General features: G+C 44.9%; 1 protein-coding gene across 1 annotated transcript; it reads right to left on the bottom strand.

Annotated features, from left to right (window-relative positions):
- Window positions 1-2,277: 2,277 nt before the first annotated feature.
- On the bottom strand, window positions 2,278-222,042 carry CDAN1 (codanin 1). The gene is made up of 28 exons (XM_069208913.1): window positions 221,841-222,042; window positions 185,367-186,094; window positions 182,264-182,482; window positions 154,403-154,593; window positions 139,233-139,352; window positions 137,928-138,006; window positions 137,608-137,728; window positions 135,341-135,450; window positions 133,502-133,591; window positions 133,219-133,294; window positions 123,684-123,895; window positions 122,844-122,958; window positions 117,445-117,591; window positions 95,274-95,440; window positions 88,246-88,327; window positions 71,187-71,276; window positions 64,020-64,074; window positions 61,664-61,797; window positions 57,574-57,677; window positions 55,020-55,166; window positions 54,220-54,283; window positions 46,477-46,555; window positions 41,975-42,138; window positions 23,537-23,644; window positions 23,165-23,228; window positions 9,461-9,651; window positions 6,102-6,209; window positions 2,278-4,328 (listed from the first exon to the last, which is right to left on the bottom strand). The coding sequence occupies exons 1-28, from the start codon at window positions 221,937-221,939 to the stop codon at window positions 4,200-4,202; spliced, it is 3,993 nt and encodes a 1,330-aa protein (XP_069065014.1). The 5' UTR covers window positions 221,940-222,042; the 3' UTR covers window positions 2,278-4,199.
- Window positions 222,043-243,793: the final 21,751 nt, after the last annotated feature.

The following is a 243,793-nucleotide window of genomic DNA, read 5'->3' as shown; positions in this document are numbered from 1 at the left end:
CCTGTGTTCCTGCAGCCAATCTGTGCACTCCTCCTTCTCAATCAAGCAGGTTAGAAAACTGAAATGATTTGTGACCAGGAGGAATTTCTGCCATTGTCTAAATATTTCACACATAAGTTCCAGCAGGGAAACTTTTATAAAAAATTAAACTAATTTTTTTTTGGTCAGGCGGCATGAATTAAAGTTCAAGTACCATCCACAACATTTCTCAACCCAGTCACTTTTTCTCCACATTTATTTCATACATTACAATTATTTTCTCTGTACCTGTCCAATTTTCTCTTACACCGAATATATGCCATTTTGTAATGTTTAATTTAGTTTTTTTCTGAGATCTACTGTGACTGTTATATTGCTCCTTTTAGGCGGACACCATTTTTTAAAAATTGTGTTTAATTCATGCCACAAATGAAGACAATCAATAGATATTCTGTTTATTTCTATGGATTTTGCAATACTTTACATTATTTTCTCTTTAACATATATTTCACATAGGTCCCTAGGCTACAGGAGTAGATTTAAAAAATAGCAGCTACAGTTTCATATTTAGCTATGGCATTAGCCAAGATCTTTTGATTTTACTAAAATTATATATAGGGGCTTCCAGCCAGCCCTCTTCATTTATTGTTTTTTTGTGCCATTGATATTTTTATTCTGCCCACTACAGCATATTGCTTTGGGCAATGGGTCCGCCCTCTTCAGCCACTGACCAGCTTCACTGTGAGGGACGCCATCCCACTATCTAACAAGGAGCAAATCCCCAAACAATGTAGTTGTCGTCAGTGCCAGTGACTACTATGGAAATGCCAATTTTGTTTTATATTGTCACGGGCCAGGTAGGTATCCCAACAATAAAGTTTTCTAAAGAAAACTATGACAAAAACAAAACAAGTATTGACAAATCCAAAAGGTTTCCAGCTAATACAGACCTAGGCGCTTTGCCAATGCTTGTTCATACATGGAAGGAAAGATAGGTTATTTGAAATACCAAAAGGAAGACTAAGGTTATGTCAATATGTTGTGAATGAAGTACAACGATGATGCTAAAGCGATTGAGTATTCATTATTTACACTTCACTAAATGGGTCTTCACTCATGTTTCCGTTGCTGAAGGAATACCCTTCTAACTGCAGACTAATGGTAGGTCTGCTGTGTATTCTTGTTTTGTCCTTCAGCCACAAATGTGTGTAATGTGATGCATTTCAACTCAATCAGAACCTCTCATTTCCCAGTGTCATATGTGGGTCAGGTGTTATCATACATCAATCATAGGTGGGGTTTTCAGTTACCTAAGCTCCCTCACAAGAGGCCAAGTGATGGTTCTGCTTGCTTTCACGACAGATGTTTTAATTCCTATTCAGAACTACTTACAAGAAATCCTGGATTGCATTACAAATACCTCCAATAACTGAAAAATTGTAAATGTAAGAAACCAATTCTGAAAAATAAAGAATCCAGCTTTAAAAAGATAATCAACAATTTTCTTGTCGAACAATTACTCAAGTTCTGCTTTAGAAACTGACATGACGAAGTTGAGTCAATACAGGAGTAGGTTGGGTTTACGCATCACCAGCTACTTACAATGTCAGCAGAAGTTCCTTACTCTTGACTCCTTCCATAAAGGAGATGTTCAGCCCTCATTACAGGGCTCCATTTGGTTACCCAGCAAAGGTGCACTGTGGGGACTCGTCTACTCCCGGCAACATTGCTCAGTCTCAGTCTGATCTCCACAATCAGTGGTGCAAGACAGGATAATATTCTTCTCCCTAGGAGGCCTGTTTTTAAAGAAATAGGAGTGTCCCACATAGGAAAACGTTTGCCAGAAATCATTCTAACCAAAAGTTACAAAAATAAAACATCTGTATATTTGCAGTTGTCCATAACCGAAACATGTATATAAACACGTGGCACCAGCTGTTGCTAGCTACTTGGGTCAAATTTCTGTAAATGATAATGCTAAGATTTCTTAGTAACCTGAGGAATCCTGCAGAATTGATGGGATTTATCAAACATTCCTTATAGGATTAGTGAAATTTAAACTTCTGATATCTGGCTCCTGAGGCCACCGGCTTTTCCTTCCCAATTTTAGATCCCACCTGTAGCACAGCAGCCACCACGCCCTGGTGCCACGGAAGCCTTCATTATAATTATCTCTCAGGCGATCCACAAACAAATTCATTCACATGCAGCTTTTAAGTATTTTACAAGAGCAGTTTTATAAATGTTTAAAAAGTACCAAGAAATGTTCTCCGCCATAAAGATCACAGGACAAAACACTCATTTAAAAAATATATCTTTATTAGGGAAATTGAGTAAGCTTTATTTCGTGAACATATCCCTAAAGTCAGTGATAGAAGGGTGAGAAAATTGAATACTTTATTTTCTATTGTCCATAAAAGCATGTTTTCATGATATGTTATTTAAAAGTTTCAAGTGCAGTAAAGATGTATTTTTTTTTACTTAACTAAACAGGCGAAAGTGACACCAAATCTATCTTCGCCTTGTAATTAAATCCCAGAAAAGTGCAACTAGACTACTTTGTATGAGGAATGTTCATCTGCATTTGGTCTCAATATGTGCATTCCTCGCACAGAAAGGAAAGGAGATTATTCTTCGAGATTTGACTTTGTGGGGTTGGACTATTGCTAAACTTACAGCGGCCAATAGCATTGTGGGAAAAGCAGTGGTGGGCAACAGAAGAAGATCTGTGCAACTATTCATTTCACTCTGCCTGCCTAGCAAGTGACAGAACTGAGAAAGCTGCTCAGTGAAAGCATAGACGTCTGTGTCCTACAAGCGACAAAGGTTTTGAAAACAACTGGGGTGGTCTGGAAAACAATGTGAAATGAAGGAGGGAGGAGCAGTGAGTAGGAATAAGCAGGGACCCCTTTAGTAAAGTGCATACGTACTTTGTACATTTATAGACAATACAGCCAACATTACTACATTCTTGTAAGAGGGTGAGGACAAAAAATTGGGTAGGCGTGAAAAAAAATGTGAACTATATAAAATCGAATGTCTCAGTTATAGAAAGTTACTGAATGTAATTTAAAACATCAATGGGGCATTGACATGTATAAAGCTGAGTGATGTCTATTTTGAATTGCTCTTTTACCACTTTCTATTGGAAAGCCCTCAAACTCTGAATGATAAGGTGTTTGCGACAGTGATGAGATTCCTTTGGTGTACTCCGACAGATTCATGGGGCTTCCACCTTTGCATTAGTGCACACCTAAAACACTTTACTGTTTCATCTAAAAATGCACTGTTTTTACAACAGACAATCCTCAATGTGCTAATATAAAACATGAAAAAGAAGTGTAGATTTCAGAAGATGTTCTTTAAAAGAACACGGACCTGCATTGGAAACCCAACAGTGAATTCTATCTATAAGATGAGAAATTTACTCTTAAAACTCCAACCATGGTGATACCGGCTTACAAATGTCTCCCTGCTTAAACACCAACTCATGCCAACATATATGGAATCAATGGAACACAGCAAACACTGCATGATGAACTTGGAGAGAAAGAGATGGCCCAAGTAATGAAGCAGTGGTACCAATCATGTTCGACAGCTGTGAAGTCAGGCTAGGGGCTCTCCAATGAAATCTGTAATCAGTGGTGCATAAAGCACTTAGAATTTCACTGCAGGTATCTTTCCATTCTAACGGGCCCTAAAACGTCTTTCGAAGCCGGTTACGGCTGTAAACTCTTCATCAGCAAAGATAAGGACCTTCTCCGTCTTCCTCTGCACCACAGAGACATCCTGCCCACGTTTCTGCAACAATGTTCTGCATCAGGGCCTTCAGTCCTGAAAACTGTTTTTTTTTTGCACAATGCTAGAAAATTTGTGTCCAACTCCAGGTTTGGTCACATTTCTCAGCGAACGCGCATGTTGTGGGTCTTGTAGTGCCCTGCGTGACTGACAGCACTTTTTACTCCAAAAGCTCATTCCACATTCCGCTCTGAGCTTTGGGTCCATGGGCTATCTTTGTGCTATCAGTGTTCCATCAGGCGAAACACATTCCGCTCTGAGCTTTGGGTCCATGGTCTATCTTTGAGCTGTCAGTGTCCCATCAGGCGAAACTCATTCCACATTCCGCTCTGAGCTTTGGGTCCATGGTCTATCTTTGAGCTGTCAGTGTCCCATCAGGCGAAACTCATTCCACATTCTGCTCTGAGCTTTGGGTCCATGGTCTATCTTTGAGCTGTCAGTGTCCCATCAGGCGCCTGCATCGATTCCCTTGCTCTGATCTTGTCAACAGACTCTGCTCCGTGCTCAGGCTTAAAGGCACTTGATAAAATTTGAAGTTCTTCTAAAATGCCCTGCAAGTATGAACGCAAATGTTAAGGGAATTAGGAATTCTTTGTTTCCCCAAAGCAAAAAGGATAAGTATTACAGGACTAAATCAGCATACATTTGAGAAATTATTACAAACACGGTCATTTAGTCCCACAGTAAAAAAAAAAATAACTTTCATTGGTAGCTATTTTTGAATGTATAAAGGTCATTCCTACAAATTCAGTTTCTTTAGCCCTGCTCTGATGTCTATACAAACTCAAAAGACACAGAGAAGGTCCAGTGGACTAACATGCTTGTCAAGCTCACTGGGGAGGGAAGCAGGCCTGTCCAGGCAGTATTACATGAGCAGGGTGGGTGGCACACCTTTAGAAAGCCATGTGGAACACCTTTGTTTCAACAACATGCCCTTTTCCAGATCCGACTGTCCGAAAGGTTCTCCTGACTATGAAACTTGTAGTTATCTGGATAAGCAAACCTTCTAGACAGACTTTTTGTATTCCCTGTGCTGTGTGTTCCATAGTGAAGTATAGCACTTGGTTGGACATGGTCTTTCTATTTACTTCTCTGCCAAGTAAAGTCCTTTTTTTCACAATGTAAAGTACTGACTGGACAATGATGATATTGAGTACTATTTTAAGTGTGTCGCTGCATCTGAGTGTCTAACACACACCAACTCCTGGAGAAAGCCATGCATGCTCAACCGTGCTGCCCTGCGAGAAGTAGCTGCCTAAAGGGAGTAATGTGACTGCCCAAATAACATGCACCAGAATTCTAGGTCTGGGACACCAGTGGTAACCATCACAAACTACTAATAATACAGCCCAGTAACCACTGGTTGTTCCAGGACCCAAAGAATAATTGTCACATACAGCCTGGGCAGACACACACCTTTATGCTTCTACATAGCTTTCCTATTTAAGCTGAACCAAAGATGCTACAATTCTCTCCCAAACCAGGATGATGCTCCATTAATCTGAAGAAAAGGGTCTGTAGCTAAATTTCCAATGTGAGGGGAGGGCAATTGCGGGCACTTATTGTCATTTTAACTCTTCGTTAGGGGTCCTTTCCTGTGTGAGCTAGAAGTTTTAATACCATTACTCAGCAGACAGGGCGGGGCTATCAGAATAAGGATTGTTTGGAACAGCTCTGGCCAATCTGTGCATCTTTGGCTATAAGGACAACAGAAGAAAAAGTATATAGCAAATTGCCAAGACAGCTGGTCAGATAGGCATCCCTAAGGAAGATCAGATCCCTTCAGACGACAACTGGGATGAAATGCCATTCTTTAGCAGCAAGATGGAAACTTTCTATTGTTGTCATGTTTCACTGGTCATCTCTCTCAAATCAGCATCTATGCAGCAATGCTTCAATTAACCTCTCCTGGCCAGGTTCCCTGACATAACTTCGGTTCATGCTTTTTACAGTTTATGCTCTTGTGTACCAAACTTCTGTTCGAAAAGTCCGTGTGCTCACGTATAATGAATTAGGACCACAAGGCCTGTGGGACATTAATTTTCTAACGTAGGTTAACAAAGAATTTCAATAACACAACCAATTGTACACTAACACTAAACACTCAACATCCACACCAAGCAAACCCCAGTGAGCCACACCCCATCAAACAATGGCTCTCCGAGCAAGGACACTGCGACGAAGAAAGCATTCCAGCGACATGACGGCTGAAAGCGCGATGCAAATACCAATAACATAATGTAAGGAAACTTTACTTTTAGCAGCAAGTAAAGAAGAGAAGCAATTGCAAGTAATACACCTGATATTAAAATCTATGTACTTACAGGTGGCCATGAGAATCCTTGGAGGTTGTGCAGATAGCTCTCTGCCTCGGAGTCTCCCACGAGCCCGTGGTCAAGAAGTCCGTGAAACAGAAATAGGAAGGCCTGCCACTGTGGAGCAAAGAATAGCCCGAGTATTTACCATTTCTGCAGCAACGTGGCAGCAATAGTTATTTCAGACATTTTTCCACATTGCACCAGTGGCTAAGAGAGGCATGCCTAACATTTTCAGCTTTATTCCAGAGCAGACAGTGTGTTCACATCATGAGTAAAGATGCATAATAATAAAAAAATAATTATTGTGCTGCATCCGCATGTCTGCCTTTGCTAAGTGCTTGTACATAACAGATGTTACTATTACCCACAAGGCAGTGGGTCAGCCTAGTGAGCTACTATGAGTGCTGGACTGGTCAGCCTGCACCCAAAGGAGCATGTTTGAATAGGTCTGGCAAAAAAAATTAACAATCCACCTTCATTTCAACATCAACACAATTATCTTCAGGTCTGTTCACCAAAATTAGGGCTGAATAGTTGTGAAGCACCTGGACACCCCAGAGAGTGTAGCGTGTGAGAAGATTACATAGGATTATTGTGTATCACGATCTAAGCCCAGTTGCACCAAAAAAGTACTATCAACCAGGACCCCCAACCAAAACTACCCTACAATGCATCTGAATCTTACCTTATTTCATACTCACAGGCAGTATATACAGCCCAGCTTATGAACAATCAAGGCTTTAATTGGGCCGGGTCCTGCCGGTGCTCAGCACTGGCAGTTCTGAAAAGCAGGCACTGAGACGGGCCCCTATCAGGCTCTCCATTATTACCCTCACCGTCAGGATGAAAAAAAAATCTTAACTTAGCAGTACCATCTTCACTGCCTTTTATGTAACTTCAAAGAGACTCGTTATAGTTGTTTCACAGTCTCACCGTTTCAGAACTAACGCATTTTCAGTATTATATACAACAAAGTCAGTGTTGTACATGTTTATCTTATGCAACTTACAACCATTGCCAAAGCCAATAGTCCAGGCTTGTTTTAGGTTTAATGACAGTTTTTGTATTATATGTCAGAATGCTCTGACAGAAAGCAGCAGCAAAATACCATTTGAACGGCACACTATGCTAAGCACAGACTTTTAGCTTAAGTTTTTTTGCAACAACCTTAAATATAAAGGCCAAACACCTTTGAGAGACCCCCTCCTAGTTTGTTCATCCCACTTAAAGCCCTGTGAATAATCATACCCAGTGTACTTAACCAAGATTATTAAACTTCCTGGGCCTATACAAGCAGAAGAGCCCTATTTCGGTGGGCATTTTGGGACCACACCTGTCAGCCCTGCTCATGCTGTAGATCTACTTTGAAAAGGAGCAAACTATCAGATACCCTAATAGAGATGATGCGGTCTAACGGCCTGAGCTGCGGACATCGGAGCTGGGGGAACCAGATTGGAGTCTCAGCGTCAGCTCACAAATCCTGTGATTCTGGGCAAATCACTTAATCTCCTGTGACTACAATTCAGCGCCTTGAGACGGTCACAGGTGATTTGCTGCGCTTTACAAATCCTGGATATTTCTTCTTATTGGATTTTTAATGACAGGAACCATGCTGACACTTGTAAAGGACAAGGCAGAAGGCAGGGACTTCTTAGCACCAGAGGCAACAAAAGCAAACTAAAGCTGAAACAGAAAGAAGGGGAGGCTGCATCTACCACTGATTCCGTAATAGAAGCCTTGGGGAAAATTGTGGTATCAATCAAAAGTAAATCTCATACATTCAATGAAAGATCGATAAAGTTGAAATATACAGCTGCTGCTGGCCTTAAAAAAAAGGGCAGGGAGAAAGATGCCAATTTGAACAACTGATGGAGAAAGCGGAAGCAGCGGACAAGCAAATAGTAGACTTTATTAAAGAAGAAGGTTTTGCTGCTCCAACGAAAGAGCTTGAGGACTAGCCACGACCGAAATAAATCAGAATTCAGTGGGTTCCAAGAGAAGGGAGAAGAACTTGTGGGCTTTGCTGAATAGTGGAAAAAGGAAGTAATGGGCCATAGCAAAGCAGAGACCTCCATGTTTATTGAATGATGATACAGGAGAAAAGTACAGCTCGATGAGCAAGCACAAATTGAGATGATGAAACTGCTTATGCCGCGACTTCCGAGGCCTTATTGAGAAGGCTGGCAATCAAATAGTGGTGCAATACAATACTGACATGGCATCTTGTTAGGGAAGGCAATGCGTTTTCTCCAGAACTGAGATGATGAAGAAACACTGACTGAACCAACTTCGCTCTTCTTTTTTCTTTAAAAGACTGATGTCAAGCAGTTGGGGTTTTCCTACTACATGTCTAAAGATTTAATTACCCACTGCGATTTAGTCACTATTGTATTTCACACAGTCCACCTTAAAGTGCTCAAATACTCTTGTGCCGGTTTCGTGATGTACAAAACTGCAAGGAAATAAGAAAAGAGTCTTGCAAATAAGAAAAAGGTCTATGAGAGCTAGGCATACAATATTTGATACAAGAAATGACAGAGTAAAAGTTTGAGAAACACAGAATCCACACAGAAAATTGTTTCACAAGGAAAATGTAATAGGCTTCCCTGACCTAGCACCTAGGACACAAAGGAAGAGACAAAACTGAAGTATAATAAAGAATCACTTCATGCAGGGGGTTTGGTGTGGAGTGAAAGGTGCACTTGTCTATCCAGTTACCCTAGGTGATTTTGGAGTGGGAGGCTGTAGCACTTTGGACAACAATAAAGAGCGGAGACCACGCTGACATCTGTAATGACTCAGAAAAAGGCAGGTGAGGTAGGAATGAAGCAAGTAGACTACCCTCAACACCCTGATTGGCCAGATCCTATACAAACATAATTGGTATATTTGAGGAGGTGGGGGATTTCATCTGATTCTAATGATGTACGGGTTTTACAGAGTATAGCTTTCTCGTACAGGTTTTTTAATGTTAATCCTGTCAAAAATGGAAAAACTGTAAATAAAAACAAACACCACAAGAAATACCATCCATTTTTTGTTTTAATGCAAAATAAACAAATATTTAAATTCTGAAATCAAATGTTTCACAAATCTTTACAAATTAGATTGGCTTTGTTGCTATTATTATTATTATTAGTGTGTGTGTGTGAGGTTCTACAAGGGGACTGGCATGCTAGTCATATGCATGTTTTCTAAAATCTAAACACACAATAGCACTAGGCAATTAGCATTGTTGATGATTTTCACCAAAATAGCAAAATAGTGACATCTGGGACTTTTCAAAAATTGTTTTTACTAGGATGAGAAAAAACATGCTGTGTGTTACAACAAGCTAACATGTGTCAATTGTTTCAATGACTCACCTGATGCAGCTCTACGTGCGCCATGTAGTCAACATTCTTTGGACTAAACATTAGCTGTATGGGGACTGGTACCCGGAAATCATTCTTCCACAATGAAAGCAACAACTCAAGCAAACCAGCGACCTCAACATCCTTTTCCGATTCTTCTGCCTGAACATGTGACACCACTCGGATTGGAATTCGATTTGAAACTTTTGGAGAGAAACAGGTTTTAAATTAGATGACACAAATACAATGATTTTATTAAAAGAGTTTTGGTAGCAATAACACTTCAAACATCGCTGTCACAAGGGAAATGATTAAGATGAAAAAAAGTGTTTCTGTAGGGGAGGCAACTCATAATACATACATTTTTAAGCATTAAAAGTTACTTATCCAGAGTAGTGGTCTTTCTGGCGGGACACTGTGTCTGCTTGCAGGTTCCTCACCTTTAAATATTCCACAGGCATCAGGCCGGTTCAGAACTGTCTCCATGGCCCTGTGGTGCTGGTAGAGGGTGCAGGCTCTATTATATCGGCCACGGGGTCTTGAGAACTTCATCGCAGACATATTATGCCAGGATCTGCACCTCAACATCAGTTCAACTCTGCTTTTGCCGCGACTTCCGAGGCCACATTGAGAAGACTGACAATCAAGTAGTGATGCAACACATATGAACTGGCATCTTGTTAGGGAAGGCAATGCATTTTCTCCAGAAATGGGAGGTGAGAGAGTGGGTGAGGAATACAGAGGTTGATCATTGACAAAGGTAAGTAACTTCATCTTTTGATGGATACTTCTACCAGAGGGTTTTTCACCTTTGAATGGACTCCAAAGCAATACTCCTCTTGGGTGTTGGAACTGGAGAGCTAAACCAGAAAGTCATGAAGGACAGACCAGTAAAATCTCTCCATCTCTCCTCACTTCCGATGCCAATCAACAGCGTCTGACAAAAGTATGGAGAGAGTATGACATAGCTTCCTTGCAGATATCAGCCACTGGAACCCCTAAGACGGGGCCCTGATCCCTTCAGCTGGGTCTTTCTTGCCTACAGCAGATCTAGATGCCTAAAATGATCCAGTGAGATTCAGTTTGCTTTTGTACTGCCTTTCCTTTTTTTAGCCACTGTAGCTGGCAAACAGCTGGCTATCTGAAATAAGCTAGTTTGTGCTTATGCAGAAGCTTACTGTTTGCTTTGGAACGAGCCTGTGAAGCCTCTCCTCCTCCTTGGTGGAGGGAAAAAGGTAGGTGTGGGTGATTAATTCTGCTCCGTTGGCAGAGTTGGGGGAATTTTGGCCACTCTGCATTACGCTTGTAATAAAGAGTTCCGGCCAAATTCCACCAACCGTCGCGTGGCAGAGTGGTTTTCATACTGGGCTCACCAGTAGTACGTTTGCAACCGTGAACAAGATCTGGCGTCCCCAAAGGTGAATTTCGGTCGCTACAAGGGCACCCAACAAGATTTCTGCAACGCGATCTTTCGTAGTCAGAAAGCAGCTGGATCACCAGATCATCCAAATGCCTGCCCACATAGGGTTGGAGCGTCCATTACAGCATGGTCATTGCTGGAGGGGAGCAGAAAGGTCTTCCTTGCAACATGTTCTCCTTCCTTTCCAACCAGCTGAACTTACATGCAGCAACTCTGGAGATCACAATGGATGAACTTATTGTTGGAACCACTGCCTGCAAAGGGAACAGTGAAGAGCAGTCATGTACCAGCGTGCGTGAGTGACCCCGATGATCCAACAAACCAAGCAAATGAAGGACCTTCAGGATTGGCACTCGAGCGCCCACCTGAAACAGTAATCCTATCCAGTATCTTTTGTTGAAAAAGGGAAACATCTGAGACAGATGATATCCAGTCATTTCTCCTGAGGAACAGGAGCAAAAATAAGAGATGATGGACGGAATGCTGAACAATGCAAACATTCACCCCAAATCACAAAGATCAGGGTTTAACCCAGTGTTTTTCGCCCACAACTCCACTCCAGTTTGGACCCAGCCATATGCAAATCAGTCTTGGCCCTGTTCCCTATGGGAACAGTCCAGCCCGAACTGCCAAGCCAGGTTCTCCCTGGACCGGAAACAAGCGCCTGGGACTGGTTTCAAGGTATCACCCTTTATCAGCCAGGTTAGCTTGAATCCGGTGGCACAGTGAGCATGCGACCCACGTCTGGGCATACCCTTCTCACTTAGGGCGACAAAACCAAACAAGCATTTGCAATGCAATGGGTCTCGCATTTGCTCGAGTGAGAGCTATTAGCTCTGTAAATTCCTAACTGGACTTTTCCTACCACATAATTTGAAAATGAAAAGTAAAGGACCATTCCCACCATGAGCATCAGTGCGAAAGGAAAGAGACACAAAAAAAAAGTTTGAAGGAGAGATAAAAAAATAAAAAAGTTAGCTCGCAGTCAAACGTATCAGGAAACATGCAACTATCCATGTAACAGTCGATGGCCAAGGCGGTAACAAAACTGTCCCAAGGAGAGACACATGTAAAGCATTTACCAATGATAACAAAGGATTTTTGAAAGGCAAGCCCATGAATGAGTGATAGTGATGGGCGTGGATCAAAGCCCACAGATTGATTACAACACGTCAAAGGGCTTGCACGCTCAACCTAGAAAGGACAATTTAGGGAACTATTTCTATTACAAAATGTACTGCATTGTGCCGCATAATTTGTATTTTCTAACTTCATAAGTTATTCAACACTGCTGCATAATTTGGTCGTCCTCTGCAGCACAATTTCAGTGGCACTGCCTGTGCACGAGTGTAGAAAACATTAACACAGAGGCTCATATTACATTTCTTCAAATGGCCTTGCCCTTTACGGAAGTGAAATCGAAGACAGAAGCCATTTGAAACATCTGCAGTGAGGGATTTGGGTTTGCCTTCGAGGCCCTATTCCTCTGCAAAACACAACTGCTGCAAGGGAATTCTTGCATTGAAACCACTGTTTTCGATTTATATCTTTGCTGCAAATGCATTCTTACCCCAGGCAAAAACATGCAAGACTTTGCCAGTTTAGCATCAATATATACACTGCAGCCAACAAATTAAATCACTTTAAGTCCACAGTATAAGTATTCTTAAAAGTATACACAAGGTCGAGAACTTACGCTCGATCTAAAAAGACCAGATGATGGATGGAAAGCTGATCAATGCAAACATTCACCCCCAGTCACAAAGATCTGGGTTTAATCCATCATTTTCAGCCCACTTTGCCACCCCAGTTTGGACCCAGCCATATGCAAATCAGTCTTGACCATGCTCCCCATGGGAACAGTCCAGCCCGAACTGCCAAGCCAGGTCCTCACTGGACCGGAAACAAGCATCCTGAACAGGAGGCAGTGAGAGGACTCAAGATGAGATTTGGGGCAACTGACAGAAAACCCCAAGTAAAAAACAGGGAGGCTGTTGACTACAAATGATGAAGCAAACTCTCAGGCAACATGGCTTTGCTCAGTCAGTCATCCAGGTACATGAATACCATGACCCTATTCGTACTAAGTATTAGTAATGGGCAGTATCCACCACAAACCACAAGTGTTTCCTGTGGGACTGTAGGATCAGAATGGGAACATACATGAAATCCAAAATCACAAGGGAGTGGAGACCCAAAAAAACTAAAACTTTTTTTATACAAGGGAGTCAATTAAAGTTTTTTTAACAGCCCCTCCACCATTGGAATACACCTGTGGCATGCATCATCGTCAGGTCAGCACTCAGACACCTAATGTGACTGAGTGGGCTCAACCTCCTGCTGCCAGGAGCACTTCTAAATGACATTGTCAGTGGGATGTGTGAAGTGTATGTTAAAATTACCTCCCATATCCCAATCTAATTATATTATGTTTCTGGGAATCAGGGTAAGGTTAAAATATAAAAAGATGTAGCTAGGGGTGGCAATGGTCCCTGACATCATCTTGATAATCATGGTCTACATGTTTAAGTCACCACGACCCGAACCAGGTCTCATGTGTTTAGGTATTCGGACACTATCCAATACGAGGTATAACATTGTTTAGTTCTTGTGAATTTTAAGTGAAAAATAGAGAGTGAGATAAATCGGTTAATTCATGCAAGTCGCTGACTTATACAATTCCTGTGTACATTGGCCCATTACTTGCAAGATGAAGGAAGTACCAACAGCTAGCACACTGAGTTTTGACGAATGATTTATTAAGTGAGTTCAGATACCTCCAGACGTGGCTCACTGGGGCCCCATAGGGCAACTTCGAGGTGAGCGGACCCTGTAGTCACACTCTGTGGATATAGAAATTAAGAGAAATCACTAATCAGAGTTTCCATTGTTCTAGACAAATTAGAAAAAATAGGGCCCTCACCCCTGCAAACGAATGCCACTTTGTCAAAGGTGCTGGCCCGGCTGATATTCCAATTTCAATTTCTACGCTCTACATCGGCGGGGCAATAAGCTGCACTGGTAGTGAATCAGAAGGCCATAGTGGTTGTATCCCATATATAGTGGCAGGAGGACGCTAAATTGCTAAATCTTTGACCACTGAGAAAGCGAAAAAAGAAATGGAAAAATGAAATAGCGAAAGGAACCAGAAAAGGAGATAAATAGGAACAGAAAATAAAGTGTAACACACGACATGGGTGCCAAATTGGCCAATCTATGCTGTTGTGGTTTTATAACCAAAATATTCCCATAATTCTATCTACTACTCTTGATGGTGCTGGGGACGAGGAGAAGAAAGCTGTTTGGCAAGGTCCTTGTCTTTCCCTCTGTACTGTTGTACAAAATGATTACCCTGCTGCTGCTGATCTGACTTGGAGGCCTGGGATTTCTTTAAGAAACCCCTGGAGAAGGAGCTTGGCTTCTAGATGGGGAGAAAGGTCCCAAGAGCAGACTGCAATCCTAATGAACGTGCTCACTATACCTTCTTTGAAGCACTCTAGCATCGCATTCACATTTTGCCTCAAGAGTCTCTTTCCATCAAAGAGCATGTCTAACACTACCATAGCTGCCATGTCCAAGAAAGCATGGGTATAGCTCACTAATAGGCAGGTACTATTAAAGGAGCAAAGGGCTAAGGTGCCAGCTGAAAATCCCTTTTTTCCGATAGCTTCCAGGAGTTTAGAATCCTATTCAGAGGATGTATTGGAAAAGCCACAGGAATGTATTTGGATATGGAGGGGCTCTGCACTACCAAGCTTTCTGATGAGGAATGAATGGTTATGAGGGCTGGACCCAATGGTGCTGGTCTGTACCTCCGAACAATAATCTTGTTAATCGTTGGGCAAAAGGATTGTTTTTCCCATGGCTCCTTTAAGGAGTCCTCAAGAACCCTGTTGAATGGAAACGAATATGGTACTTATCCGGTAAGCACCTATACATAGCGTGTAGTGCCGTAGATTCATATGCTTAGCAAACATCTGCCATCTAGGGCCATATGTACGAACACATTTTCCCATAGACACAGAATGGGAAAAACCCTTTGCTACATCTGGCCCCTAGTGTTGATCTCAGACATTTGCCACATGTTTTTCTATGAAGAAGTCTTTTGAGTCACGAGGCACTGTGACTCCTCCAATAGTCTGTATTCCGCAATGTCATTGGCTTCTTTGTTAGATTGTTTTTGGCTCATCGGGTGAGCTTAGGGTAGGAGTAAAATAGTGACATAAAAAATTAGCATGCAAGTAAAGATACAGTAAGGTAAAATATTTTTAGTAAAGAAGTAAATATATCAGCCAGTAACGTCCGGGGAAGAGGGTGGCTGCATATGAATCTACAGTATTACATGCTATGAACAGATGCTTATAGGGTAAGTAACATATTTGATTCATAGCATGTGTTGACCGTAGTGACATATCGTTAGAATAGAATGTAAAGCAGTGTTAACCAAAAGCAATGATTTGCTAGTGGTTGATGTAGATGTTTGAAAAAAAGTGTCTGTAATACAGCTTGCCTCATTCTGGCTTGTTGATTAGCTAAAACATCAACACGGCGGTGCTTTCTGAATGCTATCAAAAAAGCTACCTTCCATGTAAGGAACTGTAAATGACTGGAATGTAGAGGTTCAAAGGGTGGTCCCATGAGTCTAGTGAGAAGAATATTGAGTTTCCTGACTGGTGCTGGGGGTATGGGGGTTTGAAGGTGGAATGATTATCTTAAGTCATTCCTTAAACACCTTGCTTCCTAGAACTTTAAAGAGCAACATATGTTGTCTGTTTTGCATGTAAGCAGCCAGCGCAGCCAAGTGTTATCTAACAGAGGTGTATACAAGGCCTGCTAGATGCACATGCAAAAGATATCACATGAGGTTTTGCACTGTAGACGAGAGTGGCAGATTTGTTTAGCTACACAGTAATGTACAAACCTTCTCCATTTAGCCGTAAAACAGACTTGAATAGTTGGCATGTGTGCTTGTTTTAGAATGTCCATGCATTCCTGTGGGAAATTAAGATGTCCAAATTCGAAGACCTCAGGAGCCAAATCGGCAGATTGAGCTGAGTGGGATTTGGATGTAGTATCTTTCCCTATTCCTGAGTTACATGTTCCCAGAGAGGCAGTTTCTCATGTGGCACTAACGATAGTTATAACAGGGTAGTGAACCAAGATTGTTGTGCTCATGTTTGGGCTATTGGGATTAGTGTGAGGAATGTTTGTGTTAGCCTTTGAACCACGTAAGGAATTAGGTGGAAGAGTGGAAAAGCATAAGCAAATATCCCTGAGCAGTTGATCCATAAGGCATTGCCCTTGGATTGTGGGTGAGGAAATCTGGGGGCGAAGCTTTGGGATTTTGCATTCAGCTGGATTGCTAAGAGGTCTATCTCTGGGGTTAGGAGTGGAGAAGTGATGTGTCGATTTCTCACTCGTACTTGCTAATGCATTCTGCTGAGCATATCTGAGTAGTCGTCGTCCACCCCTGGTAGGTATTTTGCTAGGAGGTGGATTCAGTAATGTATGGCCCAGTGCCATATCTGCTCTGCTATGATTGAGAGCTCTATGGGGTGTGTGCCTTGTTGTTGGATATAATACATTGTGGTCATGTTGTCGGTACGGATAAGAACTACCTTGTTATGAAAATGTTGCCAAGAAGCTTTCAGAGCTAGTTAAATAGCAAGAAGCTCTAGATGATTAATGTGAAAGTGTTTCTGAGTTGGTGACCAGAGGCCACATTCTGTGAGGTCCTGTATATGTGACCCCCAAACCTGTAGTGATGCATCTGGCATAATGGTGATTAGCGGAATTAGGGCTTTGAAGGGCCGACCCTGCAACAAGTTCTTGCTTTTCCACAACATCAGAGAGTGATGGGTCACTGGCCCCACCAACACTAGATCCTGTAGATGGCCCTCTTCTTGAGACCATTGTGATTGAAGGGGGGCCCAAATGTAGGCATGAGTGGGGCACCATGGAGGTACATAACACCATCATCCTGAGAAAACTCATGACTGTTTTCACTGTGATGTGGTGATGTTGAAAAAGAGGCAATGCTAACTGAAACTTTTGCTCCCATTGAGCTCTATCATACCGGGCTAACAAAGCTTGTGCATTTGCAATTCGCAAGTGATTGGCTGCTTGGGCTGCCACTCTTTTTCCTGCTGCATCTAATTTTTTACTTTCTTTATTAGGAGGAGGTGTGTCTCCTGTTGATTGGCTATTAGCCCCATTGCGTGCAGTAGGGGCAACAATAGAGTCTGGAGGAATCTGTGTTTTTATACATAAAGGATCAGTGGGTGCAGCCTTGTATTTTTTTATCCACTCAGGGAGTGATATCCCTTTAAATATTTCATCTGCGTGCCTGAGCATGCCTGGGAGCATTGGAAGGAATTAACTTTACTTATGTGTTGCACCAAGGGTGTCAAATAACAAATCCTCCTCTAATGGATCAGTGTACATATGTACATTGTGAAATGCTGCTGCCCTATCTATAACCTGTTGATATGAGGTGGAATCCTCAGGTGGTGAAGGTCTAGATGGGTAAAGATCTGGATCATTTGGCGTAATAAGATCCGGATCATACTCATCCCATGGGTCCCGGTCATCTAATGTATCCCCTAAATCTTGAGCCCTACCAGGTGGTGAACTAGGTGGTGTGAACCCTAAAGAAGGGGGAGGTGTTGGGAGGAGTATGTTGAGGAAAAGCAGGTGGAGGTAAAGAAGGTTGAGTAAGAAAAGGAGTCTTTTCCTAGGTAGTCTTTTTTGGAGGCGGATCGGAATCAAGACTCTCTTAGAAAGTTAATTTCCTCTTTAAAGGGGGCGGAGGTGATGTTATAATCCGCCCTGTTCTTTCTTGGATTTGAAGTCGGCGCTGACAAGTGTCCATAACTTCCAAAATTGCTTCCACTTGTAGTGGAGTGATAGTTAGAGTGTCTAGAATCACAGAAAGTCTTTTCTAGTATTTTTGGTTCCAAAGTTTTTGTGGATGGAAAAGTTTCGGTGCCGAAACTGTAGATGTAAGTTTTTTCTTTTTCGGTGTCGAAGTGGTCGATACTGAAGTAGTCCACACCGATGCACTATGTATCTTTGGTTTTGTCAGAGCCGAAGTGGAGCCACTGGAGGGTGATGCTGAGGGCTTCTCCTTGGCTTTTTTCGGTGCCGAGGTGGAAGGTGGGGCATCCGCATACGTTTCTCAGCTTCGATCATGGCTGAAAGGCAGTGGCAGACCAGTGACCTCTTTTGATTTTGTTTTGGTCGATGGAAAACGGGTCTTTTTACTCAAAGTTTGCGCTGCCTGTAACGGTTGACTCTTGATGTCTGACTGCATATCAGAATCTAAATCTTGAATGGAGAAGGTCCCCTCCCGCTCCATCTCTTCTTGCACATGCTTGCCACCGAAGATGTCAGGTGTGTCGTCTGGGTGTCTAGACACCATTTCCATCCGACAAGCTCTTCGATCTCTAAGTGTCTTCTTTGATTGAAAGGAAAGGCATGCTTCGCAGGTCTGCTTGTTGTGGTCAGGAGAAAGACACAAATTACACACCTGGTGGTGGTTGGTAAGTGGAAATTTTGAGTGTCAGAGGGCAAAACCGAAATAGGTTATGTTACATTAGGGCTGCATAGTTTGATGGCACATGGAAGAGGTGGGCCTGAGACGGCCTCTTTTCGCCCAAAGGGCTGAATATTTGATTTCGGGTGTAGAAATCTAACCGAAAGATAAAGTATTGAAGAATATGCATTCGAAAACAATACCGACGATGACAGAAAGTCGGAAAGAAAACCGTTTTAGTCTGTATGGAGCCGAGAACTCGGAGCGAGAGGAACACACATCCGAACCAGATGATGGAGAGAAACAACCTAATGAAGGACTCAATGCTCATACGCAGTATTATCGAGAGGCGGAGTCATTCGATACCATGACTCGCAAAACTTTCTTTGAAGAAAAACAAGTTGTTCTACTTCAAACCCAACACTAGATGGTGAGCTTATGCACAGCATATGTATGTACAGATATACACATGCCATCGAACATTATTGTTCTTTCCTCCACTAGCTGAGCCCCTCTCTGTCGGTATTGTTCTGAGAGAAGCTGCAGTAGCTCTTCAGTTTATTACAGCAGGAAAGTAAGTCCTTTTTCTAGCAGTGTGACCTACCAAGGAATCACTGGGAACCTGTGCTTAGGATCAAAGGGACAGGGCTTGCTTTTTTTGTCAACCCTTGTGGTTATCACTCTGGACTTGACTGGCTGTTTACATATTTCCCCTGTGTGGTTAAGCATCCCTTTTAGCATGGGCAAAAACTGTACTGTCCTATGAGACCTATTTAGTATTTCTACCAATAAATCATCCTGTAATGTTTGGAGATCACTACCATATGACAATGTGCAGCTCTACTAAGGATCTCCTGGTAGGTAGTTGCATCATCTGGTGGTAAGGGTATAGAGGGATATAGGTCAGGTCCTGTATCATCCACGGGGCCTATCTCATATTGATCCCGTGGGTCATCTGGGTCTCCCTGTGGATCTCAAATGTATGAAGCGTCATAGGGTTGAATATCATCCCCTGTGTCAATGTCACCAGTTGATGACGGTGCGGGTGATGCGTGCGACTGTGCTCAAGGAAAGTGTTTAGGTAATTGTGTATTGACTGGTGGTATTGTAGACGGCAATATAGGAAGGACAGGTGAAGGAGGAGAAGTTATAGGGTGTTGAAGCAGGTGGAGGTGGTGGAGTTGGAGGAAAAAGGAAATGGATATTGCCCCTGTCTTTACGCTTCTTCTTTGGATACTTGGGTGGATTTGGACCCATGATTTCTACCTCAAAAGTCTTCTTCCTTTTAGCAAGTGTGTCTGTTAGTAGGAGAGATCGTTTTGTCACTACCCTGCCAGTTTCTGGATTAATAAACAAGATATTTTGCTTATTATCAAGTCTTTCTTGGAGTTTCTCAAGAATCGGCTCCACAGGCTGCTGTTTGGGCTTCAACCACGTTTTCGATGCCAAGAGCTTTTTTCTCACAAACCGAATCTTCGATACCAATGATCCTTTCTGCATTCTGGTGGAGGGACTTGCTCCTTTGTCTGCTTTCAGATAACCCTGTGGCCCAACAGCAGTGAGGTTCAGTGAGCCATCTTGTTTGGGTTACTGGGAGGGGGGAGTTGGAGTTTATGCCTTTCCCCTGCATACTCATGTGGCCTTCTGATGTTGACGGATCAGGGTCAGAGTAAGAGCCATCACTGCTTCTCACAAGCAGTCTGGGGATGTCCATAGGGACAGCCTGTGCCTCAGTGTCCTCAAGATCTTCCTTCTGCTCTACTGACTGCTCTCCGAAGATATCATGCTCTTCGTCGGCTTTCTGTGCCTGCATGGTGGAGTGGGCCCAGCGACATTCTTTCCATTGCTAAAGTGTCATCTTGGATTAAAAGGCCAAGCACACCCCACACAACACCGCATCGTGCTCAGTGGATAGGCAGAGATTGCAGACTGAGGGGGTCATTCTGACCCTGGCGGCCACGGAGCACCGCCAACAGGCTGGCGGTGCTCCCACGAGCATTCCGACCGCGGCGGTTCAGCCGCGGTCAGAAGCGGCAAGTCGGCGGGCTCCCGCCGACTTACCGCTGCTCGGGGGAATCCTTCATGGCGGCGGAGCGCGCTCCGCCGCCATGAGGATTCTGACCCCCCCTACCGCCATCCTGTTCATGGCGGGAAAGCCGCCATGAACAGGATGGCGGTAGGGGGGGTCGCGGGCCCCTGGGGGCCCCTGCCGTGCCCATGCCAATGGCATGGGCACGGCAGGGGCCCCCGTAAGAGGGCCCCGCAAAGTATTTCAGTGTCTGCCTTGCAGACACTGAAATACGCGACGGGTGCCACTGCACCCGTCGCACCTTCCCACTCCGCCGGCTCGATTAAGAGCCGGCATCCTCGTGGGAAGGGAGTTTTTCCCTGGGCTGGCGGGCGGTCTTTTGGAGACCGCCCGCCAGCCCAGGGAAAAACTCATAATACCCTCCGCGATCTTCTGACCGCGGAGCGGTATAATGGGGGCGGAATTCTGGCGGGCGGCCTCCGCCGCCCGCCAGAATCAGAATCACCCCCTGAGTGCTGATCCTGCCTAGAGTACTTGGGATGAAAACTGAACAGCTTCTTTTCCATCTCTCTGAGTCGTGGAGTGGAAAAAGACAGGTAGGGAAAATGGAAAATAAAGTCGAACCAGGCCCGAATCCGGACGGGCAGATCGTAATCCTTGAAGAAAACCAGTAGGTGTGTGCCACTGTTGAGTCTTCTGTCGAAGGGTGATGAACTGGGGAGCTGATAAGACCTTGTGGCAGGAATGAAAGCGTAGATGACAGACCGCCAAAGATGGCATCGTATTCCGAGTCAGGTTGGGCTGCAGCACTGAGTCTGACGCCAGTATCTGACTTAGAGCTGACGTTTCCACTAATGCTGGTCTCGAAGCCGGTGAGTTTGGTAGGGCCTAAAAGACAGGTGCCATGAGCATCTTCAAAATGGGAACGTATGGACCTCTGACTGGTCTCTTGGGCCCCAATGGCCCTTCATAGGAGACCGTCACCCATCAAGGCCTGCATGGAAGCCAATAGACCTGTCCCCACCACTGGGTACTCTGGGAACATGGATGGGCATGAAGGCGGGTTGAGAAAGGGCTGGAGAAGGTGGGAGTGGAGATGGCACGTGGGCGACACCACTGGGGACTTACCTGCCAATTTAGACCATTAACGAGAAGAGGAGTACTTTTTCTTCTTCTTGCATCTCCTCTTGTACGAAGAGTTGGTGCACGAGTGTGACATTGATTGTGACCTGGACTTAAACCTTGACCGCGACTTCATTCTGCAGCACCCTTAACAGTCTTCTTCAGATTGAGCCACAAAAAGTTTGGTTGTATGCTCCTTGATGGTCTTTGGGTGCATCTGTCAGCAGAGGTCGCACAATGACATGTCGTTCCGCAACCCGAGGAGCCAGAGACAGTCATTGTCCTGTTCCACGATGGATATTTGGCCATCATACCAATGACAGGGCTTGAAAGCAGACCACTTTGGAGGTGACATGTCTGTGTCTTGTACTTATTTGAAACATTTTGTGAGACAAAATTCTCCACAGGGTGTGAGAAAACAAAGCTCTAGATGTGTTAAAATGCACAGAAAGAATCAGAACAAAGGGCAGGGAACTGGTCCTGGGGCTATATACCTCTGATGCCAATCACAACCCGTGTCCGACATCATAATGGAACCCGTGCTTTCTACCAGCACTGGAGAACTACAGAAGTTTCCAGTCCAGTCTTGTGCCTGAGGAATATTCAAAGATGAGGAATCTGCAGGTAGAATTATCCATTAGAATTCTAACACTCAGGTGATCCTCTCTTGTACAAATAAAGTAACCCAGTGCAATTCTTGTATAGCTTTAACTTCTATATTGTCTTGTTACACCTAGGCTCTTCAACTTACTTTCTCCACATTGAAAATATTTTAACACTTATGTTGCTGGAAGCAAAGGCCCACTGGTAGACAAGATTCTCAAATGTCATTGTTGTTCTCTCCTGTAAGTGTTAATACTTGTTTGACATGTAAGGAAATACACCTGTATCAGTAAAGAATTATTGCTATCACAGATGTCTGTGTATACACTTTGAGCTCATCTTGAGCAGTGTCCAGTAGCTTCCATGAAGGGAAGCTTGCAATTTGAGACCCTACACCTACTTCAACAGATGCCCCATTGATGTAATCCTTCTGCATTCCCAGGTATGCATCACCAAGATTTTCAAGCGTGCCCGACATCAGAGGTCAGCTGACCTTAAAATACTTGCCATGCACTCGGTCAGATATAGAAGATCGAGAGACCAATCCCTTCCATTCAAGTCCAAGGTCTTTCACGCTGAAAACTGAGGCTTGAGAAAGTGTTCCTATAAATGAGAAGAGCCTTGAAGAGCTATCGCTCCTATACCCAACTACCAGTCCCCACATTTGTAGCTCATATTCGAATCAGCATGTTATGTCACTTGCACTCCACCCCCCCCCAAAAAATACAATTTCTCATTTTTGCAAGCAAACCAACTGGTCATGCTCCTGATTCCTACATATCATCATAAGGATTATCAACTTAACCCACTTTTTACAAGGTGGTATCAATTGAACAATTGAATACGCCATACGCTGTCACTATGTCAAAATCATGGCTGGTACTGAAATCCTTTCGGGACTTTATTTGTACACGGCAAGATCTACTTAAAGCTGCTTGCTTCTAATGTAGGAGGACACCATTGGTTGCATGCATCACTTTACAAAATCAATACAATATGTGCACTTACTTAGCAAGGAGGCGAGCTCAGCAGTGCACTTGGCCAATTGCGTCTCTGTAATACGAGACAAGTACTGAAACAAAAAGAAGAATGTTTCAGTAATTATAACTTGAGGAGTCTAGTTATTGAAAGACCTTCAACTGTATTTGAAATTCCGGTGCCTAATTTAGTTCTAAACATCAAAAACAACCTTAAATACAACTAAGTGAGAACACTGCAACTGGATCCAAGACACTTCTTTTCTTCAACTGATGTCTTTACTTCAACACTTCGTAAATTACATTTTTACTCATTGAATATCTTTTCTGCATTTCAGTTGGCCGAAGAACTTGCCTGGCAGTCTCAAGTTTACAAAAACAAGACATAATGTGTGATCATTACCTTCCTGCACTGCAATGCTTGTCTTAAACTCTGTAGCAGGTTCTCGAGCTGGGAGTAAGTCAATAACTCATCGTCATTTCGAGGACCGATTGTAATACAGAGCACTTCCTTTTGGGGAAAAGAAAAAAGGAACAAGGAGTAGAACACTCAAAGCAAATCAGTAATTTAAAAAATAAAAATAAAACAGACATTAGTTGGAACCAACAATTTTAGTTGCCTAATGCTCTCTTGATAGGACCAGTCTCAAATGACCTTTGGCTGCTTGTGTCACCATAGCTACTGATGCCACTCGCTCAAGTTTCAGTGGGTCCCCAGCTAGTCTACTCTGAAGCATAATTTACCCATGAGGAAAAAATCTACTTGTGTGAGAGCTTCCAAATGTTCTGGAAGCACCACAATCATATAGACCACCCTGGCCCCAGTTCAAAAGTTTGTTTCATTCTCCAGAGAGAAAGAGAACTGCCAGGTTTCTCACATCTATCTGTGATGAGTTAGGGTATTTCATACTCAAAGTTTTACAAGCCAGACAACCCTGTGGGAGAAACTCTTATCTGGAAGGAAAATGTACATAACAAAATACATGTCTTTGGGCGGATCCACTTCCTGACCCCTGAAAACTGTAGACAGTTAGTCTAATGCAATACACGCTTATGTTTTTTTAACAAACAGGCCATAACGCTTCTGTATCAGAATGATATCAATTATAGTAATGTTTGCAGTCATAATAAAAACTCAAATGAACATTTAAAATACCCAAAGCATTTTACATCACACATCCCTACTCCTCATAATATATCAGTCTAGTTCCTCCCTAATATCTATAAATATATATATGCATACACTGTTTGCTCCATAACTGGTATGATATTGAAGCAGCCTGTAATCTCTCTAGTACAAATATGCCAAATCATGGAACCTTCCCTGCATGCCTGTCGGCCGTCAGTTGGATACTGGCACTCTGGAAAGTCTCCTTCTCAGCAGCCATAATGTGTGTGTCTCTCCTCCCAAATCTTCACTCCTCTTTATATGGTTCCCTCCAATGATTCTCTATTGAGAAGTGAGGAGCTACTCCTTGTGCGCCCTCTCACATCATCACTCCATAAGAGTAGACAATGACTCTGTAACTGGCTACAGGCAGAGGCTCACAGAAGACTAAGCATTCCAAAAAGTGATCATTTTTTGTATTGATTTCAGGTAGTCATTATAAAACTTCATCATATTAGCATACAAAGTTCATTTATATAAATAGGTATAATACAATGATTCTGGATTAAATGTACTAGTAAGAAATTGAAGTAATTCATTCAGGTGAAGATACAAACGTGTAGCTAAAAGGCAAATGAGACTAGCAAAGGATCTCTTCGTCAGTTTGCTCATCTCTTTTGCCAATGCTTATTGTGTTCTACGGATCATTAAAATCAAGGAAAAGCTATATTTTGATGAACTTTTTTAGTGTACTATTTTTCAAGACACATAAATACTCGAGTTTACAAATCATTATTTGCTTCCTATGCATGAACTCAGGGGGCAGGGGTTCGTATATAGAGGGCCCTCTCTTAACTTGACAATAAAAAATAATTATCAATTTGTTTTTCTAAACTGTTTACATGTAGTGTACTCCTCAACATTTTAGGTTCTGGATTAGGTGTACTTGTGTCTAACAATCCTAGACATACATACAAAGGCAGCCTTTATTTCTAAGCTTTGCCAAGCCACATAATACGTAACCAATTTCCCATGTTATCAGAGATTGTATTATTAAATGTATGCAACAGGGGTGGGTGTGTAATACACCATCCAATTTGAGTAAAATTGCATACGTTTTACATTGACGCCATGGAGACAAGAAAAAGTGAACTTGCACATTTCCACCTAAGTGCATAGTGAAAAAGACAGTCCGATTTTGCGCACCCTTTTCTGGTAAATGTTCTGGTCTCAAAAGGCTTTAACAGATTTGAAAAAGGAGTGCCACTGGCCAATCCCAGAAAATGTTCTACTGTTTGAAAATATTTTTGGAGTAAGTTCAGCAGATTCTGTTATATATTTTATATAAAACAAAAGAAAACAGACAATTTGATAATATGAAAAAATAGATTATGGTCATTGTTGAGTGCTTCTTTTAGATAGCACTAACCCATAATTTTAATTTGCAGTAGGTAAAGCGTTACCGAAGGTAAGTAACTTGTTCTTCTGATAGATACAACCACCTGTGGATTGCTCACCTTATGAATAGAGTACCAAAGCAGTACCGCACTCGGAGGAGGGTGCCTGCCCGATTACACTAATTAATCCTGTAATACAGAACGCGCAAAATGGCAGTCCCTCCTAACCTCCAAATCCAAACAGTAATGTTTTGCGAAAGTATGGAGGGACTCCCAAGTTGCCGCTTTACAAATGTCCACCACTGGAACACCCCTTGCCAGGGCCGAAGTGGTTGACTTAGCCCTGGTGGAATGGGCTCTGATGCCCTCTGGGGGAACTTTCTTTGCCAACGAGTAGCAAACCTTGATACAAAGAATGACCCACCTGTAGATTGTTCTTTTATGGACTGCTCTGCCCTTTCGCTGTCCAACATATCCCACGAACAGCTGATCCTCCAGGCGAAAGTCTTTCGTCCTCTCAATATAAAAACTGAGAGCCCTTCTGGGGTCCAATCAATGGAGTCTCTCTTCCTCCTTTGAGGGGTGAGGAGGAGGGTAGAAAGATGGAAGGGTAATCGTTTGCCCCATATGAAAAGGAGTGACAACTTTTGGCAGGAAAGCCGCCCTGGTTTTCAGTACCACTTTATCAGGGAACAACAAGGTAAAGGGGGGTTTCACAGAAAGAGCTTGAAGCTCTCCTACCCACCTAGCCGAGGTTATTGCAACTAGAAAAAGTCTTAAGAACTAAAAACCTTAACGAACAAGAGTGCATGGGCTCGAAAGGCGAACCCATCAAGTAAGTTAAAATGAGATTTAGATCCCACTGAGGCATATGAAAAGGCGTGGGTGGAAACATATTAAGCAAACCCTTTAGAAACCTAATTACAATAGGTGACTTAAACAGAGAGAGCTGATCCGGGAGGCAAAGAAAAGCTGATAGGGCAGCCAAATAACACCTTAACTGTAGCCACTGTACAACCATTCTTTGCTAGTTCTAAAGCAAATAATAAAATATCAGAAAGGTGGGCCTTCAAGGTATCAATTTGTCTCTCTCCACACCAAACCACAAATTTTGTCTTAGTAGAGTGTTGCCTGGCCGATAAAATAACATCCACTACGTCCGATGGGAGAGAAAAGGAACTCAGGTTGCCCGTTCAATCTCCAGGGATGAAGGTGCAGGCTCTGGAGGTGAGGGTGTAGAACCTGCCCCTGCGAGAGGAGGTCTGCCCTGTGAGGGAGACAGAGCAGTGGGCACAGTGAGAGTTGGAGAAGGTCTGTGTACCACACCCTTCTTTGCCAATCCGGAGCTATTAAGATGACTTGGGCCCAGTCTTGGCGAATCTTCCTCAGAACCCGAGGAATCAAGGGTATGGGGGAAAACGCGTAAAGCAACTGGCCGTACCAGGACATCTGAAACGCATCCCCCAACGCTCCTTGCACCGGATACTGGAGGCTGCAGAATGTCGGGCAGTGCGGGTTCTCCCAAGTGGTGAACAGATCTACCTGAGGAGATCCCCACATCTGAAAGATGTAAAGGAGCAGGTCTGGATGGAGACACCACTCGAGATCCTCCGAGAAGTGCCGACTGAGACTGTCCGCACGTACATTCAAAACTCCGGCCAAATGATTTGCCATCAAGCAAATCTGATGGTCCTGATCCCAGGACCAGAGCCGCAGAGCCTCTCTGCAGAGAATGTACGACCCTACTCCTTCCTGCTTGTTGATGTACCACATCGTGGTAGTGTTCTCCGTCAGGACTTGAACCGAGTGACCGCAAAGGGAAGGGAGGAAGGCCTTGAGAGCCAGACGTATCGCCCGCAATTCTAACAGATTGATGTGAAACATCTGTTTTCTGCTGGAGACCAATGACCTTTGATCTCCAGGTCCCCCAGATGAGCTCCCCACCCTTGAGTGGAAGCATCCGTTATAACCGTTGTCACCGGTGGTGGTAGCGAAAACGGCCTTCCTCGAGAAAGATTGCCGTCCACTGCCCACCATTGGAGACCCGCTGCAGCGTCCCTGGAGATCTTTACCGATTCCTCGAGATCTCCTCTGTGTTGAGACCACTGCCAGCGGAGGCACACTGAAGAGCCCTCACATACCAGCGTGCATGAGTGACCAACAGAATGCAAGAAGCAAACAGACCGAGCAGGCGTAAGACCTTGAGGACCGGAACAACCGCTCCATTTCGAAACATTGTCCTGAATCCGCTGAGGCGGAAGATAGGCTTGATTCAATGTTGTGTCCAGTACTGCCCCTATGAACAGGAGGCGTTGAGAGGGCTCCAGGTGAGATTTGGGCACGTTTACCGAAAAGCCCAGATCGAACAACAACTGGGTTGTTATCTGCAGGTGACGCAGCACGAGATCTGGAGACTTGGCTTTGATCAACCAATCGTCCAGGTAAGGGAATACCTCTATTCCCTCCGTCCTGAGACTTGCTGCAACCACCGCCATCACCTTCGTGAAGACTCGAGGTGCGGAAGTAAGCCCAAACGGAAGGACCGCAAATTGGTAGTGTTGCGATCCCACCACAAACCGGAGATACTTCCTGTGCGACTTGAGTATAGGGATATGAAAGTACGCATCCTGCAAGTCGACAGACACCATCTAATCCTCTTCGCCCAACGCCAGAAGTACCTGCACTAGAGCCAGCATTTTGAATTTCTCCTGCTTGAGGAACCAATTCAAAATCCTCAGGTTCAGGATTGGTCTCAAACGACCGGCCTTCTTGGGGATCAGGAAATATCTTGAATAACAGCCCTGACCCCTTTCTTGCTTTGGAACCAACTCCACTGCACCTTTTGACAACATGGTCTGAACCTCCTGTTGCAACAACAGGAGATGGTCTTCTGAACAAAACGAGGGACGGGGAGGGATGGGAGGAGGAAACTCCTGAAAAGGGAGAGCATATCCCTTTCTCACAATATCCAGTACCCATGAGTCCGATGTAATCGACTCCCCCGCATGAATATAAAGACGTAGCCTTCCCCCTACAGGAGAGGTATGGTCCATAAAGTGGGGAAAACTAGGACTGCTTCCCTTGAGGTTGTCCTCCAGAGGAAGAGGTTGATGAAGGGTGCTGCTGGGCGGCCCTTCGAGCTCTAGCCCTCCCCTGCTCTCTAAAGGATCGATATGGAGGATTGGCAGGCTGCTGGACTCAAGACTGAGGCCTTTGAAAAGCTGCCCCACGACCGAACCCCCTAAACCTGCGAAAGGATCTAAAAGGGGTAGCAGAAGTGGCTTGCAACCCTAAGGACTTCGCCGTGGCCCGGCTGTCCTTAAAACGTTCCAGGGCAGAATCGGCTTTCTCACCAAACAGCCTTTCTCCATCAAAGGGCAGGTCTAATAATGTGGTCTGCACATCAGCTGAGAAACCCAAAGACCTTAGCCAAGCGTGCCTTCTGGTAGCAATAGATGTTCTCATTGCCCTGGCCACCGAGTCTGTGGAGTCCAAGCCAGACTGAATAATCTGCTTTGCCGCAGCCCGTGCATCAGAAAGGAGCGCCCCAAATGGTCTTTGAACCTCCTGAGGTAGATCTACAACCATAGCCTTTGCCGAATCTATGAGGGCGTGGACATACCTGCCCACCACACAGGTAGCGTTCGCAGCCTTGAGAGCCATGCTGCAAGATGAAAAGGTCTTTTTTGCAGATTGCTCCATCCGCTTGGATTCCCTGTCAGATGGGTTCACAGGGAAAGAACCAAGAGCGGACTTTGTGGAGCAAGAGGCCTGAACAACCAGACTCTCCGGGGTTGGATGGCGTGACAAAAAACCCTGGATCACCAGGCGCTCCTCTATGCCTCCTAGCCACAGCTCTATTAACCGCTGGAGACAAAACCGGCTTTCTCCACAGGTCTAAGATGGGTTCCGTTAACGCTTCATTGAAAGACAGCAAAGGGTCAGCAGAAGTCGTAGAGGGATGCAGCACTTCAGTTAACAAGTTGGTCTTTATCTCCGCTGCAGACAAAGGCAGTTCCAAAAAGTCTGTAGCCTCTCTAATCACAGAGTGAAATGATGCCGCCTCTTTTGTGAACTCCCCTGGCGAAGATAAGTCCCATTCCGGGGAAGTTTCCAGCCCACTGGCCGACCCCAAGCCCTCATACTATCCCAAGGGCTCGACAAGTTCACCTTCCTCCAGCTGTCTCCGGTATTCCTCCTCTTCCAGGAGACGCAAGGCCTTCCTGCGTGATCTCAAACGCGACTCCAACCTCTGCGTCGACATTGAATTCGCTGACGTCGAAGACACCACCTTCAAATTCCGACAAGGCACTGGAGAGGAAGGTTGACTCCGAGACCCATCACTCGGACCAGGTTGTCGGCACGGACTCCAACGGCGCCTCCACCGGAGCCGGCTGGCAAGGAGATTTCATTGGCGCCGGCCGACGCGGCGATGGTAAAGGCCCAGTTGGCAAAGCACCCCGAGGTGAAATCATCGGCATCGGTCCAGTACCTTCAGCCGGGCAAAATGGCGCCATCTTGTACAGAGCCAGGCAGCCCAAACCAAACGCCAATGGCCCCGTGGGACCAGCCGGTGCACCACCACCAGGGGCCATTGTCTGAAAGACTGCATACATGGCATTTAAAAATGCTGCTGGATCAGCTCCCGGAGCCGGGAAGGCAGGATACCGCTGGTCTTGCTCCTGTTGCAGTCCATCTGACTCCTGTGGAGCCGGAGAGAATCGAGGACTATGAGGAGCCACCTCATAGATGGATGGCACCGAAGAAGCCTCCGGACTCTGGGGCTCCGGAGTCACCGTCGGGCTCACTTCCCAGTTGTCATGGCGCCAACGAGATGGGGATCTTGACCTCGAACGACTCCGAGCCGAAAGGCGCTGAGAGTCGTGATGGCGCCGCTTCTTATGCTTCTTCCAAGAAGCGTGGGAAGAGGATCTCTTATGGCCTCTATGAACCTTTTTAGCTTTTGCCAAAAAGAGCTTGGCCTCCCTCTCCTTCAATGCCTTAGGGTTCATGCTCTGGTACAACGCACACTCCTCAACGTCATGCTCAGAGCTAAGGCACCAAAGGCAATCTTCATGTGGGTCTGTGACCGACATCCGACCACGGCACTCTCTGCATGGCTTAAACCCAGATTTTCCTGGGGGAGACATTGCAACCACAAGAGCTACAGTAGATACACCAAACGAAGCTAGCCAGGAAAAAAACGTTAGCGTTGAAGGCACGGAAAAAAGGAAAACTGACGTCAGCACGCCGGCGAGGACCTCTTATTGGCACGGTGACGTCAGACGGAGTCACGTGGTGCCGTGCAATTGTGACGTCCTCGTTGACGTGGAGAGCTGGGAAGAAGACTTTCCGTCGGATGCTGGCACAAGGACGAATTCATAAGGTGAGGAATCCACAGGTGGTTGTATCCATCAGAACCTACTTTTTCTTAACCAGCTAGGAACCTCTCATCTACTGGGATGCCTTAATCACAACATCCTCTGGACGTGTCTCTGAGTGTATCAAAGGGATATTATATCATTTAAAGCAGGCCTTTGTTTATGTGAATCTATCAAATTCTTATTTCTGACATTTTTTAGATTGTGAGGGATCCTAAGAAAGCAAGGGAGCTGAGAATTGAAGTCACCCAGCATAAGAAGTAATTATGAATTATCTAGATGCTCCTGATCAGTTCCTAATAAGAATCTAGAAAAGCTGAAGCAGCTTCATGATAACATCTACTATAAGGAAGTGTGAGCTCACCTTCGTTTGTATCTATATATACATAGTTTATTACTGGACCAAACAAAGCTGTTGTTCATGCTTTGTACTTCATAAAGCATTTATCTTATAAAAGCACTGTAAAGTCAGGAATAAGAAAACAGAGCAGGATATTGGCCATTTTAACAGGATGGACAGTGGGATCCCCATGATGGACAGTGGGATATTCTTTCATCTGTCCATTAGTATATTCCATTTAATAAGTACTCAGAGAAAATTATGGTTACATAGTTCTGAAATACCTTCTGTAAACCAGACTCCTTGATACGTTTTAAGGCATCTGGTATAAACAGCCTACAGCATTTCTGGTGGAACTGTAACTGAAGTTGTAACTAACAGGGTTTCACTTTTATTTGCATTTATTCAATAATTCCCCCCCTCCACCAAATCAGTGATGGTGGCAATTTATGTGTGGTTAGATCCTTTGGTGATAGCGATTCTAACATCTCAGGTGATAATGTCACCAGTTAATGGAATGGCTAAATTAAAGTTACAAACATTATTGCTACAAGTGAAGCAATACAGTATGAAATGGGCGTTAACTCTAATTGTTACCAAAGCTTGTGCTGTACCCTTAGCTCCAATAATACTACATCCGCCTGAGTTTAGGCAGACTCTATGCATTGACCTGTTAGATATTCATGTAATGTACGCACATGAAGCTGTGCTGTTGGAACCAGAGCAGTGGATGAAGCCATCATGTCCACCACTTCAATTCATCAGCTTCCTCAGTGTTAGGAGACGACATTTGAGGATTATAAATTAACTTTTTAAACATCAACATTCTCTAGTGTTGCAGGGGGGAGTGGCCTGAGACTAATGGAGTAGCACGCAAATCGGGGCTCTCCTGGCGGACCTCCGCAGTTCACAACAAAATATACATTCCTGCCCAGCCCTATAGCTCCTGAAGGACTTGGGGGGTACTGCCTGGAGGAATTGCCAAGGTGGTGGCACAGCTCTGGTCCCGGATAGCTCATATTGCGTGCTGGGAGCCCAGACGCGCCCAGAGGACATTTGCACACAAGATGGCGGTGCGATCCAGAGCGAGCGTCGAATCGGGGAGACTCGGTGATGCTTGCCTGCCTTTGCTGAGGTCCCCCAAAGAACTGAGACTGAACATAGGGGGTAGACGGGTGACCTGGGGCTGGTGACTGGCGCTGAGGGTGACCACCTGGACTTCGCCCCCTGGAGGGACTAGCTAGAAGGAACCCCAAGGAGACTGCGTGCCCACTGGAGTAGCAAATTGACCAAGAACGAGTTGACGGAGAGCAATGAAGCCTCCCCCTACTTGGAACAGGGATTGTAGGAGCAGCCAAAATAATAGGCGGAGGGAGAGGTGCGAGACCCTACAAGTGTGGGAACTGGGGCCCACGAGCGGGGATGACTAGCCCCCAACACTGAGATAACCAGTCGTGGATGGCTGCGGGGTCCTCCGTGCCCTGGCTGCCTGCATCCCACTGGGCCTAAACCTTGTCTGGGGACGGAGGAGAAACAGCACAAAGAACGTGCAGTGCCACCGAACTACCACACAACTGTTGCCCAGCGGTCCCATTGTTCTTAAGGGCTTCTCCAATTCAGTCACGGCGGGTGTACTGATTATCACTGGCTGAAACGGGCACCTGAGCTGGAGCGAGACTGGGAAAATATAGCGCCCATTGGGGACCGACATCCATCGCACCTACATCCATCGCACCTAATTCAACTTGGTGCTGTAACACCCCACCCCGCTACATCATGGGCAAAGTATTGAAGAAGAAGGAGGGAATAGAGCAAGGGGGCCCAAAAGGACTGCGCTTGCCGTGCTCCACAGCTGCGACCCCCACATCACATACTTGCGCAGATCAAACTTCAGAAACGACATTGGACACCATACTGCAGGCCATAGCAGCCTACAGGGAGGCACTAGAACTCAAAATTGACACAATAGTGACAGACCTGGGGATACTACGGGATGACCACAGAAGGCTAGCAGACTGCGTCTCCTCCACAGAACGTACCCTGGATAGTGTACCAGCGGAGATCCACCAAATCAGAGACTGCGTGAATACACTTGAAGGCAAGATAAAATTGCTTGAAGCTCGAGCAGAAGACTCAGAAAATAGATCTAGGAGGAGCAATATTAGAATTATCGGCCTTCCGGAAAGAATTGAGGGAACGGGAGCAGACATGACTGATTTTCTGGGGCAGTGGATCCTTGACAATGTTGAACATGAGAGCCTACCCCCATACTATGCACTTGAATGGGCCTACAGAGTGCCTCTGTCGGGGGCACCTCCCCGGCCAGTCACAGCCAAACTCTTTTACTTTAAGAACCAAGATTATATTTTACCCCAAGCACGACAGCTGAAATCCTGGTAGAAAATAGTTGTGTAATGACAGACCCAGACTTTACTAAGGAAGTACAGAAGGCCTCATACATAGAGGCCAAAAAGAAGCTGAGATCAGTGGGACTACAATATGCCTTGTTATTTCAAGCAAAACTCCGAATTACACATGATGGCAAGACACTGGTTTTCACAACCCCCCAACAGCTGTGGCAATTCAACCCCTATGAAAACATCCGTAGATCCAGATAAACTGAACCTGAAGCGCAAAAAGATGGAACAAGGAGGGACAAAGGAAAAGAGTAATGCGACCTGACCCACAGCCAGGCACTGCAGAAGCGTAAAAGAGTGGTGATGGTGGTGGTGCCTAGCCAATCCCCTTCCCTGAGAATGAGCAATGCATCAGACAATGCCACGGACTCAGACCGCGCCTCAAGTTTTTCTAATGACTCCAAGGACCGGATGCCGGCGGTAACTCCGGGAACCTCCAATGAGATTGTCTGAGAAGACACTTCAATATTACTGACATTAATAGCAATCAGAAGCAAGTACAAACTGTGAATGAGATACCCTGTCATATTAACTTCCCATTTGCCACTGAAACTTACTAAAAGACATGGCAGGAAGCCTCGTCTTAGCTAGTGTAAAGATAACTCCAATTATGATGACCCTGGGGTTCGCTTAGAAAGAGTGGGCAGGAAAAACGAAGTCATAACACCTCTAATGTAACTGTCGTGATGGAATGCTGGGAGGGCCCGAACGAAGAGCTTCCCACCACCCCCCCACTAGTGTTCAATAGTGCGCCTATAAGAGCACTACTGTTATTGTTATGTATACTGGTTTGGATGGGGAGGTTACTCTCCCCCGTCCTGAGGAGGGGAAGTTATGTTAAAGTTGGGAAAAGTTTTCCACTTATGTCAATGCACTCACTGTTGCTTCTAAATGATTCAACCACATCTCGTCCGAGATGGCGGTATCCTTTAGGCCGCCCTGGGAATAACCGGCTCCACAGTCCTCATGGCATCCTCTCTAACTTCTATTTTTATCAGCTGGAATGTAAGGGGACTTAACAGAATGGCAAAAAGATATAAAGTACACTCAGAGGGATACACATAGCATTAATTCAGGAGACTCACATTACAGCCCAAGAGCGTGATGCACTCAAGAGGCGATGGCAGAGCCAACTACAGGGAGTGCAGAATTATTAGGCAAGTTGTATTTTTGAGGATTAATTTTATTATTGAACAACAACCATGTTCTCAATGAACCCAAAAAACTCATTAATATCAAAGCTGAATATTTTTGGAAGTAGTTTTTAGTTTGTTTTTAGTTTTAGCTATGTTAGGGGGATATCTGTGTGTGCAGGTGACTATTACTGTGCATAATTATTAGGCAACTTAACAAAAAAAATATATATACCCATTTCAATTATTTATTATTACCAGTGAAACCAATATAACATCTCAACATTCACAAATATACATTTCTGACATTCAAAAACAAAAACAAATCAGTGACCAATATAGCCACCTTTCTTTGCAAGGACACTCAAAAGCCTGCCATCCATGGATTCTGTCAGTGTTTTGATCTGTTCACCATCAACATTGTGTGCAGCAGCAACCACAGCCTCCCAGACACTGTTCAGAGAGGTGTACTGTTTTCCCTCCTTGTAAATCTCACATTTGATGATGGACCACAGGTTCTCAATGGGGTTCAGATCAGGTGAACAAGGAGGCCATGTCATTAGATTTCCTTCTTTTATACCCTTTCTTGCCAGCCACGCTGTGGAGTACTTGGACGCGTGTGATGGAGCATTGTCCTGCATGAAAATCATGTTTTTCTTGAAGGATGCAGACTTCTTCCTGTACCACTGCTTGAAGAAGGTGTCTTCCAGGAACTGGCAGTAGGACTGGGAGTTGAGCTTGACTCCATCCTCAACCCGAAAAGGCCCCACAAGCTCATTTTTGATGATACCAGCCCAAACCAGTACTCCACCTCCACCTTGCTGGCGTCTGAGTCGGACTGGAGCTCTCTGCCCTTTACCAATCCAGCCACGGGCCCATCCATCTGGCCCATCAAGACTCACTCTCATTTCATCAGTCCATAAAACCTTAGAAAAATCAGTCTTGAGATATTTATTGGCCCAGTCTTGACGTTTCAGCTTGTGTGTCTTGTTCAGTGGTGGTCGTCTTTCAGCCTTTCTTACCTTGGCCATGTCTCTGAGTATTGCACACCTTGTGCTTTTGGGCACTCCAGTGATGTTGCAGCTCTGAAATATGGCCAAACTGGTGGCAAGTGGCATCGTGGCAGCTGCACGCTTGACTTTTCTCAGTTCATGGGCAGTTATTTTGCGCCTTGGTTTTTCCACACGCTTCTTGCGACCCTGTTGACTATTTTGAATGAAACGCTTGATTGTTCGAGGATCACGCTTCAGAAGCTTTGCAATTTTAAGAGTGCTGCATCCCTCTGCAAGATATCTCACTATTTTTGACTTTTCGGAGCCTGTCAAGTCCTTCTTTTGACCCATTTTGCCAAAGGAAAGGAAGTTGCCTAATAATTATGCACACCTGATATAGGGTGTTGATGTCATTAGACCACACCCCTTCTCATTACAGAGATGCACATCACCTAATATGCTTAATTGGTAGTAGGCTTTCGAGCCTATACAGCTTGGAGTAAGACAACATGCATAAAGAGGATGATGTGGTCAAAATACTCATTTGCCTAATAATTCTGCACTCCCTGTATATGCCACAAACTATTCTGAATTTTCTAGGGGGGTTTTGATATGGGTATGTCTGGGAGTCTCCTTCAGAGCAACAACAGAACTGATTGACCCGGATGGGAGTTATGTCCTACTGTCCGGACAGCTGGCGGGGCAGGACCTCACAATAGCGGGAATATATGCATCCAACCATGATCAAGGTCCCTTCCTCAACAAACTATCAGAGATAATGGCCCCATTCCTGACACAAGCAGTACTACTAGGGGGAGACTACAATTGTGTATCAGACACCGTTCTCGACAGATCACACCCTCCTCCGAATAACTCCCCAGTAACACGGGCAGCCAAATCATTCTGAAACTGGCAAAAGAATTGGGGATTAGTCGACTCCTGGAGACAAATGGAAAACAAGGAAAAGACTCTTTGTACGCTGGAATGTGAGAGACCAGCTGACCCCACCCTAGCACCAAAACTATTCCAAACCAAAGAGGAGGTTGCAACAATAACAGAAAAACTGCGTTGTGTTGATTATAAATCTTACAGAGCATGAGCACACGCTGAATCTGACAAAGCTGGAACTTTCCTAGCATGGTTGGTGAACCTGACCCCGCAACTTCCTGATAGTAGAACTAGAGGCCGCGAATGGTGAACACCTTGTTCGCCAAACTGATATAAATGATTGATTTGATGAGTATTACACCTCCTTATATGTGCAGCCTCAAGCGGACCTTCCTCCCACCCACCAGCAGTTCCCTGAGATGGGAAACGTCCCACATCTCCACGGGGAAGAATTGCAGAAGCTGGGAGGACCGATCACCATTTCTGAGGTTAAGTCAGCTATCAAAGCGATGACCAGGGCAAGGTACCTCGTGCAGATGGCCTCCAAGTGGAATTCTATGCCACGTATTTCAAGGAGTTAGTTCCTTGCTTAGTGGAGCTCTACACTGAGGCACTAGAAAGAGGTTGTTTACCTCCTACGACGAGAGACCTTAGTGATACCGTTACTGAAACTGGGCAAACCAACTACTGCGGTACAGTCATAAAAATCCTAAGTGAGATCCTGGCTACACGTCTTCTCCCACATGTCACAATTGATCCATCTGGACCAAACAGGCTTTATCCCAAACTGTAGTATGGCCACCAACATTAGACGCCTTGCATCTTTCCTCCAACCCCAACGTCCAGAGACGGATGGAGCGGTGATAATAGCAATCGACATAGAAAAGGCATTTGATAGTCTGAGATGGGAATATTTATATGGAGCTATGGAAGAGTTGGGATTGGGACAAGGTTTCATCCGATGGACCATACTGCTATATGCCCAACCCACTGCCCGGTTCAAGACAAATAAAACAATTTCAAAGTCATACATGGTGGGCAGAGGCACATATATGGTGGGCAGTGGGTTGCCCTCTCTCCCCTCTCCAATTTGCAATAGCAGTGGAACCGTTAGCACATGCAGCCAGGGTGGGAAATCACTATGACGGGTTAGCAATACATGGGCAATCGCATAAAATAGCACTATATGCAGATGATATGATTCCTTTCCTCAGAAATACAGACTCGGACCTACGGAATGCTATCTCTCTACTCGAAGCCTTTGGGGAAATATCAGGCCTCCACATTAATTGGCAAAAATCTCTCATCTTCCCACTGCAACGTCATACACCCCGCCTCGAGAATTACAGGGTTTAAAGTGGAAGGAAAACACATTCTGATATCTTTGAGTCCAAACCTATCATGACCCAAGTGACCTCCAGTAGGGGAATACGGGCGCAGAGATCAGGAAACTCAGGGAGAGTGTGGCGTTCTGGGGGATGCTCCCGCTGTCAGTGGCAGGCTGGATTGCAGTAGCTAAAATGGTGGCTTTGCCGAGGCTGCTTTATTTACAACATTACCAATTTTTCTACCAAAATCCTTTTTCCGGGAACTGAACACAATGCTAATAGACCACATCTGGGAGAAGGGTAGACGTAGAGTAGCACTGAACAGGTTGCAATGCCTGTTGACAGGGGGGGCTAGCTGCCCAAGACATGGAACACTGGGCCAGATGTATCCAATGTTTTTACATTCGCAAACGGTGCGAATCGCAAAATTCGGCCGTTTCCGAATGCAAAAATGCATTTTACAATGTATGAAAGGCATTTGCAGTGCAATTTTAAGAAATCGCTAAAACAGCGATTCCTTAAAATTGCAACCCCATTTAAAGAATCGCAAATTGCGATTCTCTAAATAGGAAATCGCAAATAGAGAATTTCTATTTGCGATTTCCAAAGCACATGTATCAAGCATTTCCTAAATGCGAATTGGGCATTTAGCAAAAGCAAATACAACCAAATCCAATTTGGTGGTAAGCATGTGCAAATTTAAAAAATGCATTATAAATGCATTTTTTAAATTGATATATAGCACACACATGCCCCTAAGGCATGTGTGTGCTTCACATGTCCGCAAATATTTTGGGGTGCATCAGAGGGGGCCTTAGGCCCCCAGTACCCTGGGGTTTGCATTTCCTAATTTGCGAATTCCTAACTGGAATTCGCAAATTGGGAAATGCAAAACCATTCGCACCTATGGGCCTACATGCCCATAGGGTTGAATGGAGTCACATTCTCTATTTGCGATTCAACAGTAGCGTTTGCGAATTTTAATAAATTGCCATTACCGAATCACAAATTTCATACATACCATTTTGCATTTCTTAAATAGCGATTTCTTAAAATTCGTTATTTAAGAAATGCAAATCGGATTTTTGATACATCTGACCCTATATTTCCTAGCGGGTCAACTCCAATGTTTTGTACAGTGGCTGGACAGGTGGTGGCAGGCGGACGAGATGTTACACTGCAAGTCCCGTCCTTACCTCACTTTGCTGCGCATCCTGTTGGCACCCAAATTGGCTCACCCCGGCGACACAGCAGAAGTACAATTGGTACAACGCTGCCGGCTTCGTACCCTGCAGTGCACTCAAACGAAATCTCCGTATGCACCTGACCTCCACTTGAGATGCTTGGTAACTTTACCAGGTGGGCAGAATCTGAGGGGGTTGTTGAGATGGGATGAACAAGCTATCACCACATTGGGAGCTTTGTATACAGATGGACTGCTTCTGCCCTTCAAAGACCTAACAGAGAATTAAGGTGTTACAACAAGGTCAGTTTCTACTGCACAGATTGTTAGCCACTAAAATCACACAGCACTGGGGAACAGGACCGAGCCCAAAGCTCATGTAGGCTGCCAGACACTGTGTACTATAAACAGTAAGATCAAAGCAGTCACACAATTATACAATGCATTTCGAGCTGATGCAGTAATCCCACTGGATGCCCTGCACCTTAAATGGGAGGGGGACCTTGATATTGCAATAAACGAAGGGAAATGGGCCTCCATTTTATCACACACCAATAGAATATCTAGAAACACTTGTTTTAAATTGCTGAACTTCTATATACTGCACAGAGCTTACCTCACACCGGATAAAATAGCTTGCATGTTTAATATGGATAACACCAATGCTCTGACCCTAAAACATGATTTTTTTTTTATATGATGTGGGCCTGCTCGCAGATGAAGGAGTTCTGGGAGGAAGTCATCCACTGGATAAATGAAGTGACAGAAAGAAGGGTTAAGACTACTCCTATCAATGGCTGATGGGGGGGTTTTCAGCGCCCACGATCTTCTAAGTTAACTATAACATTTATAGACTTTGCCCTCATCTTAGCCAAAAGAGATATAACAATATATTGGAAGTCATCCAAGGGCCCAGATGTAGAACACTGGAGAAGAATCTGATCTGTTTAGCCTGGATCTAAATCATCTTGTTCTGAGTCAGTATGTGTGATCCTGCAAGTGGCCCAACACTAAGTGGTGTGTTGCACTGTCGTAATATGGGAAATACGTAACATTACATTTACAAAAGTGAGCTGGCTATGTTTATTTTGAGGTGGCTGATTTGGTGTTTGCCTCTCTGGCCATGGTTACAACTATATGTCTAGTTCCTGAGCAATGTGTATCATACGTTGTCTGACAAGTATGGGTGACTGTGCTCCCCGTTTGTGGTGCCTTGTACTGCTCTTAGGCAAATCGTTTTGTTTTTAGTGTCAATCGTGTTTAGAGATTGAAATGCCCCTAGATCTAGAAATGTCTTTGGAACACAAATCTCTTTGTAGGACATTCTTTGTTTATCTTTTGGTGTCAAAAGTCATCAATGCTTAGTTGAAAGTCAGGTTTGGGATCAATCATCATATCAGGTTTGGTCCTCTCGAAGCCTGTCCATTGTCATGGAGCTGGACTATTTTAAAGGCCAATCTTTTTGAGGCAAATTCCCTTTGTCAGCTGGCGTGAAGTGAGTCTTGGCCACTCTAAGTGCAGTGTCTGTCCTAAGTGGTGTATTTGTTTTGTGTGAGTGCACTGAAGACTAATAGTCACAAGAGTAGAATCCTTCTTCATGAGCAGGTGATTGGTTGCACTCCTCTTCATAAGCATCTATGATTATGATCAGTCCCTTTCACATCATTGCGGAATTTAGCAGAGCTTGATGTGTTTAATTAAGACACTGTTTTCCCACCATCTCTGTTCAGTGTCAAATAGCCCTTTTACACCAAAAACACTTACATGACAAACCCTTAAAGTATGGCTGTTCAACAAGTAGGTCTGACCGAGAGAATAGAGCTTATTAACTTAGACATAATTTAAAAGGAGTATTTTCCATGACCTGTCTCCGGACAAGTCATTGCTCTATGACCCACAATGTTCATTTCTTGGAAAATTGGACGTCAGAGGATGTTTGGCTGCATGAGTTACTTCAAATCAGTGTTTGAACCTTACTGGTGGCCTCTGGTACCTAATATCCTCTTGGTGCAATGTATTCCAGAAAACCAGTCTGAAACAACTGAACTACATGGCGGAAAAAACAGATATCTATGTGAGTTTGAGGGGAACTTGATCTTGAGTGATTTAATACTCGCTCAAAACCAAAAGAAAAGCCTTGATAAAAAACAAAGTGCAACAGCAACAGCACCCACCATACCATTCTGAACAGAGGCCCACTTTATGCAAATTATTCCTGAACCTGCTCCTCATGAGAACAGTCCATCTTAAGCTACCAGGTGAGGACACAATCAACACAGATACAGTGCCAACCCCAACACCAAGTCTCAGGAGACTGCACAGCATGTGACCCACATATAAATGCAATATATTGCAAGACAACAGTTTTTACCAGTTTGGAGACAACAGTACTGTAAGAAACATGGTGAGAGCAGCACATCTAGGAGCCAGAAGTTTAAAAAGCACTGGTAACAGTTGAAGACTTGTTAAAACAATGTTCATGTATACAAAGAGCTTGCAGTCCACCTGTCCTCTTAAGGATAAATGACAAGCACTCAAAAATCAGTAATCATGTACCGCAAAATTATATATTTTTTTACCAATCTTCACCTATTGGTGAACGTCAGCAGATAGCTGAGAGCCAACAATACTCTGAACCAATCAGAAGAAAAAAAAGAAACTAAAGTTTACTTACTTTGAATTCATTAATTATTGAAGAGGGCAGAGGAGGTGTGTGATCACATCCTGCAAAACAATTTTGTCTCCCGTACTTTGTCACCTCATTAGCTTCAGATGATGCTATTCCCTGCAATTTTACCATACGACTGAAGGTAGCCTTCACTTCTCTTTTAATCAACGCTGTGAACAAGAAGACCAAAACAAATGGGTTTGCACACTTGTTAATACTTTTAACCACCTGGCCGGCGACACATGGCAAGTGTCAAAAGAAAGACCACAAATACTACTAACACCAAATGTTGCTAAATGCCATTCGGTTAGTTATAATCACTCATAGCTCATATCAAATTCTGGTTCACACTCACATTCACTTACTCATATTCATTTTCCCACTCACACTCACTCTCATTCATTCATCCTTACTCACAATCCCTTATACCCCCACGCCCACTCAGATTCATTCTCGTTCACATGTATTCACTTTTAATCTCACTTATTTTTGCTCACTCATACTAAATGACACTCAGGGCAAGGTTTAAAAGTCCTTTGCTTCGGGCTTGGATCATTTTTGTGATGCAAATCCAGCACAAACAGTAAGGGCGGTGTACAAAAGTGCCACTTTTTAACATTGTCACCCCCACTTTTTGCCTGGTATATGTACCAATTTTGACTGAAAGTGCACTAGGTTTCTGCTATCCAGGTCCCCAGTGCCCGATCGCTTTCCCTAAAACCTGTACAACTGAACCCCAATTGGCAATACCTTTGGCACCCCTGTAAGCCCCTAGTAAATGGTACCCATGGTACCTAGGGCATGGGTACCAAAGAGAGTCCCCAAGGGCTGCACTGTGTATTGTACCACCCTTAGAGACCCCACACCTAGCACATGCAGGCTGCATGTCTTGGTACAGCTAAAAAGTGAAAACACAACATGGCACAATGCCTGTGTGCCATGTCCCCTAACACTGCGGGCAATATTTATTTGTAAGTCACCCCTACAGCAGGACATACAGCCCTAAGGCACGGTGCATTGTATTACATGTGTGGGGATAACTACAAGAGCAGATATGCCCCTGCTAGGTCTTTGCAGATTCTTAAACATAGTAAGTGATCAGGGACGCCATTTTAAGTGCATGTGCTGGATTACTGGTCATTAAGACTTTAGCTTTATGATGGCTTTACTAAAAGTAGGGATGTTTGGTATCAAACATCTCATATTAATAAACCTCACTGATTCGAGTGAAGGATTTATTAATACATGCACCCAGAGGGCACCTTAGAGGTGCTCCCTGAAAAAACTACCATCTGCTCGTGCGCTAGATGACTAGTTTTAACTAGTCTGCCACCAACAGACAGGTTTCTGACCCCTAAAGCCTCTGCTCACAGGTGGTCAGGAAAAAAGGTGTTCTCTGGCAGAGGTGTTAACACACCCCTCCCAATAGGATGACCTGCAAAGCTGCATTCCAAGGCAGGGGGCTTTAAAGAAGCCCACTGCCCTCGGGATGCAGATATGGCTTCCCTCAGGAGGGAGATACTAACATCCCTGCCCCAGAGCCTGTTCGGCACCTGGACAGGCAGATAAATTAGTAGTCAGGAAGGCATGCCCACACTCAGGTCAGTTCCGCTCCTAACACCCCTAAATTCAGTATTTAAGGGAGTCCCTGGCACCAGGAAATCAGATCCTGCTGATCTGAAGAAAGAAGGACACTCCAGAGACGTAAAAGGGAAGAAGTGAAGACCAGTGACTGACGCTGCGCCCACCCTGCCAGCGGACTTCGACAAATGTGATAAAGACGCATCGTACTACAGCTGCTTGTGCCTCCAAAAGCCCGGGAGGAATGCCAGCCTTCACCACAGCACCAGGAACTCCAGTGGAGTAGAAGAGCTGCTTCCCTGTATCTTGCAGGCACTAAAAGAGGAACAGAGAGGATTCTGAAAAGTGAAAACCTGACACCGAAAAGCACCACTGCACCCGTGCCCCGTAGCTCGAGTCGAAGTTGGCCAACAGTGCCAGCACGGTCCACAGATCGTCCAGGGACGTAGTACAACTTGGGTCTCCCCACTATGACCTTCCCAACGATGCCTGCAGTCTCTTTGTGCAGGCCCCCCCTCTACTGCGGGTGTCCTGAAGACAAATACTCAACACCTCAGGACACCCCTGCACCCATCTTCCCTGGGCCGAGGAGAAGAAAACCAAGGGTGTCCCTATGTCTCCCAGCCTCGTGAGATCCGAGCCCACATGTTGGGCTGGTGGGTCTGAACCCCCAGTCCACGCCTGCACTCCTTTCTGCAGGCCCCCTCTACCCCGACCGCTCCAGTGACAGAAACCAGACGCCTAAGGACATCCCTACACCCAACTGTCCTGGCCCAAGGAGAAGAGGACCGAAGGTGTCCCCCACGTCCCTGAGCATCGCAAGTCTTGAACCCCCTTGTTGGTCGACTCAGACTGGACCCTCCAGTCCCTGCCTGCAGTGCCTTTCTGACCGGGCCAATTCCCTCCATAGGTTAATAATGCATCTTCAGAAAATTGCACTGTCGACTTTTCAAAAAATAATTTCTCCCCAAAACATACTTACCTGATCGTACTGATTCTGGTGCCTAAACATTTATAAATATACTTGTTATATTTGCAAACTGGCATGGATCCGCGTCTTGAGTCGCATGTGTCAGTAATTGACTGTTTGCCTACTGCAAACGTCTAATACTCCTCTCTGATAAGCCTAGCCTACCTCAACCACCCTATGCTCTAAGAGAGCACCTAGGGATTGACAGAGCAAGCCCTGTCCACTTCTGAGGAAATAACTGGACTCTTTGTACAGAATACCTCATTTTGGTATACTATATGAAGAGCCAGCTTCCTATAGGAGGGTTTTACTATGCCATGCAAATCCGGACTTGCGTTGGACAGAATTTCATATAACAGAAAGCTGCTTTTTTGCACTGCTTTGCATTACTTTGCCTCACAGGGGAATTCCATGGGCGGAGCATGGGCGTTCCCATGCAACTACCCATGGGCTGTGATGCAAATTCCTATCTACGAACAACTGTAGACAGAAATGTGCCCCAAAATCTCACACCTCCTCTAGGCAGGCGTAACGAGAAACATTTTCATTTCTCTTTGTTTTTTTAACTTTGCATCTACACTTCATTGTATAGCACACAAACTAAGTGGGAAAAACCTTAAAACAGTTTTTGCACTGGAATTGAACGATTTCAGTACAAAACCCATGCTTAAGAGAATGTACACACATTTCCACTATGGCGAAAGAGTATGTGCATTGGCACATAGCTTGCAAAAGTGCACCAGTGCACTGGAGAAAAGAATACACCATATCTTAGTAGAGATGGCAAAGTTCTTTCTCTCCTTTTAACACAGGCCAATGCAGCAACTTTGGTGCAGTGTTGCCTTCCGTCAAAGAATAGTAAATCTCATACAACCTCACTCAAAACCTGTGAATGACACACACATGCTTACACATACAGACATGCTCACACATACACACTTTCTCTCACATAAACAATCCCTCACAAGCACACACACAACATACATTTAAAACCATTTGATGTGACATGGCTACCATCAAAGGTCCCATTCTAGGTATGTGTGCTCTACTTTTATTACACTAATAGTGAATAATAAGATATTATAATTTTTTAGTATAATGAAAAACAGGCAGAAAGTTAGGAATACAGAGCTGCCTATGAATTCTTGGCACCGATTTTCTCACCTCTGAGGCCAGGGGACACAAAGGCAGTGCTATACGTCGCAAGAGGTAAGCCAGGGGTCACTGTTGCAACTCCTGGCAACCCCTAAATGACACGCATGCCACTGCCGAAGGGGACTACCTAGCGTGTGGATGTGTTCACTGTGAGAGAGCAAAGTGCAGTCACTCAAAGTGAAGTTAGCTCGCTTATGTAGGCTTGCCCATTGCCTCACGTTGTAGTGGGTGGAAGAAAAAATATGAGGGACAAAAGCAGACCAATGGATGAAGAGAGGTGGCTGAAAGCCCCTTTGTGTAAGTTTATTATACTGATAATTTTAGTAATATCAAAAGGTCTTGGCTAATGCCAGACCTATAAATGGGGGCATTCCCCAAATAGTAAAGGCTACTGTTTTTTCTGATAGCTACATCCAAACCATTTTATACATTTTACCCAAGGAATATTTTTAAAAAATATACCTTAAGAAGATCAAGTCACCTTCTAGCTGTTCATCAACGGAATCATTAAGTTGCAATATGCAAGAATCATTTAGTTGCAATATGCAAGAATCATTTAGTTGCAATATGCAAGAATCATTTAGTTGCAATATGCAAGAATCATTTAGTTGCAATATGCAAGAATCATTTAGTTGCAATATGCATGATTCTGTAAATATCCTTAACGTAAAAAGAATGACAGTTTCAGATTTTAGGGAGTAGATTCAAAGCTCAGGTTCATTTAGTGTTGCAGCTGACTCTGATGATCATTAGCACATAATACAAAGATTAGCTCACACTGGCTTGGGAAGCCACCGCTCACCTGTGATGTTGGTAGAAAGCCAGCCACAGGCTTTTTCTATAGCAAGTCCAACTGCGATATCTTCTGCACTCCTCAAAACCTTATGGAGTCAGAAAACAAAACAGCCATAGTTAACATCCCATCTACCAGGATAGTGATATATTGCAACATCACAGAAATTGTGCATTTAATGCTCCTCCCTTTATAAAAGCAGAATGTAAATCATTCCCTCAATTTTCATAAATTGTACTTTCTTTTCTCAACTTTACACCTCCAAATAAAACTTGTAAACACATAATATGATTATATGAGTGCACCATTCCTCAACAGAATGATGTCTGGAAGGACACAGGAGGCAGGCCTGTATGCTGAATATGCCAGTGAGAGCCTCAGGTTATCAATGGTGCCTCCTTCAAATATCAGAAATTCAAATGTAAGGCAAAGGGTAGAGTACGTGGGATAATAGGGGGTCAAGTGACAAGTGCATCTGAAAAACCTTGGTATATTCAACAGCCAGATGTTCAGTCAGTGCTGTGTGAGTGCCCACAATTTAACAGCAGACGAGTCCACAATATTTATTTGTAGGCAAGGTGTGATGGCATCAGCCAGCATGCAAATCCGCTGTCAATAGCCGAGTTGGCGTCAGAAAAACGGTCTTAAAAATCAAGTTATTGATGGGCGCTCTGCGGTTGTTTCTCAAACCAGCTGTCTGGGTGGTGAGAGATACTGCTTGCGTCTGGGGGAGGTGGGACGGCCATGGTTGCAATAAAGAGGCAACTGTGCAAGCATTGGCATATTATTGGGGGACACAGGTATGTACAATTTCTAGGCTATATTTGTCTGGTCAGTCTGGACGGAGCAGATCAGCCCCGATGTTTTGTACTTTACAAGTTGGGGTGGTGGGCAGTTTTGAGCATGCACTACGGGGTAGCAGGGATAGGGAGTATATTGGTTGGGTAATGCAACTATGTAATTTTCTAGTTCTGCTAGAGAATTTTTGCTGTTCTAGCTCATTGACACTACTATGCAGGTACTTAGTTGGTTCAAGGATGCTAGGCATCCAATGTGGAGGGTTAGGGGCACACAGGGTATATGCATCATGGCTAGTCTTGCATCCAGGTTGGAGGGGGAGGCCACACTTGTTTCCTGACATAATATGGAGACGCACTCTCATCTGACCTTCAAAATTCTGACGTGGAACTTCAATGGCCTGGTCAGTAAAATCAAGCTAACTGTGCTACAATACCTCCATAGGCAAGCCCCAGACCGGGTACTCTTACAGGAGACACACCGTAAGAGGAACCGCTACAAAGCGCTGGATCGCTTTGGGTACACACTATTAGACTATGCAGGGTTTACCTCTAATTCTAGGGGGGCTGGTATCCTTACCAAAACCTCAGTCCCATTCATCTCACGCCGTCTATGTCACGATCCACTGGGGTGATTTGTGGCACACTCAGGTGCGAGGGGGCTTAACATCAACATTTGCTCTCTCTATGCACCACCACGTCTACATGCAGAAAGCCTCCCTGCACTCCGTGCTCTGCTGTTGGAGCTACCACCTGGTATTTTGATCCTCTGGGGGGATATGAATGGATCCAGAGTGGGACACGGAGCCTATCTCTTTCGGAGGTGGTGGACCCAGCCCCCTTCAGGTTTTTGTAGATGCTATGTGTTTGCTTGATCTATGGAGGGAACACAATCTGACCGCACTGGAATTCACTCATATTTCTGAGGCGCATGGGAGTCGCTCCTGATTAGATTATGGCGGTCATTCTGACCGCGGCGGGCGGCAGTCGCCGCCCGCCATGCGGTTACCGCCGAATGACCGCTCCGCAGTCAGGAGACCGCAGCGGCCATTCTGGCTTTCCCGCTGGGCCGGCGGGCGACCGCCAAAAGGCCGCCCACCAGCCCAGCGGGAAAGCCCCTGCAACGAGGAAGCCGGCTCCGAATGGAGCCGGCGGAGTTGCAGGGGTGCGACGGGTGCTGTGGCACCCGTCGTGATTTTCACTGTCTGCAAAGCAGACAGTGAAAATCTGTATGGGGCCCTGTTAGGGGGCCCCTGCACTGCCCATGCCAGTGGCATGGGCAGTGCAGGGGCCCCCAGGGGCCCCACGACACCCGTTCCCGCCATCCTGGTTCTGGCGTTTTGGCGGGAAGGGGGTCGGAATCCCCATGGCGGCGCTGCAAGCAGCGCCGCCATGGAGGATTCCCTGGGCCAGGGGAAAACCGGCGGGAAACCGCCGGTTCCCCTTTTCTGACCGCGGCTTTACCGCCGCGGTCAGAATAGCCTAGGAAGCACCGCCAGCCTGTTGGCGGTGCTTCCGCTGCCCTCCGCCCTGGCGGTCAGAGACCGCCAGGGTTGGAATGAGGGCCTATGTCTTCACATACCAAACCTATGCTGGTGAGTTCAGAAATGCTATCTTTAAATCGCGTGGCATCTCAAATCACTCCCCAGTAAAGGTGCTACCGTCGGGCCACACTGGGATGTCAGTAATGCCCCCAAAGATTGACCCCTGGTTTCTCAATGAAAGGCTTCAGGGACAAAGTTAGAGAAAGGATGAACCAGTATTTCCTAGAAAATAAAGGAACTGTAGACTACATCCTGCGGGAGGCCTTCAAGGCAGTGACCCACGGACACATACTGGCCCTGTTTGGGGTAAAAATGAGGAACACAAGTTAAATAGCGAAACATTAAAACATGCAATCATTGCCAATGATGCCTCTATACTGCAGGGGGAACTACTAACTCTAAACTCTGTCACAGACTCCAACTCAAGTAACATGAGCTGAGAGAAGCTGCAGAGAACAGGGCCCAGGCCCACGCGATGGCGACTCAATGCCACCTATACGATGGGGGGGGGATAGAACCTGGCTGGACAAAAGAGACAGGTGACGGAACTGGGTTATAGAAGTTCAGGACTCTGACGGGACATTGCACATGACTGCGGCTCACACAGCAGAAGAATTCCCAGTTTACCATGAAGGGCTGTACACATCCAAGACCTCTATTCAGGCGACGATTGTGCTGATCTCCTAAAAAACATCTCCCTCCCAACTCTTACGGACAAAGACAGGGGGACATTGGACCAGGACCTGACGATAGCTGAAATCCAGGGAGCCATGCATAATTTGCAAACGGGGAAGGCAGCTGGGCATAATGGCCTGCCAGGGGAACTGTATAAATGTATAGCTGACAAAATAGTGGGGCCAATGCTGGACATGGTCCGGGACGAGGCAGTCTCCCTGAGGGTCAAGAACGGGCAATATAGTGGTCATTTTGCTCCTAAATCTAGAGGCAATGGTATTAGCAAAAGCCCATGTTATCAGACTGCGTTAAGTAATCACCACAGTTATACACCCAGATCAATCAGGCTTTATGCCCCACAGGGGAACACCAATAAACTTTTGGCGCCTATATGGAGTGCCCCACCTCACTGTGACCCCCACCCTCCCCCAGGCTGAACGCTCTGTACTGCTCTCGTAGGATGCAAAAATGGCATTTAACAGTACGAATGGAATCATTTATTTGCAGCACTCACTAGATTGGGATTCGGTCCCAAATTTTGCGGATGGGTCAAACTACTTTTCCAGCCCCCATTGGCCAGGGTGCCAGTCAACAGTGCCTTGTCCTGGCCATTCACTCTTCATAGGGGCAGGAAGCAAGGTTGCCCATTGTCCCTGATGATTTTTGCACTTGCCCTCAAGCCATTGGCAGCATGGGTCCGTCAGGTGGGAATGGGGTTTGGGAAGAACGAATATCTATCTAAACAGACGATATCCTGTGGTACACCACGCAGCCTCACCTAACAGTGGAAAGGATACTGCATATTTTACACATCTTCAAAGGCTTATCTGGATACCAGATTAATTAGGTTAAGTCCCTAGTCTTCCCTTTTGAGGGGGTGGCCCACCATTGCCATTGAGTTGAGTGGCCCCAGTGGTACAAGGTGAATTTTGCTACTTGGCTGTCCATGTTACCCGGAATGCAGCAGAATTCCTCAACAAAAGTCTTCTTCTCCATTTAGATCACCTCCGGAGTGATGTTGCCCAATGTTTTGTAGAATAAGCCCTACAAAATAAATCCCCTTTGATTTTTTGAATAAGGTGGATCATGAACTCTGCCAGCTTCTGTGGGATGGGGGCAGCTCACGAATAGCGCTCGGCAAACTCCAGAGAGGGGTATATGAAGGAGGACTGGCGGTCCCGGACGGTCGCAAATACTATTGGGCAGCCCAGTTGATAGATGACAGTGGTGAATGACTGGATTTTCGCAGACCATGTAGGACCAGCTTATGAGGTCAACCGGGTGGCTATGGGGTGTCGGGGTTACCCTCCTGTGTTGTACAGGAAAGCACAAGAGAGCACCTTGCTGATCTATAACCAGGCAGTGGTACAAACTTGGAGGGAGGCCACTGGAATTTGTGATTTTTAGGATGGGAAGGCAAATTGAAGGCTAGGACTCCATTATCGGACAGTGATCTTCTGAAAGAAGTTGGAGCCCTCAAGGGGTTTTCTAAATAGGAACTGATTGGTATTGAACACCTGGGAGATGTCTGAAGGGATCAAGCATTAGTGACATTTGAAATGCTGCAGCAAGAATACAAGATGGCGGACAGTGAGCGGTTCTGATACCTTCAATTGGGACTTGCACTGAGGAGCCATATTCTGAACGGGGAACAATTGTCTGAAGCAGCACCGTTGTGGAATCATCTCCTCTTAGACCCCCATGCCAGACGAAGCTATCTCTCTGACATATAGGAACCCGATGAATAACTCTCCCGAGTCCCTTAGGGCGCTTCGGGAGGCATGGGATGGGAACATTGGCCTAATCAAGGACAAGGATTGGATGGAAGCAGTGCTGAGCCTTCTGGTGGCCATCTGGTCTCGTTTTCGCTTGGTCCAGTTGAGGATTCTGCATAGGTCATATTATTCAAGAACACTTATGCAGAGACTGGGTAGATAGGAGTCAGAACTGCGTGCCACAGGTTGTGGCCTAGTGGGACCTTGCTTTCACATACTATGGGACTGCCCAGAAATCTAACATTACCGAAGCAGAGTAGTACAAATTATGACTCAGGTTACTGGACTTACTGTCCCATTGGAGGCTCGATGGCATCTCCTGTACATAACCTGTCAAAAGTGTGGCCTAAATATCAGAAAATCTGGTTGGTATGGTGGCGGGGGTAGCGAACCATAGTATAGCGAGAGCGGGGGGGGGAGGTGGGGCTGACAGTCCGCCAAAGGTTGATGATTGGGAATAGGACCTGGAATGGTGCCACCACGCGAAAAGTGGTGTATCAGAGTAGGGGCTGCCCTAAGAAATGGGAGAGGGCCTGGAACAATTGGCAGGCCTGTAGGGGAGGAAGTTGAGGAATGAATGAGGTGCGCCACTTGGGGGGTATGACAAAGGAAAAAAGAACACATGATGGACAGAAGGCTGAACAATGCAAACACTAACCCCCAGTCACACAGATCTGGGTTTAATCCATCTTTTTTTGCCCACCATGCCACCCCAGTTTGGACCTAGCCATATGCAAATCGGTCTTGACCCTGCTCCCCATGGGAACAGTGCAGCCCAAACTGCTAGGCCAGGACCACGCTGGATCGGAAACAGGCATTCTGGGACCAGCTTGGGGTATCACCCCTCATCAGTCAGGCTATTTTGAATTCAGTAATGTAGTGAGCATGGGACCAACGTTTGGGAATACCCTTCCCTTTGGGGTAGCAAGGCAAAAAGAACAGATGATGGACGGAATGCTGAACAATGCAATCATTCACCCCCAGTCACAGAGATCTAGGTTTAGGTCATTTTTTGCCCACCGTACCACCCCAGTTTCGACCTAACCATATGCAAATAATTTTTGACCCTGCTCCTCATGGAAACAGTCCAACCTGAACTGCCAGGCCAGGTCCTCCCTGGACCATAAACAAGCATCCTGGGGCCAGTTTCAGGGTATCACCCCTAATCAGCAAGGCTAGCTCAAATCCCGTGATGCAGTAAGCATGGGACCAACGTCTGGGCATACCCATCCCACTTATGGCGACAAAGATAAAAAGAACAGATGATGAACAGAATGGTGAACTATGTAAACATTGACCCCCCAGTCACAGAGATCTGGGTTTAATCCATTGTTTTTATTGCCCACCACACCTCCCCAGTTTGGACCCAGCAGTATACAAAGCAGTATTGACCCTGCTCCCCATAGGAACAGTCCAGGCGGAACTGCCAGGCCCGGTCCTCCCTGGACTGGAAACAAGCATCCTGACACCAGTTGCTGGGTATCCCCCCTCATCAGCCAAGATAGCTTGAATCCAGTCAAGCAGTGAGCACGGGACCCACATCTGGGCATACCCATCCCACTTAGGTCAACAAAGGCAAAAAGAAGAGATGATGGATGGAATGCTGAACAATGCAAACATTTACCCCCCCAGTCAAAGAGATCTGGGTGTGGGTTTGGGCAGGGGACATTGTCTCCTTTTGATGCAGAAATGCAGTTCTATCAAGTCAATGTTGATAATTTTGTATACGATATGAACAATATCTGTGATTGTGCAGTGACCTCTTACCTTGTGAGTTCTATTCAATAATTGATTTGCCAACTGTGTATGTTGTGCACTGAGCAATTGTTCAATAAAAAGATTTATTTTAAATCAAGCTATTCCATTTGTGTTTTTAAAAGCACTGGCATTTACACTCTGAAAGCACAAAGGGCAAAAAGTACTTTTCTCTACATATGATAATTCACTGTGCTTGTCATCTCAAGACTGGAGTATTATAATTGTTTTGGGCTTCCAACTAAGTCTTGGCATGCCAATTTCAAGACCTCCGCAAACGATGTATCAGGTCAGTTTTTAGCACTTCCTAAATGCTTGCTTCGGGAAACAAATGCTCAGCCTGTTTCCTTTGTTCAAAATTACATCTTTAGAATGCCATGTACGGTCCACAAAGACTTTCTAAAATGGTCAACTACAGATGTTCTGAATCACAGGGACTGGCAGTGACAGATACTCAGAAAGCAGAATTTTGCACATCCTTGTATCTAGTTAATACCTTGACTGTTAATGCCTTGATTCAATAAATGAATGACTAGCACTTCTTACACTCAGTATATCAACCATGGTAAAAAAAGACTCAACAGACCTTCACTTACTTTCATATTGGAAGGATCGCTAGCCTTTCTGAAGGCTAGCTGATGCCCAGGCTGACACTGGAAGTGCAAGAACATCCACAATCTCAACATTAACAATCCAGCCCATTGGACTACTACATGATGCAATGATGAATCGTGGAACCAAAAGCGTTCGGTTGAACCAGTGAGACAGCCCTGCTTGTCATCCAAGTTAGGCTGTAGAATTACCATTAGTATTAGCTTGATAGCTTTACCCTTGTCAAAGAAAACAGCTTTTTGTAACATTTTGCCTCATACTAAGTTAAAAGCATAAAATCCCCTGCAGTTTTTTGGGGCGGAAGAGAGCCCCTCCAGAGGTTTGAAGGAATAGTCTTTATGGGAAGCATCAGAAATGGGAAAATACACAGGGCAAATCTCACCCATATAGCTTTCCACTCGACGATAAATTTTTTAAGTAACTCAACATGCATTTAATGATTTCTAGATATGTTGCAACCAAAGCGCCACAATTAGATTCTTGGTAAAGAGCCTGTAGATCCAAGTGAAAATGATGACCTCCTTTGACTCCTCCCCCCTCTCGTGGATTATCCTACATTCAGAAGATAAAAGATGAGAAACATGCTTCACATACCGCCACAGACGTCTCTTCTGGCAGAAGAACTCGAACTGCTTCTGGACCTTTTTTCTTGCAAAACCTGTGATAGGGTTGATGAAGAGTGTCACTCAACAGAGTTTAAAATCAGGCTTGTGGGTTCTTTACCAGTGCACATGGAGATCTGGTCCCTTGTGTGCGTACATAAAAATGTGGCCAATATGTAACCATTTTAGGTAAGCTTTTTGAGTTAGATGGGATCTCCTCGACCCACCCCTTAAAGCTTATGCCCCAGAGTGTCGACAAAAGCAAAGCAATTCAACCACTAGGTCAAGATGAAGCTAACCATCAACAATAACGTACAGCTACCACTAGCAGTGCTAATTATCTAGTTTATCCTGGATTCCAGTGCAGCATACCCTCCCCTTCCATGCAACTATTTTCTTATTATTTGTATTTATTTTTACTTGAAAGGTAGCAAATTGTGCATACGGACACCGAGGTAAACACCACTAGGCAAGGATACTGTTGGTGGCGGTTAGTGTTATGAACAACAAAATAATTTGATGCAATATAGGATTTCTAGTGTGCCAACAACGCATGTGGAAATGCACAAAGAAATACCACAAACACAAGCTGTGGGCATCTGTCATACTGTCACAGCAATGTGCATCTGTTAAGCTCTGTCCAAATTGTACAATATGCAGCACACACAGTCGCACGGACATGGGATAAACTTTGCCTGCCATTAGGTTGCAGGTTTAACAACACCAGAAAGGGATTGTGAGTGGTCCATATTTTCCAGATTCCGCTCATGTGCTCATTGCTTTACTCCTTACTCGCGTCCTTTGTCCAGAGCCTGTCGCCCATCTTCATACAGCTGGGAGCACACCATGTCCAGGAGCTTGTTGTTGCCGCTTTCATCCGTAATTTTATCCTTTAGCATGACCTCGGCCCTCTTTACTAATTCCGCCACCAGAGTTGCTCTGCAGATAAACATAAGTCAAAACTGCTTTAAACAAATCTATTCAAAACATGCTGCAACACTATACTGGTTAAGTTGAAAATACTGTTAGGATAGAATTCACACGACTAACAAAGTAATATGGAGTTATTGTGTGTGGAAGGGAGTGAATTATGCATTGCTCCATATCTCTCCACATAGTTAGGAATTCACTGAAGCAACTGGGTATTACTAGTGTATGCCAAACCCTTGGAGGTGGAAGGGAGGAATGTAATGTAACAAGTCAAAAGGAGAGATGGTCAGGATAGTCCCTAAAAGACCAGGTGGAAAAAAAGGTTGGTAATAGCTGATTCAAAGACAACTGCATGCAAGATTAACCTCTGTTGGAAAAGTAAGGGTGGGTGACCTCAGCTCAGAAAAGGCGAGAACAGCTGGAACGGATTGTGTCAAATGCCTGCTCAGTCAAATGCCAGCTAAGCAGAGTTTTTCACTTGCGAGGCTCCCCTCTGAAAATCGGACCACTCTCTCTTAAATGCCACTATGCCTGAGGCACCATCAGGTTGCATCTTAGGCCAGTACAACGGACACACACATATATATATATATATATACATATAATATAGGGGTGTGGAATTTAATGAACTATCTACTTGTCCAAGGGATAGGCTGCTTCATAAATAATCTTGTCCAGTAAAAAAAAAAATATACTTGTCCGTTTGGTGCCCTAACAAGGGCAGGCCTAAAACTTCTTCCAGGGTTGGGACAAAAAAAAAAAAAAAAGAAAAGGTTAGCAGGAAATTAAACTTGTAAACATTAAACAGATTTTCACGGGAGAAAATCTACACACACATACTCACTCTTGCTAAAATACAGTTCACAAATATTTTCCAGGACTACAATTTCCAGTCTACCTCTGAAAATTCTTGTGAGTTCATGAAATATAGAAAACTGCACTAAAGCAATGACATAACATTCGTGCACTTTTGTGACTTTCTTTTATAATTGGGCCCCTAATTAAGTCTGGCATTAACCAAGACCTTTTGCTTTTATTAAAATGTTATCTCTCTCTCTCTCTCTCTCTCTCTTTCTATCTCTCTCTCTGTGAGTGATAGCAAGCTACTCTTTCATAAGGAGTATATCAGCAAACAAAGTACTTTTGTTCAAGAATTACTGTGGCAATGTGTGCTTTTGTTTTGTGCCAATGTTTGTTACAAAGGTGAGGGCCCGGCAGCTTCCACAACAATAAAGTTAAGCCATGTCAAAACAAGACATGCATTGACAAAGCCATAAGCAGGGCCTCTGGAATTATGCGGCAGGAGAGAGTCAAATTATGTGGCAGGGTTGAGTAAATTATGCAGCAAGGCAAATTATGCTGCATAATGTGGCACATTTTGTAATCATATTACTTTATTATTTTGTCATTTGTAAAGCTGGTAATTCTGTCTGGGCATTGGTTGCACTTCATTAGTACCAGTTTAACGCCAAACACAATAAGCAATAGAAAAGGTATCAATCCAGCTTTGCAAAGAGCCTTCCACTGAGTGGCAACACATGTGTTCCAGTTACTTTTTTGTTATAGTAACTTTTTAACAGTTTGAGCTAGAAACAATTTTTTGTTAAAATTTGCAGATTATGCAGCAGGTGATGGATTATGTGGCAAAGGCGGCAAACACATAACTGTGCGAAAATCACTGCGGCTGCACAGTTGCATAATTCCAGTGGCCATGGCAATACGACTGACCACCAATTCAGACCTGCTGGCTTTGCCAATGCTTGTTTATTTTCATGTTTCCCGTAATCTTGTTGAAACTGGTTACAATGATTTTCCATTATGAATATTTTTTGAATTACTGCTATGCAGCAACACATTTTACTAAATGATGCTGCAAAGAAATGGTACCTAAAAACTCACAGTAATTTTGCAAAACATTTATTGTCTTAGTTGCATTGTTTTGAAACATTTTATTTTGATAGCATAGAATCATCAATCTTGCTTTCAAGCTTCTGCAAGTATTTGCATCTAATCAGAGAGCATTCTGGATGCATTATAAATAGCCTTATAATGTTAAACTTTTCAAATGTGTGTGTCCTCATTTTTTCACTGGAACCACTGTCAGTAGTGCAGTTCGAGCTACGCAATGTATTTACAAGACTCACAGTAATAATAAAGGCTTGCATTAATGAACCATAAATACATGTTCAAACAGCTTTAACACAGGAACATAAATATTAGCTTATCTGCAAACAATTCCTTCCCTGCTCCGTAATGTAAATTGGCAGCCACAGGGTGTGTGCTGCAGGGGTTTGGTCCTACTTGTCTCAGGGACAAAATAAACATGAAAACCTGTTGCCCTTGGTCCGGCTATAACAATTCCACACCCTTGCTGTATATTTTAGCAAAAGACTGCCTATTCCACTCAAGCACTTACTTTATATGTTTAACACAGTTGGAGCCCACCCTTTCTGCCACAAACTCCACTGTTCTGCGTAAAGATGGAGGCTGGTTGTGGAAGAAGGCTTGTTCCAAAGCGGCCTGAAAAAAGATGAAAAAAAACAAATAAAAGAAAAAGAAGCCAATTACCTTTTCATTATTATTTTTTAATATTTCAGAGATTACATTAAAAATACCAAAGAATGAAACCAAATATATTTATTGACACCTGCAACGCAACACTAAATATGCAGTGTAGAGTAACTTGCAGAACATTTGTAGTGGTTTCTGACGGCTCAGGTGGTTGGCTATTAGTTGATGTTGTGTGCTAATTTATATTGTTCTAAATTATTGGATTGAAAAAAAGGAAAAGATTGAGCTTAATTGAAAATGAAATTTGGTTAAACAAGAATTGCCCCTTCTCTATAAAGGATCAGCTGAATGAACTTCTGGGAGCATCAAATCTGTAAGGCGACTCAGTACACTCAACTCCAGGAGTTCAAAGTCAAGACCCCCATTCCCAGCACATGCTCGATTTGTGGCACATTCTGGAATACTTTAAGTATCTCCCTTTTCTACTGAACACAGGTCAAGAGCCAGCATGCCAATAGTGCCTACTCATGGGGTCAGATTGCATATACATGCAGTACTCTATCAGCAGCCACTTGCAGGGACTGGTAATACATGCATACTTTAATAATATCCATTCATGATTTGCGAACTTGTGTAAAGACATCACTTCGAAAACGTTTCAAGGATTATTTTTCACTGGTAATTGAATACACTTATAACGTTGAGTGCTAGTCCTGAAGAAGTCAGCTGCCATTTATGCAGCATTGACGAAACACATGTTGCCGTCATTTCCTACATTGGTTTGGTTTGGTTTGGATGATTCAAGAATGAGGAGAAATTATTTATGAAACACTGACAGATGTTGAAATCACATGGAGACTATCTAAACTTGTGGGATGAAATTAATAATGTTCGGAGCAATTATGTATGAAAATGATTAATGTTTTGACTTTCTTTGTGATGTGTGCTCGAAGCTATTACAACTTTCAAAAAACAAGAAGATTATCAACCAAAGTGTCATTCTCAAAATAAACACCAGGCCCGTTGGAAAGGCCACTGTGCCCTTTGAAAAAGAAAAAATTAAACATGAGAGATAAACTTGTTCAAGCACAAATTGAAACAACCCCCACAACTGGTAATACCACATCTTCATAGAACTCTTCACCTGTTCAAGAACATAAACAAAGTGTCTGATCTTGGTTTACAAAAAATACCTAAGGGGATGATCTTCTTTACAACAGTGTCAAGATTAAACATCTACAAGACTGAAATGTGTTCTATGGCATTATTTATTAACGTGGCCTCTTATTTTAGGATAACTAACCTGTAGGAAAAGAAAATCTCCAGATGCATCGAGAATCTAGAGCAAAATTATTACAGTACCCAGAGTATGTTCAAAATAGAGGCCACCTTGATTCTAAACTGAGGATTACAACGCAAGGCCTCAATGGAAGCACTGAAAAACATATTGAAGCAATTAAACAGAAGAGGAATGTCAAACATATGGCACTGTAGGCTTCATCATAAAAACGGTGTACCATGCATCATCTGCAGGCTAACATGTATATCAATAATTCGCTGACACATGTACACAACCATGATCTTCACACAAGATTGTTGAACAAATCTGAGTCCTCAGCACAAGAGCAATATTGCTGTATCATCCCACCAGCAGATTCAAACCCAAACAATGAAGCCATTTTGGGATCTCAAACTAACTTAGGATCTCGTAGTTAGGCAGGACTTAAAAGAATTCTGAATCTCACGGTTAACCTCTTAGAAGGAAAACATGAGATGGGTGCCATCCGCATACAACACCACCTTGAAGCCACAAAGGCTGAATGATGTCTGCCAGGAGCCAAATAAACACTGAACGAAGTTGGGCTTAGAACAGAGCCCTGGAAACCACACCTCAGAGGTTTGGTCCTGAAGGATGAATGTGGAAGTTGAAGTCTGGCGCCGAGCCGACAAGAACACTTTTATTCAAAGCAAAGCAGAATCAAATATTTCACCCTTGACCAGTCTTTGGAAGAGGACAGAATGAGAGACTGTTTCAAAAGCAGCTAAAAGAACTACTAGCACCACAGCTGCTGCATGACTCTGGTCTAGGCTCAGCTTGATAAATTCTGTAACCTCAAGCACAGTAGATTCAGTATTATGACCCAACCTAAAGCTGGACTGCGAACTATAGAGAGAATTGCTGGATTCTAGGTGATGATTAGGCTGTCCGTTTACTATTTTCTCCAACATCTTCCAAAAGGTTGGGAGTACGGAAACTGGCAATAACCTGGAGGTCATCTGTGGGCTTTTTATGTTTTTTTAGCAAGAGAACAACCTAATGGTGCTTCCCCATCTTCTGTACATTGGCCTGGTTCTGCGCTAAGTTGAAGAGAGCGCTAAGAACTGGATTTAGTATAGACACTGCTTGTATTAGAATTTGAGGGGGTTCATGGATCTTGTGGAGAGCCAGACTGGCAATTCAGGCAGGCCTAAGCGGATTCCTTCATAGAAACAGTCTTGAAGTGAAACGGGATTGGTCCTGCAGAGGAGCAAATGAAAGGGATTGGTCTGAACTAGGTAGACTATCAGCACCCGTGTAAACCCAGCACATATTGTTTTGATTTTACTCTGGAGAAATGAAGATAGATTTTCACAAAACTCAGCAGAAGCTATAACATGTTTACTACATGCCTTCAGAGCAAGGAAGAATTGGACAATTTAAAAACGTTCTCCAGACGCATAAGTGACAGATGATTTCTGATTGAAAAGGAATCAGCCTGGGTCTCACATATGGAAAGATGGTATTTGTTAAGGCTTATGTGGATCTCAGTGGGATCATATGTTTTCTCTTAAATCTCTCTAGCCACTCTAGTCTGAAAGGATTGAAAGTAATCCTGGCACTGACTAAAGTCATAAGCAAAACAGTGAATGTCAACTTCCTTAACCACACAGTAAATACAGCAATCAAAGTCTATAGACCATGTGGCCAAGTAAATATACATTGTAACCGCTGCACAGGTTTGATTGATAGTGGCTTCTGGGACAGTAAAGACACAAGGGTCATTTCAGCAGAATATCACATACTTAGGCATACAATAAACCTTCTCTTCTAGGTGCTCGTCTTAGTGGCAGGAAAAGTGGTCAGCTTCCTATAAATGGATTGTATTGACTTCTATGACGGCACGCCTTTGTAGTCATTAACCAACACTTGAATATGCTTGAGGGCGCAGAGCGCCAACAGTTAATTCCCAAGAGTACTAAATGTTAGTCTCTACGGTGAGGAAAGAGGAGACAAAAAACTCCTACTTTAATGAAGCCCATTTTAAGGAAACCAGTAAGTTTGATGCCTCGAGTATTTATTCTCTGACATATTTAGCTAGTCAACCCACAATGAGCAACCACACAAAGATGACAGAAAATGTTGATGGGGATCAAACAAGGTTTGGGATGAAATTCAGGAATGCATGTTTTACTCCAGCCTGTAAGCCTTTATCAGTTCCTGTTTAGGAGTGAACACCATCAAATACAGGGGCTTTAGTTCCCACAATCCAAGAAGCTACAAAACCTTTATCTAGTTTACTTGGAAGGAGAACGGTTTTCATGGTCAGGGGACTGAATGTGAATTATGAAGCCATCAACTTAAGAATCAGTTTGTGAGATAGAAGAAACAATGTCATTGCTGGGTTCAAGGTTACTGATGGTCAACCATGAAGGGGAAGTATCAACCATCCCACCTTGTACCTGCAGCATGCCTTAACTACAAACAGGTAATAACAAGCTTAATCACAAATAATGAGCCCAGAAAAACCAGAAAGGACCTCTATACATTTTTAAGGTGGTGCAGTGAGAGGGTCTTGAATAGCCTACGATAGAGTTCATTTAATGATGATTCTCCAGAACTAGAACATCAGGTGGGAGCGGTCTCTAGCTAGGTTGGGCACAACAAGGACACCAGAAGAAAGGAAAGTGGTGGTAACAATGGGAAACTAATAAGAGCAAGAAAGTGCTCCTGGTACCTGTAGCTTTTTGTGGGTCTCTGCTGGCTTGGGCACCAGAGGTTCTGCAGCGGTTGGTGTTATTTTGCGAATAAATCCTCCATTCTTGCTGCCACTCCCTGCCACAAAAGAAGCCAACAACTTGCGTAGTTCACCTGCAAAAGAAATCACATTTCCAATGGAATGCAAATAAATATTTCAAAACAAATTGAATTAAAACCACATTTGCTGTAACATTAATGAAAGGGTTAATAGAAGCATGAATGGGGTTGTGAATGGCATGTGCTGCCTGGGTTGGCTGCAGGGTCTGGACCAACAGTGTTCATGCACTATATGTGGACATCTACAGAAAGTGGAGGTGTCATCTGCTCCTGCCTCACCGCATTTACAGCAACTAAGTGCCAGTTTCATGTGTTTTATCAGTATTGCTGACAAATTCTGAAGAAACAGATTCTTTTAAGTGCAACCAACAATCAATCTTATGTAGTGTAGTAACTGACACATTTTAGTGGAGTGGCTCCCACCATTTTGACTTCTGTAGACCCCCACTTTATTATTACTGGATTCCAGGGACCCCCACTGAATCATTATTGGAATATGGGGACCCCCTCCCCCCAATGAGTCAATACTGAAAGCTGGGGACCTAAAAAGTCAATAATATTTAGGCGGCTTTGCGGACCCCCAGTGGTCCCCGAACCACAGGTTGGGAACCACTGGTTTAGTGGATCTTTCTATTGTCGACAAGCTATTCTCCATGTAACGTCAGATCATTCCAATCTCAAGTCCCAACTTCCTACAACCGCTGGTACCCTTTTGATACTTCTTTGTTCACTGGGATACATCTATTAAATTCCTGTTTGAGCTAGGTGAGCTGGGCTGATGTGTTTCCAATACGAATAGCTCTAAGATGCCAGAGAACTGAACTAAGTGAATCTGGAGAACTCTCTTTATGGATTCTGCTAACCCTTCCTGGTCTGCTGTTACCTCTAATTCTAGCAATTTTCAGTGAAGTATTTAGTAAAAAGCTCTTCTTGCTGATGATGCAATACACAGGGTCCCCAGAGGCAGAGCGCACTTTGCTATACCAACCTCCAACAATTGAGGACATCGTTCTATGAGCATACACATTCTTCCGTAAGCCTATGGACTCTGAAGACTGCCTTCTTGATAGCCATCTTGTCTGCTCATAAGGACAGAGAACATCACTTTTCTGGACAAACTGGCTCTGTGCATGTGCAAATCCGATTTTACTAAAAAGGTGGCAGTGTTTCACATGGCCCAGTCTGGCACTCTCCCCGCTCCTCCTCATCTTCATATTTCATCACATAATTCCACTGCTCACACACACTAAGAGGCCAGTATCCCTCCTGACTTGCACAAAGGAGTGTAATTTTATCAGATGACATCACTGTTAATCTCACAAATGGCATCAGTGACACAGCCTAAGACGGCTCTTTTCTACATCTCATTGCACATTCAAAACATAGCCCTCAACTATCACGGAGCATGGCACAGCACCTGTGGGAAAAATATTGGAACTTTGTGGGCATTTGTCAGTATTTATTGGACATATATTGGTCTTTTGCACCCAAGTATTGTGAGTGCAGACATCTGGTGGCAGTGAGTGAAACTGTGTTCTTCATTCACGTGAAATGAAATGAAGTGAAGATATCAGTTGCCACATAACTTTTAAGACATGTTTCCAGTCCTTTGCAGTGCAGTACTTTCTTAACACGCCTGCAGAGACATCTGATGGCTGTCACTGAGGCAGATGAGGCACAACAAGGAATTGTCTTTTCACCCTTTGGATGATCCCCTTCCACATATTTGCCATTGTTCTACTAAATGCTGATCAAATTAATGATCAGTCTCAAAGAATACACAGAGTATAACCCTCAAATGGTATTTTACATCTGTTTTATGGCTTTGCCATCAGTTATCAACAAGATGAGAAAGTAAACATCTAATGTCTTTGTGCTGCACAAGCATATTTTTGTACTTTATAAAGCATGCCTGCGCCACTGGGAAGTGGCACATCATAAATATGGTGTCACAATGAGACAGGGAAATGTGAGCATGTTTACAAAGTAAGTAGTGGCAAAAAGTGTGTAAAAATATGCAGGGGAGAAGAACCATAGCATCAACTGGGCATACGGTCTAGGATGACAGAAGAGGGTCAAGTGGTGGGCTTTGAGATCTTTCGTGAATTACTCCAACCATGGAGCAAGTCGCAGGTGCTGTAATTCCCGCTCAGGCAGCTAGGTTATCTAGCCCTTGCTCTTCATCACAATTCTGAACTCCAATAAAACATCACACATTAGATGTTTAGGGCATGAGGAAACAAAATCAATAAAACTAATAAATCCAGTTTACTTACTGAGGTAGGGGCAGCAGATATAGAGAAGTTGCTGATCCACCAATGGAACATAATCCTATGAGAAAAGTAGAACAACATTCAATTGAGCTCTTTCAGCTGGTTTCAGTGACTTAATTTTAAATGCAGAACCAGAAAAAGCAATAACAAGTAATCAACTACTGCACACATTGTTCTAGTCATATTTCTCTAACACAAAGCAAAAGAATGAGGAAAAGCTACTTACCTCTAACAATGAGACTACAGTTTTGACATCTTCCATATTTAGAGACTAGTTAAATAATTCTCCTGTCTAAAGACTAATATTAAGTACTGAATATTTGTAGCAGCCTTACCATATCATTAAAAAGTGAACTTCCAATTCTCCTGTGTTTTTTGTTATTTATACACATGTTTTGTAAAGTGCTACTTGTCGCTATACGTTCACTTCAAAGTGCTCAGTCATACAGAGAAGGAAGACTGAACAAAAGCACACAGGAGTTAAAAACCCACCAGAGACAAAGGATACTCCTATCTAGCACTGCTTGACTGAAGATCTAATAACAATTTTCCAGTTGAACACTTTAGTTTGTGGCTTTTCTTTTATTGAAGAATTAGGCATACAGCATTGCATAGGCCTCATTTTATGAGCCATCTGGCTATACCTCAGGGAAGAAAACTTTGAAATATTCACTCAGAGCAGAGCCAGAATTGCACACTGTATAACAGCTCTGAAAATCAAGTCCAACAATGTGTACCGGGACAGGGACACCAGGGCCAGGCTATCGCAGGGGGACGAAGGCATGAAGGAAATCAAGAAAGTATGTAACTCTCCATGAAATAAACAAAGGTCTCTGTAGAATCAAAGTAAAACCAACAACTGGGAAACTACAATACACAGTCCCCACCCAGATCACCACCAACCAAACGCTGGACAGTCTTCAAGGATGTCAGCAAAACAATCAGCTTCATCAAGTTCTCAATAGTTAACGCAAGTTGTGGAGTGTCCCCTTTACTCTAGCCTTCTGTCTTTTCAAATGCCCAGGTAAATACACAGGAGCGCTTGTTTGCAAGAAAAAAAACTTGACCTCTTCCTAGTGTTGAATGTGTAGCTTTGATGGAAACCAGAAAGAGACCTTCAGACCGCACAACAGCAGTTCTTTTTTATGCTTTGGAAGTCTTGTGTCAGTGGCTGTATAGTGCAGTGAGGTCAAGGTATACATGAATTATACAGCCGTGCAGGACCAGGGCTTTTCTTGCCATAACTGCTCTGGTTTGGCTGCATTGCAGAACGATCATTTGAAATTCTGTAGATGTAAGACTGTTGACTGTAGGGTCAGTTTAAGGGTAGAGGTTCAGTGTTGGTTCCTTTAATGTTAAGATTTGTAGATTTGGCTCTGTTCAAGCTCGGGTCCGGCACATACTCAAATTCTTTATTTCACAGAAACAGTTAAGAGTAGGATGATGCACTTAATTTACCCATAACTTGTTGAAGTTCCCAAAATTAATTTTCTTTTCCATTCAAATACTGTTGATGGCTTGAAACTCAACACTGGTTTCCTCATTCATACATCAACGTGTATGATTGAATTTTGTAATCCAAACAGCTCCCCCAAAACTAAGGCACATAATATTCACAACACACAGAAACCATTCTCTCATTCACTGGAAGACCCTTCCCATCAGTCCATATTGTTTTGGCTCTTTAATCCTTTTCAGACAAATGCCAATATGGACATGGTTTACACTTGGAACTGCACCCAGTATTGTTCCTGCAAACTATTAGTAGGGCATATATATTGTTGCTGAACAAAACAGAGAGTATCTCTGCAGAATTTCACAGAACAACCTATGATGGACAAATTTAGAAGATTCAATATTGACCTGCTGTTTATATACAAGGAGAAAGAAAAAGATTTATTGAAGGCACTGTCCATCAATCAGATACATTAATCTAATCTAGATGGCAATTTATCATGATCCACAGTCTTGACTGCTGCTGAGAGGTAAAGGAGGATCATTGCCCCTTGTTATCCTTCCTGGAGGATGAAGAGCACCTCTCTGGTGTTAGCCAAGGCACCTTCAATTCATATTATGAGCCAGAGCTGCCACTTCAAGTCATTGAGGAGGTGGGTTGGTTCTACAAGGTTTTATAGCAGTTCATTTACATCTTCATATTGCTGTCAGGTAGTGCTTGCTGTTTTATTTAATGATTTATGGCCATTTCCTGTGAGGTCCTGACAACAACTGCTTTGCCTCAGGGGGGATAATTGATGAGCTTAGTGAGAAGGGCCTTTTTCACTTTCCATAACTGCTTATGGTTGTCTCTTTTGAAGCTCTTGTATGAAATCTTGTAGACCTCAGCAAGTGTCTGTCAACTTGTGATTGAATAATTTGTTGGTGCCTTTCGGGAGCTGTTTGTCTTTTCTTATTAGTTTTCATGCCAGCTTAGCCAGTGCAATACAGAAGGTTCAACAACAGTGTATTTGGGTTGTTGTTGGGTTGCCAGAATTAGTCCTGCTACTTTGTATTGTGTGTCAAATCCTGCCTTCCAAAATGTTCTCCAGCTAACGCTCTGTTGCAGGTTTTCGCTCCACTATGTTGTAAGAGTGTGGACAAAACAGCAGATTTGAGAAAAAGAAAGAGGTGATCTGGCAAGATCTCCAGCAAAACCTAGATACTCAAACTTACAATATTATGTATGACTATGCAGTTGAGTGTCTGCTCTGAACTGTAGTGGGAGAGGGGAGGTGTCATGGAGAACTTGGCAGAATCCTAACACATTCATGATTTCAACCCTCTCAATTGCAGGTCAATTGTCAAGTCTGTATAACAACATCCTAAATTTGCTAATTAACATGATTTTAGGGGACAAGGCCTGTTGATACAATGGTAAGTGAAGCATAAATATGACAGAAATAACACCACTAAACCCGAAAATGTTCACAACTCATATAGTCTGAGTTTCCTGTGCTCCACAATGGAATCAATATAGAGCTTTTTCTGAATTAGGCTGTCATGATGTTTGAACATCTATGAAACAAACTTCCTATGAGGATGAGTCCCTTCGATTAAGCACAATACTCCGAGGTGTTCCTCCATTATACTCCCAATGATAAATAAGGTTTAAGGTCTGTGGATTTTCCAAGACTTTTAAGGCTGAGCAAGTTTTACATTCACTAACACATCTTTTTTGGATCCCAAAGATCTGGCTAAGTTCGGTGGTGGATAACAAGGTACCGTTCTGGACTGGGGAGGTGCATGTCTGTTTGCTTTCTGCTTAGATTATTGAGGTGCATAGATCCATACTCTTCATTTACGAATACCTTGTCAAAAAACCCAATACTTGCAAGCATTTTGAGGGACGTGATTCACACTTATAGGCTTTTTTAGTACATTTGAGCACTCCGACTATTGTTTATGTACTTTTATTCAGTTTCATTTCTATTGAACTTGCTCATTTAGTTGTGCAGTAATAACTGAATTTTTGCATAGTGGTCCTCTTCAATTGAGAAGTTATAAAAATACATAATGGGCTTTTCCATACATACCTACTAAGCCAAATGGACCAGAACCACCTTAGCCACTTTTTTTTTTTAGCATCACAGCTTTTATGTGTCTGAAGGCAGGGCAGTGGGAGAGCAGTGAGATGTAAAGGTTATGAGGAGTGAAGGTTATGTGTGTCAGCCATATGTTCCTGACTATGAAGACAATTAGACAAGGGATTTAGTTCACCCTCCCCTTCTCTAGTAAAACCACTCCTAACACAAAGTGACTTAGTTTAGGCCCTGAGAACAAATGGTTGAAATTGATCAGATGCTATCGCCAGGTTGGTTGACGTGATTAAGGTGCTAGGTACTTTTTGGAATAATGAAAGGATATGAACAATTGTTAGTTCGCAGGCGACACTACAGAAGCGCTTTTGGGTCTTCTCAGTTGTTTCTGATGAGGCCAGTAGGTTGTCTGGATTGGCCGCATGTTATCACATAGGCTATAAAATGCACACTTCTGCCTCTTGAGGCTCCATGTTTTTTTGTGTTTTTAATATAGATGCTCAGTATTTCCTTTTACTTAAGTGAAAAGCACAACTGTGTGGTAGTTGTCTCGCTGTAAGGATGCCCTTAAGTAACAAAAGCAGCAGCATGCGCCCTATAGACGAGTGTGTCGCTCTTCAAAGGCACTAAATTTGTTGAGCAAGTGGGAATGCTTGAAAAAGTCCAATGTCCAGAACAGCAGCCCCTGGGAAGGAGTCAGGTGTGACTTAGGCACATTGAACGAGAATGCCAAAGATGTGAGGCAGTTTGCACTCATGTGGAGGTGGTCTACAACTGACTGCAAAGAGCCCGCCTTCAGCAGCCAGTCATCAAGGTATGGGAAGACTGGTATTTCCATCCTCCAAACATGTATTGCGACCACTGCCATCACTTTTATGAACACCAGAGTGGTACTTGTGAGGCCAAAGCAGAGCACAGAAAACTGAAAATACTTTTAGCTCATTCTGAACCCACTGCTTAGTTTGTGCCACTATGTTTCGGGGGCTTGGCACCATCACACGTTTATCAACACTGGCACTTTGATAGTCTACCACATAGTGACGGGGTTTTGATAAAAAAAAATTAAAGAGTACATCAACAAACTACTTAACAATGTAATATAAAATATAATACCAGCACTTGCAGACCTTAAATAATCCAAACAGTCACATTTGTAGGAGTGTAAAGGTTAGAGGATAGCAATGGTACTGGCACTTCAGTAAAGGTGCTAGTCTTGACTCCAACATTTGGGAGGTGAGATTGAAAACATTTGCAGCCCTCCGTATGACAACAGCAAAAGAAGCCAAGTCCTCTGTGAAGGACCCAGGCAGTAAGTTTAAACCAGTGTCCAGGGAGGTGCCCAACCCACTGGCATTCTGAAGATCCATACAAATATTTTTCTAATCGTAGTATTTTGAACTGATGCAGCAGAGTGTACCTGCAAGAACCAGGATAAAGAGGACTATAGAGAGGAGAAAATAGGTGACCACTCACCCTTGACGAATTAGGGACAATCTGACAGAGTTTGGGTGAAAACATAACAGAGATGTGAAAGAACTCTAATAGGAAGGAAAACAATATGACACACTGTGTGAAATGGGAGATAAAAGTCACACCATAACACAGTAGCCCTAGCTACACTGCAAAGCTTCTGAAGGCAGCCAACAAAGATGTTGGCCCAGTGTCCCGTTCCTGAGAAACAATGAAGAGGATCAGGATGCAGGTATGGTCCTGGCTTCAGAAAGCAAGCGTTTTCTTCTTGTATTGTATTGTATTTGCATTTATATAGCGCATTCCGGCAATAAACATTGAAGCACTGACAAGTGAGAAGAGCAGAGTAAAGGCAGCAAAACAGAAAAGAACAAATTACTGGGAGAACAGCCAGGTTTAGAGAGGTTTACAAAAAGATAGATAAAGCTCCAGCCTTCTAATATGTACTGGAAGTGAATTCCAAAGCCTAGCTGCTGCAACGGAAAATGCCCCGTCTCCCCATCTGGCTTTCTTACAGCACGGGACAAGGGCCTTGAGGAGGCCTGCTGATCTTAAAAGGCAGCTAGGAGTGTACCATTTTATAGTGGACTGGAGATATTCATATCCCTGGGCATGAAGAGCCTTATGTGTAAGACAGAGAGCTTTGAAGGATATGCACTTTCTGATTGGAAATCAGTGAAGCTATCTAAGACTCTCACTGGCTGAGGCCAACCTGGATAGACCTAAGACTAAGCAAGCTGCAGTATTCTGTATGAGTTGATGTTTATGTAAGGAGCACGGATTAATATTCAGCGGTATTGCATTGCAGTAGTCTAATCTAGAAATGACAAGAGCAAGGACCACAGGAATTCTGAGCTCGCCGGAAGGAACAGTAAAACTTTCTTTAAAGTTTTAATCACCGAAAAACAAACTCTGAAAGTTTGATTAACCTGTAGGTCGAATGTCACAGAGCTATCAAACAGAATGCCTAAATTTTTCACTACTGGCATGGGGAATGGTAATGCCCCACAAGACTCAGGCAACCAGCGGTTGCCCCAAATGGGCCCCAAATGTTCATTGTTAGCCAGTTCTGGCTCATCCATGTGTTCACATCCCTCTTACAATTATGGAACCTGTCAGCAACCTCTTCCCAGTCCCTATTAATAGACACAATAAGCTACATACCATCAGCATATGAAGAGACCTGGAAACCATATGAACAAACCAGTTTCGCCAAGGGTGCCACGTATAAATTAAAAAGAGTAGGGCTAAGCGAACAAGGGAGTTGAAAAGGGGCAGCTCTATAGTCCCCACAACTCATAATAATAGATCTTCCACTCAAAAAGGACGCCAAAATACCTAGGGCGGCATCTCTTACCTCTGCCTGTTGCAAATGTTGCACCATCAACTGCATCAAATGCTGCCGAAAAATCTATTAGTACCAAGATAGCTACTCCTCCCTGGCCCACTTGTCTACATATGGAGTTGGATGAAGCAATTAAGTCGGACTCCGTGCTATGGAACTGCCGGAACCCGTGTTGGGAGGAATCCAGGCAGCCTTTCTCTAGAAGACAGTCCGCCAGTTCAGTATTGAGATGCTTTTCAAGTATCTTCACTGGAGCAGGCAGGCGGGAGATCGGGTGAAAATTCTTCATATTGGCAGGATCACACCCATGTTTTTTTTTCAGTGGTTTAACAACTGTCTCTTTCCAGGTAGTTGGAAAAACCTTAGTCTCCAGCACTTCTACGAAGGTGGCTTCAAAAACCTGGGAAATAAGATCTGCAGCCAACTGTAACACCTTAGGAAGGCAAGGATCATCCAGAGACCTCCATTGGTTTCAGTCATTTGATGTCATCAAAATTTTTAGACTAAAAGATCTTTAAAATGGTGCCAGAGCCGAGGGAAGCTGAATATTAGTAGACAGATTGCCATAACCTATTAGACTATCTGAAGCACCACAATACTCTTATTCAATGACAGCTATGAAATCAAAACAGACTGTACCAATGAAGATGGCAAAGAGGCGTTGTTTACCGATTCAACAGTGTACATATAAACAAATATGCGATACTCTGAGTACTGTGGCTCAATGCACAATCTTGCAAACACTGGACCAAGGCACAACATTTTAGTCAATGGAGCCCACAGAGCCCACAGTCAATGGTTGTCCTTAAAATCTTCACTCACCAGTCCCTGAGCTGTTGCCACTATGTCCACTGGGAAATCATCCTGCTTGGCTTCACTTGTGAAAAACATCTCCTCTGGCACAGATGGGATCTGAAACAAAGGTTTTCATTACTCAGTAGTCTCTAGTCAATTAATTTCACATAGATGCAAATCAAAGAATATCGTATGAGTTGCTCTTAAAGGCCAATGACGTCTGCAAGTTGAACCATCAGTTTAGGTCTTACTTAAGATGTAAACACAATGATATTCAGAAACAAAATGGCCTGCATCCCAAATTACCCAATGACATACATACTAAGAAGCAACCCCAGTATTAGGAATGTACAAACACTGAATTGAAAGAAAATACTTTGCATGCATTTTTTAATTTTGCACAGCTGATGTTCTAAAACTGATAAAAATGATTTTAGGTTTGCGCGCCTATTAAAATCACACAAAAGTGCTGTGCCGTGCTAACCATGTGTACTTTTGTACACTTCTGACTGCAAAAGAAGGACCTCTGTGATGCACACACATCCCGCAGAATAGTCAGGCAAGTAAAGCATTGTGAGCCACTATACATGCTTGGTCACTTAAAACGACCCCACACTATGTGATCACACACAGTATGATTTATGTGTAGGCATCTTATACTAACGGCTAGGTTGAAAATGAGTGAACACATATCAGTATTTTTCTGTCATTTGGAGGCAATCGGATTATAAACACATTTTATGGAAAAAGCCTAAAAACGGAATTAAAATTCATAAAACGGTAGTGACTTGAGAACATCAGACAGGGATCTCAATATGCACTTGATCTTTTTCCAACCCCCGACCACTCCAGCCCTCCAATTATGATTTCACACAAACGCTGTTAAATTGTCCATAGGTAGGTTTTTTTTTTTATAACTATTATTCTGTGTAGGGATGAGATCTGTTAGACTGCTGTAGGTTATGGGTTAATGCGTTGAACATTGCTGCAAGTCTATGCAAGGTGCCGCAGAGTGCCAAAATTATCGACTGATAGCAAGGGGACTGACTGCCTGCAAGCATGAATGACCCTCCCTGATCCATGACAGGGCACTGTGGGCCTGCAGTCATCTAATGTGCAATTGGATGTTTGTATGTGGAAACTGAGGGCCTGCCAATTGCTAGTGTGTTTAAGTTATGTGCTGTGCCAGAATTAAATTTGAAGCCAATGCTTTATCGTAACACTTTGCATAGTCTCACCTTTTGGACAGGATGAGCATTCTTGCTTGCACATGTCATCCTCAAACTGTAGGAACCAATCGTACAATACTTCCAAATAGCTCAATCAGACCATCCTGAAAGAACATGGACCCGACAATTCTTCTGCCTTCATAGTGAGGTGGGTGGAAGATTAGCCCATCCTCAAATATGGGGTACATGTGTTGCCTATGGCATCTTTATTGGATGGACTAATGAATGCAGAAAGCCACAAAAGCAACTAATATCACGACACAAGAGAGGCACCTATATAGGACCGCACGTAATTTCCGGAGTGAAACAGCTTTGGTGCACAGCCGCACTGTGCCACCTACCGGCATGCAGAGGCACTGCTGAAAAGCTTTTAGATCCAGTCTGATGTCTAGAAAATATTTAAAAGGTGAGGAATCTGCAATTAGAGTCTCTACCAGAAAGAACGTTACAGAAAGTAAATAACCTGTTCTTCTGATAGAGACTTCTCTCGGGAGATTATTCACCTTTTGAATAGATACTAGGGCAGTACCTATTAGAAGGTGGGGCTGTGAATTGCCTCAAGCTAAAAAGTCCTTTAAGACCGAGCAAGTGAAATGCCCTTCTTGGCGAACCTGGCTGTAATGCTTTGTGAACGTATGAAGCGATGCCCACGTAGCAGCCTGGCAGATGTCCAGGACAAGGAATCTGTGTGCCAATACAGTGGTAGCAGCTATTGCCCAGGTAAAATGGGTTTGCAGACCTTTTGGAGGCTGCTTCTTGGCGAATGCACAGCAGCGCTGTGCTTGTTTACATAATCTTCCCATGGCTGCATGCATTTAAAGCGTGCATTTTAAGGCAATCTTGAACTGAGTGCAGCCACGGGCAGATTCAGTAAACAGGTAAAAATAAAATACAGCGTACGGCACATTAAACAAGCATTGTGCAAGCACTGTGCAGACAACAGCTTAAAAAATAGTCCCCATAAAGCGGATGAAAATAGTACTTGGTCGACGGGAAACCCATAAGAGCAAACGCGTGAGGAACAAGCATTGGTATATGCAAGAAATAGTGTGACAGCCCATAGAAAAGGAGGAAAAATAAGTTGCAAGCACACGAACCAATGAAAGCAAGGAAACCGGGGAAGGGGGAGGAAGGGCAGAATGTAAGCCCCTTTTGAGATTTATAATAACCCCTTTGCCTCCCTGGTGCGGGTCACGACCAGTGGCCGACACCAGGGAGGGGGTTAGAAAATTCTCGGGGGCATTATTTTTTATTTTTTTAAACTCCCCGGGAGACACGGAAGCTTTTCCGTGTCTCGAACCCCACCCCCCACCTGTACCTTTGTGACGTCAGCGCGCCGCAAGGCACGCTGACATCACATTGTTTTTTCCCCCATTGGAGCAGGTAACGGCTGTAAGGCCGCTTCCTACTCTGATGGGGAAAACGGCCCCAAACGCCTTTCCCAACGTTCGGGAAGGCCTCGTATGAAAGGGGAGACTCTGCTTTCATACGGGGCCTTCCTCAACTCGTTTCCTGGCCCTCGATCGCAGCACAGCTGCGATCGAGGGCCAGGAAATGTCACTAGACACCAGGGATTTCACTTGGGGGGGGGGGGGTCGGCCCCCTTGGAAAACCCCAATCGAGGCCAGGAAACGCGTTCAGGAAGGCCCGTATGAAAGGGGATATAGATCTATCTATAGATATATCCATGTAGATAAATATATCTATATCTATATATATCTATATCTATATCTATCTATATATATATATATATATATATATATATATATATAGTTCACTTTTGTCAGTGCATGTATGGTTTCCCTGGGGGCTACGATCGGCCTCCAGGACAACCAGACCCACATATAAAAGTGAAACATATATATATTTGCCACCAGTTGTCTTGCAGTTGCAGCTTGCGTCTTCAAAGCAATGCACATACTTCAACTGACGCATTTCAACTGTAGCTTTTAGGGAGCAATAAAAAAAGTCAAGTAAGTCTTGTGATTATGTTTCTGCTACAAAAGGATCAGACTTTTGTCTAGTGGCAGTTTTATTGCCATAAAGAAGTGCAGAAGGTTTATATGCCTATTGCATAGAGCAAATCTGTATTTTATGTAAATAGCTGAGTACATTAGTAAAGTCAGCCATTTCCTCCGCTATAATACAAATGAAATGTATGTGCGGGATGGGGGGTGCTATGGAGAGATGAAAGGCACTTTTGCTGGATGGTAATGAGGGAATCCGAGGAGGAGGACATGGGAGTGGGAGCACCAATAATGATTGTTGGACTGGGCGCAGGAGGTGCTAAAGACTGTGAGGAATGTATAATGCAAGGTGTTTTTTGAGTATCTGGAAAGAACATGCTGATTGAGGGAAGAAGCGCAGGTAAGGTGGCCTCTACTGTTGCACATATCACACACACACACCAGCAATTTTGTGACTGTCTACGTGGGCTAGTGTTTTAGAGCAACAGTTTAGACCGTAGCAGAGATGGCATCTCGTTGGATGACTGCTGCTCAAGCCCTCACTTGGGTCATAGAGGACAGCTCTGACATAGGATCAGAGACTAAGACAGCAGATACTGCGACAGCATCTGAGGGATAGGACAATGGCGCAGACTCTGGGGGTGATTTTTCAGTCAGAGAAGTCACACTGGATAACTCCTCTTCCAGTAAATTATGAGGGAGGTGATGAGGACAGTCCTGGTGTCCCTTCTCAAGCAGTCTGTGCAACAGGGCAATAGTGGTTAGTCCAATCCAGAGAGCAGGTAAATGCGGCGGCAAGCACAGAGAGAGAGTGCTCTCTTGGGAGCTCCCCAATTTAGTTCAGCCCCAAATTCCACCACCCAAATCATATTGTGGAGACATCAAAATTATCTATCACAAAACAAACTGGTTTTGTAAGGCAGGCACCTGTGTTTTTGGTCCTGGGTTCGGTGGCCATATAGAGAAACATACTAAACCCAAACGTTTCTGGAAACTAGACATCCGGAGGAGTCCACAGAGGTGTGACTTGTTCGGATTCCTTAAAATTTTCTTACCCAGAATACCCTGCAAAGCTGAAATGATGAATAAAAACTCAATTTGTCTTGCATTTCTGTCACACAAACTACAGGAATATGCTAGGATCCACAAAATTCCTACCACCCAGTGATTCCTCACCTGTCTTGGTAAAAACACTACCCCACTTGAGTGCCTATACCTAGTGCCTGCGTCAGGATTGGATCACCCAAGGGTCAACAGTTGCCTCATGTAAGTACCAACATTGTCCGTTGTGTGATCTAGTCCTGTCGCTGGCTCTAGCCTTCCCACACAAGTGAGGTACCATTTTTATCGGGAGACTTGGGGGAATGCTGGGTCCTCTCTGATTCCAGAACTTTCGGTCACCGAAATGTGAGGAAAAAGTGTTTTTGGGGCCACATTTTGTGGTTTGCAAAGGATTCTGGGTAACAGAACCTGGTGAGAACTCCACAAGTCACCCCATCCTGGACTCCCCTAGGTGTCTAGTTTTCAAAAATGCATAGGTTTGGTAGGTTTCCCTAGGTGCCAGCTGAGCTAGAGGCCAAAATCCACAGCTAGGCACTTTGCAAAAAACAGCTCTGTTTTTTTTAGGAAAATGTGATGTGTCCACGTTGTGTTTTGTGGCATTTCCTGTTGCAGGCACTAGGCCTACCCACACAAGTGAGGTACCATTTTTATCTGGAGACTTGGGGGAACGCTGGGTGGAAGGAAATTTGTGGCTCCTCTCAGATTCCAGAACTTTCTGTCTCCGAAATGTGAGGAAAAAGTGTTTCTTTGGCCAAATTTTGAGGTTTGCAAAGGATTCTGGGTAACAGAACCTGATGAGAGCCCCACAAGCTAGCCCATCCTGGATTCCCCTAGGTGTTTAGTTTTCAACAATGCGCAAGTTTGGTAGGTTTCCCTAGGTGCCGGCTGAGCTAGAGGCTTAAATCCACAGCTAGGCACTTTGCAGAAAACACGTCAGATTTCAGTGAAGAAAATGTGATGTGTCTATATTGCCTTTCCTGTCACGAGCATTAGGCCTACCCACGCAAGTGAGGTACCATTTCTATTGGGAGACTTAGCACAACAACAAGTGTTCTTGCCCCTTGTCTTTCTCAACATTTGTTCCTTCCAAATGTAAGACAGTGTTTAAAAAAAGACGTCTATTTGAGAAATGGCCTGTAGTGCACATGCTAGTATGGGCACCCCGGAATTCAGAGATGTGCAAATAACCACTGCTTCTCAACACCTTATCTTGTGGCCATTTTGGAAAGACAAAGGTTTTCTTGATACCTATTTTTTACTCTTTATATTTCAGCAAATGAATTGCTGTATACCCGGAATAGAATGAAAACCCATTACAAGGTGCAGCTCCTTTATTGGCTCCGGGTACCTAGGGATCTTGATGAACCTACAAGCCCTATATATCCCTGCATCCAGAAGAGTCCAGCAGACGTAAAGGCATATTGCTTTACAAAATTTGACATTGCAGGAAAAAGACACAGAGTAAAACGTGGAGAAAAATTGCTGTTTTTTCAGCTCAATTTCAATATTTGTTTTATTTAATCTGTTATTTTCTGTAGGAAAACCTTGTAGGATCTACACAAATGACCCCTTGCTGAATTCAGAATTTTGTCTACTTATCAGAAATGCTTAGCTTTCCGGGATCCAGTATTGGTTTCACACCCATTCCTGTCACTAACTGGAAGGAGGCTGAAAGCACCAAAAATAGTAAAAATGAAGTCTGTCCCAGTAAAATGCCAACATTGTGTTGAAAAATGTGGTTTTCTGATTCAACTCTGCCTGTTCCTGAAAGCTGGGAAGATGGTGATTTTAGCACAGTGAACCCTTTGTTGGTGCCATTTTCAGGGAAAAAACCACAAGCCTTCTTCGGCAGCCCTTTTTTCCTATTAAAAAAAAACAACGAAATTTTAGGTGTATTTTGGCGAATTTCTTGGTTTCCTCCAGGGGAACCCAGAAACTCTGGGTACCTTTAGAATCTCTAGGATGTTGGAAAAAAGGGACGCAAATCAGCCAATTCCTGAGCCATTGTGATCATCCTGAATTTTTCCTTCCTGAGAAAGGCATTGAGAGGTGTAGGTCTAAAATAGGATGAAGACTTTGCTCTTCCTCAGTACCAGAAAGTAGCAGGAATAACAACTGTGCCCTGCTTGTGGTGCAGCCATCCTCTCGATAGCTCCTTTGGTTGCTGTTAGATGAAAAGAAGGTCCTCAGTCTGCTCTGGGGACTGTGGAAGGTGCGATGGAGTGGCAATGGAGGGCAAGAGTACCCTTTCTGGACAATCTGCAGGACGCACCTCTCTAATGTGATGGGCTGCCAACCCAGCAAGAATCGTAGCATCCTGCCTCCAAACAAGTGGCTGTGCTCCTTTAAGAGCGCACTAACTAGAATGGAGCTTGCTGAAGGGGGGGGGAGATGGTTTGTAGCTAGTGGGCAGCAGATTGAGTGGTTTGCGGACTCTGACCAAAGGGGAGGTGGGCGCCACAGCTGTAAAGCTGCTGTGCCCCTTGTTGGGGATAAATTTGTTGATGGTATGGGGTATCTCTGTTGAAGCCACGAAAGAAACGGTAGGGCTGATGCGGCTGGCAAGGTAGGGAATATAAGCCCAAGAAGCATGTTGTGGCCCTGGTTTCCTTGACCTGCTCCAGAGTGGAATCTGACTTGTTTCCAAACAGGAGAGTCCCGCCAAAAGGCATGCCCATAAGGGATGATTGGACACCACCTGAAAAAACATTTGAACACAGCAAGGTGTGGAGGTGAACTGCAAAGGTGGTGCCAATGGCTCACCCGATAGCATAGGTGGTTCCCAAGCCACAAGGACTTGTGAACTTGGAAGCACCACAACCGCTCTGGATGGCCTGGGTAAGAACAGGTTGGAGTACACCTTGGAGGAATTCAGCTATTGAATGCCACAGAGGTTGGCAGCTCGCATTCACAGACCTGAGGGTCAAGCTGGTGGAAGAAAACATCCTCTTCTCAAAGGTGTCCATGTGTTTGGTCTCCCTACTGGGGAGAGTAGTCTGGAAGGAATTCGGGTTTGTCATACTTGTAGACACCGAGCTTTCAGGAGAAGTGTTGCAGAGACAAAAATGCAGGGTTGCCCGGGGAAGTGCAGAGGCGTATCACATTCTTGTGATTGACCCAGATCAAGGTTTGATTAAAGCCCCCAAATTGGTATCTGTAAGTGCTTCCTTCGAGAGGAGGAGGAGGGGCCCAGTGGATGTTTGCCCGAGTTGGTGCACTTCCATCACGGAATTGGTTTTGACCTCTAAAATGGGGAGCTCAAGGTCAAGAACCTGACCATTGAGTAAGAAGTTCTCTCCTCAGTGGCAGGACCAGGAGAGGAGACGAGGCCCGACTCAGGGGAAGTATCAAGATCACTGGCTTAATAACAATTTTTCTTGTGGTATGGTTGCCCTATTTCATCACCGATCACCTGCATCGTAATCATGGTCATAAATCCGTGCCAGATAAGGAATGCAACGTATGTGTCCTTCCTTGTGGGGGTGGCAAGTACAGTGGGGGAGGTGGTGCTTCACTGGAAGCCAAGAGCAGCCTTGGTTGTCTCGGCTCCAACTCTTGAGTCAGAGAGCACAATGTCCTTTGACGTCGATGGAGACAACATCGGCGTCAATGCGCTGGCAACCTTTGTGGCGATGGATTCAGAATGGGAGCATCAGAAGGGCCTCAGAAGGTACAACTGTCACCGAGGGTGCACCTGCTGGCAGTACAATTAATGGAGAACTTCCTGGCTCCTTGGGCCCGAAGGAGGGTTGTATGATGGAACAACGAATCCTGAAACCACTCATGTCTGAACAACGCGGTCGGAACAACGACCGCGTTGTTACCACGAATGCCTTTAACACACATGCCTCATCAACGATTGTTCGCTGTAAAGGCATGCCTAGTAAAGGCATGTGTGGGAGGGCATGCGTGGTTCCAGCATTCAACCACCCACCTGCCCTAACGCCCAGAAGTACCCCACCTCTAATACTAAAACTACCCTGACCCCCCCACCCGCCCCTCAAAACTAAAACTACCCCCCTTTGACTTTGACTGGCCTTGTCGCAGAGTTGTCTGGTGCTTGGTGACAGTTTCACCTTGCAGCCTTCAGGTTCACTGACATGCAGTCCCTGCAGGCATTAGTGAGTTGTGGCTTGACATCAGGCACCACAGGCAAAGCTGATGAGGATCCGTCACGGACATCAGTTTGAGACTGTCCTTACAGGGTTTGAAACCTTGTCATCTTGGGAGGTGACACTTCCCTTGCACACTAACATTTTTGTTGTTTATCTTGCCCTGGTAGGGTATAACCCACACACCGAACTGACACTGAGTCGGTTATTGAGTTAACAATTGGAGAGTCAGGAAAGCGGAGGCTTTTACCGTAGGCTGTTCAGGCCAAAACACCTACGAGTCCATTGGAGGGAGGTAAGATGATGAAAGTCCTGGCACATCAGGAAATATGAGCACGGTCAAGGTATTGTTTAATTGTCACTTGTCCATGGGGAATTCATGGTGAAATGTTCTTTAGTCTATTGCTTTAGAGACACTGCTGTAGCATTATGGGGATGTCCAAATAGGAAGAGCAACTGCAATTATTAAAGCATGGTTACATTAAGTAGACTGAAACTCCTCTCCTGGAATGTATGAGGATTGGGAAACTATAAAAAAAGATAGAGTGCTAGCCCTGCTCAAGAGAAGAGGAGTGGGCATAGCAAGTTTACAGGAGACTCATCTCACTGACCAGGAAGCTAACAAACTGACTAAGAAATGGAGGGGACAGGTGTAGTATGCCAACTACTCTTCTTATTCTTGGGGGTGATGATCCAGTTTGCCCCAGGGGTGCCATGCGCACTAAGATACATGGAAGCAGACGTAGAAGGTAGTTACTTATTCCTACAGGGTAGACTAGATGGGATAGATGTAGCCTTTCTGAACTCGTACGGATCTAATGTTGATGAAGGACAATTTTATGACGCACTGTTAAAAGTAGTTACCCCAGCTGTGGATACAAACTTATTCTGGGCAGGATTGCGTAATAGATGGGGACTGGGACCGACATCCTTCAAAACAAAACACTAAACCAAGAATGACGGCGCGGCTGAGAGATGTCATGACACAGTTGGTGCTCCGTGACATATGGAGGGAAAAACACTCCACGCGCCGATAACGCACGTCACACACCAACAAATGGCATGTTTAGTAGCTTGGATAGAATTCTGATATCGGACGTTTTGACCCCGGAGATACTGAAAGTTGAACATCTCTCATGCTACCTATCAGATCACGCCCTGGTAGTCATGACATTTCAATAGGGGGTGGGCACTAGGTAACCCAGCACATGGCGATTTCCCACCAACATACTTTAGGGTGTACACTGACAGGAAATCCTAGCTGAAGTCCTGCAGAACTATTTTATAGACAATTGGCACGGCACACAAAGTAGCGCCACAGAGCGGGAGGCAATAAAGGCAGTTCTCAGAGATAGATGTATGGGCTCCACTTTTGGCGCCAGCAAGGCCCTCCAAACTGAACTCCTACAAAAGGAAGAAGCACTAGTGGCACTACAGGGGTCACCCCTGGAGGATATCCAGGGGAGAGATGAAGAGATCTCTTTATGTTATGTTATGTTATAAAGGTTTATATAGCGCCTAACTGCCCAAAGGCCTCGTAGCGCTTATACTGCCATAACGGTGACATACTGTTTAAATTTATACGAGGGTTTTAAGTTTTAAATAGCCAAGTCTTCAGTTCCTTTCTGAACGACATCTCTTGAGGGTTTACTCTCATCTTGAGAGGGAGATTATTCCAGAGCAGAGCGCCTTGATATGCTACCGATCTTCCTCCCCATCTGGCTTTCCTCGTTGTTGGAATTATGGCCAGATTAGCTGAGGAGGATCTAAGTGGCCTAGCTGGAATGTAAACCTGTGCCACTGTTTTCAGCATTTCAGGTCCCTTATCAAATATGGATCTATGAAAGTGGCACAGGGTCTTGAACTGAATCCTTTCCGCTACCGGGAGCCAGTGTAGGGAGACAATTCCTGGCCGTATTGAATGTTGTTTAGGAATGTTTAGTAGCAGACGAGCCGCTGCATTTTGTACCCTTTGTAATCTCTGAATTACATATTTCGGGGAGCCAATAAACAAAGCATTACCATAGTCAATCCTAGCACCAATCAGTGCCTGGACAACCAATCTTCTTGCTGGGAAAGGTAAAATAGTTAAAACCTTCCTCAGGGTCCTTAGCAGAGCAAAAGCAATTCTTGCTATTCTATTCGCATGTTGGGCCATTGAGAGAAGAGGGTCCAGCCATACCCCTAAACTTTTAATGAGACCTTTAGGGGAGGGGAGGGTCGATACTCCTCTCAGTAGGCTGGAGTTAAAAAGGGGAATTTTATTTCCAAAAAACATAACCTCAGTTTTGTCATCGTTGAGCTTTAATTTACTATCAGCCATCCAGGTTGCAACTGCTTTCATACACGGACCTAGAGCTGAGCCCATATCTGGGTGGGAATTAGAAAAGGAGACTATCAGCTGCGTATCATCTGCATATGATACTAGGTTCAGACCGAACGGCTCAACTATGCCTGCTAATGGCCTCATATAGATGTTAAAAAGTAATGGACTTAAGGCCGAGCCCTGAGGAACACCACAGCTACTGAAGGTAGAGATATACTCTCTATCGAGTACCTGAAAAGACCTCCCATATAAGAAGGAGCAAATCCAGTCTAACGCGGTACCGGCAATTCCACATCCTCGTACCCTTTCTATGAGGATTTTTAAGTCAACTGTATCAAAGGCCGCACTTAGGTCGAGGAGGATAATCGCGGTTTCCATGCCTATATCCATCCTCTTCCTTGCCTCTTCTGTAATGGCAATCAGTGCGGTTTCTGTACCATGTTTAGGTCTAAAACCCATCTGGGTGGGATGTATAAGATTCTTTTCTTCCAGGAGTGTGGAGAACTGAGTGTACATGTTTCTCCGCCAGTTTGGCAATTAGGGGCAGTAATGAGATAGGTCTATAGTTGCTCAGGATCTTAGGATCTAGGCTGGTTTTCTTCAAAAGTGGCTTGACAATAGCTTGTTTTCAATGGTCAGGTACGGTGCCGTCACTCAGTGAGGTGTTAATAAGATTCTTTATTATTGGCCCTAATGCTGAAATTCCCAAGGATAGAATCTGGGGGCGGGCAGGATCTAGTGGGGAGCCCGATTTTGTTGAGCTCAATAGATTGGTAACTCTGTCCAAACTGATAGGAGTAAAGTTTGTGAAAAGGGTTAACTCCCCGATCTCTTGGCTTATTCTTTTCTGCTCGTTATTAGTGGACTTGGGAAAGGCTAGATAGATATTCTGGATTTTATCCAGGAAAAAACTAGCCAAATCTTCTACATGTTGTTGGGGGGAGTCCCTAATTTCTGCATCCTCTCTTGGATGGATAAGATCTTTTAGGGCATTAAAGATCTCCTTGGGAGAGTTGGCAGCTGCTTACATTTTTCCTGAGTAATAGGTCGCCTGAGTTTTTTTAATTTCCAAATGATAATCTCGGATCAGATTTTTATAATCCCTTTTCATGGATTCATCTTGGGTGCAGCGCCATCTCCTCTCTTGTTTCCTGCACTCTCTTTTCTTCTCTAATAGGCATGCATTGTACCATGGAGCCGACTTCTTACGCCGGGTGCTTTTTGACAAGGAGAGGGGTATAGTCTCCTCTAGGCTGTTCTCTATCCATTTATTAACAGAATGCGAAAAGTCTGTTATGTTATTTGTATTTATACTTCCTGGTCTATTTTTCTCCAAAGCGGAGACAAAATCTGAGGATTTTAGTCTGTGCCATTTCCTTCTGCGGGGGAGTGCCCCCATATAAGGGATCTTGTAGTGCGTGAGATGTAATTCCATTTCTAGGAGGAAATGATCCGACCATGCTAGCGGGCAGGATGATAGAAATTTTATATTTGGGTTATTAGAAAAAACCAGATCAATTGTATGACCCTTAACATGGGTGGGGCCTTGAATTTGTCTTAAATCACATGCATTCATGTCTGCTATCAGCATCTTAGAGGACGCATTATCTGTGTTCTCCGCATGAAGGTTAAAGTCACCCAGCACTAAAAAGTTGGGTTTAGTGTGTATTAATTGTGAGGTGTGTTCTGCTAGTGACATTATAAAATCTCCCATGGGACCAGGTGGACCGTAAATCAAAACACCCGAAAGTGTGTAATGAGGGTTTACATTGATGGCGAACGACATGCTCTCGCAACCTTTGATTAGGATGGGGGCGGAATTGATCTTACACGTGTCTCTAAGAATTACTGCAATGCCTCCCCCTCTGCTAGGTCTGTCCACTCTGCTGATCTTATAGCCTGTGGGAAGGGCCATAACGACATCTGGTGCAGAGCTTTCATCCAGCCATGTTTCTGTTAGAAACAAGGCCAGGGGTTCAATTTGTTCTATTAAAAGATGGATATTCGTTGTATGAGCTCCTAGTGAACGACAATTAACTAGGCAAATGGATAATTTATCATGATTCTCCGCTTGTCGATGGTCTGTGAACGTTTTAAGTGACCATGCACACCTGGGGCATCTAAATTTGGCCTTATGTGGATCTAGGCTTTTGCTACACAAGGCAGGAGGTTTTTTGTTAAGGAGAAGTAGCTCCTCTCTAGAATAAGTGATAACCATCTTTTCAGTTAGGACTCGAGCATAATTTCTAGGCTCTTGGCTCGTTCTGGCGCGGACGGGCTTGCCTTTGGCGCGCCTTCGGCGCGCCCGCTGCGCGCCGCGCTCATAGTGTGGCTAAATAGCCCTCCAGCACTAGAAGCTAGAGTGCTAACCCTCAAAATGGCGGCAATAAAAACGAGTTATGTTTCTATTAAAAACGAGCGTCTAGCTCCTTCATATACAAAAGTGCAAAGTGCAGTTTCAGTTCGGTTTCTAGTTCATCAAATTCAAGGTTTAACAATTCACATTAATATTGGAATTCAGTTAAGCAGTATTTTGCCGTTTTAACTAAGCGTGGGAGAGGCACAGGGAACCTCTGCCTACCTTCAGCTGCGCGCCGCGCTCATAGTGTGACTAAATAGCCCTCCAGCACTAGAAGCTAGAGTGCTAACCCTCAAAATGGCGGCAATAAAAACGATTAGCAACAATTGATAGAGGTGAGAGATAGACTTGAGCATTATACGCTGAAGTCTTAATGCCAGTTACTACACAGGGAGGGAGATATTTCAGGGTGCCTACATGCCTGGATCCTGCATTGAAAACTGCCACGTTCCCCAATTATGCACCTCAGAACTCCTCTAGGGGACGATGCATACACACAATCCTCCATATTACATACACACAGATATCACTTACAACAAGTCTACACTAGCCCACCTAAACAAAACAGCGTTTATAGCGAGTATCACCCTCCCACAATTAGGGGAAGCAAAAGCCCAAGATCTAGAAGCAGATCTTTCAATAGAGGAGATCAGATTGGCACTGACTAGTCTCCTGGGGAGGGGAAGTCTCCTGGAAGTGACGGCTTCCCAGTAAACTTTTACCATACCTGCATAGCGGACATTACCTAACGTTTAATGGAGGTCTATGTAAAGGCTAGGGAGAGTGGGATCCTGTTCCCATCCATGAGCGAGGGACACATAACAATGGTGTTGAAGCCAGGTACAGACCCCTCATCGTATCAACCACTTACGATGATTAATACGAATATTAAGATCCACTTCGATTACAACCAGTGATTACGAGATTGGTTCATGCAGATCAATGTGGGTTCATACCCGGTAGGAACACAACCATGAATTTGCAGCGCCTCATGCACGAGATGGAAGATTCACAGGACGAGCTGATGGTAGAGTCTGTGGACATAGCTGAGGCATTTGATACCACTGATTGGCAGTACCTCCAGTATGTCTTGAGAGCGATGGGGCCCGGACCCCAGTGTTGATCCTGGATACAGCTGCTGTATACTGAACTCGCGATCAGGGTCAGGCTTTGGGGACTATGTTCTGAACCTTTAGCGGTGAGCAGTGGGACACAGCAAGCCTGCCCGTTGTCTCTATTGCTCTTTGCATTGGCAATGGAACCTCTGGTGATACAAATCCGGCAACAGTTGGGGAGATGGGGGATCAGGGTGGGAGACGGGACCCACCTAGTGCCCTTCTATGAGGCGATACCCTCTTCTACCTGAGAACTCCCGGGGAGTCGCTGGTCATTTTGCTCCATTATTCAAATACATTTGGGGACATTACAGGACTCTGAATTAACCAGAACAAAACCCTGGTGTTTCTGCTGGGGAGACTGGCAAGAGTGGACCCGACAATACTGCTGAATCTACCACTGCAGTGGGAGACAGACAAGTTCCGCTACTTGGGGTTAACATAGCTTCTACCCCTCTGAAATGTTCACAATATAATATTGACAAAGTGATTGAGGGACTGCAAGTCTCAATAAATTTCTGGAACACACTCCCTCCCATTGGATGGGTGGCAGTAGCAAAGATGATGTTCCTACCTCGCTGTCTCTACACATTACAACACTTCTTTGACACTTTGCCTCAGATATTATTTAGACACCTACATTCACTGCTAACAACAAAACTCTGGAAGGGCAGTAGATGTAAAGTGGCACGGGAACATCTACACTTACCAACACTAGAAGGAGGACTCGCAGTTCCACATATGGAGATATATTACCTCGTTTCCCAAATCCAGTATGCTGTGCACTGGCTTGCGGAGGGAGAAAACTAGGAGAAGACACTACTGGCAAACAGGGAGATGGCCACGGTGTTGCCACTCCTCTTACACTTTGGAGGCCGAACCACAGTAAGGATCCCATATCTTATCACACATGCTTCAACCCTATTGGAGCATGCTGTAAAAGTGATACTGGGAAGAGCCCCGGTTACCACGGAGTTCAATTTTGGGGATTTACCAGGTTTTCATATTCTGACAGCAACAGTAGACACAACGGCCTGGTGGGGGTGAGGGGTTTTGTAACACTGGGTGCCCCTTTACCCCGCTGATGAATTTCTCTCTTTTGAGGCTGCACAAGACTTGTCTGTTTTGGGAGAGGGTCAGTTTCTAGTTTACGCTAGTATAGCTAACATAGCTAAGGAGATAGGGCCAAGCTACCCGCCTGCCCTGTTGTCCTCCCTTCTATTTCGGGCGCTACTGGAATTTGGGGGTGCAAGACATTTCGAATTTACACAAAGCAGCAATGGCTGATAGACCGAGGACCCAGTTCCTGGCCAGAGCAGCATAAGAGGTTGTCCTGGGGGTCCAGATCAATGAGGCGCGATGGAATAGGATGTATTAGCTAGTGCGTACTGTGTCCAGCAATGCTAGATTTAAATTGGCCCACTTTAAGTATTTACATTGTACCTACAATGTTCCGGTCCTCCTCTATAGGATGGACCTTACAAAGGCAAAGGGATGTCACCACTGCCCAGAGGATACAGCATCCTTCCTACACCTAGCTTGGTACTGCCCACTAGTAAGGGCATTCTGTGAGGCTGCGATACACCATTTGGGAACTAATTGTGGCATAAGTGTAGAAAGTAACCCGGCAGTAGTCTTGGTGGGAGGCATAAAACCACATAAAGGGAGAAAGATGGAGTACAAATTTACCCAACTGACACTCTTATTAGCTAAACCTGGATGGGACATACGGGACCTATATTGGAACACTGGAAAAAGGGAATGTGCAGTGGCAGAGGAGGTTCGCCTTAAGCGTACCTGAAAAGATAATAAATTGAAGGAAGACCTGCAAGCATGGGGAACACTATTAACAAGGTTTGAGGAGGGGGAATCCCAATCTTCTAACAAGTCAACAGATGAAGAGGGGTGGCACAAACAAACGGGGTAGACAAGTACTGTCACCATGGAGGAGTAAAGGGAGTAAAATGCTGTTTGGCGTATTTATGATAATTGCAGTTTAGGAACGATCCATTCCTGGAGAAAAAGGGTAAAAAAATAAATTAAAAAAACATAAAACCCATGTCAAATAATTGTATACAGCGGTGATCTTCATTGTTATAAAGTTTTTGGTTTACTTGTCAATGTTGGATTGATGCATATACAAGAAAACAATAAAAAGATTTTTAAAAAAGAAAATTGAAAAAATTGTTTGTACAACTGTCTCAAAAAGATGAGAGGTAGCTTCCTATTCGCATCTGGTGGCGTGGAAAGATAGATACTGATATCAGTGCACGTGAGTGGCGCCTATATACGTCCAGCATCAGTGTGGAGCCACATGATGCCACCTACCAGCGCAAAGAGGTATTGCTTACAAGTTTCCGGATGCAGTCTGACACCTGGAGAACATTCAAAAGGTGGGGAATCTGCTGTTAGAAGTCTCTATCAGAAATATTTGCATTATCCAAGCCAAGTGTCATCCAATATTAGTTTACAGTGTTTGTAGCTGTGCCAGATTGCTAAAATAGCCACAACAGATTAACCTTTCGACAATGTATCTAAAAGGAAAACATCGACATAATCTGGCATGGTCCGGCTCTTGAAGACAACCCCGCTTGTCTACACATTCCCTCAAAGGTTTAAAACTCCCTTAAGCTTTGCATACCTTTTTATCTGGACTATTTTTATGAAAGAAACAGTTTTGGGTAACACCTTCTGTCCAAACATTGTGTAGATTGTAACTCAATTGTATTCAGGGAATCATACAATAACACAGTTAATGTTTGAGAAATGCCTTTACTATGGTGTATTTCCTGTTCTGTTACTCAGAACACTGGAGGTTCATGAGCACTCAACGGAGCTGTCACTGACTAAGGCTACTGCAAACTACAAGCAGAGAAAAGTTTTGGAAGGGCAAATGGGGGAATTTGTATACAGTACCTGAAAGAGCCATCCAAGCACCGCTAGTATAAGCAGCTTATTCAGGAAGCCCATCTCTTTCTCATCCGAGAGAACCATGCATCTGTGATAAATGGAAAGGCAAAGGAAGCGTTTAGTTTTGAATGAAATACAGGGGATAACATGAAGATATTAGGCAACATTTCTGGAAAACAATACTGCCTCCTCCTAAGTAACACAAAGCAATATCATTGTTCTTCTCAAGACCCGAGATAAGACTGAAGTGGAAGCATTTCACTCACTTCTTTGGAGAATTAGGACCAACATGTTTTAGGAAGAAAAAAAATACATTTCTCATTTATGTTAGGTAAATTTACGAGTGAATTAAAATATACTTAAATTGTAAGAGTTGTTTAATAACTAATCTACATTTCCTTTTTACTTAGCAATTTGTGCAAATGAAAATTTGTTCACTTAGAAGGCCTTTTTTTTGTTTTTGAAAGGGCAGCAAAGCTAGCAGAGCTTTAGGTCAGGTCCCAATGCTACCAGACATTCATGGCAGGCAGCAATGTAACCTGAGGGTCAGGTAAGGTAGCAATGCTACCAGAGCTTCAGGTACAATAGCAATGTCACCAGTAATTCAAAGGAAACTCCAATGTTAGCAGAGCTTCACAGATCCTCCTCCTGACACTGACACTAATGTAGACGCTGATTCACAAGCATGCTGCGCTCATTCCCACCCACCCGCCAGCTTGCTCCTGCTGTGCCGCTGCCCCCGCAGGTGAATTTTTGTGGAATCCCCATTATTTACATGTTGCTGGCCACTTTACACCCCCTGCTTTACCCTGTGGATGCGGCGTTGGTCAGTTGGAAGGACCGGGTACACAGAGAGAGATGCCGGATGCTGCAAATAGCCTCCAGCCTCTAGGTTCGAAGTTGGAATAGTTCTAAAAAAAGTCAGTCACACCGGAGCAGGGATGTGTAGACGGGGCTGTGTCCCTACGGGATTGTGTTGTTTGCGGACACGCTGTCTGGGGTCGGTGCAGGGCTGCTGCTGGGAGTTGAACTGCATTGTTTTCTGGCTCAAACCGCTGGTATACCCTAGTTAAGGGTATTATCTTTTGGGAGCAGCTATGTAGGGGTGCAGCCAAAGGGGAATTCATGACCCCCAGAATGCGTTTAAGTGCACTAAGCAGGCGCTGTTAAAGCTGCGGTTGGGGTGGTGGCAGCAGCAGCTCACAGTGGCATCCAGGAGGCGGTAAGTGATCTGAGCTGTGATCAAAAGCGTCCTGTGGACACTTCCCTTGCATTCTCCAAGCAATAAATGCAGAATATTAGGCCCCTCAGTTACTTGTGGAGTTTGTGTGGCGATGTATCCTCAAAAGAAAAGGGGTTTAAAGGCTCCAGCTAAAAATATGAGAAAAGCACAGGGCATGAAGGGTCCAGCAGCTGTTTCAAGGAACCAATTGAGTCAAGAATGTGTCCTGCAAACTGAAGGGGAGCAAATAAGCCACCAAGCAGACCAATCTCAAGGGATTGTAACTAAGCAATCCTCAGCAAAGGTCTAAGCTGCCTCCAAAAAGAACTTCATGGGCAAACACTTTACGAACTTAGTCCCTCAAGTCTCTGGGAGTCCCCGTCCTGTGGTATCCCATTCTAGGAGGGCAAGAGGGGGTGAGGGGAGTCCTGGAAGCCCAAGAGGGGGAAGCCTTGGATATGTATGAGTCTTTCGATCAGATCCATCCCAAACTATCCTTGTCTCCTTGTATGTTCCGTCCATCAAAGCTAAGTTTTGCAGTCTCAGAGGAGGAGGTGGGTGACATGACAGGGGATGGAAGAGGTGGGTGTGGTGGGGGTTTATCTGGAAAAGGCAGGATTCAGGAAGTTATGTCTGCTACAATAGATCAATCAGGGATTTTAGCCCACGGGGTGAAACAAGGGAGCCATGTTACATAAATGGTAAATGAAGACCCTTCACTACTGAGACTCTCACCGATATTGGACATTTTATTGCTAATGCAAAAGACTCTTAAAGGCATACTGGAATACTCTCTTGTTGCACATGAGGCGTGGAGAACTGAAGCTCATATCCAGCAGGAAATACTGGGTGAACTAAAAGAAACAAAATGTGTGTATGCCCTCCCTTGTTAGACCAGTGGCCATCTCACCTGGTACGCCGGGGGGAGAGGGGGGAACCCTTCTGTGTATATCCCAAAAGGTCTATGTTGGTAAAAAGATGGTATCATGGATGATTTGGGAACTGGCAGCTTTGTCGCGAGAACCAGGGGAAAGGCTCACGTAGTGAGAAAGGGTCAAGGAGGATCTCGAACAAGGTCAGGAAGTTCCACTCTGCAGATATGGCAGGAAATTCTCCCAAAAGTAGCAGAGAAGAAAGTATTGGGGGGGGTAAAGGAATGAAGGATGCTAGCTGGGGAGAGGAATAAGAGGCAGTCAGATACGCTCCCAGCCCTAAGGAAGACAAGCCCCAGGGCTTTGGATAACAACGGTAGAGTTAAGATTAACAGTAAGAAGCCCATCAAAGTAAAGAAAGTGGGGTGCCTGGTAGACAGGACTTATAGACTTTTTTCTCCAGACAGGAAAAAGAGTTTCAACCTCCAGAATCCTCTTGCTCTTACGTTGGGTAGTCAAGGGGGCTGTATATCAGATCAGGAGCTGCCACAGGTCCCAAGCAGGGCTCTGAGAACTAAGCAAATAGATCTGGATATCATGCACAAGGGGAAGAAAGTAAATAAATGGAAACCATTAAATAGGTCTAACCTCCTGAATGTGTTTGCTTTGGGTAAAACTTTGGAGGAGATAGCATCAAGCGATATAGCTTTTGTACCAGGAGAGGAAATATCCCTGCAACTTAGCAGGCCACTATTGGAACATCCTGCCGGCCTAAATCTGCAACAAGTAAATAAGGTGATTGGAATAGACAGCACCTCCCCCACCTCTTGTTTAGTGGGATATAAGCACAGTAACGTAGAGGTTACAGTAGCAACCAACTCCAGAGCTGGGGAGGTGGACTATTTCCCACTACACAACAGGCTTGTGCGGCTGAGTGTTGATCGGAAGAGTGCCTCTTCCTGGGAAGGGCAGGTGGGTTAGACCCTCCCGCCAGCCTGGGTATTTTCTCCTGGAATGCTCATGAGATGGACCATCTAAGAAGAACAATAGATCTAACACAAACCTGGGAGAAAAATATGATATGCCTGGGTTACTTACCGAAGTAACATCTATAAAGCTGGAGAGGAAGATCAGAAAGGAAGGTGGCCTACTCCGGAGGAAGAGGAGGATTTATTGGAGTCCTTTTCAGAGGACTCCTTTCTGAAATTAATAGCCTCCTTGAAACTAACTAAGGCAGCAGGACCGGACAATCTACCCACCATTGTTATAAAATCTAACCGTAAGTGGTGGGCTTGTATCTTCTCTAAAGTCTTTCTTTTTGTAACAAAAATGGGTAGCTTCCCACTAAGTTGGAAGAGCACAATAATTAAGTCAATCCATAAGAAAAAGGAGCTGGATGACCCAAGAAATTATTGTTAAATTAGTTTGCTGGATACTGGGGCTAAATTGTATTCTAAGGTAATATTAGGGTACCTGAAAGATTGGCTCGAGAATGAAAATCTTGTCCCGATGGTACAAGGAGGGTTTAAAAGTGGTAATTCTACGATAGACCACTGCTTCAGTCTTTGGGCTCTCGGGCAGAAGGCAATGGCAACGAAAGGGAATCTCTTCTGTTGTTTTGTTGATTTCAGTTCAGCCTTCGACTTGGTAGACCACACCATTCTTTGGGACAAGCTTGGTCCTCCAGGAATTGCATAAACAAAATTGGGCACAAGTAGAACTGGATTTAAACTGGACTCTATCCACAAGAATCCTGCTAAGTAACAGTTTAAAGCAGGATTGCATTTTGGTTCCCTCACTGTTTGCTTTATTTTTGGCTGATTTGCCTAGTGCCTAATACAAAATCCTTTTTGCCAAAAATGGGGGAGGGGAGTAGGCACATATCGTGCCTCCTCTATGTGGAGGACCTGGTCATTTTAGATCTGACCCAGGTGGGCCTTTAGACAAAGCTGGATAGTTTCAATTCATATTGTATGGCCAACAAGTTAAAGTTTAATTCAGAGAAAACAAAAATGATAGATTTTGGGAAAACAACAAAAGCATACAAGAGGATGCTAAGCAACGGAGTGGTGGAGGCAGTGCTTAATTTGTGCTTGTTGTTTCCGGTGCTGAGCACCAGCACTTATTTGTGAGGGCCGAGGCTTATTCTTATGCCTCAAGCATTTGCTGCGAGCAAAGATACATATGGGAAATACGGAAGAAGAAAAAACTAAAAAGCGTCCTAAAGGGAGAAAGTAGAAAGTTGTAGGATGAGCTGAAGGGGCGGGGTGGCCGTAAATGGATTGAAGAGGCCCGAGATGGCTTCAGCATTACGCTGCCTCAGTATTCAGTGCTGGCAGATTTAATTACAGCAGCCTCGTGTTTAAGAGAAGGGCTTTGACCACCGGCACCTCTTTATTTACAAATTGAGCACTGGGTGGAGGTGCTAACCTCCTACAAATATCTAGGGATGTTGTTTAATAATAAATTACACTGGACCATGCATAAAGAAATGGTGGAGGCGCGTGCATTATCTGCTATAGGAGGCCTAGTAAAATTTTAAAACACTTATGGTGGTCCATCTCTGACCCGAGTATTTGCCACTTATAATGCTGTGGTTCCAACTCAATGCCAATATGGGGCAGAATTGCTGACTTTAGGTATAGAGGCCAGCTGGGAGAAGTGTGATTGTAAATGCCGTAAAACATTGTTAGGACCACCCAAAAGCACAATGTGACCGAATATATGCGTAGAAGTGCACTTCCAGGCATGGAATTTCTTGGCCTTTAAGGCTTACCTTACCCTTCTGGGATAAGCTCTGGACCTCGGAAGGCCAAAAAGTGGCAAGCCTTTGCACTCAGGAAATCTCAAGAACAGAACTAAAATGAAAATTGCAGCGAGGTTGAAGGTGGGCAAATTTAGAGTAACAGAGGCACCACACTTATCCATAGGGGAACTGAGAGAAGACCGCAAGAGAATCTAGGATAATAGACTTTAATTATGGTGCAAGTTATATGCTTGAGGGTTGGAACAACTCAAGGTGGTATCCTTACATATCAGCATTTCTGAACCCCAGACCCGTAAAGGTTTGGGTGGAACTGAATTTCCGGTATTTAAAAGGGGAGGTATTTAATGCATTTTTTGACGCTGCAAACAATTGCTACTGTGGGTTGCAGGTGACAAATCCAAATGTTAGTTTTGTTTTCGACTGCCTGCACCTTTATAAAATACGATGCCAGATTTTAAAGCCCTTCTTATTAAAATATGGTATCCATCATCGAAAAGGGGCATTGGCACTTCTCACGAACATGGGTTGTTGGCACAGCCTGTGCACTAACACATTTCTTAAAAGCAAGCTTGTACTAGAACTATAGTAAAGCTTTATACTGGTCAATACAGGTGGGATTTTAGGTTGGGTTATGGGAAGAAGGGGGCCATTCAGTGAGTTTAGGTTGTATTTTTTAATGAGGGATCAAGTGTTGGGGGGTAGGAGCCAATGGTTCTAAATGCTTTTACTGATTGTAAATTGGGATGGGTGGTCGGGGTTTGGTGGCTTTTACTGTGTGTGAGTATATTGTTTTGTAGACATGCGTCTAAACAATAAAGATGTTTTACTGACTAGCGAGCTTCGTTTAAGGAGCAATGCGACTAAAGCTTTATATCAGACAACAATGCTAGCAGAACGTCAGGTCAGGAAGCAATGCTACTGGAGCATGAGCTCTGGCTACAACATAACCGGAGTGTCAGGTAAGGCAGCAATGCCACCAGAGCTCGAGACGAGGAAGCATTACTACCAAGGCTTCTGGTAACATAGCAATGCTACCAGAACTTAGAGAAGGCACCAATGTTAGCAGAGCTTCACACAAGGCAGCAATGTGATCAAAGCTCTAAAGGAGTCAACAATGTTAACAGAACTTCAGGCAGAAAAGGTGGAAGAGCATCAACTCAGGTAACCACACTTGCAGAATTTGCTAGCAGATCAGACAGTGATATAGCAACCTCCACATCAGACAGCAGAGCGTGGAGCGTGGCACAAGGCACTAGAGAGAGAGAGAGACTGAGATCAGAGAAATCAAATCAGGCAGCAATGTTAGTTTAGCTTTACAAAAAGCAGTAATGCTTGCTTCAGACCAGGGAGCAATGCTTTCAAAGCTTTAGCTCAGGTAGCCATGTTCGCAGAGATTCAGATAGTATAGAGTGGTTCCAAAGTGCTACAGAGTAAGGTAAGGCTAAAGACCATGGGAGATAGTTCAGGCACAGGATACAAAATCTATCCTACATGGAGATACTCAATAATTTAAACATGAGTGCCCTATAGGAAAAGGAGGAGGCAAAACAAAGAATCACACACTAAAAGAAATCAAAAGTATACAATGCTTAGATTTTTCAGAAGGAAATGATTACTAGTGCTAAAGGTCAGGATAAGCAGTAACATAAGAAAATGTTGTATCATAGAAACATAATAAGTAAGCACAATATATTAAGGAACCATGCAAATGCATGGAACAGCCTTGCCGGATTGATGAGATCAAAGAAGGTGAATATAAGACAGTCTGAGACAAACGGAGAATAAAGTTAAAGCAAAGTTTGAGCCCATGTAATGTCAGTGAGTCTTTCAGTTTCCCTGGCTATAAATAACATCGTTCCTGAGGATTCTTATGTGTATTTTTTTGCAATCTCAAAATTGTTTTCACTGTGCTAAACTCACACCAACAACAACAATAAAAAACATTATTCAAGTATAAAATTATCATCAAAAGCAAAAAGCAGCTGGCATTACACATATTACATTATCCACAATTAAAATACAGCAGATTATATATTTAAAAAAGCAAAGCATTGTGAAAACGAACCAGCACCAATTCTTAGCTCTCATCCAAGCTTCCAGCTAGCGGCCAGCTGCCGGATCCCCTCTAGACATGACACCCCAAGCAGCACGTTACTTCTTGCTTGGCACTCACCGGTAGAGGTGCAGCAGGAGGGCGAACACTCTGCTGTAATAGTCAAGAAACGGGGCCACGTGGTCCACCAGTGAGAGGAACTCTACTACCCAAGGCACAGTGAGGATCATCCTTCGCCTCTGTATGCAGCGCCTCAGTAAGCCCAGCACATCCAGCCCAGGCAGGGTCTGAAAATAGAATACCATTGATGAAAAACCATTTCACCTAAGCTGATTAACCAACATTTTCAGGGTGAGTGTCATTTATTTTTCTTAGAAAGCAAATCCTGAAATTACTTTAAAAAAAATTTTTATAATTATATTTGACAATGAGTTCCCTATTGGCTTTCCCTGGTGTGTGCAGCAGGAGTTGGACGCAAAAGTAGTTGGGCCCAGGGCCTGGCTGCACAGCTGAGAGGAAATGGGGTTATTATATGGTGTGGTTGTGTGACTTCACCATGTAATACACTACCAACCCCTTTAGGACCAGTTGGGTTTTGTTTGTTAGACCTTAGCTCAACCGTGGGCAGCTGTGGCACCGACCAGTCAGGCTTACACAAAAAAAAAAAAACAAGTGTAAAGCCTTTAAGCAATACCAAAACAATTGAATAAGGAAGAAGATTGGCTCTCAAGAAATTCGACATTAATTTATAAGAACAGAGTTTGTTGGCTTATTTGTTGTTTTTTCAAACATATGTTTATTGGCATTTGGCAAAGACAATTCCTGGAAATGAAAACAATGGTACACGTTGGTAGCAATTATCAATACAATCCAGTTCGACAATAGGTACATAATGTCTAATTGATGATTTCACAAGTAATAATATTGTGTCTCGCCCATGGTGGTTGTTCAAAGTGAGTCACTGTGTGTACCAAGACTTCAAGCCGCATAGCACAATGCACAGAAACAGTTACAGCATCCAACATACGAAGCATGTTGGGAAAACTAAAACAGTCAAATTATTGCAGGGATCAACAATAGAGTTTATTGTTACGAATGTAAGGGGACATCGAAATAAAAAAGATCCACTAAATCAGAACTTTATACTTAACAACGAACATCCATTAGCAAATTCAACAAATTTGACACTCGCAAACTTCTTCAAGAAAAACCTTTACAAGTTGGAATGCAGTTATTTTGAGTTACTTTGGGCAACCACCTCTGGCAGGGAGACAGCCAAGGAGACCAGCAAGGTCTAACAAAACAGTTACTTCCTCAAAAAAAGTAGTCATTAGTCCAGTTCCAGCGTCAGTGACCCCTTGCCATTGACTTCTAAGGAGTAGTCGTGATGCGTGGGATACAGGATGCTAAAGGTGCTCAAGGATGCTGAAAATGCTGTGCAATCAAAGGGGGTCTTCCTAAGGATACTCCCCAGTCCGTGGTCCTGCTGAGGTGATCCTGGCCATAGAGCTCGACGTCCCTCAAAGTCTTCCTGGGGTGAGGAGAAGTCCAGGAGAGGGATACCAGTCGCTTGCCACAGCGGTTTCAGCAGCTCCCTTCCTTTAGTGATGACTCACCTGCAGGGTGACCAAGCTGCACTCCTATGACTTTTTCAGGTCCAGCAGACTCAGATGCAACTTTTTAGCACAGGGACCTGGTCTCTAGGGGCTGCACAGCGGTGAGAAGAGGTGATCCGGTTATCTGGGCTCCCAAGTCACCCCAGCAGGCTTCTTTAGCTTTTGTGGCTCTGTGCTGCCAACTTGTCTACCTGAACAAAAGAGCAGCACCTTTATAGTATGTGTTCACCATTTGCCCTACAAAGAAGGCTTCCCCTTTGAAGCTCACATGCTGGGCCAACACCATGTGTGGCTTCCTGCCAAGAGGAGGTAACACCTCCTCAGTGGGAGCCCTCTATTGAAACCTGTTTTCAGAGCCATTGGCATGTCTCCCCAGGCGGTCAGGGAGTCTCGTTGCCAGCCTCAGCAAATGGCCACTGGTAAACTTGACAACAGAGTGGCAGCTTTCTGAAAGTAGCATGTGGCAACAAATTACATTAATTTCAACTTGGGCATAAAGTTGGGCTTAAAGTAACGAGGTGTTTGATACCTTGAACTACCAACTTTGGTAGACCCATTCAGAAGCTAGCACAGCTGAAGTGTTGTACTCGCCAATTGGGCTGCCAAGTCTCTCTCCCAGTAAAAAAAACAAAAAACACAAACAATTTCTGGTTTTTACTGCATGTTAAACACAGGTTCTACTTTCGTGATATGTCGCACCCTACCCTAGGACCCGATAGGCTGGTGTAGGGGTGACATTCACATTACAAAAAGGGAGTCTGGGCTTTGCAATTGATTACAATTGCAAAGTTGATTGAGCTAGCAGTTTTAAACCGCCCTCCCCAATCTGCAGAGGCGGATTGGGAGATATGTTTTACCCTATCCCCCTTAGAGTGGCAAAATAAGTGCTGCAGACCCTGAGGCAACACTCTTAAATTATAGGCCCTGGGAACCCCTGTTACTGTATACTAGGGACTTAGCAGTAAGTTAGCTTGTGACAAATGGGTATAAGCCAATCAAATAGACATGTTTAAGGGTGAGGGGACTGGCACTGAGGTCTGGTTAGCAGGCCTCAGTGCATAGAGTAAAAAAAGAGAGCAGTAGCTGCCCAAAACGTTGGAGGTGAACATACAAAAAGAGACATGTCCTTACAATGGCACACAAGATGGAAGACTGTGCACAGCAGAGTTTGATGCAAGAACTGGGTACAGGACAGGCCCAGCATCTAACTCCCACGGTGCACACCCGAAGCCATGTGTACCAGGAGTTGGACAGGCACGTGGGCACACAGACTGGCCCTGCTTCCAACCCCAATCGTCGGTGCACACCAGGGGTTGGACAGATGGGTAATGGTGTGTCAAACCACTAATTTTTCTTTTTAAAAGTTCTCAAATATTATTATGGGTCAGAAACTGGAAACCCTTCAACATTCACATGTGAAAAAGACTAAGAAATGCACTAAACAAAAAATCAATTAATGTTATGATTCCACATCAGAATCTAAAAATCCTGAAATTCCACTATTTTGATCAGCTACACAAACCATAACATGCATCTCTGCCCTCAAAACCATAATTTGCAGTGAAATGGGCTGTTGATAAACAATATTTATACCAATAAACAAATGGGCTTAAAAGCAAAACTACATTAAATGATGCCGCATATACAAACAAATAAATTATACTGAATTCATGTTAGAGGTAAGATAAGTAATGTGGAGGTCACTGTTCCTGATGGCTTCTGTTGCATTGTCTATTAGTGACAACTTATGATTTTGACAGCAGGGGTACATGCTATTTATATATTTTGGAGGATAGGGAGGAGAATCCAAAGCCTTTTTTGTTTTTAACCTAGCTCTACTCCTGAACAAATGTTCACCAAGTACACAGTTTGGGAACCACTGCTCATTGTATGGTAGTTTGCTTGAGGCCAGCGGAACTGGCTCAGTGCAAGACGCATAGAATCAAAACGTGACATTCTTGACACATGATTTTGGCGTTTAACTAAGGTTAATTCTTCTAAAGAAAGAGTGAGGTCGCACAGTTGCTACGGGGTATTCTTCTAATCAGATCTAGTCATCCCTTCAGAATCTATGGGGTGAAAGTTGTTGTACACGGAAGCCACGGCCATTGAATCTGCAATGGCACCACTGTTCTTGTCCACCCTGACTTAGGCTGCCGCCAGTCACTGCTAATGCATGTCCACCGCCAGTTGCGCTCTTCTCTCTTTCGTATGTGTAAACATGAGCTGCTCCATGGACAATGGTAGCGACACCAGCTAGCCAAAGTGTTGTTGGTGTTTCATGACGGGCTGAGTCAGCAGAAAGGAGTTTCAGGAAAGTTTAGATTTTTTAGTTGGGAAATGTGGAGGAGAAAAGAGAGCTCAGGTTACATTTGTGGATGCTAAACTACCTGCATGGTGATTTGAAGTTCTCTGGGGTGTACTTTACATTAATTGTGAAGCATTTTTAATCCAGCAGCAGTGTCCACTGGAGAAGTTTAGCTTAAAGACCTAGTCTAATTTTAGTATTGTTTGGCTGAGGCCAACATAGATTTAAATGGTAAGCTTCACACATTATTTAATTGGATATTTACCTTTATTACCCTGGCTCCCCTCTTCCCCACCACAACAGTTAACAGTGTGGCTGAGTGGCGCAGCTTAACGAGCATCTTGCCATCCCCTATTAATAAACATACATTTTTAAAACCCTTCGTTTAAGCAACAGGTGCAGCCTCCTTGAATTCATCAAGTGTTTTTGCTGTGTTCTGCTGAATAAGGTCTTTGGTGACTCATACTCTATCTTGCGTATGTTACACCTTCTTATGTCAGAAAATCACAGACTAGCTCTTTAAATAGAGCCGTCCAGTACGGAGTACCTTCAGTTCTTTAAATTGGAATATAGAGTACCTGGGTTTCCCTGAAGTGGTCACTACTTTAATGGAACAGAAACTTCACTTTTCAGAGGCTGAACTAACTAACAGGTACTTTAAGATATTGAGTACATTCACTTTTATATCAAGTGCCTTTTTTCGACATGATTACCCCGTTTTTTGTCTGTTATCTGATGTGATTTTGACTGAAAGTGCACTGGGTTCTAGCTAACCAGGTCCCCGGTGCAGGATCTCTTTCCCAAAACTGCACAGTTGTTTCACCCAATTGACAAAGCCTTTAGCACCCCCTGTAAGTCCCTAGTAAATGGTACCCCTGGTACCGAGGGGCCTGGGGTACTAAAGAGGGTCCCCAAGGGCTGCAGCACGAATTGTGCCACCCTAAGGGAACCCTCACTAAGCACATGACAAACTGCCATTGCAGGCTGCGTGTCTTGGTGCAGAGAAAAGTATAAGTACGACATGGCACAGAGCTGGCGTGCCATGCCCCCTAACACTGCATGCAATATATGTGAGTCATCCCTCTAGCAGGTCTTACATCCCTAAAGTAGGGTACATTATATTACAGGTGAGGCATATCTGCACGAGCAGATATACCCCTGCTATGTTTTGTCAATTCTCAAACATATTAAGTGGCGAGGGAAGCCATTTTAAATACATTTGCTGGACATTAGTCAATACGAGTTCCTATATAATGGCTTCACTGAAGATAGGGATGTTTGGTGTCAAACATCTCATATTGGTGAACCCACACCGACACCAACGTTGGATTTACCAATACATGCACCCAGAGAGGACCTTAGACTACCAGCCTCAGGTGTGTTCTCTGACCAGTTTCTGCCAGCTTGCCACCTGAGACACCGTTCTGAATCCCTAGGGTTAGAACCCTCTGCTCTCAGGAGGTCCAGAACAAAAGCCTGTCCGGGAAGAGGGTGTAACACCCCCTCCCACAGGATGACCTGCTGATTAGCTTTCCTAGGGTGGCAAGCCTCAAAGGGCTGCCTCATTTGAAATGCAAATCTGGCTCCCCTCACAGGAGAGGAAGCCACCCCTCTGTCCAGAGCCCATTTGGCACCTGGACAGGAGAAAAAATTAGATAGTCAGGTAGGCGTGCCACTCCCTGGCTAGTACCACCTCTAAGTTGGACCACAGCGGGGGGATAGGATTTTTCAGATGTAGCCATCTTGGTGATGGCATACTTAGGAATTCTGTGACGGGGTATGCCCACTTGCCACACGAAGTGGTCATAGAGGGGGCGTAGTGACCCCAAGGGTCAGTAGCCCATTGGCTACTACCCTACACACCCCTAATGCCCCTAAATTCATTATTTAGGAGAGCCCCTGCACCAGAGAAGCAGATCCTGACGACCTAAGAAGAGAGAGGACACCAAAGAGCAGCAAAAGCAGAACAGGAGAGAGGAAGCAGCTGCTGACCTGGTACCAGCCCCGCCAGCCTGTCTGCAACTCTTGTCGAAAACTGCGCCAAAGTAGACTCGTCCTGCAGCTGTTGACTCCAGAAACCTGGGTGGGGATCTCCTGCCTTCAAAAAAGACTCCAGACCTCCTGTGAACAGTGGACCTGTTGTAAAGAATCTCTAAAAGAGAAGACTCTGAGGCCTCTGGAACTACCAAAACCTGACATCCGAAGCCATCACTGCACTAGTCGGCTCCGGCCCGAGTTGAAGTATCCCAGCCCTCCAGAGCTCGAGTTCATCATGGTTTCACCCCGCCTGGACTTCCCGATGTCGCCTGCAGACTCTGCACGCAGGCCACCTCAACTGAGACTGTTCCAGTAAGGAAACAAAACTGACACCTAAGGACCCCCTCCCTCCCGCATCCATCGCCACTAGGCCTTCGACATGAGGACCAAAGGTGTATTCTCCCATCGTCTCCCTCCCTCCCCCCCCCGTCGACAAGCATCGCAAGGCCTGAGCCTACTGGCTTCCTAGCCAGAGCCTTCAGCCCCTTTTCGCGGTGATCGATCTCCATTAAAACGCATTGGGCACACAATGCTGAAAACCACCTCTGCAACCGGATGCCCCAGTGCCTCCCGCAGTGACCTGTTGGTGCTGCCTGGGTCATTGCCCCATACTTACCTTAACTCCAGAAGATTAGTCCTGTAGGTTGCTGCTAAGTACCAGTTTGCAGAACTTGTTTTTCCTCTCATAGGATAACATTGCAGAAATCAAAAATTGCACAGTCGACATTTTAAGTAAAAAGAATTCCTATTTAAAAACGTACTTAACTGAGCAATTTTTCTCTAATGCCTAAACATATATAAAGATACTTACTATTTTTATAAATTGGTCTGGGTCTCCTTTTTCAGTTGTGTGTCTTATTTAATGACTATTGTGTGTATTTGTAGATGTCTTTGCCTCCTCTGTGTTAAGCCTAAGGCTGCTCGACTACACTACCCCTAAATAGTGCACTCTTTAGGATTGCATAGCAAGCCCTGTCCACACACTCGGGAAACCCTGGACCTTTTACACAGTACTTACATACCACATAAAGGGCCAGCTTCCTACAATTTCCATTTCAAGTAGCCAGTATATTTTTCTTGAAATGTAAAAAGATAGTTTATTATAGTGATATGTGAGCCCTGTGTCCTGTGCCTTGACATTAATTTGCCTGACAGCAATTGTCAGGACACTGAAAACAACTGACTGAAGCAATCTTGCGAAAGGTGCCAATGAGAATTATTTCTTTCGTCCCCTGACCATCTCCTCCTCCACTTGGTCCCCAAGAGTGAGCCTCTTAGCCTAGAGGCGATTTGTTTTTCAAACAAAAAATATTTTTAAATAAGTCAATATGCAGACCCCAGTGCTGAAGCGCATTGCTTCTGACTTAACCAAAGAAAGATTTTTTTATTAAACAACTGTTATATTTTTATTTTGCTACATCTATGATTATAATACCATCATTGCCTTCACCCCAATTATTTTCAGGGAGAAAAATGGAAGTACTTCAGAGGCCGGTCGTATTTCCCCACACCAACCAAAAAAAGTAACATAATGGGGAGCCGCAGCCAACACCATAAAGGCCAAGGGAGCTGCAGGTGGAAAAAGTTTGGTAATCATTGAGCTACCTATTGTTTCTCTCCCCATGAAGTTAATCTACATTATAGTTTATCCTAACAGGTCTATCTTCGTAACTCCAGACCCCTCAGGACTGATGTAGGGAGGCAACAAAATGATATTTTCTTTACTATATGTTTCCTCCCAATCTTTGACTCCTAATAGGGTGAAAGGAGAACCTGAATCCACCAAGACGGTGAGATTTGTCCTACCAAACTCTATCTCACATTCTGGCATAGCTACAAGACCACCATCCACAACACCATCCACTTGTTTGATCGGCACAGAAGAGGGAGGATTTTGTAAGATTACATTCTGGCTCATTTCAGGCACTTTCACTATCTAATGCACTTTGGCATTATTACACGCCAGGGCAAAGTGTCCTGTTCTTTCTCAGTTGTGGCAAACCTGATTGCGAGCATTGCAATTTGATCTGTTAGACAGTCGATTTGCACTTCCACATTTGAAACACTGAATTTGGGGGTCTCGTCCTGAGCTCGGGTTCCCTTTTGTTCTTCCTTCACTCATAGTCATCTTTTGGACTGGATTACTTTGATTGTCACTAGCTCCCTTTTCATTTGCAAATGCATTTACTCTGTCCACAGAATGTTGTGGGCTTCCCCCCATTTCTTTAACCCACGCTGATGTGTGTTCCATACTCTCCAGTATATCAACATCTTTCGTAAATGAGGGCTTTGTGGCATATGGAATCTAGAAGGTATGAAGTAGAACTTTAATGGGAGCGGGAGGTGGAATGTTGAGAGAAGATAGTTGTAACCGGAGTCTGTAGCTAGCGGTCGGTGCCGCTTTTGTAAGCTCATTCGTAAAATGAATAAAGAATACTTGGAGCTCACTGCGTACCTTATTTCTACAGGCTTCTTAGCCAAAAGCTTTGTGCATCGTACTAACTGGTCCCTGATGAGGGACTAAGCTAAATCCCCAGACTCACCAGTTTGGGCAAGCCTCTTCAGACAAGCTACATAATTTGCTACTCTCTCCTCTTTGCTTTGAGCTCTAATGAAGAAGCTATGCCTCTCCATTACTAGTTATACATGGACCAAAATGTCTTTCAAGCATTTCATAGTCATTCCTTGGTTCACCTTTGATTTCCAACTACCACCTCATCCAGGCTTTCATAAATATTGGTCCATCTATGCCCCGATTATGTAGTAATACACTGTCTCCTGGCTGCACAGATCTTTTTACCTCCAATCGCTATTGAATAAGAGTCAAAAAGGTGCTTCCACCTCTTCCACGGTAGTAAAAGCCCTCAAGATTGAGCCAATACTTTCAATGTGTACTCAAATAAATATCTCCCAAAGGGTATCAGATTGCACCGAAGCCGGGCACTTCACCTTATCTTCAGTTGTACGTAACACAAAATGCCGGTTTGTGCCTGTAGTTTCCATTCATGCTCTTCAGGTTGCGCGTCATGTGATGCTTCTTTGACAAAGTAAATGAATCCTCACATGACGTGCTCTGTCCAAATAAATGCCTCCAATCAGGTGCACCCTGCAGATAATCATTGCAGTCAGATGGGTGAGCAGCCTCTACATCACCAACGAATACTGTGCATTGTATAGCCTCGTGCCAAATGGCATGCGGAGGAAATAGCTATTGTGGCACGAGATGACCCTCAAGAACCATAGCATGCAAATAATGGCTTTGCGCCATAGATTCGAACTACAGTGGTGCGGGCCCTCTCTCGAGCCCCATAGCGTGTGATAAATTCAACTGCTGCAGCCCGCGAGCAGTAAGTGCCTTACGCCCGGTACAGCACAATTTTAATGTAAATCAAATAATTATTTTCATAAAACCACACCTAATTTGCCCAAGATAGAACTTAGGGTTGCCTGGGAAGGAGTAGAGACAATTATATGCTGAATTAAGTTTCAGCAGTCCAAATCTTCATGCTGGGTTTAATGGAATTCAAAGGGGTGGTGGTGGATAATAGTTCCTGCCTCTCACAGGTTCTCAATGCCAATGTTAACATGAAGGGGGCGGAAGAAGACTAGTCTTCTATTCTACCAACAGCAGCACAGCTCAAGTACAGCCTCCCTACTCCTCTCCCAGTTAATTTCTAACCACCCAACCTTCTACTTGCTACCATGACACCCAAGGACGAGTCACAGAATAGATCATACAGCTTAAAGAGCAAGTTACAACAGTTTGTTTCTGTGGAGGAACTTGTTCACAAACACTGTGGATGTACTTTTACTCTTGTGCTTGAGAGGAGAATATTTCTATACATTTCCAGTGTGGAACATTACCTACACAATTGTTCATATATAACTACAGACCTTGTAGTTTTTGAGTATTCACCAACCTTTACATGATGACCGACCAAATACAAACCCTCCCCTACAAATACAAAAATTCATAATCTTAACAGAATTTCTGCATTCACAAACTACCTTTATGAGTAAGTTCACCTAGAGGTGGTCAGTTGTAAAAAACAAACAACATAGGGATATCATTGTTTACTGGGCACTTCCCATATTGGTTACTGTGATTTGCCACTGGTGTCCCAGTTTCCCCAAGTACTTAGATTGCTGAGGCATCAAAGTCAAGGAACTAATGCCTATTTTAGGAGAAACTACCACATAAGAAACTGAGAAGCATCTTGATATATTAAACAAGACTCACTAAACCGAATGTTCAGTTAGAGACATTACAAGGATAGCTATTTATTGACAAGGAAGTAAAAGGGCAATGATAATGCACATTAAACAAGCATTGTTAAAGCCAGTAGGTCTCACTTTTGTGACCTATTGGGTTTCACAATGGTTTTAGCCATGCTGCACAGCATCACTGATGCTTTGCAGCATGGCTAAAACAAGAAAATAAAGCTTACATGGATGGCTGTTTCATTTAGTAGGCATGTGCACATAGCATGCCCACCTACAAAATGACACAAGCGTTGCAGAGGCAAAAAAAGATGTGCGTGTGGGGAAGCAACATTGAGGGTGTGTGAAAGGAAGCCATTGGAGACAAGGCAACGTGGACGGGGTGGAAGCGAATTAACAAGCGAGGGCACAACGTAGACTTAAAGTGCACAGGAGAGTTACTCAAAGAGCAAAGCTGTATAAAAGTTAAAGTGTAAGAGCGAAGACAAAATTGTGGAAAATGACATTTTTATTATGTTATGAAAAGAAATGTGGTGGGAGAAGTTGGAAAATACAGAGAACAGGGAAAACACATGCACTCTCGTGGAGTGCTTTTAGAAAAACAAAAAAAGATCCTGAAAAACAGATCCTCGTAGAAGAAGAAAAAGGAGTCAATCAGAGATAGGGTAAACAGGCTATGCTTCACAGGAGGGACAAAGGTTAGATGGAAAACCTAAGACAATACCTTCTAATAGAGATCAAAAACATAAGACTGATAAAACAAAAGGCCAATGGAATGCAATGAGTGGAGTTGCTCTCCGAGCTGGCTATCAAGAAGTCCCCAAAAAGTCTTTCTCAACCAGACGCAGGCTTCAACAGAAAAGGAGTGACAGTGCCAGCTGTCGATCTGGATGGAGGCTGAAGAGAGTGATGCCGCAGCTATGGGCAAAAACTGTCCCCCGGCTCAAAGGTCCATTAGGGGATTGCCTGGTGCATGCTGCATCCCATCTGGCTTTGCATTATACACTTTTGTCATACATTTTAGTAATTCGATAACTTTGTTGGCAGAAACATTCTATTAACTTAAATGGGTGGGTGGCCAAATGGCACAAATATGGATTATGTTTTTGACTGTTTGTTCTGTCTTACCACGTCTATTTCTTAACAGATATCTTAACATTTAAGGACGACAGCCCTTCAAAACAAGCATTGTAAAGTGCAATCTTTCTCACTTTTATGACCTTCTGGCTTTGCCAATTGTTTTGAGCCATGGTACGCAGCATACCTGTCGCTCTGCAGCACGGCTAAAGTAAAACCAAAAAAAACCTTTTACAACAAAGGCTGCACCGCGCACCTACAAAATGACATACCCCCTTTTCTTTTTTGTTACAGATCAGAGTTGGAATGGTAACTAAAAACAAAACATTAAAAAGTGTTTTTAAAATATTTTTAAAGCGAGTGAGCAGGTGGTGGGGAAGCAACAGGGGGCAGAGAAGCAAGCAACAAGGGGGTGGACAGCAACTCAAGAAAGCAACATGGGTAGGATGGGGAGAGAAGGAAGGAACAACAGGAGGGCGCGGAGACCTAGAACCAACATGGGTAGGGCTGACAGAAGCAGCACAGGGAAGCTGGGGACACAGATGCAGCAAAGAGAAGCATATGGGTGAGCACAATAGTGCTGCGATGGAGAGAAGCACTTGGGGATAAACAGCAGCCTGAGTGAGGAGAGAAGTACGAGAGAGACTGCTCGAAAACCCATACACTCTTGGAGCTCTAACACAAAAAGAAAAAAAAAGTTCTTTGACATTGAGCATAGATACCAGCCAAACAAACACATGGTATAACAGAGTGGGATGGGGGACATACAAAAGACTAACAATCTGGGACTCTGTAGGAAAGTGCCCAATTTTACATGGTCACTCTCACTTTTTGCCTGGTATTTGATGAAATTTTGACTGAAAGTGCACTGGGTTCCTGCTAACCGGGTCCCCAGAGCCAGACCCTAAAACTGTGCAATTGTTCCCCAATCAGCAATACCTTTGGCCCCCTTGTAAGCCCTTAGTAAATGGTACCTCTGGTACCTGGGGGCATGTCCACCAAAGAAGGTCCCTGAGGCCTGCAGCATATATTATTCCAGCCTCAGGGATCCCTTACTTAGCACATGCAGACTGCCACTGCAGGCTGTGTGTCTTGGTGCAGCTACATGTAAAGGACATATCTGCACGAGCAGATATGCCCCTGCTAAGTCTTTGACGATTCTTAGACATAGTGAGTGAACAGGTGAGCCATTTTAAGTACATGTGCTGGACACTGGTCACTATCAGTTCCCCAGCTACATGATGGCTTCACTAAAAGTAGGAATGTTTAGTATGAAACATCTTGTATTAATAAAACCTCACTGATGCCAGTGATGGATTTATTAATACATGCACCCAGAGGGCACCTTTGAGGTGCCCCCTGAAAACTACCAGGGTGCAGACTGACTAGTTTTAGCCAGCCTGCCACCACCAGACACGCCTCTAACTCCTAAGGGTGAGAGCCTTTGCTTGGTCAGAAACAAAGTCTGCCCTGGGAGAGGTGTTTAAACAACCCACGAAACAGGATGCCCTGCAAATCTGCATTCCAAGGCAGGGGGTTTCAAAGAAACCCACCGACCTTGACAGGCAGATCTGGCCTCACTCAAAAGAAACATGCTGACCACCCTGCCCCAGGGCCCATTTGGTACCTGGACAAGCAGAACATTTAGTATTTAGAGGCATGTCCACTCCTCAGGTCAGTCCCACCCCTAAGGTGAGCTGGCTGTTGTGGACACAACATTTAGAAATCTGCCATCTTGATGTTGGCAGATTTAGGATATATGGGAAAGGGTTATGCACACTTCCCACAGGAAGTGATCATATAGGGGGGGTGTAGTGACCCCAAGGGTATGTAGCCCATTAGCTACTACCCTACACTCCCTAAAACACCCCTAAATTCAGTATTTAGAGGAGCCCTTGGCACCAGGAAATCAGATTCCGGCTGACCTACAAAGGACACTCAAGAGCTGCAAAAGCAAAGCTGAGGAACAAGCATCTGATCTGGACTCAGCCCTGCCGGCCTGTCTGCTGCTCCTGCCAAATTACGCTGAAGTCATCTTGTCCTGTAGCTGTTGACTGGGAGGACTGTGTGCCTTCAACAAAGACCCAGGAACTCCCATGGAGCAGAATAGCTGCTTCCCTGCATCTTGCAAGCACTCCAAGAGAACTTTGAGGACTCCAGACCGCTGAAAACCCGACACCTAGAAGCACCACTGCAAATGTGCAGTACAGCCTGAGTTGAAGTGGAGCAATGGTGCCAGCGTGGTCCTCCAGAGACAAAGCCCACCTTAGACCTGCCCACTGTGGACTCACTGACGCCTCCTGCAGGCTCTGTCCACAGTCCCCCCTCAACCGCGAGTGCTCCGGTGGAGAAAATCCAACACCTCAAGACACCTCTGCACCCGTCGCCTGTGGAGCAGAGGACCAGAGGTCTCCCCACGTCCCGAGCATCTCAAGATTTGAACCCACCTGTTGGCTCCTCCTGACTGGATCCCCAGTCCTAACTTGCAACATCTTTTCAATCAAACCAATCCCCATTGACTAACATTAGGCACCCGACGTGCACCTCTGCACCCGGTCGCCCAAGTGCTGCCTGGTGTGACCTGTTGGTGTGGCCTTTACCCTTGGCCAATACTCACCTTAAGTCCAGGAGATCGATCCCATAAGGCGCTGTACTATACCTTAATGCAGCACTGGTTTTTCTCTCCATAGGATAACAGTAACACTTCTGAAAAATGCAGTGTGTCGACTTTTGAAACCTGAAAGTATTTTTCTTGCAAAACGTACTTACCTGATTTTATTGATTCTGGTGCCTAAACATATATAAATATACTTGTTATGTTTGTAAGTTGGTGTGGATCTCCTTGAGTCGTGTGTCTCATTTATTGACTGCGTGTCTAAGGCTGTTCGACCACACTACCCCTAAAAGAGCACCTTGGGATTGCTAGAGCAAGTCCCTGTCCGCTAGTAAAGGAATCCCTGGACTCTTTGCACGATATAACTCAAATTGATATATCATATAAAGAGCCAGCTTCCTACATTGGTGGCGCAGCTGTGGGGTACAAAACCTGACATTTGCTGTACCACTCAGTTAATAAGTGATACAACTAAGGAATCCAAAATTGTCTTTAGTTAGGAAAGTTTTATTCAAATTTTCGATTTTTCCACATTGTTTAAAACTTACTTTAGGGGCCTTGTGTTAAGTCCCTGTAGGAAAGTACCCTCTTTCTTGGCATGGTTACCCCCATTTTCTGCCTGTTGTCAGTGTGTTTGACTGTGTTCATTGGGATCCTGCTAACCAGGACCTAAGTGATTATGCTCTCTCCTTTCTAACTTGATAACTTGGTTATTTACACCCCACATTTGGCATACTGGCGCCACCATGTAAGTCCCTAGTATATAGTACCCAGGTGCCCAGGGTATTGGGGTACCAGTGGATCCCATGGGCTGCAGCATGTATCATGCCACTGATGGGGAGCCAAAGCAAAGTGTATCTGCGGGCATGCCATTGCAGCCTGCGTGAAAGGGTGCCTGCACCCTTTTCCCTACAGGTCACTGCACAAGGTCACTGTAAGTCACCCCTATGGCAGGCCCTCCCAGCCCAGAGGGCAGGGTGCAAGTACCTGTGTGTGATGTCACCCCTGCACTAGCAGAGGTGCCCCCACGAACTCCAGTTCCATTTTCTTGGACTTCGTGAGTGCGGGGATGCCATTTTATGCGTGTACTGAACATAGGTCACTACCTATGTCCAGCTACATAATGGTAACTCCGAACCTAGGCATGTGTGTTATCAAACATGTCGAATCATACCCCAATTCTGTTGCCAGTATTGGAAGTATGATTCCATGCACTTTGGGGGCTCCTTAGAGGACCCCCAGCTTTGCTCCCACCCGCCATCTGGGGTTTTCCGGGCAGTCCAAGCTACTGCCACCCCTCAGACAGGTTTCTGCCCTCCTGCTCCTTGAACAGCTCAAGCCCAGAAAAGCAGACCAAAAGGATTTCCTTTGGGAGAGGCGGGTAACACCCTCTCCCTTTGGAAATAGGTGTTACATGGCTTGGGAGGGGTAGCCTCCCAAGCCACTGGTATGCTTTGAAGGGCACATTTGGTGCCCTCCGTGCAGAACCAGTCTACACCGTTTCTGGGACCTCCAGTCCCCACTCTGGTGCAAAACTGGACAATGGAAAGAGGAGTGACCACTCCCCGGTCCATCAGCACCCCAGGGGTGGTGCCCAGAGCTCCTTCTGAGGGTCCGTGAGTTCTGCCATCTTGAATCCAAGGTTGGCAGGGACCTCTGGGAGCATCTGAGTGGCCAGGCAGGTGACGTCAGAGCCCCCTCCTGATAGTTGGTTACTTGAATAGGTGACCAATCCCTCGTTCAGGGCTATTTAGGGTCTCTCTATTGGGTGGGTCCTCAGATTCAGCTTTCAAGATTCCAGCAGGACTCCTCTGCAACCTCTACTTCGTCTGGAACCACATCTTGACCCTCCAGGAACCGACAATCTGCATCCACGACAAAGACTCTGCTTGCAACATTGTGTCCACGGCTTCTTCCAACTTCTGCAACATTTTTCCGGCTGTGCATCCTGTGAGGGAGGCAGGTCTTCAGTCTACACGAGAAGGAAGAAGGTATCTTCCTTGGAGTCACTCCCCTGCATCCGCAGGCACCAACTGCAACGACGACTGACTGCGTGGATCTCCTCTCATTCTGAGCTGCATGGATCCTGCATCGTGGCTGGTGGTCTGGAGTAGTCCTCTTGGTCCTCTCTACCAGCTGTCCAACTTTGGTGAAGGTAAGCCCTTGCCTTCCCATGCAGGACAGTACCCCTGTGCATTGAGTCTCTTGCAGCTACCAAGGCTTGTTTGCATCTCCTCCACGGGTTCTTCAGGCTCCATGTAGCACCAGCCCACAGCACTCCTTCCTGCGATGCACAGCCCTCTGCGTGCTTCTCCTGCGGCGTGGGACTCTTCCCCAGTTGTGCTGCGGGGGCTCTTCTGCGACTTCTGGTTCCTCGTCAAGTAGGTCTCCTGTCTGGGCTGCCTCTTCTTCTTTGGACTCCCCCCGTGGGTTGGGTCCTCCTGGACCTTGCTGGTCCCCGGCAGCTCCACTTTTGCTTCACCGCAACTTCTGCCTTTGCCAAGGCTTGTTGGTGGCTTTTCCACCGACAGCAATCATCCATCCAGCGTGGGACGTCGACTGCATTCCTGACAGTCTTCGTTCTACCATCGACCTACTCCTGCAACCACAGCTGGGCAGGTTAGCTCCTGCTCCCCCTGGACTCTTCTGTGACTTCTGGACTTGGTCCCCTCCTTCCACAGGTCTTCCTCTTCAGGAATCCACCGCTGGTTTCTTGCAGTCTTGTCTGGGTGTTGCATTTTCTTCTTTTCCTTCCTTTTGGGTGGTTTGGGAAAATCCGGTAACTTACAACTTTCGTCCTGGTCGCTAGGGGCACTGTGATACTTACATCTTGGGGTTTCCTAGTACCCTCCAGCTCCCCTCTACAAATTCCACTTACCTAGGTGGGGGTCCTGCATTCGCATTCAATTTTTTTAGTATATGTTTTGGGCTCCCCCTAGGGTCACGATTGTCTATTTGCATTTGCACTGTTTTCTATCACTTTTTATGACTATTACTGATATCTAGTGTACATATTTAGTGTGTTTACTTATCTCCTATTGGAAGGGTTGCCTATCTAGTGTTTTGGTACTATGTTACTGTAATAAAGACCCTTTATTTTCGTAACACTAAGTGCTTTCTTTCACATGTGTATGTGCTGTGTGACTACAGTGGAATTGCATGTCTCCTAGATAAGCCTTGGCTGTTCATCCACAGCTACCTCTAGAGAGCCTGACTTCTAGACACGGCCTACACTACACTAATAGGGGGTACCTGGACCTGCTATAAGGTTTAAGTACCGTAGGTACCCACCAAACACCAGGCCAGCTTCCTACAGTCCAAAGTACAAACTATTTAGAATTTGAAATGAGAGTGACAAAGAAAGCCAACCAATGATAAGAAAGGGGCAAGCTCAAAGCCCCTCAATGTTCATGGTAAGCCACAATATGTCTTGCAACAGACACAGCACACGCTGTCTAGTAGGCTAGACCTAAAACGACAGGCACTTCAAACTCTGGGATCAAGATATGAAGCAAATAATTTTCTCAGTTTACACGTTCCACACTAGATTTTTATGCCATACAGCCACTGTTATCCTACAGTGAGAGGTCTGTGATGTTCTAGTAGTGATTGTTTACTTTCAGGCAATAAAGAAGAGGTTCCAGACAGGAAAAAAACAGTATCAAGTCAAATAAATGTCTACCATTTGATTTAGTTCCTAGGCAGTCCGGAGTACAAGGTGTGAAAAAGTGAAGGGTTTGAATCTTCGGGACTGACTTTCAAACAAAAAACACTTGAAAACTGCCACAAAAGATGGTTAAACATGACAATTGCTAATTTTAAGTTCTAAAAAGATGAGGCAAATTCCCAGGCAATGTAACTGGCCCAAATCTGTGCCCAATTACCACCTGGTTGTAGCTTTGTTTTGGCCTGTCGTATAGATGGCAAGGGAGCTACCGCATGGTACGGAATAGAGGGAAGAGGTGGGGAGATTCTTTGTCGCTACTCCCATGCTGTACAAGGAGGGCAGTTGGGGGGTCTTGCACTGCAGCTGCCAGCAGCAGCTCTCTTAAGTCTGCGTCTGGGGTTGCTGGACCCAGGATTAACAGGTCTGATATTTGCTGGGCTGATAATTCTGATTCCAGAGACAAATCAGTAAATTTCTGGAGAGACATCTCTTCTTGACATACCACTCCAGACATAATAAGGGCATTTGTGGCAACATGTAACAAGTGGTTCTGGTTCATTTGGTAGAGTCAAATGTAGGGAAGACCAGCTACAAGTCCACGGTTCTTGCAGAAGGCTGGCTGCAAGTTGTAAATAGCACCGACAAAGTCCCTTGAGGAATCAAATCCCCACAAAAGTCCCATGTGGAAATGTAGGGATCTAGTAAACGGTTGAGTTACAGACTTGTGCAGTGAAAGGGAAACCTTATGCAAGACTGGGGCTGGATTTGAGCAGATTAAGGCTCCCTTGTGGTACTGTAGAGGTCAGAGGATGCACATGTTCACCAGAGTCACATTTCTGAAATGTTTCTCCTCATTGATCTCTGGCATTGCAGTTTCTTACTGGGTGATTGTGGCCAACTGGACTGCAAGGTCTTCATGCCTCCTGGGTGACCGCTCCACAAAGCATCACCACCGACCCCCCTACTCAGACTTCAACCAGTTGGCCCTTTCTCTTTGTTGTCTTGGGTACCGGCCAGCTCCTCTATTTCAGCCCTCTTCTTGTTCCAAGTCATGGCAGAACAGGTCTTGATGCCAGTGTCAAGGAAAGACAGAGCACCACTAAGAGCTGTGTACCTTGTAAATCATCCCTGTGCTGGGACCAGCAGAAAAGTATTCTCCAGGCTCAGACAAATACAAATCAGTGTTTCAAGGGGAAAAATATTTATTCCACTTTGTGGTGCTGTGGGGAAGCTAGACCCATCCAAAATGCAAACTTCAATCAAAATTCAAACTCTACTCCAATCAGGAGGTAGTCACCCACCTGGACTTTTCCATGTCCTGCGTGGTATGTAGTGGCAAGTTGCTTCATATCAGTCACGCGGGTTTATTGTTCTGGATCTGATATCCATGGCCAAGTTACACTGGTTGGTAAATTACTCCAAGCATAACACAGGAAATTGGGAGGTCTGAATTTCAGGAAAAGTAATGGAAACTTAGTTTGGCAGATGGGTTGCTGCTCTGCCTACCAGATAGCAGCAGTTTATGGGCAAGGATCTAGAAGCAAAGAGCATGTAGATTGATAAATCCAGAGAGGATACAGGCAACCTAGAGGAAAACCACTATTCTGTGCACACATCTGCACTGCCCTTCATGAACATAGTTCTCCTTGCACTTGTTCTCCTAGTCCCATGCCACGCACATGTAACACGGATGCCCCACATATACCCTAGGAAAAGTAAGGACACGTTACAGGGAACTTGTGGATTTCACACAGGAAGGGTCAGTAGGCTGCCCTCCCCCTTAAGGGATCCAGGTAAGGCCTGACCAACTTATCAGCTGCTACCAACCCCGTGGTTTACCAAAGATTAGTAGGAGTTGGGAGCAGTCTCTACTGACTATGGGTTGGGGTGCTGGGACATATACACCCCCTCACAAGTGAAGTCCAGGATCTACCATTTAATACCTTCAGCACATTTAGGCACTTCCATCAGATCCAGGCTGTTGAATCCAATGAAGTAAAGAACAAAGGGCATGCCCAAAAACAAACAGGGCATGGCTAGGACATTGGCCTCCATAGTGAGAACTGTTAGAAATTGGGTTACTGGCTGAGGGGGTTGAAAACCTACTCAAGTAGTAATCACAATGTCCGTCAGGGTGAAAAAACAAGCAAACCCCAAAGTAACCTGTGCTTAACTCTCTTGGAGCTTGACACAACAGCAGGCAGGCTTAACTTAGAGGCAATGTGTAAAGTATTTATCCAGCACTTCAACCAGTAATAAAGTAAAAACACAACCAAAGAAGAAACTCCCACACCAATTTAGAACAAGCATTTGCAATGCAATGGGTCTTGCATTTGCTCGAGTTAGAGCTATCAGCGTTGTAAACTCCTAACCAGACTTTTCTTGTCACATAAATTGACAATGAAAAGTAATACAATTTCACATAAGCAAATCCAATTCAAAGCGGCACTGCATGTGCATGAAGGAGACACACAAAAGGAAAAAGAAGTTTGCTCGCTGTCAAACGTATCGGCAAAACTGCAATTAGCAATGTAATAGGGTAAATGCCCAAGGCGGTAACCAAACTGCCCCAAGGATAACCAGCCCATGAACAAGCGATAGTGATGGGCGTGGGTAAAAGCCCAAATAGATAACACATCGGAAAAGCAGCGCTTGCGCGCTGCTATCCTCAACCAAAAAACAGAGCAAAAATGTGATCAATTATTTGAGAACAACATTTTTAAAAATCCAATCGGTAGAACCAGAGAGGTGCAATTTCAATGTTTTAGGTAAAAATAGTGCCTGAAAGCAGTGGGCCAACTGTGGCTATCTGGCTATGCCAGACAGGAACAAAGTCACAAGTTCAGGCCGATTGCGATGGAGCGTCGGCCAGATACAGGGACCAAAGTACCTTAAATTCTGGTTTGTAGGGTGTTCCCACATCAAGAATGCACAGTGCAGTGGCAGTTCACAGGAGCTGTGGAGTTGCAATATGGAGTCCTGTGTCATTGTTGAGGATGCTGTTGATGAGGGGCTTGCGATGCGAAGGCCTCCATCACGCAGCAGTGATTACAAAGAGACTGCAAATTGCAATGCTAGGTCCGTTGGCATCGAGGATGTGTCGTGCTGCAGTGGTACCGATACAGATACGAGGAGATACATTGTGCTGCATTGGTGCTGCTTCACAGGACCGCCGCTAGACTGGCAATGCACCCTCAGGCCCACTTCCAAGGGGCCAGGTTTTGGGTGCTACCACTTGGGGAGTAGGACTCACAGCAGACAGAGTCCGTGTGCTAGGTTCATGGTGGATGGAGCCTTTTTGGTCCCTGAGGCTCTGTCCAGGAGGCCAGCCAACAAGTCCTTGGAGTCACTCTAGTGGTCCTGTGTTCAAGATGCGGCCCAAGTCCTTTCACTCAGGCACAAGGGCAAAAATAATAGCAGTTCTTGCAGAGTAGCACAGCAATCCTTCTGAGTCTTCCACAGGACCAGAGATGTACTGAAGGGTTGAGTCTGAGTATCCAATATTTATACCTGTTGGCAGCTTTGAAGCATGAAAAGGTTCTGAAGGTTTAAAACCCCGTGTTTTTCGAATTTCCTGCCTCCCTGCTCAGGCCCAAACTTGTCTGGGATCACCAGAGACTAGTGTCAATCCCTTTGTGAGTGTGCTCAGGCAGAGCCATTGTGATGTGCGAGTATGGTGGGTGGCAGCTCTTCCCCTTCATCAAGTCAGAGAAGGCCCATCCTGCCAACATCTATTGCTGTTTGTCTCACTGTCTCAGGGCAATACACAAAGACCAATTGCCAGCTACACCTAGGCATGTGAGCCAGGATACAGGCTGTAGACATCAAATGGCTGGAACAAGAAAATGAAAACTTTCTATAAGTGCCTTTTTGAGAACTGGGACTTAAAATCAGACTTTACCATTGAAGAGGGCTTTAAAGTACAATTCTTTAGACACTAAACTCAACATTCTTATCTGCTCTCAAGTGAAAGTGATCACTCATTAAATGTAATAAGTTTAACTAATGTTATACTAAGGGAGAGACGGGCCTTGCAGTAGTGAAAAACAAATCTAAGAGTTTTTCACTACCAGGACATTTAAGAGTAAACGTGTACATGTCCAACTTTTTTAATACACCGCACCCTGCCCTATGGGCTATTTGGGGCGCACCCAAGGAGTGATTTATATGTATTAAAGAGGGAGGGTTAGGCCAAGCAAAACATTTATTTTGAAAGGTCAAAATGGCAGCTTAAAGCTGTACACACAGATGTCAATGGGAGGCCTGAAACATATTTAAAAGGCTACTTAAGTAGGTGGCATAATCAGTGCTGCTGGCCCACTAGTAGCATTTAATTTACAGGCCATGGGTACATGTAGTGGGGCCTTATTAGGGAATTACAAGTAAATTAAATGTGCTAATGTACCATATTTAAAAGGAGCGTGCACACGCACTTTAGTAGTGGTTAGCAGTGGTGCAGTGCGCAGAGTCCTAAGGCCAACAAAACGGATCAGCAAAAAAAATTGAGGAGTAAGGAAAATTTTTGGGCCGTTTTAGAACCTGTAGTAGTATGCTCTATGTTACTGCCAAGTGTTCCTTCTCTGCTGTCTTCAAAATCAATTACCAAAATCCTAAAAGAATAATTTGAAAACTTAACGAAATCATAGTTTTTAACTGAAATTCAGTGCAATGGTCATTCAAAGGAGCCACTGCGAATTGATGGGCATTTGATGGCAGATGCAGGTCGATTACTTAATCCCTCCATTACATACCTGGTTTCGTAAGGCAACAGCTGACTCTTGCAGGTCTCCCTTTGTCAACGGTTCTGTTGTGTGATATGGAAGGAAAGTAACAAACCCCAAGAACTTTGCCAGAAGCCGAAGAGTCATCAAGATTGAGGTAAAATGTTGTTTCTCATCCTACAACAAAAAGGGGGAGAGACACTTGATGAATTAAAATACAGAAGTTGAAGAATTTCCAACGGAAATCAAGAGTAAGAGCTCATTGTGCAAAGTAGGACAGGTCAAATAACTTAAGTCTTTTATGGTTGACAGGAAAGTTATTTCCATTAAAGTAAAAAACAAAATTTGTTATAAAAAATAGCTATGTTAAAACTGAGTTTGAGTTTGTGTCCATGTGTGCTTACATGTTTGTACATGCGTGTATCCCTAAACACACAAACAACAGAAGGCATGTTGAAAGGGAGTGGGTGATGAATAGTTTCCACCATGCAGCATGAGAAAGAAAACCTGTGCGATGGAAGTTAGAAAGTAAAATGTGCAATTTTGTTTTTTAATGCACGCAGAGTGTCATGGCCATCTCGGCTGTGTATGATAATGAGCACATCACTTAACCAACAGAGGCAAGAGGCGCACCTTCCTGCCCCAAGGTATGACCATGTGGAGGTGTGATCATGATGGTGCAATTACTGGTGGCAGTGTCAAAGGATGTGGCCAGAAAGAACTTTAGGGTCGCAAAGAAGCCGAAAGTCTAGCCTGCAATGTTTGTGGGCTCAGGTATAAAAAAGGCCACATCATTAACCAAACAGCTTGTTATTCTAGGGGTCTCTTTGGAGAAGGAGTCTCACTGTGGTTATTCCAAGGGTGCAGCCACTCTTCTGGGAGTGGCAGATCTTGGAGAAGACAGGACACAAATACAGTGAAACAGGTAGGAGCATTCAGTTTATTTTTTGAAAGACAAGTGTATTTCTTTTGTGAAAATACCATAACAGACTATAGCACTTCCTAACTTCATGACCACAAAGCAGAAAGAATATTAGTCAAGATTGGAACAATTGAGATGTTGGCAATTTCGAGAGGTTGGAAAAGCTCATAATTTCTAAGAGTCATTCGTGAAACAATTCTAATACTGAACAAACATGTAATCATTGTTGTGGAAAACTTTAAGAGGCAGTAGTTATTTGAATGACCTTTAGTCAACTTGTGAACAGTTAACAAGTTATCTCTTATAAAAAGAAACTGTCCCAGCATGAATAGTTTTAGCCTAATAGTTTGCAGTTTTGTTGAAAAAGGAACCAGTGACGAGTCAAAACATAGAATATGTGCTAACCCTTTCTTTTCAGATACCAGGAATCAGCAAGTAAACAGCAGAGAAGTATGGTTTATCTACTATACGACCTGCAAAATCCCTCCTAATCCAATGCCGCTCTCGTTCCCAATCACTCTCCCCAGACCACTTTCCCTCATCGAGCAAACGTCAAGCTTCAGCTACTTAATACTTTTAATCACTGCTGCAGGAAGTTGGGCTTTGGAGAATACTGCTCCTGAGGAAATAGGCTACATGATCGATCAAGGAAAGAGAAAATCAGCAAACAAAGAGCACAAATCAAGGATAGGGGAGTTGGGATGAGGAGTAAATGAGAAAGTTCATAGGGAAAAAGGGCATCTACGGGAAAGCCAAAGAAACAGAAAAAACACTAAGATACTGAAAAAAAAACAAAAAAAGTTTGCAAAATAATTTAGAGCAAGTTAACGTATGTTTACCAAAATAGAATTACGTACACTGGACCCTCAGACTTATATATTCTCAGACCCTGGGAATCCATTAGAGAATCTCTGAATACTTCAGGCCACAGAAGAAACACTTTGGATTTAGGAACATAGTGCAAGCCAGTTCTAGAGTTGTATTCATGCCACCCATTCAGCTCAACCCCCATTCTGTTATACAACAGTCTAGTGTCTCCACTACTTTGGCAGACACTGGATTTTTCACTGAGCTAACCACTCTGTATTGTACTCTCCAAAATAGGTTTCAATTATGAAGCATTGCTTGCTCACATGGTTTGAATAGAGGAATTTGGTGCATTCCAGGAGGACAGCCGTTTTTTTTCTTCTCAGTTTTGTTGGGTCGACGCTGCTGCAGAGAAACTAACGAAAGCTGCAATAACACTTGGGCACAGTTATCCTTTCTTTCTTGAGTCAATATATGAAATGACACTACTTTATTTCACTCATTCTTTATAGTTTTCGAATTGAGTGAGTAAATTTATAAAGTGTATATCGATGCAACTAACCACCTTAAGGTGCTATGCAATGAGTAACCGATGAGGAGAGATTAATTCAAACATATATTTCTTAAAAAGACATCGCAACGTATTATAGTTTGCTTTCAGCTATAAGCAAATGCTAGGACAGGGCCTAAGACACAAACTACTTTTCCTTAAATGACAAACAAGCGGTAGCGAGCATAGGATGCAACGTCCCACAGAACGGTGAAGACATAAAGACACAAGTTTAATGCCTAGGTAGACAGAGAGGTGGCCAAACAGTGCCTCATGCTTGACACATCAGAGGTTGGACTTAGCAATAGGGGTCAGGAGAGGTCCAATAGACAGTCACATTTTACAACCTAGTCGTTACCTTAACTGCAGCGTGTTGAACCCGCTGATGGCTCTGTATCAGGCAAAGACTCAGGCATACAAGAAGGAGGAGTTTAAGAACGCACCCACCACACTTGGCCTCCCAGTCAAAGCGAGTATAGGAAGGGTCCAGTTTGAGCAGACGGCTACACAACAGCTGCAATAAGATTCTGAGGATCAAAGAATTGTCTCTAGAGACCTCCAGATTCACAATACTGCTCTTCCGAACAATTGTGGTGCTGAGAATGTCAGTGGGAGTTGCTTTTAACATCTGTTACGAACAATATCAAAGACTATCTTTTCACCACTATTCATTTAAATATTTCCTATAATGTGTTAGGTCCAAGGGTACAGGTGAGCTTTCATGTACCAATATAACATAGTATGTGGTGGGTTCTTATTAAAAACACAGAACAAGAGTGAGTAACATTAGTGAAACAGTTTGGAATAGCAACAAGAACGGACAGGTGAAAGCAGGTGAAATGTGGATTGGCCAGCACGGAATGTAAATAACAAAGTCAAAGAATCATAGTTACACATTTTTTTCAAGGTTCTACCAAAACCAGAATATTGAGTTGCATCCAGATAGCGAGAGAGGAGAGTAGCCCTGCAAGCCCAGGTGTGAAAGGGTTGTGGGGGGCACAAGAGATTGAGCGTCAAGCTGCAGCTGGTTGTTTTTATCTATGGATCACCCTAAGAAAGAGAGGAAGTCGGCACCCTAATTTGGTGCGGACCACCAAACAAACCAAAGAAGAGCAGCAGCAGTGTATATATGGTGACATAGGCCAAATGAGAAGATCAGGAGAAGCAGGAGTATAAGGTCAAAATATAATTTGATCGGAGAAAGTAGTAATGTCTAAGAGCGAATCTGAAGATATGCAATTCCACTGCCTGGGCTTCTAGGGCACAATGTAGTTGGACCTGTTTGAAGAGTAAAAAGATGGACAGGATTCTGCTGATCAGTCCAAGAGCACAAACATACACATCCTGCCCTGAGCTACAACTGCTAGAATGTCAGAAGAATCCCAGGGAGACAATTTCAGGTCCATGAGCTCTTAATTTAGATGGAACATGATGTAGACATTCATTCAGCCCACACGAATCTGGAGCTAGTTCGCTACAATCATGTACCACAGTCAGAGACACTACACCGGTGAACAAGCAGAACTCGGCCAGCTCGGGCTTTTCAGCAGATGTTTCTTTACAGGTTCCACCTTGAACACATAGTACACCTCCCTGATGCAGTGATCGGTGGAAAATGTTACTCTTGAATGGAAAAAGCTATTAAAAACATGCCAAAAAGGCACCCATCCTAGGCAGAAACAAATGCTACTGGAGAGTCAGTAGCTTTATATCAATTTCCAACTATCTTCCATGAAGGGACTTTTTCGCTTTTTCATAACTTGTCACAGAAAAGGTAGGCTCGCCGAATTTCAGGCTGCTTAAAAATATGAAAAAAATAAAGATCAGACCAGCCGAGCGCAGCGAATTTATGCGCTGGGCAGAATATGAGAGCATTCACATTATGAAGGATACCACATGAGGGAGGAGCTTGATGGAAGTGACTAGCACGTGGGAGGGTCTACTGGATGATCTGTGATTAGATGAGGATCAATCAGTGTGAAGTTCCCCCACCAATTCGTAGGGAACACAGAGTACCTGCACACAATATGGACACACACCAGTATAGTTCCACACTCACCCAGGCTAAATCATCTACATAGTACCTTAATCCCTAGGCAAGCGTCCTCCCAACACTTCAAGATCTCGCTTAGCGGCAGCCGGTGGTACTGCAACAACCTTTCACAGATCTGCCCTTTTGGTGCTTGTTAGACAGGACTGCTACTGAGTTTATTATACTACTGCTGTTGCTGACGTAGAACAAATTTGCTACTATGGTGTACAGTGTGCTCATAACAACAATTCAGTTTCACAATACGTGTGTGCATACCTTGAAAGACTTCTCAAGTATAAGACCACTGTCATCAAATGTAAACAAAAACCTACATTGTAAACAACGGTGCCCCACAAGCTACGGAAATGATTTTAGTAAAATGCTAATAAAATGTGTTAAAAAAATGAACATTCTCCTCGCCAGTTAGTACGCTAGGTCAGCCGTTTGACACATTTATGAACTACAATCCATACACAAGCGGAGGGCACAAAACAACACTTGTAGCTCACTATGAATTACTCAACCTGGCTCAATGACAGCTTCAGGCTATGAAAACTGGATAAGCATTGAAGCATGCTATCCACCAGTAGAACCCCAAATATCAAATGGGCCCGCTCTGGAGGTAAAAGGCCCACCAGACAATCTAACAATATCAGTTTCCTCACAAAATAAATTAAGCTTTTAAAGCTTAAAAGGAAAAAATGCACAATTTAAAACATGTTTTTCCCAAATCCAACTTTAGTGTCTCATCTCTAAACTACCCCATTCTGCCCTGGTGCTAGCAAACTATGATACCCAGATGACTCCAAGCTGGCAGGGGCAACCATCCACGCGTTCTCCTTAAACAATCCAATGAATTTTGGGAGTTTTAGTCATAAGTCACCTTTATTTAGGTTCTCTGGCTTCAATTAAGTCCTAGATTCTAACAGTTTGTAGTGGGAACAACTGAACTGAAATACAGAGTCCCAGGTGATTTAGAGTTATCTGGCAGTCTTATTGCGTGCAGTATTCAAACTAGATACTCAAAACAAAAAAAATATGTGATAAAAAAGCAAAGAGACAAAAATACCATCTCAGCATCAAAAAAACAAAGAAGATGCTTTCATGCTGCGCCATACCTGTTCATCCATATCAGCTTCGCCATCACTGGCCTTATGCTCGATTAAAGAAATTGCATCCAGGTGCAGAATCTTTTGGCACAGACTATCCATGAGGTGCTGGTTGAACTGGAAACTATTAGACAGAAGCAAAGACAACAATGTGTGGATTCGTAAAATGGCTCTTTACCCAGTTTTTGCCATTATGCAAAGCAACTGCTACACATGCAGGAAATCTTTAAGGCCTTCACTGCAAATCGTGCTATCAAGACGACTTTATTCCCTCGACCAGGAGATTTTCTTTGGATTTGTCACAAATACTTGTCGTACTTTTGCCAAATATGACTATGCAAACTCTTCCCCAAAAATGCTTCTTGATACAAGTAGTCAGTTTATATATTGTTTTCAGCAACAGGCCATAACAAACAAGTGCACATTAAAATTTCCAAATGTTTAAAAAGAAGTAAAAATATAAACCAAAAGATAAATACACAATAGAAGTAGTGCGATACATGTAGGAGTAAATGTGGCAGGCTAAGTATTCTTAAAACCGGCTTGCTAGGTACAAATCTCACTGCACCACACATTAGATATTGCAATGTAAGTAGCTAGTGGGTATTACCAAAGAATATTACTACATACTGATGCCTGTAAAAGAGCCAAACTCAGTCATAATTCTACGTGGTTTAATGCAATGGCGTACTCTGGCAACGGGCAATGACTACTGAACATAGATTTGAAATTAAGTGCAACATCACAGCCTTCAGTGTCAAGACGTATGCTGGATGCGGTTTCCAGAAAAAAAAAAAAAAAGAATCAGTGGTCTCCCCGAACGTCTCAGAAAACAGATGAGACGCTCACCTTCCTGCGCTGAGTATGAAATCCCTGAAGAACTCCTGGCATCCTGGAAAGGAAGGGGGAGGGCAGGGTCCCCCAATGTTCTGCGGGGCCACAAACCGTTCCTGCAGCCTCTTCAGACGGACTAAGTTATCCGAGCCCAACATGTTCAGGACATCCTGGTCTGGGGCATCACCACTTCCGCTTCCTCCACCAGTGATCGAGCCTTTACACATCTATGAATTTAAAATCAAGTTTCTATGTTAAGCATGGTTTTAAAAGAAGAAACAGAGCTAGAAAGAAGGAGGGAGAGAGCGTGTGTGCGTGTACACAAGTGGTTAGACTAACTTCACAATACGTATTTTAACATACAATTCAACGTATTGTAATTGATTGTTTTAAACACAAACTATAAATAAATGCTTTACACAACAACAACAAAGTACTGTGGCCTGCAAAGACCATTTCTACTAGATTTAAACAAAAAGGCAAAACACCATATGTACCACTGGAAAATCAGAATAAACATTTTCTGCTTTAATTCTCAATCACTTAGAATGGACAGGCCTACTGAAATCATTGATAACCATTATCTGAAAAGGAGTAGTAAAAAATTGAAACTGTGCTCCCAATTGCAAAATCAACACAACATACAGGTAAGGGCAAATGGAAGATCAGAGAAAGAAATATTTTTTAAAAGGATTAGCAGAATCACTTGACGAATGAAGAGGGTTGTATCCTAAGAAAATATTTGCTCCTAGATTTAGATCAGATAGGCTTTAAATTTAAGTGAGTCACTGGAAGGAGAAATGGGATAAGATCTATAGCATTAAGAATGTGCCCTGGTAAAGGCATACCATTTCTTAACAAAAGACATTGAAAAGAATTATTTTTTAGCTCAGCAACACGCCCACGGGCAGCTTCAGAATTCGCGCCCCACTACAAAAAGACATGACGAAAAATAAATAGGCAAACAGGTAAAGCACTGAGGAAAAATGGTAGTTTGTTAGGTATGTAAGTGGGACTTCTCATGTTCTTGTGTCAATTTAAAAAGAGACTGAGCTTCTGCTCTTTACTGAAAAGGCAAAAAATGAATTGAATGATTATGGAGTACAGACCAGAAGCAGCATTGTTCTTTTTCTTTAAAGCAGGTTTTCTGTACATTGGGATTTTTCATACTAAGGGAGGATTTGAAAAGAGGGCAGCCTGTAATCAGTGGCACTGCTCATTCATGCGTCAGAGCGAGATTTCATGGCAAGGGGACTCTCCAGATCGCACTGTTCTCGCACATGGATGGATTCAAGGTGCCACCATAAGCATCCACATTCCTCGACTGGATCACACAAATACTACATGTTTCCTCCCTTTATTTCAAGAATAAAAAGCCCCCTTCTTACAAAGCTCTTCCTTCTTAGAAACATTGCTGCACTTCTATTCCTTCAACTCACTAACCACATACCTACACCCTATAATTCAACAGGATCGTCGGTACACTCATTTTTCTTTCAACGCGACACAATTTACTATACACACACACACACCCTTCCCCATCCTTCCACACAGCTTTATACCCGATTTTTCTGAGGCTGTCTCTTTGACATGCACATCAGTAATGTGCCTTTGATCTGCTTATCTCCTCGACAAGCACAGAGCTGACATACTTCTGATTTATTCACAAGGTTATCTCGGCAACACACATATCCCTTGTAGGCCTATGATTTGTTTGAGGATGTCCCCTGTCAGTGACACAGCTGCACTTCTTCAAATTCACCTTGGGCACTGATTTACCTGTCCAAACACACAAAAAGCAGAACAATTAACATAGCATACAAGATTACTCCAACCAACTGCACTTAACACCCACTAGAGGCACTTCTGGTGGTTTACAAAACACTGTTCAACAGCCTTGCCAGCCAAATAAAATCACAGACAAATTGTGTAAGATGCATTACAATTTACTTAATACACAACATATAGTGTACACTGCAAAGCACTGCATACAACAGTGAACAGTTAAACTCTGCCAGAGAAACTGAATTTCCATCAGAATAAAGTTTCTGCTCAAAATAAAACAGCAGCCAACAGAATCCAAAAGTGAATTTTCATAAAAGGACTTCTCCTAAAGTAGAGGTTAGGAAGCCATACAGAAATTGAAGGAGGCAAATTAGATAGAGAAGTTATAAGTGGTTTGGGGAAACCACAACTCAGTACTAGGGGCCTTGCTTCCGAGGGATGTAGGGGGGGGTTTGGGGTGTTACACCCCCTAATAAACGTATTTTCAGGCAAAAAGTTGGGTACAGGATGATATCAGTCGGGTATAGTGAGGCGTCTTTCCGATTTTTACATACACAGACAACACACACACAAACACTCTCCCTCTCTCTGTTTTGAAAGACTTTAAAATATTATAATAATACTAAATATTGTGTTTTCTCTTACTGAGTACCCTTACCAAACCGTAGCCCCTTAAGTCGCTCTCATGCGCCCTGCTTGTCATATAATATATTTTAATGCTTTATGGCAGACTGATTGTTGGAAAATCTGAATCCCTCCCACTCTAAAATCTTACTGATAAGGCTATGCCCCTGTACAGTACATTAGTGTCTGTAACCTAGTCATCTATTCGCTTGAGTCTGCACTGGTCCCAGGGAGGCTGGCAGAACTCCACTACCATTAAGGGCTATCAGACTTTCTTGCCCAAAAGAGAGGTAAAGTAACTCATCTCACGGGGGCGGAAGCTCTGTATGTCAATCTTTCACATGGCTTTCTCTTCTCTAGCACTGGTTGCTTCATAGGGTCATAGTTTTTGAATGAATGGTTGTAGTGCAATGTAAAATAGTAAATGCAGGAGAAAGAAAGTTCCTGAGCACAGCCTTAGTGACTTTGGTCTTTACCATGGACTGGATATCCAAGCAAGTTTACTGTGTTAACATGCGTCACGCCTGCCTCATGGTCATGCTGCTGATGCCCATGTGTGGGAGTCCATCACTGCACTGGTAATCTACCCAACTGGAATACAACAAAGCATCTTTGCTGTGATACATGTGGATCCCTATATAAAAAGGGTCAATACTGGAGACTTAACTGAGCTTGAGTCCCATTGGATATGTTGAATGAGTGCCACCTCAGTGTTGCGTGATGGTTTATGCTATTTCTTCACTGAGATATCAATCCAACAAGCAAGAGGGATCATGGGTGTATGTCACTATTCAGACTACCACTACACTATGCTACGACTACACTGACCAGTTTACTAGATAATGTAATTCGCCAGTGCATTAATACTACTATATGGACAGCATAGCTTGAGCGACCGTAGACCTAAACCCCAACAATGTACCTTGCCTTAATCATTACTCCAAGTCTAACACTTACTCACCTTAACCTTATGTGTCAGCCTATGCCCAAACCTAACTTTAGACCTACACTTAAACTAAGAATAAACTTAAAATAGCATTAAATATTAACCTAGCTCTAAATCGATCTCTCAACCTTACCATTAACCTAACCCTGCACTTTACAGCAACACGGAGCCCAATTCAAAACCTGAGCCTACCCGTTAAGTTTAGTTTAGTTTAGTTTAGTTTAGTTTTTAAGATTTATAAAGCGCATGGCGACCCGAAGGCATCCCAGCGCTAAAAGCAGCAACGCACAAATAGGAGGGGGATCAATGCTAATTACAGAATAAAAAAGTTTTGAGCTTTTTCCTAAAGAGGTCCTCGGAGGGTTCATAACGGAGCTCCAAAGGAAGGGTATTCCAAAGGTGGGAGGCCTTACTGGAAAAAGAATTGTTGCCCCAGGCTCTCTTAGATCTAGAAATGTGTGCATACCTAAGAGAGGAGGAACGTAAGTTCCTAGAAGGAGTATGCAGGGAGATCCGTTTCCTTAGAGAGATGGGACCTTTACCATGTAGGGCCCTATGGACAATGCAGAGAGATTTAAAATGGATCCGTTCTTTGATGGGGAGCCAGTGGAGGGTGGAGATAGCCAATTTGGCGGAAGAATATTTTGAGGAGTGAGTAAGAAGCCTGGCAGCTGTATTTTGCACTCTTTGCAGCTTCTTTATAACATAAAAAGGGGAGCTAAGGAACAAGGAGTTTCCGTAATCCAGACGGGAAAGAATTAAGGCTTGGATGAGAATTCTTCTGGCTGTAGGAGGAAGAAGAGAGAGAATCTTTCTGAACATGCGCATAAGACCAAAGCAGGTAGAAGAAACTTTACTGGCTTGAGAGTCCATAGTAAGCCTGGGGTCAAGCATCACACCTAGAGTTTTAACCTGAGATTTGGGGGGAGGAAGAGTACTGAAGGCATCTGAGAGCGAGGGAAGGGGAAGAGGGGGGGGACCGTTGCCCAAAACCAGGACTTCCGATTTTCCATCGTTAAATTTGAGTTTGGACTTGGTCATCCATTTGCCGATGTCACTCATACAGCGGGAGAGATTGGTCACAGGCGAGTCTCCAGAGCTGGAGAGGGATACCACTAACTGGGTGTCATCTGCATAGGTGACCAAGGACAGATTATGAGGGGCAACTACTCTAGCTAAAGGTGACAAGTAAACGTTAAAGAGAGTGGGGCTAAGGGACGAGCCCTGGGGGACTCCACATGCCAAGGGGAAAAGGCCAGAAAAGAAGGTCCGGTCCAAGACTTGGAAAGATCTGTCTCTAAGGAAGGAGGAAAACCAAGAGAGGGCGGAACCTCCGACTCCTACATCTGATAGTCTCCGACAGAGAAGATCATGGTCGACAGTGTTGAAAGCTGCACTTAGGTCAAGCAGGATGATGGCTACGTGAGACCCTAGGTCTAAGAGCTGGCAGGCCGTCTCAGTTACTGAAAGGAGAGCTGACTCAGTACTGTGCAAGACTCTGAAGCCCATTTGGGTGGGATGAAGAAGTTCATTGCTTTCGAGATAGTTGGTTAGTTCAGTGTTGACATGTTTCTCAAGGATTTTTGCGGAGATAGGGAGGAGGGCAATAGGTCTGAAATTTTCCAATGAAGTGGGGTCAAGTTTGGGTTTCTTCAGAAGGGGCTTAACACAGCATGTTTAAATGACTGGGGAAGGGAGCCCGAGGATAAGGAGCTGTTAAGAATTTTAGTGAGAGGAGGAGCAATGGTGCCTGCTACCTGCAAGAGAGCAGAGGGAGGGGCGGGGTCCAGAGGGGAGCCGGATTTAATTTTGGACAGGAAATTAATGGTCACCTCCTCGGTGAGAGGGGGAAGGAGGTTAGAGAGGCTCCTACAGGAAGGGAGTCAGTGTCATTACAAATAGAGGGATCATTCATATAGACGGGAAACCCAGAGTATATACTGATGACTTTGTCCTGAAAAAAAGATGCCAGTCGATCACTGTGGGAGACGGAGGCTTCCGTCATGGGGGTAGAAATGGGAGGGGAGGTAAGGTCTCTAAAAATTTGAAAAATTTCTTTCTGAGGACATGAAGAACATTCTATTTTTTCACCATAAAAGGTAGACTGGGCAGTTTTAATATTGTGGTGATAGGTTCTGACTGATTGCTTGTAGATCTCTCTGTTAGAGAGACTGTAGTTTTTACGCCACAGTCTCTCAAGTTTTTTACAGTTCTTTTTGAGTTCAAGCAGGTAAGGGGAGAACCAGGGTTTAGATTTGTGGGGTGAGGGAACCACTCTGGTTCTAATGGGTAGAACAACATCCAAGGAGGATGAGATCCATTTATCAAAAGAGTCTGCAGTTTCTGGGGCAGATGAGTGACCGGTTTTGCCATAGGTCAAGAGGGCCTTACGCCATTCTTCCGGGTCCAGTTTTGACCAAATGCGTCCAGATGTGGTGGTGCTGGGGAGGTGCCCTTGGGTGGCATCATACGGGAAAGTGAAAGAGAGAAGGGAGTGATCGGTCCAGAGTAATGGCAGGGGAGGGGCCGTCAGCAAGTTGGCAATATTGCTGAATATAAGATCCAACGTGTGACCCTTCTGGTGGGTAGGGCAAGATACATGCTGAATTAGTTGGAGTGCTGCGAGAGAGGTTGCCAGTAATTTAGCCGAAGGGCAGTCGGAGTTGTCGAGATGAATATTAAAATCTCCTAAAATAGTTAAATTGGAGAGATTGCAGATATGACTGGCTGCAACCTCCGGAAGAGAATCCAGGAAACGTAGCACAGGTCCAGGTGGTCGATAGAGCAGAATTCCTGAAAAGGTGAAAGTGGGGGACAAACATAGTGAGAACATTAGGCTCTCACAATCAGGAATATCTAAGGGTAAGGTGGTGCATTTAATAGTAGTTTTATGAATGATAGCTATTCCACCACCTCTGGTGGAGGGCCTATCTAGATGAATCATGGAATAAATGGAAGGCAGAGAGTTACAGATGTGTACTGTAGAATCTTCATCGAGCCAGGTTTCAGTAAGAAACAGTACATCAGGCAAAAGATCTTCAAGGAGATTACAGATGTGTAGAGAGTGAGCGGGGAGGGATCGGCAGTTAAGCAGCATCATTCTTGCTGGGTGGGGAGAAAGAATTTCAGAGGACGTAGAGGGCAGGGCGGTCCAACCACAGCGTGGGCAGGAAAGGAGGAAGGGGGAATGAAAGTCGCTTGAATGGGTGAGACAGTGAATAGAGGTCCTACAAGCCAATAGCTGCGAAGAAGAGTAGACTAACCTCACTGGGGAAAAAAGAACAGCATCTCTGGGCTCAGAATGCTCAGGACACTCCAGGGCGCGGACGGGCGTAGACGGGCTTGCCTTTGGCGTGCCAGTGGCGTGCCCGCTGCGCGCATCCGCTGCGCGGCCGGCTCCCCTCTGTCATTAAATACTGACGAGAGGCAGCCTGAGCCGGCTTAGGGGAGAGAAAAAGACTATACCGTCAACCTAACAAAATGGCGGTATAGAAATGTCCCAGACAGGAAGAGGGGTAAAAGAAAGCTGAGCACCCGGTAGCCACTAACCACGGGCTCCGGTGCTCAAACACGGCGTGAATAAAGAAACAGAAGTCAAAGGTAAGTTTAAAAGGCCCAGAGTGAAAGACCCATGAATAAAAAGTAATTATTTAAAAATCGTAATTTTTAAAAAAGCAGTCAAATTCAACAAACAGTAATTATCACAATCATCAATGTTAAAAAATGGGAGCCTACTCGTGTGTCACTCACTGCGCGGCCGGCTCCCCTCTGTCATTAAATACTGACGAGAGGCAGCCTGAGCTGGCTTAGGGGAGAGAAAAAGACTATACCGTCAACATAACAAAATGGTGGTATAGAAATGTCCCAGACAGGAAGAGGGGTAAAAGAAAGCTGAGCACCCGGTAGCCACTAACCACGGGCTCCGGTGCTCAAACACGGCGTGAATAAAGAAACAGAAGTCAAAGGTAAGTTTAAAAGGCCCAGAGTGAAAGACCCATGAATAAAAAGTAATTATTAAAAAATCGTAATTTTTAAAAAAGCAGTCAAATTCAACAAACAGTAATTATCACAATCATCAATGTTAAAAAATGGGAGCCTACTCGTGTGTCACTCGCTGCGCGGCCGGCTCCCCTCTGTCATTAAATACTGACGTGAGGCCTACCCATCACTAAGCCTAAGCTGATCAGTCTCAACGTATTACTGATCACGTAGTAAGTGTAAGTAGTGGTATTCTACCTAATGGTAGTCTTCAATTTGATCACATAGGGGGTCATTACGATCTCGGCGGTCTTTTCACAAGACTGCCGAAGTACTGCTGTGCTGAAGACCGCCAGTGGTGGCGGTCTTCCGCGCCGCGTATTATGACCGCTGGCAGCCCGCAGTCCTTTTTAGTACGGAAAGACGCCAGCAACCATACTGGCGGACGGCAGGAAAGTGGAGGTTGCTCAACTTCCACCGCCACGTCAACAGAACACCGCCCACTGAATCACGTCCCATGATTCGGTGTGGCGGTGTTCTGGTGACGGTGTTCTGATGGCGGAGCTGCCCCCATGGATCCCATCCCCCCCCAGAGGATCAATGGACAAGGTAAGTTGATCGTCCGTTAGGGAAGGGGGGTGGGGGGCGTTGTGTTTTGTGTGCGTGCATGGGGGTGTGCGTGTGGGAGTGTAGAGGGGGCGAGTGAGTGTGTGTATGCGTGCAGGGGGGTGTTGTGTGTATTGGAAATGTGTGCGGGTCCGACGGTGTGCATGTCTGTCTGTATGTGTGCGGGTATGTGTTGTCGGGGTGTATGTGTGCGTGTAGGGGTGTGTATATGTGCATGTTGGGGGTGTGTGCGTGTAGGGGTGTGTATATGTGCATGTTCGGGGTCGGGGTGGGGAGGGGGGTTGTGGCACCTTTGTGGTGTTGCAGGGGGGTGGGGGGAGGATTCGTGGGGGGTAGCGGGGTGGGGGAGACCCCTATCAGTGCTAGGGAAGGAATTCCCTGGCACTGATAGTGCCTACCGCCATGGATCTCATGTCGGTTCCCAACCACCCGAGATCCATGGCAGTATACAGGGTCCTGATACCGTCAGCGGTCTAGTGACGACCGCCGGGCTGGAGACCGCAATCTCCAGCCCAGCGGTCTTCACCGCCATGGCGGTCGGAATGGTAAAGTGGCGGATAACCGCAGCGGTCATAATTCCATTTTTTTTTTCCGCCGGCCTGTTTGCGGTCTTACCGCTGCTTTACCATCGACCGCCAGGGTCGTAATGACCCCCATAGTGATGTCGCAAATTCGGAACAAGTTTGCTCCTGGAAAGTGAATAAAAAATAAAACCACCTTCGACTGCTATAGCTATGGAAAGAAATTGCTGCCTTGTCTTTCAGCAATAAACAAAAGAAAGAGAGAGCAATTTGCTGCCAGGATTGTTCCTCCACAAAGTTAAAGCTGGAGATCAATTGGTGAATGTGAAGCTAAGAGCAACCATGTGGGCAGACCAGAGAAGCCAGGTGGTCACATATGATCATGTAAATCTGTATTTAGATACAATATGGGGATACTGATGTTATCTGATCAGCTTTTACAATGCACAGGCGGAAATCTTGAACATTCAGTACTATGGAATCCTAAACATAAAACAACCATGACAAACTAGACAGAGGTTATACTCATAATGAAGGAAATAAGAGCATGCTGAAGTTCTAGTATTGCAGGACATGGCAAAAAGGGAGCACTTAAATGAAGAATGCACAAAAATTAGCAGCATCTCTGGAGACAAGCAAAGCGAAATGCAATCCGTAGGAGGTTTGCACAAGAGTCGATTGCAAGGGCCTAGCAGGCTGATCTGATCTCCCTAAGTGGCAGTGACGACCCTTGTAATGATCAGAATGTTTCCATAATAGGAGAGGTGAGGTCCTGTTGCCACGTAAAAAAGAATTTCAGCATGTACAATATGAAGTTAACTCACTTGTATTTAACGTGAAAGAAATATATATTAAAAGTATGATGACAACTACCGAGTTTCTATGCAAGAGTTTAGAATCCCAGCAGACTGACTCTGCCTTTCATCCACCCTATGCGGGTGAAAAGGAGCACTATTAAAATGTGTAGGACTGCCTAACATTTTGGAGACAATTCAGTCAATATCAACAAATGAATCCTAGTTTGTAGGCTTGTCGTTATTGTAGATGACAAGTGTATATAGAGGGTTACCTGGATAAGCTGTTTCTGGAACAGTCTGGCAAAGTGGCTATGGTTATAGGTCGCAGAAAGATTGGTCATCATTGCCCTTAAAGAGAGAGAATACAGTGGAAAACATTGAGTGTGCTTAAAAAATGCAGCTAAATAATTTGACATGAAATGCTCACACTTTGGAATGCAGTTTCAATTTTAATCAAGCTCGAGGATGTGCTCCTCTTGTCATCAGAATCTTAAAAATAAACATATCCCACGCCTGTGACACAGCAGGCCTCAGTGGTAAAATAGAGATCCTTACCTAATTCTGAGGCCCAAACCAGTTTCAAAGTTCCAGCCTGGCTGCTCATGGTTGTCCTCCCAGTCGCGCAGCAGTTCATAGAAGACATCCCTGTACAAGAAAGCAGAAAAAGTGGGCAATGCTTAACCTGAGGACAGTAACCGTAACGTCAGAAGGGCTTGGATGAAGTTGGCCGCATTCTGTAAGTAACAAACCTAACCAACCATCATTGCTGAACAGAAGGTTACTAAACCAGCATATCACTGCTAACCATCTCCTTCTTGGCACAAGATCGTCATTTTCCACAAATCATTTTGTTTCCTTTTGTAGCTTTACACAGATGCAGTACCCCCATCAGCTTGAAAATAACAAATCACATTCTAGAATTTGTAATGTAGTTACACTCAAATAGCATCCAAAAGCTTTCTAGTTGTGGTAGTTGAGGTTTGTGGACTGGGTCAAATTTATCACTGAACCAATCACTTTGCAGGGAGCGAGTAGTAGTTAGTCAAAGGCTTCACAGACCTTTTAAGCTGCGGGCAGAAATGGAAGGATTGGCTACGGGGGGTTTAAGTGGGAGCGTGTCTCAAAGTAAATGTAATCCTCTGCAGGTTATTTTTTTAACTGGTGAACCTGATGGCTACATTAGCTCGAAGGACTCATGATGTGTTCTATCTACAGACAAGGCTCTTAAGGTATGCAGCGATGATTGTGTGGGCTGTCGCATATGTGTACAGCCCTGTGTTTTCAGCTATTGCCTTGTACTGGATCTGTTTCCTTTTGGGGTAGTTCAGGATGTTCAGGACAACTTTTGTTTTCTTAAACCACAAATTTGTTTAAGCATTGGTTTATCTTACTGCACAGGGAGATCCAGTGAAAGGGATCTTCACATTGAGATCTGACTCTGGCTCCCAGAGCAGAATCCTGGAATAGAAGCGCCTATTAACAAGTCAAAGGCACACTCATTTGTCAATAATTTTGAATGTGTGCGTTTATTCTCACACCATTAACATGTGATGACTGGAATATGTCATGGGCCCTAGAAAACTAGTGCTTCCTATAGGTAACTAATAAATTCACTCAATCGTGATGGCGGTTATGAGAGACGTACACTGGAAAGGAATCCTTCAGCAATGTTAAAGTAATTGATTCAATGCACTATGTCCTGCACATGAGTATCTACCAAAATTAACTCACCAAAAATGAATTACAAAGATTTTACACCTGTCTTAGGGTGGGGAAAAGAGTGGACATGCACAGGTAAAAAGATTGGACATGCACAGGTACAAAGATTGGACATGCACAGGTACAAAGATTGGACATGTAAATAAATCAGTAGTACAGCTAAAGCTACTTGACGTTTAAGGTCTGGTAAGAAATGGGAGAGGGGTGTTGGAGGCTTTCCCGTGTAATGAAGGGACAAAAAAGCAGGGCGGTTATTCCACCCTCTCAGGTGTAAATTATTACACTACGCTAATAGTTAATTAAAAATTACATGAAACAATGCCGGTTTCAACACATTTCTAAGGTAAGATCTTTCAATAAAAAGATAACGCAATAGAAAAAAACGCAATGCCTATTATTTTGCATTACAAATGTTTTGGTCAGAGATTTGCAGTAAAACAACAATAATGTATGAGCCTACAGATTTGTGTAGATTTCAGAGTTAAGAAATTCCTGTCTCTACTGGCTTGCTCACCTCAGACTCTTTTGCCAGCTCTTGCACAAAACATAAGAGGACAGAGTAATCATATAAGTTGAATCCTTCAGTGTCTGCTCTTGAACAAAATTAACATTGGTTACATACTTTGACAGAAGGCTCATGCCTAGATCATGGCAGGAAACCATTCTGGGTGTTACCTTTGCTTCTTAAAGATGTGAAATGCCCGGTCACTCGGGAAGTTAGAGCGGTTATCGGTTTCAGGCTGAAAAGAAACCGACTGTATGTAGGAAGGCATCAGAAGAGAAACCTACAAAGAAATATCAGCATTGTTACTAAAGTGCCCTTTGAGGGGGGTTCGGGTCTGTTAGGAAAAACAGCATAAAATGTTGTACAATGTAGCAGAAAATGGCCATAAAAACTTAACTGGGCATAGTCGAAGCAGAACACATTTCGCTAAACGAACATAATTTGATCTGTTAATGGTGTGTTTACTAGACATAATGAAAATAGGCATTGATGTGCTATTTGGGCCTTACGGAAACCCGCCACAGTATGCTAACAAAATATAATGGAAAATAAGACAGAATGTGCTAAATGGGCAGAATGGAAATTATCCATGATGTGTAAAGAAAGCATGTCAGAAAGTGACACCAATGTGATACGAGGGAGTAATAAAAAAAGATGCTTGGTGTTCTAATTAAACAAAAGGTAACTGGCCGTGAATACCACCTGTGCATATTGGAACCTAGGCAAAACTGGCATAATGGGAAAGGTCAAGAACATGCCTATTGGCATAACAGAAACTGTGTTGAAAAGAAACTGTCCATTACATGAGCACTGGGAATAAAAGAACCCACTAAGCAACAGAGTGAGAAGAGAAAGAAAAGCCTGTCCGTCTTATCTTAGTTTATATGTCCAACAAAAAGGTTGAGCGTGCTACCATGCCATTCAACTGTCACTCATGCCAATTATTTACTGTCTCAGGAAAAAGCATTAGTTTTTTTTTTATTCCCTAAAAGAACCCTCACCCACCAACCTACTTGGTGCCATGCTTCATCACTGAGTTCCCGCGTAAGATGCTGAGTGCATCTTAGCTGTGCTGCGACGCCTGATTACAGTGGATCTGATTTTTTTTCTTTGTGAGGAGGTGAATATGTGAGTGAAATTTTTAAAACTACCTCCAGGCTGTCCGGCTCTGAAGGGTAAAATTTAACAATGGACTCCTCGGGTAGGGTTAAAAACGGTGGTGGGTGAGAAGTCAGTGGTCTCTCACATCCTAGTGTTTGGTCGACATGTTTCAGCCAATAGTGCATGCTGGTTAAGACACAGTGGCTTTCTTCAGGACCTAGGTGTTGGGGCTAAAAAGTCCTAAACTGGTGGACTTCTTTCATCTTCTCATCCTGTCTATAGCACAAAATTCACTTTTATTTAGATACGCCTGGCTATCTAATGCAGTGCCTGCTATATACGCAAAGTTTGTCAGACTGTCTGGTAAAACATATTACACCACATCCAACGAACCTCGCAGGCTTCCTACTAAAATGCGGACATTCTTCCAAATCCAGTATTACACAAGAAAGGAAGCTTACTTTGTCATTAAGAAATCGTCTCACCATACCTGTGCAAATCTGTTAATCCTGTCATTTAAAGAGTAAAGGAAAAGCAGACCGGCTTTTTCCGTGGTACTTCAGAGTAACACTGGCATTACTCATTTATTCAATTCCCAATCATTTTATCTTCAGGAAAGCCCTTAAGATACTAGTTATATCTGTGCTACGCTCTGTTTAAGTGTTTTGTTGTCAAAAGTGTAAAGAGCCCTCAGAGTGACAATATGCTTAAGAAATCCTACATCATCTCACTTTGCATGCACACCACAAGATCTGCATTCAATCTCTGGAGTGCAGGTTTATATTGAAGTTATGTTGAGAAGTCAGTGAATGCAAGATAAGCTAGCCAGTTTCAAGAGGTTGATAAAATGCGTAGCACTTAAAAAAACGATTGGCACATACAAACAATGCTGCTACTATCTTCATTCTGGATCTGGTTGCCAGATATCCAATCAAACAGACCAGAACAAAACTCACACAACTACCAGATACTAAGCCAACAGAAAAGTAAAGGAAGAAGAAAATGCAATGGAAGAAGCTCTACCAGTCCATTCTTTGTTCATGGTGTTGAAGCAAAATAAGTTTTTGAATCTGGGCAAGTAATAGCAATTATTAACAACAATATAGCTATTCTGACTGAACACAGTCTATTCTACATTCAGGGGGCTTCTCGTCCTAACCAGATGTACCTCTTAGCTATCTAAAATGGTCTAGAAATTTTGTAGCAGATGTATGCCGTTGGACAATTTTTTTTTTTTTTTTGCTTTTCACATTTTTAGACTCTTTTATGCAGCACACCACTCTCATTTCAGTTTAGGTTTCCGCAAAAGAAATGACTTGCACTAACTTTGTCTTACCTTAGCAGTGCTGCTTTCATAAGCCCCCATGAGTCGCTCATGCAGAACAGGAGAAAAAGACGAGATTCGTTCATTTTCCGCCATCAGCTTCAAGGTGCCTTTGTCTAATTGGGAAATGATTCTGAGAGGACAGACAAAGCAATAAGGCTAAAAGTTATTACATTTAACAAAGTGCTTTTCAAATACTGAGTAACTTTTCATGGTTAATTTTTTTAAAATAAAGATGTATCATGGAATTCAAATAAAAAGTTTCAATGCCAATAAGTGAATTGGATTTGTGTGCTACTGTGGTGCTTCAACATAAAAGTACTTTCACTTACGGGAATTGCCATTCCAGAACTCGCACCGAAAAATACACACAGTTATGCACACTTCGGAAATGCGGTTTTTCTACTGCATCTAAAAGCAAACACAGCAAACAGTATTAAAAGTAAAACATGCACCAAAAGGCCAGGCACTAAAAGACCCAATTGCTTCATAAGACCCTTACAGACCACCACCGATGGTCACCTCAGAGCACAGGCCATTAAAACAAGACAAGTTACTGACAGCAATGTCCCTCTATTCACATGGGTATTTGCAGCATTGAAAAGTATTACAGCTTCATCCATCAGACATGCTATTTTTTAAGTCTGGCTTGACAGCTCAACATGACTTAATGATACAAACGTTTTTTAAATACATGATGTCTGTGCTTTGGCTCCACCCAAAGAGTTCTTCTGTTCATGGCTCCACCCAAAGAGTTCTTCTGTTCATGCTATTGGCTGTTTGGTGTATCATTAGCCTCCTATGGAACACTTGCATTGCAGCGCATAAGATACTATCTTAAAGCTCAAATATACTGAGAATCATAAAACGTTTAATTCTCTATGTCATAGATACATCGATTGGAGAAATATCTTTTTTGTTTTCTCACCAAAGCAGACTTTTTTAAATGATTCATCCAGAACTAAAAATGCAAGCCAGACCTACTCGCTTAGCCACAGATTTTTTAGAAAGCAATTTCACATGGTTTGTGAATCTGGGTGTTCGCCATTATGTCTGCGCGGCTCAATCCTGCATCTCTGTGTGAAATCCAATGTGAATATGAAGACTAGAGGTAAACATCATATAGACATTCCACATCTCATTGGTGATTATTTCTACTAAGTGAGGTGACCAAGAACAAAAAGATTATCAAAATGAATCTTAACAGGGTTACCTTAGGCATCTTTGGAATCTTGTAAACTTGTGCTTATTCTTTACTCTGCATATGCATGACATAACTTGGTACTTAATCTGGTCATCATTCTGTGGTTCCCCAAAGATCTTTAGAAAGTAAAGGGGATGCTGCACTAGAGGATCGCTCTTCCATGTTCAAGCACAGGGGCGTTTAACGGGTGCTTGGTAGCTGCCTCCACTTTGAGGAACATGGTCTCAAAGACCGTGTGCCAGGACCAAGTGAAAAGATAACTTCAACAACAAGAATCATTATTGAGTTATTTCACTAACCATGGCTCAAGAGATATGAGGGAGGCAAATTCTATGTTAACAAGCAAAACATAAAAGAGCCGTACAGGACCACGATGGTTAATACATTAATTGCGATAGGATCAGATGAGCAAAGCAACACATCCTCTACTGACCTTTCCACCCTTTGTTGAACTCAAGGTCATGTTGTCCTTCATCGGAAGAGGACATCCCTTTTGATGTTAAGAGCTGAAGGACAAAGAAGAGCTCAAAGAAAATATTTGGTACCAGATTTTCTGCAAAAAAAGGAAAAAAAATAGAATCAAGCTAAGCAATTGAAAAATCACTTTTTCACAAAAAGAATCCCATACTTGTCATAAGCCATTTAAAAATGCAAACATTTTAAAACACCTAAATCAATTATCAAATATTGAAAGGTTTGCCACTGTATATATTGTATTGATAATGCCACAAACTGTACTGTGTGCAGCCATTCTTTTTTATTTTGAATATCTTTGGCTTTGTGGGACCAAACGTAATGAAACCTTCTGAAAAAGTGTGTCCACTTAAGTTTGATTCTGAAAAAGTGTGTGCAGCCTGGTCAGTAAAAGTGTCAGGCAATGGCTACAAGGTACACAAAAAGGTGCATTTTCAATTGAATATGTCATAAGGAATTATTTGTAAGTGAGAATGCAAGAAGAGCAGCTCGAGAATCATAGTTAGTACTGGTACAGGCCACATGTTCTGCCCAGCAGTTATGGAGTTCATACACTGGGTTATCCCCAAATGTGACACCTTTTACCAGACAATTCATGCCTGTTTAATACTGAAGTCAAGAACTACATGTTCAACGGCCATGTCCAGAGCCTGTAACCTAGTAGGCACAGTATTTAGTCATGCCGAGCAGGTACTGGAGAGATGTAATGGGGCCAGGAGGACATAGGTTCTGGCACTCGGGAAAATGGCTATGATGATGTGGCCCAAAGGCATTTGGGAAAGCAGGATAGATGGATGCAGTGCATGGACAAAGGCTACACCCAGAACCTACTGTGCACAGTCCAAGGCTGGGCACAGCTGGCTCCAGGGATGGTGGATTTGAAGTAAATTAAGAGGACAAAGGCCATGACCTTCATAATGAGGCTCAGTAAGGGTGAGAAAGCAGGGGTTAGAAATGTCAAATATATATTCAAGGGATGAAGACTGGAACGTGGATGAGGGGTATCCTATAGAGATGTAAACAAAGGTGTGGTGGAAAACAATTGTGTGCGGAGTTTCTGGATGGGGCGGAGCTCCCAAGTCTGACGGAAGAGCAGGGGCTCTGCCTGGAGGAGCCCCTTGGTATTGCTGAGATACAGGCCAGTATTCGGGAGCTGGCGTCCGGTAAGGCGCTGGGACCGGGTGGTCTGCCGGCTGACTTTTACAAAGCAATCAGCTTAATACTGGCACCCAAGTTGCTCAGTGTTTATGAGGAGGCAGAGCGGAGAGGCTGCCTGTCATTATCGCAGGGGGAGGCACTGCTTGTGTCCCTTCCCAAGCCCGGCAAAGATGCAGTAGAGATGGGGTCGTATCGGCCGCTAGCAGTGCTTAATACGGATTATAAAATTCTGGCCAAGACTCTAGCAATGTGGCTTGCGCCTATGACGCCGGGTCTGGTGCACCCGGATCAAAATGGATTTGTGCCGGCAAGGGACACGACACATAATATCAGGAGACTGTTTCGCATCATGCACTATGCCAGGCGGGACTGACTGCGAGCAGGCTGTCTTGTTGTTGACCTGGAGAAAGCCTTTAATTCCCTGCAGTGGCTGTACCTTTTCAGAGTACTGCGGCGGTTTGGTATCGGGCCTTATTTTCTTCGAATGGTTAAGTTACTATATACTAATCCTCAGGTTCGGGTCCGGCTGGGGGGCATTATATCAGAGCCCATCAAGGTGTGTAGAGGTACGCGGCAGGGTTGAGCCCCTCTCCCCATTGCTTTTTTCCCTAGCTATGGAGCCTCTGGCGGCGGTTTTGCAGGAGAGGGGCGCTGACTGGGGTATTGCCCTTGGGGGTGGTTTGCACGTGGTGTCACTGTATGCCGATGACCTTCTGCTGTATTTTCGGGTTGTGACCAGTATCCCCTCAGAGGTTGGGACCCTGTTGCAGCAATTTGCCTCGCTGTCAGGCTTAAAAGTCAACTGGTCCAAGTCATGCCACTTCCCCTTTGATCCTATGCTACCGGACCCGGAGCTTTGTCTTGCAGGGACTGTGGTTCCCTGGCAGCCTCATACATTTAGGTACCTAGGAATCCGTATTTACCATAGAGAGGAAGACCTCATGGACGGAAATCTAGCGAGGGCAGTGTCCTCGATCAAGTCCCAGATGGCTTTTTGGCAGACACTGCCGTTGTCAGTGGCAGGCAGGATAGCACTGCTTAAAATGATAGTTTTACCACGCCTGCTCTATTACTTCTCTAATCTTCCGTATTATATCCCTCCTAGTTTTTTTCGGAAACTGGAATCTACCTTGAGGGACTTCATCTGGAATGGGGGTCGATGCCTGGTTGCACTGAAAAAGTTGTATTTGCCATTGAAGAGCGGCGGCTTGGCTGTCCCTAACTTGGAGCACTACTACCTGGCCTCCCAGCTTCAGTGGGTGTTTTAGTGGCTGGCAGGCCTTCATCTCGCAGATACAGCGACTACAGAGTGCTCCTGGTCCCTTGTGCAGGTGTCACATTTATTTCACCCACTTATGCGTGGGGGGTCACCGGGGCAAATATTCCTCAAGGTGGCCTGTAGCTGTTATCGTAGGTCCTTGCGTCTTACTAAGGGGGTGGTTCCCTTTGCTCCGGCTCTGGCGTTACTGGGAACTCCTCGTGGCCCTTCGATTACGTCAGGTCCGGAGCTGCGTTCATGGCACAAAGCGGAGTTATACACGCTGGGTGATCTCTATGAGGATGGTGCTCTGATTCCGTTCCCTACATTGGCGCAGGAATCGGGGTTGCCGACAGGGCAGTTTTTATTGTACAATTCAGTGTTAAGGTCTTTGGCGTCCAGGTGGGGTGACATGTTGGTAGACCCCCCCACACATTTGCTGGTGCAGTACATACAGGTGATGGGACAGGGAAGGCATCTAATCAGGTGGTTCACTGATGCGTTGCACACGCACACAGCTTTAGGATGTGATGCCCTGGCGTGGCCTGGGACCGAGATGCTTTTGCCTCATTCATGGACACGCAGTGGAGGATAGCCCTTTCTGGACATGTTAATGTCCCTCGGAATTCTAGGTTTCACCTGATCCAGTTCTATATCACTCACAGGGCTTATTTTACTCCGACTCGTGTGAACAGGTATTTTAAATCGCCAAGACGCGGCATGCTCTCATTGTTCTTCTGTGGATGTTGACCTACTGCACATGATATGGTCCTGTGGGTCCCTGCACCATTACCAGAAGGCAGTGATCGACTGCCTCTCGGAAGGCACGACCTGTCCTGTCCCGTTCAGTTCAGTTGCCAGGTCTGTGTGCTGGGCCTGTTTCCCAGGGGTAAGCTACATAGGGCGGAGGTGCGATTCCTGGACCTCGGCTAGATAACAGCCAAGAGGTTGATTACGCGTAGATGGAAATCAGTTGACCCGCCGGCTGCGCAGGCTTGGAGACAATCTTTCGGGGTGTGGGCAGCAGCGGAGGGTGTAGCGTTTAAGCGGGAAGACGCGTTGGGGCTAAGACAGTATCCGTTATCAGACAGGTGGGAGGAACTAGAGGCCTGCCTGCGGGATTGGAGTCTAGGCTCGAGTGTGCACAAATCTGACTAGCTGTAGAAGCAGTTGCGCGATGGTATCTGGGCTGGGAGTGAGGGTGGAAGAAGGTGAATGTTTGCGGGACTGGGGCAGCCTTGGGTGTGGTGTAGAGTGCTGCATAATCGTGGGGTGACGGACAGTTGTGGCCTGCGTGCGAGCCCATCTTGCAATGGTATGGAAAAGCAATAAGCAGTGAATCCTGCACCCGAGTGGCATGCTTGAACTGCACTTTATGGCCTGTACATGTAATACTCCAGCGGCTGTTCTTGTTCATGTTTTGGTTGCTTGTTGTCTGTGGGGAGCTCACCCTATGCATTTACCAGCGATCCGTTGTATTGGCGCGCTGACACCCTGGTGTAGTTTGATGAGATAATTGGTTGTTGACCTCCCTTTGGGGCGGCTACGTGATCCGGACTCTTATGATATGAACTCTCTTGTTGGCAGTGAATTGTATCCTATCTTACGTCATGTGAAATTTGGGCGCAAAAAGGCTAGTTGAGATGACTGAAAACCTGGTTTCCGGCTGGCTAGCATACAATGATAGCTTGGATATGGGTGCAGGCCTGTGCCGTTACAAGATTCTGTTATCTTTTTGTTAATGCAAGATGCAATGTTTCTTATGCATTGAAAAAGCTCATAAACAGATGTTTAAAAAAAACAAAAAAAAAACAAAGGTGCGGTGGAGGTTACAATAGAAGAAGGTGTGATGCTGCAGAAGGAGAACAATTTGAGAAGGCTTGGGAGTGGGTGATTAATAAGAATGATAAATGGAAGACTTCAGGGTTGTGAGGTTCATTGGGGTACAGAGGGCTCATCTTGGAAAGAATCGGTAAAGGTGCAGTTCTGATGGACACTTCAAACTGCACATTCCTCACCTTTACAATGTTCTCAGGCACCACACTGTCTCCAGAAGATTTAAAACAGCAATGCTTCAGCAAGTCAGTAGGTGACACAGTGCAGCCCGTGCCAATTTTGTTCAGCTCAGGAAGGGACTATGGAGCTGCACATAAGCACTATCCCTATCCGTGGATGTCAGTTCCTTATTTTACTCACCTTTGCATGTAGACCCGGAGATAGCTCCATCTTCTTTCCCGTCACTTGACAGTTTTTTTTCTCAAAATTCTTCTTCTCTCCTATGTGCAAAAGAACAATGTCCCCTCATAAAACTACTGGGTTTAAACCTTGTATGGACTGTCGAATTCAGATGTCTGCGACAGACCTTCTCTGGTGTTTGGGTAGGTCTCAAAGTTGTGCAAGGAGTGTACCATTATGAATATGAAGACATTCTGGAAACGTGAAGGGAAGTAGAGCTGTATGTTACAGAACACTGTAAGCAGTCACAGACGTCATTTCCTAGAAGTCCTGCTCCCACTCAAAGTTGAGGGCGCAGACCTGCTCCCGCTTTCAGGGTAATTCTTGTGACAGGTCCTCGTCACAGTCAAAGTCTTTCAGTAAGTCGCAGTGGAAATACAAAGACTCATTCCCCCGTCCCACCGCTCTCTGCCATAGAAGTCACAAGGACAACTCAATCTCATGCTTTGCCAAAGAGCCAATTCTTCAAATGGATCCAGATGCATCCAGAGTTTCTGAGGCCATCGGCTACATACATATCAAGGCCTTCAAAGACGCAATGTTCAGAATCTTTGGCACTTTTACGGCTTCCTCTGGAGAACCTTCAGGTACCAAGGATCTGCAGATTCCTTCAGTCTGGTTACCACTGTTGGATCCATCCTTGGCATCATGTGTGCCTCCTAAGCATGGCTACGGTTAAACTTGCTCTGGCTTTGGAGCAGACTTTCAATCGATGCCAGCTGCAGACACCAGCCCATGGGTCGCTCCAAACGTCATATCCAACTATGAGCCGAATTTATCTCTGCATTGACCGAGGTTGAGTCCTCAATCTGTACTGATGCATCTAGTCCCAGTTCAATTTGAATCAGGCAGAACCATGTCTTTATCCCATAGCCACCCCCCAGCTCTCCAACAACTTTTCGGGTTAGATTCCAATTAGTCAACAAGGTTTTGTAGATGACAATGGAGATGAAGAGCATAATTTCCCTCCGCACATTGATTATGTCAAGCTATAATTATTTGAAGGAAGCCAGTGGGTGAGACATTTCCCCCTGACACTGGTTTTGGTTCTTCCCTTGGACCATCAACAGAATAGATTTCTTCCTGTAGTCTCAAAACAGGCAGCTGAGGTGTTACAGGCAGCATCTATGGAAGTTAAAACTAACATTCAAAAGGCATTATACAACATGAGCAGGCTTTCTCTGAGCTTCCACTGCCATTCAAGTAAGCCTTGTCGGACACCTTAATGGCCACCAGATCTAAACCTTATTCTTGCCCACCAGTGAACAGGCAGGTAGCTAGAGGCCACAGGCCGGCTATAGGTGACTGATTTCTTGACCCAACACCCCCACAACCTCCCAGACAGAAAGTGCAAGAGGACTGAAGCACTCTGGGAATTATTGTTTTAATCAGCTAGCCTAGCTCTCTGGTCAGTTAATGCCAGCTGTTTGCAAGGGAGATATTCCCATATAGTTAGCAAGATCTTTCCAGCAGTCCCAGAGGAATTTTAGAGTAACTTTGCTCAAACCATTCAGGATGATCAGGATGCAGCCAAGTGAGTAACCGAATCTGGATTGGACACAGTAGATTGCCTGGGCAGAGCAGTCAGCATTCAACTAGGGCTTTGGCATCACACATGGATAAGATCCTCGGGCTTCTCTGGTGATGTGCAGGCCTCACTGATGGATATACCGTTCTACGAATCTTGCCTGTTTGGTGACAATGCCGATTTCACACTGCAAGCAGGCTTTTGCGAGTTCCTTAGCTCTCTTGTCAAGGGCAGGTCTCATAGGGGACGACTAAAGCCTCTTCTTGAAGCGAAGGAAAGCCGGACCACTTCCTAAAGAAATTACATACTCCAGATTTGTCAAGGTTAGTTAAAGATGAGACTATAAGTGAAGCACGATGGCACAAAAAAAAAATGGATGCATTAAGTAAATCCTTCCATCAAGTCAAGCTAATCAAGAGGACAAGCAGAGGAATGAAGCTTGAATAAAGATGCAAGATACAAAGGTAAACTAGTGAACCCAACAAGCGTGCAGCTGGCAAATAAGCATACTTGGGATGAGAGTTGAATTAGTCTAGTCTCCTTTTTATAGCCTAAAACAGGAGGCATACCTGTGGAAAGAAATAGGAAATTATAAGCAGTCATCTTACCTTGGGCAATTCAAAAACTATATACTTGTAACCTTAACCAAAGGAAGAAATTCTTACATGAACTACTAAATTATTAAGCCCTAATCGTTGAAGCCGACAGCATTACTGAGACACTGAGGGCAACAACAACCTCATGGCATGTGATTCTACTGAAACTCTGCCACCAGGAAGCAAACTCTCCCTGGACACACACCGTGCAAAACTATGCAGCCTGGACCAGAAAGACAATGCAAAGCTGAACTTTGACCCCCGGTAAGCGGGTGCAAAGGCAGTTCCCTTAGCAGTTTTGCTTGTTCCAAGGCTACTCCAGAGTTTCGGCATAATGGCAATGCTGAGGCCTGTTGCCCCATAACAGGCACCACAGTTCTATTAGGGGTGGGAACAACGCTCAGACCACCAGTGGCATGAACTTCCCAGCCCCTCGCCCTTGTGGCAACAGTCTCCAGACTGCTTTAGTTTGCCCTTAGCGGCACACTACCACCATGTAGGCAGTGGTAGCAAAGTATAATGTCTGACAGGTAGGTCTTTCTAATAATTCAACGGAGCTGTATCCTGCCATTCGTTTGCAACCAGCCGCATCTTCTGCCAACATCAAAGCTACTTCTAGAACAGCATGTGCCCATCTTGCTTCCGGAACTGAGTATCTTTTAGGCAAAGGAACCGTAGAGGGGGTTACGGTGCTGGAAATAGGGACTGCCTGTCATTGCCATTATTTCCTTGTGTCGAAGAAGGACATCACTTTCCTCCTATTTTAGATCTCTGCAGTCTGAACACCTTCTTGCGGAAGTACAAATTCCAGATGCTCCTGTTATCCCTGGTTCTGTCTGCCCTGGTTCCAGGAGACTGGATGGTGAGTTGTGCAGAACACCTACTTTCATGTACCCATCCTTCAGTCCCAAAGACACTACTTGTGGTTCAAGATAGGCCAGGAGCATTTTCAAATTTCTGTGCTCTCTTTTAGCCTCATCAGTGCCTCCTGGGTGTTTAAGAAAGTGATGTCTGTGGTCGCAGCACACTTTCTAAAGTTGTGGATTACAGCTTTCCGCTACAAATACTGGCTGTTGAAGGTAGGCTTACCACAGTCAGTCATAGACCACCTATAGACAACTGCAAACCTCCTGACTTCACGGGGTTCACAATCAATGTGCAATAATCACAACTGATTCCTTTGCAGAGGCTCATTTTCATCAGAGCCATTCTGATGTTTCAGTCTCAGTCACGGGTCTCGGTGAGAGTGGATGTGAAGCTTCTTGTCCTCCACTATCCTACTTGATGACTATGCGAGGTTGTATATTCAGGCACATCAGGGAACCTGAAGTCTCAGTTGGCCCATCCTCAGAGTTACACGCCAGAATCCATTCAGGCTTCAGAGGAGACTGCAAAAGCTCTGCAATGGTGCTTGTTCAACCAGCGCAACAGCTTCTGACCCACCCAGAGCTGAAGGAGGTGATAGATGCATCATTGCTGGGAAGGAGATGTCATCTGGGAGATTTGGAGATGAGGACTCTGGTGAGAACCTGGCTTTACATCAACCTCTTGGAATGGCAGGTCATTGACCTGGCAATAAAAACCTTCCTAACATCTACCAAAGGGAGGCTGGTTCAAATCGTTGGGCACAACACCACCGCAATGTAGTACTGCAACAAGTAAGACAGCATGGGGTCTTGGGCACTGTGCCAAGAGTCACTTCGCCTCTGGAGCTGGCTGGCATGGCAGTGCATTTCCCTGGTTGTGAACCACCTGGTGTGAATTGTGAACTTCAGGGTGGACAAACACAGCTGCGGCATTTAGTGGCATTGGGCATCTTCCAACAATGCTGTGTACTGACTAGATCTTTCCACCACTGTTGAGAATGTGCAGTGTCAAAACATTTATGCACTGGAGTTTCCGAAAAAAATCTCTCTCTCTCAGACACATTTCCTCTAAAGGGGAGAAGGGTACTCCTCTATGCCTTTCCGTTGCTGCCTCTCCTACCCAGAGTTCTGAAGAACAGAAATGACTGGGCCCAAGTCATCCTATTGGTTCTGGACTGAGTCAGGAGAGTGTGGTACCATGGAATTTATGGGCATGAGCATCTGTCCTCTCATCGGGCAACCTCTTTCAGAAGACCTTCCGTTGCAGCACCAGGGTCAGCTTCTACCTTTATGTGTGGAGAAGGAGCAGCAGCGGCGGACAGTGTTCAATCTACCTCCTGTGGATGTTATTCATGCTGCGTGGCGCCCCTCCCAAAATCTATTTATTCAGGGCACTGGGGCAAGTCTGTGGTCTGATGTACAGCCCGCAATACAGAGCTGTTGCAGGCTAAACTTGCTGATGTTTCATTATTTGTTTTGCCTTTGGCCCAGCAATGACGTGCAGTGTGCACCTTTAAAGGTTATCTGTCTTCCATTGAAGCCTTTTTACATTCATCAGACCAATCGTCTTTGTTTAAATCACTTGCCATGAGGTTTTTAAAAGTTTTGATACAGATGTTTCCTCCAAAACCTTTTGTGATGCAGCAGTAGGATCTCAATTTAGCTCTGAATTTCCTCATGCGCTCTCATTTTGAGATGATGCACATCTGCGTGTTGCGTCTCCTGACTTTGAAAACTGTTTTGCTCTTTGCTGTCACTTCTGCCTACTACATAAGTGAATTTCCGGCCACATCTGGGCAAACAGCCTACAACACCTTTTTCTAGACAAACTTGTGGTGAAGACGAGAGCAGACCTTATGCCAAAAGTAGTGACTCCTTTTCATGTTGGCCAATCCATCAGCCCCACCCCCACAAACGTTCTTTGCTCCATCTCACACCTTGAAAGAGGCAGAGAAACCTCACTGGCTGGACCCCAAAAGAGCTTTACGTTTTTATAGTAATTGCACCAAAGACCAACCGGTAAATGATGAGCTCTTTGTGGGACTCTGAGGCAAAGAAAGGCAAATCAGTGTACAAAAGGACTGTCCAAGTGGCTGGTCCTCTGCATTAAGATCTGCTACACTTTCACCATGAAGTAGTAGCCATTTGGGTTAAGGGCTCATTCCACAAGGGACAAGGGTGATACCACAGCATTGGCAAGAGGAGTGCCTGTTTCAGACATGTGTCAGGCTACGATGTGGGAGTCGGTGCATATGTTCACAAAGCATTACGACCTTGACAGTCAAGTCTGACAGGAAGTACATTTTGTCTGTTCGGATCTGCAGGATTTTTTGGCCTGAGCCCTTTCTGCAGACCCACCATCAAGGGAGTTACTACTTTGGTATCTATTCTAAAGGTCAGTAATCTATGGTTCGAGGTATCCATCAGAAGAAGTTACTCACCTTCAGTAACACTCTTTCTAAAGGATACTCTATCTAACCACAAATTCCTGACTGCCCTTCCATCTCACCATTCTGTGGAATGCTCTTCTTTCTCAATCTAGAGAGGTCTCAAAATAGAGATATGTACACAGGTACCTCTGATTACAGTTGTCCGTGCGAGGACAGAATAAAAAAAGAAAGAGTCATCCGTGCGCAGGGGTTGCACTTATATACTGCTCTATTGTCTCATCCATGGTGGATCAAAGTAAGAGTAAAGCTGCACAATACGACCTACTGGCGCACAGGAGTAATGTGATTTTAAATCTTGCAGAAGCAGTCTGGCACCTTGGGATGTTCTAAAGGTGAGTAAATTGTGATTCAATAAATTATTCACCAGAAAGAGTGTTACCAAACGTAAGTCGCTTGTTCTTCTAAGGGCAAGAAGTGTTGCTTGATGAGATAAACATTTATCACTTTCTGAGAAGGGAGAAGAGACATAGCTTGATAAATCTGACTGAGATGCAGTTCCACATCTGTGGAATACAGGAAGTGAAGGGTAGACATTTCATCTTCTACTTCCAATGCTGGAGTTGACCTTTCAGACAATGCAGCAAGTCTCAAAAGTGGTGTGAGTGGACAGTAGGTGCCAGTGGAAATCTCAGATTGTCAGTCGCTCTCCATGCTTGTGTGTTACAGCAAGAGTGTTGTGAAAGTACTTTACTGAATAGGAAGATTGCTGGATATATACAATTAACTTAAAAGGCAGCACAGAAATGTCTAGGGTGAACAGAAATCCTGCACTTCCCCGCGCTGCCCCCCACCAAAAGGTAGAACTACTTGTTGGACAAAACACAGGACAAACAGACTATCCACCATTAGGAATTTGTGCTGAGGTCGAAGTGTCCAAGAAGCATTTTTGACACTATAAAAACCAAACCTGCCTTAACTTCCAAAACATGTTGCTTCATAATAGATGGGGATTTTTTGATGTGAAAACCAGCTTATGTGTACCGTGATAGAGTACTCGTGGCACTGCCATTTTGGATAAGGAGCTAGGCTCTGTTAAAGTAATTTGGATCATAGCCAGAAAGAGGGGGTGGGGGGTAATAACTCTTTTGGAATCTGAACATGTTTGGATACCATATGTGTTGTGTATAGATACAATAGTGATGATCCCCAGATGTTTGATGCTTTAGCAATAGAGTTGGTCGCTTGGCCCAGGCTTCTGCTTGTGGCCGGTGATTTTAACTGTATAATTAACTATAAAATTGACTCCACAAACCATCATGTATGCCCTTGGATGTCTAAAGGTAGGAATGCAATATTACATTTCTTGCATGCTCTTTCTGATGTCTGGCGTGCTGTCAGTTGGAACAAGCTGGTATTTACTTACTATTCAGGAGTCACCAAACATTACTTTTGCATAGATCTTCTTCTGGTTCAATCTCATTTGCTGTCCAACACAATCACTGACACATGTCCAAAGATTACTTTCAATGATAATCCACTGTTGCTTGATATAAAAGGTAATCTAACAAGGAAAGAAGGGACTTTTGAGCACTCTTTGCTGCTAGATTTGGAATACAAATGGTGGATGTCTTTGTCATCCAAGACTTTCTTTCCTTTAACATTGGCTCAACCACTTTCAAGGGATGTCACTTCTCAATGTGTAGCTAACAGAAATAGAGCTGCATGGGAAATGAAGAAAGAGGCCTTATCTGAATTCATATCTCTCGAAAGAATGCACACCAGACTAATCCATAATCATGATGAGAGAGTGGGGGAGGTAAATATGCGTCTGGTTACGTACCGGAGCTGTACTGTTCGCACACTCGGGGAGAAGGTGGCTGCTTTTCTTCAGGCATATAAGACAGCTGAGTATGAACATGGGGTACAATTAGCAAGGTGCGTGCCTATAAGATTAAGGAAACACATAGCAAGGCCACTATAAATGCTCTCAAGCGTAGTAATGGTTGACTTGTATCTCAACCAGAGGACATACTGGAAGATTTTTTTAACAAGGACTATACTCTGAAGACAATGGCGTCCCTTCGCACATGAATATAGATGCTTATTTGACCAAGGCTCATCTACAGCAAGTTCATGACACAAAGGCTAGATCACTGGATCTGGAGATCTCTGTAGAAGATGTTATGCACACAATATCATTTCTAGCTGTTGGTAAAGTTGTTGGTGAAGACTGCATACCTGCGACATGTAAGACCAACTCTGTAGATCTTCTTGTCCCCATCTTGTGTTGATGTCAGGCCCTGACCACGAGTAAGGGATTCCCTCAACTTGGAATTGTGTCAATATATCTATCTGAGAAAGGAAAGCCATCAGAGGAGAGAGTATCAGATCGACCGATTTATCTTCTCAATGCGGATGCCAAGATTGTTTCCAAAATACTGGGTAATCGGTGGGCTTCCATTATTAAGACCATAGTGTGTCCCCAACAGTATGGGTTTATTCCCTTTTGAAACACTACCACACACATTAACACTGCAATGTCACTATTTGATGCTGCTAAGGTTTTGGGGATTTGGGCAGGTATGATACTATTGGACACCGAAAAGGCTTTCAATAGAGTTTCATGGACTTGCCTGTGGGTGGTTATGAGAAAGAAGGGTTTAGACCTGGCCTTCTGTAGGTGTCAAAAGCTATTTTAAGATGATTCTGTTGCCACAGTCATAGTGAGCAGGCGTTATCCCGATTATTTACATATTCAGTTTGTGACCCACTAGGGTTGTCCAATATCTCTGTTATTGTTTGACATCTATTTTGAGCCACATCTTTTTGGAATACAGAATAATGATGATGTCAGCCCAATTATTCTTAATGGGCATGCAATCAAGACCTCTGCCGATACGTGAAGATTTATTCTTCTGATGTACATAAAGCTGTTAAACACATTGAGGTTGTGCCATTGGAATATGGTAACATTTCTGGCTACAAACTCAACATGAGGAAAAAACAGATAGAGATAAATTATGAGGTTAGGGAAGAGTTGTTGAGGGTGATCAAGTTGCCCGTATATCTAGGGTTTCAAATCTCAAGCCAGGTACAAGATATTATCTGTGTAAATGATGATGAAGTCTTGCAACAAAGTAGGGCCTTGTTGCACCAGTGACACCAGCTCTGTATTAGTGTAGAGGGACGCTGCAATATAATTAAGATGATGATATTTCCTAAGTTCCTTTTGGGATGCTGCAATATTATTAAGAAGACAATACTTCCTAAGTTCCTTTACTTGTTTCAAGCAATCCCTTAATATTCCTTTAACTCCTTTTTTAAAGAGGCTAGATTCTGTAATTAACCACTTTATTTGGTGTAATAAAAGGACAAGAAGATCGATTTGCTTTATGCAATTACCTCCACAAAAAGGAGGCTATTCCCAACTTTAAATTATTGGACTGCTTTGGGTCCAGGAATATGATTGCTGGTTTCCAATTAAAGGGACAGAGGATACTTCAGCATCTATCATCCGGGGCTAGGGTCTAGGGGCTGCTTTTTCTCCAAATTTTGATCGTAACTATTTTAAACAAGTCAAGTTTAAGGTAATTTTCGATGTCTTGAAAATTTGGTGGGAGAGGTGTAAAAACTACAGCCTCGGGATGATCAACTTTTACATAGAATTTTGGAAATATTCTTCTTTTCCTGAAATTTTCTGTGATTCAGTTATTCAGAGTTGGGCTCATAAATGTATGAGGACCTTTGGCCAACTACACAAAATTAAGGTGTTCTGCATTTTTTCTGATCTGCAGAAAAAAATGATTTGTCACAATCATTTTTTTTCAAATATCTGTAGATCTGGGATTACTTCCAAAGGAGCCTGAAGGAAACAGGCGTTAGTATCAATCATGATAGACCAGTTCTTTTAGATCTTCTTTTTCCAAAACAAACAAAATCACTATCAGACAATTTTATATTATCCTTTTATTCCACAGAGTAAATGATCTTGTTCAGCTTGCCTCTAAATGGACATCTAGGATAGGCTATGATGTTTACCCGGATAAGACTGAACAATCCTTCTCACTGGCCAACGCAATTTTGATATCTGTCCAGCTCAAAATACAACACTTAAAAATGGTTTGTTTGCTTTACCACACTCAGGATAAACTATCTAAATGGAAAGGTGGGGGGCTGGCTTCTTGTCCAAGGTGCCTGCTTCATAAAACAGATATTGTGCATATGTTTGGCACTTGACCTAAGCTACATAGCTTTTGATCTGAAATCAGTTATTTACCTGTCAAGTTGCATGTTGAACTCGCATTGAGAACATCTTAATTCGCATTGAACAGAATCTTCATGACTAATACATACAGATCTTGTGTGTGTGTGTATATATATATGTACATATATATATATATATATATATATATATATATGTGTATATATATATATATATTCACCGCTAGGGTTTGTATTGAGAATGCAAATCAACGAGTCGGCCCTCCACGAATATTTGTTGGTCACTTGTTAGCCGAGTATTTGAGATGAAAGACAATTTGGAAAGTAAGAGGGGAAAAAGGGGCAGAAGAGATTAGGAGACACTTGGGAGCATTTGGTTTTCTTCTCTGAATTAATATATTGTGTTCATTTAATTTTGCCCTTTTCAATGGTTTTTGAATTTGTGCACAATTGATTACATGCTTGTACTGTCAGCGATATACGCATACTGAGATTTAAAATTTGTTAATTTAAAAAAGTACAGTGATAGATAAGACAGAAATATGTATGTACACACACACACACATACACCAGTCCTAAATCAACATGTAATTCAATTATTTTTAGTATCTTCTGTGAGTTTACTCTGGGGAAAGCTCCTCACTAACAACTTAAATATAAACAAAGGTGTGCTCAGGCACACTAAAAGGTGAAAACTAGATTCAGGAGAAGGTAGATCAGGGACAATGTAGTCATTTGCCTTTCCAGGTCCCAAGTAACACAAGAACACATAATTTACCTAAGTAAAAGCCCTAGTCATTAGCTTTAATTTTCAGCCCCAAGTGGTATTGCTGGGCCCTGGGTAAAGTCACAAAGATGATGCACCTGTTTTTCTAACCTGAGATGCAGGCTGAGTAGAGCTGTGCCAGGACTTCTAGCTGAGTTTTCAAGGTGACCTTGCTGGGTTCTGCACATGTAACAAGGCTGTCTGAAGGAAGGGTTGTCCCTCGACCATAACTCGGTTTGGTGGGAGTAATAGGATCCATGGCTGGTATGCCTGAAGAAGATGACTGTTGGAACAATTTGGATCTGAAATGCAAGCAAATTGGCACAAAGATAAAAGTTAAAATGGTAGAGACTGTGCACCCACTACGTTTAGTGTTGAACTTTCAATACTACAGTCAAATACACTTGTAAATCCCAAACTGCTACGATCCATTTCAAACTGATCACAGAATCTTTTGTTCGAGTCAAATCTTACATGCCAAGAAGCTCTACACACCTCTGTCTATCAACAGATATGATGATAAGCCGTAAGCAATTTATTGCTTGTATCAAGCAGAGGACTAGAGACTTATCTTTGAGGACCAATGTCTCCTTGAGACATAAATAAACAAAATAACGAATAATTTTCAAATAATATTTAAACAAATCATGCATTTTGTACATTTCCAGAACAAATAAGCATTCCCAATACAATAGGTCTCGCATTTGCTTGAGTTAGAGCTATTGGCACTGTGAATTCATAACTGAACTTTTCTTGCCACACTAATTGATCAACCCTGCCACATAATTTTGTCTTTTCCTGCCATATAATTCCAGTGGCCCTTGCATTTACCTTCTTCCTCTATCTGCAGCAAAAAATGAAAATGTTGCCTTTTAGCATCCTAATTTAAATCTGCCATGCTAGCTCCAATATAATACCCCTTTCACCATCAAACCATCATAGTTGCTGGCTGGCTAACACAATTCCCCTCAAAAAGACACAAGACGGCCAAAGAGGAACTAGAAGGGTCACCCACACACATCAAGAGTGTTCAAACAGTCAGTGTAATAAGGATGTTAAATTGGCCGGAATCATGGCCATAATTGTATTAAGGAGAGATTATTAAAACATATACAATTGGAGGAGGAGCCAAGATGGTGCCGTAGTTGGACGCGTCCTGGGGCACTCCGAGACGGCCTCCAGAAAAAAGAGATCCTGTAAGCAGATATTGCCCCTCCGGGACCGCCTGTGAAGAAGAGGAGGGTTATTACACCCTCCGATCCCCTTAGATCCAGCGAGGTCGGCCGAGAAACGGAGATTGGCCCTCGTGATGGACCGGGGGAAAAAAACAGATTGGGCCTGACCAAAGCAACCCGCCGTAGGAGGAGAGAGCGGAACGGAAGAGCCCGAGTGCGGGAGTGTCGGCTGATCCTGTAGTCAGAGGCCGAGACATCCAACCGGGAGGAGGACTGGATTGGGGTTCGGCGGCTTCGGAGTCTCACGCCTCGGCCTGAAGGTGAGGATAGGGAAAGCTGAGCCGGACAAAGCGCAGATAACGGCCCGGCAGCGCAGTAAGGCTGAGAGGAGAAATCATGCCTGGGGCCCCGGAGCTGTGAAGGACCCCGGGACTGGGAAATAAACGAGCGTCCCACAAGGGTGAATGAGAGGGTCCCCTGCCTGGGTCGGTGGAGCTGAGCGCGGCCGCGGTGGTGCCGATCAGGCCACGTAGAGGGGAGCCGACGGGAATTAGACACAGTGCCGCAGCTCCGGCGGACGAAAAGAGTGGCTGCGCACTGGTTGGGCGGTGGCCCTGACCCTGCGGCATCCTGGGACAAAGAAGAGAGATCCAGACAGAGGGCTCTGGAGGGGATTGAGGGCTAGAGGGCTAGAGGGGCGCATTGTGTGAGCTGAGGCGCCTCGGAGCAGACCGAAGAAGCTACACCTCCCTGATCAGAAACTGAAAAGTGCCCACTCCAAGGGGTGAGTGAAGAGTGCTCCCAAATGGGAATACATGACCGACTGATGTGCGAGCGCAGCTAGACCTCACTGGTGCAGAGGGTGAGATTGACCGAAGACCTCCCCGTAGACGCTTGACTAGGACGTATGAGAAAAGTGGAATTGGAGGATGCAGCCTCGGGCAGGCAACTCCGACCCCCCCGAGAGGTAAGGCCTGAGAAGGCCCCCGGGAATAGGAGAGCGTGGTGCGAGCTACACATTGCAAAGTTTGAAGAGGCTCGTCGGCCTAAGCTGCGATAAACTCAGTATTGTTCCATCTAAACAGTATCAGAAGATTGCACTAGCGCAGGACCTAGGATCCACGGTCCGGAATGGCCTCGCAGACGGCGGTAGCGGACACTGGATGGCACGAGACAAAAAACCCAAAACACCCCGCCAGGGCAAAATGGACAGATACACAAAAGTGGTTACCCCATCAGTCTCGGTCGCGGAGGTAACACTGCTCAGACAGGACTTACAGAAAGTAGCTGAGAAGGTCACAACAGCAAAGGTGCGCATATCAGAAGTAGAGGACACAGTTAGAAGCCAAAGGAAGGAAGTATCGGAGCTCAAAGTAATTAACAAGGATGTGATGTGGCGCCTGGAGGACTCAGAAAATAGAGCACGCCGTAATAATCTCAGTTTTGTGGGATTTGCGAAAGGGATAGAAGGAACGGATATGAACGGCTTCGTCATGATATGGCTAAAGAAGATCCTGCCGCTAGAAAAGTTATCGACATGCTTCATAATAGAGAGAGCCCACAGAGCACTGGGTGGGAAACCGCCCCCAGGTACCCCCCAGGCCAGTGATAGCCCGTTTTCTTAACGGATAGAGACACAATCCTAACGGAGGTCCGAAAGATGGGAGGAATCAGACATGAAAATTTGAAGATACTACAGTAGTCTTCCCGGACTATACCAGAGAAGTGCAAAAACGAAGACGCCCTTTTGAAGCGGTCAAGGCCAGGCTCCGTGGCCTTCAGCTTGGATATATGCTCCTCTTTCCGGCAAAACTAAAAGTTATGTTTCAAGGGAAAACCTTCTTCTTTCTGTCCTCCGAGGACACCTGGGACTGGATTGAGGAACGACCCCGGCTCAGTAGGGGTGGGACTGCGAAGTCTGGCAGGATACCTAAAGAAACTGATGGGGCGAGACCCAAGGAATGGTCCCTCCAGGTGCGTAGAGGCAAAAGACGACAGAGAATGGGTAGAAATACACCCTGGAGGAATCCTAGAAGAGCTGAAGGGAGAGCAGACACTACAGACTCAGAGGGAAACTATGATGGAAGGACCCAGTCTCAAAATGAGCAATCTGACGCCGATCAGCAGACCCCAAATGGGAGGCCTGGTCTGGGGGAGAGCTCCCCTCACCCATTGCTGAAAGCCATAGACAGAATGGAGGTTGAAAGAGCCTCATAGACACTTAGAGATTCGGATGGGCACCTGCAAGATTGAAGAAGTTAAAGAATGGTGAGCCGTCTCTGCCCTCCTCCGAACCCATAAAAGGACACTCCCCCTGCTTTCTGGGGTGGTTTGAAAGTTTTTTCATAGTTATACATACTAAGGGACAATAGGGGGTGGAAGGGAGGGCTACAGACCTCCGGACTCTAGTGGGGCTGGGACATGGAAGAACAAGCTCACAGGGACCCATGGGAGGTAGGGCGGGGGGAGGGCGGGGTATCTAGTTCTCAATGGTTGTTCTACATACTATTTATGTTAAGTTCTCCAACTAGCTTAAAGACACAGGCAATTATAGCTCAATCTCAAAGGAAAAGAGAGAAACCCTACAGAGCACAGAAGGGTGACACCTTAGACCCCAACTGGCTGAGTACCTATAATGAAAAGACTCCATACCTGAGATGACCCCCAAACAAAGGAATAGGGCGACACTCCTGGAGAGTGAAGGGGGATTTAGCGTCCTCACATGGAACGTAAATGGACTAGGAGATAAAGTAAAGAGAGGTCTAGTCTCCCAATATATCAAGCAACAGAAACCAGACATAGTACTTCTACAAGAAACGCACCTGAAAGGTACAAAATGTGGTTTTCTAACAAGAGGCCCCTATGTAGTACTGGCGCATGCAGGGTACACGTCAGGTTCTATAGGGGTGGCAATACTGATCCGTAAGACTCCCCCCTTTAGGGTTACACGTAGATGGGAGGGCACAGATGGACGCTTTGAAGGAGTAGAAGGCATATGGGGACGGAGAGAACTCCTGCTCCTAAGCGCGTAAGCCCCTCCGAGATTACAGGCCCCTCTCCTTGAAAAGATTGCAAAGATACTACTACTATCTTCCGCCACCCTACATATCCTGGGAGGGGATTTTAATGACGTACTGGACCTAACACTAGATAGATCGGGGGAAACTCGGATGGCGGGTTGGGGCACCACACTGTATGATTTTGCAACCTGCTTGGGACTAACAGATATATGGAGAAGGAGACACCGGGGGAAAAAAATAATCATACTTCTCGGGAGCCCATGGGGTCTTCTCTCGCTTGGACTACATTTTTGCACCAGCGGGGGAAATAGGTAAGATACAAGGGGCGGAATATCTTGCGAGAGGATTGTCAGATCATTCCCCCCTGTTGGTCACTATAGGAGGGAAGTCTGAGGAAAAAAAAGAGCTGGAGACTGAATCCATGGGACATGCAAGATGGAGAAGTGGCAAGAGGTTTAAGACTGGATACTGACCTATACTTTAAAGAAAACGAAGGGTCAGTGAGATCAGCAGTGATTTAGTGGGAAGCAAACAAGATAGTGCTTAGAGACAGTGCGCAAAACCTAGCTGCCCAAAAAAGACAGAGATAATAAGCAATTAGATGATATAGAGGCCAAACTCCTGGAGATAGAAAGAAAAGCGATACATACGCCCACAAGTTCACTACTGAGACTAGAGCTGGCGAAAGTTGTGTATAAGGAGCTAGGAGAGGGGGCGGGCCCAAGGACCCACAGATGGCGCACGCCTGAATTTCTCACTCTGGAGGGGCCGGCGAGAAAGTGTTCGGAGACGCGCCTTCTCCGGACCTATTGAGGTCCGAGCGGAGGGGCTGAGCCGGAGGGAGTGGCCGAGCGTGTGTGGGCCCTCGCGGCGACCCCGTAGTGCGCCGGGAGGCGAAATCGGCCCGTTGGCGAGCTCGGGGGCCGGAGGCCTGAGCACGCGGCCGAAGCAGCGGCCTCGCGTTGAGCCGCGATCCGACATGGCGTGAGGGCAGACGGCGCAGAGAGGCGGGGGACCCCGGACGAGTCCCCCCATGGCGGCGTAGGTGCCGGAGGGGGCCCGAGAGCCCGAGAGTGGTCGCGCCCAGTCGGGGTGCGGCGAGGCAGCGCTCCTGGAGGCGGGCGGCCCCAGGAGAATATGGGGGCCGGCCCGCGAACGAGGTTGTGGCCCCTGGCGGGGCTGCGGGCTGAGGCGGCTCGAGGGCGGTCGGCCCGAGGACAGCGGGGGACGCCAGAGGAGTCCCCCCGCTGTGGCGGAGTTGCCGGATAGGGCCTGGCGGCCCAACTGTGGACACGTTCTGAGGTGCTGCTCCTGGACACGGGCGTGGCCCCAGAGAGGATTGGGGACGGCGCGAGGCCGAGAGAGAGAGTTGGAGCAACGCGACGCCGGGGTGACGGTGCGACCCGGGAGCAAACCGCGAGGCCGTTTGACTGGAAGTGGAGCTCAGGGCCCTGACAAACACTGAAGAAGCGGAGTGAGTAGAGAAAAACTGACCCTGGTGAACCCATGTAGACATTGGCGAGATTGTGGCGGGACTGGTGGTCCGTTGGAGTTGGGTGCCGGAGTGGAGCGGCCCGAGACCGCGCCTACCTGAGACCCCTGGGTGCTGACTTGGAGTCCGGGGCAGGAGGATCCAACTGACAGGATCAAGCCAGCAGGGCAAAAGGATCAGTCGGTGGAACCGGTGAGTGGCGGATCGCGCCCTGGGGGTGAGCAGTGCGTGGAAGGCCCAGTAGATGGAATTGCGGACTCCCCCGGGCGCCCTGGAGAGCCGGAGACCCCTAAACGAGTAGGACTGGGAACAGTACAAAGGGAAATAGCCCCAGAGGGGTGACTTAGGGTACCCGGAAGTGTCTTTGGTGCAACAAGGAAAGCAAGTGGGAGGCAAATCAGAGCCACGAAGAAGGGTGACAGACGCGAGCCTACGACGCACTAAAGGGCCCGGAGCTGAAGAGACTAGCGGTTAAACAAAGTGTCAGCGCGGAGCCCCAGGTGCCGTGGCCCGAAAACAGCGGGTCCTGACGGGGTGCAGGGATACAGCTGAGGATCAACCGGGAACAAAGGTGCGGCCTATGGTGAGTGGGGAGTGACGTCCCGGAGAGGAACTATAGACATCGCTGGGGCCGCTGCCGGGGCCCCTGGGGCGAGGCTCGCAGTCAGTCTGATGTCCCCCAAGAGCCGCCACAAGACCAGAACCATGGACACTGCGGCCCCGGCTGAGAGCGGGGAACCGGGCACATAGGACCACACACAGGTCAAAGTCCAGGATACTCTAGATAAAATACTCGGAGTGATTGAGGACACAAAAGCAACGTTGCAGCGGGAGATCAGCCAGGTCGCGGTTGAGGTGAGCCTACTGAGAGCGGACCACCACAAATTGGTAGACAGAGTCAAAGAGACAGAAACCGCACTGGTGGACATTGCACCAAAGCAGAAAGACTTGGCGGCCGAAGTGACCTCCCTGGTTGACAGAGTGACGCGCCTCGAAAAGAGAGCTGAAGACGCGGAGGGGAGGAACAGAAGGAACAATGTACGCGTGGTGGGCCTCCCGGAGGGGGCTAAGGGGGCGAACATTGTTGAATTCCTGGAGAAGTGGTATAATACGACAGTGGCGCCCGGGCGCCTGACTCCTTTCTACACGCTGGAGCGGGCGCATCGGGTGCCGGCGAGACCCCTTGCTCCGGGCAGGCCCCCCCGGGCCGTGATAGCTAAACTGTTACACTACAGAGACAGGGACACCCTCCTGCAGAGCGCCAGGGAATCGGGCCCATTTAAAGTCGCAAACGGGGAGGTGACACTATTCCCAGACTTCACCCTGGAGGTACAAAATAAGCGAGCTTCGTTTCTGACAGTCAAGAGAGCCCTAAGGAAAGAAGGAATCCAGTACTCGCTACTCTACCCAGCCAGATTAAGGGTGATGCTGGAAGGGAAGACAACGTTCCTCCAATCCCCTGAGGAGGCGTGGGAATGGCTGGAGTCACATAGCTCCCAGGCGGGAGGGTCCACAGGAGAGGGCGCGACTGGGGGCAGGGCTCGTCGAGCTCTGAAGGGAAGGAAGTTCAGAGACCGTAGACGACTGGCGCCTACGCAAACACAGAAAGAGAAAGGAAGGAAGGAAGCACTGGAAGCAGCAGCACGCATGGGTGGTGAGGCGTCCCCCCAGGAAGGCTCTGGGGATGAAACGGATGATACACTGGTGTCCTCTGCGGGAGACCTAGAACATTCAGCCCGAGCTCCGAAGGTGACCCCACAAACGGCTGACGAACTTGGCTAGCCTGGACCTGCGGAAGGTACCGGAGACAGGGCATGTCATGGGAACTAGCGGCCCCTCCGGACTTGGCCACCCCCCCGGACCAGAACCTCGCCTATCTAACAAAATGGCGAGTACTGCTGATAAGAGATTGAACAAGTTGCACTGTTGCACAATTTGCTGGGCAACCTACAGGTTTAGAGGCGCCCTGGGGATCGGGAGTTGGGACACACAGTTAAAAGTTAATATGGCAAAGTGGGTGGCGGAATTTGATTGTTGCAAAGTCATGAATATGTGGAAAAACAACTCTGAGGCTTGGGAGAGCCGGGGACAATGTCACCAGACTGAAATTATGAAATGGCAGATTACAATCTCATGACCTGGAACGTTAGGGGGATGGGCAGACCAGCTAAAAGGCACAAAATACTCTCTTATTTAAAGAGAAGGGGTGTACAGGTGGCACTACTGCAGGAGACTCACCTGGCGCCTGGAGAGGGAGAGAAGCTAAGACGCAGGTGGAGGGGGCAGGTGTTTGCATCGGAATACTCAGCCTACGCAAGAGGTGTATTAGTATGGATCAGAGCGGGGTCCCTTCACAATGATTTCTTCCAACATAGACCGGGAGGGAAGATTTGTGATATTAGAAGGGAGGCTACATGGTATACCGATAGTTTTGAGCTGCATTTATGCCCCCAACCAAGACCAGGTACCCTTCATGTTGGGCCTATCGAGACACCTCACACGCCAATGCGCCAGAGAACTATTAGTAGGGGGGGATTTTAATGCAGTGCTAGACACAAATATGGACAGGTCCATCCCGCCTCTACAGGGGGCAGCGACAATTAAAACAGCCAAAAGGTTAGGCGAGTGGTTGGACACGTGGGGGTTGTCGGATGTCTGGCGAGTGCATCACCCAACTGATAGAGATTACTCTTACTACTCGGATCTCCACCGGGTGCACACTAGAATTGACAGAGTAGTCTGCACTGCAGGCCTGATAAATAACATGACACGCTCGGAATATTTAGCCCGCACCCTGTCTGACCACAATCCCTTGCCAATAACGATGAGGGTGTCGGAGGATAGACCCCCCATACCGTCATGGAGACTGTCCACCTCGGCACTTGAGGACCAGGCGTACAGAGAGGCCCTACACTGTCACCTGGCAGAATATATTGAGACGAACAGTGGGTCCACCCCCTCTAGGGCCTTGGAGTGGGAGGCACTCAAGGTGGTGACAAGGGGCTTCTGTTTGGGGCAGTCGGTGGGGGTGAGGCGCACACTTGAAAAGGAACTGAATGCCCTGGAGAAGGATATGCATGAGGGGGAGTTGGGACAGGGGAAGGCAGCTCAGGAGAATGAAGAATATAACCGTGCCCGCAGGGAACACTCCCGCATTGAAGAGCAGCTCAGGTGCCACGATAGGCAAAAATACATAGCATCCCTGAAGGCGGAGGAGGGTAGATCGGGGAGACTGCTGGCATGGCTGGTCCGCCCAGGGGGGCAGGGTGAGCCTATCACATGTGTGCTAGATGGGGAGGGATCTCGCAGGCTCAGACCGGGCCCCATAAATGACGCATTCAGGGAATACTACACGCAGTTGTACGGGAAACCCAGCGAACTGCGGACTGAGGCCTTTGATAGGTACTTACAACAAACTCCACTGCCAACACTGAGTGCAGAGGAGAGAGACAGCCTGGGGGGACCAGTGTCGGTGGAGGAAGTAAACGAAGCCATAGCGCAGTTAGCACCTGGAAAGACCCCAGGAACAGACGGTCTCCCCATGGATTTTTATAAAAAATACAGGTCACTGCTGGCTCCCCAACTGACAGAGATGCGCGCGGAGGCACTGCAACATGGAGAGCTACCGCGCACACTGCGGGGGCCTTTGGTGGTGCCACTCCCCAAGACAAAAGACAGGGAAGCTTCAGTGACGGACTTTAGGCCTTTATCAATGCTAAACAGCGATTTCAAAATTCTTAGCAAGATCATGGCTGCTCGGCTGCTCCCCCTTATGACCAAGCTAGTGCATGCTGACCAGAACGGCTTTGTCCCCGGCCGTAGTACCTCCCTGAACCTGAGACGGGTTTTTACGGTTCTGCACATGCCCAGGGACCTGAGGCCGCCAGCGGGGGTCTTGCTCGCAGTGGACTTCGAGAAGGCCTTCGACTCTATCAGGTGGGACTACTTAAGGAATGTGATGCTTAAAATGGGGCTGGGGGAGGAGTGGGTGAAATGGGTGGACTTGTTATACTCATCCCCACTAGCAAGAGTTAAGACCGGAAAGACGATTTCCAGTGCATACCCAGTATACCGGGGAACTAGGCAGGGCTGCCCCTTATCCCCACTGCTGTTTGCCCTGGCAATTGAGCCCCTGGCATCGCAGTTGCGGAGTGAAGGCATGGGCAAGGGAATCATTTGGGGTCCGACTGAGCACATTGTTTCTCTGTATGCTGATGATATACTTCTCTACCTGAGGGACGGGACAAGAGGACTCCCGTGGGCACTGGGGATACTGGAAGACTTCGGAGGCCTATCCGGACTCCGACTTAACCGGAGGAAAACATTTGTGTTCCCTGTGCTGTCCAACAGCGCGCGCCCTGATGCGTGCCCAGCGGATGTTAACTGGGCCCCGCGGACTTTTAAATACCTGGGCATACAAATATTTCACGAACTGAGCGACCTTAGAGACGGCAATCTTGGCAGGACACTCGGATCCCTGCGCTCCTCGGTGGGGTTCTGGAGATCATTGAAGCTAACAATAATGGCCAGAGTGGCGCTCTCAAAAATGATCATGCTTCCACGCCTCCTCTACTACTTTGCTAACTTACCACTACAGGTCCCCTCTGCATGGTTCTGAGAGTTGAAAGCTCTGCTTAGAGAGCTGATATGGGATGTGGGTCGCAGGAGAACGGCGCTCTCGACCATCTGTAGACCGACACACCTGGGGGGTCTGGGTGCTCCTGACTTCGAGGCTTATTACTTGGCATCCCAGCTACAATGGGTGGCCGGCTGGATGGCGGGCAGGGGACGGCTGGACCTGGCTACCGCACACGGAGTAATAGACACAGCTCGGATAGCAGCAAGCATGGCGGGCAGGAAGATTGACCCCATAAGAGACAACATAATGTGCAATGTGGCGATGAAATGCTGGAAACGGTGCGAGAAAAGGACTGGGGTGGGGCCACCGTACTCTCCCGCTCTGCCGCTGGCGGCCGTCGCTCTGGACCCGAGAGTGGGGGAGCGAGGGGGGCTGGGACTGGGACCATGGACGAGAGCAGGGATGGTGACAGTGGGGGGGCTATTCAGGGAGGGGGTGCTGAGGAGCTTCGCTGATGTAGCAGGGGGGGGGGGGGGGAGTGCCGCAAGGACAATTTTTACTCTTCAGGAGGCTGGTGCACACCCTGAAAGATCATTGGGACACGATCAACGCGGAACCCACTGTCCACGGGGTGTTGCACCTCCTGTTGACAGCAGGAGAGGAACCTCACTTGATTGCAAAAATATACCGGGCCCAAATAGAGGCAGCTGTGGACCCCCTGCATTCTCTAAGAGAAAAATGGGTGAGGACAATTGGGCGGGATCTGTCTGAGTCAGAGTGGACCAGAGCACTAGCTTATCCCAGGATGATCTCACGCAACACGAGGCTGAGATACATCCAATACAACTACTTACACAGAACATACCTCACTCAACGACTGCACCGCATATATGGGGGGGTGCCCAGGACATGCCCCAGATGTGGGGACGGTGAGGCCGACTTTGATCATATGATGTGGGGATGCACGATGCTCCAGAGGGGTTGGGGCGCGATGATGGCAATCCTCACGGAGCTGTTCGGGACGGAGCTCCGGCCAACCCCCGCAATGTGTCTATTGGGCCTTAGAACCGGCGTCAAGTGGAGCAGGGTTGGGAGTCGCTTCCTTGACCTGTCCCTAGCCCTATATAAAAGACTGATTACGAAGGGCTGGAAGTCTCCCGCACACCCATCTCTGACAGAATGGAGGAGCGATGTCACAAGATGGTCCAGGGCTGAGCTGCAGGTCCTTAAAGCCGAGGAGGCCAGGGGAGTTCGCCAGACCCCCATCGCCTCGGAGTGGGAAAACCTAGTGACAAACTGGGACGACCTAACGAAGAGACCAATAGCACCTGAGGGGGTGGGATGAACTAGCTGAAATGGCCAACAGATATAATCGTAGGGGATGGTCCCTGTAACCATGACAGGAGGAATACTAGGCGCCCCGCCAGGCCGGACGCGGAGAGAGAGAGAGTAGGGGGGGACAGGACACAATAACTAAAATGATAGAGGAGGGAGGGGAACGAAACACAGGCCACCCCTACTTAACAAGAAACGCCCGGACAATCTTCCCTTTTAGAAATTAAGCAGATCCACCCACATAAGCCAATAAGTTTATTTACAGTTTGAAGTTGAGTTAAGTCAGTTATGAGGTCACAATATACAAAAGGTAACAAGGGGCACTGAAAGAACTGACTCCATAAAAACGGTCTGATTAAGAGCTGGAAACAATGATGTATAAGTATTATAATATTATTGAAATGAATAGGTAATTGTGAAACACATTGCAAGTAAAGCAAAACAGAGATGCGGCTCAGTTAGCAGAAATGTACAATAAGGACAAAATGTTACTGTAAATAGACCTACATATGTAAAACAGCAAACAGTTAATAAAAATATATTTGAAAGAAAGAAAAAAAAGGAGCTAGCAGAGAAAGAGACAAAGGCCCGCCTTAGAGCAACGCAATGTAGACTATATGAAACCGGGGACAAGGCTGAGAAACTTCTGGCATGGCTCGGAAAGAAAGAAAGGGAAGCAAGATGGGTCCAAGAAATAGAGTCACAAAACGGGGCTAGGGCCACTGAAGATAACGACATAGTGGAAACATTTGCAGGCTATTATAAAGAATTCTATAGAGCAAGACCAATGGCAGAAATAGATTCCATCACTACATACCTAAATGGGATAGCCAAGCCTGTGTTAGACTCGGTGGACCGAGAAGAGCTAGAGGAAGACCTTACAGTGGAGGAGATTTCTACCGCATTAGCGCGACTAAGACCTGGCAAAGCACCGGGCCCGAACGGATTCCCGGCCAAAATCTTTAAAAGCTTTCGAGAAGTACTGGCTCCTCACCTATTAAATATGTATCTAGAGGCCCGAGAGCAAGGGGTACTCCCCCCAGACCTACGAAGGGCTGAGATAGCAGTAATACACAAAGAGGGTAGACCTAAAGATAAATGTACCTCATATAGGCCGATATCCTTGTTAAACGTGGAGGTCAAAGCTTTAGCCAGTGTGCTGGCATCCAGGAAGCTCAGAGTCATCTCTTCACTAATACATATGGACCAGACCGGCTTCACACCCGGAAGGTCCACAAGACATAACTTAAGAAGAGCACACATATGGCTTGCCGCAGTGATACATCATCCAGAGCCTCACTTATTCCTGGCTTTGGACGCAGAGAAGGCTCTTGATGCAGTACACTGGCCATTCCTGGTGGCGACCCTGAGACGATTTGGGTTCGGCCCAAACTATATTAAGTGGGTACAACTGCTCTACACGGGGCCCACAGCCGCGGTTAGGGTGAATGGAACCGTCTCCTCGGAATTCCCCATTGGAAGGGGAACGAGACAGGGGTTCCCTCTGTCCCCCCTGTTATTTGCCCTCACACTAGAATCATCAGCGTGCAAGATCAGAAACTCCGCTGACATAACTGGTTTTAGAATGAGACCGGAAGGAGAAGAGGAGGAACGCATTTCTCTGTACGCAGATGACGTTCTCCTCTATATCACCCGTCCTGAGATCACACTCCCGAAGTTGTTTCTCCTGCTAGAGGAGTATGGTAGGCATTCGGGATACTGCATTAACTGGCACAAATCGATTTTATATATACCACAACAGGGGACATCCCTCCCACCTCTGCCGATGCATTTGTAAAGCACGAGGGAGGGATTTCAATACCTAGGAATATATCTAACTCACGATGCCGATAGATGCCTCGAACGTAATACCGGGAGGATAGCGAGAGAATGTAGCAGTGATTTCGATAATGGAAAACACTTCCCTTGACGTTAATGGGCCGAGTGCCAATGGTAAAAATGATCTCCCTACCAAAGTTCCTCTACGCTTTACAAAACACATACTACCAAATCCCCAACAGCCAAATTGGGGCCATAGATAGGGATATCAGACTTTTCCTGTGGAAAGGGAAGCACCCGCGAGTTGCTCTAACTACGCTACAACGCTGTCAATACGCGGGTGGACTGTCGCTACCTGACATCGAGGCATATTACTGGGCGGCTCATTTTATCAATGTTAATAACTGGATATATGCCATAGATCAGCACCCCACCTTCCGGCTGGAAAGGCTGCAGTGGGTAGGGAGATCCTGCAAGCAATTTTTATATGAGGGCACTGGAACCAGACACCTCGCTCCAGCCACGAGAGGACCTTGTTGGCCTGGAAAAAGAGCTAATATGAAGATAAGATGGTATAGGCGCCCCACTATGGAGACCCTGTTATGGGAGGGAAGCTGGTTAAAAGAAATTAAAAAGCTTAGAGGCTTCAGGAGCTGGGACACGATTGGGATTTCCAAAATTGGAGACCTGATGTTGAATGGCGGTCTCATGCCCTTTGAGTCTTTACAACAAGAATATGCACTAAACGAGACACAATATTTTCAATATATAAGATTGAGACATGCGTGGGGGAAAGAAGGTCTTGGGAGACAGGAAATCGCACAACACTCCCCCCTAGAAAACCGCCTGCTAACAAATAAAATAATGGAGAGAGCAACATCGCTGGTATACAAAACCATTAATAGCAATATGCCAAACATCCTGATAACCCTACGTGCCAAATGGGAGAAGGACATAGGACAAATGGAGGAAATAGACTGGGAGGCTGCACTGATGTTCCCAAGGGAGGTGGCAATTAGATCCAGACTTCGCTTGATCCAATTCAAAATACTACACAGAGTATATTACGACCCACACAGACTATACAAAATGGGGAGGACCAGACACCCAAATTGTGTTAGAGGCTGTTGCGAGACCGGTACCTTTCTACACGTCATATGGGAATGCCCGATGATAAGGGAGTTCTGGGCCGTGGTATTGGGGGAGCTATCGGGGTACTGAATGAGAAGATTCCCCCGGATCCCAAATACATACTCCTGGGCATCCCCAATGACATAGATTTACACAGGAGAAAGCTTCTGCTATGCGGACTTGTACTGATGGTTGCGAAAACAGATATAGCTCGACAGTGGGGATCCCAGAGCCGGACGACTATGAATACCTGGAGAAAAGGGATGGACGGATTCATGATGGGAGAAAAAACTACATGCACAAATAGGGGATGTCTGCAGAAATTTCAAAAGATATGGGGGGACTGGGTAATATACTACTCACTTGAGATATAGTCAGAAAGAGGACATGGATCATAGGACCGTCAGGATAGACATAGAATGATCATTACACCTAAGGGGCTCCCAGATAGAATTTGACCGGAGGAAAGAGGGAATGCATTATAGGAAGGAGTGCTTATTGAAGGACTGTGTCATGAAAAATGCAGGGAGGTGTTGGGGGGTGAGGGAGATTCGCTCCTGTTTTCTAACATGTATAATTACTCTGTATCTGATTGAGAGTTTTTGCCTGAGCTACATTATATCTCCGGATTTGTTATGTCCGGGTTCAAAAGCAAATAAAAAATAAAAATAAAAAAAACATATACAATTATCATACAAACCTTTTTCAGAAATAAACTTTCAGCATTAGACTTTAATGCTCAAAACTGCACCAAGAGGGCACCATAACAAAAATATAATTTGTAAGAAACATGGTCATGTAACCATACTGTTAGCCCTAGAGGGCATAACTCCATTTGAAACCCAATGAAAAACACAGGAGAAAGTAATGCAGTGTAACCATATACTTAGCCCCTAGAGGGCGTTTTCAGGGCTAGCAGGCCTACTGCAATGATATTACAAACAAGGCCGTTAAAACAAAACTTCTCCCAGCTGTAAACGAATTTCTAGCCATGGGAAAGCATAAATGACACTGAATGGTGAGAGGGGTTATTATTTTGGGGTCCCCCTAACCTAGTGTGTGGACCTAGAGATGATGTAGACCAGTGGTTCCCAACCTTTTCACTCCTGATGACCCCCACGGCATCACTACTGGACGCCAGGGACCCCCAAGCAATTTGTAAGATTTAAATTTTAAACATTAAAACAGTAATTCACAAAAAATACACAAACAAGTACAAGCCAAACAAATACTCAAATTACTAACAATGTAATTATTTTATATTGAAAAACGATGCACAAATCAAAATATTTTAATGGGAAGGCGGAAGCTGCATCTCGGCGACCAAATTTTCAATGTTTGGTTTTATTTAGGAAAGCTGAATTCTCAGGTCAGAGTCTACATTTCCAATGCAATTTCTGTTTTTATTTTTTAGGTAATTGAGATCCGAGAAAACATTTTCACATAAATGTGTGGTGGGGAAAGGAAGTAAAACCATAAGGGCCTCTAAGCTCTCCATAGCCTCTCTGTCACATGTAATTCATTTGTTTTATAGCACCTCTCATACCAGTGTAGGTTGTTGGCGCAGTTTCAGGGGACTACAAGGTGTAGGATTAACAAGTCCTCCATACTGGTAGACATTTTCTAAGAGTGCTTGGTCTGGAGAAGAACAAACTCAGGATTCAGAACATAACAGAGTTTAACGTTGACTTTAATAATAAGAATGCTCTTCTATGCAAGCAAACCTTTTTTAGCCGCATAAGGAAAATTTAAGACTGGGGGAAAAGCATAACTTTCCAATTTGTGCCATGCAGTTTGCATGCGATCTTTGATGGCAGTTCATAGCTCACTGTGCTAGATTACAATTGTAACTTATGAACTCCATAGTAACAAAAGAATATATGTGACAAAAGTAGTAACCCACTGTGCTATGCACATAAAATACTGTTCTTTGCATGATAAAGGTTGTTTACAGTAGGGATATTCACCATCTGCGCTACCTTAGATGAGTCAAAACTGACACTAGAAAAAACTCCCATCTCTCGCCAGCAGGTACATTAATCATCAGTTACCTTGATGCTTTTATTTTTCCCTGAATGTACATGGAACTTTGCCTGATCTTTTCAAACCTCTGCAAAAATGAAATCATAAATATAAAAACACTGCAGCGAGTGGCCCCAGCTGGAGAAGAGCCTTCCTGCCGGCCCAGGCTTGTGGACCCCGTGGGAATGTTTCTGTGACCCCTGGGGGCCTGCAGACCACAGGTTGGGAACGATAATATAGACAGAAAGAGCGTTTTCAAGGAGGTCCCATTGTCTTAGGACTACCACATGCTGAGTTATAGCCAAAAATGTTTTGTAAAAGTAATGTCCTGCAAAGCATTATGGGGCTAGTTTCCGTGTCATGAATATTTTAGACAGTTGCTATGACTGTAATGCTTAGAACAGCCCAGAGGACACCACAATTAAAACACCACGTGTAAAAAAACATCGTCATGTAACCATATAGTTAGCCCCCTAGAAGGCATAACCATACAAAAAGAAAATGTCAATAAATAATGCAGTGTAACCATATATTTAGCCCCTAGTGAGCATAGTGCATTACACATTTTCAGGGGTAGCAGGCCTATAGCAATGATATTACAATCAAGGCCCTTAAAACACAAGCCATTCTCAGCTGCAAAACAAAAGTTCCGGCCATGAAAGCGCGTAAAAAAGACACTGAATGGTGGGAGGGGTTATTACTTTGGGGTCACCACTAACCTAGTGTGGGGACCCAGAGATGATGTAGACAGAAAGAGCATGTTTTGGTCCCATTGTCCTAGGAGTTATGAGCAAACATGTTTTGTAAGAGTAATGCCATGCAAAGCATTATGGGGCGAATTTCCCGAGTTCAGAGAATACTGTGGTATTGGCTCTCCCGCTTTCACTTTGTGGATTTCTGTTTTATATGAAGCATTTACCAATTTCAAGTGTTTTACGGGACGAGCCACAAGAAATGACTCTGATTATGTACCTGTGAACAATGTGACCAGTGCTCTAATACCACCGATCGAGTTCACACTGTTGTGCCTCTTCGCACTGTGAGCGCCATGGCCACCATGCAGCACGAAGGGGAGAGACAAAAGAAAATAAGTAGTTCCCCGCAGAGAAGTATATCGGCAACCCTGCAATAATCCATGTAACGGGCAGTCTGCAAAGAGTGGCAAAACAGCTTCTAAAACATTTACCAATGACATCAAGTGATTTTTAAAAGGCAAGCCCAGGAACAAATGAAAGTGATGGATGTGAGATGGGCGTGGTTAAAAGCCCACAATACTTACAACACATTAAAGCGTTTGTGCGCTCGACCAAAAAATTGGTACCGGTCATCTACAACAATGTAAAATGATTCAACTATCCAGCTCCTCTGTGGATGGCTAAAATAGGAATTTCTGTCTTCATGGGTGCTTTGGGTTTGTGGTTAAACACGAAACTAAATAGCCCTTGACAACATATATGCTATGGGCCACAGATTTCAGTCACTTGAACCCACAATCAAATATATATATTTTTTTAAACCTACTATACCTCCCAAGTCATCATATTCTTACTAAGCAATCCCCACCATGAGATGCAGACTCAGAACAAAAAGGATGAGGGAATTACTGCTGCAAACAGAGCCAAACCACCAATACACTACATGTCACTAAAGACCAAATTCTTTGCCTGTGTCTTAGAACTCACCTCCACCTACACCAGTCGGCCAGACACAAGATGTTACTTGGTGACATCAGCCTCTTGTCCTACTGCACAGATGACCCCAGTTTGTCTCCACAAAATAAGCCTTGATCAATCTTCTTAAGACACAAAGCACACAGACACTTGCCCCCACCTGAAATAAACTTTATAGTGACAAACCCTAAGACTCAGCCCTCAAACATTACAAATGGCTTCATCCAATAATGTATCAAAGCCAGCACATATCAACACCGTCACATGAATCAGAAAAACATAACACTTTTTATCACCCAATAGGTTACTGAAATGCAATTGCAGACCTTGGAGCACTAGAATACAAGAGGCCCTTTTCTCATTCAAATGAACAGCCCCTACCAAAACAAAACCCTAGACTCTTTGCAAAATGCCTGAATAGAACAACTGAATTAAAGAAGCAGAAAAGCTGAGTCAGGATTGGAGAAACTAACCCAAAGAACTAACAACCATACAGCTATAGTCACAGCTAAAAAAAAGGCCAAAAAAAATGCAGCTTTTCAGGCACCATGGACATCATCAACCTTTATAGAAACCATGAACGGAAATGTCTTATCAATGGAAAAAAAAATATTCATAAGGACATGCTTCAAACCAAAGAAGGAACCTAGTGCTAGCAGGTCTACACTAGCCACATGATTTCTATGCAACAAATACAACAGTCTACAATGTTTCTTCGAATTTACAACACATGCAATTAAACTATTCTCATAGCTCAGTGACATCAACTGTCCTGCGCAAAATGCCCAGCAACTTGACAAATAACCGAAGACTTCATCAACAAGTGACTATCAAAGCGGCAGTGTCGCTAGGCTTCAAAGAGACATCCATCCCCCCTTTTTTTTTAGGGACAGCCATCTAGACACAATCAGATACTGCTATAAGCAACATCTCAATGCTACCCCCATGCTACTAATAATCCCGAAGAACATTGGGATAGTTTAATACCTAATTTTATCAAACATTTTCTTAGTTGCAGTGCAAATTCTGCCAGGGACACAGAATGCTTACGGTGTGGTAGCGGAATCTATAGAAGAGAAAGAATCAGCCTCCTGCTGCTCCACACCTCAATGCTGCATTTGACATAGGATCACTCAGTAATCCCTCATCATCTAGGTGGGTCTCTCCAGCACAGCACTGTCTTTATTGCAAAAATCTTGTTAACCACTCTCAGAACCAGACCTTCCACAGCTTGCTCACTAACACCACACAAAGGCCATGAGAAGTCTCAGGGGACTCATTCCTGCATTCCCTCCTCTTCAATATACAAATGCTAATGTGAAAAACACACATAGAACATTTTCTACTACTCCTACGCAGAGGAAATGCAAGAGTTATTAGTATGTTACAGCCAATACCAACCCCAATCCCACGATCTTTGGTTTGGTGCAAAAGAAGCCTGGATGGGACCAGGCCTGCAGCAACAATTTTAAGATACTCTACTTCCTGCTCATCCCAGCAGCCGAAGGTCAGGACATTGTGAACAGCACTGTCAGCTTCCAATATCTCAGTGCGAAGTCTCCACAGACAGCATGGTCTGAATACCAACCCTCACAATTTTAGGCAGCAGCAAACACAATAGGTAGAGCAGCCATAGGGAATACGTCGCCATTGAAACGTACCCAGTGACTGCAGAATAGTATTCACTGGCTCCTGATCAAATACCTGTGTGATCACCAAGTCCTTACGTTTCATTCATAAAAGCATACTTTGCACAGGATAGCATAACCTTGTAGTAAAATCAGACATCACTCTTCAGGACATGTATTCAACTAATCCAAATCAAACATCCCAAATATCCTTTAATTATTGTACCACTTGCGGAGCGGGCACATTTTATGGTGCAAGGCTAACAACACATGAAGGAGAATCAAGGCTGTAGGAAAATGGCTCTGATATAATATACCAAAAAGAGATATGCTGTGTAAAGAGGCCAGGTATCCCCTTAAAAGTGGACTGGGCTTTCTTTAAAAATCCCAAGTGCTCTATTTGGGGTAGCGTGGTCGAGCTGCTTAGGCTAATCAAGGGGGAGTGTTAGACATTTGTTGCATTCACACGGTCAATAAATGAGACACACACACTCAATAGGGAGATCCACACCAATTTAGAAATATAGCATGTATTTTTATATATTTTTTAACACCAAGTACTTCGTCATTGGGAACGTACTTTTTAAGTTAGCAGTTTTGAAGTGTACAGCAAACACACTTGTGCTGACTTTAATGCAGTAATGTTATCCTATGGAAAAAGAGGCATAGTCTGCTTACGGGTACTTGGTAACAAGTTACAGGACTGTTCTGGAGTTAAGGTAAATGTGAAGCAAGGTCCAAGAAAGTATCAACAGCTCACTTTCAGAGGCATGGGGTTTCAGGGTGCAGAGTTACTTCACTGCGTCGGGTGTCCCATTCACTTTAAAGGGAAACGGCCCTGGAGAACCCAGGTGGGGGACTGGCTGACAAGTCCGAATAAACCCAAAGGGGGGCTCAAGCCTTCAGTGTCTTAGGTACACGAGCACACCGGCAGTCCACAGCAACTCAGGTTGGGGGTTGCAGGTGCAGTGGTCTTTTTCCTGCCGAGTAGTGTTGCTCAAAGCTGTTGGTTCCTGCACAGAAGAGGCCGCAGGCAGGGGCTGGGGGACCAGTCTGGCCAAACCCAAGGTGGGGTTCAGCTCCTAGGGGGTCTCAGGACCTCAGTCGTACCACTGTTCCACTTCAACTCGAGTTGAGGGGGCTCGGTGCAGTTGTGCTTCTGGGTGTTGGCTTTTCACAGTCCAGGGCTCTCACTGTAGTTCTTGGGTGCCATTGGGGTGCAGGGGTGTAGCTCTGCTACCCCACAGGAGATGTTGGTGTTCCTTGAAGTGCTGTAAGTCCTCCCAGACTTTAGGGAGCTTTTGGACAGCAGGTAGGCTGCAGGGTTGGGGGCCAAGGCAGTTGCTGCTCCTCAGTTCTTGCTTTTCATGGCTCTTCAGTGTCTTTCTTCTTCCCAGGTCAGTAGAATCTAAGTTCCTGGTGGCAGGGGCTCCCCTAGATACTAGATTTAGGGGCATTTCAGGGAGTGAAGGGTAGCAGCCAATGGGCTACTTACCCTTGGAGTCACTACACTCCCTATATGACCACTTCCTGTAGGAAGTGGGCATAACCTGTCCCAGAGTTTCTAATTCTGCCATCACCAAGATGGTGGTATTTTCCTGGAGTGGGGCACATCAGGCAGTTTATCTTAGGGATGTGTCTAGCCCGGGCTCCTCCTAGCATAGCTAATTTCCCGCCTATGCTGGTGCTCAATGTGCCTCAGGGCAAGGAATGGCATCCTGAAGGTATGGGGATGTTGCAGTTGCATAACAAAGGCAGCAGTGACTTTGAAATCCGTGGCCTTGGTATGCTAAATTACCAGCCATCTTTCTTGGAGAAGGTGTAAACACCTTCCGCCGGAGCAGGCTTTGTTTCTGGCCTCTGAGAGTGAGGGCTCTCACCTGCAGGGGGTCAGCAACCTGTTGGAGGTGGCAGGCTGGACTGTTCCAGTCAGCCACCACACTAGAGGACTAGCAGGTTTAAGGGGGTACCTCTAAGGGTCTCTCTGGGTGCATGTATTAGTAAATCCATCACTGGAATCAGGGCATCTTTATTAATACGAGCTGTTTTATACCAAACACCGTAGGTTTCAGTGAAGCCATTGTGTCACTGGGAAACTCATTTTGACCACTGCCCAGTACGTACCTTAAAATGGCTTCCCAGGTTATTTGTAATGTATAAGAATTGATTTAGACATCACAGAGGCACATCAGCTCATGCAGATAAGTCCTCACATGTAGTATAATGCACACTGCCTTAGGGCTGTAAGGCCTGCTTGTAGGGGTTACTTACATATACTGAATGCAGTGTCTCACAGGATGTGTGCTATTTCGTGTTTTCATTTTTGTCTGTGCCATGTCACGCGGCTTGCATGAGTGGGTTGAGGGGTTCCTTAGGGTGGAACAATTCATCCTGCAGCCCTTAGGGGCACTCCTTAGGACCCATGCCCTAGATACACGGGGTACCATTTACAAGGGACTTACAGGAGTGCTAAGGGCATTGCCAAATGAGGTGCTATTGCACAGTTTTAGGAAAAGAGACGGGGCACTAGGAACCTGGTCAGAAGGAACCCAGTGCACTTCTATCGAAATGGTATCAAATACCCAGCAAAAAGTGGGGGTGACCATGAAATAGGGGCACTTTCCTACAAAGACTTATGATGTGTCAGCTAAAGTAAAACCATAAAACACTGCTGACTTAAATATGGGGTGTATTAAGACATTCTGGGTAATAAAGCTAAAAACAAACTTGTACATAAGTCCCTCTACGGAAAGTACCCAGGAACAAAATATGAGTAGAGTGCTTGAACTAATTTCGGGTAGAGGCAATTAGTTGGCCACACTCCAGTGCATCTTTTTTTTGCTCACCATGGCACTCTGAAGACTGATTAAATGCAAATCAGCCTTCAGCTACTTGAACTAGGAAGGTTTACTCTCCACGGATAGCTGCTAATTTTGTGATTTTTTTCTTGACTAGTTGTTTAAAAAGCTTTTGGAAATAGTGTCACCTTCCAATACCTCACCAGCTGATACCCAATATTCTGCATTATGTTAAAAGATGTTTATGTTACAGTAGCTATTACAATACAATCCCACTAAAGAGTCAACCGGAGAATGTGCAAAGTAGTATATTAACCTGCTGAAGGCGTCTGTAGCACAAAAACTAAATTAAATTCTAATGGCCTGTAATGGCACATATTGCCAATGACAGATAATCCTTGACGCCTTCAAAATCAGAATAAAGAGCGTGCTACCATATTGCTGCCCTGTACACAAATGAGGGAATTATTTTGTTGAGGTGAACTATAACCAATAGGAACAACATTCCCATGAAACCAAAGAAACATAGCTAACAATCCTGTAGAAGTTTTGGTGTCACTCTTTAATACATCTCATTGATTTTCAGGTGAACTGGCAGACTATTAGAAGGCCCAAATAGGAATATTGTCTCTCAACCTCCTGTTAAGGACCACAAAACCACTACATTCTAGCACTAAGGCTGCATTTCATGACCTTTCCCATATTTAGGTTGATCCTCAAGCAGTTCCTAATGCAATATTGTCCCAGCTTAGTGATTACAGGCTAATGACCATGTCATTGACACAGAAAAGTGAGGATACATACAAATGATCAAACTTAGGGGCAACCCTGTTTACCTCACCCAGCTCATTGGTTAAATCAGCCATAAATACATTACCACTTTTGAGGTCACAATTTTAGAGGTATGTTTCTCTCTTGGATTGAACCTCACCTAAACCCAAGTCTTATTTATAATAACTGGATTCGTCATAATAACAAGTTTGAATTTCCATTAAGTTAAATTGACCATAAAACAATTAGATCACAGACACACTTTTATAAATTGATTAAAGGTTCATGTCAGTGTCCTTATAACTTTTCTCTCATGCGTATTTGTTTTGTTTGTTTGTGTTAGAAATGGGGTCTCTAGTTGGCAGTCAGTTTGAACCCTGTCCAAGTAGGGACCTTCCTCACTCTAGTCAGGATAAAGGAGAAACCTGCTCAGATAACCCCTGCTCACCCCCTTGGTAGCTTGCACAAGCAGTGAGGATTATCTGTGTAAAGCATTTGCACATAACACACAGTAATACAGTGAAAACACTACAGAAGGACACCACACCAGTTTTAGAAAAATAGCCAATATTTATCTGTGTAAAACAAGACACAAATGATAAAAATCCAACATACAGTGCTAAAGATAGGAATTTGGTAAGAGTTAACTTAAAAATATAGTTCCTTGAAGTCGATAGCTCCACCTGGGGCTATCACAGTGTCGTGATCAACAAAACCAACAGTTCAGGCCGGCCGCAGCGTCGCAGGACAGCTACAGTGTCAGGAAGACCCGCAAACAGTACCTTCGATTTGCAGGGCATTGTTATCCTCGCGGTGTGCTCCGGAAAGCGGCGTCACCGTCACAGTGTTGGTTCCAGAGTCAGTGCAGAAGTCGTCAGGTCCTTGAAGCCACACACGTTGCGGATCGAACTTCGGCTGATGAAGTCAGGAGCACTGGCGTGGATGGCGTCGGGCTGCAGAGCGAAGCAGGACGGTGCCTTGTGCGGTGCCCACAGGTCACAGTGCATGCAGCGGCTCGGTGATGGTCGTCCACCAGTGTCGGGGAGACCAAGGCTGCGTTGTGAAGCGAGGCGGTGCAACCTGCGGTGTCACCAGGTCACGGTGCAAGCAGCTCGTCATCGTTGCTGAAGCGCTGTCGTCGGTAGGCCTAAGTTGGCGGTGCGGCACAGGACGGCTCCGGGCAGTGTCTGGGGGTTGCAGTGCAGACAGGGACGTCTGTTGACGACACTGGAGTCGATGGTGCTGGCGTTGGTTAACCGGCACTGCTGGACAGGACGGTGCTTCGTGCTCCTCACGAGCGGTATCCACAGGCCAAGGTGCAGGCAGCTGCGCTAGTGTCAGCAGGAGAGGTGTCGTCGGGGAGGCCTTGGCTGCGGTGTGAGCAGGCGATGTCGGAGTATGGGGCCCACAGGTCACGGTGCAAGCAGTGGCTCGGTGAAGTCGTCTGATGACAGCGCCGGTGAGACCAGGGTTGCGGTGTGAAGCGGGGCAGTGCAGCTCAGTGCAGCGTCTACAGGTCACGGTGCAGGCCAGCGGCTTAGTTGATGGCATTGCAGTGTTTTTTCTTCTTTTACAGCACAGTTCCCAGTGCTGCAGGTCGAGGACAGTGAAGTCTTTGGTGTCCCTGAGACTTCCAACAGGAGGCAAGCTCTACTCCAAGCCCTTGAAGAACTTTCTCAAGCAGGATACACAACAAAGTTCACCCTTTGTTCTCTTTTAAGGTAGAAGCAGCAACTACAGGCCAATATAGCAAAGGGACAGTACAGTACTCCTCCTCCAGCTTTTCAGCTCTTCTCCTTGGCAGAGGTTCTTCTTGATTCCAGAAAGATTTTATAAGTCTGGAGGTTTGGGCCCTCTCTTTATACCCCTTTCTGCCTTTGAAGTTGGCAAACTTCAAAGCAAAGTCTTAAGTATTTTCAAGATTCTTCCTTGTCCGGGCCAGGCTCCAGACACACACTAGGGGGGTTAGAGACTGTATTGTGTGAGGGAGGGACAGTCCTTTCACATGCAAACGACCATTCCTTTCTCCCCTCTAGCTCAGATGGCTCATCAAGATATGCAGGCTACACCCCAGCTCCCTTTGTGCCACTGCCTAGAGGAGAGGTGTGAACATTCCAACTGTTAAACTGACCCATACAGGGAATCCACAAACAGGCACAATCACAGAATGGTTTAAGCAAGAAAATGCCTACATTCTAAAAGGGGCATATTATTTTCAAACTCCAATCCAAAAACCAACTTCACTAAAAGATGTATTTTTAAATTGAGAGTTCAGAGACCCTAAACTCCATATTTCTATCTGCCCTCAAAGGGAATCTGCGCTTTAAAGTTAAAGGCAGTCCCCATGTTAACCGATTAGGGAGATAGGCCTTGCAACAGTGAAAAACAAACTGGGCAGTATTTCACTGTTAGGAAATGTAAAACACACCAGTACATGTCCGACCTTTTAAATACACTGCACCCTGCCCATGGGGCTACCTAGGGCCTACCTTAGGGGTACTTTACATGTACCAAAAGGGAAGGTTTGGGCCTGGCAAGTGGGTACACTTGCCAGGTCGAATTGGCAGTTTACAACTGCACACACAGATGCTGCAGTGGCAGGTCTGAGCCATGTTTATAGGGCTACTTATGTGGGTGACACAATCAGTGCTGCAGGCTCACTAGTAGCATTTGATTTACAGGCCCTGGGCACCTCTGGTGCACTTTATTAGGGACTTACCAGTAAATAAAATATGCCAATCATGGATAAACCAATCAACAGTACAATTTACCTAGGGAGCACATGCAACTTAGCACTGATTAGCAGTGGTAAAGTGCACAGAGACAATAAACCAGCAAAACCAGACCTGAAAAAATAGGAGGAAGAAGGCAAAAAGTTTGAAGATAACCTGGCAAAAAGGGCCATTTCTAACAGTTTGGTTCCCAAAAGACCAGTATAGTTATGGCATGTTTTATATCTTGTAGAAAGGATTAGAAAGATGGACCTGGGAAAAACATGCCATAGTATTTAGTCAGACAGGGTTACCTTCTAGCATCTAGTCCAGTATTGCTGCTCTGGTATGCCATTAGCTCTTGATGAGCAAGACCTCGACAATTCCATAAGGATACCTCATAATCAGATGGCTCTTGTGCAGCTCAATTAACTGTCTTTAGCAGACTAGTTAAATGCCTATCCCACAAATTGTTCAAGGTGAATAAAATGATACATTTCAGTGGGCCTCCCAGCCTCTAGCAGTCCATAATCTTGGTGACTGTAATTTCTTATCCTGCAAAAATGACCAGTGCTACAAACCCCCTGAAGGCCACTGATGTGTCCAGGACCAACCCTCCCACAAACCAGGCTTACTTACATACAAGAGAAACAAATCACATCTCTTCTCACAGCTTTTGACATATTGATAGCTACTCAAAGAGCATATTGTCAGAATAGACAGTCTCAACTTCAGGGGTGCTAGTTTTTCCCATCTCAAATTGTTGAACTGTTTCTCCCACTCACCCACTGCACTCGGAGTCCCTGCAAAGGGCCTTTCACTAATTTACGAAAACAAAAAAATATTGTAAATATTGTGGCTGGTAACGGCAAGCTTCCACCAAACAAAACTACAACCTGACTTTCTGAGCTTGGTCTAGAATTTTGCAGTGTCATCTATGTACTAATAGGTCATATCACAAAAAGCTCATTTACGAGGGTTCCCAGAATGACCTGCTTAATGAACATTAATTAGCCAGGTGACTATTAGAGATTGCCTATGTGTGGCTACCAAAGGAACAATTATGGTGTCTAGGGGACTGCAGACCTCTGTGCCTGCATCTGCATTCCCAAGAATTTTTTATTTCTTTTTAAAAAGCCTGTGTTCCTTAAAGGCACAAGCGTTGCTTTAAACATGATATTTTCCTGTTTGGGCAGATATGAAGGGGAGCAGACTGCGGACGTACCACCACAGAGTTCACCCAAGACAATTCTCAAAGATGAAGCTGCCCGGCATGGACAGCATTATTTCTGAAAACTAGTTTCAATCTCCTTTGAGGTGTTGGCAACTTATCAATGGTTTGCGACCACAACTGTGACCATAACTGTGATTGCAAACCACTGACACAACTCACTGCAAATAAAAATGCGAGGATACATCCCTTTCATGCCTGCCCCTAATTGCAATTTGGAATGAGTCTCAAAATCATTTTAGCAATTCATAAAAGCTTTTCTAAATCACAAAGGTGCTTCGTACGTTGTAAAAAACATACCTATGTTTTTGGGAATCACAGGATATGCCACTACAGATTCGTTTTGTACATTTGGCCCTATATTCATTGCCCACCCAGTGCTCTAAAAATGCACATCTCACCCATCCAAATTCAAACTGCTGCAATCAGAGTTTCAGATGGAGCGCCAGGTCCCCAAAACACTCCACATACAATATAAACAAAATCATCACCTACACTTCTGTTTAAGAGACCTGCCCATCAGCTACTGAGCAATGTTTTGGGACATTTATAAACTTGTCCAAAATGGTTCAGGGAACTCCTGTTTTCTATTCACTCAGGATAAAACATTTCAACCACAAGAATTCTTACCTTTCTTTTTTCAGCATCTCCCTCTCCTCTTGCAGACTGTTGTGGGGCGAGGCCATGACACTTACTTCTTCGGCCGCAGAAAAGGTTTCACAGCCTTTGATGAATCCCATAGAAGGCGATATGGTGAGGGGGGTTGAGGTGAAGCATATCTTAGGTTTCGACAGTGGGCGCTCTGCGCTTACTGGGGTTGGGTTGATTCTTCTTGATGGTTTGCTTTTGCTGCAAAAGCAGAAAGGGCAGCATTTTACTTCCCATCATCACAAGGAACAAATATGAAATCAGAGTGCATGTTAATATGTTCACCTTGGGGATGAAATGTACTCATTTCTACTTATCTTGAAAGGAATGGGCAGCTATATTTTTGTCAAGTGGTTAAACGTGTATGCTGTGAAACCAGTACAACTGTATTGTAATCCTAACTATCACAGTTTACAAATGTTCTGTGATCAAGACAATGTTTAATTTGGAAAAATAATATGACACAGCCAAAACCTCTTCTTAGCTCCCCAAAACCACCCCACCACCCACCTACCCCCAGCAGGGAAACCCATACCAAGTGAACCACAACCCTTGCCAGAGCTGCGTAGTGTCAGGTTTGCTGAAAACCAAGGATGCTAAATTTGGATTTCATCTCATGTCTCTTTATTCTATCATTATAACATTCTTGTCGCATTCTCACTTTTTCCCCCCATCTATGTTCTCCATCTCTTTCTCCTTTTTCCCTATTCTGCATTTCTCTGTTCTTCTACATCAACGCCTAATAGTTAAAAATAAGTCTGGGTGACCAACAAGTGGTTCTGGTGTACACCACCTGCAAACATCTCTGCAGATTTGGCACTTATTCTAAGCATATTTCTATCGCCACGTGCCCCGGTTGTTTTCCATGTAAAATCTGGAAGCACTTGAAAAATAGGTTACGCGTCACCATTCAGTACCATATGAATATGCACAAGGTGGAAATCCCACCAGTGCCAACAGCCACTAGTCTCCTAACACTGCAGAATGTTTAAATCAGATGCAGAACTACAGTGCATCTGCTATGCTAGGCCCTTTTACTCAGAACACAAATTGCCACCCAGTTCCTTATATCAGGTAGTTTGTGAACATGCTGAGTGTCGTTTAGGTCTACATTAAAACATAAATAATTGAGTATTTTAGTGTAGCGCAGACCTAGCCACAAGGCAACAAAGCACCTTGCAAGTATCAGAGAACAAGATGAGTTTCAAAAGAACCTAGGTCATTTAGTATAGGGCAAGAGCATACAGCATGAGCATAGGGTATGAAGTGTTTTACAGTAAACCTGAAATTATGGGTGTTCCAAAAACCTGGAAGGCTTTAGTCTAGTGTCAAACAGGTTACGTAAGGCTTGAACAGATATTTTTTTAAGTCTTTCCTGAAGGCAGGGTTAGGAATTAGGGGTGATTTATATGTTGGTGGTAAGGATACTCTGTCACAACAGCGACTGAGTAGCCTTACCGCAAACATAATGGCCCGCCTGCCCAATTTATATGCGGGTGGACCTTTGGTGTAACCGCAGTGATTACTCTATCTCAGCGTGGTACACCCCTCCGACAGCCCAACAGAGTAAGGGCTGTCAGATTTTAACATCTATGTTCAACCACCTAATTTATATGGGTGGACATACAGGTCAGGGAAAACTCTGATGATAAAGGGCAGTGAAAAGTGTCTAATTTCCGCCAGCAATCGAAAATAACTCCCATAGAGACAGGAGCACTTTTTTTAATTTAAAAAAGAAATCCTATTTCTGGGTTTTCTTTTTTTAAGCTAAAAAACAAAAGTTTGACGGACAGCTTAGTCAAGTGCATTAAACTTGAAAAACAATAGACAGGGACTGCCGTGACTGTGGTTCCTACTAATGCTCCAGAAATGACACCAGTTGGTGGTCATTTCTAAGTTTGGTGGGCAGGGACTCTGTTGCCCTGACAGACTTACCTCCGCCTGCCAATATATAAATCTGTCCCTTAATCTTATGTGGTCTGGGATAGCATTTCCCAGTCTCAGAGCTAAATATGAGAACAACTGTTTTGTAGTTGTGATTTTCTTGGCTTTGGGAATCTGAGCCTCTTATCTTTTATTGATCACCAGCCAGTTTCAATTTATTATTATTCAGATACAGAGCTAGAGTGGGATGAAATACTTTTTGTATGATGCATGCATTCTTGAAATTACCTCTTGCTTCGAGATGTAGCCCAGTGATGGGGCTTTAAGGTGGAGGAGATGTGATCAGATTTCTCGGTTTTGCAGTTGCAAACCACTGACTGTAAACATATTACATTTTGCACCTACCACACCTTAAACCCCTCTCCTTCTGGTCTTTTCAACAGCCCTGTTTCACACACCTCTAGAATCTGCAAGTTTCTTTTAATAAACCATTCTGTACTCTGCTACAAAACTCACCAACCACCCACCACCCTTCAGCAGAGGATTTTTATGCTTCCCATCCTGCCTTCTCCTACTTGCCTTTGCAAAAACAGTATAAACGAATAAGCTGTTTAACAATATCAGTGAAATGTGTTTATATTTCTTTTGCACTGTATTCACGGCACCATGACATCAGGAGCAGTGGCTATACAATCCTCAAACCCCCGGTGATGAAAAGATTAGATGCCATATTATACCAATTACATTTGCTTACACAGAAGTGACATAAGCAGATTTTCCCAAAAGATTAAGGGGGTTATTACAACTTTGGAGGAGGTGTTAATCCGTCCCAAATGTGACGGATATACCACCAGCCATATTACGAGTTCCACATGATATAATGGACTCGTAATACGGCTGGTGGTATATCCGTCACTTTACCGTCACTTTTGGGACGGATTAACACCTCCTCCAAAGTTGTAATAACCCCCCATGTGCCACCCTGAAGCATTCAGCAAAATAACCCACTGATAAGGATTCAATAATTTCAGAGCGCAATGAATATACTTTTCACGAAGCATCAGGAGCAGTTCCTGTTGAGAATGAGCAGCACACATGACACTTCTCCAGGAGTTTTCACAAGAACATTGTGAATATCGTCTGAAAAATGAAAATTGACAGAAGCATTTAAAAGACAATCATCATAAAATATCACTCTTACCTCGATGAGCCAGAAGCTGCTCCTACTGGTGGGAACTCCTCCAAATTGTGAAGGTTGAGCACGGGCGGAGGAGGACTGGCTGAAATTGGCCCGCCTTGTTTTTTCTTGCCGCCGCTCCCAGATGGGTGGTCCCCTCTATCACCCTCGTCATTTAGGCTTTGACCAAGATCCCGAGCCACAGAGCGGACAGGTGTGTAAGCTGCACTGTGATTTTTTTTACGGTTCCGTCTCGCCGGTTGGCCATCTGGTGTGAATACCATAAAATTCCCTAAATTCATTTTCTGGCTGGAACGTTTTTCAAATTGATGAGAGAGCACAGGGCTGCTGGTAAAACTAGGACTGCTGTGAGAGACCAGACTGGGAAAGTCACTACAGCTAGCAGACAGGCTTGACTTGCTGAAGAGCGAGGACCCGCTGGAAGGTGATGGGGAAGAAGGGAGGAAGGCTTCGGAGGTGAAAGAGCTGTTTGGGGTCTGTGCAAAAAGTTGTGTCCTGCTCCCTTTCTGGTTGGGAGTAATCCCAAGTTTCTTTTCCCCAAGTCCGCCCATTTTGTGATTTTCATTTTTGCAAGATGAAACAACAGCCTTGGGATTCGGAGTCTTTGCGGGTGTTGAAGGACCATTGGTCAGGATCTGACTTGTTTGCTCCCGTAAAAAATTTAGTAAGAAAGGCACAAAATCATTCTGAACTAAATTAAGAGGCTTGAGGTCATGATTCACTGAGTTTTCCTGCAAAATAAAGATATGAAATAAGAGGAGGATGTGAATCATCATCATCAGAAGTGCATATTAATAAAGAAAAGGTGACTTTACTAACTAACCAAGGAGATTTTCCTTCAATTACACCAACACTCCCTTGATGGCAACCTCACCAAAACTTGAGCAGTAACAGGGGAGTGTGGAATTATGTAAAACATTTACTGGCCTAAGGGACTGAATGCTTCAGAAATCTGCCCAGTAAAAAAGTCCACTTATCCAATTTGATATCATGCAGCGAGGCAATATAGCATGGCGTTCACTTTCACAAAATGCTACTATCAATAAACTCATCTTATATATGCTATCAAGTGCTTAGGTCGCCAACTGATGACGAACGAGACTGCTCACAGGCGTACCTTTTCTACTTGAGCATATCAAGTAATTCTTGGGCAAATCACAATCTCGCTGTGCATCACTCTCATCGTTTGCCACAGTTATGAGAATATGCCAAGCACAAAGTCAATGACTGGTTTTCAATTTATAACTAGATTAACTCCGCCAGGCCCTGTCAGATTCAAAATGGTAGGGAACCCAATTTCAAAGCTATTTGTGCATGTAGACTTGGATTGCATGCATAAAAGTTGGTTTTGCACCAATAGGAGGAAATTGATTCATAGGGGCTGAACAGGTGGAAAGTGGCAGTTCCAGGGTTGTAATACCCAGTGAGGTTATGCACATCCACATATGTACATGGTTAAAGGCATTCACCAACTCCTCTCCAAAACATTCCCACTCTGGAAAAGGTTCAGAACTCATTCCCGATAACGACAGGAGTAAAACATTTTCCAAGGTGGCAAAGAGCCACCGCCTTCAAAAAATTAGATGTGGATATAGGGAAAGGAGATCCTCCGGGTTTTCGCATGAGTAAATATGCATGAATATATTTGCTCCTGTGACAGAACTTACAATTTTCTTAGGTTTACGGTTTCCAGGCCTACAACTGTACACTCTTGTGAATTCCTGAAAGACATAAATCTGCATCAATGAAAGGTCAGAGAACTGTGGGTGCACTTTTGAGACTTTGTTTAAAAATATGGCCCCTAATTTATTTTAAATTTGCTCTACTTAATGGTTTTCCAGTGATTTTCTCAGATTGATGTTTTCTTCAACTATAGACCTACATCAAATATCTTTAATTAAACCATGCTTTAGACTAATAGTATATAAAGTTGCCATTAAAGATTAAATGATATTTTAGTAAAACTGCCTGTAGGTTTCACTCATTTGTTTTAAATCAAATTGCTAATTGGGTACAGTTTATTTTCAAAACAATCAAGAAGCTTGCTTCTATTCTTCAGTCTGTTTTTTCATATATTCACGGAGCATTCTGGGAGCACTATAACAAATTGTAACATTTTATAAATGCATACATATTTAGTTCTGGAATTATCCAGGGCCTGTTGATTTTACAAACATTATTATATATAATAATGTACTTTCAGCTATCCATCTTCATACATTGGTCTGTTATTGTGTCACTCACCATTTTTTCTTCCTACTACAGCATGGGTCACCCCACTTTAGGATCTGAATGAGGACAGTCTGCCCTTTCGCAAGGAGCACATCCGCACACAAAGTAGTTCCCTTAAGCACCAGGGACTACTATAGTAATGTGGGCTTTTTGAAATTAAAGACATTATTGCTTTTAGCCCGTGTTTCTTTTCTTAAACTTCATAAGAGCCTGGCAGCTTCATCAACAGTGAAGTTTTGCAAACCCCTTGACAAAACATAAAAAGTACCAACAAAGTCAAATGGTTGGTGACCAGTGCTTGGTTTATTTTGGAACCACTGTCAGTAATACAATCTGAGAGTACAGCGTAATGCCTTTCCCTAACTCCAACAGTAAGGCTTTGCATTTATGAACCACGTATAATTCTAAACATCGTAATACTATAAATGTATATATTTTTTTAAAACTTTTTATTGATACAGTGCTCGTTATACAGTTGATTCAGGAAAGAACGAAAAACAATCATGTCGAAAGCACAGCAATGCAGGCAATAAAAACAATCATTGCAGAGGTAGTGTAATGCAAACTGGCTCTTTTACGACCTTCATTATAGCTTATGGACCATTCCAAGGAGAACACAGCAGGAGCATCTTCTCTTCCATTCCCCCTCAGTCTCCGCATCCCCTACTGCCCCAAAAAGTACTCCAAGCACCCCACTTTTTGGGGCATCTCCTATTTACAAAAAAAGTCACCTGTTCTGCCCTTTGGCACCAATACAGATCCCAGTCATGCGACTAGGGGGACGGTCAGTGCGGGGCAGCAGGGGTAGACTTGCCTCAGGACCATGCACATTCCATTTTGCCACCCCAGCTGCTAGCGTCACCCATATTTTCTGATATTTCAGCCATTGTTCCTCCATCGATATTAGTAGAATCAGCCACTTGGCATCCAAGGGAATAGTTTGTCCTAACACCTGAGAAATCTTGTCAGTCGCTGACTGCCAATAGGTCGTAATCACCGGGAATTCCTACAGGATATGAACAAATTAAACCTCTTGGCCACACCCTCAAAGACACAGTAATGTATTAGTCTGTCCTATTTTATGTTTGATGGTTCTGGAGTAATAAGATCTGAGTAGGGTCTCCACCTGGAATTGTCGAAACTTAGTCCACATTGCTGTTTCCCTTGGACTCTGCAATACCTCTATCTAGTCATCATCATCATGATCTCCAAAGTGTTGGGACCAGACCTCCCTCCAAGAAAACAACAGATCAGGAGAATAATTCACTGGCTTCTTGTAAATCAGTGAGATAGCTTTGCCAGGTATGCGCTCTGTGAGCAGCCTATCTTTGAAAGAAGTGGCTTCTTGCAGTTGTTCAGCCTTGCGTATAAAGCATCCAAGTGCAAGGACGAGCCAGAGAGATCGGTGTCTTTCGGCCTCAGCTAGCTTGAATTCCTGTCGGAGAACCTCGAACTATATGAAGGACTGCTCCTTCCAGACATCACCCAAGTGTTCAATGCCGATTAGCTCCCACTTAGAAAACCCTGCCAAACTGCCTACCTTCTTCAGCAGATCACTGTGAGGTGTCCTATCAGTGAGCTTATTTTGCCAGCCCAAGAAACCAGTGGCCTCCTTTCACACCGAACTACAGTCGGAGTGTGGGTCGGTAGAACTCGTTCCAGTCACCGGCGGTACAATACCGCAACATAGCCCCTCTGACCCATCACCTCTGTCCACTCTGTAGGCCGGCTCTTCACAGTTGCTAAAGACCCAATCATTTACCACCACCAATTGTGAAGCTCAGTAGTATTTAAGGGTGTCTGGGTCTGCTAGCCCACCATCATACACCCCCCATCTGGAGTTTGCATAGAGCAATACGTGAATTATTCCCATTCCATAAAAAAAAGGTGAATTATTCACTGGAATAACGCTGGTGGGATCCTGAAGGGAGTGTTCTAAAATATATAAAGTAGGCATGGGAGAGACATCATTTTGTACAATGCCGCCTACCCATCAAAGATAGGGGTAACGTTCTCTAATGCTATACGTCTCTATGGAGCCTCTCAATCTGTTGGAGCAAATACTTGTTTAGGAAGTCCTGTGAGTTACAGGTAATATGGATAACTAGATATTTAAAACTCTCCGAAACCAGCGGTGCTGCACAGTGCGTGGGAATTCAAATGGGGCCACCCGACAATGAGAAAATTAGGGATTTGGACCAGTTAATACGGTAACCCGATAGATCCTCAAATATATTATTTGCAAGATTCTGTCAACGGAGAGAGCTAGCAGGATGGGATATAACATATTATCATCTGCGTACAGGATGATTCGCTCCTCCTAATCCCCTACACATACTCACTTCTTCTATCAATGGATCTTGATGAATCCAGATGGCTAGAGGCTCTAGCACTATGCGAAAATCATGGGGGAAAGAGGACAGCCCTGCCTCAATCCCCTGTGAAGGGTAAAGACGCAGGACACTGCACCATTCACTTTCACCCTTGCTAACAGGCTTTGCTATAGAAGTCTCACCCAGCTACAACATTTAGGCCGAAGCCAAATCTTATCAATGTGAAAAAGATATAGTTCCATTCTATACTATCAAATGACATTTTGGTGTCTAAGGCCATCAGGACTGCTGCGGTGGAATGGGAGGGTCCAGCCATATGTAGCACACTATAGAGGCGACAGATTGAGGAAAGTACTTCTATGCGGCATGAAGCCTGACTGATCGGGATGTATCACTGAAGTAATGACTGTACGCAGTATTCACGGAAGAACCTTTGCCAGGACTTTAGTTTCTACATTCAGTAGGGAAACTGGTCTATAGGTGCTGCAGTCGGTTGACGGTTTACCTTCCTTATGTATCACTACTATAGTAGCGAGCCATTGGTGTTCTGGCAGGGAGCCCCTCTCCTGAGCCGCTTGGAACATTTCAAACTTGTGGAGCTACCTTGTCTGCCATTCCCTTATACATTTCAACGGGTAGGCCATTAGGCCCAACCACCTCCCCTGAATGGAGGTGTCTTATGGCAAGTGCAATCTTGGAAACTGTAAAGAACTAGCCAGGCTAGTAACTTATTGGCCTTGTCACCCACTTCTTATAGTCGGGGTTGTGTATCTAGGGCATAACTGGGCACCTTCTCTTCCACCACAGCTTGCAGATCACATTGCCGAAGATGTAAGAGATGGCAGAGTTCCTCCGCATCGTCCCTCGCTATTCTGTCCTCTAGTTCTGTGATGTCTCTTTCTATATCTGCACACTTCAGTGCAGTTTCTTTCTGTTCCCTCCTATCAGGGCATGAGCATGCCAGAGTATAACTGTTTTAAAAGGGTACAAGCCGATAAGACAGTTCGCATGTTCTCCTTAAAATAAGTGGCTGCCCAAACTTGTAGTTAATTTTAATTTGCTTGTCCCATAGGTGCCAAGGGTCTAGTTTGGAGGGCTAGCAGGAAGTGTTGGACCAGGCCCTGTAACTGAACCTCAACCATAGAGGGGTCAGAGATCCATCTTGGTCGTAGTATAGCTGTTCGGAATGCATCTGCGTGGATATGTTGGGTGAAAACATCATCTATACGAGAGTTATGGGCCGCAGAAAAGTATGTGTATTGTCTCTTATGCAGATTGTGTATGCGCCAAAGATTAATCAAGCCCATGGCCTCTACAAAGGGACGTGATGGACCCCCGACACCTCCCGAAGCAGTTCCTCTCACTCTATCTAGTTCAGGGTCTATCACCGCATTTGTGTCTCCCCCTACGATGAGCACCCTAGGTGTAATTCAAAAAGAAGTACACCAATGTCGGGGAGGGTTTGGGCAGAGAGTCTAGGTGGAATATATAGGGAGCAAATATAGATAGCAAATATAAAGGAGAGTACCCTCCCAAGTGGCAGACAGGACCACGTACGTGCCAAGGGGTTGTGCCAGATGCGGTGAGCGCCACCAATTTCTTTGTTAGTATTACGGTCCCCCTCAAGTCAGTTGTGTAACCTGCGTGCGCGAGCAAATCTAACTAACGCCTTGTAGTTAGTACCACACAGGTGTGTGTCTTGGAGCAGTACGAGGTGAGAGGCATGCTTACGCAAATAGTGAAGGACCAATGTGCACTTCACTTTACCGTAACCAAACCCCCCTCCTTCCCACCTCCCCCACCCAAGTCGTTCACATTCCATATAGTCAGGTTGCACAGCACGTGTGGTGCCATTAACGAAGATGGAATATATCATCAGGACTCAGGTCCCACAGGAAGACCCCTATTTGTGTAACACTTCTCTGCAGATTCTCCTATGTTGCAACTGTTCTTGGTGAACCAGGGTACAAGAAAATAAAACAGTAACCAGTTTCAATACAAAACAGAAACAGTTGTCCCCAACCAAAAAACGTTCCCCTCCCTGCTACCCTACATCGTGGGTTCGGAAGCACCCACCACTCCAACTTGCAGAGAGCCTGCTACCCAGGAAACATCAACTTATGTGGGTGGGCCTTTGCTGCCATGTCAACATATATCAGGATATCAAACTAAGTAATCATGTCCCCTCATAGGTTAAATCAAAAACCCTGCCATCCCAGACTAACAATAGGTGTATCGACCGGCCAACCCAGTCTGCCCCCCACCAACAAGCCACAGATATACCAAATAGAAGGTTCTCATGCATTTCCCAAAGTAGTGATCTGTCCTCCACGCATGGGTCCTCAGGGACTCAGCGATTTCTATACCTCCACTCCTTTGGGCAGGATATTACCACCATTAGGGCAGACGACTGTAGCCAAATTCATTGTCCCTCAGGTCTTGCAAGTAATACCTCAAGAGCGTACCATGCTGTTGTGCCTCCAAGGAGACAGGTCTATGCTGTGTCGGTGTGTCCCGTGGATGTACTCCATTCTGGACTAGAGAGCCTTTCTGGCCTGCAACACACCAGCCCTCCAACCAGTCCCAAGCCTACTCAAGCATAACAAAGGGTCACATTTTGCCCTCCGGGATCACCCGCAGTCTTGCTGGATACAGCATCATGCATTTAAACTCTTTGGACCCAAGGGCCTTTTTTTTATCTCATCAAAGTTCTGTTGCTGTCTTGCAATGTTAAGTCAGGAGAAAAACAACAGATAATTGCATTATCGCATTCAAAGTCACCACGAGTATGTGCTGCCTGTAGGATCACAGTCTGCATTGTTAAATATCCTGGCTAGGATAGTCTGCGGAGGCGCACCTGGGCATGGCGGGGGTCCCGCTGCCCTATGCGCTCTCTCGATGGATAAGAATTTAGAGAGCCTTTTGGGGTGGAGGGTGTTTAGGATAAGATCTTCTAGAAAGAGATTGGCGCTGGGTCCCTCAGCCCTCTTGGAACCCCCACCACTCGAATATTGTTACGACTGGCCCTTCCTTCTTGATCTTACAGCTTTGCAGTAACTTCTGCATTTTGCTTTGTTAGGGATTGAACCTGGTCTTCAAATCTTTTAGTGGCAGATTGCAGGCCATTTATTTGGGACTCTGCCACTGTGACTTTCTCAGAGATTTTGCGATAGTCTGCCCGCAGGAGGTTAATGTCTACCATGACTGCGTCCAGTTTAGGTCTTAGATTGCTGCCATAATTTCTCAGAAGCAGAGGTCAGTAGGCGGCCGGACATAGGCATTTTCTCTTCGCTCCCCTAGCCCTGATGCTCCTCCATGTGTAGCCATCATCACTGCGTACTTGTTATTTGCCTGTGTGGGCCGTGGACCTCAGTTCTGAACCACATTCGCCGTCAACACTTCCGGCCCATTCACACCCCTGACTTGATCTGATTAGCGCTGGGTGGTGTTTGCTCAGATATAGTAGAGAGGGTAGGGCCACCTCTGGTTCAGGAAACTGCGTCCTTCAGAATTGTTGCCTCTGGTTGTTGTGTGTCGCAAGTACCAGTTCCCATAGTCTTTCTGGTAATGCTACAGTTCTCAGCAGTCTCCGGATGGGGTTTATCTCCTCGCAGGCAGCCCCCTCCAACAAGTCGCTACTCTCCCTAGCGGAATAGGCAGGCTGGGGGCTCGAAGCACATCACCCACCGTCTAGTCCTCCTATTAAGGCATGCAGCAGTCCTTCTCAGGGACCTATTAACCTCCTGAACACCAAAAAAGATGAGAGGAGAATAAGTCTGTCTACTGACAAAAGGAGGGGGGGGTCGGAAAGGGGGCTCCCCACTTGCCGGCACCATCTCTCTTCTCCCCACCACCTCAGGTAATCCCCCTTAGTCTGGTCACAGTTGTGATTGAAGCTGAACAGACCCCGCCACATCCCACCCTGCCGGAAGTCCTGGATTACAGTGAGGGGTTATCGTCTATAGGTCGGAACAACTGTTCCCAAGTTCTCACCTCAGACTTCCTGGTTTGGCGAGATATGGGGCACCATTCTAGGGTATTTGCATGAGGAGCCAGACCCGAATGCGGCTGGCATGACAGTTACTGCTACACAGCCCACGGCTGGCTCTCAGGGTTGGGTGCTGCTGTCAGTCACTAGCCCACAGGCGTCCGGGCCACAATCCGCAGTCCTGTAGTCTCAGGACTCACCACCTCCACTGCCTTGGTCCCACTGGTGTCCCGGAGTCATCCACAGGTCAGCTTCTTGCCACAGCCCCCACTCCGGCGTTCTTCTGCAGTGCCAGCCACCATTTTAGTTGGGGCACTGCTCTGGACTCAGCCGCTCTGCTCTCAAGGCGGGAGGTCCAGGGTAGCAGAACTGCAATGGGGCCCGACTGGGTGCAGTTCAGGAGGATTTTAGGGCAGATGGCAGGGGATAGTAAGATGGCAGCTAGGGACTGTGGCAGGCTGAACGGTATAAACCAGACTGAGACCGGATAGTGCGGTAAAACAAAAATGAGGGTTTTTATTTGTGTTCGTTCTCTTCTTTCCCTTTAGTTCAATCAGAAGAAATTATAGTCCGCACTGGGGTTCTTTGGGGTTGTGGTTTCTTCTCTCCTTGTAACACTGTTTTCTTTCTTCTTCCCTAGGTCGGTGACTGCGAAGTAGTGCGGCTGGCTCCAGTGGATTACCGGCAAAGAAAACAGAACAATGCCAAGGTAAGTGATGGGTTGCTTTCTGGGGTGCTTTTCTTATAACGAGGGGGAAAGGGTTGTAGGGGAATAGGGTAGTGTGTAGGGGTAACCGTGTACAGGACAAAGAATTGTGGTGACGGGGGTTTAGTGTGCACACCGGGGTCCCAAGTTTCCGTAGAATAGTCTGTCTCTTTCTCTTATCTCTGCTACACCTGTGCCCCTTCCCTTATTGCCTTCCCCAACTCCCAGTTTCCCTTCCCCAGTGGATTTTTAAATTTAAATTCTCCCGTTCCCAGAATGGACCGTACCTTGGTAAGCCACGACCCTCCTGGGTCGTGGCTGGCACCTGGGTTTTCCGGCTCCGGTCTTTCGTCGTTCGTAGCTTCTCCTTCGGCGGTTTCCTCGATTGGTTCGATGCTCTGCTCCTCCGTCTCTGCACTCTGCACGTCCTCCTTCTCTCCTTCCACCCGTACGTTTGGCTGGCCGCGGACCTTTGTTTTACCCTCCTCGGTGTCCCGGAAGTTCTCGAGCGTTTCCCTGGAAACAGGGAAACGCGTCAGCAATGCCGAGAGCGTTCCCATGGCAACATGGGAACGCGGAACTGACGTCTCGACCTCGTCCGTCCCGGAGACTGCTGCCGTTGCCAGAGGCGATTTTGGGTCGGCCCGACCACACAGACCTATTCTAAAGTGCGGACATTTTGGGGTGACCGCTGGCCGCGCCTACAGATGTATATCTTGCCATAGCAGCAGACAGTTCTCTTTCTGATAACCCTACTGCATGCTACAATTGGCAGCCAAAGGGTAAAAGGTTGTGCACAGGAGGTTGTGTCTCTAGTCCAGTAGGCAAAGTAAAGATCCCAGGAGAGTGGAAGTCCACACCACTAGAAACACTAATGTTTACTCAGGTTAGCTGAGAAAAACATAGCATTAGCTTCCGACATCAGCCTTTTTTGGGCAGCAGATGACAGCCATAACTGTGGTGCAGTTGTCCCTCTTGCTACAGTGCAGCTGTATTATAGCTAGCTAGAACCCTTTAAGTAATCTGCAACCCTTTTTTTTTAACTTGTCTTTATTTTCAATTTTAAAACCTAGATATAGAACACATTAAATAAAACTGTGCAGCAAAATTAACATCCAGAGCAGGTGAGCACTGGAAGATACGCATGGTGAAGTTCAGCCCATGCACAAACAAAGGGGTGGGGGGAGAGAATCACCGATCCAATCTGTACAACACCACAGGCCTCAATAGCACACACTCTGGATGGGGTGGTTTGGAGGCGGCACACACACACACACACACACACACATACACCGGACTCGCATCCGCTGAACTTTTATTCAATTTTCAGGATCCCAGGGATCACCTCCACAGGTGTACTCATTCATTAATTGCCCCAGAAGAAGCTGGTGACCGATCCTGGGTGGAGATTCAGGGTTGCCCGCAGGGTCCCGGCCACTTCGCCCAGACGTTACACCATCTCCCCCCAAATCTCTAAGTCCCTCTCCGCATTCTCATCTGTACACACTTGTTGTAACCTACCCAATTCTGCCATTGACAACCTATTCAGGTAATCTACAACCTTCACTGCTCAGGCAAAAGAATGAATAAAGACTTTTATAGCCCCATTCCTTCTGTAAGGCAGACAGAAGGAATGGGGCTATAAAAGTCTTTATCCTCACACTGGGGACAAGTCCATACAGGTCCAGCTGTAACACTAGTGTTTAAGAATTTATAGGACCCCATATTGAGTTTGCCAATCACTACTTCTAGAAATATTGCATCCTTTACACTACCTACTGCTACACTGTCAGAATATGTTTATATATGGCTTTCTTTTTTTATTGACTTTTCATTCAGGAATACAAAAACACTTACTTTAGCAGAACAAAAGATGTGACCTAGGCTAAGGAGATTCACCGCCAACAGTTAATTTCACTTAGCACAGTAACAAGATTATATGAGGCATGTATAAATACTCTTTAAAATTCAATATGTACTATAATATCAGATTCTCTTTTCCTTCTACGGAGTCTATTTGCTAGTTTCAAGGTCTTCTACCCCCAGGCACTATCACAATGGATAATGACTGAGTGATGATTCACACATCTTTAGGAACTTTTTGGGTAAACCCTCTTGTTAACCATACCTCTGAGTGGCTCTACATCAGTCCACATTATCCACAGTCGATAAAACAACACTACCTTATAATTTGGCCATATGCTGAAAAGCCACTATGAGCTCAATATCACAGACTAGTTCCACACATTTTGTTGTTCCTGTAAGCCCAGTATCACAATTTTGCTCTTTCAAGCCACGGAGACACTACTGATTTCAGAGAGGTGGGCTCCAACACCATCCAAAAATTAACTAAGCCACAGCCCCTGGCATATAGATGCAAGTTATTTTTGTACAATGTTTTAAGGTGAATCCTTGTATGATACACTCAAGCCAAAGCTAGCATGGACAGACATTTTTCTAGGATACTGGAGGCCCTCTATCATTCTCAATCTTCTAACTTTCCCAGATCAACCTTCTATTGCATTTCCAATCACTCATGGAACTCAGGCGCATGAATAACTTAATACACCGATATTAAAAATATTGTTTATTGCATTCTTGTTTAGGCTGTCAGCCAGCACTCTGCTCCCCATAGGTAAAGCAACCAGTCTTTGCTCAGTGATATTGACATGGCATGGTAGTGCATGTCTTCATTGTAAATATTGGAACAGGCCAGTAAACGTTAAATCATACTCTATATGTTGTTCAAAAGTCTTAAGCCACGTTCGTATCTACACATTGTCAGTGTGGAGATCCTCATTATGTCCCACTTACAAAAACTTGAAAGAGCTTTTATGTATTTGTTCGGCTAATGTAGCTGCCATATCTTTACTACTTGATGTGCCATGGAGTCACAGAGGTTACCTTCCTTTCATATAAAGCAACCTAGGGCATGTTGATCCTCTCTCAGTGATGGCAGCTCTTTTTGCAATTTCCATTAATATGTAACCACCATCTTCTAAGGGTCTGGTAGGGTGATTTTCCCCATCTACCCTTCTTTATATAGCTTCGTCAAAGCCACCCATGGAATGCCTCCATCCAAGAACAGTGCTCTTAGTGTACCATCCAGATCCTTAAAAGTCTTCAGATGGCCAGTAGGATGTATTTCTATGATTCTGTAGGAACTTGGGAGGGTGATAATTTTGTCAGAGCAGCCCTTCCCTTGAGCAAGAACCACAGATTCTGTCAATGATAAACATCTGTTTTAAAGTTTTTTAAACCTACAGATAGGTTTCCCTCCTCAAGCACTAGATTTAATGTTCTTAACTCCACATATGTTTACCTTCATGATGCAGTAGTAGGTGATGGAGGAGGATGTGATATTTTGTCTTGTAATATATTAAGAGTATAGTGTGACTCCTACATACATTCACCACTTAATTTTACCAGCAGAGAGTTGAATTGATCTTAGCCACAGGGGACCACTCTTTGCTGCATTCTGAGGGAGACAGGTCATTGTGAGCTTGGTTGTGGGGAGGGGAGGGGGTGACATGCCATTTTGCCATCTGCTGTTTGGTTGTCGACCATATCCTCAAAACGTTTCCCTCATTTACCATTACCTTGTTACTCCATTGGTATGCCTTGTTTACTCTTTCATCATCACGATCTCATTGTGACTTTTATCTTGCCTATGTTGTTTATAAAAATAAATGTGTTGGGTGTATGGTAATAAGAGGGTGAGGAGTTAAGGGTAAGGGGAAAATGAAATAAGAGCTTAAAAGATAGGAGGGCAATAGTAAAGCGTAAGGGAGATAAAGCTCTTTACCCATAACTCCTTACACAAATCACCTTAACCCCTTACCATTAATCTCTTAACTATTCCTCTTACATTTACCCTCAATCCTTTATTCTCTTATCCCTTTCGCCTCTGCTATGGCTCTTAACCCATAACCTTTACCCCTTACACTTTACAATGTATCTTCAACTCTTTACCCCATTATATATACCTTCTTACCCTTATTCCCTACCCTTACCTCTTAACAATGTTTCCTTACCCATAATCTCTTTTCCTAAATCAACCTTAACCTTTACCCCTTATCAGTACCTTAACCCTTTGTCCCCTTAGATCCACTCTTTCTTTATCGTTGACTCATAACCTCTTTATGCTTTACCCCATACGCTTAACCTCTTACCAGTACTCCCTTACACTGGACTACTACTTGTATCTTTAAAACCTTACTCTTAACCCATTACCCCTTTAATCCATTACTCCTAACACCGTACACTTATGTTAAACCCCTGAACCCTCCCCCTTGGCCTTTACCCTTTTCCTCTGATTCCTTAGCCCCTGTCCCTAAATCCTTCCTTTGTTGTCTTTAACCCTTTGCTTTAGCCGTTGCCTTCACCCCACTTATTCTTAACCCCTTAGCTTTACCCTTACCCAGTGACTTAAGTGGAGTGAAAAAAGTGTGGGGAGGGCTCTAAAAGACTGTGGCCTAACAAGCATATCTAGGAATTATTTTTTCTTAGTTATGGTTATTTATCTATACCGTTGGACGAGTTCTATATGACAACTTACTGGCACTGGAATGTACAGTATGTGGGATTTTCTGTTGATAAGTCAGAAACTGTATGCTATATGGAGCTGTCCTTCTGAAAAAATCAATTAAAATGTTTTTTTTTTTTAAATCTGGGAATTCTTTTCACAAGGTGTAGCATATGTAGTTAAGTGCTGTGGCCTTTAATCATATAAACTAAAGTCCAGTGCTTTCACTAGCATGCTATGCGACAAGTATTTAAGTTCCTCTCTATGAGCTTTCTGTTATTGCATTGAGATACCACATAGTAACAGATTTGCACCTAAAATAAACCAAACCTATTGTTTTGCCAATGCGGGTTAGCAGTATCAGACAAATGAATAACAACGAAGATTTGTTGTGAATAATTGGACTTTGGAAGGTTTCAATTTTGAAAATAGGAGTGTAGATTAAACTTTACTGAGGTGTGTGGAAAGGATAGTGATCTTGAGAGTTTCCTATTCACATCAATGTTTCCCCTTCACACCAATGTCCTCTGTAGCCTCTCAGCTCGACACACCCTTTTCTATCAGGCTTTTTCTCAAATCACCCCTCTGCAGCCCGTTGACTCCTCTACACCGCCACCTTCTCCTTGCCATCCTCTCTCCTGTGACTCATGTGGCCGAATTCCTCATTACTGAAGCCCCCATTCCCAGGACAAACACTCATCTGGTCCCTCATCCCCTCGATACCCCTCCAAAACATGTGATCAACAGCATTCGCCCCCTACTGCTCTGTGCACCTTTGGAATGGAGGTAGTCGGACTGTAGCGAGAGCAGAGTTTTTTTAATTTAAATCTGCACTTTCTGCCATCAGGCACCCTTGTTTTTCCAAAGCCCAGTGCTTCTGGACACTTTGCCAGGTCACAGCCTGTGGCAGACCAAGGGCCTAGTGGTATTTTTGTAACAGGCACATGTTCTGCCTGTTACAAAAAGATCACAAGTTTTGGGGTTTTAGATGTCTTTTTTTTTTTTTTAACAGCAATATTTGCCATTCCAGGCTGCAAAATCCTTGGGCGGGGGCTTTTTAAGCCCCACTGATAGACACTAAAAACTTGCACTGTCTACAGCTGTGTATTGCTACATACACTACGTGCATGCGGCAGCACTACGTGCAAGGTAAACAGTGGTGCAGAGTGTGGACCATTGGCCTCTGCTTTCATTGGCCTTCACTTCCATTTTGGTTCACGACTCCATTTTGTCGAGTCTGGTTCGGTGCGTAAGGCACTGTTCTGTGTTTTTCCAAAAGCTTCGGCAAGCTGAAGGGTGGGGTGTTTTTCTGCTCAACTTCGCTCCATCTGCCTGGTACGAAGGGCGCTATTTACATTCCACGAGCTATCAGTTAGAACAACAGGGGGATGCGCCTGTACACAAGGAGGAATGCAAGCTGCCTGTACACAAGGAGGAATGCAAGCTTCACCTTGGAGTCCTCTCCTGGGAACTTGGCCCGTTCTGAGGAGACGTCTCGAAGGGTGAACAAGGTACCGCCGATTGCACAATTTGTAAAGGAGGGGGTCTTTTTCTAGAAAAGACTCCTGGGCGTTAGTAAATACTATAAAAGTTGGGGGCCTGGATGGGCTGGTTTAGGAACTCTCTTCTGGGTTGGACGCAACGCCAGGAGGACTGATTGTCCCGAACAGAGGCTCCCTGTGCTAGCTGATTTGGGTTCCCCAGCTTTGTGTACGGCAGAGGGATGCAGACGCTCTTTTCGGTGAAGCTTTTCAATTTATTAAGTGTATTGTGTGTGGGCGCGTAATATGTACTTATTCTTGCAGTCATTTTCATGCTATTGAGCATTGAAGTATATTGTGTGTGCGCGCGTAATATGCACTTATTCTTGCAGTCATTTTCATGCTATTGAGCATTGAGGTATATTGTGTGTGCTTGTATTATATGCACTTACTCTTGCAATTATTCACAGAGTGCTTATATCTTTATCATTATTCTCATGTTATTCTCCTGATGTATATATATATATATATATATATATATATATATTAGTGTGGTTTAGATTTGCTAGCTGAGAACTTGCCCCTTAAATAAACTTGATTATTCTACTTACGAAGGTGTTTGAGAGTGATTGCTTTACATTGTGCCTTAAAATATCCTGAAGTGCATAGTTTTGATATTCTGAAGAGTAAAGCAGCACAAATTGGCGTAGTCGGCAGGATTCGAAAAAAAAAAAGGGAAAATGCTTAATAAGATCAAAGCGAGCTCAAAAGCAGGTTCTCATGTAGCAAATCCAGACATAGAAATACCGTGGTGGGAAACTGCCCCGTATAAACTTTTAGCTCAGGAATGGTCACGTTGTGCTGGTTTGTGTGAAAATTGGAATGCGTGTATGTTGAATGTAGAACCTGAAGATCTTCTTATATGTTTACAGAAAGTTTCAATTGACAAGGGAAGGGAGATTTGTGCGTTGGGGAGGCGAGGCTGGATCTTGCTTTCTGCGTACCGAAAGTTGTATGAAAAATGTTTACAGTTACAAAAAGACCACGAGTAGCTGGGGAAGGAGTTAGTAGAAGCCCGAAATTCCTCTACCATGCTAGCTTGTCAAAATAAATTATTAAGTGATAAGTTGGAAATGTACCAACTGGTTGCAGAGAGAACGGCCGTTAGCGTAGCTAAATATAAACACAAGAAACGAAGAGGGAAAGTTAATAAAAAGAAGGTGCATTTAGCTATCTCTCAGGCAGGATTAGCCTTTGACCCTGAATTTTGGGATGGAAACATCTGGGATACATCTGATTTTTCAGATGGGTCCGGGGACGATGACTGCCAAGATGTTAGACAGGAGAAGACAGAGCGCAGGAATGTTGTCCGTGCGCAGCCCATATATCGGCGAAAGTTACAGCATAGCCCAGCTAATCCTGGAGGGGTGATGTTGGATGCCCTGGAGGATTATACACAGCAAGAACTAAGTGATGTGATAGACAGATTTCGACAGAGGTCTGGGGAAACATTGCTTACGTGGTTGGTGCGGGTGCACGATATGGGGGGCCAGGGGGTCCAATTGGATCACGGCGACGCCCCGAGGCTTTGTATGTTAAGTACAGACCCGGTTATTCAAAATGAGTTTAGAACCTATCCAGGGAATGGTCCCATGACCAATTTGTTAGAGCTAGCTGCGCAAGGGTGTGCTCAGAAGTATCCGACAGAGTCAGACTGGCCGCCTAATGATAAACCTTGGTATACTTTGAGAGATGCAGTACAGAGATTGAAGGAAGAAGGGATGAAAACAGCTATCTTTATGGGTAATGCCCATGATTTGATGAATGGAATTTTAAGTGTGTCTGTGCGAAACCGGCTGATTAGGGCCGCTCCTCCTGCATATAAGCATGTCATCATGACTTTGTTAATTAATCAGACGGGTAACCCATTGTCTCAGGTGGTAGAAGCGGTGCGTGAGTTAAGTGATTTAGGAGAATGGGCTAAGCCAGAGAGGAATTCACGGTCTGAGAATCGTACTGATAACAACAGGGTGACAAGGCGAGACATGTTTCAGGCCTTGCTGCGAGATGGGGTGACCAGGAATGAAATTGATGGGATAAGCACCAAGGACATGTGGGAAATGTACCGCAAACGCGGTTTGGATAAAAAGGAGGGGAGCAGGAAAGGGAACAAGAAGGATAACAAAGTGGTGAACCAGAGAAAGGCAGGAGGGGAGGAGCGTGAGGGTGAAAAGGGAGAGAGAGGGAGAGAACCCCACAGTAGAGAGAGATCCCCAGAGGATGGAAATTGGGAGGAAGAGCACCGAAGCGCAGAGGGAACCCGGAGCAGGGAGAGAGACCGGGAACTGACAGGTTCTGGGAAAACTCGAGGAAGAGAGTGGGAGAGGGAGCTGGTAAGCTCAGAGAGGTTGCGAAGCAGAGACAGGGAGGAGGAGTTCCCTGAGAATTACCGCAAACTGTATCCAGATTTGACTTGGGCAGACTCTGATGTGCGCAGAATGAAAATAGATTAGGAAACAGGCCAAACTCCGGTGCAGGGATGGGCTCGCAAAGATAACAGACCTCATGTCAAAGTAGAAATTTATTGGAAACGTGGAAATGTTCAAAAAGTTCGAGCCCTCGTTGACACCGGAGCGGAGGCCACTTTGATTCATGGCAATCCAAGAAAATTCAGGGGACAGTACTTTACCATTACGGGATTGGGCGGAAAAGAAACCCCAGCAGTGCAGATAGTGGTTCCCATGAAAATAGGGGCACTTCCAAAGAGAGAATACACTGTCCTGATTGTGCCCATTCCCGAATACATTATTGGAATTGACATTTTGAAAGGGATGACCCTACATTTGGAAGATGGATGTTATCAATTTGGTTCCAAAAGATTTATATCAATAGCCGCCGCAAGGGTGGGGCTGTTGAAGATTCCTCCGGTAACACTTCCCCAAGCTACTAAGGTGATTCAAATGAAACAGTACAGAATACCGGGAGGACATGAGGAGATTAGCCAGACTATACATGATTTACTAGAGGCCGGGGTAATAGTTCCCATCACCACTGCGTGGAATAATGCCCTCTGGCCTGTTCGTAAAAGTGATAACAGTTGGAGGATTTGCATTGATTATCGCCAATTGAATAAACATACACCTCCTCTGACTGCAGCTGTCCCAGACACCATTACCTTGATTGAGAACATACAGAAACACAGTGGGACTTGGTATGCAACCATTGACATTGCCAATGCCTTCTTTACGATACCAATAGCTACTGAGAGCCAGCCTCAGCTGGCATTCCAGTTGGCGGGGTGTCAGTACTCCTTCTGTAGATTACCCATGTGGTATTTACATAGCCCCACTATCTGCCACCGGCTGGTGGCAGAGCATTTGGATGAAGTACCAGTGGTTCCTGGAGTGCAAATTTCTCACTATATAGATGACGTGATGATGCAGGGAGAGACGCAAGAACAGGTGCAAATTCAGCTAGACAGGGTGGTGGAACATTTGCAGAATAAAGGGTGGGAGATTAACCCCGAGAAAGTGCAGGGACCTTCTCAGAGCGTGAAATTTTTGGGCATTCAGTGGAATCAGGGACACAGAGAAGTGTTGCCAAAAGTGAAACAAAAGATTAAGGAATTCGCAGTACCGCGAAATCGGAAGGAAGCCCAGAGTTTTATTGGACTATTCGGGTATTGGAGACAACATATACCCCATTTGTCTCAGATTTTGGCCCCATTGTACAAAGTTACACGAAAGAAAAATGCGTTTGAATGGGGAGAGCAGCGCGCGTTTGAATTGGCGAAAGACGCCATTCAGCATGCTTTGGATTTGTGGCCGATTCGAGAGGGAGACATTGAGTTGAATGTGACAGTCCAGGGGCAGTATGCCAATTGGAGTTTATGGCAAAAACAAGGAAGAAAGAGGGTGCCCCTGGGATTTTGGACAAAGAAGTTACCTGAGGCAGGAGAGCGGTATACTCCCTTTGAGAAGCAGCTGCTGGCCTGCTATTGGGCCCTGGTTGATACTGAGCAAATTACACTGGGACACAATGTGATTTTAAGGCCTGAAATTCCCATCATGCAGTGGGTGATGAGTTCCCCAAAAACTCATAGAATTGGACATGCGCAAGAAGCCAGCATTATAAAATGGAAATGGTATGTCCAGGACAGGGCACGAGCGGGTCCAAAAGGGACCGCCGTTTTGCATGAGCAGGTAGCGCAGGCTCCAGTGGAGAATTCCGAAATGTTGCATGATGTACCTTCAGTATGTGAATCCCCAGTAGGGTGGGGCCAGCCGTTCGCAGACTTGTCTGCAGATGACAAAAAAACATGTGTGGTTCACAGATGGTTCAGCAAAATATGTTGGAGCGAAAAGGCACTGGAAGGCAGTGTCCTATAATCCTGTTACCAAGAAGCTTTTGACAACTACAGGACAGGGAAAAAGTAGCCAGTATGCAGAGCTTTATGCCGTGTATCAGGCTTTAAAACAGGAGCTACCCGGAAAATGTCACATTTATACAGATTCCTGGTCTACCGCCAATGGGTTAGCTACTTGGCTTCCCACCTGGCATGCACATCAGTACAAAATCCATAACAAAGAGGTATGGGGGAAGGAGTTATGGCAGGAGATCTGGGAAATGTTACCTCAAAGCACCGTGACTGTCTATCATGTGGACGCTCACTGTCCAACTGATTCATTAGACCGATGGTTCAATTGTCTTGCAGACGATCGAGCCAAGATTCAAGAGGCTGAAGTGGAGGCGCAGAGTTCTGATTTGGTGGGAATGGCTAAATGGGCACACCAGAAATGCGGACATCTTGGAGAAAAGGCTACTCACAGGTGGGCTGAGATTAGAGGGATGCATCTTCCCCTAGATTTGATTAAAACAGCGATCATTGAATGTCCCATTTGTCAGCATGCACAGCACAGACCGGTCCCACAGGTGGTGAGAGGCCAGCTAGGTAGAGGTAAATTGCCAGGACAGATTTGGCAGATTGATTACATTGGACCAATGCCAGTGAGCAGAGGGTGTCAGTATGCCTGCACTGTGGTAGACACTTACTCTGGTTATCTCATAACCTTTCCCTGCAAGCGCGCAACTCAGCAGAGCACCCTGAAAACACTAGATCTGTTGATTCTGTACTATGGGGTGCCACTCCAGATTCAAAGTGATAACGCCAGCCACTTCAAGGGCAGACTAGTGCAGGACTATTGTGCACAACGCAATATTGAGTGGATTTTTCACATACCTTACTACCCACAAGCAGCGGGACTGATTGAGAGAATGAATGGGTTGCTGAAGGAACAATTGCGTAAACTGAATGATGGGACACTGAAGGGGTGGAGGGATAATTTGTATGATGCTTTGCAAATTTTGAACAACCGACCCCTAACAAATGCCGAGACACCTCTCATGAGAATGCTGACACCTGCTTTACAGATTAATCCGTTTACAACGAGCAATACCATTGTGTATTGGGAAACAGCTCCAGGAGCTTTGGCCCCATATCGAGCTACACCAGAATCTGCAGGACTTGACTTACATGCTTTACACATGCATCGATTGAAACCTAGAGACAGCACTCTGATTGAAACTGGGGTGGGAATTCAGATTCCCCCTGAGCATTACGGTCTGATCGCCCCTCGATCTGGGCTTGCCTTGAGGGGCATCCAAGTTTTAGGAGGCGTGATAGATGCAGACTACCAAGGCGAGTTGAAAGTCATTCTTTTGAACAGTGGTGACACAGACCTAGTGGTGCAACCTGGTGATCGCGTTGCCCAAATTGTCATCATGCCGGTTTATGGAGGTGTTGTTAAGAAGGGGAGCGCCCCAGCTCTTCTCACTGTGAGAGGCAAAGGAGGGTTTGGATCTACTGACAAGAACCCAGGGGCCAAAGTGTGGATTGAATCCCCAAATAACCCTCCTCAACCCGCTGATGTCATCGCCACTGGACCAGACAATGTCCTGGTAGTTATGCGACCTGGTCAAGACAAATGGGAACATGTTCCCGCTGACAAATGCTATCTGCGAGAATGATAATACGTGTTTTGTCCTTTGTTCTTTTCAGATCATCCTGTGGAGTGCCTGTGCCATGAGTGTGGTGTATGGAGCCCGTTCGGGAGACTCCACCGGGGAGCGGGAGGGGCTCATAGCCCAAAAATTCAACCGTCAGCCGCAGATGCCAACGCTGCTGCATCAACCGAACAATGTTTGGATTCATCTAGCGCAGGAAGTGCTGAATATATCTCACTTCTGTATGAGTAACATGCAAAGCGTTCAAGATTTGATTACCACTTGTCTAGTGGCAGTGCCCACTCCTGCTGCTGTATTACTACACATCTTTAACAATACAAACCAGGATGGAATGGTGGATGTGAGTGACGTTCGCTCCCATCTGTCACTCTATGAGTACTGCCGTCATTGCCCGGAGGTGGGCAGGCGGTTGTGGAGGAACATGACATCTATACTCACGTTTAACATCTCAAATGGGGATGTGTGCTATTCATTGACCTGTGATCCTATGAAAATAGGTAAATGTGCTCAGCTCAAATTGGAGAAAAGAGACAAAAACTTAACTGCTGCACAACGGACGTTGTGCCACTCACGGAATGACCTAACCTGCTTGAATGTAAATAATTCGAAGTTCTGCCAACATGTGGTGCCTGCTGCCAGCCACATTCAAAATGTTAAGTTGCCTAAAGGTTGGCTCTTTTCTTGTGGTAATCTTTCTTTTACTTATATTCCAGCCAATCTAACCGGAGGGCCTTGTGCCTGGTCACGCTTAGGCTTTCTCATGTTTCCTATGGATACTGCTCTACACCCTCGCTATACCAGAGACACTATTCAATTACCTACGGACTGTGATTCTGAAATTTCATTGCTGTCCAAAACAGAATATGTTAGTTTAGCTGGTTCTATCGTAGGGGTGCCAGGACTTGCAGTATATAATACCAGAGTTATTAATAAACTTGCATGTTTAGTAGTCAAGAATATTAACTATACATCAGCTGCCTTAGCTGAGCTGTTATTAGATGTACAGGGAATTAGAAGAGCTGCTTTGCAGAATCGCGCTGCTATTGATTATTTACTGCTTAAACACAACCATGGCTGCAGTGATTTTGAAGGATTATGTTGCTTCAATTTATCCGACCACTCCATATCAATCAACTCCCACATAGAGGTCCTGCATAAGTTGGTGAAGGGGGTGCAGCAGGATGTTGACAAGGGGTGGTGGGATTGGGCTTTTGGATGGCTGCCTAATCTAGGCCAACTGCGTTATATCTTTGGTGTAATCATTATCATAACAGTTATTTTAATTTCATTATGTTGTTGTATTCAGTGTGTGCCTAACCTTCTATCTCAGTGTCGCCCAAGAGCATTGCCATTTCAGCTTATAGGATATATAAATGGTCCAAGGGTGGAAATGTATTGCTACATACACTACGTGCATGCGGCAGCACTACGTGCAAGGTAAACAGTGGTGCAGAGTGTGGACCATTGGCCTCTGCTTTCATTGGCCTTCGCTTCCATTTTGGTTCACGACTCCATTTTGTCGAGTCTGGTTCGGTGCGTAAGGCACTGTTCTGTGTTTTTCCACAAGCTTCGGCAAGCTGAAGGGTGGGGTGTTTTTCTGCTCAACTTCGCTCCATCTGCCTGGTACGAAGGGCGCTATTTACAGTCCACGAGCTATCAGTTAGAGCAACAGGGGGATGCGCCTGTACACAAGGAGGAATGCAAGCTGCCTGTACACAAGGAGGAATGCAAGCTTCACCTTGGAGTCCTCTTCTGGGAACTTGGCCCGTTCTGAGGAGACGTCTCGAAGGGTATACAAGGTACCGCCGATTTCACAATTTGTAAAGGAGGGGGTCTTTTTCTAGAAAAGACTCCTGGGCGTTAGTAAATACTATAAAAGTTGGGGGCCTGGATGGGCTGGTTTAGGAACTCTCTTCTGGGTTGGACGCAACGCCAGGAGGACTGATTGTCCCGAACAGAGGCTCCCTGTGCTAGCTGATTTGAGTTCCCCAGCTTTGTGTACGGCGGAGGGATGCAGACGCTCTTTTCGGTGAAGCTTTTCAATTTATTAAGTGTATTGTGTGTGCGTGCGTAATATGTACTTATTCTTGCAGTCATTTTCATGCTATTGAGCATTGAAGTATATTGTGTGTGCGCGCGTACTATGCACTTATTCTTGCAGTCATTTTCATGCTATTGAGCATTGAGGTATATTGTATGTGCTTGTATTATATGCACTTACTCTTGCAATTATTCACAGAGTGCTTATATCTTTATCATTATTCTCATGTTATTCTCCTGATGTATATATATATATATATATATATATATATATATATATATATATATATATATATATATATATTAGTGTGGTTTAGTTTTGCTAGCTGAGAACTTGCCCCTTAAATAAACTTGATTATTCTACTTACGAAGGTGTTTGAGAGTGATTGCTTTACATTGTGCCTTAAAATATCCTGAAGTGCATAGTTTTGATATTCTGAAGAGTAAAGCAGCACAAGCTGCAACGTAAGAGCTTTCAAATAAGCTGCATTACCCACCCACAATCCTGACTCACACAGACACTAATAAAGAATAACATGCGGAGTGAAAACCAGCATCTTGGAAAAAGCAAATACTCTTGGAAAAGTAAGTTAGGTTAAACATGAAATGTAAACAGGAGCTACCTTGCTGACATGGTTTGTCCTAATGGTTTGTACAGACATTGTTCAGAAATCTATCAAAGTTTTTCCCTGTAAATTTAAGGACAGTTAACAGAGCTCATTAGGGACCCATTTCAATGCAATCTTTCAACTGCTGTCAGGTCTCAGACATGGAGGACTCATTTTACATACAGCCCCGGCCTTTACCTCATTCCCATAAGCATTTAACCTCTTACCTTTAACTCTTTACCCCTAACCCTAAAACCTTAACCCTTATTTGCATCCGTCCTACCTCCTTGCAATAGCCTAAAATATTATCCACATTATATTCATATAACTTACAATGAAATGGTAAATAAGACGGTTCACTGTGAAACCGTCATTCCGCAAAGAAATGGCAGGCCAATGAAATAGATACAAACAAATGGTACGTTCTTGAGGAGACCATGAGTGCAAGGGGCACATAACAGATAAATGTAATTTACTGAGTTTGGGATTGGGAGATGCTGAGCAAGAGGAAGAACTTAACAGCTGTGAGCAAGACCGTGATTTGGACATTTAATCTTCCTTTTAAAGCCTCATCATGGCTGTCAGCAGTTTCTAGAACAAGATTAGATCTTAAGGATCCAATTGCTTGTTTTTTCTCAAGTAGGCCTTATCTCCAATGATACAAACACAATATATATTTATTTACACACATATAAACACACACATATATTTGACCGCATAGCTGGAGGAATATATGTTTATGATGGCATGGTTCAAGAAGCCCATGCACAAACTCAGCCACAGACATGTTTGACTTGTTAATCATAAAACAAACATTGCATAAAAATAAACCAAATTCTTCAAAATTCAAAAAAGTATTTCTTGAAAATGCAGAAGCATTTAACCACAGTACATCACACTGTCTCACTGCACTGAGAGGCATCTATAAAAAAGTGATGTTTTCAGTGTTTAATTTGAGCTGGAGGTAGCCGGTGGGAGGGGCAATCAGCACTTTTTTTTTGCATCTGTCATTTACTGGGAGCAAAAGACAATAGTGGGAAACGAGAAGGTAGAGAAAGGCGGAGAAGCAGCAAAAAGGGAGTAAGCAGAAAGCTCACTCTTGCAGAGTGAATTGAAGGGGCAGGAACTGGCTGTAAATGGATTAAAGAGGCCCGGGATGGCTTCAGAATTACATTGCCTCAGTATTCTGTGCTCACACATTTAATTGCAGCAGCCGCGTATTTCTGAGGAGAGCTTCGGGCACCTGACGTTTTTATTTACAAATTAACCACTTGATATTTTAAATATGACATTACTCCCCACTCTAACGTTAATGCCACAAGTGAACAAAGAGGCAAGTTAGTTGTCATGTGTACTCTATATGTAGTGTAGATTATTTTGAAACATAGAGCAATATTATAGCCGATTAAAACAAACACAAAAGTGTTTTTTTGTTTTTTTTTACAGTGCATACTCTGAATTCATGTATTTCAAGGTGCACTTGGCATGGGCAGTGCAAGCCCCCATGGGCAGCCCCGTCACGCTTTTCACTGCCTGATTTACAGACAGTGAAAAGTGCAACAGGTGCTGTCGCACCCGACGCACCGCAACATTGCCACTGGCTCGATTACGAGCCGGCATCAATTTTGTGGGTAGTTTTCTGCTGGGCAAGTGGGAAACTCATAATAGGGCCAGCGGGCAGAAGACTGCACTGGCGGTCTTCTGAACATGGGAGTTTGGCGGGCGGGCGGCAGAGGCCGCCCGCCAAACTCCTAATGAGGGCCAAAGTCTTTAGTGGTGGAGGATCACAAACTAGAGTGTGTCAGGAACCTACTGTGTACAGAAGAGGTGGTCAGACAAGGTTTCTCTTGTGCTCATCCAGCCAGAAAAATCTTGAAGCTGTCGATCGGTAAAAAAGCTTTTCGTTTTTTGCCCCACCGTTCTTTACTCACTTTTAGCTCCAATTGCAAATGAGTCTAATTTCAAGGGTGTTTGACTAAAACATCCTGTAAGTTGCCAGATCTATGTCGATTCTGGGCAGTGGATAAAGGGATTATCATTATCAAAGAGGCAAATTAGATAACAAAATAAAGTATATACAAGCATTAGATAAAATTTTATTATGAAGAGAAAGATTTGATCTTCACTCTTATGGTCCATGGCAGACATTTCAAGGAATAGAGTTGCTCGTTCTAGAGATCACAAGATTTAACAAATAAAAACAAATTCAAAAAAGGGAAGAGACTAACAATCTTTCTCTACTGCTGTGCCAAGAATCTGGAACAACATCTTATATTTGAATTTAATTTGTATATTGCTATACACCACCGTCAAAGCACCAAAGCCGGTTTCCTCAAGACAGGGTGAAAACAGTGTACGCAACCCTGTCAAAGAAACACAATACATGAAAAGTAGGTAAACTCCCTTGATAGTGAGTGGGTAGCCAGACAGCCTCCTCTAATATAAGCACATCATCAGTGATTGTATATTGGAACACTCAGAGGAAGAGGAACGTTCTGATGCTAAAAACAACACTACACCACGTCTCCCTTATAAAACAAAAATAGGAAGAAGGAAATTAAGATACCAGTAGCCTTTGTAGACAAATAAACTGTGACAAAAAGGAAATAAAACAAATGGAATTGGAGATGGAAATAACAACCAACAATTAGAGTAGGATTCTTCAGTTAAAACTTGAAACAGAATCACTCACACACATAATCATTCAAATTAGAGCACTGGATCACCCCTTTCAGTCGCACCACCTGCCAAAACACTGGTTCCTGAACCATCATGGTGAAGTGAGGAGGGAAGTGTGATCCTTGCATCTACCTCAATACATTCACCAGCGGCCATTCTAGTTTTGGTTTCAGATGCTAAGCCCCTTAACTCTTGACATACTGGAATTCATTGGTTCTGAACTTATCAAAACATTCGGGCAACTCTTGAGGACTGTAATTATTGCTGTGTAGGAATTCCAGAAGAATCTTCATTCCTAAATCCTAGCTTTTAACAGGTGATCCCTTTTCTATACCACTGTCACCTTCATCAACATCATACACATCTGGGAAGGAATTTATTATTCTCCTTTCTGCAACCAGATGACTACAAAGTGCCAATCTGCTCCCATGCCAGTTCTTCCCATTATCCAACTGTATTGCTGTGAGTATAAATAACAGAAACCTTCTGGCTCCTGACGAACTCCATATAATTGTGACTTAAGTGCTAGAATGTGGTGAAGTGAATTCAGGTTTAGCATGTTGAGTTGTAGTTACACGCAGACAAATAAAAACATGCAACACTGTGTGTGGTATATTTATTGGCGGGTACTCAGGCTGGAGAGGACACTACAAATGGTGACGAGCTAGGAGATAAGTAACCAGAGGATCAACAGTGCTCTCCAAGAGAGTTTGGCGTGGTCCAAGCAAACTGCTTATGTGTGCCACGTGTGCCTTTGTTGGAGTGCAGAATTGACTTTTGGCATATGTGAAGTCAAAGCGCAACTCCAGCCGGAGTGAAGCGTTTGAAATTGAAAAAAGCTTTGCTGAGAAGACTATGCATCATTGGTCAAGAACTTGCGGACAAGGTGGTAAAGAAAGCACCACTATACTAAGCAACATAAAGCTATACATCATAATGAGTGATAATGCTAAAAGTGGGCACAAAAAGATACAGAAAAGAAGTGCTAAGAACTACCCTAGTCAAACGCAAGTGAAATACACAAGAGCACTTAGCTGACAGAATAATTCATGATAAAGCATACAGTAGTTGCACTTACCAGTGCCTTGAAATAAAGAGCTCTATGACCTAAGTGGCAGGCGTAGAGACCCAAGAAGAAGCACAGGGTTGACCTGATTGAGCTGTCCAATACCTGAAGGGGCATACCACCAAACCACCCAGGTGGTGGCTCAGCACAGCTCCTGAAAGTGAAGGGCTCCAATGGAGACCAAGAAAGAGGTCACAGTTCCACAGACTGTCCAAGATGACCCAGAGGATAGCACGTCACAGGGTCTAAGAGATGGCGTGCATGAACAAATTCACCAAAACTGATAAGTGGCAGGGGCGTAGCTTAGTCAGTAAGATTGTTGGGGGGGGGGGATCAGATTCTCCAACAATCACACTGGCACATAATGTCAAAATACATTACACAGCAAGCATGGTGCACAAGAGGGCCTTGAGTGGCAGTGGAAAGGTAGAGGAATGCAGATTGGTAAGGGGTACGAAGTAAGAGAAAACACATTATTTTGTGAGATAACCTTATTTTTTTTTTAAGGCTTTCCAAGCAGAGACACGGAGAGAATGTGTCTGCATTTTTGTCTGTGTGTGCGAAAAGTCCTGGTGAAATCAGACAGACACCTCGCCATACCCGACTAAAAGCGCCTGTACCAAACTATTTATCACAAAATACATTTATGGGGAGGAGGGCTGTAACACCCTGCAAACACCCCGCTGAATCTATGCCCCTGCCAAGTGGAGATCAAGAGAACTCTTGTTGCAGTGTCAGCCAATCCCGTAAACAGTTACACTTCTGCCACCTTCCTGAAAACCACCACCACCATTCGACACTGCCAAAAGGCAAAATACTGGTGACAGACTGACTGCGTGGATAAAGACATTTGATTAGTTCATTGATGTGCTCGAAGAAACAGATGGCAAAAAGATTATCAAGTACCTGACGAATTCTGCTGGTGACGGTGTAAAGGAAGTCATTAAGAAGTGCAGCAAGCTGATGAAGTTTCGTACTATCAAATTAAAGAAGCTTTAAATCTTAAATTCAACCCATTTCTGAATGTAGATTACGAAAGGTACATTTTCCATCACGAAAGACAAAGAGCTGATGAAACCATAGATAAATTTGTTGAGAGACAGGATACACCCGTCAAACACTGTAGATTCAATAAATTCAATGATGAAGAAGCAATATGTCCGAGTTATTGACGGATGCCTGTCAGAATAATTCAGATGATGAATGCTGAGAGTAACTCTTAGTCTGGAGTGAGTTCCCATGGCTCCTAGAACTGAAGAGCGTGCCAATCCACAAGCTGCTGAAATGGAGGCTGGAGGTGCCCAAAGTGAGTCAGTCATGAACATGAAAAGCAAGCAGAAACACAAAGCTGAAGGACACAGGGTGATGTATCCAAAGAAAAAGAAGTTGTGTTTCAGGTGAAGATTGTTGTTTCCACATGAAGGTAGATGACCTGCCATTAGACAGATATGCAAAGGCTGTTTGAAAGAGAACCATTCCAAAACGGTTTGCAAAGTGAACGAAAAAGTAAGTGCATCATAACACATTGACAAAATGGCCGACCAAATATTCCCGAAGCGACGTTCAACACATGCCCACAAGGCCAAGCGACAACATCAGTTGAGACAAATCTACACCAAACTAAGTTGATCATCATCTAAATCATTGTCTAAAAGTTTGTCAGTATCAAGTGAAAATAAAGAAGATGATTATGCCATGTCTATGTTTACCTCAGAAACATGCAAACATTGGACTGGCCACATGTGAATAAAAATACCAGTTAGAGGAAAGTCGACATAAAAAAGCACCAAAGTCATTCAAACACTATACAAACATTACACTGAAAATAAATGGTTGTTCCATACTTTTCATCATCGAGGGTGGTGGGCGTGAAATATTCTGACTTAGGAGATATATAACAAACTATCTCCATTGCCACGACTGACACCATTGAAAACTAAAGTGTACACATGGGCTGCATCGAGACCCTTGAAAGGTAAAAGTTAATTTGTGGTGACTATGAAACACAAGAAAACAAAAGTGCAGACACCCATCTATGTCCTTCAAGGCAGGGCGTCAAGTGCTAATTTACTCAGTTTCAGCACATCTGCTGATATGAGACTGATCTCAGTGAACTACAACATGAATGCTCATCACAAAATAGTAAGTCAGTTCCCTTTGTTGTTTCATCGGTTGAGAAAACTTAAGACTATGAAAGTACAATTGCATAATAATGAGGATGTCTGTCCTGTTGCTCAAAGACACAGACAAATTTAATTTAATGTACAAGAAGCTGTTGAAAAGCAACACAAATCATTACTTAAGCATGATATTGTTAAGTGGTAACTGTCTGATGCCATGGATTTCTTCCATTGTGGCAGTGCCCAAAATAAAACAGTGAAAGAGCTGTATGCATCTACATGGATAAGAGTCATGCGATCAAGACAACTAAAAGAGAACAACATCCAGGTCACACATTGCTGGCATGATAACACAATTGAATGGTGCAAAAGTATTCTAGCTTGATCTAAATAAAGGATATCGTCAGTTGGAACTCGAAGAGAGCTGCAGGTACATTCCAACCTTTTCTACACATATTGGTCTGTTTCGATACAAAAGACTCAGTTTTGAAGTGTCAATAGCTGCAGACTTTTTCAAGACGCTGTTAGACCTATCATGAAACCTATCAGGAATGCTTGCAACTATAGCAATGACATCTTAGTTTTCAGAGCTACACAGAAGGAACAAGATAAAGCTGTACGGAAAAACTCTTACGCTTGCAATAGATCATCAAGCATTGCTAACCATCTTTGGCAAGCAAAGGCCAAGATTCCTCCATGCATTGAACGCTGGGGTCTACCATTGCAAGAGTACAACTACACAATTGTGCTCGGTCCAGGTAAAGATCAAAACCTTGCCGACTACTTCTCCAGAGTGCCTATACACCGTCATAGTAACCCTTCAAAGGCAGCTGAAGCCTACATAAATGTAATTGTGAAATCAAATACACCTGCTGCCATTTTGTTGGAACAAACTGTCACTGCCATTAGTCAAGATAGTGGCATGTTAAAACTGAAAAACATTATTACCCATCTGTCATGGAATCAACATACTCAACCTCTTACCAGTGACAGTGAACACCAGAAGTTTAATAATGTCAAAGATGAACTGTCCGTGACACAAGAAGGCATTACTCTTAGGGGTTTGAGAATTGTCATTCCGAAGAGTCTACAACTGATAAATGAAATGGCCCATTAAGGACATTTTGGAATTACTGCCACAAAACGAGCTCTCCGAGAATGAGTTTGGTTTCCCCATCTCGATGAACGAGTTGAAAGAGAATCAAAGGCCTGTAATATATGCAACTGCCTGTCATCGAAAACCACTCAACACCTCTTAAACATGTCAGAGTTGCCAAAGCATGCATAACAAAGAACTGTTGTTGACTATTTCGGTCCACTTGACAGCGGACATCACCTGATAGCGATTGTTGATGAACACTCCTGTTTTTCATTAGAAAAAGATCTCTCCTCTGTCACCCAGGTAAGAGTCATTGAGAGATTAGATGGCATCTTTGCGACATGGGACATTCCTGAGATTTTAAAATCTGACAGTGGCTCACCTTTCAACAGTCGAGAATTCAGAGACTTTCTTAATTTGCTAAATGTGAAGCATCAGAAGAGCACATATCATTGACCACAGGCTAATGGACTAGTTGAACTTTTCATGAGTACATTAAAGAAAGCTGTTCGGCTTGCTGCATTAGAAACGTTCACCTCAGGACTATATCAAGTTCTACCCTACGAGCTTACCATTCGACTCCTCACTTGAACACAGGTGAAAGACCTGCAACCTCAATGTTTGGGAGAGCAATGATGACCAAGTTACCTCAATGGAGCAACACAAGATTGAGAACTGAAGAACAAACCTGTACAAAAGACTTGGACCATTAAAAGAAAATTAAGGCCTATGCAGACAAGAGATGGCGTGCAAAAGACATTGTCTTCACAAGAGGAGATTGAGTGCTCATCTGTCAGCTGAGAAAACGTAACTCTGATGCTCTATGTGATGCAGAGCCATTCCCTGTCGTAACTAGCAAAGGACACATGGTGACTCACCAACGTCCTGGGAAATCCATCACAAGAGATTCCTTGCATTTCAGGCAGGTGGCTCATATCTCATCAGATACCGATGTCAACGCAGAGGCTGATTCAGAAAGGACAATTGGAAAACCCCAGACTGCTGTTGCTCCTACATGGCCAACGTAGATCATGGGCACTCATGTTGCTGATTCCAAGTTTCCAAAGACATGATTGGGACAAGTAAGTAAGCACCAAGAAGGCTTGTTGAAGAGCTATGATTGTGTAGACATTTGTAAAAATAAAAAATAAAAATATTTAACGGATGGGGTGGTGTAATGTTGTGTGAGTACAAATTACAGATCCCTTTTGGTTCCTGAAGAACTATGTAGAGCTGTGACGTAAGTGTTAGAATGTGTTGACGTGAATGCAGGTTTAGAATGTTCAGTTTGCGGTTACATGCAGACAAACAAAGACGTATAATACATAGCTATGCGCGTGTGGAGTATTCATTGGTGGGTACCCAGGCTTGGGAGGACGCTACACCAACCTCAAATAATTTTTTAACACCTGAACAACAAGACAGGGCTTTTGTGGCTTGAACTCCATATTTCCGACAGCAAATATTTTATAACAGTTAAGTGTATTATGCACCTTCTCACTTTCTTCCACCTCAGACCACTTAACAATTCTGAAGCTGGCTAGCCATCCAGGATTGCATGTTGAATTTAGTTCCCTTCCCCACATTATTTCAAAACGGGGAATACCCAGAGGAAGCAATTTCTGTGATTCTGTAAGACCATACAGTTTGCCATATTTGCAATTCACAATCTACTATCATCATTGAATACACTGCTATCACCCACCTCAGCTCTTTAGCTATTGGTTTATACAGCATTAGACCTTCAGGATTTAAGGAATGTAATAAAAAACTTGTCTTCCTTAGATGTGTAAAAGTGTCTGAGTAAGAAATGGTCTCAGTGTAATTTCAAAAATATTCCTTTCAATTCATCCACTGCAAAAGAGGATTCCCTGGAACACAGAGAAAATGTTTAGGAGAAATAATAGTATTTTCAGTGTTTGCCATGGCATGAAAGTGGACTAGTTTTAATGTTTATGCTAAAAAAAGAACAACATCTATAATCCGTTCTTCACCACTTCATCAGGAATTTTGAATAGTTGAGATCATGCTCATAAGTAGTAAAAAAATCTAGATCACCACATTGATTGTGTACTTCCCACAAATGAAAAACTGTGTTTTTTTAGGAAAAGATATTTTTCTGGAAGATTGAGTTTGTTTGTCCAAAATGGTATTTGATTGGAAAATATGTGCATTTTCAGAAACTGGTGTGCTGAATAAGGTAAATTGTTGCAATACCACACACACCCACCACACACGCCTCTCACCCACCCAACTCAGACCCCTCTCATGCCCCTCAAACCTACTTACCACCTGGGCCCCAACCACAGACGAAGAAACTGAAATAACCATGAGTTCTATCCACTCCGGATCCCCCTCCGACCCTTTCCCCCATTGCATTTTCAACAAAGCCAGCCCAACCATCGCCCCCAAACTCCGCGACATAATCAACACCTCATTCGACACCGCCACCTTCCCTGACCTCTGGAAGCACGCAGAAATCACTGCACTCCTAAAAAAGCCCAAAGCCGACCCGGAAGACCTCTGCAACTACCGCCCCATCTCTCTCCTCCCTTTCCCCGCCAAGGTCGCAGAGAAACTAGTCAACACCCGCCTATCCCACTTCCTTGAGGAAAACAACACACTCGACCCCTCTCAATCTGGGTTCAGCAAGAACCACAGCACAGAAACCGCCCTCATCGCATGTACCGATGACATCAGAACCAGAGTCGACAAGGGCGAGACAGTCTCACTCACCTCCTAGACCTCTCCGCAGCCTTTGACACTGTCCTCCACCACACACTCAGCACACGCCTCCACAACACAGGAATTCGACACAAAGCCCTAGACTGGCTCACCTCATTCCTCACTGATAGAACCCAAAAAGTCTGCCTCCCACCCTTCCACTCCACTGCTACCAAAATCATCTGCGGAGTCCCCCAAGGGTCCTCCCTCAGCCCCACTCTCTTCAACATTTACATGACCCCTCTCGCCAACATCCTCCGACCGCACGGAATCACCATCCTATCTTACGCAGAGGACACCCAACTCATTATCTCCCCCACCCACAACCCCACCAACGCCAAAACCAACCTCCACGCTGCACTCCTCAACACCACCACCTGGATAACAACAAATCACCTCAAGCTCAACTCCAACAAAACAGAAATCATCATCTTCGGCCCCAAAAAAAACATATGGGACGACTCCTGGTGGCCAACCACCCTAGGCCCCGCAAACCACGCACGCAACCTCGGCATCATCCTAGACACCTCCCTCTCCATGACCCAACAAATCAACGCAGTCACCTCCTCCTGTTTCCACACACTCCGCACGCTGAAAAAAACCTTCAAATGGATTCCTACAGAGACCAGGAAGACCGTCACCCATGCACTCATCAGCAGCAGGCTAGACTACGGTAACGCCCTCTACGCCGGCACCGCACTCAAACTCAAACGCAAACTCCAGAGAATCCAGAACACAGCTGCACGCCTCATCCTGAGCCTCCCCCGCCACGAACACATCACACCACACCTCAAATCCCTTCACTGGCTCCCCATAGACAAGAGGTTCACCTTCAAGATCCTCATCCACGCACACAAATCCCTCCACAACACCAGCCCAGCCTACCTCAACGAAAAAGTGAACTTCCACACTCCCACACGCCACCGCCGATCCGCCGACCTCACACTGGCCATAATCCCCCGCATCCAACGCACCACCACCGGAGGCAGGTCCTTCTCCTACCTCACCCCCAAGACCTGGAACTCCCTCCCTACCAACCTTCGCAAAACCCAAAACCTCCTGCCTTTCAGAAAAAAACTCAAGAGATGGCTATTCGAACAGTGAACCCTCCTCCCCTCCCAACCCTACCCTCACGGGTGAGTAGCGCGCTCTATACATTTCTTTGATTGATTGATTGATTGCAATTGAAAAATACATTTAAAATTCACAATTGGATGATAAATTAAGTTGAGTTTGGGAGACATTGGTGAGGTTATGTGTGTTGTGCCACAGTGCACATGATTCTTTGGCTGTTATATAATTAGGTTGTTATATAATTAGGTGAAGGCGTTTACTATTGATAGGTTTTTTTCCCATGCATCTCTGCTAGTAACTGTCTGAATTGTTGAACTACTGTTACTCCGCTTAGGGTGGTCACAGTGTAATGTTAACATATGTGGTCCCAATTTTACAGTGATTTAATATGATTATAGCTAAGGCAGACTTTCCTTTATCCGAAATAGCTCTCACTACAGAAAAGGATGGAGACCCCTGCCATAGATCAAGTATACCTGACACTTCTATCAGTCAAGGTATTATTTCTGGTTGCCTTCACTCTGGCAAGAGGGGTAGGAGATGGGGAGTTCTGTTAGGTTCAGAACACTTTTTAAGTGATTTTCCTTATAAGGACATTATTCGCCCAGGTCCCCAGTTGGTGCCTAAGGTCCCATTAAACTTCAGAGGATTTCGTTTTGACAGTCTTATGTCCTTCTCCAGCTTTCTCGGGAGGGTCAAGGCCTCCATATTTTGGTCGTAAAAAGTATACTATCAATCTACCTGGCTCGTACAGTTTCACTTAGGAAAGGAGATACTTTGTTACGTTTGGCACTGCAGGTCAAAGTTTAACTTCTAAGGTGACATTGATTAAGTGGTTAAAATGGGGCATTATTTCACCCTTACTGGGCACAGGGCAAGTGTCACTCAGTGTGGTTCAAGGGAGGTTGATAAGAGGTGCTTCAGCCTCCTGGGCAACCCTTAAAACTGCTTCAATTACAAAGATTTGTAATGTAGAACATGAGCATCTTCACACATCTTCATGAGTCAGTACAGGTTGCTAGTGGGTGGATGCATCTTCTGCTTTTGGCATTTCTGTATTAAGTTCACCGGGGATTCAGTGACAACGTTTATCTTCAGTATATACTACTGTTTTGCAATAGATTAAACTTGGTGCATGCGTTTTGGTCTAATCTATTGTTTATTAGAAGCCGATTACATCCTTGGATAAATAAGCTCATGAGGCAATGATCATTATGGAGAAGAGCATTCGTTCGAGAAGTTATGACTGTGACTAAAAAGTATCTGAGTTGGAGTCATGAAAATTACTGCTGAGTAACCTATTATCAGAAGTGAGAAGTTCTGGTCGTCAAATTATAATTTTCTAGTTCTGTTTTGTAGTGGGACCTATGCTGAATAGTGTGATGTGGTTGTATGAAAGGTCTCCAGCGCCTCCAGTCTACTGCGATGTGATCGGCGCCATAAAACATCTCAAATCAATAAATAAAGAGCAAAGAGTGGTAGACAACCATTCCAAATAATAGTGTGTGTTATCGTGAAAACAACACCGCTCCGTACAGCTGTTTTCGACGCTAATCACACCTGCTAGCCATGTGTTCCAAGCCTCGATGTGGAAGTCAGCCTCACTCTTAATCGCCAAATACGAATGCTCATTGGTCACCTCGCACGCATTCTGGCAAGATGGCCGCTGAGTACGATTAGCGTCTATTCCTTGCACAGCTCTCTGCTGCCATCTGTCGACAGTTGATTATCTGCCCTCTACTGACAGTCCTTTGCCTCCACCGGCGCTTTTGCTTTACCTGAGGTGGCCGCTGTCCATGCGCGCGCTTTAAACACTGCAGAACGGCGCTGACTGCCAACTCCTCCTGCAGCAGAAGCTCCAGCACCTCCGCCGCCATGGTTTTCCCGCCTCCTGGCAGCGCGCACTTCTATTGGCGCGGGAAGAGTTGGGGGAGTTGGCCTCTTGGCCATCCGTTGCTATCCCAGGGGTCCCAGAGGTAACATAGCCCCAGGATAGTGTGCCTAAGTGGAAAAGAGGTTTCTAAATGGGAACAGGACACACACCAGAGGTGCTTTGCTACACTAGAGGAATTTCCTCAGCGATCCCGTAAAGCTACGGGGCACTGGAGACCAGTGTCTCTCACGCCATCTTGTAACGTGGCCGACATATTGAACTAACGAGGTTTTGCGTGGAGTGATGTGAAATCTAACAAGAAAACATATTTGCTAACGTACAAGCTAGAAAAGCGAACCTCTGTTTGAAAGCTATACATTGTTATGGCTTTTAAAGTAACAAATGAAGGAGATTTAACGTTTATCTTTGAAGGGGAAAACGTGCTTGTTTGAGCGTATTATTTCAAGCAGCATAGTTGTTCTTATCACATGAAAAGTTCGAGAGTCGTATGCGACATTTTGGGGAAAAAAACTTATTTGCGGGACGGGCTAACACCATTTACATACGGCCACCATCTACACAGAAGCCGTTAATTGCAAACTTCAGTGGTATTTCCATTTCCCAGACTGACGCTTTGGCTGAAATAACCAATCACCGCAGAGGTGCGTCTGATTGGGTTAGTGGAAGGATCCACAAGCGTCCCTACCAACCGCACGAGGTCACGTGACAGAGTTAGCGCTTGCGGCCTACGGCTCCATAGCGTTCGTTAGCCTCTCGGGTGCTGGCCACGTGTTTGGTGATGTTGGCGCGCGGGCAAGAAGAATCGTTGATTGAAGGCTAACGGAATACTAGCCAACAGTCAGCAACGTCCAGCAGGAAGATTTAGAAAAAAGCGGGTGATTTTTTTTTAATTTCGCCGTTTTTCTAGCATTGGCTTGGAGGCGGGTATGGGTGGGAGAAAGTTAAAATAATAGCATTTTTAGCTTAATCAGAACTGGGATCACGCTGAAATCGGGGTGGTGGCACGTACAGGTGTGAGGAACCCAACCACAGTGCTAGACCGCACATATATACTATAGGCCAGTGATCTCCAAACATTTTAATGCCGTGCCCCCCAGTTGAAAAATAAAAATGATTGCCCCCCCCCCTCCGAATTTTTCACAATTATTTTATAAAGATGGCAATGTTTAAACATGTCGTCTAGACCTATTTAAGCATTGCAGTTAAGTACTGTTAACTTATTAAAAATGCAGTAACAGGAACATGCTTCTGCTTAAAACAAAGGTCTGTTATTTGTATAATGCTTCTTTTGACAATCCAAAGAGTACACTGTTCAAAAGGGAACCTGCAGATTTAGGAGCAAGACCCCTCACACACCCATTTGGATGTCATGTTTCATCATCGGGGAATGCTCCTCGTCAGACCGGTCGCTGCAATGTCTGACGGGCTCCCCAAGAGGGGGCTCTTTGCCGGAGATCTTTTGTAGAGGCTGCCGAGGTAGAATGTCTAAGGTGGTGCCCAAGGGTAGACACTCATCAAGCAGGAGAGAAAATATTAAAATTGGTTCTAAACCTCAACATCCAAATCATTTAATTTTAGAAAAATACAGAGGAATTAGACCAAGATTAAAAACAACGTGAAAGTGATAATGTGAGAAATAATGCTCAACCACTTTCTATTAATGAGTAAGGGCAAGGAAATTATCACATTGCCTCTAGACAAGGGTCAACATATTTCGCGTCTGGCGGTCCAAGCGGATCCAATGACGCTTCATCAGGACCAACAACAACAAAAAGAAAACTTCTCCTGAAGTACTAAAAATATAGACACTATTAGGTCTCAATAAGGACAAAAAGGGGTTCAACTCCAGTCACTTACATTCAAGTCTATTTCCGTCCGGTCAACTAAACAAATAGGTCGCCCATCCCCAACTTTAGAATTCGGCTCCCTGGGAAGATAAAAGCCTAGGACTGTTGTTGAATGAGCACAGCGGTCCGTTCCTCTCAAACCTACCCCGGCGTCTCTCACCGTATTTTGTATATTGGGAGACAGTACACTGGACCACTAATCACCCTGTCCCTCTTTGTTGATATTAATGCTTCGTTTGGCCAGAGTCTGCCCCCCCCCTTCCCTGGGATCACTTGAGGCCCCCTTCGGGGGCCCGCCCCCAGTTTAAAGACCTCTGCTGTAGGCACATGCATCCGTACAGTGACTTCCTTGCAGAGTCTCACTGTCACCCGCCCTTACAAGTGGTGCAAGCGCCTGTGATGCTGTGTGCAGCTTGTCACAGTGCAGCACGGAAAAAGCGTATGGGCTGTGGGCATACGCAGTGCTGTAATGAAATAATAGAAGTGTATGTACTTACTGTTTATAGTTTCTATTTGCTCTTGAAAAGTGCTTGTACTCCAGTGAAACTTATCCGTAGCGCTACTGGGAAGTTCACATACTTTCTCTTTCAGATTAAAAGCGTTTTCTTCCAGTCCACTCACTTTAAAAAAACAGGTTAGCATGCTTTTAGTAAATATTTGTTTATTTACCCCCTCAAAGGTGGATGTACACCATCTTGGAATGACCAAACAAATAGTCATTACACCATGACACATTCAGGCACAAATGTAAAGACAGAAGCATGCTCTAATGTCTTCACAAAGGCTATCTCAGGTTATAATGTCACTTTTACATTTTGTAACATAATATATGTAAACAATAGTGGTTGTGAAACTTATTTCCTAGACAAACATCTTATAGAACTATGTACATTACAATATCATGTCAGAAAGATAAAAATGTACATTACAGTTTCATTCATCTTATAGAAATATATGCATTGCATTGTCTCAAAAAGATAAAAATACCTAATACAATTATCATTTAAAATACTCTTAAAGTTCATAAAAAAATACTGCTATTAAAATTAATCCACAACACCTATACTCCCTACATAAACATACTTCTTATACCGTAAACGCACTGCTTCATATTCAATACAAGCTTTTAAAACTTCAGTTTTTGGATAAGCACAATATGTCTAGCAATAGTAACCACAATATCGAAATGTTTTATTTCAAATAAAGTGACAGGTGCTTTTCTATGAAATATAACACCATGCTTCAAAAGGAGTGGCCACAAGTTCCTTTTCCTTTCTCTTAAAAAGAGAGAACAATCTAGCAGTGATGGGCAACAGAACACTTTGCTTAAAGTACAAAAAAGTAATAGCCATTATTTTCAGAAACTCTGTTTCCCAGCCAAAATTAATGTCTATTCGAAGCTGAAGAATAAAACACCTCAGCTGCCGTTCCAGACACTGAGACAATCAAGGAAACTAAATCTTTGTGTAGTGGTGATGTCAATAGAATTGTGAGGGAAGAGGGTGCGTAAGGGAATGTGGAATGCATAAGTGGGTTGATGATGAAGCTGCGTGGAAGCAAAGCAGCTTGCCCGCATAATAAAAGTGTACCTACCACAATTGGGTAGCGTTCTTTGGCAACAAGCTGCAGCCAGGTGAAGAAGTTACAAGCTCACGCGTACATGGAGAAGTGCTCCTGCCTTTGTGTTCCTTGTTAATGTGATGTTCAAGCACAATCGACATGGGAGATTTCAGCACAGTTGCGGCCTCACAGGAGCAAGGCAATTGCTTAACTTTCTTCCTCAAGCATCCTCCACCATGGGATTTGGGTGTGCGGGGATTGGGGCCATTACTGTTGCACAATTAGTGCGTGAGGCCACCTAGCCACACACTTGGAGTACATCTTGATGTGTCATGTGGAGATGCGGCAGGGGTTCAGATGAGTAGGTGCATGACGTGTCTTCGCATGCGTGACCCCACACCATATTGGGAGTAACGGGACCCCACATTCAACCCGGTCATTGACTACAGTTTAGGCAATACAAAGGAATCTGTTACCCTATTCGTATTGTGAGCAGATCCTAACATCCTGCCTGCAGCTTACAGTCGCATTGCTCACGCTTTGACTGGATGAGTGGGAATTTTATTGTAAACTATCCAATCCAGAGAATTTAGGTGGTGAAGCGAAGGCTAAGGGTGTTTTCCTTAGAACAAGTCCTATTTCATTCTTGCTAATATCCCAGTTAATCCACCAAAGCAGTTTTTGTGTAGTCCTGGTGAACCCCGTGCACTGATTACAATGGAAGAAATATTTTTTAAATTACCCTGCAACTATTGACTTTAACAACACATCACCGGAAAAAAAGGATTTTTGTTGCATTCACTGAGGCCAGAAGGCCTAGGGATTAACAGTCAGTTATCCAAAGGTGGAGTGACGGGGGATGGTAATGTTTTTAAAGAAGCAATTACACATTTGGACAGGTACTGTTCTTCCAAAGTGTGTATTCGTGTTACCAGGTACAGGTTATCCATAGAAAACAGCACATGGAGAAATCAATAGATGAGTATATCACAACATTGAGGAAATTATCATTAGGTTACAGGTTTGGAGGGTTAGTGGATGAACTTATGTGTGATGGAGTTGTGATGCATGCCCAAGATCCAGCAATTCAAGAGACACCATGGATAAATGGAGACACAGAAATGGCAGATGTAATGCCTATAGTACCCAAAGCAAAAAAAAGTCAGAGCCTTATGTGGTAGCTAAGACAGTAAAAGAAAAGTCTTCTTCAAACAAACCATATAAAAAAGGAAATGGGGAGTCACAAAAAGCAAAGTGAGATCATGTAAAATGTTATAGATGTGACAGCTCTACACATTTAGCATACAGCAAAAAGTGTTAGATCTAAAACAAAAGTGTAGTATGTGTGGGAAAATGGGTCATTATTCTCTGATGTGCAGAATGAAAAGTAAAATAAGCTACAAAGTAAAATGTATGGAAGGAGAGGATACTGGTACATCAGGTGATGAGAGTGGTAATTACAAGGTATTGAATGAAAAGGGAAAGGGGTAATAAATATTTCAGAAGGAGATTGTAAAAATAAACCAATTTGTTTTATGAAATCGGGAGGCATACATATACCTGCAGATTCAGGTTAACCTTACAAAATAGTGAATGAAAATGTGTAGAGAAATAATTTTGAAAATAAATTAGGATCTAGATTGAAAAAAAACAACAATATTGCCCCAGAGAGTTATACTAATCCGACCATTAACATGCTAGGCTTCATAGATCTTAATTTCAGATACAAGAACAGAAAGGCATATGGGAAACTATATGTAGCAAATAAAGGCCCATCAGTTTTAGGGTGGTTGGATCAGAGGAACTTGCATATTGTGTTAGAACCCAATAGCAAGGGGCAGGTTTTAGTACTGGATGAAGGAGAAATTACTGGGAATGTATTGTTAGAGATATATTCAGATGCGTTCAACTGAAATGTTGGAAGATTAAAACAGTTTAAACATAAGATTGTTCTTGAGGATAAAGCTGCCCCAATAGTTCACAAAGCAAGGAATGTACCAATGATGATCAGGGATGAAGTTATGGAAGAACTAGTAAGCTTAGTTGATGCAGGAATTATATAACCAGTCGAATCATCGGAGTGATTAGCTCCATTAGTGGTAGCACGTAAGAATAATGGAAAGGTGAGGCTATGCATTGACTTAAGACTTAAAAGACAATATTATTGTTGATCAATTTCAGCTGCCTTGGATAAATGAGATGCATGACCACTAAAGGTATGAAAATATTTCCCATCTTAGACTTATCTGCAGCCTATCATCACGTTCCTCTTCATGAGGACAGTAAGAAATATACAGCCTTTGTCACAATTCAAGAGAATGCCGTTTGGTCTGGCATTGGCCGCAGCAGTCTTTCAGTGCCTGATGTTCAATTTATTTGGGAAGATGAAAGGTATATTATTTTTTCAAGCTGACATTTTGATCATGGATAAGGAGGAACATGATAGGAAGTTAGAGAAAGTTTTGAGCATATTAGATAAATATGGCCTCACAATGGCGTATTCTAAGAGTATGTTTGCAAAAAAACATGTTACTTAAGCTGAGTCAGGAAATTTGTGGCTGTGGTATTAGAGCTAAGAAATGTTTGTTGTATGCTATCAAAAATGCGTCTTGACTACAAAACAAGTCATTTTGAAAAAGGGAATCTTCACATTTGGAGTACCCCATGTTTATCAACCACATAAACAGCACTCAAACTGTAAAAACTAAAATAGCCACTGAGTATCAAGCAGGATTTGATCCAGAATAAAATAACTCCAGCAAAAACAAATCCGATTCTCCTCAAAAACAAGACTGTCCAAATGCTTCATTAACGGGGGCAGGGGCAGTGTGGAACATCCTATTCGGAACATCACAATTGACACTAAAATCTTTTTCCTACAAGTCAAAAAAGATGGATGTCCAAGTGTACCTACTTAATGTAGTGGCAAAATCAGTCTCTGGGATCGACCAGAAGTTGGGTGATTTAAATAATTTAATAACTCAAGTGCAAAATCAAGCTGCTCCATCTTACATTGACTGTACCTGTGTGTTTTGCTTTTCACTAATAACCAGCTGAAACACTCATGCACTAACAAAAATCTCCGGAATGCACTTCTTAGTCAAAAGAATACATTTATTATTTCACTGCGCAAGGTTCCTAAAAGGAGATTAGCATGTTGAAAGCACACATTTAAAAATGGTCTCAGCAATTAAATGAAAATATACACAAATGATTCTCCACTGCAATATACACAGCAAATATATGTATCTATTTTATAATGCAAAGCAAATAATGAATTAAAAGTATGCACCACCATCAGGCAAGGGCAAAACTCCTTCATCTCTATCAGCATCAAATCGCCAGATCCCAGAATTGATCAAGGAGAGAGAGATCAATTATCCTCACGGGAAGGATGACATGCTCCAGCGTCCTGGATGCGCCTGAGATCTGCTCTGTCCCCTGTCCATCTGGTCTCGGCTTCTTATACTTAAACAAACAAGAGAGGAAAATTCCAGACTTCCCTCTCCCTGCAGAAGTTTATTTATTCAAAAAATGCTGATTGCTTTCGGCTAGTTTTGAAAATAACACGTCAGGATGTGGCCACAATCCCAAGGTGATAATCCAGAACAAGTCAGTTATCTGCCGTTTGAGTACATTCTTATCAGCCTATGCCCTTGGTGGGAAAAATACACGAAAACAAGACAGAGCACATTGTACAGCGTTTAAAATCAATTTCACCTTTCAACATGACAGTGTCTAATGTTAAGATAAAGTCAATAGGCAGAATGAAGCTGGTGGTCACTAATGTGACAGTGTAGTGCTAGGCTAAGTGCAACATGGAGTCAATGGTCAAAACTCACATATCATTACATTCCAGCCTTTTGACCAATGACTCGTCCCTTATAATCCTAAAATCAGCTTCTCTCTTTTTTTTTTAATTACATGCAAATCAGGTATGCATTGTACACAGCAACATAACGAAATTACAAAAGCAATCACTATAAAGCAATGGAAGTGGGATTAACGTATTGATCTTATAAACAGTTAAACCAGGCACGCCTACAATAAAAAGACTGAAGCTTATATATTCTAATTTGGATAATAACGGTTTGAATAGTGTCTCTAGGATAACAAGTTGGTATAGAGTTAGATCAATCAATCAATCAATCCGGGATTTGTAAAGCGCACTACTCACCCGTAAGGTCTCAAGGCGCGGGGGGGCTACTGGTCGAACAGCCAGGTCTTAAGGTGTTTCCTGAAAGATTCGAGGTCATCGGTAAGGCGAAGGTGGAGTGGTAGGGAGTTCCAGGTCTTTGCGGCGAGGTAGGAGAATGATCTTCCTCCGGTGGTCGTGCGGCGGATGCGAGGAACGTAGGCGAGGGCGTGGTTGGTTGAGCGAAGGTTGCGGGTCGGGGTGTGAAAGGTGAGTCTGTTGTTGCGGTATGTCGGGCCCGTGTTGTGGAGGGCCTTGTGTGTGTGGATGAGGATCTTGAAAGTGATCCTCTCCAATACTGGTAGCCAATGCAGGTCTCTGAGATGGGGGGAGATGTGGTTGCATCGTGGAATGTCCAGAATGAGACGTGCGGATGCGTTCTGGATTCTTTGCAGTTTTGTCTGGAGTTTGTTTGTGATTCCTGCATATAGGGCGTTTCCGTAATCCAGTCGACTACTGACCAAGGCATGGGTGACGGTCTTCCTGGTTTCGATGGGAATCCATTTGAAGATTCTGCGGAGCAGGCGGAGGGTGTAGTAGCAGGAAGAGGAGATGGCATTGACCTGCTGAGTCATGCTGAGTGTGGAATCCAAGATGACGCCCATGTTGCGTGCGTGGGTGGTGGGTGAGGGTGCGGATCCTAGGGAGGTGGGGTACCAGGAGTCGTTCCAGGCTGAGGGGTTGGTGCCGAAGATGAGTAATTCTGTTTTGTCTGTGTTTAGCCTTAGGTGGCTAGCTTCCATCCAGCTGGCTATGGTGTGCAGTCCGTTGTGGAGGTTGTCCTTTGCAGTGGTGGGATAATTCGTGAGGGAGATGATGAGCGGAGTGTCGTCGGCGTAGGAGACTTTGTTGATGTGGTGTGTTCGTGCAATGTTGCCGAGGGGGGCCATGTATACGTTGAAAAGTGTGGGGCTGAGTGAAGATCCTTGAGGGACGCCACAGGTGATATTGGAGGCTTCTGATAGGAATAGCGGTAGGCAAACTCTTTGGGTCCTGTTCTTAAGAAATGACGAGATCCAGTCCAGGGCTTTGTTGCGGATTCCAGCGATGTGGAGGCGTGTGCGGAGAGTGTGATGGCATACTGTGTTGAAAGCTGCAGTGAGGTCCAGGAGAATGAGTGCTGCTGTTTCTCCTTTGTCTAGCATGGTCCTGATGTCGTCTATTGCAGCAATGAGTGCGGTCTCGGTTCTGTGTTTTTTTCGGAATCCGGATTGGGAGGTATCAAGTGCCTTGTTGTCTTCCAGGAACCGGGATAGTTGATTATTCACGATTTTTTCGATGACCTTGGCTGGGTAGGGGAGGAGGGAGATCGGTCAGTAGATCTTGGGGTCGTCAGGGGCTGCCTTAGGTTTCTTTAGTAAGGCGTTGATTTCTGCGTGCTTCCATCTCTCTGGGAAGGTTGCTGATTCAAAGGAGCTGTTGATGATGTGGCAGAGATGGGGGGCGATGATGGTGTTGGCTTTGTTGAAGATGTGGTGCGGACAGGGGTCCGATGGAGATCCAGAGTGGATGGTGGCCATGGTGTTCGCGGTGCCTTCTGTGTTGACCGGGGTCCAGGTGTGGAGGAGGTGGGTGTTTCTTGGAGCGTGGGGTTTGAAGGTGCTCGTAGTTAGATGGTAGGATTTGGAGTTGAAGCTGTTGTGGATTTCTTCTATCTTTCGACGGAAGTGGGATGCGAGTGAGTTGCAGAGCTCCTGTGATGGTGGGGGGGTTCGTGGGAGCATGCCTTCGGGGTGGTTAGATCTTGGATGATGCTGAATAGTTCTTTGGTGTTGTGAGCGTTGGTGTCGATGCGGTTTTTGAAGTGGGTCCTTTTGGTGGTGCGTATCAATTGGTGATGTCTGCGTAGGGCCTCCTTGAAGGTGCAGCGATTGGAGGCGGTGGGGTCACAGCACCAGATTTTTTCAGTTCTGCGGCAACGTCGTTTGGATTCCTGTAAATCTGGGGTGAACCAGCTGGCCTTGATTCTGTGCGGAATGTTACAGTGTTTTTTGAGCGGTGCAAGGGTGTTGGCGCAGTCTTCTAACCAGTGGTGCAGGTTGGTGGCAGCGGTGTTGGGGTCTGAGGTCCCGGGGGGGGGGGGGTCTGGGTGAGGGTGGAGATCAGTTGGTCCGAGGATACTCTGCTCCAGTTGCGTCGGGGCGGCTGTGTGCGGTGGTGGTGAGTGACTGGTTTTTGGTAGGAAAAGTGGATGCATCAGTTGTCTGTCCAGTAGAGTTCGGTGGTGTGGCTGAAGGTGACGTGTTTGCTGGTTGTGAAGATAGGATCGAGAGTGTGTCCTGCGGAGTGGGTCGGTGAGGAGACAAGTTGCTTGAGGCTGAGGTTGGCGAGATTGTCGATAAGGTTGGTGGTGTTAGTATTGTTGTTATTTTCCAGGTGGAAGTTCAGGTCGCCTATTAGGATGTAGTCTGTTGAGGTGAGGACTTGGGAGCTGATGGTGTCGGTGATATCGTCACAGAACTGTGGTCTCGGGCCGGGGGGTCTATAGACCAGTGTTCCTCTAAGTGTGTTGTTGGCGTTTACGTAGATTGTGAAGTGGAGGTGCTTGGCGGATTTGATGATGTCGTCGGAGTTGGTGGAGATTCTTATGGTGTTTTTATGGACTATGGCGAATCCTCCTCCTGGTTTGTTGTTGCGGTCTCTTCTGGTGATTTTGTAGTTATCTGGTATAGCTATTGCCGTGTCTGGTTCCGAGGCAGGGTTCATCCATGTTTCGGTGAGGAATGCGATGTCTGGCGAGTGAGTGGTCAGTAGGTCCCATAGTTCAATTGCGTGTTTGTGGACGGAGCAGGTGTTAAGCAGGATGCAATTTAGGTGGCAGTCTGTTTTGGTCTGGTGTTCGGGGTCGGCTTGCAGGTGAAGTTGCAGGCACTGCAAGAGAAAGGTCCTCTGGTGCGCGTTGGCGTGACTTGGCAGCAGGTGGAAGAACGACCTGGGTTTAGGGCGTGGAGTTCGTCAGCGGTGTACTGTTTAGAGGTAGTGCGGGGGCGTGTTGGCCAGGGGGACTGGCGCTGGGCGAGGACTTGGCGCGGACGGGCGCAGACCGGCTTGCCTTAGGCGCGCCAGCGGCGTGTCCGCGTCGGCCGGCATAAGAGGGGAGGAGGGAGGGTGTGTCAGCTGGGAGGAGGGTGGCGGTGAACAAATGGTAGGGCGGGGGGGCAGGCCACAAGAGAGCAAGGGCGGGAAGGTCGGAGTACGTGGAGGGAGGGGCGGGGATGAAGCAGCAACGGGAAAAGCAAGGCTGAAAGTACCGGTTTCGGAGAAAGCAAAAGAGTGAGAATATTACCAGGAAATGCAGGCGGCTGGCAGCAGCGCGGAGTGAGGGAAGCGACCTACCTGCTTAAAGCAGGGTCGAAGGTCGCTGTCCTTGCCGCGCTGCGGCCGGCATAAGAGGGGAGGAGGGAGGGTGTGTCAGCTGGGAGGAAGGTGGCGGTGAACAAATGGTAGGGCTGGGGGGGCGGGCCACAAGGGAGCAAGGGCGGAGTACGTGGAGGGAGGGGGGCGGGGACGAAGCGGCAACGGGAAAAGCAAGGCTGAAAGTACCGGTTTCGGAGAAAGCAAAAGATTGAGAATATTACCCGGAAATGCAGGCGGCTGGCAGCAGCGCGGAGCGAGGGAAGCGACCTACCTGCTTAAAGCAGGGTCGAAGGTCACTGTCCTTGCTGCGCTGCAGCCGGCATAAGAGGGGAGGAGGGAGGGTGTGTCAGCTGGGAGGAGGGTGGCGGTGAACCAATGGTAGGGTGGGGGCGGGCCACAAGGGAGCAAGGTCGGGAAGGTCAGAGTATGTGGTGGGAGGGGGCGGGGCCGTGGGGACGAAGCCGCAACGGGAAAAGCAAGGCTGAAAGTACCGGTTTCGGAGAAAGCAAAAGAGTGAGAATATTACCAGGAAATGCAGGCGGCTGGCAGCAGCGCGGAGCGAGGGAAGCGACCTACCTGCTTAAAGCAGGGTCGAAGGATGGAAATATCTTGAGTCCCAATCACGTAAAGGTACACTGTCCACCTGTAATGTTTGCTGGAATAAAAGTGAGGTTCCCATATGACAATAGTCAGCCAACTGGTAACTTAAACATGCTTAATGTGTCTGACAGCAGTCATCAGGTTATAACAAACCATGTGGTTAGTTCCATTAGAATTCCATGGTACTCTGCATTATTCCTATGCAGATCTTTGATCTGTGAAGCACAATTAGCGCCAAATGGATCCATAGGTTTTGATCTTTAAAAGCAACAGGGGTGTTGCGCAACGTGGTTGATCAATCAGGTTCAGGTTAGGGGTACTGTCCCTCCCCCGACCCCACACTCACAGCGCCAGAAGGGAGACCACACAGCACACTCGTGGTCAGAGGCAAGTCGTATTATGATCTGTAAAAGAAACAAGTATGATCTTTCTTACAAATAACGTTTGTCATCTGAAATGTGCTCCCCTTTTTCCTTTCCTTGTTTTATGATCAGGACATTATTGGGGCCCTTGGCTATAATTTCTGCAGGTTCTGGAGAGCCATTTGGGGATTCCATCCACACCTTAGCACCAGGGTTTTTGTCAGTTGAACCAAAACTCCCCCTTCCTTGCACTCTCAGAAGGGCTGGGGCAGTCCCCTTCCTCACCAATCCTCCATACACTGGACTTATGACAAGTTGGGCAATTTTGTAATCATGTAGGTCAAGACCTGCAGATTCTGGTGTGGCTCTGTAAGAAGCTGAAGTTCTAGGATTTATTTCCCAGTACACAATGGTATTGGTGGCCACATATGGTTGTTTCAGGAGAGTTTCAGCATTTTGTAATGGTCTGTTATTCAGAATCAGAAGGGCCTCAGTTAAATGCTCACTCCACTTTATCAAAGTCCCATCAAATAATTTTTTTGTCCAAAACCCCAGGGACACTCCTGTTCTTCTCTGCTTTTGCCACCCACTCCCATCTACATATTGTCCCAGGATAGTTACATGCAGGACAATGTCTCCTTCCTGCACTGTCCACAAGTCTAAAGCCTGTTGAGTTATTTCGTTTGCCAAATCAAAAGCACACTGCTGCTCTTCACCCCATTCAAACTCATGTTTTTTTCTTGTCACTTTGTAGCAAACGGTTAAGATTTCACTCCGGTGAGGGTCATGCTGAATCCAAAAATCAAACAATCTCATGAAACACTCTGTCTCTTGCTTAGTGCGAGAAGTAACAAACTCCAAGATCTTTTGTTTTACCTGTAAGAACATCCCTCTATGTCCTGGATTCCACTGAATTCCTAGGAACTGCACATTTTGTGATAGTCCCTGTGTCTTGTTTGAATCAATTATCCACATTTTACTCTGCAAAAGCTCCGTGAATATATTGTTAACATCTTTAACTTCTTGCTGGGTGTAATCTTTTAAAGAATGCATTTCAACTCCTGTCAATATCTGTGGGCTACTCTGTATTTTTCATCTAAATATTGGCTGTGCATGAACTACGTTGTGCTCATGCAGCCCCCTCCTTTTTTAACCTCCTCATTACTGGAATGTGAAAAATCAGATTCCCCTGTGACGGCTTGTAATAACTTATTCTTTTTTGTCTTAAGTTGTTACCTCAATTCCTGATTTTCATATTCTAACTGTTTACATCTCTTGTGCATTTTTTATAAGCAGACAAAGGTATCCAAACCCTCCCTTCCAGAACAAAAGGGACATCATTCCATTCAAAAAACACCTTTTCTAAACATGTAAAAACATTCAATAATTTTGTTTTCTCCAAGCACCCATCCCAAAACTTAGAAAGTCCTGATAAATAAGAAAACACATTTGCCAAAACATCATAAGGCATTTTAATTTTTCATGCATTTTCAGACATGGTTTGCGGTGTTTACTTTAACTCTCTGAGTGAAAATATATTTTCACTTTTAAATCGTACACTTTCAACTCCCAACCTCCCTTTTAGATTGTCCTATCTACACCAAAATGTTTTGCTTTTCACTAATGACAAAGCTGAAACACTCATGCACACAAAATTTCTGGAATGTAATTCTTAGTCCAAAGAAGACATTTATTATTTGACTATGCAAGGTTCCTAAAAGGAGATTAGCATGTTAAAAGCACACGTTTAAAATGGTCACAGCAATGAAATGAAAAAATACACAAATGATTCTCCACTGCAATATACGCAGCAAATATATGTATCTATATTATAATGCAAAGCAAATAATGAATTCAAAAGTATGCATCACCATGAGGCCATGGCAAAACTCCTTTATCTCTCTCCTATTAGCATCAAATAGCCAGAACCCAGAACCGATCGAGGAGAGAGAGATCAATTATTCTCACAGGAAGGATGGCACACTCCAGCTTCTTGGATGTGCCTGAGATCTGCTCTGCCCCCGGTCCATCTGGTCTTGGCCTCTTATACTTTAAACAAACAAGAGAGAAAAATTCCAGACTTTCCTCTCCCTGCAGAAGTTTAGTTATTCAAAAAATGTTGATTGCCTTTGGCTAGGTTTGAAAATAACACATCGGGATGTAGCCACAATCCCAAATTGATAATCCAAAACAAGTCTGCTCCCTGCCGTCTGAGTACATTCTTATCAGCCTATGCCCTTGGTGGGAAAAATACACGAAAACAAGACAGAGCACATTGTACAACTTGGAAAATCACTTGCAGCTTTTAACATGGCAGTGTCTAATGCTAACATAAAGTCAATAGGCAGAATGAAGCTGGTGGTAACTAATGTGAGAGTAGTGCTAGGCTAAGTGCAACGTGGAGTCAGTGGTCAAAACTCACATATCATTACACTGTGCACCATTGGTCGATAAACTCACAACAATTCAGGATGTCCTGTCCCCCTTAATAGAAGATCTGAAAGCAGATTTGAACGTCTCAGACCGCTTAAAGGATCCCATTTGTCAGTACAAGCAACCCAGGAATCTGGTAAAATGTGTACTACTAGGATCACAAACTCGAAAATCTCAGGACCAGTGGCTGACAGTCAATCAACAGAGTCAGCTAATTTTTCAGTCTGTTTTTGGCCACCCTTTCTCAAGAGCTGGGTGAAGTAAATTCTCATCCCCCCAATCTAGGAGACATGCATATTTCTACCATTCTGTACGCAGATTACTTGATTCTTTTAAGTCAAATAAAATTAGCCTACAGTGACTTGTTAATAAAATATTACATTATTCATTAGTCAGTGGCATGGCAATTAATGAAAAGAAAACCAAAGTCATGGAAGTGAGCAACTGGATACAGAAAAAAGAAAAAATGGTACTTACAAGGCCAACAATTGGAACAGGTCAAAACTTACAGATACCTGGGACTACTATTTGATGATAAGGGCTCCTTCCAGGAGCATAGTCATGACCTGTAGAGGAAGGGTAATGGGCTACTCCTCGCATTTCAAACATTACAGAGGTCATTAGATGTTACAAGCTATCTGCCATTGCTAAAAGTAACATCTGGAAAACTATTACTGAGTATCTCCTATAGAAGCAAGGCACTGCGTGGCAGAGACGCATTAGGTTTAAATATGATCTTTTCATAGATACTTAGATCTCCCTTCCATCTCCCCCGCAACGCTCGCCAGCCTAGATAAGGTTATAATTCGGCCTAGTAAATCAAATTATTGCAAGGAATGGAGCTTATATCAAAATGCGGACATGAATTAAGTTAAACAGCTCGAATCAACTATGTCAAGCTCTCTGACAAGAAATTCAAACAAATATAAACACCCCGACTCAGCAGTATTTGGAAGCGGTGATTGACGACTTGGCTGTTCGTCCATTATGGGAAATGTCTCTGCTGTTAGTCCTTTAAAAAAGTTATCAACAGACTTGTACGAAAGTGCCTCTTTTGACATGGTTACCCCCTACTTTTTGCCTGGTTTCTGGTGTAATTTCGACTGAAAGTGCACTGGGTTCCTGCTAACCAGGAGCCCAGTGCCACATCTCTTTCCTCCAAAACTGCACAGTCGTTTATACCAATTGGCAAAACCTTTAGCACCCACTGTTAGTCCCTAGAAAATGGTACCCCTGGTTCCTAGGACCTGGGGTACTAAGGAGGGTCCCCAAGGGCAGCAGCACAAATAGTGTCACACCAAGGGACCTCTCACCAAGCACATGACAGGCTGCCATTGAAGGCTTCTCTGAATATGGGGATGTTTGGTATCAAATATTTCAGATTAATAAACCCTCACTGATGCCAGTGAGGAATTTCATAATAACTGCACCCAGAGCGCACCTTAGAGGTGCCACCTGAAAACCTACCAGTTACTAGTGGGTTGACTGACTGGTCCTGACCAGTTCAGCCACTATACACTCGTGAGAGCCAGAGACAAAAGCCTGCACTGGGCAAGGGTGTTATCACATGATGACATTCCAGGGCAGGGAGCTTCAAACGCCTAGCCGCCTTTGTAATGCGACCCAGGCCTCTCCAGATGGCAGAGATGACTGGCCTTCATGTCCTGACCACACTTTTGGCAGCAGAAGCAGCCGGAAAAGTAGTCCGATTAGGAGTCATTTCCACTTCATGCCAGTTCCACCCTTAAGGTGGATGAGCTGAAGTGGACACTACTTTTTAAATTCATCCATCTTGTTTGGCAGGAATTAGGCCACTTGGGTTAGGGTTATGCCCACTTCCTAGTGGAAGTGGTTAGAAAAAAGGTGTAGTCACCCTAAAAGTGGTCAGCGAATTGGCTACCACCTGGCAATCCCTGTAATGCCCCTAAATTGAGTATTTAGGTAGCAGCCCTGAACCCTAGAACAGAGATCCTGACCACCTAAGAGGAGAAGAACAGGAGGAGTCGGACCTGAAGAAGAGGAATAAAAGCAGCTGACGCTGTACCAGCCCCACCATCTGTCTGCTGACCTTGACGGACTTTGCCCAAAAAGACGACTCGTCCTGCAGCTGAGTCTCCAATACACCCAGGAGGACTGCCTGCCTTCCACAAAGACTCAGACTGCCATGGGCAGCTGATCTGCTCTGCAGCAATGTCTCAAGAAAGGACTCTGCAGCCTCCAGAACAATAAAGACCTGACACCCAAAGTAACCTATGCACCTGGCGTCCACGACCCGAGGTGAAGCCAACCAACAATGCCAGTATGGTTCCCCAGCTGACCAGAATCTGACTCCAAACAGGTTTCACCCTTCTTGGACTCCACCGTCCCGCCAAGTTGCCTGCAGGCCCCCTCTCCTAACAGCCTTGTGGCGAGAGCGAACCCAACACCTCCGGCAACCACTGCACCTGTCACCCAGACCCCATCTGAGGTGGGTCACTGGTGGCAACTACGTCCCCTGGCTCCTCTGAGCTCGAATCCACCCTTGGTCCCCCCTTGCTGGACAGCCTGCAGCACCAACACGAAGAATCCTCTGACCGCAAGGTCTCCCGGATCAAGAAACCCAAGGACGCCCCTGCATCTGTTGCCCCTGGGACCTGGAGAAAAGGACCAAAGGTGCACTTATGTCCCCGAGCACCCCAAGTCTACAACTGCCTGCTTGTTGTCCCCGACTTGCTTCTGATCTAGAGCCTGCAGCCTTTTTATCACGAGGACCAACTCCCATTCAAAACTATTGGGCACCTGACATGGTACTGCACCCCTGCATCCGGCCACCCCAGTGCTGCTCGGAGTGACCTGCTGGTGTGATTCTGATTAGTGCCCAGTACTTACCTTAACTCTCTGATATTAGCCTCAAAGTCGTTGTTAACCCTGGGTTTGCTGAACATTGTTTTCCTCCATGGGTTAACCTTGAAGTACTCTGAGAATTGCATGGTGTTGATTTTTGAATCTGAAAAGTATTTATGCTTGAAAAAGTAGTTACCCGATTATGACGTTCTTGGGTTTGAAACATATAAAAAGAAGTTTTATTTTTCTAATTTGATCTGTTATTTGTTGTTTAAGTGTGTACCTAATTTATTGCCTCTGAGTACAAGAACTGCTTAGCACTACCCTCTGATAAACCTAACTGCTCGCCCACACTTCCAAAAAATAAAGCATTAGGCCTATCTACTTTTGCCTCTTCAAACCAATTGGGGATCCACTGGACTCTCTGCACAGTGTACTTCTTTCTATTGCACCATATAGAGAGCTAGCTTCCTACAGGTCTGATGAAATAAAACTTCACTGCTAAAAGAGGCCTTCTCTATCATGCAGATCTTACACCTGGATGATATTAAATGAGTACAAGATTTTCAACCCGCTACCCTATTAAGAGTCTGGTAGATCTAGACATTTAGAAGATGATTTCATTAGGTTTTGGTTTGGTCTTCTCCTGGGGCTTGCCCACACGGTGCCCGGATCCGGGATAGGAAAACCTCTAGCTGTAGGCTGTGTAAGGCAGGGGAGGAAAACATTATTCAGCTGACCCGTCTCTAACCTGCTCTACTAAAAGAGAGGAGGGGGCGGTTAAAAATACCCTTTTTTGAGCAGGCAATTCGTACATGCAGGTAAGCTGTGATTGCATGCTTTAAGTCAGTGGTTCCCAACCTGTGGTCCGGGGACCCCTGGGGGTCCGCGAAGCCATCTCAGGGGGTCCGCGAGAGCCTAGAAAATTTAAAAGTATAAAAAAATATTGACAAATTGGGTCCCCAGCTTCCAGTAATGACTCAGGCGGGGGTCCCCGGATTCCTATGATGATTCAGTGGGGGTCCCTGGGTTCCATTAATGTTAAAGTGGGGGTCCACAGAAATCAAAAGGTTGGGAACCACTGCTTTAAGTCATCGGATACTTTACTAAACTGTAAATTTACAAAGTTTTTAAAGCTAGTGGAAGCAAAATTGGAAATTTATGAGATTATCTCTGCTTAATTTTGCTGCTAGTAATTCAATTCTGAGTTTAAAAATTACCACAAATAATATAAAATATATTAGCACAGTAAAGATTTTGGCAGTGGTATATAAAATTGCTATAAGACATCTTAAAACTAGGTATTGCTGCTTTTTTTGTATCTTAACGCACTATCTGTTATTTTTTTAGATAAGCACTTTATAGAAAATTATGAATTAATCTTTTAAGGTTCTTTTAGCAGGGATGTGGAATTCCTATCGCCTGATACATATTGTTTGGGATCAAGGGCAACAAGTTTTAGGTGGTCATTACAACCCTGGCGGACGGTGTTAAAGCGGCGGTAAGACTGCCAACAGGCCGGCGGTAAAAAAAATTGGAATTACGACTGTGGCGGAAACCACCAACAAAGACAGCCACTTTAACACTCCGACCGCCATGGCGGTACAGACAAACAGCTTGGCGGTCACCGCCAACAGACAGGCGGAAGACAAAGTACCACCCACAGTATCACAACCTACCAATCCGCCACCTTTTCCGGGGCGGATTCACCGCAGACAAAAACACAGCGGAAACAGGACTTCGAAGGGAAAACACTCACCTCTACACACCCCACGAGGAATCCGGACGCCATGGAACCCGAGCTGCACATCCTGCCAGCCCTCATCTTCTTGCTCCTCTACCAGGAGCACGAACGCCGGCGGTGAAGACAACGGTGAGTACTGCACCTACGACACAGGGGAGGGGGGAGGGAAAAACAGGGACACACACGCAACACCCCCACCCCCACCCCCACCCTCACCCACTACAACACACACACTGATACATATTTATACATTATAGTTACACCCCCCAATCTCTCCGGAAGAATGCAAAGACAAAAGGAAATGAGTGTAACCATTGTAATATATTAAAATCAAGTACGCAAAAAAATATATATATACACCATAAACAAAATATACACCAAGCTTAGTAGTCCAGGTAGTGCTCCAATGAAGTCCGTGGAACACTGGGCCCACACGGTATGGGCGAGGCCCACACAAGATCCTGACCATGATGGAGAGAACACTGCAGGGGCACCAGAGAGCAAGAAAACAGGCACCTCAGGGGGGAGGGGGGGCACCTCAGCCGGTTGAGTGCAAGACGCCAAATCCACGAGGGGGCCACATGCCCACTGTTCAATCCTGGGAGTGCAAAGCCACAGTCTCTCAAGTCTATACAGTGGGTGGGTTGCCCACTGTTCAATCCTGGGGAGTGCAAAGCCACAGTCTCTCAATTCTCTACAGTGGGTGGTTTGGCCACTGTGCAATCCTGGGGAGTGCAAAGCCACAGTCTCTCAAGTCTATACAGTGGGTGGGTTGCCCACTGTTCCATCCTGGGGAGTGCAAAGCCACAGTCTCTCAAGTCTCTACAGTGGGTGGTTTGGCCACTGTGCAATCCTGGGGAGTGCAAAGCCACAGTCTCTCAAGTGGATGACAGTCTCCACTGGTTCTGGAGGGGGCATGGTGCCTAGAGTGCTTCATCCTGCTAAGGACAGAGGTAGTGGATGTATCTCTCCACTGGTTCTAGAGGGGGCATGGTGCCCAGAGTGCTTCATCCTGCTAAGGACAGAGGTAGTGGATGTATCTCTCCACTGGTTCTGGAGGGGGCATGGTGCCTAGAGTGCTTCATCCTGCTAAGGACAGAGGTAGTGGATGACAGTCTCCACTGGTTCTGGAGGGGGCATGGTGCCTAGAGTGCTTCATCCTGCTAAGGACAGAGGTAGTGGATGACAGTCTCCACTGGTTCTGGAGGGGGCATGGTGCCCAGAGTGCTTCATCCTGCTAAGGACAAAGGTAGTGGATGACAGTCTCCACTGGTTCTGGAGGGGGCATGGTGCCTAGAGTGCTTCATCCTGCTAAGGACAGAGGTAGTGGATGGGAATATCCACTGGTTCTGGAGGGGGCTCTGTGCCCAGAGTGCTTCATCCTGCTCGTGACGGACTCAGTAGCGTCAGTGCCCTTGGCACTCATGGGCCAGCGTGCTTGTGGCGGTGGTGCCCTGTTCAGCGATGCTTGAGGCGGCGGTGCCCTGTTCAGCGGTGCTTGAGGTGGCGGTGCCCTGTTCAGCGGTGCTTGAGGCGGCCGTGCCCTGTTCAGCGGTGCTTGTAGCGGCGGTGCCCTGTTCAGCGGTGCTTGTGGCGGCGGTGCCCTGTTCAGCAGTGCTTGAGGCGGCGGTGCCCTGTTCAGCGGTGCTTGAGGCGGCGGTGCCCTGTTCAGCGGTGCTTGAGGCGGCGGTGCCCTGTTCAGCGGTGCTTGAGGCGGCGGTGCCCTGTTCAGCGGTGCTTGAGGTGGCGGTGCCCTGTTCAGCGGTGCTTGTGGCGGGGGTGCCCTGTTCAGCGGTGCTTGAGGCGGCGGGCTCCTTTGCAGTGACTCAGCTGCTGGCGGACCTCTGTCCCAGCGGGGCTTGTGCTGGCGGTCCTCTCTGTCCCAGCGGGGCTTGTGCTGGCAGTCCTCTCTGTCCCAGCTGGGCTTGTGCTGGCGGTCCTCTCTAGCCCAGCGGGGCTTGTGCTGGCGGTCCTCTCTAGCCCAGCGGGGCTTGTGCTGGCGGTCCTCTCTGTCCCAGCGGGGCTTGTGCTGGCGGTCCTCTCTGTCCCAGCGGGGCTTGTGCTGGCGGTCCTCTCTGTCCCAGCGGGGCTTGTGCTGGCGGTCCTCTCTGTCCCAGTGGGGCTTGTGCTGGCGGTCCTCTCTGTCCCAGCGGGGCTTGTGCTGGCGGTCCTCTCTAGCCCAGCGGGGCTTGTGCTGGCGCTGGCCTCCTCGTCAGCAGGGCAGGTGCTGGTGGTGGTCTCCTGGGCAGCGGGGATGATGGGGGTGGCCTCCTGGGCAGCGGGGATGATGGCGGTGGCCTCTTGGCAGCGGGGATGATGGTGGTCTCCTCCGCCCTGCTGCTCTTCCCAGACTCCTCCGCCCCTCTCGCCTGGCACTGGACAACTTTTGATGCTTGACAGGTGGGGGACTGTCCGTGCTGTGGCTCCGTGCCACACTGGCTGCCCTGGTGGCCGGTTCACTCCAGATTCCGGTGACTACAGGCACCACTGGTCCCGGAGATGTTGTGGCTGAGGTCCTAGGTTGGGACCTGGAGAGTAGGGCCCTAGGAGACGGACGGGGTGGGGGAGGTGTGGGAAAGAGGTCAAGGTTGGACAGGAAAAGTTTTTTGGAGACACTGGGACGGGTAGCTGGAGGGGGTTTGGGAGTGGAGGAAGAGGTTGTAGGAGGTGTTCGTTTGGTGACTTTGGGTGAAGGTGCATGCGCTGGAGGCTGTCGTGAGGTGGATGGCTGTTGGGTGGGTGTGTGCCTGCGTTTGTGTATCTTGGGAGGTGGCGTTACAGACACACTGGGAGAGGACACAGGGGACGTGTGAATGGTAGTGGGGGTGGTGATTGCACCTGAGCGGGGTGTGGTGGTGGGTGTGCTGGTGATGGCAGTAGTGGCTGTAGATGTAGTGCATGCAGGTGTGAGTGTAG

Source organism: Pleurodeles waltl, chromosome 9, assembly GCF_031143425.1.
Source record: "Pleurodeles waltl isolate 20211129_DDA chromosome 9, aPleWal1.hap1.20221129, whole genome shotgun sequence".
In the NCBI taxonomy this organism is placed as follows: domain Eukaryota; kingdom Metazoa; phylum Chordata; class Amphibia; order Caudata; family Salamandridae; genus Pleurodeles; species Pleurodeles waltl.
This window is presented reverse-complemented; position numbering and strand designations above follow the sequence as displayed.

Bases quoted from the DNA above. Each gene is read 5' to 3' on its own strand.
- CDAN1 (XM_069208913.1), bottom strand. From the start codon at position 221,939: ATGGCGGCGGAGGTGCTGGAGCTTCTGCTGCAGGAGGAGTTGGCAGTC. The intron at 64,075-71,186 runs GTGAGTGAAGAT...CTTTTCTCATAG, and splicing joins TGGCAACAGCTCAGGGACTG to GATTATGTTCCATTGGTGGA. The intron at 23,229-23,536 runs GTAATGATCACA...TTTTTGTTTCAG, and splicing joins AAGCATTGCAGTGCAGGAAG to TACTTGTCTCGTATTACAGA.